This window comes from Homo sapiens, chromosome 10 (assembly GCF_000001405.40).
Source record: "Homo sapiens chromosome 10, GRCh38.p14 Primary Assembly".
Classification (NCBI taxonomy): domain Eukaryota; kingdom Metazoa; phylum Chordata; class Mammalia; order Primates; family Hominidae; genus Homo; species Homo sapiens.
In genome coordinates this window covers 43,314,058-43,591,348 of record NC_000010.11, presented here as the reverse complement: position 1 = coordinate 43,591,348, position 277,291 = coordinate 43,314,058, and the positions used below count along the sequence as shown (strand labels likewise).

General features: G+C 46.1%; 4 protein-coding genes, 5 long non-coding RNA genes, 1 other non-coding gene and 3 pseudogenes across 52 annotated transcripts, besides 50 other annotated features; 5 read left to right on the top strand and 8 right to left on the bottom strand.

The window, feature by feature from the left end:
* Positions 1-16,732: 16,732 nt before the first annotated feature.
* On the top strand, positions 16,733-35,005 carry ZNF239 (zinc finger protein 239). 21 transcript variants are annotated; one of them, NM_001324353.2, is made up of 5 exons: positions 16,733-16,809; positions 17,672-17,712; positions 21,067-21,175; positions 23,328-23,450; positions 33,178-35,005. In NM_001324353.2, the coding sequence occupies exons 2-5, from the start codon at positions 17,698-17,700 to the stop codon at positions 34,644-34,646; spliced, it is 1,716 nt and encodes a 571-aa protein (NP_001311282.1). In that variant the 5' UTR covers positions 16,733-16,809; positions 17,672-17,697; the 3' UTR covers positions 34,647-35,005. The 21 variants fall into 21 exon arrangements, with proteins under 21 accessions (NP_001311282.1, XP_047281763.1, NP_001092752.1 ...); XM_047425807.1 differs by having other exon boundaries at positions 16,733-16,878; positions 19,256-21,175; NM_001099282.2 differs by lacking the exon at positions 21,067-21,175.
* Positions 16,951-17,010: a silencer, noted in NCBI's record as "silent region_2334". NCBI's record gives its function as "represses an Ori minimal core promoter by ATAC-STARR-seq in GM12878 lymphoblastoid cells {active_cell/tissue: GM12878}" and the evidence as "EXISTENCE:reporter gene assay evidence [ECO:0000049][PMID:35858748]".
* Positions 46,642-47,155: an enhancer, noted in NCBI's record as "NANOG hESC enhancer chr10:44039642-44040155 (GRCh37/hg19 assembly coordinates)". NCBI's record gives its function as "activates a minimal SCP1, AML or CMV promoter by ChIP-STARR-seq in naive H9 embryonic stem cells {active_cell/tissue: H9 hESC(naive)}" and the evidence as "EXISTENCE:reporter gene assay evidence [ECO:0000049][PMID:30033119]".
* LOC100130881 (zinc finger protein 12 pseudogene) lies at positions 66,245-68,108 on the bottom strand (annotated as a pseudogene).
* Positions 67,455-154,501, bottom strand: ZNF487 (zinc finger protein 487). Of its 16 annotated transcripts, XR_007061981.1 has the most exons (9): positions 154,414-154,501; positions 115,502-115,628; positions 115,147-115,242; positions 108,206-109,920; positions 106,178-106,233; positions 97,800-99,977; positions 95,207-95,333; positions 94,819-94,914; positions 67,455-68,107 (listed from the first exon to the last, which is right to left on the bottom strand). XR_007061981.1 is itself a non-coding variant. In NM_001355446.3 (5 exons), exons 3-5 carry the CDS (start codon positions 115,533-115,535, stop codon positions 109,427-109,429), a joined length of 624 nt encoding a protein of 207 aa, NP_001342375.2. In that variant the 5' UTR covers positions 115,536-115,628; positions 130,697-130,761; positions 154,384-154,501; the 3' UTR covers positions 108,168-109,426. The 16 variants fall into 16 exon arrangements, 15 of the variants coding, with proteins under 15 accessions (NP_001342375.2, XP_047281586.1, XP_047281585.1 ...); NM_001355446.3 differs by lacking the exons at positions 67,455-68,107; positions 94,819-94,914; positions 95,207-95,333; positions 97,800-99,977; positions 106,178-106,233 and adding an exon at positions 130,697-130,761 and having other exon boundaries at positions 108,168-109,920; positions 154,384-154,501; XM_047425630.1 differs by lacking the exons at positions 67,455-68,107; positions 94,819-94,914; positions 95,207-95,333; ... (1 more) ...; positions 106,178-106,233; positions 154,414-154,501 and adding exons at positions 153,746-153,842; positions 154,087-154,238 and having other exon boundaries at positions 108,168-109,920.
* Positions 126,449-127,112: an enhancer, noted in NCBI's record as "NANOG-H3K27ac hESC enhancer chr10:43959685-43960348 (GRCh37/hg19 assembly coordinates)". NCBI's record gives its function as "activates a minimal SCP1, AML or CMV promoter by ChIP-STARR-seq in naive and primed H9 embryonic stem cells {active_cell/tissue: H9 hESC(naive and primed)}" and the evidence as "EXISTENCE:reporter gene assay evidence [ECO:0000049][PMID:30033119]".
* Positions 132,851-133,406: an enhancer, noted in NCBI's record as "OCT4-NANOG-H3K4me1 hESC enhancer chr10:43953391-43953946 (GRCh37/hg19 assembly coordinates)". NCBI's record gives its function as "activates a minimal SCP1, AML or CMV promoter by ChIP-STARR-seq in naive H9 embryonic stem cells {active_cell/tissue: H9 hESC(naive)}" and the evidence as "EXISTENCE:reporter gene assay evidence [ECO:0000049][PMID:30033119]".
* On the bottom strand, positions 133,220-133,284 carry RNU7-193P (RNA, U7 small nuclear 193 pseudogene; annotated as a pseudogene).
* Positions 134,780-135,668: an enhancer, noted in NCBI's record as "H3K27ac-H3K4me1 hESC enhancer chr10:43951129-43952017 (GRCh37/hg19 assembly coordinates)". NCBI's record gives its function as "activates a minimal SCP1, AML or CMV promoter by ChIP-STARR-seq in naive H9 embryonic stem cells {active_cell/tissue: H9 hESC(naive)}" and the evidence as "EXISTENCE:reporter gene assay evidence [ECO:0000049][PMID:30033119]".
* Positions 134,780-136,557: a biological region, named in NCBI's record as "H3K27ac-H3K4me1 hESC enhancers GRCh37_chr10:43950240-43951128 and GRCh37_chr10:43951129-43952017".
* Positions 135,292-135,341: an enhancer, noted in NCBI's record as "active region_3302". NCBI's record gives its function as "activates an Ori minimal core promoter by ATAC-STARR-seq in GM12878 lymphoblastoid cells {active_cell/tissue: GM12878}" and the evidence as "EXISTENCE:reporter gene assay evidence [ECO:0000049][PMID:35858748]".
* Positions 135,462-135,781: a silencer, noted in NCBI's record as "silent region_2333". NCBI's record gives its function as "represses an Ori minimal core promoter by ATAC-STARR-seq in GM12878 lymphoblastoid cells {active_cell/tissue: GM12878}" and the evidence as "EXISTENCE:reporter gene assay evidence [ECO:0000049][PMID:35858748]".
* Positions 135,669-136,557: an enhancer, noted in NCBI's record as "H3K27ac-H3K4me1 hESC enhancer chr10:43950240-43951128 (GRCh37/hg19 assembly coordinates)". NCBI's record gives its function as "activates a minimal SCP1, AML or CMV promoter by ChIP-STARR-seq in naive H9 embryonic stem cells {active_cell/tissue: H9 hESC(naive)}" and the evidence as "EXISTENCE:reporter gene assay evidence [ECO:0000049][PMID:30033119]".
* Positions 135,942-136,021: an enhancer, noted in NCBI's record as "active region_3301". NCBI's record gives its function as "activates an Ori minimal core promoter by ATAC-STARR-seq in GM12878 lymphoblastoid cells {active_cell/tissue: GM12878}" and the evidence as "EXISTENCE:reporter gene assay evidence [ECO:0000049][PMID:35858748]".
* Positions 153,954-154,613: a silencer, noted in NCBI's record as "silent region_2332". NCBI's record gives its function as "represses an Ori minimal core promoter by ATAC-STARR-seq in GM12878 lymphoblastoid cells {active_cell/tissue: GM12878}" and the evidence as "EXISTENCE:reporter gene assay evidence [ECO:0000049][PMID:35858748]".
* Positions 154,714-154,783: an enhancer, noted in NCBI's record as "active region_3300". NCBI's record gives its function as "activates an Ori minimal core promoter by ATAC-STARR-seq in GM12878 lymphoblastoid cells {active_cell/tissue: GM12878}" and the evidence as "EXISTENCE:reporter gene assay evidence [ECO:0000049][PMID:35858748]".
* LINC02916 (long intergenic non-protein coding RNA 2916) lies at positions 167,947-170,730 on the bottom strand. The gene is made up of 2 exons (NR_186397.1): positions 170,283-170,730; positions 167,947-169,679 (listed from the first exon to the last, which is right to left on the bottom strand). It is a non-coding gene; the product is annotated as a long intergenic non-protein coding RNA 2916 (long non-coding RNA).
* Positions 169,935-170,671: an enhancer, noted in NCBI's record as "H3K27ac hESC enhancer chr10:43916126-43916862 (GRCh37/hg19 assembly coordinates)". NCBI's record gives its function as "activates a minimal SCP1, AML or CMV promoter by ChIP-STARR-seq in naive H9 embryonic stem cells {active_cell/tissue: H9 hESC(naive)}" and the evidence as "EXISTENCE:reporter gene assay evidence [ECO:0000049][PMID:30033119]".
* Positions 170,498-170,577: an enhancer, noted in NCBI's record as "active region_3299". NCBI's record gives its function as "activates an Ori minimal core promoter by ATAC-STARR-seq in GM12878 lymphoblastoid cells {active_cell/tissue: GM12878}" and the evidence as "EXISTENCE:reporter gene assay evidence [ECO:0000049][PMID:35858748]".
* Positions 170,668-170,927: a silencer, noted in NCBI's record as "silent region_2331". NCBI's record gives its function as "represses an Ori minimal core promoter by ATAC-STARR-seq in GM12878 lymphoblastoid cells {active_cell/tissue: GM12878}" and the evidence as "EXISTENCE:reporter gene assay evidence [ECO:0000049][PMID:35858748]".
* Positions 173,909-174,099, top strand: SNORD3J (small nucleolar RNA, C/D box 3J). Its single transcript, NR_145740.1, has one exon. It is a non-coding gene; the product is annotated as a small nucleolar RNA, C/D box 3J (small nucleolar RNA).
* Positions 175,474-175,768: a silencer, noted in NCBI's record as "tiled region #12153; HepG2 Repressive non-DNase unmatched - State 9:DNaseU". NCBI's record gives its function as "represses a minimal TATA promoter and a strong SV40 promoter by Sharpr-MPRA in HepG2 cells {active_cell/tissue: HepG2}" and the evidence as "EXISTENCE:reporter gene assay evidence [ECO:0000049][PMID:27701403]".
* Positions 181,744-181,973: a silencer, noted in NCBI's record as "silent region_2330". NCBI's record gives its function as "represses an Ori minimal core promoter by ATAC-STARR-seq in GM12878 lymphoblastoid cells {active_cell/tissue: GM12878}" and the evidence as "EXISTENCE:reporter gene assay evidence [ECO:0000049][PMID:35858748]".
* Positions 182,163-205,731, top strand: HNRNPF (heterogeneous nuclear ribonucleoprotein F). Of its 6 annotated transcripts, none has more exons than NM_001098204.2 (4): positions 182,163-182,218; positions 194,759-194,893; positions 196,661-196,719; positions 203,413-205,731. In NM_001098204.2, the coding sequence occupies exon 4, from the start codon at positions 203,465-203,467 to the stop codon at positions 204,710-204,712; it is 1,248 nt and encodes a 415-aa protein (NP_001091674.1). In that variant the 5' UTR covers positions 182,163-182,218; positions 194,759-194,893; positions 196,661-196,719; positions 203,413-203,464; the 3' UTR covers positions 204,713-205,731. The 6 variants fall into 6 exon arrangements, with proteins under 6 accessions (NP_001091674.1, NP_004957.1, NP_001091675.1 ...); NM_004966.4 differs by having other exon boundaries at positions 182,163-182,259; NM_001098205.2 differs by lacking the exon at positions 182,163-182,218 and adding an exon at positions 182,492-182,622.
* Positions 182,264-182,323: an enhancer, noted in NCBI's record as "active region_3298". NCBI's record gives its function as "activates an Ori minimal core promoter by ATAC-STARR-seq in GM12878 lymphoblastoid cells {active_cell/tissue: GM12878}" and the evidence as "EXISTENCE:reporter gene assay evidence [ECO:0000049][PMID:35858748]".
* Positions 182,424-182,543: a silencer, noted in NCBI's record as "silent region_2329". NCBI's record gives its function as "represses an Ori minimal core promoter by ATAC-STARR-seq in GM12878 lymphoblastoid cells {active_cell/tissue: GM12878}" and the evidence as "EXISTENCE:reporter gene assay evidence [ECO:0000049][PMID:35858748]".
* Positions 182,833-183,436: an enhancer, noted in NCBI's record as "H3K27ac hESC enhancer chr10:43903361-43903964 (GRCh37/hg19 assembly coordinates)". NCBI's record gives its function as "activates a minimal SCP1, AML or CMV promoter by ChIP-STARR-seq in naive H9 embryonic stem cells {active_cell/tissue: H9 hESC(naive)}" and the evidence as "EXISTENCE:reporter gene assay evidence [ECO:0000049][PMID:30033119]".
* Positions 182,833-183,453: a biological region, named in NCBI's record as "H3K27ac hESC enhancer GRCh37_chr10:43903361-43903964".
* Positions 183,054-183,393: an enhancer, noted in NCBI's record as "active region_3297". NCBI's record gives its function as "activates an Ori minimal core promoter by ATAC-STARR-seq in GM12878 lymphoblastoid cells {active_cell/tissue: GM12878}" and the evidence as "EXISTENCE:reporter gene assay evidence [ECO:0000049][PMID:35858748]".
* Positions 183,404-183,453: an enhancer, noted in NCBI's record as "active region_3296". NCBI's record gives its function as "activates an Ori minimal core promoter by ATAC-STARR-seq in GM12878 lymphoblastoid cells {active_cell/tissue: GM12878}" and the evidence as "EXISTENCE:reporter gene assay evidence [ECO:0000049][PMID:35858748]".
* Positions 183,594-183,653: an enhancer, noted in NCBI's record as "active region_3295". NCBI's record gives its function as "activates an Ori minimal core promoter by ATAC-STARR-seq in GM12878 lymphoblastoid cells {active_cell/tissue: GM12878}" and the evidence as "EXISTENCE:reporter gene assay evidence [ECO:0000049][PMID:35858748]".
* Positions 183,824-184,193: a silencer, noted in NCBI's record as "silent region_2328". NCBI's record gives its function as "represses an Ori minimal core promoter by ATAC-STARR-seq in GM12878 lymphoblastoid cells {active_cell/tissue: GM12878}" and the evidence as "EXISTENCE:reporter gene assay evidence [ECO:0000049][PMID:35858748]".
* Positions 189,214-189,733: an enhancer, noted in NCBI's record as "OCT4-NANOG hESC enhancer chr10:43897064-43897583 (GRCh37/hg19 assembly coordinates)". NCBI's record gives its function as "activates a minimal SCP1, AML or CMV promoter by ChIP-STARR-seq in naive H9 embryonic stem cells {active_cell/tissue: H9 hESC(naive)}" and the evidence as "EXISTENCE:reporter gene assay evidence [ECO:0000049][PMID:30033119]".
* Positions 191,785-191,924: an enhancer, noted in NCBI's record as "active region_3294". NCBI's record gives its function as "activates an Ori minimal core promoter by ATAC-STARR-seq in GM12878 lymphoblastoid cells {active_cell/tissue: GM12878}" and the evidence as "EXISTENCE:reporter gene assay evidence [ECO:0000049][PMID:35858748]".
* Positions 192,463-193,348: an enhancer, noted in NCBI's record as "H3K27ac-H3K4me1 hESC enhancer chr10:43893449-43894334 (GRCh37/hg19 assembly coordinates)". NCBI's record gives its function as "activates a minimal SCP1, AML or CMV promoter by ChIP-STARR-seq in naive H9 embryonic stem cells {active_cell/tissue: H9 hESC(naive)}" and the evidence as "EXISTENCE:reporter gene assay evidence [ECO:0000049][PMID:30033119]".
* Positions 194,103-194,562: a silencer, noted in NCBI's record as "silent region_2327". NCBI's record gives its function as "represses an Ori minimal core promoter by ATAC-STARR-seq in GM12878 lymphoblastoid cells {active_cell/tissue: GM12878}" and the evidence as "EXISTENCE:reporter gene assay evidence [ECO:0000049][PMID:35858748]".
* Positions 194,683-194,952: an enhancer, noted in NCBI's record as "active region_3293". NCBI's record gives its function as "activates an Ori minimal core promoter by ATAC-STARR-seq in GM12878 lymphoblastoid cells {active_cell/tissue: GM12878}" and the evidence as "EXISTENCE:reporter gene assay evidence [ECO:0000049][PMID:35858748]".
* Positions 195,125-196,012: an enhancer, noted in NCBI's record as "H3K27ac hESC enhancer chr10:43890785-43891672 (GRCh37/hg19 assembly coordinates)". NCBI's record gives its function as "activates a minimal SCP1, AML or CMV promoter by ChIP-STARR-seq in primed H9 embryonic stem cells {active_cell/tissue: H9 hESC(primed)}" and the evidence as "EXISTENCE:reporter gene assay evidence [ECO:0000049][PMID:30033119]".
* Positions 203,621-204,120: an enhancer, noted in NCBI's record as "H3K4me1 hESC enhancer chr10:43882677-43883176 (GRCh37/hg19 assembly coordinates)". NCBI's record gives its function as "activates a minimal SCP1, AML or CMV promoter by ChIP-STARR-seq in naive H9 embryonic stem cells {active_cell/tissue: H9 hESC(naive)}" and the evidence as "EXISTENCE:reporter gene assay evidence [ECO:0000049][PMID:30033119]".
* Positions 204,121-204,622: an enhancer, noted in NCBI's record as "H3K4me1 hESC enhancer chr10:43882175-43882676 (GRCh37/hg19 assembly coordinates)". NCBI's record gives its function as "activates a minimal SCP1, AML or CMV promoter by ChIP-STARR-seq in naive and primed H9 embryonic stem cells {active_cell/tissue: H9 hESC(naive and primed)}" and the evidence as "EXISTENCE:reporter gene assay evidence [ECO:0000049][PMID:30033119]".
* Positions 206,360-206,439: an enhancer, noted in NCBI's record as "active region_3292". NCBI's record gives its function as "activates an Ori minimal core promoter by ATAC-STARR-seq in GM12878 lymphoblastoid cells {active_cell/tissue: GM12878}" and the evidence as "EXISTENCE:reporter gene assay evidence [ECO:0000049][PMID:35858748]".
* Positions 206,490-206,569: an enhancer, noted in NCBI's record as "active region_3291". NCBI's record gives its function as "activates an Ori minimal core promoter by ATAC-STARR-seq in GM12878 lymphoblastoid cells {active_cell/tissue: GM12878}" and the evidence as "EXISTENCE:reporter gene assay evidence [ECO:0000049][PMID:35858748]".
* Positions 206,590-206,739: an enhancer, noted in NCBI's record as "active region_3290". NCBI's record gives its function as "activates an Ori minimal core promoter by ATAC-STARR-seq in GM12878 lymphoblastoid cells {active_cell/tissue: GM12878}" and the evidence as "EXISTENCE:reporter gene assay evidence [ECO:0000049][PMID:35858748]".
* Positions 210,499-210,548: a silencer, noted in NCBI's record as "silent region_2326". NCBI's record gives its function as "represses an Ori minimal core promoter by ATAC-STARR-seq in GM12878 lymphoblastoid cells {active_cell/tissue: GM12878}" and the evidence as "EXISTENCE:reporter gene assay evidence [ECO:0000049][PMID:35858748]".
* On the bottom strand, positions 215,014-219,713 carry FXYD4 (FXYD domain containing ion transport regulator 4). Its single transcript, NM_173160.3, has 9 exons — positions 219,652-219,713; positions 218,577-218,622; positions 217,566-217,834; positions 216,847-216,879; positions 216,710-216,736; positions 215,776-215,850; positions 215,615-215,654; positions 215,280-215,317; positions 215,014-215,202 (listed from the first exon to the last, which is right to left on the bottom strand). The coding sequence occupies exons 3-9, from the start codon at positions 217,600-217,602 to the stop codon at positions 215,183-215,185; spliced, it is 270 nt and encodes an 89-aa protein (NP_775183.1). The 5' UTR covers positions 217,603-217,834; positions 218,577-218,622; positions 219,652-219,713; the 3' UTR covers positions 215,014-215,182.
* Positions 228,847-229,759: an enhancer, noted in NCBI's record as "H3K27ac-H3K4me1 hESC enhancer chr10:43857038-43857950 (GRCh37/hg19 assembly coordinates)". NCBI's record gives its function as "activates a minimal SCP1, AML or CMV promoter by ChIP-STARR-seq in naive H9 embryonic stem cells {active_cell/tissue: H9 hESC(naive)}" and the evidence as "EXISTENCE:reporter gene assay evidence [ECO:0000049][PMID:30033119]".
* Positions 229,160-229,249: an enhancer, noted in NCBI's record as "active region_3289". NCBI's record gives its function as "activates an Ori minimal core promoter by ATAC-STARR-seq in GM12878 lymphoblastoid cells {active_cell/tissue: GM12878}" and the evidence as "EXISTENCE:reporter gene assay evidence [ECO:0000049][PMID:35858748]".
* Positions 235,099-235,806: an enhancer, noted in NCBI's record as "H3K27ac-H3K4me1 hESC enhancer chr10:43850991-43851698 (GRCh37/hg19 assembly coordinates)". NCBI's record gives its function as "activates a minimal SCP1, AML or CMV promoter by ChIP-STARR-seq in primed H9 embryonic stem cells {active_cell/tissue: H9 hESC(primed)}" and the evidence as "EXISTENCE:reporter gene assay evidence [ECO:0000049][PMID:30033119]".
* LOC107984226 (uncharacterized) lies at positions 240,131-248,127 on the top strand. 2 transcript variants are annotated; one of them, XR_001747439.2, is made up of 3 exons: positions 240,131-241,015; positions 246,532-246,653; positions 247,873-248,127. It is a non-coding gene; the product is annotated as an uncharacterized LOC107984226 (long non-coding RNA). The 2 variants fall into 2 exon arrangements; XR_007062129.1 differs by lacking the exon at positions 246,532-246,653 and having other exon boundaries at positions 240,171-241,015; positions 246,833-248,127.
* LOC105378271 (uncharacterized) lies at positions 241,043-272,951 on the bottom strand. The gene is made up of 3 exons (XR_945902.3): positions 272,754-272,951; positions 271,041-271,136; positions 241,043-241,116 (listed from the first exon to the last, which is right to left on the bottom strand). It is a non-coding gene; the product is annotated as an uncharacterized LOC105378271 (long non-coding RNA).
* Positions 242,638-242,797: a silencer, noted in NCBI's record as "silent region_2325". NCBI's record gives its function as "represses an Ori minimal core promoter by ATAC-STARR-seq in GM12878 lymphoblastoid cells {active_cell/tissue: GM12878}" and the evidence as "EXISTENCE:reporter gene assay evidence [ECO:0000049][PMID:35858748]".
* On the bottom strand, positions 249,439-249,563 carry RNU6ATAC11P (RNA, U6atac small nuclear 11, pseudogene; annotated as a pseudogene).
* Positions 251,116-251,774: an enhancer, noted in NCBI's record as "H3K27ac-H3K4me1 hESC enhancer chr10:43835023-43835681 (GRCh37/hg19 assembly coordinates)". NCBI's record gives its function as "activates a minimal SCP1, AML or CMV promoter by ChIP-STARR-seq in primed H9 embryonic stem cells {active_cell/tissue: H9 hESC(primed)}" and the evidence as "EXISTENCE:reporter gene assay evidence [ECO:0000049][PMID:30033119]".
* Positions 251,775-252,434: an enhancer, noted in NCBI's record as "H3K27ac-H3K4me1 hESC enhancer chr10:43834363-43835022 (GRCh37/hg19 assembly coordinates)". NCBI's record gives its function as "activates a minimal SCP1, AML or CMV promoter by ChIP-STARR-seq in primed H9 embryonic stem cells {active_cell/tissue: H9 hESC(primed)}" and the evidence as "EXISTENCE:reporter gene assay evidence [ECO:0000049][PMID:30033119]".
* Positions 253,095-253,754: an enhancer, noted in NCBI's record as "NANOG-H3K27ac-H3K4me1 hESC enhancer chr10:43833043-43833702 (GRCh37/hg19 assembly coordinates)". NCBI's record gives its function as "activates a minimal SCP1, AML or CMV promoter by ChIP-STARR-seq in naive and primed H9 embryonic stem cells {active_cell/tissue: H9 hESC(naive and primed)}" and the evidence as "EXISTENCE:reporter gene assay evidence [ECO:0000049][PMID:30033119]".
* On the top strand, positions 254,941-256,835 carry LOC124902414 (uncharacterized). Its single transcript, XR_007062130.1, has 2 exons — positions 254,941-255,363; positions 255,719-256,835. It is a non-coding gene; the product is annotated as an uncharacterized LOC124902414 (long non-coding RNA).
* Positions 260,656-261,327: an enhancer, noted in NCBI's record as "NANOG-H3K27ac hESC enhancer chr10:43825470-43826141 (GRCh37/hg19 assembly coordinates)". NCBI's record gives its function as "activates a minimal SCP1, AML or CMV promoter by ChIP-STARR-seq in naive and primed H9 embryonic stem cells {active_cell/tissue: H9 hESC(naive and primed)}" and the evidence as "EXISTENCE:reporter gene assay evidence [ECO:0000049][PMID:30033119]".
* Positions 263,411-268,355, bottom strand: LINC02633 (long intergenic non-protein coding RNA 2633). Of its 2 annotated transcripts, none has more exons than XR_945901.3 (2): positions 267,649-268,355; positions 263,411-263,978 (listed from the first exon to the last, which is right to left on the bottom strand). It is a non-coding gene; the product is annotated as a long intergenic non-protein coding RNA 2633 (long non-coding RNA). The 2 variants fall into 2 exon arrangements; XR_007062128.1 differs by lacking the exon at positions 263,411-263,978 and adding an exon at positions 264,410-264,797 and having other exon boundaries at positions 267,649-268,331.
* Positions 270,770-271,602: an enhancer, noted in NCBI's record as "H3K27ac-H3K4me1 hESC enhancer chr10:43815195-43816027 (GRCh37/hg19 assembly coordinates)". NCBI's record gives its function as "activates a minimal SCP1, AML or CMV promoter by ChIP-STARR-seq in primed H9 embryonic stem cells {active_cell/tissue: H9 hESC(primed)}" and the evidence as "EXISTENCE:reporter gene assay evidence [ECO:0000049][PMID:30033119]".
* Positions 271,150-271,367: a silencer, noted in NCBI's record as "fragment chr10:43815430-43815647 (GRCh37/hg19 assembly coordinates)". NCBI's record gives its function as "represses an EF-1alpha promoter that drives an FKBP-Casp9 reporter gene in an ReSE screen in HepG2 liver carcinoma cells {active_cell/tissue: HepG2}" and the evidence as "EXISTENCE:reporter gene assay evidence [ECO:0000049][PMID:32094911]".
* Positions 272,520-273,069: an enhancer, noted in NCBI's record as "H3K4me1 hESC enhancer chr10:43813728-43814277 (GRCh37/hg19 assembly coordinates)". NCBI's record gives its function as "activates a minimal SCP1, AML or CMV promoter by ChIP-STARR-seq in primed H9 embryonic stem cells {active_cell/tissue: H9 hESC(primed)}" and the evidence as "EXISTENCE:reporter gene assay evidence [ECO:0000049][PMID:30033119]".
* Positions 273,070-273,620: an enhancer, noted in NCBI's record as "H3K4me1 hESC enhancer chr10:43813177-43813727 (GRCh37/hg19 assembly coordinates)". NCBI's record gives its function as "activates a minimal SCP1, AML or CMV promoter by ChIP-STARR-seq in primed H9 embryonic stem cells {active_cell/tissue: H9 hESC(primed)}" and the evidence as "EXISTENCE:reporter gene assay evidence [ECO:0000049][PMID:30033119]".
* Positions 273,621-274,171: an enhancer, noted in NCBI's record as "H3K4me1 hESC enhancer chr10:43812626-43813176 (GRCh37/hg19 assembly coordinates)". NCBI's record gives its function as "activates a minimal SCP1, AML or CMV promoter by ChIP-STARR-seq in primed H9 embryonic stem cells {active_cell/tissue: H9 hESC(primed)}" and the evidence as "EXISTENCE:reporter gene assay evidence [ECO:0000049][PMID:30033119]".

Here is a 277,291-nt window from a genome sequence, read left to right as displayed (position 1 = left end):
TCATCATTGAAATCACAAAGCCTTCAAGTGTTTTTATCTATTTTAATGGGTTACTAGCTGCTAATCCGTCTGCAGCTCCTTCAAGCATTCCAGTTCCTGGCATTAAGGTCAGGTGTGCCTGGGATGCTTTAAATACTTGTTCTTTTAATTTTTCAACATCCAAAGACAAGTTTGTAGAGTGTTCTTCTGGATGCTTTTTTTAATTATTTCCCAAATTTTTATGTTATTAAGAGCCATTAATAGTTTCCACAAATCCTATGTTTAGCTCCTACAGTAGGCCATATCATTTGAGGTTGAGGTGCCACTATACCGCCATGTTTCCAGATAATAGGAACTCTTGCCGTACTTCTTACCATTTCTACCATCTGACCATTTCGTTTACACCAGCTGAACATAGTGTGGCCGTGGTATGCAGACTGAGAGGTGCAATTCAACCTAAACATCCCCTTAGGGGACCAATCAATAATGATTCCATAGGAATCATTGCGCAGCACCTCTGCCTGTTCTGCAAATGCAGTGTTCCCAAACAAGTACATTCACTATTTCTGACCAGGTCCAATTCTGTTTACAAATAGGTTTTTGAGGGCGATATGCCTCAATTATAGGAGCAGATTTATTATGGTAAATACTGAGATCAGAAAGCATGTGTAACTATGTCATAGAGTGATTACATCCAGGCATTATTGCCAGCCAAGATTGATAAATATGCCCAATAAGTATAATTGTTCTCTGTGTCAGCCCTTGCTAAAGGAATACTCATGGCAATGGTGATCACCGCTATCATAGCTATCATTAAATTACGCATTATGACTGGTTGTCACATTTTCCTCAGGTTCTCTTCCACCATCTGTGACAGCTTCTTGATCTGTCCCCAGGTAGGTGGCTGTGTTCGACAGATGTTGCTTGTGACAGTTGGGGTCCTCCTCGCATCAGTCTTGACATGGCTGCAACCGGGGGGGTCCTGGGGATCCTCCCAGAATCTCTTCCTCAGCATCTGGATCATGATAAGATTTCAGGTGTCTTGATGGTATCCAAAGTGGCTGCTGGTTCTGTCCTAGAGAAACACAAGCATAACCTCTACCCCAAGTTATTATTTTACCTATTTCCCAACTTTTTGTTATCGGATCTCTCCACCAAACCAGTTGTCCTGCTTCTGCCTTTGCAGTTGGTTTCTGTAGATGCTGTTCAGCTGCCGATAGCATCTGGCCTTTAGGCAGGCTCAAAAAATTTAAAGTCAATAATGCTAGATTCAACTGCATATGGGGTGTCCTGTAGTCCCTGTTTCTCCTCTTTGGCTTTTTCAACTGCTGTTTCAGGGAGAGATTCATTATTTCTACTATGGCTTGTCCTTGAGAATTATATGGGATGCCAGTAATGTGCTTAATATTCCACATAGAGAAAAATGTAGCTAGAGCTTGGCTAGTATAGCCTGAGGCATTATCTGTTTTAATAGAAGCTGGAATGCCCATCACTGCAAAACACTACAAAGGTGACATTTAACACAGGCAGAAGACTCTCCTGATTGGCATATAGCCCAAAGTGAGAAAAGGTGTCCACACATACATGTACATAAGCTAGTCTCCCAAATGAGGGAACATGTGTGATGTCCATTTGCTAAAAAGAATTAGGTTCCAATCCTCGAGGAGTAACTCCTCCTATAAAAGATGACGAATGCACCATTTGGCAAGTTGGGCATCGCTGGATAATAGCTTTATCTTCTTTCCAGGTAATGCTGTATCTGTGTTTGAGACCAACGGCATTAACATGGGTTAAATTGTGAAAGTGCCTGGCATTAGATATTGCGGTAGCAACTAGGTGATCAGCCATTTGATTCCCTGCAGTCAAAGGTCCTGGAAGAGGTGTATGAGCCCTAATGTGAGTGATGTAAAAAGGGTGCATTCTACTCCTAACTGCTATTTGTAATTGGGTAAATAAAGTCATCAGTTGCTCATCTGTATGAAATAGCAACTGAGCATTTTCAATTAACTGTGTGGAATGAACCATGTATGAAGAATCAGAAATCACATTAATAGGCATATTAAAAGTAGTCAATACCTCAATTACAGCTACAAGCTCTGCTTTTTGAGCTAAAGTATAGGGCATCTGGAAAACTTTACCTTTCAAGCCAGAATAAGAAGCTTTACCATTACTAGACCCTTCCGTAAAAACATTCTCAGCACCGTCAATTGGTTTAAATTTAGTTATTTTAGGCAGAATCCAATTAGTTAATTTCAAAAATTGAAACAGTTTCATTTTAGGAAAATGATTATTGAGAATACCCACAAAGTCAGCTAAATGGATTTGCCAAGTAAGACTATTTTATAAAAGCTTGCTGTATTTGTGTCTTCGTGAGTGGGACAATAATTTTTCCAGGATCATATCCATGTAATTTAACAATCCAAGTTCTCCCATTTCCTATCATAGTAGCGATTTGATCCAAATAAGGAGTTAGAGTCTGTGAATTAGTATGTGGAAGAAAAAGCTATTCTACTAAGTCCTGCTCCTGGACAATAATACGGGTAGGTGAATGCTGAGTTGGAAAAATTAGCAAATCTAGAGTCTTCTCTGGGTCTATTCTATTTATTTGGGCTTTATGGACGTGCTTTTCAATTCGCTGTAACTCTGCCTCAGCCTCCTTTGTTAATTGTCAAGGGCTAGTGAGACTAGAATCTCCTCTAAGGATAGAAAATAGATTACTCATGGCACACGTAGGAATGCCTAGAGCACGTCGCATGCAATTACTGTCCCCTAGTAATTTTTGAAAGTCATTTAATGTTATCAGTTGATCCCTATGTATGGTTACTTTCTGTGGCACAATGGTAGTGTCATTTACTAAGGTACCCAAGTAGGAGTAGGGAGTAGTAGTCTGAATTTTGTCCTGAGCTATAATTAAACCAGTGCAAGAAACCCAGTTTTGCAGGTGATCATAACCTTGGAATAATATTTCTTGAGTGGGGGCAGCACAAAGTATATTGTCCATATAATGAATAACGTAACACTGTGAAAATGTTTTACCAGTAGATTCAATTGCTTGCCCCACATAAGTCTGGCAAATTGTTGGACTGTTTAACATGCCTTGTGGCAACACTTTCCAGTGAAAATGCTTAGCAGGCTGCAGGTTGTTCACCGCAGGATTTGCAAATGCAAACCGTTCACAGTCTTGCTCAGCTAAGGGGATAGCAAAGAAACAGTCTTTTAAGTCTATGACTGTTAAAGGCCAATTTTTCGGAATCATAGCAGGAGAAGGCAGTCCTGGCTGTAATGTCCCCATAGGTTGTATAACTGAATTAATGGCTCTTAAGACAGTTAACATTCTCCATTTACCTGATTTTTTCTTAATTATGAAAACTGGAGAATTCCAAGGGAAAATGTTGGAGCTACATGTCCTTTTTCTAATTGTTCAGTAACTAAGTCCTCTAAAGCCTCCAGTTTATCTTTACTCGGGGGCCATTATTCTATCCAAATTGGCTTATCTGTTAACCATTTTAAAGGTATAGGTTCTGGAGGCTTAACAATGGCCACCATCAAAAATGATATCCTAAACCTTGGCAGGAACTTTGTCTTTCTGTGTGAAGCGGTTCCTTCAAAACTTGCAAATTTTTTTCTAGTCCCATACCAAGGACATACCCCATTTCATGCATCATATGTTGACTTTGAGGGCCATATAATTGCTCTGGAATTAGAACTTGTGCTCCCCATTGTTGTAATAAATCTCTTCCCTATAAATTTATAGGTAGAGAAGTTACAATTGGTTCAATAGTCCCAGGTTGTCCATCAGGCCCTTCATAATGCAAAATATAACTACTTTGATATATTTCAGGGGCTTTATCAACTCCAACCATGTTAAATTGAGCAGGTTGAATTGGCCACATGGACAGCCAGTGCTGTAGAGAAATGATTGAATTGTCCACTCCTGTATCTAGCAAACCTTTAAATTTCTTTCCCTGAATAGTTATTTCACAAGTAGGATGTTTACCAGTAATTTGATTCACTCAATAAGCTGCTTTGCCTTGTTTATCTGTGTTTCTAAATACTCCTGTTTGTTTAATTTCACTTTTCCCCATTTCCACATATGGCACAATCAGGAGCTGTGCTATACGCTCTCCTGGCTCTGCTTTCCAGGGAACAGAAGTAGATATAACAATTTGAATTTCCCCATTGTAATCTGAATCAGTGACTCCTGTATGTACTTGCACTCCTTTTAAATTTAAACTAGATCTACCTAGAAGTAATCCTATCATCCCCGCTGGCAAGGGTCCACAGACCCCTGTTGGAACTTTTTGCAGGGGTTCCCCAGGCAGAAGGCTCACAGCTTTTGTGCAGCATAAATCTACTGCAGCACTACCGGCTGTGTTGGGGGACAGATATTGTACAGGGGTGAGGGAGTGGCCTCAGCCGGAAATGACCCAGTAAACCAACAACCTTCAGCATGGGTGTCATTGCCCTTGTGAACATGTCACAGGCCTGCAGAGATTTTGTTTATGGCCAGATTTGGGGGCCTATTCCCAACATGCTCAAAAGGCAGAATTAATAGCCCTGACAAGAGCACTGTGTTAGCAGAGACAAGAAGGTTAATATTTACACTGATTCTAAGTATGCTTTTACTACATTGCATGTACATGAAGCTATATACAAAGAGAGAGGACTTTTAACAGCTGGAGGCAAAGAAATAAAGTACAAGGAAGAAATTCTACAGCTCTTGGAGGCTGTATAGGCTCCAGAAAAAGTAGCTGTAATGCACTGCAGAGGACACCAAAAGGCAGGGACGCCAGAAGCCAAAGGAAACAGGCAGACAGAGAGGCAAAGCAGGCAGCAATGATTACACCGCATTTTCAAGAGGAAGCCTTAGCTATGCCTCTCCTGCCAGAACCTCCTCTCCAAGGGACCCAAGTTATACTCCAAATGAAAGAGCCTGGTTTGCCCAGGAAGCTAGAAAATATATTAAAGGAAGGTGGTAGAAATTATTCGATAAGAGATTAGCCATTCCAGTGATGTTAGCTCCTAAGTTTGTGAAGCAAATTCATCAAGGAACTCATATGGGAAAAACGGCACTAGAAACGTTACTGAAATGCCATTTCTATGTGCCACAGCTCTCTGCTATCACTCAAGCCATTGGTGAACAATGCTTAACCTGTGCTCAGAACAACCCATGACAGGGGCCCACTTGGCCCCCAGGAATTCAGGAAGTAGGAGCCACGCCTTGTGAAAACTTGCTTATAGACTTTACCGAACTGCCCCGTGCTGGAGGCTGTCAGTATATGCTACTGCTTATTTGCATCTTTTCAGGATAGGTTGAGGCTTTCCCCACCAAAACAGAAAAAGCACGAGTAGTGACCAAAGTACTGCTAAAAGACATTATCCCCAAGTTTGGACTGCCTCTATCTTTAGGATCAGACAATAGGCTGGCATTTGTAGCTGAAATAGTGCAAGATTTAATAAGACTATTAAAAATAAAATGGAAGTTACACACAGCCTGTTGGCCGCAAAGTTCAGGAAAAGTGGAACGCATGAACTGGACACTCAAGCAGCTACTGAAGAAATATTGCCAAAAAACTCATCTGAGATAGTATCAGGTCTAGCCTATGGTCCTCCTCTGAGTCAGATGCACCCCCACCAAACAACTAAGAATTCACCATATGAGATTTTGTTCAGTCGGCCTCCCCCAGTCATAGGTCAAATTAAAGGTGATCTCCGTGAACTAGGAGAATTAATCTTAAGAAAGCCAATGCAGGTTTTAAGGACAGCCTTGCAAAGTGTCCATAGTTAGGTACATGAAAGAATACCTATAAGCCTGACAGACCCAGTACACCCCTTTAAACCTGGAGATTTTGTTTAGGTTAAGAAGTAGAACCAAACTTCTCTAGGACCCATATGGGATGGGCCCTATACTATAATCTTGTCCACTCCCACTGCTGTTAAAGTTGCAGGTGTTGTGCCTTGGATCCACCACAGTCTGCTGAAACCGGAAGCTCAGGACAAGTGGACCAGCCAGCAGGACCCAGATCATCCAATCCCGCTGATCCTAAGACGAGACCAAGCTGCTGTTAAAGACAACCAGCCTGCTGTGGTCACTCCGGAAGCTGACCAGTCTACTCATGGCTGAAACTTGAGGAGACAACAAGCCCTGCTCTAGTCATACACCGGAAGCTGACTAGTCTATACATGGCTGAAGCTTGAGGACTCATCAAGCAAGTAAAGGTGGTTAGAAATCTTAGGACTAGTAGTTTTCCTTGTAATACTAACTGTTTTCCTATTGTTCTGTTGCTGTGCTCAACCTCCTCCCCCTCTTCTGTCCTTGCTGGATATGAATATGCCATACATTGTTTTGCTGTTGTTACCCCCCTTAACCATGCTAGAAGAAGCACCTATAGAAGGGTGTCCCCACTGTACACATACTACCTGGTCAAGGAACAGTATAACTATAACTCTATCGTACCATACTTATAAGTGTACAAGGACTCACTTAAGAACTTGTACTTACAATCAGACCACCTATTCAGTCTGTGACCCAGAGGATGGCCAGCCTTATGTATACTATGACCCTAAATTTTCACCTGGTGAATGGTTTGACATTCACGCAGAGTCAAAGGAAGGTCCCCTTTTAAAACCAGACCAAGGTCCCTCTTTTTTACCAAGGGCCTATTTCTCTGTACTTTGATGCCTGTCAGGCAGCATACCTAGACTCACCTGTCTGTGGTAACTTACCTTTAGAAAGATACTATAGAAATGACTACAAATATGTATGCATGCCAAGAGCAACTCCACCTTGTTCCCCTGGGACCCCAGAAAAACATTGTCAGTAATGCATATCATGGCACCCTAGCACACAACAAAGGCCAATTATGCTTACTGAAATGCCGGTAAACCAGATTATGAAACAAAAACCTGTAATCCTGTAAACTTCACCATTCTAAAGCCAGACCTACCCATGTGGACTGCAGGTTGCCCCATACATGTCTACATACACACATACCCAGCAACTTACCTATATGTTATCAAAAAAGGAACCCGGAGCCGTCCAGCCCAGCAACAGTTCCAAGTCTTTAAGTCATTCTATAAGCATGTAGACCAAAAGTTACCAGAGCCTCCTCCTGTAGCCAAAAATCTGTTTGCTCAGTTGGCTGAAAACATTGCTGGCAGCCTAGGCATTTCCTCATGTTATGTTTGTGGAGGAACTAACATGGGAGACCAGTGGCCTTAGGAAGCAAAAGAGTCAATGCCACAAGATAATTTTACTCTGACTGACTTTTCCCCCAAACCGATGCCCACAAGTTCAAGCGTCTGGCTCTTAAAAACTTCTATTAGGCCAGGCGTGGTGGCTCACTTTGGGAGGCCAAGGCGGGCAGATCATGTGAGATCAGGAGTTTGAGACCAGCCTGACCAACATGGAGAAACCCCATCTCTACTAAAAACACAAAATTAGCTGGGCGTGGTGGTGCATGCCTGTAATCCCAACAACTCGGGAGGCTGAGGCACGAGAATCGCTTGAACCTGGGAAGCTGAGGTTGCAGTGAGCTGAGATTGCACCATTGCACTCCAGCCAGGGCAACAAGAGTAAAACTCCATCTCAAACAAACAAACAAACAAAAAAGCCACTTCTATTATCAGGAGATACTGTGTTGCTTACTGGGGAAAAGCTTTTACAGACCGAGTAAGAGAATTAACATGCTTAGGACAGCAATATTATAATGAAAACCTAAGAAAAACTTTGTGGCGAGGTAAAAATCGTTCCAAATCACCTCATCCAAATCCATTCTCCTGCTTTCTCTTCTGTAAATCACACCTGGTATCAGCCTGAAGCTTTTTGGATGTGAATCCACTGAGCTGGTGAGTTCCTTAAATAAACATCCTCCTGTATTCCCCATATCGGTCTCTCTGGTCCTCAGTTTACCGCAACAGGCATGATAGATTTGTCATGAACAATAATAGCTATAGCAACCTGTCAAGAGGTAAGTAATATAAATATATGTAAATTCAGACAACTAAAAGTCAAAATGGGGGGATAGAGTTAAAGTGTAGAACTGGTCTTTTTTTCCTTTTTTGTTTATCTTCTTTTCTTTGTGATCAAAGTTTAGCTGTCATCTGTTTAAAATAACTTGTTATATCTGTAAGATACATTTTTTGGTTTCCTCACAGGAACTACAATGCAAAAAAAAAGAAAATAGATTCACTGCAAGTAAAAAAAACAACGAATTAAAACATACTACCAAAGAAGATCACGTAGCCACAAAAGAAGACAACAAGAAAGGAAGAAAGGAAGACAAAATTACAAAATAACCAGAAAACAAACAAGAAAATGGCAGTAGTAAGTCCTTTCTTATCAATAATAAAACAGAATGTAAATGGACTCAATTCTCCAATTAAAAGGGTTAGAGTGACTGAGTAGATAAAGAAATAAGACCCAACTATATGCTACTACAAGAAACCCACCTCACCTCTGAAGACACGCATAGACTGAAAGTGAAGGGATGGAAAAAGATGCTTCATGAAACTGGAAACCAAAAGACAGCAGGACTCACTATACTTAGATCAAATAGAATACAAAATAAGACTGTAGAAAGACACAAAAGGGGTCACTATATAATGATAAAGGGATCAATTCAGCAAGTGGATATAATAATTATAAATTTGCATGCAACACCAGAGCTCCCAAGTTTAAAAAGCAAACATTAATAGGTCTGAAGGGAGAGATGGCATGCAATACAATAATAGTAGGGGACTGTCTCAGTAATGGATAAATCATACAGACAAAAAAAATCAATAGAGTAACATCACAATTAAACTGCACACTATACTTAATAGGCCTAAGTAACATCTACATAACATTTGCCCAAATGCTGCATAACACACATTATTTTCATCAGCACATGGAACATTTTCCATAATAGACCACACCTTAGGCCACAAAACAAATCTCAATAATTTTTTTTTTTTTTTTTGAGACAGAGTCTCACTCTGTTACCCAGGCCAGAGTGCAGTGGCCTGATGTTGGCTCACTACAGCCTCTGTCTCCCAGGTTCAACCAATTCTCCTGCCTCAGCCTCCTGAGTAGCTGGGATTACAGGTTCCTGCCACCATGCCCAGCTAATTTTTGTATTTTTAGTAGAGACAGGGTTTCACCATGTTGGCCAGGCTGGTCTCGAACTCCTGACCTCAAGTGATCCACATGTCTTGGCCTCCCAAAGTGATAGGATTATAGGCATGGCCACTGTGCCCAGCCTCAGTAAATTTTAAAAAGTAGAAATCGGGCCAGGCGTGGTGGTTTACACCTGTAATCCCAGTATTTTGGGAGACTGAGGCAAGAGGATCACTTGAGGCCAGGAGTTTGAGACAAGCCTGGCAACAAAGTGAAACTCCAACTCTACAAAACATTTTAAAATTAGCTGGGCATGGTGGCACATACCTGTAGTCCTAGCTACTCAGGTTGTTGAGTGGGGAGGATCTCATAAGCCCAGGAGGTCAAGGCTGCAGTGAGCCATCATCATGCCACTGCACTCCAGCCTGGGCAACAAAGCAAGACCCTGTCTCAAAAAAAAAAAGAAAAAAAAAGTAAAAATCATATCAAGTATCTTTCCTAACTACAATGGAATAAAACTAGAAATCAAGAAGAAAAGAAATGTTAGAAACTTCACAAACACATGGAAACTATGCAACATGCTCCTGAGTGACCAAAGGGTCAATGAAGAAATTAGGAAGAAAAATTTAAAATTTCTTGGACAAATGAACAGGGAAATACAACATACCAAAATCTATTGAACACAGAAAAAGCAGTACTAAGAGGGAAGTTTTTAGCAATAAACACCTTCACCAAAAAAGCAGAAAGACAGGCCAGGCACAGTGACTCCTGCCTGTAATCCCGGCACTTTGGGAGGCCGAAGTGGGAAGTCTGCTTGAGGCCAAGAGTTCGATATCAGCTTGGACAAACACAGTGAGACCTCATCTCTACAAAAATTTTTAAAATTAGCTGTTGTAGTGGCACATACCTGTAGTCCCAGCTACTCGGGAGGCTGAGGTGGGAGGATCACTTGAGCCTGGGAAGTCGAGGCTGCAGAGAGACATAATTGCACCCCTGCACTCCAGCCTGGGTGACAGAGCGAGACTCTGTCTCAAAAAACAAAGAAAAAAGAAAGAAAGAGTAGACAGACTTCAAATAAAAAATCTAACAATGTGCCCCAAGGAACTAGAAAAGCAAGAACACACTTAATCCAAAATTAGAAGGGAAGAAACAATAACTATCAGAGCAGAAATAAATGAAGTTGAGGTAAAATATATATATATATATACAGAATATCAACAAAACAATTAGTTTTTTGAAAAGATAAAATCGACAAACCTTTAGCAAGTCTAAGGAAAAAAGAGAGAAGACCCAAATACATAAAACCAGAAACAACAAAAGGAGACTAAATAACTGAGACCACAGAAATACAAAGAAACATTAGAGACTATAAACAACTATACAACAACAAATTGGAAAACCTAGAATAAATGGATAAATTGGACACATAGAACCTGCCAAGTCTGAACCATGAAGGAAAGAAAACATCAACAAGCCAATAACAAGTAATGAGATCAAAGCTGTAATAAAGTCTCCCATCAAAGAAAAGTCCAGGTGGCTTCACTGCTGAATTCTACCAAACATTTAAAGAACTAATACCAACTCTACTCAAACTCTTCAAAAAAATGAAAAGGAGAAAATACTTCCAAACTCATTCTATGAGGCCAGCATTACCCTGATATCAAACCAGACACACACAAAAAAAAAGAAAATGAGAAGCTAATAACACTGATAAATGTAGATGCAAAAATCCTGAACAAAATACTAGCAAACTGAATTCAACAACAGATTAAAAAGATCATTCACCATGGTCAAGTGGGATTCATCCCAGAAATGCAAAGATGGTTCAACATACATAAATCAAGAAATATTAAGCATTTATTGATTTATGTTATACATTATTTAATAAACATTTATTGATTTACATGATACATTAATGTGATACATTGCATTTACAGAACCAAGAACAGAAGCCATATAATTTCAATAGATGCTGAGAAAGCATTCAATAAAATTTAACATCCCTTTATGATAAAAATGCTCAACAAACTGGGGGTATCCCATACCTCAAAGTAATACAAGCCATATATTAGACAAACCCAAAGCCAACATCATACTTAATGGGGAAAAATTGAAAATCCTTTCTCTAACATCTGGAGCCAGACAAAGATCCCCACTTTCACCACTTTTATTCAGTATAATTCTGGAAGTCCTGGCTAGAGCAATTAGCTGAGAGAAAAAATAAAGGGCATCTGAACTAGAAAGGAAGAAGTCAAGTTAGACTTGTTGGCAGACAATGTGATCTTATATTTAGAAAATCCTAAAAACTCTACCAAAAAACTCTTTGAACTGACAAATTCAGTAAAGTTCCAGGATACAAAATCAACATACAAAAATCAGTAGCATTTATATACATCAACAGCAAACAATCTGAAAAAGAAATCAAAAAGCATTTTTTTATTTACAATTTGTCCCCATTTACAATAGCTACAAAGAATATAAAATACATAGGAACCAATTTAACCAAAGAAGTAAAAGATCGATACAAGGAAAACTATAAAACACTGATGAAAAAAATTGAAGAGGACACCAAAATATGGAAAGATAGTCCATGCTCATGGACTGGAAGAACTGGTATTGTTAAAAAGACAATACTACTGGCCGGGTGTGGTTGCTCACGCCTGTAATCCTAGTACTTTGGGAGGCCGAGGCAGGTGGATTGCCTGAGCTCAGGAGTTCAAGACCAGCCTAGGCAACACGGTGAAACTCTGTCTCTACTAAAATACAAAAAATTAGCCAGGTGTGGCAGCGGGCGCCTGTAGCCCCTGCTACTCAGGAGGCTGAGGCAGGAGAATCACTTGAACCCAGGAGGCAGAAGTTGCAGTGAGCTGAGATCACACCACTGCACTCCAGCTTGGGTGACAAAGAGAGACTCTGTCTCAAAAAAAAAAAAAAAAAAGACAATACTACTCAAAGCAATTTGTACATTCAATGCAATTCCTAACAAAATACCAATAACATTCTTCACAGAAAACATTCTTCACAGAAATAGGAAAAAAATCCTAAAATTTATGTGGAACCACAAAAGACCCCAAATAGCCAATGCAATCCTGAGCAAAAAGAACAAAGCTGAAGATAGCATAATACCTGATTTCAAAATATAGTATGAAGCTATAGTAACCAAATCAGTACGGGACTGGCATAAAAACAGACAAACAGTCGAATGGAACAGAATAGAGAACCCAGATACAAATCCATGCACTTACAGCCAACTCATTTTCAACAAAGGAACCAATAACATACGTTGGAGAAAGGGACAGTCTTTTCAATAAATGATGCTGGGAAACTGAATAACCATATGCAGAAGAATGAAACGAGACCCCTATCTCTCACCATAAACAAAAATCAAATAAAATGGATTAAAGACTTAAATCTAAATCCTGAAACTATGAATCTACTAGAAGAAAACATTGAGGAAACACTCTAGGGCATTGGTCTGGGCAAAAAATTTTTTGTGTAAGACCTCAAAAGCATAGGCAACAAAGGCAAAAATAGACAAATGGAATTACATCAAACTAAAAAGCTTCCGCACAGCAAAGGAAACAACCAACAAAGTGAACAGACAACCCCACAGAATAGGAGAAAATACCACAACCTATCCACCTGACAAGGGATTAATAACCAGAATATACAAGGAGCTCCAACAACTTTATAGTAAAAACACAAATAATCCAGTTTAAAAATGGACAAAAGAGATCCGAATAAACATTTCTCAAAAGAAGACATAAAATTGCTAACAGGTATATAAAAGAATGTTAAACATCACTAATCATGAGAAAAATGCAAATCAAAAGCACAATGAGCTATCTTCTCACCACAGTTAAAATGACTTTTATCTGAAAAACAGGGAATAACAGATGCTGGCGAGGATTTGGAGAAAGGGGAATCATTGTACACTGTTGATGGGAATGTAAATTAGTACAACCACTATGGAGAACAGTATGGAGGCTCCTCAGAAAACTAAAAATAGAATTACCATATGATCCAGCAAATCCACTACTGGGTATATATCCCAAAGAAAAGGAATCAATATACTAAAGAGCTATCTGCATTCCCATGTTTACTGCAACAATATTCACAATATCCAAAATATGGAATCAACCTAAGTGGCCATCAATGGATGAATGGATAAAGAAATGTGGTGTATGTACATAACGGAATATTATTCAGTCATAAACAAGAATGAAATCCTGTCATTTGCAGCAATATGGGTGGAACTAGAGGCCATGATGTTAAGTAAATAAGCCAAGCACAAAAAGACAAATATTGCATATTCTCACTCATACGTGGGAGCTAAACAAAAAAACAAGTGGATTTCATGAAGATAGAGAGTAGATTGGTGGTAACCAGAGTTCAGAAAGAGTAGAGGTAGGGGTCTGAATAGAGGCTGGTTAAGGGGTATGTATTAGTCTTTTTTCACACTGCTATAAAAAAATGCCTGAGACTGGGTAATTTATAAAGAAAAGAGGTTTAATTGACTCACACTTCCACATGGCTGGGGAGGCCTCAGGAAACTTACAATCATGTTGGAAGAAGAAGCAGTCACCTTCTTCACAAGGTGGCAGGAGAGAGAAGAACAAAGGAGGAACTTCCAAACATATCTCACAAACCATCAGATCTTGTGAGAGCTCACTCACTGTCATGAGAACACCATGGGGGAAACTGCCCCTTGTGATCCAATCACCTCCCTCCCTCCACTTGTGGGAATTACAGGTCCCTCCCTCAACACGTGGGAATTACAATTCAAGATGAGATTTGGGTGGGGACACAGAGCCAAAACATACCAAGGTGTAATACACAGTTAGACAGAAAAAATAAGACCTGGTGTTCAATAAACCAGTAGGTTAGCTATGGTTAACATTAACCTACTGTACATTTCAAAATAGCCAGAAGAGAATCATTTGAATATTTCCGGCATACAGAAAAGACAAATACTTGGCGATAGATATCCCAATTTCCCTGCTTTGATCTTTACACATAATATTAATCAAATTATCACATGTACCCCCAAAATATGTGCATCTATTATATACCAATTTTTAAAATTAAGTTAAAAATTAAATTTTGGGTTTTGCATGTGAAAAAAGAGAGAATATGGGAGAAAAGAAATTGGAAACATCCCTTAGGGACAATTTTTTTAGGAGTTTTGCTGTAAAGCAAAGCAGAGAAATGAGGTAGTGGCTGGAGAGAAATAGGGTGCAAGGTAAGGGGTTTTATTTATTTTATGGACAATATTACAGTGTATTCATTAGTATGCTGATAATTCAGTACAGAATGAAAATCTTGAAATACAGAAGAGAGAGAAGGACCTCATTCATGAGAAAGCATTTAACATCCAGGGTGCAAAAGAATTTTCTCATATAGGAACTAGGGCCAGTGACTCAGAATGAAAAGTAGAGCATACAGTTTCTAATGCAGAGAGGAGGGCAGATGTGCCTGTGAGGCGGTATAGAAGTTCTCTTTACTCAGTAACAGAAAGCAAAGTCATCAGCACTCAGTGAGATGGGAGGAGTTGTTGGCGGCTTGAAAAGAGAGTAGAAGACCAGGCATGGTGGCTCAGCCTGTAATCCCAGCACTTTGGGAGGCTGAGGTGGGACGATCGCTTGATCCCAGGAGGTGGAGACCAGCCCGAACAACATGGTGAAACTTCATCTCTTAAAAAAAAAAATACAAAAATTAGCCTGGTGTGGTGGCGCAAGCCTATAGTCCCAGCTACTTAGGAGGCTGAGGTGGGAGGGTTGCTTGTGCCCAGGAAGCAGAGATTGCAGTCAGCCAAGATCGCACTACTGAACTCCAGCCTGGCTCAAAAAAATAAATAAATAAATAATGAAAAGAGAGTAGAACCTGTGAAATAGTCATTTAGGAGAATGGATGGACTAAGAAATGTAGAAGGATAGCCAGGCAGCGTGAAGGGCCCACTTGAACTTAATGGTTATAAACTGAAAATGAAACCAATCATCCCAGCCATGTGGTTTTCTCAAACAACCTCTGCCGTACAGGCGCAGGCCAGGAACTGGATTCAAGCAGATTTGGGTTTCCATCAAGAGAATAAAACCAAGAAAGACTGGGACAAGAGAGTTAAGGGTAACGGCACATACACAGGACTGGCCATAACCATGCTCCATGGCCTCTTAAATTGAGTGAGGAGAGAAGTGAGCACATGAGGAAGTGAAGGTCAGGGCAAGGGTGGTAAATCTAAATAGGGAAAAGCTCTGTGGTTTTCCAATGAAGAATGAGGAGAGGAGTAAGGTCCAAGGGAGACATTTTGTGTTCCCCAGGCAAAAGGTAAGACAGCATCTCTGAGGAGGAGACCGAAGGGGACGTGGGCCTCTCCAAGCATCGCAGGCTGAAAATAATAGTCCCCCAAATATGTCCATGTCCTAACCCCCAGAAGCTGTGGATGTTAATTTCTATGGCAAGAGGGATTTTTTTTGAAATGTGATTAAATTAAGGATCTTGACGTCAAGAGATTATCCCAGATTAGCCAGCTGGGCCTGATGTAATCACAACAGTCGTTATTAGAAGGACCCACGAGGAGCCAGTGCCTGAGCATGTGATGTGATGATGAAGGCAGAGGTTGCAGTCATGCACTTTGAAGATAAAGGAGCGAGCCATAAGCCAAGGAATGCAAATAGTCACTGGGAACTGGAAAAGGCAAAGAAATATTCTCATCTAGAACCTCCAGGAGGAACTAGCCCCACCAACACTGACTTTATAAAGCCCAGTAAAACTTGATTTCAGACTTGGCACCTCCAGAAGTTTAAGAGAATACATGTTTGTTATACTACTAAGTTTGTGTTAATTTGTTGTGACAGCAATTGGAAACTAATACACCAAGGAAGGGGGAGGATGTAGAAGAGAGGTCCAGGCAACATCTCTTTCCTCTCCAAAATAAATCTGAAAGAAAGGAATTGGGAAAAGACCAAATGGGTAGCTCTGTGTCACTCGGTGAGAAGTGAAATAAACGTAAAATCCTGGTATCAACAACCCTTGTGTGCGTTTAGGAGAGTTCTGACTGCTGGGAGCCACTTGTCTAATTCCCTCACCTCCTGTGTTTGTTCCAAGATCCCCTATTTAAAATTGCAAAGTACACCTCCAGTCCTACACACCCACAAACGCACCTCGCCACACCCCGCCCAGCTCTATGCTTTCAGTACCACCTCATGACACACACGACGCCATATATTTACTATATTTATGGATTGCTTGTTTCCCCAACTAGAATAGGGCAGTGACTTTTGTGCAAGCATCTTGAACAGCTCCTGGTACACAGTTGGCTCTCAATTAATATCTGTTAAATGGATGAACTTCAGAGGTGAGATGGAAGATGCCGAATGGCAAATATTCACTTCAGAATGTTTTGAAAGGTAAAGATGAAATTATGGGTATTTACATCCTTTTCCCCCAATAGTATTTTAACAAATGAAAATCACCTTAACAGGTATTCCTAAAATAATTCTTATTTGTTTGTAATAAAAAACGAGGAGGAGGACTTGAATACACGCGTCGCTGACTCAAAGATGGTCCCCTCCGCCCAAGAATCCCGCTCCGCACAGCGCAGAGTTCAGGGGCCCGCGCCGGAAGTGGGCGTGGTTCGCCCGCGGCTTGCTGGGACTTGTATTTCGGGGCCCTAGGCGCGCGAGCGGTCAGCATCCGGAATCTGGCCCCTGCAGGCGTGGGGTTCCACGTGGGAGGTGAGACTGGCCGGGCTTCCCCAGCCGCTGGCAGAGGCGTTCAGGGGTCAGGAAATGGGTGTGCCGCGGGTAAGGCGCTGGGCCGCCGAGCTGCGGAAGCCGGGAGGGCGGCGATGGTAGGGCACGCGACCAGCGGAGGCGCGGCCCGCGGCGGCACGTGTGTCCCGGCGCCGCATTTCCGAGCTGCTGCGCCCCCGGGGCCGGGCTGCGGCCACACCGAAGCCTGTGGGGCCCTGCAGCTGAGCGGCCGCGCCTCCGATGGCCCCTCCTCCCTCCTGGCCGAGCTCTGGCCTGGGCCGGCTGGGGGCTTCGTGGTTGGCCACGCCGGCCTTTTCCTCGCCTGTGACGGGCGTTATTGCAGGGGGGTTTTCGGTGGACGTTAGGCGACGGACGGGGGCTCCTGTAAGAGACTGAGGTTTCTGTCCGCAGCACTGCCTTCGCTGAAAAGAGCTTGCATCTGAGCCCCCGCACCGCAGGAACGAGCCAGGCTCCTGAGAATGAGGTCGGGGAAGGCGTCTTGGGCAACCGAAATCCATCCCGAGAAGCTTCTCCTCTTAACTAGAACTTTAGGACAGAGATCGGGAAAGTCAGAGGAAATGGGCACGGCTTCGAGCTGCCGGCGGCTGCGGAATTTACCTAGCCTCTTGGTTTTGGGGGGAAAACTTGGCTTGTTTAATCGAAAGCCCTGTGGAGAGAGATGAAGGTGGTGACAGAAAATGCTTCACCTCTCACCTGATGGAGGGAGTGTGGGTGGAAGTGACTGAAGAAGCGTCAGAGGCAGGAGCGGAGTAACTTTTTCCCCGCAGTCTTGCTGGACTTGATTTTCATGGCTTTTTCTCTTTCCCTAACTCTGCCTTTCCAGGAATCCATCCCCTCTGGGAGTAAGAAATGACCAGGGTCCGGGTGAGTTGGCGTTCCATTTCTCCTAAAATGCCATCTCCCTGAAATGTCCCTGTGCCATGTGTTGTTTTCTTTATTGTCAGGCCCCCAGTACGGTATTTTATAGCTATGGATGTAGGGACATTAAGATACTAAGGACATGTAGCTAGCAGATGATGTCACCAGGGTCTGCACAGAGAGTTTTCACTGGCCCATCCTGCCTCCAAGAATTTATTCCACTCCTCAGAGCAGTGGGCTGTGCCCTCCTGGGGAGCCTCTCAAAGCCTGCCTTTTCCTGCCAGACATTTCACTCACATTGAAAGTCATTCCAAGCTATTCCATACTCATCCCAGTGCTAAGTGGTCTCAGCAAAACAGATAGAATGATAAACCACGGTGCTTTTCTTCAAGGAGCTTACCATCTTGATGAACATATTATATTACCTGTACACAAAAAAATGCATATTAATAGTGATAATTTATTAACTATGAGTCAAAAACGAGGAAATTCGTTAAATGGCAGCACAGTGGTTACAAAATCACTCTAGAAATGCTTTTCAACTAGGCTATGCATCAGAACTCTCTGTGGTGTTTTTTAAGAACTAAGCTTCCTTCTCTCTTCCAGACCTAGTGAAAGGAGAGTTTCACTCCTTTTTTATTCTGTTGATCTTTGTACATCCAAAGGTTTATTGTGAAATATCTCTCTATACACTATAAGTGTCTCTAGGGTAGGTAAAATGAGTTATTCATCCTTTATACTCAGGTTGATTTGTTCTCTTTCACTAGCATGTCTACATATTTAACTGTTCCAGTAAATTTTAAATTACCAAGTCGTACTTTTTTAAAGAGAGTTTTCAGTTGTCCCCATAAAACCATCTGTAGGAGGTTACCTCAAAATTAACCCTTAGACTCCCAGGGTATTTGAGATGGTCAGCCCCCACTTAGAATCCCATGGTGTTTGAGATGGTCGGCCCCCTCTTTGCCCTGTCCTGGCGTTTTATGGTGGAGAGCTCTAACTCGGCTAACTCTGAGAGAGCCGAAGGAAAGTGCCTTGTCCTTTGTTTCAGAGAGCAGAAGGCCAGAAATAAACCCCGTGTTTTCTTCCTTCAGGCTGTTCTTTCTCCATTAACTAAACAGGTCATCACATCAGAAGTTGTTTGAATAAAATATCAGACTGCGTTTTAAGGGAAAAAAAATGTTTTTTAACACTACCAGCAAAGGCCATCTTTTTGCTTGGCAAATACAGCCCTCACACACATGAGCTCTTAGAAAAAATCTGTTTAGAGGACAGTAAGCTGACTTGAGGTACTGAGAGCATGGCTTCTCTGTGCCCTGAAAAGTAATTGAGGACTTCAAGGGAGATTAACCTTAGTAGAATCAATACATTTTCCTTCCTTCGCTTCTGCCTGCTCCCTAATGATTAAGTATTCACTGCCGCTGCAACTGGGGATTGCCAGTTTAGTAAATTTTGAGATTCTGGTGTGTGTTACACAACAACTTTTTTAATTTAAAGGAAGGACTTCATTCCAAGCATTGTGTGTTTTCTATGTACCACACATTGTCCTTAGGTCTGCTGAAAGGCGGGAGTCTTAGTTAACCCTGCTTTTCCTCTGTGACATTGGGTAAGTCACTTCGCCCTTATGAACTGTGGTTTTTTTCTCTGTAAACTGAGGGTCTTGGGCTTGACCATCTTTATGTTTTCTTTTAGTTGTATTATTATTCATTTAAATTGAATGTGAATTTATATTTATCTTTCAGATTCCAAGTCAATTGTGGTAGTTGCTGGGGATTTAAAGATGAGTTGAGGCCAGACATGGTGGCTCACACCTGTAATCCCAGTACTTTGGGAGACTGAGTGGGGAGGATCACCTGAGGTCAGGAGTTGAGACCAGCCTGGCCAACATAGTGAAACCTCATCTCTACTAAAAATACAAAAATTAGCTGGTCATGTTGATGCCTGTTGTAATCCCAGCTACTCGGGAGGCTGAGGCAGGAGAATCTCTTGAACCCGGGAGGTGGAGGTTGTAGTGAGCTGAGATCATGCCACTGCACTCCAGCCTGGGCAACAGAGTGAGACTCTGTTTCAAACAACAAAGATGAGTTGAGTGTAGCCCCTATCCTTCAGAATCTTCCAGCCAACTTGGGAGAGACTTAATAGCTATAGTAGAGGGATGTGAAAGATGCTATGAGATCTCAGAGGAGGAGAATTCTAACTCATCCTCATGCTTCAGAAAGAGGCTATTGTCCTGAGACTGAAAGCTCCAAAATGGATGGGAGAACTCAATAAGTTAGGGCTTACTATAGAAAGGACTGTGCTAGACTCAAGTGTAATGTGTTGAATGACTCCAGGTAATCTAGTGTGCCTCTTCCTGCTTTTCCACTTCAAAGTAAATTGTTAGATACAGCAGAGATGGGCTCTAGAAAGAAGTGGAAGGCCACATGATGGCATGTATGTAGTTCTGAGGAGGTCGACATTTGTCTGATAGAAACAGGAAACAATTGAACTTGTGACCTTCCTCTTTGGTTGGCCTTTAGAATATCAAGTCTGCTCTCCCAACTGTAAGCAGGAGCACAGCCTTGGAGTGACTCCTTAGTGCCACTGATACCTGGGAAGACTGTTGATTATTCAGTGTTTCAGTCCCACCTTTGTCTTGCTTTAACAGGAGCACTAATTTCCTTTCCTTTTCTCCTTTCCCTTGTCACAATGATTCTTTTCATTTGGTCTACTCCTGTCATTTTTTTTACCTACCACAAAGTTAGTAGTCCACCAACATATCCTTTCCCTTCTCAGAATGGAGTCCCGCCTGCCATTTTATCTTGAGGACCTTAAAAAATTAATAACTCTGGTTGTCTAACCTAGGGACTGGAAGATGACAAAAATTGTACTACAAAGAATTGGTAAGGAGTTATTGTAGCCTAGGTAAGAAAAAAAATAAGGGTCTTACTAAGACTGGCAGTGGAAATGGAAAAGAGGTAACACATTGGAGGGAAATTTAGGAGGCAGAATTGACAGGATCTGAAATGGTTTGAATATTGTTGAGGTAGAGAAGGAGGATTAGACAATCCAGACAACTGAATGGAAGACGGATAAAAAAATAAGGGAGAGAAAAGATAATTGGTGGGCTTGCATCTCTGAAGATAGAAGAAGGGATTTGATCTAGAATGCACAGGAAGAGATTAGCCTTAAACAGAAAGAAATTTTTTTTTCTCTGTGGTCTGAAGAGAAGGTCTGGTTGGGAAGAGCAGCCAGTCCACTTGCTTTTAATATGCCATGGGTCATGCCTTGCTAAAGGATGTGGTGATGGAGCTTGAAGGCAGCAACCTTTGCTTCTGTTTGTTTGTCCCACCTTTACTCCGGGGCTTGAGCCTCCTTTTCCAGCCCTCTTCCTCAGAATGGAGACCAGTGACCTTGAACAGAAAGCTTGGGAGACAGCACCCATCCTTACCTTCATCTTTACCCTCATCCTTCCCCACTGGTGACAAGTTGGGTAAGTCATGTCACTCCTGCAGGGCAGGCCCAAGGAAGGAGGGAGTGGTGCCTCTTTAGCCTCAGGCCAAAGCTGGCTTAGCTGATCAAATTTATGAGACAGCCTTTATGACTTTTTATATATTCTATCACTTTACTTTTGAAATTGTGCCTTAGAGAGTGGTGCCAGCCCATGCACTGTGCAGATATAAGTACTGAAATTGAGAGTTTCAAAAACAAAAAAAAACTGGTTCTTCACCACAGGTAGTTTAAGAAGCATTGCTTCATCAGACAGAGCCCTGAAGGGAACCAGATTTGCTGACATTGACTGAGTAAATATTTGGACTCCCTTTATGTGCCAGGCCCTGCTTGAGGTCTTGGGGATGCAGTCATGAACAAATGAGGCAGCCTCTCTATTCTTGGGGAATTTAAATCTCAGCAGGGAAAGACAGTAAATAAGAAAGCAAGTGAATAAGAAAATAAGGTAAGGCATAAGTTATAAGAAGAAATTAATTAAATTAAACCAGGAAAATGATATATACAGGATGCTCCAGTGGATTAGATGGTCAGTGACATGCTTTCTGAAGAGGCAACAGTTGGACTGAGAGCTGAATCATGAGGAATGGAGAGGGCAGCTAGTGCAGAAGCTACAATGAGTTTGATGCAGTTCAAGGGCCTGCTGGGTCACTGGTGCTGAATATGATCATAAGAGAGGCCTAGGTTGGGGAGGTGACAGGAGAGCCTCATGGGCCAGGATGAAGAGTCTGGATTTTACTGGATGGCCACTGAAAAGCCTTTGGAGGGTTTCATGCTTGGCCTTGTTTTTGTTTTAAAAGATCACCTTGGCTGTCATGTGGAAAACTCATGTTTGGGGGAGCAGGAGTAGAGTCAGACCAACCAGGAGGTTGATGTGGGTGAGAGCAAGTGCTGCCTAGGCCTAGAGAGGTGACAGTGCAGGGCAGGGGAGCTGGGTGGATGCCGATATGCTTTAGCGGTAAAGGAGGTGGGTGATAGGTGAGATGTGAGGATGAGAATGAAATGACATCGGGGATTTTGGTTTGAGCAATTGAGTGGTTCGTGTGGCTGTTTACTAAAATGGGGATGACTGGGGAAGAGCAGATGCTGATGGATATTGCTGGAGCAGGAGTTCTGTTGGGGCCTGTTAAGTGTTTTGTTTTGTTTTTTGTTTGTTTGTTCAACTCACTGCAACCTCCGCCTCCCGGGTTCAAGAGATCCTTCCACCTCAGCCTCCTGAGTAGCTGGGACTACAGGCACACATCACCACGCCTGGCTAATTTTTGTATTTTCAGTAGAGACGAGGTTTCACCATGTTGGCCAGGCTGGTCTCGAACTCCTGACCTCAAGTGATCCGCCCACCTCGGCCTCCCCAAATGCTGGGATTACAGCCGTGAGCCATCGTGCCCAGCTAGGGCCTGTTAAGTTTTAAGCACTTTAGACGTCCCAGTGTAGATGTTAAAAGGTAGAAAGGTGGAGTCTGGAGGTGAGGTAAGAGGTTAGGGCTGGAAATAAATATTTGGCAGTGAATGGTATTTTAAGTCAAGGGATCCCTCAGGAGAGTGTTTTATGGCTGTGTGTATATGTGCTATTTTATTTTCCCAGTAATGTTCAACTACTTAGTTTAGAAGAGGAAGAACAGAAAGCATAGGAAGTGATTTTTAACTTGTAGGATATTAGAGAGATTCATATTTTAAGAGTAGAGGGGTCCAGGTAGTGGACTAGTCCCGATTATGGTTATTACAGTTTGATGAAATGTGGCTGAGATCATTGGCACTGTGGAGATTAAGAAATGTGAGGTCAGAGTGTTGGGTAAATTGTTCCTGCGAGTGTTAAGGTTGTCAGGATAATGGTGGGAATGGGGTGAAGATGACAACTCAGCAATGACACAAGAAGAGAGTGACACAGAAAGATTCAGTAGCTGAGAACTTGAGCGTAGATATGTTGTGGGCAGGAGGGAAATGATTTGGATGGAAGTAGCCAAGTAAGTGAGAAAGGAAAGACTTTCCAACAAAACTTGGCTTAGCTCACTCAGATCCCTGAGCTGCAAACTTCTTCTATACCTTTCTTACCTTTTCCAGTGCTGCTGACTTCACCCCACTTGCAGGGCATTTGTGCAGATGGTTGTTTGTTGAGGAGGAATGTGCTTAATGTTTTAGGAACCAGTTACATTCAAGGATGCCTCTGTGGCCTTCACCGAGGAGGAGTGAGGTCACCTGGACTCTGCTCCCAGGAAGCTGTGCGGAGCTGTGATGCTGGGCAACTACAGAAACTTGGTCTTGGTGGGTAAGGACATGTGAACTTGGACACCTGCCCATTGGCTTCTTTGTTTCCTACTTCCTTTTTGACACAAAAGGATGTTTTCTGACTATTCTAAGCAGCTAAAGAACTTGGTAAAAATTGGAGAATGGTAGTTTTACTGGGTTGTCTCAAAAACCATACCTTTTCCATCCTTTATAAGCCAGAGGTGGGACTGATTTTGCTTTCTGCACAATCACCCAATCCCTGTGAGTTTCTGAAATGTGATCTCTCAGATGGAGCAAGATAAAGATCATTATATAATAGCAAGTGAACCTCAAAGAGCACCAGGCATCATGGCAAGTTATAAGCCAGGCTAATCCACAGCAGAGGAATCCCTTTTTCAACGTTCCAGGAGTTATCTGGTATCTTGCAGTCTGTGTCGAAAGCAGGGACTTCCAGGATGTTTCCTATGTGCTACTGTTTTACCTGATCTATTCACTTACTGCCCTTCTACCTCTGCAGGAGGTTGTGGTCTTTCCCAGTAATGGTCACTTGCTTCTCTGTACTCCTGCCTTTCCCCACATTTCCCCAACATTGGTCATGTGCCATCTTTGCTTGGACTTTATTTTTCATTGAATGTCCTCCCCCTGCCTGGCAATATCCAGTTTCCATTATTTCTTTTCTTACACATTCAGGAATTCATCCCTCTCCCCTCCCAAAAATAATCGAAATTCATGGTGAGACACTCTCATACCCTACAAATAGATAAAACACTTTTTTGTTTTCTTTTTTTGAGACGGAGTCTTTTTGTTTTGTTTGTTTGTTTGTTTGTTTGTTTTGAGACGGAGTCTCCCTCTTTCGTCCAGGCTGGAGTCTGGAGTGCAGTGGCACGATCTCGGCTCACTGCAACCTCCACCTCCCAGGTTCAAGTGATTCTCCTGCCTCGGCCTCTGGAGTGGCTGGGATTACAGGCATGAGCCACCACACCCGGCCAGATAAAACACTTTTTGACTACCTGAATCAAGGAGCCTTAAACATTTTCAAATGCAGTAATTCATTTTTTAGATATCTAGTCTAAGGCAATAATTAGTAATTTTAACTGAAAATTGTGAACAAAGATATTCATTATAGAATTATTTAAAATAGTGAAAAAATTATTTACCCACTAGATGTATCACAGGGGATTGGTCAGGCAAATTATCATGGATCACAGAAAAGTATGTAGCCATTAAAAAATATGTTCATGAAGAACTTAAATTAGATGGGGAAATGAATGTATACCTACTAGGTTGAACCATATGAACTTGCCATTTTATAGCCAAAAGCAGCCATTCTACAAAAAACACTGAAAAGTGGCTGGGCACAGTGGCTCATGCCTATAATCCCAGCACTTTGGGAGGCTAAGGCGGGCAGATGGCTTGAGCTCATGAGTTTGAGACCAGCCTGGGCAACACAGCGAAACCCTGTCTCTACAAAATATACAAAAATTAGCAGGACATGGCGGCAGTTACATGTAATCCCAGCTACTCAGGAGGCTGAGGTGGGAGGACCCCTTGAGCCAGGAAGGCAGAGTTGCAGTGAGCCGAGATGACACTACTGCACTCCTGCCCTGGTGACCGTGAGACCCTGTCAAAAAAAAAAAACACTGAAAAATGTGTCATCATGTTAGCTTTCAGGGTTTTTGCCTCCCTCAGTCCACAGTGGGACCCTGGTTCTCTTCCCTCAGTAACTGTGGCCTTTCAGTTTCTATTTTCAGCTAATCCTGGGGAGTAAAGAGAATGCTACAGGGCAAAGTGGTTACCTCCAGGTAGTGAACCAGGCCTTTCCACGTTCTTTATATAAACCCAGTGCCTGTGCTCTGTTCTTGTACCAAAATTGCCCACTTGGAAGTCACTACTGAACTTTTGTCTCTTTCAGAGTTTGTTCCTTTTTTAATTTTTATTTCAGCATATTTACCATTATCAGTTTTATTGATGGTTTCTATAGTGTTGACCTTCTCTTGAAATTCTTTGTCATGCATGAAATCATAGTTTTTCTGTTTCCTCCAGCTTCTCTCTTAGTCCTTTGCTCTGCAGATTCTCTGGCTTCTTTTTCTTTTTTTTTTTTTTTTTTTTTTTTTTTTCTTGAGATGGAGTCTTGTTCTGTCACCCAGGCTGGAGTGCAGTGGCGTGATCTGGGCTCACTGCCACCTCCGCCTCCTGGGTTCAAGCAATTCTCCTGCCTCAGACTCCTGAGTAGCTGGGACTACAGGCGCGTGCCACCATGCCCGGCTAATGTTTTGTATTTTTAGTAGAGACAGGGTTTCACCATGTTAGCCAGGCTGGTCTTGATCTCCTGGCTTCTGTCTTTTTTCTAACTTGAAATCTCAAAGGGCTCTTTGGTTTTAAGTTACATCATCAGTGTTTCTCGGCCTTTTTCTTTATCATTACTCTCTCCCTGCCAAAAGGAGACAAATTAAATTTCTCCTGTAGAAAAATTAAGTATGAAGGAATAAGGTTTTGTCAGGTAGGATTGTTTTTATGAGTCCCAAACCAGCATAATATGTAAGATTTGTTTGGCCAGGTGTGGTGGCTCACACCTATAATCCCAGCACTTTGGGAGGCCGAGGTGGGCGGATCACCTGAGGTCAGGAGTTCGAGACCAGCCTGGCCAACATGGCAAAATCCTGTCTCTACTAAAAATACAAAAATTAGCTGGGCGTGGTGGCGGGTGCCTTTAATCCCAGCTGCTCAGGAGGCTGAGGCAGGAGAATTGCTTAAACCCGGAAGGTGGAGGTTGCAGTGAGCCGAGATCGTGCCACTGCACTCCAGCCTGGTTGACAGAGTGAGACTCTGTCCCAAAAAATAAAATAAAATAAAAAGATTTGTTGTGTCCCCTATGAACCAATTCTCACCCCTTGGGGACATTATTGCCCCTGAGAATGCATGGTATGTCCACTTATAGGAGGAGCTGTTACACATTTAATGGTGTTCAACTCTCCTTTCTATTTTGATAAGCCTAAAATTATTTTCCTTTTTAAGTTCCCTTCTTATAGTCCCACTTTTGTCAGTATTAAAGTTGTTCCAGTCTCCTAGTTTAGAAATAGGCCATGACTATATTCGGTTTCTCTTGGGCCAGGCGTGGTGGCTCATGCCTGTAATCCCAGCACTTTGGGAGGCAGAAGCAGGAGGATCACTTGAGCCCAGGAGTTGGAGACCAGCCTGGGCAACATGGCAAAACCCCTTCTACAAAAAATATAAAAAATTAGCCGGGCCTGGTGGCATACACCTGTAGTCCCAGCTACTTGGGAGGCTGAGGTGGGAGGATCACCTAAGCCAGAGAGGTTGAGGCTTCAGAGAGCAAAATTCTCCAGCCTGGGCAACAGAGTGAGACCCTGTCTCAAAATAAAAAAATTTTTTAAAAAAAATTTCTCTCTTCTCGTCCTCAGTATCTAAAATCTCCCACCAATTCTTTTTTAACTTTAACTTCTTTTAAGTTTATTAACACTCCTAGATCCCACAGATGTTGCCCTAAAGTCATTCTGTTTAACGCTTAAAATAGGGTAAAAATTAGTCAGATTGTTGCCATCGTTTTTCAAGCTCAAGTTAGATGTTGCAGGTACACTAGTCTCCTTTAAACATCATTTATGATGTCATTCTTTGGAGTGTTACTATACGGTCAGTAAGTCCTGTGAAGAATGGAACACCGCTCTGAGAGAACAAAGACGTGATGGAATGCGGGTTGTGTATGTGTCTTACGGAGAGCCTCTGAAGTGACATTAAACTGGGAGCTAAGGGATCAATAGTTTAAACAGGTGGCTAGGGAGGGGAAGAACATTCCAGGCAAAGAGAACCATGCAAGAAGAGACCCAAAGACCTGGAAGGAGGAGTGTGGTAGACCACAGGGTGCATCTAAGAAGGACTGAGAAGAGGTGGTGAACATGGCCTGGCTCAGTTATGGCGTTGAAGGCCCTGGTAAAAAGTAGATTTATGACAAAAAATTAGCCAGGCATGGTGGTACATGCCTGTAATCCCAGCTTCTTGGGAGGCTGAGGTGGGAGAATCGCTTGAGCCCAGGAGGTGGAGGTTGCAGTGAGCTGAGATAGTGCCAGTGCACTCCAGCCTGGGAGACACTGTGTGACCCCATCTCAAAAAAAAAAGTAGATTTATCTTCAGTGGGCAGCCATTGTATCAAGGAATGGTGTGCTCTGATTGACCCAGTATCACTGTGACTGCTCTGTAGAGAGTGATTTACAAGTAGACAAAAATGAAATAGGAGATGGGCTTCCAATTTCAAGCTCTGCTCTAGGTTTTCATTGTTATTAACATAAAATGGAACATACTTGTTCAACATTTTTCTTTTATGCAAGTAAGACATAAAAGTCTCAAAAACTCAAACAACACAGTATAATATGAAATCAAATCACTTTCTATGGACTCTGTACTTATGTATGTACATTACAAGTATATGTATTAAAATTTTATGAGATTACACTGTGTATTTTTAATGTGCTGTTTTATGCAGTATGTGTTAGAGCTTTTTTCTGCCATGTTAAATCCCTATAAAAGGACCCCTTTTCTCATGTCAGTATTTTCTCCTAATGTTATACACTCATTCTTCATATTTTTTTTTCTTCTTCTTCTTTTAGACGAAGGCTCACTCTGTCGCCCAGGCTGGAGTGCAGTGGCACAATCTCGGCTCACTGTAAGCTCCACCTCCCGGGTTCAAGTGATTTCTCCTGACTCAGCCTCCTGAGTAGCTGGGACTACAGGTGCCCACTACCACACCCTGCTATTTTTTGTATATTCAGAGGAGACTGGGTTTCACCGTGTTGGTCAGGCTGATCTCGAACTCCTGACCTCAAGTAATCCACCCACCTCGGCCTCCCAAAGTGCTGGGATTACAGGCATGAGCCACCGTGCCCGGCCTCATTCTTCATATTATTTTAAACATTTTTTTAAAAGCTAACATCACACTTTCATTAAAATGCACCTTTCATAAAATTCCTCCCCCATTCATTTTCATATACCTATAATTTCTATAACCACTAGCCATTTCCAAGTATTGTACGATATGGCTGTTGAAGCAATATCCTTTAAAATCCATTTAATCATTTCAGCCCATTTCATGATTTAACGCTACAAACTGCCCTGTTTTTCTTTTGTCATTTTTCTTTTTCATTTTTGCCATTACTTTTGAAATTTATAAACAAAGTGATACACTCACCTGGGTAAAACAAGTTGTGTGGACAGCTCATAGTAAAAACATTCCTGTTTCCTGACTCTGCTGCTCCATCAGCCACAGTGTGGCTTCCAAAGGCACTCAGTTTTCACCTTTCTAGCTGTTCCATATTGGGTTTGTCTTCCTACTCCAGACAATATGTTTACATATTGTTATTTTTCTCTCTCATGTAAACAATAAATGCATTCACATGGTTAAAAAATAAATATAAAACGTGCACAGTGAAAAGTTTCTTTCATGTCTGTAGCTCTTGTCTATCCCGGTTCTGGTCATTGGCCTCTAAAAAGTGAGCTGTCTCATGTAAATGTCATTTCACAAATTATGCCTGAAAATCTGAAGAGTAAAACTCTAAGTTGGAATGCTGAGTGCATATATTTATGACATTGATTGATAATTGTCAAAATGTCTGTCCTTCGTATCAGTTTACATTCACAAGTAATGTGTGTCTTCAGACTTCGGGTTTGTGCTAGTGTAACAGGTGGAAAATGGTACCTCAGTATCCTTTAAATTTAGTGTATTGTGATATACTGTTATTTCTCAGTTTATCAATATTTTGTAATTTCTATTGACTTCCCTATATTATAGATGAGGATGTAGCTTTTTTATATTACCTCCCCAAATGCCTAGCTTCCCAAGAATTTATGTTAGAGTCATGTCAGTGATGAATGCTTACATTGCTTTGACTTTGTAATTAGTTGTTCACTGTAGAGTCAAGTAGTACAGTATGATTATAGTTCTTTTTAATTTTTTTATTTTTCCTCTGAAGCTAATACTTGCTTTTTAAAAATATATTTTATTTGGGGGGTTTTGACTCCGTGCTGTTATTGTAGAGTTTTGTTTATTTTTTTCTTTTATTTTTCAACTATGGTTTTGGGGTTTGGGGGTTTTTGTTTTGTATTTTGTAGAGAGAGTTTTGCCGTGTTGCACACACTGGTCTCGAACTCCTGAGCTCAAGCAATCACCTCACCTCAACCTCCCAAAATGCTGGGATTACAGACATGAACCACCATGCCTGGCCTAATTATGTATTGTATTGACTTCTTGGCTTACTGCTATTTCTTGCAGCATGTATCCTTTTTCTTAAATTTTAAAAAATTTTGCTATAGTATATTCCTGAATGATTGTTTTAGTAATTGAATCTTTTCGTGTCTGAAAGAGTGTCTATTTTTTCCTCCCACTGAAATGGTTAATTGGCTGGGTAAAAATTATAATTTCACAATGACTTTTAACCCAAAATTTGAAGATATTGAAGATTTGCAATATTGCCAATTAGTTGTTCAGTGTCAATATAATTCTCATTTATTTGCACATAACCTGGCTTTTCTGTTTGGAAGCTTTTAGCATTTTCTGTTTCTTTGTTTGTTTGTTTGTTTGTTTGTTTGTTTTTTCCTTGAAGTCCTGAGGTTTAAAAGAGTATGTTTAGTTTGGGGTCTTTTTACATACCATTTTTTAGCATTTATTGGGCCCTGAATCTTGAATTCTAGGAAACATTTTTTTGTTATTATTTCTTTGATCATTTTCTCTCCCTGTGTTCCATCTTCACTGTCCTCATGCAGCTCCTTGAAGATGGGCTTTTACTTTTATCTTTCTATTTGTCTGTCTTTTCATTTGCATTCTTGGAGAATTCCTCAATCTTCCATCTTAGCCATGTGTTCATTTTACTATTTAACTCATCTAGATTGCAGGCGTTTGACTAAAACAGCCTGACACATATCTAGGAAACAAGTGACATAACCTATCATCATCTTCAGTCATTTTATTTAGAATTATTATTTTTCATAGCAATATGTTTATATTTTATTATTAGATTGTGTTTAAATGTGATATCCTCTCCAGTTTTTCTGGGATTTTAATTATGTACCTTTTAAATTCTGTTGGTCTCCTTATATATTTTTTCAAAATTCTTGTGTTCTCAGCATGATATTGGAGTGTGTCCTCAACCCATGCTTGACCCACTTTGGCATGCATATGTGTTTTACTTTAGGGGACACTTCTGCTGATTGGGCTAGGGAGGGAGGTAATAAGAATCCAGATGGTGGATATTATAGGCCTTTTTTTTTTTTTTTTTTTTTTTTTTGACAGTTGGCAGAGCTAGCTGAGGTTTTATTTTGGGAAAAAGAAAAAATTTGAATTGTTTTGTAGCTGGATACATGGGCAAGGGGACTACCCAGGCAGTAAACTGGCCCCACGGATGGGCTAAGGGCTAGGGCTGAGCCTCAGGTGGGCCTCCTATTCCCTGTACTCCCCTGCACAGTGGTGTAGGCCATTTTTTAAGTCCACCTCTTTTGCCACTGAGTTATCTGGGGCATGCCCTGCTTCTTTATTTCCAGCGCTGGGCTATCTTCCTTGTCAGAACTCCCATTAAAAAGTTTAGCTTGAAGTTTTATCCTGGGCACTTATGTTGTCAATTACTTCTTTTTTGTACCTTAATCCATTGGTCATTGTGTACGTTCAACATTACCTCAACCTCTGCTTCTCTCTTCAGTCCAGTTAATATTATTAGCAGTCTTTCTTTGGCAGATCATTTATTTTATTCTTGAGGCTTTATATGAGGGCACTGCTGCTAGCCATCCAATATTTCTATTTCTAAGAGGAAGAGGGTGGGCTGGGAGAGTGCTGCTAACAGCAAAAACTAGCACAGCTGTTAGGAATGCCTAAGTTGAATTAGGAAATGTCTTACTTTATCATTGTTTATTATTTTCTGAGACATAGACTCCAGAGAAATGGGGTCAGTGCTCCCTTACTTTGTAATTATTGATTCTGAGTTTGGTAATTGAATTTCTATGATTTCTTAGGATGTTTTACCCACGAAGAAGCCTTCTGTTATACATAATTTGAGCTGTACATTTTTTTCCCCTAGTTCCTCCATCACTCCTAATCCATCTGCTCCTTATCATTTAGGAGTTCCTCAATGTTTTTATTCTGATGATATCAGCCTTTCTGTTTTCCCAAGAGTATTATGGATTTCTTGTCATTTCAGTGTAATATTAGGCTATTCACTCTAATTGTTTAAGTCTCGGGGAGGGTTTTGTTTTTGTTTTTGTTTTTTAATATACCAGTAAGTCTAAACTCTGTATTCCTAGCACAGTTCTCTCACAGGAGTTCCAGACCTATATATATCTCACAGCTTACGGACCAGTACTGCAAGAATGTTCCACCAACACCACAGATTATACAAGGCAGTTCTGCTGCCTTCCCTACTTCAGCCTCTTCCTGTTGCATTTCCTATCTGATTATATAGCACCACCATACCGTCACTCAGGCAGGAATCCCAAGGAACAGGCTTGGTGCCTCCTTTCTCTTCTAGGTTTAGTTTATCATCACATGATCTAGAATGAATTTCTCCTATTCTCTCCACAACTATCATCCTTACCGTTTTTCTTCTGATTTGCTATGGCAGCCGTCTCGCTACCTAAAGTCTTGCTTTCCAGTGGTGTTTATTGTCACAAAGTCAGTCATTTCACTCTGAATTAAAATTCTTTAATAGTTTTCAATCCCTTCAGGGTTTAGCCCCAAGGTCCTTATTATTAGACACTAAGCCCTTTGCTCTGTCCTCTTACTTCCCCTCCGTGGCACATTCTTCACCACTCTTACTGTTTTTATCTCCTTCGTAAGAAGCCGCTTGTAGTTTTCTTTAACATGTCATATTTTCTCTCCACATTTCACTTCCTTTTTTTTGTTTGTTTTTTGTTTTTCCTGTCATTTTCTCCCAGAAATCTTCCTAAACACCAGGGTCTGAGTTGAGTGTTCCTCTGCTGTGCTTTCGTGGCTGGTTAGGCATACATCTCTTGTACTGTATTGTACTATACATTCATCTACACCACTCACTTAGTATTATCATTATTTGGTGTATTTGTCTTCCCAGGAAGCTTTAGCTTGTTAAGCAAAAGGATTTATATTTTCTTCCTTGTATTCCCCACACCTATGAAAGCAGAATACCAATTAAATGCAAATTTACTTAAAGGAAAGTAGGCCGGGTGTGGTGACTCATGCCTGTAATCCCAGCACTTTGGGAGGCTGACGCGGATGGATCACTTGAGGCCAGGAGTTGGAGGCCAGCCTGGTCAACATGGAAAAACCACACCTCTACTAAAAATACAAAAATTAGCTGGGCATGATGGCATGTGCCTATAATCCCAGCTACTTGGGAGGCTGAGGTGGGAAAATTGCTTGAACCTGGGAGGTGGAGGCTACAGTGAGACCAGATCACACCACGGCACTCCAGCCTGGGCAGCAGAGTGAAACTCTGTCTCAAAAAAAAAAATGAAGTGAGATGAGATGAAATGTTATTGTTAGCAAGGATATAGGACTTACAGCCTTCTATAGGATTAGTTAGGGAAGACTTTCCTTGGCTATGCTTAAAAGCCAAGAGAAAATTTCTGTCTTGTACCCAGATACAAATGTACCTGACCTTAACCCAAAGGACATGACTATAAAGACAAGCTGAACTTTTTCCTAGTTACTAAGACTTCAGGCCTTAGGCACTCTCACTCTGAAATCTTGAAGTCTACCCTTTGTTCTTACCACTGAATTGTCTTTGTTCCCTAGGAGACTTGAATGAAAATTCTGTGGAGAATCTTCAGCAGAAAACACTTCAGGATCTGTTACATGAGCTTTCCTCCTGGCTAGTTTTGGAAGGCATGGCCAGTACAATTACTGGAAGTCAGGATTGTATTGTGAATCATCGAGGGGAAGTGGATGGGGAGCCTGAACTAGATATTTCCCCTTGTCAACAGTGGGGAGAAGCATCTTCTCCTATTTCCAGAAACAGGGACAGTGTGATGACTCTTCAAAGTGGTTGTTTCGAAAACATTGAAAGTGAAACATATTTGCCTTTGAAAGTCTCAAGCCAAATAGACACACAAGACTCTTCAGTGAAGTTCTGTAAGAATGAGCCTCAGGATCATCAGGAAAGCAGACGTCTCTTTGTAATGGAAGAAAGCACTGAGAGAAAAGTGATAAAGGGGGAAAGTTGTTCAGAGAACCTTCAAGTTAAACTGGTGTCTGATGGACAAGAACTGGCCTCGCCATTGTTAAATGGTGAGGCAACTTGCCAGAATGGCCAGTTAAAAGAATCTTTGGATCCCATTGACTGTAACTGCAAAGACATTCATGGATGGAAATCACAGGTGGTCAGTTGTAGTCAGCAGAGAGCTCATACAGAGGAGAAACCCTGTGACCATAATAACTGTGGGAAAATACTTAACACCAGCCCAGATGGTCATCCATATGAGAAAATCCACACTGCAGAGAAACAATACGAATGTAGTCAGTGTGGTAAGAACTTCAGTCAAAGCTCAGAGCTACTACTTCATCAGAGAGACCACACAGAAGAAAAACCCTACAAATGTGAGCAATGTGGGAAGGGCTTCACAAGGAGCTCGAGTCTGCTTATCCATCAGGCAGTCCACACAGATGAGAAGCCTTATAAGTGTGACAAGTGTGGGAAGGGCTTCACCAGGAGCTCAAGTCTGCTCATCCATCATGCCGTCCATACAGGCGAAAAACCTTATAAATGTGACAAGTGTGGGAAGGGCTTTAGTCAGAGCTCCAAACTGCACATCCACCAGCGAGTCCACACTGGAGAGAAGCCCTATGAGTGTGAGGAGTGTGGTATGAGCTTCAGTCAGCGCTCAAACCTGCACATCCACCAGCGAGTACACACAGGAGAGAGGCCCTACAAGTGTGGTGAGTGTGGGAAGGGCTTCAGTCAGAGCTCGAACCTTCACATTCACCGGTGCATCCACACAGGAGAGAAGCCTTACCAATGCTATGAGTGTGGGAAGGGTTTCAGCCAGAGCTCGGATCTTCGCATCCATCTCAGAGTCCACACTGGAGAGAAGCCCTATCACTGTGGCAAGTGTGGGAAGGGATTTAGCCAGAGTTCCAAACTCCTCATCCACCAGAGAGTACATACTGGAGAGAAGCCCTATGAGTGCAGCAAGTGTGGGAAGGGCTTCAGCCAGAGCTCCAACCTTCACATCCACCAGCGGGTTCACAAGAAAGATCCTCGCTAACTGACATTAGCCCATTCAGGTCTTCACAGCGCTCATACTGTAAAAACTGTTAAATATTTAGTATCACTCTTACTTTATATTCTACAAAGGAGAGAGATGTAAGGGTTATTTAGATATGTTCCCTCACTGAAAAATCACTCATTCAAAATATTTAAGTATCAAGCACTTTGTTATGCTGTACAATGAATGGATTGTTCTTGTTTCTCAGATGGGTAGAGTAAAAGTGTCTGTACTTTACAATTCAACTACATGTTCTACCCAGCATTTTAACGGCAAGAACTTTATATTTATTCTCAAGCAGGGCATGTTTCCCTTTGTTCACATTCTCTGAGAAATTGAAACTCTGGTTTCTCTTCAAATTTTGTGCCTTGTGTTTTTCATACTTCTTTCCAGTCCTGATTAGCCCCCTCTAAACTATGATTGTACACTGCGTCCATTTTAGGCCAAGAGGGCAGTTGGAAATACAATGGACATGGAAATTATTGTGTTTATTGCAAAAAGATATAATAGTTTGTAGCCACACAACAAAAAGCTGGAAGAGAGTTACTCATGTAGTACATTCCCATATACCATTTTGATAGGAAGTTGAACAGCCCCTCCCAGGCAACTATTCAGGAACATAAGTAGTCCTTTTTGGTGAGTACAGCTAGTTTATTGGGATACTTCCAGAGTGAATGTGAGGAAGGGTCCAAAGTAACATGCCTGGCACTTTGGGAGGCTGAAGAGGGTGCATCACTTGAGCCTAGGAGTTCGTGACCAGCCTGGGCAACATGGCAAAATCTTGTCTCTATAAAAAAGTGCAAAAATTAGCTGGTGTGCTGGCACAGACCTGCAGACCCAGCTACTCAGGAGGGGTACCTGAGAGCAGGTGATAATAACAAATAGGTTCCAGAGGCAGAGCTGGAAAAATGAATACATAAGGAGCAGGGGGCAGCTTAGAGGCTGCAGAAATCATGTTGGGGCTTGATAAGCTAAAAATGGCTAGCACAGAAAGTATTCGAGAATGCACTTTTGTTAAACATGTCTCATCACATTGGACAACATTAAGATGCGAGGAAAATTTAATTTATCAAACTACAGCAATAAGGAGAATAGGAGAAAGACTATCAGCAAATGAAAATTTGAAAGATGGAAAGATAGCCAGTAGAGCAGAAGCAGGCACAGTTATGCTGCTTGCATATGGGGATAAGGAAAAGAAGGAACCAATTTGGCACCAGGCTCAGAAATGCTTAGTACCTTGGAAGATGGGAGTGAGATGTGAAGAGAAAGCAATGAAACTAATGGCCATTTGTATATGGAACATACCTCCTCATTACATAAACACACACTGCTCCCCAACTCCTGTACGTGGCTGACCAGAGGTTTAACGTCCAGCAAGAAATGGGAAGTTTCTTCTCTGCAGAAGTTGAATGGCCCCAAGGGAAAGACCTCTGTATTATGGGAATTCGGGAATCCTACAGCAAAGCTACTTTCTAGCTTAAGTACACATAAACAGAGCTTCAAAATTCATGAAATAAAAACTGGCAAAATTGAAAGAGGCACAATTTCAATTATAATTAGATAGTTAAATAAGTAATTGATAGCACAAGTCACTTAGGAGGTATAAGCCTTGAACAGCACTATCAACTAACTTGACTAATTGGCATTTGTAGAACACTCATTAGCATGATATATTAATATATTTTTATTTTTTAGGGACAGTGTGTCACTCTTTCACCCAGGCTGAAGTGCAGTGGTGCAATGAGTTAATTGCAACCTTGAATTCCTGGGTTCAATCAATCCTCCTGTCTCAGCCTCCAGAGTAGCTAGGACTATAGGCATGTGCCACCACACCCAGCTATTTTTTATTTTTGTAGGGATGGAGTCTAGCTCTGTTGCCTAGGCTGGTCTCGAACTCACAGGCTCAAGCAATCCTCCCTCCAGGACCTCCCAAAGCACTGGGATTACATATGTGAGCCACTGTGCCCAACCTGTATACATTCTTTTCAAGTGTGCCTACTATGGACTGTAATAAAACAGTCTTAAAATTTTTTAAAGAATGAAAACCATACAAGGTATATTCTCTCACCAGGACAGAATTAAGTAAGAGACCAATAACAAAGATGTCTGAACAATCTCTTAGTATTTGGAAATTAAACAACATACTCCTAAATGAGCAATAAAGAGAAAGTAAGAAAAATTTGAAAATATTTTGAACTGAATGAATATGTCAGAATTTGTGAAATGTAGCTAAAGCAGTGCTTAGAGGTGAAATCAGAGATAAAGATTTCAATTCGATAGTCTAAACTTCCACCTTACGAAATGAGAAAAAGAACAGAAATCATCCAAAGCAAGTAGAACAGGAGATGATACAGAGCTAAAAGTCACAAAAATCACAAGTGGACAAACAATAGAGAAAATTTAATGGAACCAAAACCTAACTCTTTGAAAGGGTTGAAAGGATTCCTGTATCAGGAATGAAAGAGTAAATATCACTATAGGTCCTATACACCAAGAAGGTAATACAGGAATTTTATTAGTAACTTAATTCCAATAAATTCAGCAACTTAAATGAATTGGAAAATTTTATCCTAAGGACTATAGAACCAAAGCCCACTTGAGAGAACTTGAATAGTCCTATTAAATTGAATTTTTAGCTGATAACCTTCCCCCAAAGAAAAGTCATGAGACCAACATTGCCCAGATACCAAAGCCAAAAAGGACATCATAGGAAAAACTCATAGATCAATATCTCTTAATATAGATGTAAAAATCCTTTTTAAAATACCAAGTTGAACACAGCAATCTATAAAAGGAAACACATATGGCCAAGTAGGGTTTATCCTAGAAATGCAAGCTTTAACATTCAAAAAGCAATGTTTCATATTAATATTAAAAAGAAAAACCACAATTTTTTTAATGTAGGAAAACATTTGAAAAAATTTAACACCCATTCATGATAAAACCGCTCAGTTGATTAGGAATTAAATTGAGTTTCAAGAATCTAAGAAAGAGCATCTATGGGAGAACCTACATCTGACATCGTACTTACTGGTGAAGTAAAAAGCACTTTTCTCCTAAGATTGGAAACAAGAGAAAGATGTCTAGTCACCACTTCCAGTCAACCTTGTAGTGGATGTCCTAGCCAGTACAATAAGCCAATAAAAAAGAGGCTGGGTGTGGTAGCTCATGCCTAAAATCCTGGCATTTTTGGGAGGCCAAGGTGGGAAGATTGCTTGAGCTTAGGAGTTCAAGACTAACCTGGACAATATAGTGAGACCTCATTTCTACCAAAACTTAAATAAAAATTAGCCAGGCATAGTGGCATGTGCCTGTAGTGCCACCTACTCAGGAGGCTGAACAGGAGGATCACTGGAGGCCCAGGAGATCAAGGCTGCAGGGAGCTGTGATCGCACCACTGCACTCCAGCCTGGGCGACAGAGTGAGACCCTGTCTCAAAGAAAAGGGATACAGAATGTGAAAGAAGGCATGAGACTGCTGTGACATGATTGTCTATATGGAAAAGCATAAAGTGTCTGAAAATGTTTTTAAAACTAGTAAGTATGTTTAGCAAGGTCACAGGATACAAGCTCAATATTTTTAAAAAGTTGAAAGTATGAAAACGGCATCAAAATTATGAAATGTAGGGACAAAGTTACTAGACCTGTACTAAAGCTACAAAACATGTACTAATGCTAGAAAAAAGTAAATAAGTCCTAAAAATAAATAGATACACTGTATGCATGAGTTATAAACCTCAAGGACCTACAAAGTCAAAACAATTTTTTAAGATTTTTTTCTTCTTCTTCTTTGAGATGGAGTCTCCCTCTGTCACCCAGGCTGGAGTGCAGTGGCACGATCTCGGCTCACTGCAACCTCTGCCTCCCGGGTTCAAGTGATTCTCCTCCCTCAGCCTCCCAAGTAGCTGGGATTACGGGCGTGTGCCACCACATCCAGCTAATTTTTTTTTTGTATTTTTAGTAGAGACGAGGTTTCACCATGTTGACCAGGCTGATCTTGAACTCCTGACCTCAGGTGATCCACCTGCCTCAGCCTCCCAAAGTGCTGGGATTACAGACTTTTTTCAAAACTAAAGATATAGTGATCAAGATAGTATGGTACTGGATCTAGGCTACACATACAGGTAAACAGAATTGGACTCACCCATATATTTTCAAGTGGTTTTCAACAAAGATGCAAAGATAAAGGGAAAAGATAGAGTTTTCAACACAGTTCTGTAACAATTGAATCTTTGTATAGGGGAAAAATGAGTAATATAAGCATGAAAACCATAAAGTGCCTAGAAGAAAATCTTCATTAAAGAGGACATGAAAAACGTAAATCTTAGAAGAAAAAATTAAGTTGGGTTTCATCAGTTTTAAAACTTATGTTGTTTGAAACTTCATATCAAGAAACGAAAGTTATGGAGTGGGGGGAAATATTTATAGGACAAATATGTGATGAAGAAGGACTTATATACAGAATATATTAAAGACTCTTACAACCCAGTAATTCAGAAAAACATTCAAAACTGGACAAAAGGCCAGGCACGGTATCTCACGCCTGTAATCCCAGTACTGTGGGAGGCTGAGGTGGGCGGATCACCTGAGGTCAAGAGTTTGAGACCAGCCTGATCAACATGGTGAAACCCCGTCTCTACTAAAAATACAAAAAAAAAAAAAAAAAAAAAAAAAAAAAAAAAAAAAAAAAAAAGCTGGGTGTGGTGGCGGTCGTCTGCAATCTCAGCTACTCAGGAGGCTGAGGCAGGAGAATCACTTGAACCCAGGAGGCAGAGGTTGCAGTGAGCCAAGATCGCACCACTGCCCTCCAGCCTGGACAACAAGAGCAAAATTCTGCCTAAAAAAAAAAAAAGAAAAAGAAAAAGAAAAAAAACTAGACAAAAGAATGGGCATTTTATGAAGGAACATATGCAAATGGTCAGTAAGCACCTGAAAGGATGGTCAATATCATTAATCATCAGAGAAGTACAAATTCATTTTATGATGCCAATATTTTCCTAATACCAAAGTTGTCAGACAGTAGTACTAAGAAAACTGGGATTACAGTTTTCATTACATTACATTACATACCATACCCAGCCCAATATCCTTAATATTGAAGGATACAGGATACAGATCAATACCCTTCATATCCTGCATACACAAAGTCCTCAAAAAACATTAGCAAATTGAGGCTGGGCATGGTGGCTCATGCCTGTAATCCCAGCACTTTGGGAGGCCGAGGTGGGTGGATCACCTGAGGTCAGGAGCTCGAGACCAGCCTGGCCAACATGGAGAAACCCCATCTCTTTTAAAAATACAGAATTAACCAGGCATGGTGGCACATGCCTGTAATTTCAGCTACTCGGGAGGCTGAGGCAGGAGAATCGCTTGAACGTGGGACGTGGAGGTTGCAGTGAGCCGAGATCGCAACATTGCACTCCAGCCTGGGCAACAAGAGCAAAACTCCATCTCAAAAAAAAAAAAATTAGCAAATTGAACCCAAAAATATATCAACAGAATCATGCACTACAACTAAGTGAGGCTTATTCCACGAAGGCAAGAATAGTTCAATATATTAATCCACCATATTAATAGGCCAATGAAGCAAAAGCACATATCAAATAATGTAGGAAAAAATGTGACAAAATTCAACACCCATTCATAGTAACCTCACCAAGCTAGGAAAAGAGAGAAACCTCCTCAGCTTTACACAGAGCACCTAAAAATATGTACAGTTACTATCATACTTAATGGTAAAAAAAAAAAAAAAAAAGCAGTGCTTTCTTCATAAGATTGGGAACAAGGCAGGGATTCCACTCCCACAGCTCTTATTCAGCATAGTACACGAAGTCCTAGTCAGTGCAATAAGGCAATAAAAAGGAAAAAGACATATAGATTTTTAAAAACTGTCACTGTTTGCAAATGACACAATTATCTACACAGAAAATTCAAAGGGATACATGCATACACACACGACGAGAATAAATGAGTTCATCAGGATCACAGAATACAAGATCAGCATACCAATATCAACTGCATTTCTGTGTGCTAGCAATGATTATGTGAAAACTGAGGTTAAAGGCTGAATACCATTTACAATCACTCAACAATAAAAAAATTACTTAGGTATAAATCTAATAAAACATGTATAGGACTTGTATGCTGAAAATTACAAAACACTAATAAAAGAAATCGAAGAAGATCTAAATAAGTCGAGACATACATATTCATTGATATTTGAGATGTCAATTCTCTTCAAACTGATCTGTAGTTTTAACATAATTCCTATCAAAATCTCAGCAAGATTTTTTTGTTGATGTATGCAGGCTTACTCTGAAATTTATATGGCAGGGCAAAGGAACTGCAACCACTGAAAATGTTTTTGAAAAAGAATACAATGAAAGAAATCATTCTACCTGACTTTAAGACTTCCTTATAGTTAAAAAACAATCAAACAGTTTGGAATTGGCAGAGATAAAACAGTTTAATGGAACAGAAGAGAGAATCCAGAAATAGACCCACACAAGTAAAGAAAACTAGTTTTTGATAAAAGCGCAAAAGCAATTCAATGGAGAAAGGACAATATTTTAAACAGTGCTGGAGCAAATAGATAGCCATAAGTCAGAAAAAAAAAAACTTCAACCTAAACCTCACACCTAATACAAAAATTAATTCAAAATGGATCCTGGTTTTAAATTTAAAACTATACCACTTGCCGAAGAAAACACTGGAGAAAATCTTTAGTACATAAGCTAGGCAAAGAGTTCTTGACATATTAAAATCATAATGCATAAAACAATAAATGGAAAAAATAGAATTTTATCAAAATTTAAAACGTTTGCACTGTAAAAGACCCTTTAAGAAGATGAAAAGAAGGCCGAGGTAGGCGGATCACCTGAGGTCAGGAGTTCGAGACCAGCCTGGCCAACATGGTGAAACTCCGCCTCTACTTAAAAAAAAAAAAAAAAATTAGCTGGACATGGTGGCAGGTGCCTGTAATCCCAGCTACTTGGGTGGCTGAGGCAGGAGACTAGCTTGAACTTGGGAGGTGCAGGTTGCAGGGAGGCAGAGGTTGCAGTGAGCCGAGATCGTGCCACTGTACTCCAGCCTGGGTGACAGAGCCAGACTCTGTCTCAAGCTACATACTGGAAGAAAATGTTTATAAACCATATCTGACAAAGGATTGTATCAAGTAAGAACTTTCAAAATTCAACAGTAAGAAAACAAACAATCCAGTTAGAGAATGAACAAAAGATACAAAGACACATTTCACTAAAGTGAAGATACAAATGGCAGATAAGCACATAAGAAGACGTCAAACAGCCATTAGAGAAATATAAATTCAAACCAGAATGAGTTATCACTACACACATATTAGAAGAGATAAAATAGTAAATATAACAAATGCAGGCAAGGATATGAAAAAGTGGATCTCAGCCAGGTGTGGTGGCTCACCCCTGTAATCCTAGCACTTTGGGAGGCCAAGGCAGGCAGATTACCTGAGATCAGGAGTTTGAGACCAGCCTGGCCAACATAGTGAAACCCTGTCTCTACTAAAAATACAAAAATTAGCCGGGTGTGGTGGGGCATGCCTGTAGTCCCAGCTACTCGGGAGGCTGAGGCAGGAGAATCACTTGAACCCAGAAGGCAGAGGCCACAGTCAGCCGAGATCGTGCCACTGCACTCCAGCCTGGGTGACAGAGTAAGACTCTGTCTCAAAAAAAAAAAAAAGAAAAGAAAAGAAAAGAAAAAAGTGCATCTTGAGAAATTAATGGTAGGAATGTAGAATGGCATCCCACTCCCGAAATTAGTTTGGCAGTTTCTTTAAAATGTAAACAAACACTATATGACCCAGCAGTTGTACCCTTGTGCCTTTTTCCCAGAGAAATTAAACTTATGTTCACAGAAAACCTATACATAAATGTTCATTACACCTTTCCTCATAGTAGCCCAAAACTGGAGATAACCTAAATGTCCTACATTGTAGAGTTTAAAATATTGCAGAACATGCACCAATAGAACATGCACCAATAGAACACACAGATGAATCTTGTAACGTGCATAAATAGAACACACAGATGAATCTTGTAACACGCATAAATAGAACACACAGATGAATCTTGTAACGTGCATAAATAGAACACACAGATGAATCTTGTAACTGTTATGCTAAGTAAAAAAGCCAGGCAAAAAAGAATACACACTGCATGATTACAATTCTACTTTTATGAAACTGTAGAAAAGACAAAACTAGTGATAAGCAGCAGACCAGTTGTTGCCAGTGGGTGGGGATGTGAAAAAGAAATAATTACAAAGTGGCATAAGGACATTTTTGCAGTGATGGAAAGATTCTATATCATGTCAACAAACTACAGTGCACAGGCCCAATTCAGCCTGCCACCTGGTTTTGTAAGTTTTATTGGAATAAGGATTTGTTCATATATGTATTTTGCACTACAGTTGCAGAGTTGAGTAGTTGTGACAGAGACCGGACGTCATGCAAAACTTAAAGCATTTACTATGTGGCCCTTTACAGAAAACGTTTGCCAACCGCTGCAATATATGTTTGCGGTGGTGGTAACACAGATGTATATATTTGTCAAAAATTCCTTAAATTGTCCATTTAATGACATTGGCAGATATTATTGTTCATAAATTTTAATTCAATAAAGCTAATTTTAATACCTAGTACTTGCATGACACTTTTTAAATCCATTTAGCCTGTATAAAAACTTGCAGAGAAAAAAAAATCAGTCTAACAGCCACATTCATAATATTTAAATATGTATAATAAACTGGACATTTTTAATCAAACATTTTTTAGGCAGGAGATTTTTATTCATACTCTATGACTTTAACTTCTAAGTAAATAAAAATGCAACTGAAAAAAAGGACCAGTTCTGCTGAAGAGGTAACACACTTCAACCCGTCTGTGCCACAAGCTCAATGGATTTGTCTAGTAAATAAATGCATAGGAAAGTTTCTTCTTAAAAGCCCTTTGGAGCCAGGCGTGGTGGCTCACACCTGTAATCCCAGTACTTTGGGAAGCTGAGGCAGATGGATCACTTGAGGCAAGGAGTTTGAGACCAGCCTAGCCAACATGACAAAACCCCATCTCTACTTAAAAAAAAATTTTTTTTTTTTTTTTTTTTGTGAGACAGAGTCTTGCTCTGTCGCCAAGCTGGCGTGAAGTGATGTGATCTCAGCTCACTGCAGCCTCCACCTCCTGAGTTCAAGCGATTCTCCTGCCTCAGCCTCCCAAGTAGCTGGGATTACAGGCACGTGCCACCACAACCAGATAATTTTTTTTTTTAGTAGACATGGGGTTTCACCATGTTGGCCAAGCTGGTCTTGATCTCCTGACCTCGTGATCCACCTGTCTTGGCCTCCCAAAGTGCTGGGATCACAGATGTGAGCCACTGCGCCTGGCCAAAAATATTTTAAACATTAGCCAGGTGTAATCCCAGCTCCTCAGGAGGCTGAGGCAAGAGAATCGCTTGAGCCTGGGAGGCAGAGGTTGCAGTCAGCCAAGATTGTGCCACTGCACTCCAAACTGGATAACAGAGTGAGACTCTGTCTCAAGAGGAAAAAAAAAAAAAAGCCCTTTGGGGCCAGGCTCAGTGGCTCATGCCTGTAATTCCAGCACTTTTGGAGGCTGAGGCAGGAGGATCACCAGAGCCTGGAACTTCAAAGTGGGCAGCAAAGTGAAACCCTATCTCTACAAAAATAAAAATAAATTAGCCAGGCGTGGTGGTGCTCACCTGTAGTCTCAGCTACTCAGAAGGCTGAGGTGGGAGGATCGCTCAGGCCTGGCAGGTTGAGGCTACAGTGAGCTATGATTGCACCACTGCACTCCAGCACGGGCAACAGAGTAAGACCCTGACTCACAAAAAAAAAAAGAAATGCATGATTTCCTTCCACCTCTGCATCCAATATGCCTAGATGTAGTATTAGTTTAAATCTATTATCAGAACTTTGCTGAATGCAGCAAAAAGAAACCAATATTCAATTTTCAAATTTTCCTACCATTTCAGTGGTGTTTGCCTAAGTTTTCAAGATTTCAGTATCTGTATCCTTCCTTCCAAAGCCCTAACTCCAATAATAAGCCAATTATTTGGAGGACCTCACTTTTTTTGGGGGGGCGGGGGGAAGGAGTCTCGCTCTGTCGCCCAGGCTGGAGTGCAGTGGTGTGATCTCTGCTCCCTGCAAGCTCTGCCTCCTGGGTTCACACCATTCTCCTGCCTCAGCCTCCCGAGTAGCTGGGACTACAGGCACCCGCCACCATGCCCAGCTAATTTTTTGTATTTTTTAGTAGAAACGGAGTTTCACCATGTTAGCCAGGATGGTCTCGATCTCCTGACCTCGTGATCTGCCCACCTTGGCCTCCTAAAGTGCTGGGATTACAGGTGTGAGCCACCACGCCCAGCCAGGGCCTCACTTCTTATGGCAAAATTATCACTTAGGGACTGTCCCTAATAAAAATCCACAAGGGACCTGGTAGTGAATACAAAAGTCTTTGCAGCAGGAATTGAAATTCATGTTCAGTTGTTTCCCTTGAGGCTAATGAAGTTTCTAGACTGGAGAAGGTACACAACAATTTTGCAGAATAAATAAAAACAGAACTTCTAGGCTGAGCATGATGGTTCATCCTTGTAATCCCACCACTTTGGGAGGCCAAAGCAGTAATCACTTGAAGCCAGGAGTTCAAGGACAACAGAGCAAGACCTTGTATCAAAAAAAAAATTAATTAATTAATTAAAATTAAAAACAAACTTCAAGGGAACCCACTTCAGACACACTTTCACATCTTCATTGAATCTTCTCATGAAAGGAAAATGGGAAATATGAAAGAACCAGATATATACTAGTTGATGAACAAGTTCTGCAGTGATAATTCTCAAAGGAAAAAATAGCTAGATTTGGAAGGGAGGGTGGGTGGGATTGCTAGATGTAACAACTGGTGACTCTAATTAAATCCCATCTCATTAAGTGATTTACAAGTCCCTCTTTCCATTAGTGTCTACCCTATGAGATGGAACCTGGATGTCCTGCCTAGGTAATATTTTTGCAAACACCCAAGCATTGATGACTCTTTGTACTCCAAAAGCAAACCTCAGTTACTTGCAATTTTTAGAAGCTCTGTTTATGCAAATGTTTATAAAAATAAGGGACAGCAATCATTAAACTACTTCACAGATTCACCTCAACACTTAAAGAGTACTTGGCATGTAGGAAAACGTGTCCTTTGTGCTGTGGAAACTATGGTGACCACTCCTGTCTTCACAATAAAATAGAGATTGATTAAATAATGAACAATGCAACTATGGATTTTTTTTTTTTGAGAAAAGGTCTGGATCTGTCACCCAGGCTGCAGTGCAGTGGCGTGATCATATCTCACTGCAAACTGAAACTCCTAGACTCCAGTGATCCTCCTGCCTCAGCCTCCCAAAGCACTGGGATTACAGTGCCACTGTGCCTGGCCTCACCCATGGAATTATAAATGGATATAGCATCCATGAAGATCATTATGGGGCACAATGAAAGTATGTAAGATTGTAGTAAGAAGGTGGGTGGCACAAGACATTTTAGCATCTTTTGACACAGCATTTGGATACCAGAATGTTTGAAAACATTTAGAAATGTAAACACACTTATCAGAATTATACCAATACCAGTGAATTTGCTTTGAAAGAGGATTTTCTGCAGCAAAACAGTGACGCCTATTTTATTTTATTTTATTTTATTGTTTTATTTTATTCTATTTTTTGAGACAAAGTTTTGCTCTTTCGCCCAGGCTGGAGTGAAGTGGCGTGATCTCATCTCACTACAACCTCCACCTCCTGGGTTGAAGCGATTCTCCTGCCTCAGCCTCCCGAGTAGCTGGGATTACAGGCGCCTGCCTCCACGCCCAGTTTATTTTTGTATTTTTAGTAGAGACGGGGTTTCACCATGTTGGCCAGGCTGGTCTTGAACTCCTGACCTCAGACAATCCACCCACATCAGCCTCCCAAAGTTCTGGGATTACAGTGAGCCACAGTGCCCTGCTGCCTCTTTTTTTTTGTTTGTTTGTTTGTTTTTTTAGTATTTATTGATCATTCTTGGGTGTTTCTCAGAGAGGGGGATGTGGCAGGGTCATAGGATAATAGTGGAGAGAAGGTCAGCAGATAAACACGTGAACAAAGGTCTCTGGTTTTCCTAGGCAGAGGACCCTGCGGCCTTCTGCAGTGTTTGTGTCCCTGGGTACTTGAGATTAGGGAGTGGTGATGACTCTTAACGAGCATGCTGCCTTCAAGCATCTGTTTAACAAAGCACATCTTGCACCGCCCTTAATCCATTTAACCCTGAGTGGACACAGCACATGTTTCAGAGAGCACGGGGTTGGGGGTAAGGTAATAGATTAACAGCATCCCAAGGCAGAAGAATTTCTCTTAGTACAGAACAAAATGGAGTCTCCTATGTCTACTTCTTTCTACACAGACACAGTAACAATCTGATCTCTCTTTCTTTTCCCCACATTTCCCCCTTTTCTTTTCGACAAAACCGCCATCGTCATCATGGCCCGTTCTTGATGGTCGCTGTCTCTTTGGAGCTGTTGGGTACACCTGCAGAAAGGCTGTCACTTCACACTTGGAAGATTGCACAGCAGCCAGGCAGAGGCGCTTCTCACTCCCCAGACGGGGCAGCCGGGCAGAGGCGCTCCTCACTCCCCAGACAGGGCAGCCAGGCAGAGGCGCTCCTCACCTCCCAGACTATGGGTGGCAGGGCAGAGGTGCTCCTCACTTCCCAGATGATGGGCAGCCGGGCAGAGGTGCTCCTCACTTCCCAGATGATGGGCAGCCGGGCAGAGGCGCTCCTCACTTCCCAGACGGGGCGGCCGGGCAGAGGCACTCCTCACCTCCCAGATGCCTCTTTTATTCTTAAGTGAATTTTCAATTCTGCATAATTTAATCTTTTCCAATTTTTCTAATATTATCTTTGCATAAATTATTATAACCTGTATCAATTATTTTCTATATAAATTTCACATGATGTGATCTGTCAATCAGGTGTTTATTTGTATAATGCAATGAATTTATGTGTATGATGTTCTCTTCTAGCTCTAAAAAAAAAAAAAAAAAAAGAAGCCAGGTGTGGTGGCTCACTCCTGTAATCCCAGCACTTTGGGAGGCCAAGGCGGGTGGATCACGAGATCAGGAGGTCAAGACCATCCTGGCTAACACGATGAAACGCTGTCTCTACTAAAAATACAAAAAATTAGCCGGGCGTGGTGGTGGGCACCTGTAATCCCAGCTACCTGGGAGTCTGAGGCAGGAGAATGGCGTGAACCCAGGAGGCAGAGATTGCAGTGAGCCGAGATTGTGCCACTGCACTCCAGCCTGGGGGACAGAGCAAGACTCTGTCTCAAAAATAAATGAATAAATAAAAATAAAAATAAATTAGCCAAGCATAGTAGTGGGCTCCTGTAATCCCAGCTACTCTGGAGGCTGAGGCAGAGAATTGCTTGAACCTGGGAGGTGGAGGTTGCAGTGAGCCGAGATCACACCACTGCTCTCCAGCCTGGATGACATAGCGAGACTCCGTCTCAAAAAAAAAAAAAAAGAAGAGAGAGAGACCTAAGATGATGTTTCCTCCTCCAGAGGAATTTTTCTTGCTGCTAACGGGGGACACACTCCTTGATATCTTTAAAGGAATTTCGTGTTAGGTGCAGTGCCTCATGCCTATAATCCCAACACTTTGGGAGGCCAAGGCAGGAGGATTGCTTGAGTCAAAGAGTTTGAGACCAGCCTGGGCAACTGGACAACAGACCCTATCTCTACAAAAAAAAAAAAAAAAAAAAAAATTCCTGGGCATGGTGGCACATGCCTGTAGTCCCAGCTATTTGGGAGGATCATTTGAGCCCAGGAAGTTGAGAATGCAGTGAGCCATGATCACACCACTGCACTCCAGCCTGGGCAACAGAGCAAGACCATATCTCAAAAAAAAAAATAAAAATAAAAGGAGATTTCAGGGCTGAAGAATGTTCTGGGCTTTCCAAACATCTTGAAGTCCACTGCAATTTGTGGGAAGGCTGATTTTCTTTTTGTTCATGCTACCTGTACAGAATCTTCCAAGGGTCCGGTCAAGGCAGAGGTATCCTGGTCCATCTCATCCATGGGCCACAGAGGTCTCTTTCTGCCCCATCATCCCTGCAACACCCTTAAAAGCAAACCTCAGCCTATTACCTCTCTCAGGTCAGCCTGAGTCTCCAGAGCAAAGGCAGCCTCATACGTTGTGCTGACATGGAATTCCCATTCTTTTTACATCATACCCCAGTGATCACTGTCTTATTATTTATGTGCTTAGAAAGAATGTTGAAAGTATTTTTATTTTTTTCGAGACAGAGTCTCACTCTGTCACCCAGGCTGTAGTGCATTGATGCATCTTGGCCCACTGCAACATCCACCTCCTGGGTTCAAGTGATTCTCATGCCTCAGCCTCCCCAGTAGCTGGGATTACAGGCATGTGCCACAAAGCCTGGCTATTTTTTGTATTTTTGGTAGAGATGGGGTTTCACCATGTTGGCCAACCTGGTCTCAAACTCCTGACCTCATGTGATCCGCCTGCCTCGGCCTCCCAAAGTGCTGATATTACAGGCAAGAGCCACTGCACCCAGCCTAAAATATTTTTTTCAGCTTTGTCCATTTTCTTTATTACACAGGTTGATCAAAATTATCTTGTCTACTTTTAATGGAATAATCCCCTACACGAGCAAAAGCAGAAGTTGTCTAAATGTCAAAATATAGGATATGGGTAAACCCAAATGCAGTTTTGAAAAGTGGAAAAATATTTGGCCATTAAGCATATTTTCAAGATAGAATGGGGCATGGAAAGAGTTCACAGCATATCACAAAATTTTAAATGCAAGTTACACAAGAACATTGGCTGGGTACAGTGGCTCACCCCTGTAATCCTAGCACTTTGGGAGGCTGAGCCAGGTGGATCACTTGAGGTCGGGAGTTTGAGACCAGCATGGCCAACATGGTGAAACCCTGTCTCTACCAACTCTACTAAAAATACAAAAATTAGCCGGGCATGGTGGTGAGCACCTGTAATCCCAGCTACTTGGGAGGCTTAGGCAGGAGAATCGCGTGAACCCAGAGGGCAGAGGTTGCAGTGAACCGAGACCACACCAATACACTCCAGCCTGGGCACTGGGCAACAGAGCAAGACTCTGTCTCAAAAAAGAAAGAATATTTAAGACATGATCTCATTTTTTTATAAGTATACATATACCCTAAAATCTAAACTGAAGTGTAAGAAACAAAGAAAAATTCAATCAATACAAAACAATTACTTGGGCCAGGCACAGTGGTTTGTGCCAGTAATCCCAGCACTTTGTGAGGCTGAAGCAGGAGGATCACTTGAGGCCAGGAGTTCAAGACCAGCCTGGCCAACATGGTGAAACCCCGTCTCTACTAAAAATACAAAAATTAGCTGGGTGTGATGGTGCAGACCTATAATCCCAGCTACTCAAGAGGCTGAGGCATGAGAATCATTTGACTCCAGGAAACTCATCACAGCCTTGACCTCCGCAGCTCAAGTGATCCTCCCACCTCAGCCTTCCAGTATGATTGCTTGGTGCTAGCACAGCCTTGTTAATCCTGAGCCCAGGGCCACTGTGTTAGCCCATTATCGCATTGCCATAAAGGAACAGCTGAGGCTGGTAATTTATGAAAAGAGGCTTACTTGGCTCATGGTTCTGCAGGCTGTACAGGAAGCATGGTGCCAGCATCTGCTCAGCTTCTGCTGAGGGCTTCAGGAAGCTTCCAATGATGCTGGAAGGCAAAGGGTGAGCCAGTGCATCACATGGCAAGAGAGGAAGAAGAGAGACCTGAGGAAGGAGGGGCCAAACTCTTTAAAACAACCGGCACTCAGCTCTCCAGAGAACTGACCAAGAACTCACTCATCACCAAGGGAATGGTGCTAAGCCATTCATGAGGGATCCGCCCCCATGATCCAGTACCTCACTAGGCCCGACCTCTGACAGTGGAGGTCATATTTCAACATGAAATGTGGAGGGGACACACATCCTGACCATATCAGCCATGAACCCAGGAACTATCAATGCTGAGGAAGACATGAGGGCCCTAACACTCCACGGAGACTGAGTGTGGTTCCTAATCTCTCTCAATTTCCCTTTCTCTTTAACAGAATGTTACTCTGAGACCACAGAACATGATGGCACCCAGGCGCTAAGCTGTACTTGTGCAGCCTTAACATCTGAGCTCCCTCTCCTGGACCCACTGAGCACGAGGCAGGGGGCACACATTAGACAAGTAATAATGGTTTGTTCAAGGCTTAGTTCCACTCTTCCAGATATAGATAATTCTACCCACTTATAGATGAAGAGATAGAGGCTCCAATGGGAGGAGAAAAGGCTGAGTAATTGGGGCCTGAAAGGCTCATTTTAAGCTTTTGTTATGGACTGAATGTTTGCGTCTCCTATGTTGAAGTCATAATCCCCAATACAGCTGTATTTGGAGATTCTGCCTCCAAATTACATCCTCAATTAAGGATGCAACTAAGGTAAAATGAGGTCATAAGGGTGGCATCCGGCTCTGATAGGATTGGTATCCTTATAGGGAGAGACATCAGGGAGCTCTCTGTCTCTCTCTCTCTCTGCACTGAAGCACCAAAGAAAGGCTATGTGAGACCAGGCACAGTGGCTCACACCCAAAATCCAGCACTTTGGAAGGCTGAGGCAGGTGGATGGCTTGAGGCTAGGAGTTCAAGACTAGCCTGCCCAACATGAAGAAACCCCCTCTCTAATAAAAATACAAAAATTAGCTAGGTGTGGTGGCACATGCCTATAATCCCATTACTCAGGAGGTTGAGGCAAGAGAATCACTTGAACCTGGGAAGCAGAGTTGCAGTGAGTCAAGATTGTGCCACTGCACTGCAGCCTGGGTGACAGAGCAAGACTCTTTTTTTTTTTTTTTTTTTGAGATGGAGTCTCACTCTGTCACCCATGCTGGAGTGCAGTGGTGCGATCTCAGCTCACTGCAAGCTCCACCTCCCAGGTTCATGCCATTCTCCTGCCTCAGCCTCCCGAGTAGCTGGGATTACAGGCATCCACCACCACACCTGGCTAATTTTTTTTGTATTTTTAGTAGAGATGGGATTTCACCATGTCAGCCAGGATGGTCTCAATCTCCTGACATCGTGATCCACCCACCTCAGCCTCCCAAAGTGCTGGGATTACAGGCATGAGCCACCGCACCCAGCCAAGATTCTGTCTTAAAACAAGAAAGAAAGAGAGAGAGAGAGAAAGAAGAAAGAAAGAGAGAGAAGGAAGGAAAGAAGGAAGGAAGGAAGGAAGGAAAAAAGGAAAGAAGGCAAAGAGACAAAGAGGAGGCTCATGCATGTAATCCCAGCACTTTGGGAGGCTGAGGCAGGTGGATCACCTGAAGTCAGGAGCTCCAGACCAGCCTGGCCAACACAGTGAAACCCTGTCTATATTAAAAATACAAAAATTAGTTGGGCATGATGGCTCACGCCTGTAATCCCAGCTACTCAGAAGGCTGAGGCAGGAGAATTGCTTGAACCTGGGAGGTGGAAGTTGTGGTGAGCCAAGATGGCACCACTACACTCCAGCCTGTGAGACAGAGCAAGACTCTGAAAAAAAGAAAGAGAAGAGAAGAGAAGGAGGGGAAGGAAGGGAAGGAGAGAGAAAGAAAGAAGAAAGAGAGAGAAAAAAGAGAAAGAAAGAAAAGAAAGAAGGAAGGAAAAATATCGGGGGAAACAGCCCCCAATATTTCAATGTAGATTCTTTCTATTTTCCATAAGTGATGGCTGGCTGAGAAATAAAGGAAAGAGTACAAAGAGAGGAATTTTACAGCTGGGCCTCTGGGGGTGATATCACATATCGATAGGACTGTGATGTCCACTTGAGCCACAAAACCAGCAAGTTTTTATTAAGGATTTCAAAAGGGGAGGGGGTGTACGAATAGGGAGTAGGTCACAAAGATCACATGCTTCAAAGGACAAAAGGCAGAATAAAGATCACATGCTTTTGAGGAAACAGGACAAGGGCAAAATCAGAACTACTGATAAGGATCTATGTTCAGCTGTGCACATATTGTCTTGATAAACATCTTAAACAAAAGAAAACAGGGTTCAAGAGCAGAGAACCAGTCTGACCACAAATTTACCATGGTGGAGTTTCCCAATCCTAGTAAGCCTGAGGGTACTGCAGGAGACCAGGGCGTATTTCAGTCCTTATCTCAGAGACTGCCTAAGACAGACACTCCGAGAGCGGCCACTTATAGTCCTCCCGCAAGGAAGGCATTCCTTCCCCAGGGTATTATTTATTAATATTTCTTGCTAGGAAAATAATTTAGTGATATCTTCCCTACTTGCACATCCTTTTATAGGCTCTCTGAAAGATGAAAAATATGGCTCTATTTTGCCTGACCCCACAGGCAGTCAGACCTTATGGTTGTCTTCCCTTGTTCCCTGAAAATCACTGTTATTCTGTTTTTTTCAAGGTGCACTGATTTCATATTGTTCAAACACACGTTTTACAATCAATTTGTACAGTTAACAAAATTATCACAATAGTCCTGAGGTGACGTATGTTCTCAGCTTATGAAGATAACAGGATTAAGAGATTAAAGACAGGCATAAGAAATTATAAAAGTATTATTGGGGAATTGATAAATGTCCATATTAAAATGAAATCTTCTCAATTTATGTTCAGAGATTGAAGTAAAGACAGGTGTAAGAAATTATAAAAGTATTATTTGGGAACTGATATATGTCCATATTAAAATGAAATCTTCACAATTTATGTTCCTTTGCCACAGCTCCAGCCAGTCCCTCCGTTCAGGGTCCCTGACTTTCCACAACAAAGGAACGAAGGAAGGAAAAAGAAAAGAAGAAGAAGGAAGGAAGAAGAAGGAAGAGGAAGGAAGGAAGAAAGGAAGGAAGGAAGGCTGGCTGGCTGGCTATGTGAGGACATAGCAAGAAGGTGGCCATCTGTAAGCCAGGAACAAAGAGAGCACTCACAAGAAACTTAATCTTCCAGGAACTCAGTCTGGGACTTCTAGCCTTCAGAACTGTGAGAGAATAAGTTTCTGTTAGTTAAGCAATCTCTTCCGTAGAATTGTATTTTATTTTATTTTATTTTATTTTACAGACAGATTATCACTCTGTCACCCAGGCTGGAGTGCAGTGGTGCTATCTTGGCTCACTACAACCTCTGCCTCCTGTGTTCAAGCGATCCTCCCACCTCAGCCTCCTGAGTAGCTGGGACTGCCGGTGCCCACCACCATGCCCAGCTAATTTTTGTATTTTTAGTAGAGACAGGGTTTTGCCATGTTGCCCAGGCTGGTCTCGAACTCCTGAGCTCGAGTGATCTGCTGGCTTTGGCCTCCCAAAGTGCTAGGATTACAGGCATGAGCCACTGCACCTGGCCCCTTCTGTAGTATCTTAAGGCAGCACAAGCATACTGATGCAGATTTTGGCACCATAAAGTGGGGTGCTGCTATAATACCTAAAAATGTGCAAGTGGCTTTGGGACTGGGTGATGGGAAGAGGCCAAAAGAGCTTTAAAGTACATGCTAGAAAAAGCCTAGATTGCCTTAAGGGACTGTTGGTGAAAATACTAAGATTAAAGGAAATTCTGGTGAGAGCTCAAAAAGAAAGTAAGAGAAACAGAGAGAGCCTCTATTGTCCCAGAATACATATGTCAACATGAACACAATGTTCATAGATATGTGGATGTGAAAGGCCATTCTGGTGAGGCCTAAACAGAAATGAGGACCGTGTTACTGGAAACTGGAGGAAAGGCAATCCTTGTTATAAGGTGGCAAAGCTGGCTGAGTTGTGTTCTAGTTTTGTGGAAAGTAGAATTTGCAAGTGATAAAACCAGATATTTAGTTGAGATTTCTAAGCAAAACAAGGAAGGTGTGGCCTGGGTCTTTCTGATTGCTTACAGTAAAATCTGAGAAGACAGAGAATTGAAGAAATGATTGGCAAAAGCGAACAAGAACTTAAAGATTTGTAAAATTCTGAGCCTATCCACACTGCAAAAGAGAAGCATGTTCTGAAGAAAACACTGAGGATGTGACTGGATTGCCGCTCAACAGAGAGATTAAGGGATTATATAAGTAGAAATACTGTCAAATTGAACTGAAGGTGATGGAAAAGGGAAGACTGCTGGGCTTCTTGGATTTTGCAGGATGGGACAACAGAGCTATTTGGTTGGGAGATGCACTATTCTTTGAAAGGGAAGAATGACCCCAAAGATCATAAAGGCTCCCTCCTTGGTTTCAAAGAATAAAGCCACCATTTCTTCAGTTTAAACAGGCCAGGTTAACCCTGCCTAGGGCCTTGTGGGCAGGTCCACCCGACAGAGTATGTGGTGGAACAACCACCTAGGGCCATGGGGGTTGAGGCCACCACCCCAGGCAGGAAGGGCATTGAGCCAAAGAGGTGTTTTGTTTTGTTTTTTCCCTTGAGACAGAGTTTTGCTATTGTTGCCCAGGCTAGAGTGCAATGGCATGATCTTGGCTCACTGCAACCTCCATCTCCCGGATTCAAGCAATTCTCCTGCCTCAGCTTCCCAAGTAGCTGGGATTACAGGCATGTGCCACCACGCCCAGCTAATTTTATAATCTTAGTAGAGAAGGGGTTTCACCATGTTTCAGGCTGGTCTTGAACTCCTGACCTCAAGTGATCCACCCGCTTTGGCCTCCCAAAGTGCTGGGATTACAAGCATGAGCCACCATGCTTGGCCAATAAAGAGGTCATTCTCAAGCCTTAGATCTAATGGAATTTGTTTTGCTGGTTTTGGACTGGCTTGGGACCGTCACTCCTTTCTTTCAGATTTCTTCCTTGTGGAACAGGAATGTCTATCCTATGCATATACAACCACTACATTTTGGAAGCCCATACTTTGTCTGGTTTCACTTGTTTCATACCTGGAAAGGAACTTTGCCTCAGAATGAATCATACCTCAATGGTCACCCTTTCATGATTTAGATAATATTTAGATGACACTTTGGACTTCAGATCTACAGAATTAATGCTGGAATGAGTAACACTTTTGGGATTGTTGGGATGGAATGCATGTATTTCAAATGCAAGGACATGAACTTTGAGGGGCTAGGAGCAGAATATAATAAATGAAATGTTTGTGTCCCCCCAAAATTCATATATTGAAGCGATAAGCCCCAGTGTGGCTTTATTTTGAGATAGGGCCTCTTTGGCAGCAGGGAAGGTTCAATAAGGTAGTAGGAGTGGGCCCTGATCTAATAGAATATGTCTTTCAAATAAGAGATACTAGAGCACATGCTCTATCTCCCCATCCCCCACCCTGCAAGCCATGAGGAAGTGCCATGTGAGGATATAGTGAGAAGGCAGCAATCCAGAAGCCAGGAAGCACTTACCAGAAAGAGAATTTGCCAGCACCTTGATGATGGACTTCAAGCCTACAGAATTATGCAAAAATAAATGTCTGTTGTTTATGCCACCAAGTCTGTGGTATTTTGTTATGGCAGCCCAAGCAGATCAATACAGCATCTCAAACATGCCCAATCCTTGCCCACTCCCAATATATCCATGGGATCTTCAAAAATCCATACTAATGGAGAAAGAGACTGTCATCTCAGGAACTGAAGGAGAAAGAGTCTTGGCTGGTGGGAGCTTGAATTATTCCCAACTCTGTATGAGATCTGGGAAGTGTTTGTCTTTGAGTTCCCCAATAATTGCTCCTTTGGCAGCAGCTGTTCTTTGCCAAGCCTTAAAGAACATGACCCGTTGCATATGCAGATTGGTACTCAGATTTCTCAAATTGTCTCTGCTAGCTCCCTTTCCAGTATGCTAGTCCACATACTACAGCTGCCTTAAACTTCTTGAACTCTGAAATATTTATGCTTCAAAGAATAAGAATATGTTTGGAGTTATCTCTATCTATGCCATAGTCTAGGAATTTCCTTCTGACAAGAAGCTGTGCCAATCATAAGACTGGCCATATTTGCTTCCTTTCTTTCAAGAATCATGGTTGTGCAATTCCTAATATCCAAGTCTTAAAACAGTTGTTTCATACATTTTTCCAGTTTTCTAGTTATTTCATCTATCTTGGCCAGTTTGCCAGTTGTTTAAGACCACAAATACTGGAGAATGGGTGGAAGCAAAAATTCCTTTTATAGGTGGAAGCAAAAATCCTTTAAATAATTTTGTATTTAACTGTTGCATAGTTTATTATTCCATTTGGCTGACTCTGAGTTTACAGTCACACTATGTGGATTCTTTTTTAATAATAACTTTTTAATATAGAGACAGGGTCTCATCATGTTGCCTAGGCTGGTCTCAAAATCCTGGGCTCAAGCAATCCTCCTGCCTTGGTGCCTTCGTCTCCCAAGGTGCTGGGAATACAGGCATGAGCCACCATGTCTGGCCTCTCTGGATTCCTTACCGGGTAAGTAGTTTAGTAATAATGGTGTATTAGTCCATTATCACGCTGGTATAAAGAACTATATGAGACTGGGTAATTTATAAAGAAAAGAGGTTTAATTGACGCACAGTCCTGTCCCACATGGCTGAGGATGCCTAAGGAAACTTACAATCATGGCTGAAAGTGAAGGGGAAGCAAGGCACATCTTACCATGGCAGAGCAGGAGAGACAGAGAAAAGGGGTAAGTGCTACACTTTTAAACTATCAGATCTCATGAGAACTCACTATCACAAGAACGGCAAGGAGGAACTCCACCCCCATGATCTAATCACCTCCCACCCGGCCCCTCCCCTGACACATGGGGATTACAATTCAACATGAGATTTGTGTGGGCACACAGAGCCAAACCATATCAAATGCTAACACTTATTTATGTATGAGTAGAATGTAACAAGATTTCAACACATCAATTTACTCTCTACAAATATTTTATTTAAAATATACATTTTTTCTTATAGCTATAAAAAGAAAAACATTAAGTGTGGGAAATTTTAAACACATCATTAAAATTATTAAATTAAGGGCACATTTACATAAGATTATGATGAGTTCCTGTGACAAAATCAACACATATAATCTTTCTCTTATAAAGCACACTCGCAGAGGGCATTGCAAGATGGCCGAATAGGAACAGTTCTGGTCTGCAGCTCCCAGCATGATCAACGCAGAAGACGGGTGATTTCTGCATTTCCAACTGAGGTACCTGGTTCATCTCATTGGGACTGGTTGGACAGTGGGTGCAGTCCACAGAGGGTGAGCTAAAGCAGGGCAGGGTGTTGCCTCACCCGGGAAGCAAAAGGGGTCAGGGGATTTCCCTTTCCTAGCCAAAGGAAGCTGTGACAGACTACCTGGAAAAATGGGGCACTCTCACCTAAATACTGCACTTTTCCCAAGGTCTTAGCAACCGGCAGATATGGTGATTGTCTCCCGTGCCTGGTTTGGCAGGTCCCACGCCCACAGAGCCTTGCTCACTGCTAAGGCAGCAGTCTGAGATTGATCTGTGAGGCAGCAGCCTGGCTGGGGGAGGGGCGTCTGCCATTGCTGAGGCTTGAGTTGGTAAACAAAGTGGCCCGGAAGCTCAAACCGGGCACAGCCCACCACAGCTCAACAAGGCCTATTGCCTCTAGGCTCCATCTCTGTGCGCAAGGCGTAGCTGCACAAAAGGCAGCAGAAACTTCTGCAGACTTAAACGTCCCTGTCTGACAGCTGTGAAGAGAGCAGTGGTTCTCCCAGCACAGTGTTTGAGTTCTGAGAACGGACAGACTGCCTCCTCAAGTGGGTCCCTCACCCCCATGTAGCCTAACTGGGAGACACCTCACAGTAGGGGCCAACAGACACTTCGTATAGGTGGCTGCCCCTCTGGGACAAAGCTTCCAGAGGAAGGATCAGGCAACAATATTTGCTGTTCTGCAATATTTGCTGTTCTGCAGCCTCCACTGGTGATACCTAGGCAAACAGGGTCTGGAGTGGAACTCCAGCAAACACCAACAGACCTGCAGCTGAGGGACCTGACTGTTAGAAGGAAAACTAACAAACAGAAAGGAATAGCATCAACATCAACAAAAAGGTCATCTACACCAAAACCCCATCTGTAGGTCACCATCATCAAAGATCAAAGGTAGATAAAACCACAAAGATGCAGAGAAACTAGAACAGAAAAGCTAAAAATTCTAAAAATCAGAGTGCTTCTTCTCCTCCAAAGGATTGTGGCTCCTCGCCAGCAATGGAAAAAAGCTGGATGGAGAATGACTTTGACGAGTTGACAGAAGTAGGCTTCAGAAGGTCGGTAATAACAAACTTCTCGGAGCTAAAGGAGGATGTTCAAACCCATCGCAAGGAAGCTAAAAACGTTAAAAAAAAAATTAGACAAATGGCTAACTAGAATAAACAGTGTAGAGAAGACCTTAAATAACCTGATGGAGTTGAAAACCATGGCACGAGAACTTCGTGACGCATGCACAAGCTTCAATAGCCAATTCAATCAAGTGGAAGAAAGGGTATCAATGATTGAAGATCAAATTAATGAAATAAAGCAAGAAGACAAGGTTAGAGAAAAAAGACTAAAAAGAAACGAACAAAGCCTCCAAGAAATATGGGACTATGTGAAAAGACCAAATCTACATCTGATTGGTGTACATGAAAGTGACAAGGAGAATGGAACCAAGTTGGAAAACACTATTCAGGATATTATCCAGGAGAACTTCCCCAACCTAGCAAGGCAGACCAACATTCAAATTCAGGAAATAAAGAGAACACCACAAAGATACTCCGCGAGAAGAGCAACCCCAAGACACATAATTGTCAGATTCACCAAGATTGAAACAAACGAAAAGATGTTAAGGCAGCCAGAGAGAAAGGTCGAGTTACCCACAAAGGGAAGCCCATCAGAGAACAGACCTCTCGGCAGAAACCCTGCAAGCCAGAAGAGAGTGGGGGCCAATATTCAACATTCTTAAAGAAAAGAATTTTCAACCCAGAATTTCATATCCATCTAAGCTTCATAAGTGAAGGAGAAATAAAATCCTTTACAGACAAGCAAATGCTGAGAGATTTTGTCACCACCAGGCCTGCCTTACAAATGCTCCTGAAGGAAGCACTAAACATAGAAAGAAACAACCAGTACCAGCCACTGCAAAAACATGCCAAATTGTAAAGACCATCGATGCTATGAAGAAACTACATCAATTAATGGGCAAAATAACCAGCTAACATCATAATGACAGGATCAAATTCACACATAACAATATTAACCTTAGATGTAAATGGGCTAAATGCTCCAATTAAAAGACACAGACTGGCAAATTGGATAAAGAGTCAAGACCCATCAGTGTGCTGTATTCAGGAGACCCATCTCATGTGCAGAGACACATATAGGCTCAAAATAAAGGGATGGAGGAGATCTACCAAGCAAATGGAAAACAAAAAAAGGCAGGGGTTACAATCCTAGTCTCTGATAAAACAGACTTTAAACCAACAAAGATCAAAAGAGACAAAGAACCCCATTACATAATGGTAAAGGGATCAATTAAACAAGAAAAGCTAACTATCCTAAATATATGTGCACCCAATACAGGAGCATCCACATTCATAAAGCAAGACCTTAGAGACCTACAAAGAGACTTAGACTCCCACACAATAATAATGGGAGACTTTAACACCCCTCTGTCAATATTAGACAGATCAACAAGACAAAAGGTTAACAAGGATATGCAGGACCTGAACTCAGCTCTGCAACAAGCAGACCTAATAGACATCTACAGAACTCTCCAGCCCAAAGCAGCAGAATATACATTCTTCTCATCACCACATAGCACTTATTCTAAAAGTGACCACATAATTGGAAGTACAGCACTCCTCAGCAAATGTAAAAGAAATCACAACAAACTGTGTCTCAGATCACAGTGCAATCAAATTAGAACTCAGGATTAAGAAACTCACTCAAAACCACACAACTACATGGAAACTAAACAACTTGCCCTGGAATGACTACTGGGTAAATAACGAAATGAAGGCAGAAATAAAGATGTTCTTTGAAACCAATGAGAACAAAGACACAACATATCAGAATCTCTAGGACACATTTAAAGCAGTGTGTAGAGGGAAATTTACAGCACTAAATGCCCACAAGAGAAAGCAGGAAAGATCTAAAATCAACACCCTAACATCGCAATTAAAACAATCAGAGAAGCAAGAGCAAACAAATTCAAAAGGTAGCAGAAGGCAAGAAATAACTAAGATCAGAGCAGAACTGAAAAATATAGAGATACAAAAATACCCTTCAAAAAAATCAATGAATCCAGGAGCTGGTTTTTTTTAAAAGAGCAACAAAATCGATAGACCACTAGCAAGACTAATAAAGAAGAAAAGAGAAAAGAATCAAATAGACACAATAAAAAATGATAAAGGGGATATCACCACTGATCTAACAGAAATACAAACTACCACCAGAGAATACTATAAACACCTCTATGCAAATAAACTAGAAAATCTAGAAGAAATGGATAAATTCCTGGACACATACACTCTCCCAAGACTAAACCGGGAAGAAGTTGAATCTCTGAATAGACCAATAACAGGCTCTCAAATTGAGGCAATAATTAATAGCCTACCAACCAAAAAAAGTCCAGGACCAGACGGATTCACAGCTGAATTCTACCACAGCTAGAAAGACGAGCTGGTACCATTCCTTCTGAAACTATTCCAATCAATAGAAAAAGAGGGAATCCTCCCTAACTCATTTTATGAGGCCAGCATCATCCTGATACCAAAGCCTGGCAGAGACACAACAAAAAAAGAGAATTTTAGACCAATATCCCTGATGAACATCAATGCAAAAATCCTCAATAAAATACTGGCAAACTGAATCCAGTAGCACATTAAAAAGCTTATCCACCACGATCAAGTGGGCTTTATCCCTGGGATGCAAGGCTGGTTCAATATATGCAAATCAATAAACATAATCCATCACATAAACAGAACCAACAACAAAAAACCACATGATTATCTCAATAGATGCAGAAAAGGCCTTTGACAAAATTCAACAGCCCTTCATGCTAAAAACTCTCAATAAACTAGGTGTTGATGGAACATATCTCAAAATGATAAGAGCTATTTATGACAAACCCACAGCCAATATCATACTTAATGGGCAAAAACTGGAAGCATTCCCTTTGAAAACCAGCACAAGACAGGGATGCCCTCTCTCACCACTCCTATTCAACATAGTGTTGGAAGTTCTGGCCAGGGCAATCAGGCAAGAGAAAGAAAAAAAGGGTATTCAATTAGGATAAGAGGAAATCAAATTGTCCCTGTTTGCAGATGACATTATTGTATATTTAGAAAACCCCATCATCTCAGCCCAAAATTTCCTTAAGCTGATAAGCAACTTCAGCAAAGTCTCAGGACACAAAATCAATGTGCAAAAATCACAAGCATTCCTATACACCAATAACAGACAAACAGAGAGCCAAATTATGAGTGAACTCCTATTCACAATTGCTACAAAGACAATAAAATACCTAGGAATCCAACTTACAAGGGATGTGAAGGACCCCTTCAAGGAGAACTACAAACCACTGCTCAACAAAATAAGAGGACACAAACAAATGGAAGAATATTCCATGCTCATGGATAGGAAGAATCAATATTGTGAAAATGGCCATAATGCCCAAAGTAATTTATAGATTCAATGCCATCCCCATCAAGCTACCAATGACTTTCTTCACAGAATTAGAAAAAACTACTTTAAAGTTCATATAGAACCAAAAAAGAGCCCGCATTGCCAAGACAATCCTAAGCAAAAAAAACAAAGCTGGAGGCATCAAGCTACCTGACTTCAAACTATACTACAAGGCTACAGTAACCAAAACAGCATGGTACTGGTATCAAAACAGATATGTAGACCAATGGAACAGAACAGAGCCCTCAGAAATAACACCACACATCTACAACCATCTGATCTTTGACAAACCTGACAAAAACAAGAAATGGGGAAAGGATTCCCTATTTAATAAATGGTGCTGGGAAAACTGGCTAGCCATATGTAGAAAGCAGAAACTGGATCCCTTCCTTACACCTTATACAAAAATTAATTCAAGATGGATTAAAGACTTAAATGTTAGACCTAAAACCATAAAAAACCCTAGAAGAAAACCTAGGCAATGCCATTCAGGACATTGGCATGGGCAAGGACTTCATGACTAAAACACCAAAAGCAATGGCAACAAAAGCCAAAATTGACAAATGGGATCTAATTAAACTAAAGAGCTTCTGCACAGCAAAAGAAACTACCATCAGAGTGAACAGGCAACCTACAGAATGGGAGAAAATTTTTGCAATCTACCCATCTGATAAAGGGCTAATATCCAGAATCTACAAAGAAGTCAAACAAATTTACAAGAAAAAAAACAAACAACCCCATCAAAAAGTGGGCAAAGGATATGAACAGACACTTCTCAAAAGAAGACATCTGTCTGGGTGCGGTGGCTCATGGCTGTCATCCCAGCACTTTGGGAGGCTGAGGCGGGTGGATCACGAGGTCTGGAGATCGAGACCATCCTGGCTAACATGGTGAAACCCTGTCTCTACTAAAAATACAAAACAAAAAAAATTAGCTGGGCATGGTGGCAAGCGCCGGAGGCTAAGGCAGAAGAATGGCATGAACCCGGGAGGCAGAGCTTGCAGTGAGCCAAGATCACGCCACTGCACTCGAGCCTGGGCAACAGAGCAAGACTCCGTCTCAAAAAAAAAAAAAAAAAGAAGACATCTATGCAGCCAACAGACACATGAAAAAATGCTCATCACCACTGGTCATCAGAGAAATACAAATCAAAACCACAATGAGATACCATTCTTGCCAGTTAGAATGGCAATCATTAAAAAGTCGGGAAACAACAGATGCTGGAGAGGATGTGGAGAAATAGGAACACTTTTACACTGTTGGTGGGAGTGTAAATTAGTTCAAACATTGTGGAAGACAGTGTGGCGATTCCTCAAGGATCTTGAACTAGAATTACCATACGACCCAGCAATCCCATTACTGGGTATATACACCCAAAGGATTATAAATCATGCTACTATAAAGACATATGCACACATATGTTTATTGTGGCACTATTCACAATAATAAAGACTTGGAACCAACCCAAATGTCCATCAATGATAGACTGGATTAAGAAAATTTGGCACATGTACACCATGGAATACTATGCAACCATAAAAAATGATGAGTTCATGTCCTTTGCAGGGACATGGATGAAGCTGGAAACCATCATTCTCAAAAAACTATCACAAGGACAGAAAAGCAAACACCACATGTTCTCACTCATGGGTGGGAATTGAACAATGAGATCACTTGGACACAGGAAGGGGAACATCACACACCAGGGCCTGTCAGGGGATGGGGGGCTGGGGGAGGGATAGCATTAGGAGAAATACCTAATGTAAATGATGAGTTGATGGATGCAGCAAACCAACATGGCACATGTATACCTATGCATCAAACCTGCACATTGTGCACATGTACCCTAGAACTTAAAGTATAATAAAAAAAAAAAAGAAGAAATCCACTACAGAAGGAACCAAGGAATTTAAGCATCAAAATTCCCACCTGCCCCCCACCATTTTTTTGTGAGCCCAGGATGGCTTTGAACTCCCAGGCTCGAGCAATCCTCCCCAGTCAGCCTCCAGATAATTACAGGCATGAGCTACCAAGCCTGGTTCATCTTCTCTGATTTTTCTCAATGTCACTTGAGTCTTTTGTGGCCCACACTAGTTAGGGGAATAGCCTGATCATCTGGCCAGATCTAAACTGAAATATCTGATGAGGCAGCTATATTTGGAGGGGCTGACCTGAGATATAGAAGATTAAGATCTGGTACTGAGGATTCAGGCTTGTAAGGGAAAGCTTCGAATGCAAATTATATGCACCCTAATTTTTTTTAACCGATTCTTTCTTCTGGTTATAATTTACTTTTTTTGGAGATTGCATATATTTACACTTATTTGCTAGGTGCTTGTATTTCTTTTCTGAATTGCCTTTTCATCTTGATGGTGTATTTTTTGTTCAGTCACTTAGAATAAAAATTCAAGTGTGAAGAAAGAAAAATACTTTAAGGCTTAGAAATGTAACCTTTTGCTTTATTTTAGAAATTTTTATTTATATGATTATGCATTTCCTAGATACTAGTTCTTTCTGTTCAAGGCCATTTACTCCAACACCCAAGTGGATTTCTTGATTGCAGATTTATTACTATAGGATGTATTTGGGTAGAATTATTTCTTCCCATTATACTGGCCTTATTCACACTTCTGTGCTTTAACACAATGAAAAATTGCTTTAACATTGAAGTTCTGTATTGAGTCCCACAAGATATTATTCCCTTACAGCGCTTGTATTGTAAGCTGCAAACTGAACATTTGAAAAATCAAAATGAAAGCATGTAGCATAAAGGTCTGCCTTTTTTTTTTTTTTTTTTTTGAGACAGAGTCTCACTCTGTCGCCCAGGCTGGAGTGCAGCAGAGCGATCTCGGCTCACTGCAAGCTCCGCCTCCCAGGTTCACGCCATTCTCCTGCCTCAGCCTCCTGAGTAGCTGGGACTACAGGGACCCGCCACCACGCCTGGCTAATTTTTTTTGTACTTTTAGTAGAGACAGGGTTTCACCGTGTTAACCAGAATGGTCTCGATATCCTGACCTCGTGATCTGCCCACCTCGGCCTCCCAAAGTGCTGGGATTACAGGCGTGAGCCACGGCGCCCAGCCAAATGTCTGCCTTTGAAGGATAATGGCGTGCATGTAAGGTGCTGTTAAAAAGTATTGATTGCATTAGCAGCACCTTGATTTTAGCACAGAGGTCAGCAAATTAGTGGCTGTAGGCCAAGTCCAGCCCGCTGCCTGTCTTTGTAAGTACTTTTTTTTTAACCTTTAAGCTCTGTTGGACTTGAGTAAGTAAAGTTTTACGGAACACAGAAAATAAAATAAAATGAAATAAAAAATAAAAATAAAGCACACTCACACAACATTATGACACTTTGCATTTGTATTTGGTGTATTTATGACTATTCGACCTAATTGTGCTTTTTGAAGTTAGATTCCTAGTACACAGTATGTCTGTAACTGAATATTTTCAATAAAATTTTGGTATATCAGAAACAAGAATTTTAGTATAATATTTCTAAAGGAAGTTTTTAGTCTCAATTACCAAACTGACATTTCCAGTGAGCTAAAATCTCTCATGTATAACCAAAACTGAATCATTTTCAAAGTTACAACTTATTCAAAATATTCGTAAGATGTTTCAAATATCAAATATCTGCTGCTCACTAAGATGGCCCTTTATTTCTGGGCAAAATATTTCTCATACTTACAAAGTTTCTCCCCTTCACTGTTTTTAATGTAAACTGAGTAGGTTAAGTAAGAAAAGGTTTCTGGACTTTCAGAAGATGCTAACAGGGACTTCTCTCTGTACTTTCTCAGATTAGTGAATTCTGATAAAAGGCTCTCCACATTTGTAGATTCACAGGATTTCTGCCTTCTGTGTGTTTTCTGATGTGCTATAAGTGATGACTTCTGGTAGAAAGTCTTCTCACATTCATTACATTTGTAGGGTTTCTCTCCTGTGTGGGTTCTCTGATGTACTGTGAGGGATGACTTGTGGTAAAAAGTTTTGCTGCATTCATTATATTTATGAAGTTTCTCTCCTGAGCTCTTTGATGTTTAGTAAGTGCTGATTTCTGGTTAAATGTTTTGCTGCATTGAATACATTTATATGGCTTCTCTTTTTATGTCTTTTTTGATGTACAGTAAGGGATAACTTCTGGGAAAAACTTTTCCCACATGCATTACATTTATATGGTTTCTCCCCTGTGTGTGTTCTCTGATGTACTGTAAGAGATGACTTCTGGGAAAAGGTTTTCCCACATTCATTACATTCATAGGGTTTTTCCCCTGTGTGAGTTCTCTGATGCACAATAAGTTTTGACTTCACTGAGAAAGACTTCCCACATTCATTACATTCACAGGGCCTTTCTCCAGTATGAGTTCTCTGATGATAAGTGAAGTCTGGCTTTTGTGAGAATGTTTTCCCACATTCGTTACATTAATAGGGTCTTACACCTATGTGTATCCTTTGATGTACTATGAGGAATGAATTGTAAACAAAGGTTTTTCCACATTCTTTACCCTCATGGGATTTCTCCCCTGTGTGAGTTCTCTGATGTACTTGGAGATATGACTTCTCACAGAATTTTTTCCCACATTCACTACACTCATTGGGTTTATCACCTGTGTGTGTTCTCTGATGTACTGATGTACTGTAAGGACTGACTTATATCTAAAGGCTTCCCTTCAGATATAAGTCACATAACCTAATGACACTTTGCATTTGTATGTATCGAATGTGCATGACACATTCAATACATTCTTAGGGTTTTTGCCCTGTGTGTATCTGCCAATGAACTGTAAGGCCTGACCTATTTGTGAAGGTTTTCTCACATTCAGTACATTCATAAAGTTTCTCCCCTGTGTATATCCTATTATGTACTATGATAGATGAACTGTGGCTGAGAGCTTTCCCACACTCATTACATTCATAGAACTTTCCTCCTACGTGTGTTTGCTGATGTTTAGGGAGAACTGACATATGCCAAAAAGAACTCCCATAATGACTATTTTGAAAGGTTTTCTTTTCTGCGTATGTATGCTGTTGAGAGAGACTTGGTTTCTTAAAGATTTCCCTACCTTCATTACATTCAAAGCTTGTTTTTCCTTTTTGAGTTCTTTCAGTGTCAATAAAGAGTGACTTTTGCCAAAATTATTCTCACACTCATAGTATTTTTTCCCCATGATTCCTCCATGGTGTTTATTTAGAGATTTCTCACCAACAGACCTCCTCCCACAGCAATTAAACTCGTAGTGATTTTCCCTTCTGTGAGTACTCTGATGAACAAGGAGGTTTGGATTGTCAGAAAAGGCTCTTAGTTGTTCATTATATTCACAAGGTTTCTCCCAGAAGCACACTCTCTTATGGGTACTGAAGGCTGCCTCCTCATGAAAAGCTTTCCCACACTCAAGGTATTCAAAAATTTGCTTCAGAGTTTGAATATCCTGATGCTGAAATAAGTCCTCATTCTAACAGATGGCTTTCTCATTTCTGTCACACTCAAAATGTTTCTCTCTGGCATAAGGATGCTCATGTCATATGAAGGAGCAATTTCGCATGTGCACTGAGCTCATCAAGCTTCCTTCCAAAGGAGTTTCTATTACTAACAATTAATTCTGAAATATAATTCACGTTCATTATACATAAGTCATATTTATCAGGTATTTTTCTCATTGGAACAAGGTTTGAATTTATATTAAATGTTTCTCCTAAAACACTATTTCTGTCTTCCATCAGTATTTTGTTGTTGACAAAACCAGCTTTCCTCAAATGCTGGTCTTGGTTTTCCTGGTTCTTCTCCATCAGGTCAACTTTCCAGAATTCTAGAAATGAGAATAGTTTACCATATCTTATAAATATTAACACATTTCATGTGGAAAGGGGATGTAACATGCAAATGCTCTAGGATAGCCCAGGCATCTGGTCTGAAAGTAATCCTGAAGGCATACATCTCACTCCCTTAGGATTAGACAAAACAAACTGAATATGAAAAAAGGAGAGGAATCTGCAAATAAAAACACAGTAATCTGGCACTTTAGAAATGTGACCTTCAAAACTGGATAAAGTGGAATAAACAAATACAGCAAATGGTATTTTAGGATGAATGGTAGAGGCATGAAGGGGAATCATCGAAAGCATTGAATAGTAGGTAAAATTGCCAGAAAAAAAATCAGGTGATAGTGTTTGAGGGGTGACGGCAAAGAAAAAATTAAGTTTGGAGGAGGCAAATGTAGGTTTTTATCTCCTGCTGTAAAATACTCACTAATACATATGTTTCCAATGCATCACTAATTCTTTTCTTTGTTTTTATTTTTTTTATTTTTTGTTTTTTGAGACAGAATCTAGCTCTTTGCCCAGGCTGGATTGCAATGGCACAATCTTGGCTCATTGCAACCTCCACCTCCCAGGTTCAAGTGATTCTCCTGCCTCATCCTCTCAAGTAGCTGGGATTACAGGCACCCGCCACCGTGCCTGGCTGATTTTTGTATTTTTAGTAGAGACAGGGTTTCGCCATCTTTGCCAGGCTGGTCTCGAACTCCTGACCTCAGGTAAACCTACCACCTCAGCCTCTCAAAGTGCAGAGATTACAGGCATGAGCCACCGCACCCTAAGGTCCTAGCAGGTGTTGCTCTATCTCTGATTTCTTTTAAATTATCTGAATGAGTAGTAAATCAGTGGACACATACTAGCAAGTGGTATTTGTATTTTTAGTAGAGATGGGATTTCACCATATTGGCCAGGCTGGTCTCAAACTCCTGATTTCAAGTGATCTGCCCACTTCAGCCTTCCAAAGTGCTGGGATTACAGGCATGAGCCACTTTGCCTGGCTCTTCTTTTCTCTTCCACTCATCAACACCAAATTACAATTTCAGACAGCAATAATTTTCCATGTGCAAAAGAAAACTCCTATTGCCCAGACAGTAATTCTTACTCTAGCTGATTCACACCAAAAGCCAATGTCCAGAGAAAGCATACATGTAGGCTATGGAAACAAGATCAGGTATGTAGTTTTATTCTGCTGTTGTATCTTCATTTTCTTTTACCACAGTTGTCATTAATGAACCTGTCATAGCCATCAAATCATAAAATTTCCCTATTTATCAATTTATTTCATAAACAGTCTTGTACCTCACACAACTCTTTTTGTATATATAAAGTCATCCTTTACTTTTCATATACATATAATATATAATATATACGTGTGTATATATTACATATATGAATATACATATATAATTTTTTAACCATTTATTTATTTCAGCATGTCTGGTTTCTCTTTCCAGTGTGAGCTTTAAAGACCATAGTTTTCAACCTAATCTTAGAATCTTTACTGATCTTCATACAGTTAATCCTCATTATTCATGGATTTTGTGACAACAAATTCATCTACTCATTAAAACTTATTTGTAAACCCAAAATCAAGACTCTTGGTGCTTTCATTGTCAAGAACATGCACTGAGCACTTAAAAACTTCAGTCACCCAGCACACATATTCCCAGGTGAAACTGAACAAGGCCATGCTCTAGCTTCTTGTTTCAGTTCTCATACTATAAACAAGTGCCCGTCCCTGGTACTGTTAGTGCCACATTTTTCAGTTTTGTGGGTTTTGCTGGTGATTTCACTGTTTAAAATAGTCCGCTAGTGTAGGACTGAAGTACTGTCTCTCGTGTTCCTAAGTGCAAGAAGGCTGTGATGTGCCTGTGGAGAATATATGTGTGTTAAATTAGCTTTATTCATGAGATGTAGTGCCATTGGCCATAAATTCAATATTAATAAATCAGCTATATATATGGGTATATTTTTAAAAATAAACCCATATTAAAAAGGATTATGTATGGATTAGCTAACAAAAATGTGGGCAGAGGCTGGCAGGAACTAACCCTGTATTTCATCTGGGAGCAATGATTCAATATTCATTAATTCAGTGCTTGTGGTAACTTTCCAGAACATGAATACCATGAATCATGATAATCAACCATATCTTTTTATTATGAAGCTTCCTCTGACAACTATCACCCTGTTCTTACCCAGATTCAACACAATATTAACAATACTATGGTCAAAAACCTACCACATCCCTGAGCCTAGTGTCCCAAAGGACTAAGAAACAAAACAGATAAAGTCGACACTCACAGACCAGATCTGACAAATGGATTCTATTTGCTATTGGCAACTGTCACTCCTTATTACCACAGTCACCATCCTCTGCTGTCCACAATCCAAACCATCTTTCCTCCATAATTGCTCATCCCCAACCACAGACCTGCGTTATAAGCATCCACTTGGGTACTGGGCCTTTCAATGTTAGCCTACTCAGCAGCTGGATGCCTTCAAGAAATAGCTATTATCCCATAATATCCCAAAAAATCTTCATAAATCTTTACAGTTAAAAGGTGGTGATATTAACTTTATCACTTTGTATGTCACTGCTCTATAACAAATATTTCTTTCTAACTGTTTAACTTTAAAATATTTTCATGCTGGTTTTGTTCTTTTGCCACAAATGCACCCTAAGGTCCTAGCAGTGTTGCTCTATCTCCGATTTCTTTTAAATTATCTGAATGAGTAGTAAATCAGTGGACACATACTAGTAAGTTGCATGCATCACAATTTCTTGGAAGGCTATTTCAAAACACAAACCTTAAACTTCTTGCCAATTTACACCCAATAATCAAGCTGAATATATTCACCTTAGCATGTCTACTTAAAAAGAGTTCCTTGGTTTTCTGTGTGAATAAATGTAAAAGAGTACTCACAACCCAGGCCATACAATCAACAAAGAAATATCTACTGCATCTTACCTAGTAAAGGAAGGAAGAGTGAAAGAGGGATCTTTCTCTCTGGGGGTAGAAAAATTTAAGTGGAAAAAAAAAACTAGTCAAGAACTTAATCTGGTCAGGTATCAGATAATCAGGTATTAGATAGTCTAATATTAGATTAACATACAGTCATTTTGTGTACATGAATAATGCAGCTAATGGATATTTCACACAAAAAAATAGCAAACTTCAGCTGTAACCTAAAATGTATGTAACAAGAACAACAGCAATAAGACTTTATTATATATGCAAGGTACTGCTTTAACCACTTTTCACTTATTCATTCATTTAACCATCTGGACAGGAAAGATACACACTAGAATGAAAAGGGCAAACAAGATAAGGAGCACTACATGTTTGAAAGACATCTAGGTGACTTTACCAAATGGAGTTAGGCAGGGTTTGGGGCAACAGAGAAAAATAAATTTGGTCAGGCTAAATGTGGCCACACGTGAGGCTTGTTAAAGAACTAACATTTTAGGCCAGGCACAGTGGCTCACGCTGTAATCCCAGCACTTTGGGAGGCCAAGATAGGCGGATCACAAGGTCAGGTGTTCGAGACCAGCCTGGCCAATATGGTAAAACTCCGTTTCTACTAAAAATACAAAACTTAGCTGGGTGTGGTGGCGGGCACCTGTAGTCCCAGCTGCTTGGGAGGCTGAGGCAGAAGAAATGCCTGAACCTGGGAGGTGGAGCTTCTAGTGAGCCAAGATCGCACCAGTGCAATCTGGCCTGGGCAACAGAGCAAGACTCCATCTCAAAAAAAAAAAAAAAACTTACATTTTAGGTGTTAGGTAAGAGGAGAGAAATCATAGATTTATCCTGCCAGGCTAGTAACAAGGTAAATCAGAAGTTTGAAGTTTTACATTTTAAGTCTAATTCTATCATGAATTAGATTAATCAGAGCAAGATCATAACAAATATATGGATCTGCTTGTGGGTGATGTCAGTAGAAAGTAAGAATAAGAAGGTATTTTGAAGACACTTTATAAAAGTGAAACAAGAACTGCAAAACAACAGTAAGAGTGTGATAATGTATGGTGGCTCACACTTGTAATCCCAGCCACTCAGGAGACTGAGGCAGAAGAAACATTTGAGCCCAGGAGTCCAGGACCAGCCTGGGCAGCACAGCAAGACCCCATCTCAAAAAAAAAATTTTTGAGAGAGCTAGAAGATTTAAAGTGGTTTCATTTTTGTCAGTTATAGTAGACCTAATGAATTAAAAATGTCAAGTGATGAATTAAAAATATGAAGTGAAAATTTTAAATTTGTGAGATATAATTTTACTTTTTAGCTTTTGCTGTATTGAGAAAGTTAGAATTAAAACCCAAGAAGAATTTAACGTAAGTAGGTAAAATACTGTAGGAGTCTAGAGCAAACGGGACAAGTGAGAAAGTGATAAAATTTGAGAATCACAAGCTTTAAGTCTTGAGAATGTATAAGAGAGTTGTGAATAATGTTTTGAGAGAATTGCTGTAAGAGAGAACAGAAGGTCCATAGGGTAGTTTTTGAAGATGCATAGAAGAGCCCTGGGAATCGCCATCCATCCATCTAATAGATATGTTATTATGGGACAATTGTGTGCCAGGCTTCATGCCAGAAACAGAGTATGATGGTCTGAGCAGGGCAGACAAGAGGTGGATAAGCACTTCAAGATTGAGTGCTTATCAATCTTGATAGATAAGGGGCAATATGGCAAGATGGTCATCAAAAGGGGCATCAGAAAGGGGCAATATGGCAAGATGGTCATCAAAAACATAAACTTTAGAGGTGTCCCCCTTTATGGCCAATGAAGACAGTCTGGGAACCTGTGTGGCACTGGCATATGAAGTGCTATACCTAGGGGACATAAATTCAGTCAATGTCTGTAGCAATAGTGATACACGGCGGGGTATCCATTTGCTCCTTTGTAACTTAAATCAGAGAACTCCCAACTAAACCAGCTGCTTGGGGCCTAGATGGGAGGTAGAACTTTCATTGAATGCCTTTTCCAAAAGCTCACCACTGTGTATTCTGCGAAGTGCCTTGGTCACTATCAGTAATGTCTGGTCAGAAAGGTGTGTTCAGGTGAGGTCCTGTATTGTGGCCTTGACACCTGTTACTTTGATTTTTATTCTGGGTATCTGTGAGGCAAGAGATTCCCAGAGATCTTTACCCCAAAGGGGGCAACTCTTAGGCAATGGCCTAAAAATGTAGTGAGAGTATCATTTTTTGGCCAGGTTTAGGACATCCAGTGCTAGGACGACTGCCTGAAAGTGGCCACTGGTGCTGACCCTTGGTCAGGAGCATCCTGAATAAAGGATGGAAAGCAGCAACATTCCACCGAGCTCCAGCATGTATAGTCTAGAAACTCCTATTTCTGTTCAGTTAATCTCACAGGGATCCTCAGGTAGCCAAGGACCTCCTCCAGTACCATGGTATTTGCCAAGAAACTGAGAACAAAGAAAGCCACCCCTCCCACAGATGGAGTATGCCAGAGGGCTCGGGTGTGGCTCCATCCTACATCAAGGAGGTTTTGGTAGCTGTGCCAAACTTGCAGCGCCCTGCTTCTGTGACCCAAGGAACAATGGGCAGCTGGTATGGAGGGTCACAAGCTCAGGACCTGTAAAAGCCTCTATTTCCAAGAGACCCCAGTATGTGACCAACAGTTGCTGCTCTAATGATGTACAGTGCAATGTCAAAGAGGGCAGTTTCTTGCGTCAGGGGCTCATGGGCAATTTGTGGCCACCATGAGTTATGAGAGAAGGCTGCTAAAGCCCCTATGGTAAAGGAGTCTTTGAGGAGACTCATGGGATTCCTGTCATATTGCAATGTGGACAGATTCTAAAGCCTTTTGTTGAAGGGAATCCATCCAAGGTGGGCCAACTTGCAAGTAACAGCATCAGTGAAATTAAGTAAAACTTGTAAATGAGGAATATGTCACCTCTAGATCTCAAAGAGGACTGAAAGATATTTGTATTAACATTGTGTGTACTGAGAAAGTCAATAGCTGTTTCTTGATGGTGTCAGGGATGAAATGGCCCTCAGATTACCAAATAACTTTCAGGAATTTAACAGAGGTGGCAAGACCCCTCACACAACGTGTGGAGACCACTTTTTGTGTGCTCCTTTTTCAGTACTTGTATGTCCTGAATTAGTGTGTCAAAAGTATCTTCTCAGAAGATGTCATCAATGTAATATGATAGTTGTCCTCTTAGAGAAATTTGGACGCAGTTGAGATCTTGCCTACAAAGACTATGTGATGACAAGGCTGCTACGGTACCCCATGGATAACCTGGTAGAGGCATACTGTGTCCCTTTAGAGATGAAGGAAAACTACAGCCTAGAGGCTGTTGAAATAGGCTCTGAACAGGGCATATTAGCCATGTGATGGTTAATACCAGGTGTCAACGATTGGATTGAAGGATACAAAGTATTGATCCTGAGTGTATCAGTGAGTGTGTTGCCAAAGGAGGCTAACATTTGAGTCAGTGGGCTGGGAAAGGCAGACACACCTTTAATCTGGGTGGGGCACAATCTAATCAGCTGCCAGCATGACTAGAATATAAGCAGGCAGAAAAATGTGAAAAAGACTGGCCTAGCCTCCCAGCCTACATCTTTCTCCCGTGCTGGATGCTTCCTGCCCTCAAACATCAGACTCTTCAGTTTTGCAATTTGGACTGGCTCTCCTTGCCCCTCAGCATGCAGACAGCCTGTTGTGGGACCTCGTGATGATGTGAGTTAAGACTTAATAAACCCCTCTATACATATATATGTGTACACACACACAAATACACATATTCCATTAGAGTTCTGTCCCTCTAGAGAACCGTAATACAGATTTTGGTACCAGGAGTTGTTCTAGAGGAAGAGAATATTAAGTATGAAGGTCTTTCATTGGTTTTGGAGTTTCTGGAGTTAGCTGCTTGCTATGATTAGACCCAAAAATGCCAAGGACTCTACTTCTAATAGTATGAAAAACACTGATAGTCCTTGGCATGAACTGTTTAGATAGTTATGCAAAATAAACGCATTTGACACTCCTGATTCATTGCTCATGACAGGCAAGGAGTTTAGTAACCCTATATATACCTTTGACCATATGTGGAGAACCAAGGAACATAATGAAGCTGGTTGGTTGCTCCTACATTCAGTGGACAAAGTGGTGAAAGAAAATGATGAACTAGGCTGGGCACGGTGGCTTATGCCTATAATCCCAGCACTTTGAGAGGCCAAGGCGGGCGGATCACGAGGTCAGGAGATCAAGACCATCCTGGCCAACATGGTGAAATCCCGTCTACTAAAATACACACACACAAAAAAAATTAGATGGGTGTGGTGGTGCGCCCTGTAGTCCCAGCTACTCAAGAGGCTGAGGCAGGGGAATCACTTGAACCCTGGAGGCAGAGGTTGCAGTGAGCCGAGATTGCACCGCTGCACTCCAGCCTGGCGGCCGAGCGAGACTCCGTCAAAAAAAAAGAGAAAATGAACTCAGGGATTCTCTCTCCCAGCTTCAGAAGCAGATACTGAGATTCAAATCTGCTAAGATTGCCCTGAGTGAGTCTTATCTCCTGTAGAGAAAGAGCGAAAATTGTGGAAAAACAGACACAAGCTCTTACCATGAGAGTGGCTGACATGCAACAAAAGGTGAATGCACAGCCACGCTAGGTATCTATTGCAAAAGTAAGGGCATTGATTGGAAAAGAATAGGACCTGCAACTTGGAATGGTGATGTGTGGGAGGACCCTGATGAAGCTGAGGACACTGAGTTTGTAAACTCTGATGAATCTTTTTTGCCAGAAGAAACAGCTTCCCCATCCCTGGTAGTGGCAACATCCCCTCCCTGACCCATGCTGCCATCAGCCTTTCCACCTTTGTCTGAGGAGATAAACCCTGTGCTGCCTGAGGCAATGGTGATGGTTGCCAGGCAAGATAATGTTGATTTTCCTCAGGAGCCACCCCCAACACCCGTTTGCTTCTAGACCTATAACTAAAGTCCCAACAGGCCCCTAGAGGTGAGGTTGAGAGTATGCACTACACTCAAAAGGAACTGCTTGAGTTTTCTAATTCATATAAATAAATCTGCAGAACAGGCATGGGAATGGATATTAAGGGTGTGGGATAATGGTGGAAAGAACACAAAGTTTGATCAGGCTGAATTTATTGATTTGAGTCCACTAAGTACGGACTCTGCATTCAATGTTGCCACTTGGGTAGTTAAAAAAGGTTCTAATAGTTTATTTGCTTGGTTAGCTAAAATACAGATAAGAAGATGATCCACTGTGAGCAAGCTGGATATGCCTCATCTCCCTTGGTTTAACGTAGAGGAAGGGATACAAAGGCTTAGGGAGATTGGGATGGTGGAGTGGATTAGTCACTTTAGACCTACTCATCCCAGCTGGGAGGGCCCAGAAGATATACCCTTGACCAATGCCTTGTGAAACAGATTTGTGAGGGCAACACCTGCATCTTTGAAGAGCCCTCTAATTGCTCTTCTCTGTATGTCAGATCTAACAGTGGGAACTGCAGACACTCAACTACAAAATTTAAATATAATGGGAATAATTGGATCCCAAGGTGGCAGGGGCCAAGTGGCAGCACTCAACCATCAAAGGCAAGGTGGGCGTGGCTACTCTGATGGACAGCAGAGGCAAAGTGGCAATCAGAAGATCCTGACTAATGTAGAGCTCTAGCATTGGCTAATCATGGTGTTCCTACAAGTGAAAGTGATAGGAAGCCTACTGCATTCCTACTTAATTTATATAAGCAGAAAATTTCTAAGTCGAAGGGACAAAAGTCTAATTTGAATTATAAAAACAGAGAATCAGCCAGCACAGTGGCTCACACCTATAATCCCAGCACTTTGGGAGGCCAAGGCAGGTGGATCACCTGAGCTCAGGAGTTCAAGACTAGCCTGGCCAACATGGTGAAACCCCATCTGTACTAAAAATACAAAAATTAGCCAGGCATGGTGGCACAAACCTGTAATCCCAGCTACTCAGGAGGCTGAGGCTGGAGAATTGCTTGAACCCAGGAAGTGGAGGTTGCAGTGAGTCGAGATCACACCAATGCATTCCAGCCTGAATGACAGAGGGAGACTCTGTCTCAAAAACAAACAACAAAAACAAACAAAAAAACAAACTAGAGAATCACAACCCCTCAATCAATTTCCAGACTTGAGCCAGTTTACAGATCCAGAACCCCTTGAATGAAGGGGAGACCAGGTCCCCTTGAGGAAGAACCCTACTACATTACCGACAATTTACATAGTGACTCTTTCTCCCATCCTTCCACAAGGAGACCTCCAACCTTTTACCAGGGTAACTGTGCACTGGGGAAAGTGAAATGATCAGACATTTCGGGGACTGCTGGACACTGGCTCTGAGCTAACGATTCCAGGGGACCCAAAACATCACTGGTCCTACAGTTAAAGTAGGGGCTTATAGAGATCAGGTAATTAATGAAATTTTAGCTCAGGCCCAACTTACAGTGGGTCCAGTGGGTCCCCGGACTTACCCTGTGGTCATTCCTGAGTGCCAGAATGCATAATTGGCATAGACATACTTAGCAGCTGGCAGAACTCCCATATTGGCTCCCTGACTGGTAGGATAAGGGCTATTATGGTGGTAAAGGCCAAATGAAAGCCATTAGAGCTGCCTTTACCTAGAAAAATAGTAAATCAAAAACAATATCACATCCCTGGAGAGACTGTGGAGATTAGTGCTACTACCAAGGACTTGAAAGACGCTGGGGTGGTGATTCCCACCACATCCCCATTCAGCTCTCCCATTTAGCCTGTGCAGACGACAGATCTTGGAGAATGACCATGGATTATTGTAAGCTTAACAAAGTGGTGACTCCAATTGCAGCTGCTGTACCAGATGTGGTTTCATTGCTTGAGCAAATTAGCACATTTCCTGGTAGGTGGTATGCAGCCATTGTCTTGGCAAATGTCTTTTCCTCCATTCCTGTCCATAAGGCCCACCAAAAGCAATTTGCCTTCAGCTGGCAAGGCCAGCAATATACCTTTACTGTCCTACCTCCAGGGTATATCAATTCTCTGGCTTTGTGTCATAATCTTATTCGGAAGCACCTTGATCGCTTTTTCTTATTTGGAGACACCTTGATCACTTTTCGCTGCCGCAAGATATCACACTGGTCCATTACATTGATGATATTATGCTGACTGGATCCAGTGAGCAAGAAGTAGCAAACACACTGGACTTACTGGTGAGACATTTGTGTGCCAGAGGATGAGAAATAAAACTGACTTAAATTCAGGGAACTTCTACCTCAGTAAAATTTCTAGGGGTCCAGTGGTGTGGGGCCTGTTGAGATATTCCTTCTAAGGTGAAGAATAAGTTGCTGCATTTGACCATTCCTTCAACCAAGAAAGGCACAATGCCTAGTAGGCCTATTTGGATTTTGGAGGCAAAGCATTCCTCATCTGGGTGTGTTACTCCAGCCCATTTATCAAGTGACCCGAAAGGCTGTCAGTTTTGAGTGGGGTCCAGAACAGAAGAATGCTCTGCAATAGGTCCAGGCTGCTGTGCAAGCTGCTCTGCCACTTGAGCCATATGACCCAACAGATCCAATGGTGCTGGAGGTGTCAGTGACAGACAGGGTGCTGTTTGGAGCCTTTGGCAGGCCCCCATAGGTGAATCACGATGGAAGCTTCTAGGATTTTGGAGCAAGGCCCTGCCATCTTCTGCAGATAACTACTCTCCTTATGAGAGACAGTTCTTGGCCTATTACTGGGCTCTGGTGGAAACTGAAGGTTTGACTATGGGTCATCAAGTCACCTGGCAACCTGAACTGCCTATTATGAACTGGGTGCTTTCTGACTCATATAGCCATAAAGTGGGTCATGCGCAGCAGCATTCCATCATCAAACGGAAGTGGCATATATGTGATCAGGCTCGAGCAGGTCCTGAAGGCACAAGTGAGTTACATGAGGAAGTGGCTCAAATGCCCATGGTCTCCACTCCTGCCACCATGCCTTCTCTCCCCCAGCCTGCACCGATGGCCTCATGGGGAGTTCCCTATGATCAGTGAACAGAGGAAAAGAGGACTAGGGCCTGGTTCACAGATGATTCTGCACGATATGCAGGCATCACCTGAAAGTGGACAGCTGCAGCACTACAGCCCCTTTCTAGGACATCTCTGAAGGACAGCGGTGAAGGGAAATCTTCCCAGTGGGCAGAACGTTGAGCAGTGCACCTGGTTGTGCACTTTACATGGAAGGAGAAATGGCCACATGTGCGATTATATATTGATTAATTGGCTGTAGCCAATGGTTTGGCTGGATGGTCAGGGACTTGGAAGAAGCATTACTGGAAAATTGGTGACAAACTTGGGGAAGAGGTGTGTGGATGGATCTCTCTCAGTGGTCAAAAACTGTGAAGATATTTGTATCCCATGTGAGTGCTCACCAACAGGTGACCTCAGCAGAGGAGGATTTTAATAATCAAGTGGATAGGATGACCCGTTCCGTGGACAGCACTCAGCCTCTTTCCTCAGCCACCCCTGTCGTCGCCTAATGGGCCCATGAACAAAGTGGCCATGGTGGCAAGAGTGGAGGTTATGTATGGGCTCAGCAACATGGACTTCCACTCACCGAGGCTGACCTGGCTATGGTCACTGATGAGTGCCCTATTTGCTAGCAGCAGAGACCAACACTGAGCCCTTGATATGGCACCATTCCTCGGGTGATCAGCCAGCTACCTGGTGGCAGGTTGATTATATTGGACCTCTTCCATCATGGAATGGACAGAGGTTTGTCGTCATTAGAATAGACACTTACTCTGGATATGGGTTTGCCTATCCTGCACACAATGCTTCTGCCAAGACTACCATCTGTGGACTCACAGAATGCCTTATCCACCATCACAGTATTCCACACAGCACGTCCTCTAACCAAGGTGCTTACTTTATGGCTAAAAAAGTGCGGCAGTGGGCTCATGCTCATGGAATTGACTCATCTAACCATGTTCCCCATCATCCTGAAGCAGCTGGATTGACAGAACAGTGGAATGGCCTTTTGAAGTCACAAATATAACACCAACTAGGTGACAATATTTTGCAAGGCTGGGGCAAAGTTCTCCAGAAGGCTGTGTATGCTCTGAATCAGCATCCAATATATGGTACTGTTTCTCCCATAGCCAGGATTCATGGGTCCAGGAATCAAGGGATGGAAGTGAAAGTGGCACCAGTTACCATCACCCCTAGTGTTCCACAAGCAAAATTTTTGCTTCCTGTTCCCGCAAAATTACGTTCTGCTGGCCTAGAGGTCTTAGTTCCATAGGGAGGAACACTGCCACCAGGAGACCCAACAACAATTCCATTAAACTGGAAGATTGCCACCTGAACACTTTGGGCTTCTTCTACCTTTAAGTGAACCGGCTAAGAAGGGAGTTACAGGGCCGGGCACGGTGGCTCACGCCTATAATCCCCGCACTTTGGGAGGCCAAGGCGGGCGGATCATGAGGTCAGGAGTTTGAGACCAGCCTGACCAACATGGTGAAACCCTGTCTCTACTAAAAATACAAAAATTAGCCAGGCATGGTGGCATGTGCCTGTAATCCCAGCTACTCAGGAGGCTGAGGCAGGAGAATTGCTTGAACCCGGGAGGCAGAGGTTGCAGTGAACCAAGATCATGCCATTGCACTCCAGCCTGGGCGACAGAGTGAGACTCCTTCTCAAAAAAAACAAACAAAAAAAAGGGAGTTACAGTGTTGCCTGGGATGGTTGTCCCGGATTATCAAGATGGAATCAGTCTACTACTCCACAATGGAGGTAAGGAAGAGTATGCATGGAATACAGGAGATCCATTAGGGTGTCTCTTGGTATTACCATGTGCTGTAATTAGATCAATGGGAAACTACAACAGCCCAATCCAGCCAGGACTACAAATGACCCAGACCCTTCAGGAATGAAGGTTTGGGTCACTCCACCAGGAAAAAAACCATGACCTGCTGAGGTGCTTGCTGAAGGCAAAGGGAATACAGAATGGGTAATAGATGAAGGTAGTCATCAATACCAGCTATGACCATGTGACCAGCTGCAGAAACGAGGACTGTAATTGTCATATTTCCTCCCTCTTTTGTTAAGAACATGTTTGTGCATATATATACTTGTACTAAAAAAATCTTCATTTTATTTCCTTTCCCTTTATCATGTGACATAAGATTTATTGACTTCACATCAGCATTTATGTATTGTTAACTTTATGTAATAGTATTTGGGTTGGGAATTGGTACGTTTCCCATTGTATGAAGGACAGTTGTATTATGTTAGGCATAATTATGACCTTATTATTGTCTTTATTTGAAGATTATATATGATCTCAGGAGATGTGTATGGGTTCAAGTTGACAACCGGTGGACTTGTGATGGTTAATACTGAGTGTCAACTTAATTGTATTGAAGGATACAAAGTATGGATCCCGGGCGTGTCTGTGAGGGGGTTGCCAAAGAAGATTAACATTTGAGTCAGTGGGCTGGGAAAGGCAGACCCACCTTAATCTGGGTGGGCACAATCTAATCAGCTGACAGCGAGGCTAGAATATATATAGGCAGAAATACGTGAAAAGAGAGACTGGCCTAGCCTCCCCGCCTACATCTTTCTCCCATGCTGGATGCTTCCTGCCCTCGAACATTGGACTCCAATCCTTTTGGAACTAATCCTTTTGGAAGTTGGACTGGTTCTCCTTGCTCCTCAGCTTGCAGATGGCGTGTTGTGGGGCCTTGTGTTTGTGTGAGTTAATCCTTAATAAACTCCCATGATATATATATATATATATATATATGTTCCATTAGTTCTGTCCCTCTAGAGAACCCTAATACAAGCCAAATCTACAATAGCAAAATATTTACCAGTTGTTTATTAGATAGAGTCAGTAACTTCAATAATATTGGGTATCAGGTCTGAGGACCTTAAGGTTCCAGTAATCCACCATGAGGCACTATTCACATTCATGCTTTCCAGGTTAAAAAGGCCAAGTTTGGCTGCTAGATGCAGGTGCAGTGGGATAATCACCCCTTCATACAAGTTTCAATTCTTTTTTTTTTTTTTGGACAGAGTCTTGCTCTGTCACCCACGCTGGAGTGCAGTAGTGCAATCTTGACTCACTGCAACCTCCACCTCCTGTGTTCAAGTGATTCTCATGCCTCAGCCACCCGAGTAGCTGGGATTACAGGTGTGCACCACCATGCCTAGCTAATTTTTGTATTTTTAGTACAGAGAGCGTTTTGTCATGTGCCCCAGCTGGTCTTGAACTCCTGAGTTCAAGCAATCTGCCTGCCTCAGCCTCTTGAAATGCTGGGAGCCACCGTGCCCAGCCTTAATTCTTGAAGGCCCTGTTTTAATTTACATTGGCCACATTAACTATTTTATTTAATTTTATTTATTTATTTATTTTGAGGTGTAGTTTCACTCTTGTCACCCAGGCTGAAGTGCAGTGATGCAATCTTAGCTCACTACAACCTCCGCCTCCCAGGTTCAAACGATTCTCCTGCCTCAGCCTCCCGAGTAGCTGGGATTACAGGCATGCACCACTACACCTGGCTAGTTTTTTTGTTTGTTTGTTTTTGTTTTTGTTTTTTGTATTTTTGTATTTTTAGTAGAGACGGGATTTTGCCATGTTGGCCAGGCTGGTCTCAAACTCCTGACCTCAGGTGATCCACCCGCCTCGGCCTCCCAAAGTGCTGGGATTACAGGCATGAGCCACCGTGCCCAGCCCGATATTATTTTAACTGTGGTTTTCACAAGGTCCCTTTTCATTAAGCCAAGTTGTTAAGTGCCAATGACTTCATTTTAATTTATTGCTCACTGATTCCATGTCCACCACGGTACATTTTAAGGTCATAAGTGCTATGACCATGTGGTATCTTGGAGAGACAACAGTTAAGGTGAGGCATACTTATTTAGTCTCTATTTTATATTCAGAAACTCCCCTAAAAACATACAGACAAGGAGGGGAAGTTCTTTTTATTCTGCTCATATTTATAGATTTCTTTCTCCAGAGAGCCTCAAATCATTATCATCAGGGTGAGAGGCCTCCTCCTTCCCTGCAAGGCAATGGTTGGTTTACAGGGTTTAAGAACCTCAGGCTTAAGCTGGGTTTGAATTAACCCCCTCACAATGCCACAGGGTGCCATAGGGTGGCTTTTCCCTATGACCCTACAGAGGAGGATTTTTCTTGCAATGGAGGCTCGGGCAGCAAAGTACTGCAGTGGAAACCTGCAAGGCCCATGGCCCAGTGGTGGGTGGACTGAAACTATCCTTAGCAACAGTCCCGCCTTTTCCATGACACAGGCTTTTTTATTGCTGTCTATATATAAATTGCCAAACAATATTTTAGATTTCTAGCCACAATAAGTTGCAGCTTTCCATTTCAGTCACTGTCCCATCACCATGTGGACCTTCTGGATGAGAACAGGGAAAGGTTCAGGGGCCCAATGGCCCACCTTGTAGGCAGCTGCCCCTTCTGACAGGGAGGGCCAATCAATATCTCCAGGGTTAGGATCCACATCCAGGAAGGTCATTTTGTTTATGGCCCAGGTGGGAGCCAACAAGCTGTGCCATTACAAGCTTAGCCCTCTGGCTTCTTGGTAAGCAGCCATACTAAGCAAAGCCCAGGTGCACTGGCTAGGGGTTTTGCATGGGGAAAGCAGTTGAGCTACATTCTCCAGCAGGAGAGGCTGGTACCAAATGCTCCTTCTATTTTTTCATCAGCTCCTCGGTTGTGGGCTACAACAGATTTGCACCTTCATGCTCTTAGACACCAGGAGAGCACGCTGAACAGAAGCAGGGGAAGCAACAGCACAAGTGCCAGGCAAGGCCATTACTCTTGCCTGAAAAACACTCACTAGGCATCCATGGTGCCATGTTTAATTCTCCCTGGAGTAGTGGTCTTCTTTCTTCCTTTCCGCTAACCTCAGGAAGGGCAGACCTGTCCCAGGGGGTGGGTGCACAATCACAAATAACATCTGTATAGCTCCCCCAGGTAGCCAGTGATGGTTCACAGAGTAGACACAGCAACAAAAGAGATCTGGCCTGACTCGTGGTAAGCTGAACTCAAGCACCAACTGGTTAGGGTGCTGTGTTGTTGCTGCCTCTACAGGAGGGAGCCTCATAAACCACCTATAAACACACCAAACCCAAGAGCACAGAATGCCACTGTACAGTCAAATAACAATCCTCATGTTGGAGATGAGAGCCACCTAGGGTGGGAAGAAGTGAAAACAATGAAGGCCAAAGCACAAGCCCACCAGCAATGGCCAGTTTGGACCCAGGCAGCCTTTGCTGTATCATGGAGCCAGTTATCCACCAAGAACAGTTAATTACAGCTCACCAGGGGCCCTGGGACCATCCTGTTCATTATGCCAATTGTCATCCCCTCCTCTTCACCCTGTGGGTGAGGAAGGAATTCCTACCCTTGGGTCGTGGGATGGCTGAAGCATACTCAACACCTCATAGGTGATTTTGACAGCATTTATCAGTCACTTGTACTTACGGCCCAGGAGAGGAGGGCACTGCAACAGGCAAGACCACAGAGATATTTCACTCGGGAATAAGTGAACAACCAAGGGCTTTGGGAGGCAGGCTTTTCACTATCAAGAGAGCTTTATTCCCCTAGTTCCTGCAGGAGGATGCAATTGTCTGGTTTAATTCTGAGAGCTGGCAGGAAACTGAAACATACTACTCAGGGATAAGCAGGAACTGTGCCTGGAATTTATTTTATTTTATTTTATTTATTTTAGAGATGGGGTCTCAATCTGTCATCCAGGCTGGAGTGCAGTGGCATTATCACAGCTCACAGTAGCCTCAACCTCCTGGGCCCAAGTGATCACCCTGCCTCAGCCTCCCAAGTAGCTGGGACTACAGGTGTGCATGCCCTATTAATTTTTCAATTTTTTGTACAAAGTCTCACTATGTTACCCAAGCTGGTCTTGAACTCCTGGGCTCAAGCAATCCTCCCACCTTGACCTCCCAAAGTGCTGGGATTATAGGCATGAGCCACAGAGCCGGGCCTGGGCCTGGTCCTTTTGATAAGGAAGGTTTTTCGGCTCAGGGACTTCATCTACAGGAGCAAAGTGGGGAGTAGAACTGTGGCTACTCCATCATGAGTAAATGTTCCTGACAAGAAATGCTAAAAATCCTTCACGGCAAAGTGAAAGTACACCAGACAGTAACTCAAATCCAAATGAAAAGGAAAAGAACACTGGTAAAGGTAATCACACAGGCAAACATAAAAGTCAGTATTCATGCATTTTTGACAACTGAAATCCTCTTTTCTATGTGGTTTAAAAAACATAAAATGGGCTGGGTGTGATGGCTCACGCCTGTAATCCCAGCACTTTAGGAGGCTGATGCGGGCAGATCACTTGAGATCAGAAGTTCAAGACCAGCCTGGCCAACATGGTGAAATCCTGTCTCTACTAAAAATACAGAAATTAGCTGGGCATGGTGGCAGGCATCTGTAATCCCAGCTACTCAGGAGGCTGAGGCAGGAGAATTCCTTGAACCTGGGAGGCAGAGGTTGCAGTGAGCTGAGATCACACCATTGCACTCAGCCTGCGTGACAAGAGTAAAACTCCATCTCAAAGAAAATGAATAAAACATAAAACAGTAATTATAAGACAATGTTGATGAGCAAACATTGTATAAAAATGTAATTATGGACCAGGCGTGGTGGCTCACACCTGTAATCTCAGCACTTTGGGAGGCCAAAGCGGGCAGATCACAAGGTCAGGATTTCAAGACCAGCCTGACTAACACGGTGAAACCCCGTCTCTACTAAAAATACAAAAATTAGCCGGGCATGGTGGTGCACACCTGTAATCCCAGCTACTCAGGAGGCTGAGGCAGGAGAATCACTTGAATCCGGGAGGCAGAGGTTGCAGTGAGCCAAGATCACACCACTGCACTCCAGTCTAGGTGACAGAGGAAGACTCTGTCTCAAACAAAAAAAAAAATGTAAATATGACATAATAACTTAAGGGGGACAGAGCTATATAGGAGAAAAATTTTTGTATACTATAAATATCAAGTTGGTATTCATTCAAACCAGAGTGGTAAAGCCAAGCATGGTGGTGCATGCCTGTAATCCCAGCTATTAGGGAGGCTGAGGCAGGAGGAACGCTTGAGCCCAGGAGTTCGAGGTCTCAGTGCACTGTGACTGTACCTGTGAATAGCCACTGCACTCCAGCTTGAGCAACACAGCAATACTCCATCTCTTTAAAAAACAGCAACAAGGAGGCTGGGTGCAGTGGCTCACGCCTGTAATCCCAACACTTTGGGAGGCTTAGGTGGGCAGAATGCCTGAGCTCGGGAGTTTGAGACCACCTTTGGCAACATGTGAAACCCGGTCTCTACTAAAATACAAAAAATTAGCCAGGCGTGGTGGCAGGTGCCTGTAGTCCCAGCTACTCAGGAGGCTGAGGCATGAGAATTGCTTGAATCCAGGAGGCAGAGGTTGCAGGGAGCCAAGATCGTGCCACTGCACTCCAGCCTGGGCAACACTGTCTCCAAAAAAAAAACAACAACAACAACAACACAAACTAGAGTGGTATAAATTAAGATGTTAACTGTAATCCCCAAAGCAGCCACTAAAAAAGTTATTTCATAAAAGAAATGAAAAAATTCAAAATGGTACATAAGAAAACATGTGCCGGGCATGGTGGCTCACGCCTGTAATCCCAGCACTTTGGGAGGCTGAGATGGGTGGATCACGAGGTCAGGAGTTCACGACCAGCTTGGCCAACATAGTGAAACCCCATCTCTACTAAAAAATACAAAAAAATTAGCCAGGAGTGGTGGCGGACACCTGCAATCCCAGCTACTTGGGAAGCTGAGGCAGGAGAATCGCTTGAACCTGGGAGGCGGAGGTTGCAGTGAGCCGAGATCGCGTCATTGCACTCCAGCTCGGGCAACAGTGCAAGACTCCGCCTCAAAAAAAAAAAAAAAAAAGAAAGAAAGAAAGAAAACATGTATCTAACACATAAGCCAGTAAAGGAGGAACTTAGGAACAAAAAATATATAAGACATATACAAAACAAAAACCACAATGGCATAAATCCTTCATTATCAATAATCAATTTAAATGTACAATCATGTGTCACTTAATGACAGTGACACATTTCTGAGAAATATGTCATTAGGTATGTTTACAAAAACCTAAATGGTATAGCTACTACACACCTAGGCTATATGATACGGCCTATTGCTCCTACGCTACAAACCTGTATAGCATGTGACTATACTGAATACTGTAGGCAAGTGTAACACAATGGTAAGTATTTGTGTGTCTAAACATAGAAAAGGCATAGTAAGTATACAGCGTGAAAGATAAAAAGGCTGAAGCACAGTGGCTCACACCTGTAATCCCAGCACTTTGGGAGGTAGAGGCAGGTGGATTCCTTGAGACCAGGAGTTAGAGACCAGCCTGGGCAACATGGTGAAACCCTGTCTCTACAGAAAAATACAAAAATTAGTTGGGCATGGTGGTGCATGCCTTGTAGTCCCAGCTATTTGGGAGGCTGAGGTGGGAGGATCGATTGAGCCCAGGAAGTTGAGGCTACAGTGAGCCAGGATCATGCCACTATACTCCACCCTGGACGACAGAGAGAGACCTTGTCTCAAAACAAATAAACAAAAAGACTAAAAAATGGCACACCTGTATAGGGCACTTACCATGAATGGAGCTTGCAGGACTAGAAGTTGCTCTGGGTGAGTCAGTCAATGGTGATTGAATGAGAAGGCCTAGAACAGTACTATTACTCTAGACTTTATAAACATTGTACACTTGGGCTACACTAAGTTTATTTTTAAAATAGTTTTCCTTTCTTCAACAATAATCTTAGTTTACCATAACACTTTTTACTTTAACATTTTGACTCTTTTGTAATCATTGTATAGCTGTACAAAAATATTTTCTTTATATCCTTATTCTCCAAGCTTTTTTCTATCTATATATCTATTTGTTTATTTTTACTTTTTAAATGTTTCATTAAAAACTAAGACACACACATACACATTAGCCCAGGCCTACACAAGGTCAGGATCATCATTCTCACTGTCTTCCACCTCCACATCTTGTTCCACTGGAGGGTCTTCAAGGGCAATTAACACACACATAAAGCTGCCATCTCTATGATAACAGTGCCTTCTGGAATACCTCTTAAAGAGACTGTCTGCAGCTGTTTTACAGCCACCTTTTTTTTTTTTTTTTTTTTTGAGACAGGGTCTCACTGTCTCCCAGGCTAGAGTGCAGTGCTACAATCACAGTTCATTGCAGCCTTGACTCCCAGGCTCAAGAGATCCTCCCATCTCAGCCTCTTGAATAGCTGAGACTACAGGCATGTGCCACCACATCTGGCTGATTTTTATATTTCCTGTAGAGATGGGGTCTCACTATGTTGCCCAAGTTGGTCTTGAATACCTGGGCTCAAGTGATTCACCCGGCTTGGCCCCGCAAAGTGCTGGTATTACAGGCATGAGCCACCGCACCTGGCCTGCCCTTTTTTAAATAAGTAGGAGATGTACACTCTGAAATAATGATAAAATGTATAGTAAATACATAAACCAGTAACATAGGCATTTATTGTCATCATCAAGTATTATGTATGATACATCATTGTATGTGCTATACTTTTTAGGACTGTCAGTGCAGTAGATTTAGAACAGCACCAGCACAAACGTGAATAATGAGTTATTTAGGTATTTAGTTTCTTTTTTTTTTATTATACTTTAAGTTCTAGGGTACATGTGCACAATGTGCAGGTTTGTTACATATGTATACATGTGCCATGTTGGTGTGCTGCACCCATTAACTCATCATTTACATTAGGTATACCTCCTGATGCTATCCCCCCCCACCCCACGACAGGCCCCAGTGTGTGATGTTCCCCTTCCTGTGTCCAAGTGTTCTCATTGTTCAATTCCCACCTGTGAGTGAGAATATGCGGTGTTTGGTTTTCTGTTCTTGCAATAGTTTGCTGAGAATGATGGTTTCCAGCTTCATCCATGTCCCTACAAAAGACATGAACTCATCCTTTTTTATGGATGCATAGTATTCCATGGTGTATATGTGCCAAATTTTCTTAATCCAGTCTATCATTGATGGACATTTGGGTGGTTCCAAGTCTTTGCTATTGTGAATAGTGCCGCAATAAACATACATGTGCATGTGTCTTTATAGCAGCATGATTTATAATCCTTTGGGTATATACCCAGTAATGGGATGGCTGGGTCAAATGGTACCTCTAGTTCTAGATCCTTGAGGAATAGCCACACATTGTAGTATTTAGTTTCTTTCAACAATGTTTTGTAGTTTCAGTGTACAAGTCTTGCCTCATTTGGTTAAATATACTCTGAAGTATCTTAATTTTTTTAATGCTATTGTAAATGGTTACTGCACCATTGTACTCCAGCCTGAGTGGCAGAGCAAGACCCTGTCTGGAAAGAAAAAAAAAAGGAAAGTTAAAAGGTTTTGTGGGTTTTTTTTGTTTTTGTTTTTTTTTGAGACAGGGTCTCACTCTGTTGCCCAAGCTGGAATGCAGTGGCACTATCTCAGCTCACTGCAACCTCTCCACCTCCTGGGTTCAAAAGATTCTCCTGCCTCAGCCTCCCAAGTAGCTGGGACTACAGGCGCATGCCACTATGCTCAGCTAATTTTTGTATTTTCAGTAGAGATGGGGTTTCGCCATGTTGACCAGGCTGGCCTCGAATTCCTGACCTCAGGTGATCTGCCCACCTCAGCCTCCCAAAGTACTAGGATTACAGGCATAAGCCACTGAGCCTGGCCTAGAAAAGTTAAAAGTTTGTAAAGGAAAAAAGTTACAGTAAACTAAAATTAATATATTGTTGAAGAAAAATATTTTTTATAAACAGTGTAGCCTAAGTGTACAGTGTTTATAAAGCCTACAGTAGTGTACAATAACGTACTAGGCCTTCACACTCACCACTCACCCACTGACTCATGCAGAGAAACTTCCAGACCTGCAAGATCCATGCATGGTAAGTGCCTATACAGGTATACCATTTTTTTTCATCTTTTATACTATATTTTTACTGTACCTTTTCTATGTTTACATATATAAATACTTACCATTGTGTTACAATTGTCTACAGTATTCCATACAGTAACATGCTGTACAGGTTTATAGCCCAGGAGCAACAGGCTATATCGTATAGTCTAGATGTGTGGTAGGCTATACCATCTAGGTTTGTGTAAGTACACACTCTATGATGTTTGCACAGCAATGAAGTTGCCTAACATGTCCCAGAGTGTATCCTTGTCACTAAGCAAGGCATAACTGTATGCTGAATCTACAGGTAAATTTAGAGAGCGTGACAATTTCAAGATATTATTAGGTGTTCCCTATCTCCATATTTATGTTTCCTTTAATGCTTTTCAATATACTTTTCTTGTTTTCTCCATTAAAGGCCTTGCTGACCAGGCCCAGTGGCTCATGTCTGTATTTCCAACACTTTGGGAGTCCAAGGTGAGAGAATCGCTTGAGTCCAGAAGTTCAGGACCAGCCTGGCAACAAGAAGAAACCCCATCTCCACAAAAATACAAAAAAAAAAAAAATTAGCTGGGCATGGTGGTGTGCGCCTGTGGTCCCAGCTACTCAGGAGGCTGAGGTGGGAGAATCAGCTGAGCCCGGGAGGCAGAGGTTGCGGTGAGCTGAGATTGCACCACTGCACTCCAGCCTCGGTGACTGAGCAAGATCCTGTCTCAAAAAAATTAAAAATAAAGGCCTTGTTATTGCAAATGGTTTAAATTCTTTGAATTGGAGCCAGGGGTGGGGGGTTGTTTTTTGTTTGTTTTTTTGAGACAGGGTCTCACTCTGTCACCCAGACTGGAGTGCAGTGGTATGATCATAGCTCACTACAGCCTTGATCTCCTGCACTCAAACCTGAATCATGTTTTCTAAAGATGACTGGTGTGGCCAGGCGTGGTGGCTCATGCCTGTAATCCTAGCACTTTGGAAGGGCTAGGTGAAAGGATCACTTGAGCTCAGGAGTTCAAGACCAGCCTGGGCAACATAGTGAGACCTTGCCTCTAAAAAAATATAAAGATGAAGCCAGGCATGGTGGCTCATGCCTGTAATCCCAGCACTTTGGGAGGCCGAGGCAGGCGGATCACCTGAGGTCAGGAGTTCAAGATCAGCCTGGTGAAATCCCATCTTTACTAAAAATACAAAAATTAGCCAGGTGTGGTGGTGCATGCCTGTAATCCCAGCTACTCAGGAGGCTGAGGCAGGAGAATCACTTGAACCTGGGAGGCGGAGGTTGCAGTGAACCGAGACCGCACCATTGCACTCCAGCATGGGCGACAGAGTGAGACTGTCTCAAAAATAAAATAAAATAAAATGAAATAGATGACTGGTGCTTAGAAAGACAACAGATTATATACATTGATCTTACATTTGCCAACTTGCTATATACTCAGAGTATTTTTAATCATCTGTCTGCAGACAATTTTTTTCTTTTTCTTTTTTTTTTTGAGACAGGGTCTCACTCCATCACCCAAGTTGGAGTGTGACAGTGCAACCTCCGCTCACTGCGGCCTTGACTGCCCAGGCTCACGAGATCCTTCCACCTCAGCCTCACAAGTAGATGGGGCTACAGATGCATGGCACTTTGCCTGGCTAATTTTTGTATTTTTTATAGAAATGGGGTTTTGCCGTGTGCCCAGGCTAGTCTCGAATTTCTGGGAGGCTGAGGTGGGCAGATCGCTTGAGCCTAGAAGGTCAAGGCTTGAGTGAGCTGTGATCACACCACTGCACTCCAGCCTGGGCATCAGAGTAGGACTCTGTCTCCAAACAAATAAAATAAAATAACAAAAAAAACCCTCAAAATCCAACTTATCTTTGTCTTTTATCAGGAGAATTTAGTCAATTTTCACTTCCTGTAATTATTAAAATATCTGGCCGTTTCTTTATTTTTTTGGTCAGGGGTGCAGCTTTTAGGTGTTCCACACTTTCCACTCTTTACTCTCCAATACTTTATTACCCTTTTTGGGTCTGATTCAATTTGTTTACAATGGTTGGTTTTAATTTTCCACTTTCTCTCATTTGCAGGTTTGAAAGTGATAGTGTTTTGCTTATTTTAGCATTTGTTCATTAAATTTTACCATGCATATTTCTTAACGTGTCTTCGGAAAAACAAACATTTTAGAACAGAAGTCTAACTGCTAACTGACCTATGTGCTATTTTTCAGTATTATGTGTTTGTCCTTTTTACACGCAACAAGTATTACTCACCAAAGAAATGTTTGTTTAGATTTACCTACAATCTTTTTTTTTTTTTTTTGAGACGGAGTCTCGCTGTGTTGCCCAGGCTAGAGTGCAGTGGCGCGATCTCGGCTCACTACAAGCTCCACCTCCCAGGTTCACGCCATTCTCCTGCCTCAACCTCCCGAGTTGCTGGGACTACAGGCGCCCGCCACTACGCCCGGCTAATTTTTTGTATTTTTAGTAGAGACAGGGTTTCTCCATGTTAGCCAGGATGGTCTCAATCTCCTGACCTCGTGATCCACCCGCCTAGGCCTCCCAAAGTGCTGGGATTACAGGCGTGAGCCACTGCGCCCAGCCTAGATTTACCTACATTCTTATCAATTTCCTCTCAGCACTATTGCATCCCATTTTTCGCCAACTCAATAAATTATAGCTCTATGGACTGGGCACGGTGGCTCACGCATGTATTCCTAGCACTTTGGGAGGCCGAGGTGGGCAGATCACTTGAGTCAGGAGTTCGTGACCAGCCTGGCCACTGTGGCGAAACCCCGTCTCTACTAAAAATACAAAAATTAGCCGGCATGGTGGCAACACAGCTATAATCCCAACTACTTGGGAGGCTGAGGCAGGAGGATCACTTGAACCCGGGAGGCGGAAGTTGCAGTGAGCCGAGATCATGCCACTGCACTCCAGCCTGGGCAACAGAGACTCCATCTCAAAAAAAAAAAGAAAAAAGAAAAAAATATATATATATATATAAAATACCAAATACAAGACAGAGTAGGTATGCTGAATCCGAGAGGCAGAAGTTGCAGTGAGCCGAGATCATGCCACTGCACTCCAGCCTGGGCAACAGAGTGAGACTCCATCTCAAAAAAAAAAAAAAAAAAAAAAAAAAAAAAAGAAAAAAAAAAAAAATATATATATATATATATATATATAAAATACCAAATACAGGACAGAGTAGGTATGCTGTGTGACACAAGAGATGTCTCTCTCTCTCTCTCTCCATATACATATATATATATATATATCTTTTTTCTTTTTTTTTGAGACGGAGTCTCGCTCTGTCGCCCAGGCTGGAGGGCAGTGGCGCAATCTCGGCTCGCTGCAAGCTCTGCCTCCCGGGTTCACGCCATTCTCCTGCCTCAGCCTCCGGAATAGCTGGGACTACAGGCGCCTGACACCACGCCCAGCTAATTTTTTGTATTTTTAGTAGAGATGGGGTTTCACCGTGTTGGCCAGGATGGTCTCGATCTCCTGACCTCATGATCTTCCCGCCTCGGCCTCCCAAAGTGCTAGGATTACAGGCGTGAGCCACCGCGCCCAGCCTATATATCTCTTATGTATCAAACACCACTTTTTCTTGTACTCCAAAACCAATCTAACAAATCCTGTTTGGGGAACACCTTCAACAAACATCCAGAAATAAAACCCTTCACATGACCTCCCTAACTCTACTGAGCTAGTGCAGGCGCCATCACTGTTGTGGGCCATTGCAGGATTTACTGCTGCCTGCTCCCCAATCTGCCACCCCTCAGCTGGCATGTTCTCTTCATGAAAGCCAGAGAGAGGTGAGTCAGATCCTGTCACTTCTTTGCTCAAAATCCTCCAATGCCTAGAATATTCAGAAACTACACGGCTCACATTCTCCCTCACATCATTAAAATTTGTGTTCTGATTTTGACCCCAAAGGGGTTTAAAAACATTTGCTAAAATATCACACCACATTTTAGTCTCCTCCAAAACAAAAGTATAAACTTCCTCACAGTAGGATCATTATATTTTCCACAGGTCTATCCCCAGCTGTAAACCTAACTGGCATGTAAATTAATAAAAAACTTCATACTTGTTGAATGAATAAATGATACACAATTAAAATAAGACAATAGAAAGGGAATAAATAAGAAAAAGATCTAAAATGAGATAGGCAAGAATTAGATTTTTGTAAATGCTGAGAATAATAACTCTGTCTAAAAAATTCAAGTGAAAACCCAAGAACACTCAGCTATGAGGTCATTACTTGGAAGTGTATTATATTTATTAAGGAAAACAGACCGATTATTCTAGGCCACTTTTACAGTGGTGCCTCTAAAAAATAAAACTCCCCCATGACATGAGTTTACCTATGTAAACAAACCTTCACATGTACCCCACTGAACCTAAAATAAAAGTCTTAAAAAAAGACCCCCAAAGAGCTCTCTAGCTCTCTCTCTCCACTATGTGAGGATGTAACGTGACATTGGCAGTCTGCAACCTGGAAGAGGGCCCTCACCAGAACCTGACCATGCTAGCATGCTAGCACCCTGGTCTTGGACTTCTAGCCCCCAAAACTGGGAGAAATAAATTTCAGTTGTTTGTAACCCAAAAAATAAATAAATAAATGAAATGAAATATAAAATTCCTTTAAAATAGCAAAGAGCAGACACCTGAATGGACAGGGACCAATCTCACTAGGCTTACAGTGGGTAGGTACTCACTACTCACCAAAGTGGCTTTGGCTTGAGGACTCTTCCTCTAATATCCATGCCTCCTCTCCTTGCTGCAACTTGAAGACCACCTTTGGCTTGCTAATGCAATACCCTGTGAATGAGAAATGACTTAGGACTCAGCCAGGCTTATAGCTTCAAGCCTTCTGAAGAAAAAGGTGCAGTTTTAGGAGCTGTAGTCAATAGTTCCACTTAAGCTTTTCACTAGGAGAGGGGAAAAAAGTTTCCAGTGACCAAAAAAGGTCACCTTATACCTACAGCCCAGGGTCTCCTTTGAACCCTAAATTTCAACCCTAAAAAATAATTCATCTCTATAAAGGATCACGTATATCAACTGCTAAAAAAGAAATGAATGCTATTTGAAGTATATAAAACGCAATCCTTACCCACTGAGATGAGGAGGCTGTAGTTCTCCAGCATTACATTCATGTACAGGGTCCTCTCAATAGGGCCCAGATGCTACCACTCCTCCTGGGTGAAGTCCACAGTCACGTCCTTGAGCGACACTGATCCCTGAAAAAGTACATCTGTGTTCATTTTACAGTGACTACAACAAACACTATGCAATGTTTGGGATCTAATATCTTGTCATGTTCACTATTGATACTCAAAGAAAAAATGTCACACAGCATACCTACTCTGTCCTTTATTTGGCATTATATCCTGTGGGAGAACAAATCACAAAAGTACCTTAACCATGTATTAATTTATTGATTTGTGGGAAAAAAATCTAAAGTTCCCCAATGTGCTGGAACTGTCTTATGTTCTGGGGATATAAAAATTAATACTTTAAAACACTGCTCTCAAAGGGTTAATTATATCATTGAAAGACATAGTTAAAAAATATGCCTGCAATAAGGTTTTGCAGAAGAAATGCAAGAAGAATCTAAAAGGTAATGGCCACACCCGGGAAAGTGTTCAATTCTGTTTTGCTACCTTAAGAAATTAACGCATTGAGTCCTCACACATCAATAATGTATCATGGGGCTGGGTGCGGTGGCTCACACCTGTAATCCCAACACATTGAGAGCCCCAGGCGGGCAAATCACCTGAGGCCAGGAACTGAAGACCAGCCTGGCCAACATGGTGAAACCCCATCTCTACTAAAACTACAAAAATTAGCTGGGTGTGGCGGCATACACCTGTAATCCCAGCTACTCAGGAGGCTGAGGTGGGAGAATCGCTTGAACCTGGGAGGCGGAGGTTGCAGTGAGCCGAGATCATGCCATTGTACTCCAAACTGGGAGACAGAGCAAGACTCCGTCTCTAATAATAATAATAACAATGTATTATGGGCCAAAGACAAAGCAAAAAAAAAAAAAAAAGCCTGGGGACACTGAAAACACAGGGCAGGTTAATAGAACTACAAATAGTACTGTTTGTTGGTGAAAGGATAGAGCTATATTAAGATACAGATGCAGAAGCAAAATCAAGAGCTAGATGATTATAAGTAATTTGGGATAAATTCCTTTCCCTAAATATTTTATCATAAGTTAAACATATGTACTATAAAGTTTCTTTTTTGTGAGTGTAAATAATGTAAACAGCTAGGCTAGTATTTTCTTCCAGCGTGCTGATTTTTTTTTTTTTTTGAGATGGAGTCTCACTCTGCTGCCCAGGCTGGAGTGCAGTGGTGTGATCTCGGCTCACTGCAACCTCTGCCTCCCAGGTCCAAGTGATTCTCCTGCCTCAGCCTCCTGAGTAGATGACATTACAGGCGCGCACTACCATGCCCAGCTTTTTTTTTTTTTTTTTTTTTTTTTGTATTTTTAGTAGAGACAGGGTTTCACCATGTTGGCCAGGCTGGTCTCAAACTCCTGACCTCAAGTGCTGGGCTTACAGGTGTGAGCCTCACGCCCAGCCTCAAGTGTACTGATTTTCTTAAGCACTCCCTAAGGTATATCTCGAACCCACCACTTCAAGATCACAGCTGTGGGTAACAGGGAGCCAATAAAGAGGTGAAGTAAGCACTAGAGTTAGATGTCCAGGTTTGCATCTTAGGGGCAGTGATTTTAAGAAGAGTGGAGAAGAGCTTAAGAGGAAATGCAAGGCAAAGACCAGAGGGCAGGATGACCACCCACATTCAGGTGTAAGAACCGGCAGGAGTTGGCAAGCAATTCACAGCCAAATCTGGCCTGCCCCATTCTGTACAGGAACCAGGAATGGTTGTTACATTTTTTACATTTTCCAATGGTTAGGAAAAAATCAAAAGAATATTTTGGGACACATATATGTAAAAATTATACAAAATTCAAATTTCAGTGTCCATAAATAAAATTTTATAAGAACACAAGCTTGTGTGTTTGTGTATTGTCTAAGCTGCTTTCACACAACAGCAGGGACAAGTAGTCACCACAGACTGTATGTGGCACTCTCACTGCTGCCCAGCACACTACAAATCACAAGACATGGATTCAGTTATAACTTCGCTGCATTTCAAGTGCCAAGCCTAATGCCATCTTGTGACATTTTATTTTAGTTTTTTTTTTTTTTTTTTAGAGATGGAGTCTTGTTCTGCCGCCTAAGCTGGAGTGCAGTGGCGCAATATTGGCTGACTACAACCTCTGCCTCCCAGGTTCAAGCCATTCTCCTGCCTTAGCCTCCCAAAGGACTGGGATTACAGGCATGAGCCAACGCGCCTGGCCTATTTTAGCTTTTTATTACCAGTGCATATCACGTCAAAACAAGAGAAATGGGCTTTGAGTGTCAGATTTTTAAGGCACAGCGGAGTGTGGGTAGTTTTCTTATCTAATTAGCTGGAATATTTCATCACAGCTTATTTGGAAGCCATATATATATATATATATATATATATATATTTTTTTTTTTTTTTCTTTTTTTGAGGAAGGGTCTTGCTCTGTCTCCCAGGCTGTCCAGTGGCACAATCATGGCTCACTGCAGCCTCGACCTCCCAGGCTCAAGTGATCCTCCCACTTCAACCTCCCAAGTAGCTGGGACTACGAGCATGCATCACCACACCTGGATATTTTTACTGTTTGTAGAGACAGGGTTTCGCCATGTCGCCCAGGCTGATCTGAACTCCTAGTCTCAGGCAATCCACCCTCTTCGGCTTCCCAAAGTGCTGGGATTACAGGTGTGAGCCATCACGCCAGGTTGTTAGCCATATTTTTAGAAAGAGTTCAAATACAAAGACAGAGAATAAAGCAGTGGTTTCCACAGGTGTTGGAGGGGTGGTAAAGGAAATGCGGAAATGTAGGTCAAAGGATACAAACTTTTAAATATGTAGGATGAACACCACTAGAGTTTTGTTGTTGTTGTTGTTTGTTTGTTTGTTTTTGAGAAGGAGTTTCGCTCTTGTTGCCTCGGCTGGAGTGCAATGGAGCAATCTCAGCTCACCGCAACCTCCGCCTCCCAGGTTCAAGGAATTCTCCTGCCTCAGCCACCTGAGTAGCTGGGATTACAGGCATGCGACACCACACCCAGCTAATTTTGTATCTTTGGTAGAGACGGGGTTTCTCCATGTTGGTCAGGCTGGTCTCAAACTGCTGACCTCAGGTGATCCACCTGCCTCGGCCTCCAAAAGTGCTGGGATTACAGGCATGAGCCACCACGCCTGGCCTGAACACCTTTAGAGTTCTAATGTACAACATAAGGACTAAAATTAGTAAAATTCTATTAGAGATTTTTATTAAGTAAACTGTAGCTGCTCTTGTCACAACAAAAGCAACTATGTGAGATGACAGATCCATTAATCTGCTTCACTAAACACTTTACTATCTATACATATCCCATAACATGTTGTAAGCCTCAAAAATACACATTAAATTTATTTTTAAAAAATAAAATCATGACTTTGGGAGGCCGAGGCCGGCGGATCACGAGGTCAGGAAATCGAAATCATTCTGGCTAACATGGTGAAACCCAGTCTCTACTAAAAAATACAAAAAAATTAGCCGGGCGTGGTGGCGGGCGCTTGTAGTCCCAGCTACTTGGGAGGCTGAGGCAGGAGAATGGCGTGAACTCAGGAGGTGGAGCTTGCAGTGAGCCGAGATCATGCCACTACACTCCAGCCTGGGCGATAGAGCGAGACTCCATCTCAAAATAAAATAAAATAAAATAAAATAATAAAATAAAATCATGTTTGTGGACTGATATCAGTAACTGGTAGTACCTATGTGAAACACATTTTCAAAGATGAAATATGTGAAAGCTCATTACAATTCAACATTAGCAGATGATGATTTGCAATAGATTTTGATGACATAGAATAGTAACAAAGAACCTCAATTAAGCAAAATGTTAACCACCCCAAAAGAATTCCACTTTTCTCATTAGTAGACCTGTATTGCAAAACACTATAACACAATCATGATTATATTTTGAATTTCATCAACAAAAACTGGCGGTAGCCTGGGCAATGTGGCAAAACCCCATCTTCACAGAAATTTTTTAAATTAGCAGCTCATGGCGGGATGTGGCAGCGTGGTGGCTGTGTGGTCCCAGCTACTCAGGAGGCTGACGTGGAAGAATCACTTGAGCCTAGGAGGTCTAGGCTGCAGTGAGCCGTGATCACACCATTGCACTTCAGCCTGGCAACAGAGTGAGGCCAAAGACCTCATATCAAAACAAACAAACAAAATAAAACAAAACAAAACAAAAATTGTGTAAATTTCTTCTGTCTCTTGCTCAATAAGTCCTACATATATCCTTGATTTTATTTCTTGGTCCACAAAGCATAAAATATTCGCTATCTGGCTCTTTACAAAAGACGTTAGCTAACTCCTGGAAAGAAGAATTGATCCTACAAAATAAGACATTAAGAGATATTGGTCCCAAATTCATGGTGCAAAAGAAAGATGGGGAAATTATCTCCCAGAGTTTCTTTATGAGCCTCCAGGTAAATCCAGGTGCCATTTGCAAAGACTGGGAAGTGCAAAGAAAGAGGCTGGGCAAAAGGTAAGGGCTAGAGGGGTCTCGGACATGTTGTGCTCGAAGTGTCTGTGGAACGGGCAGGCAGGGATCTTCAGGAGGGAGCTGGATGAGTGGTTCTGGAGCTCAGAAGGGAAGCCCGTAATGAAGCTGAGGACTGCGGAGTCACTGGCATGTTGGTGGCTGCTGAAACCAGCAGTGAATCAGATGGCTCCCAAGGAAAGGCAAAAGTACTGGGGCCAGGTCTGAGGGAACCCACACAGGTACCTGGAGAACAGGACACAAAGAATAAGAATAAAATTCTCTGAAACAACAATAAAATTAGCAACCTGCACTAAACATAGAGTTATTCACTTATGGAAAATGAATAAAAAACGAAGTAGAGGCCTGTAATCCCAGTACTTTGGGAGGCTGAGGCGGGTGAATCACCTAAGGTGAGGAGTTTGAGACCATCCTAACCAACATGGTGAAACCCCGTCTCTACTAAAAATACAAAAATTAAAAATTAGCCAGGCATAGTGGCACATGTCTGTAGTCCCAGCTACTCAGGAGGCTGAGGCAGGAGAATCGCTTGAACCTGCGAGGCAGAGGTAGCAGTGAGCCGAGATCATGCCCCCAGGAGACAGAGTGAGACTCTGTCTCAAAAAAAAAAAAAGAAAAAAAAAGGCCAGGCATGGTGGCTCATGCCTGTAATCCCAGCACTTTGGGAGTCTGAGGCGGGGAAATCACCTGAGGTTGGGAGTTCGAGACCAGCCTGACCAACATGGAGAAACCCCATCTCTACTAAAAATACAAAATTAGTCAAGCATAGAGGTGCATGCCTGTAATCCCAGCTACTCAGGAGGCTGAGGCAGGGGAATAGCTTGAACCTGGGAGGCAGAGGTTGTGGTGAGCCGAGATCATGCCATTGCACTCCAGCCTGGGCAACAAGAGTGAAATTCCATCTCAAAAAAAAAAAAAAATTAGCCAGGCGTGGTGGCGGGCACCTGTAATCCCAGCTACTTGGGAGGCTGAGGCAGGAGAACAGCTTGAACCCAGAAGGTGGAGGTTGCAGTGAGCCAAGATTGTGCCATTGCACTCCAGCCCGTGCAACAAGAGCAAAACTCCATCTCAAAAAAAAAAAAAAAAAAAAAAAAAAGTAGAGCTACTTCAGGAAAACTCAGGCTATAACAGTAAGAACTAAGATAAGCAAAACAACTGAATATGGGGGGAAAATCACAAGAAGAAATGGGAGAAAATCTGTTTGTTTGTTTTATTTATTTTCTTTTTGTTTGTTTTGTTTTGTTTGAGGCAGGGTCTTGGTCTGTTGCCCAGGCTGGAGTACAGTGGCACGATCTCAGCTCACTGCAACCTCCAGCTCAGCAGGCCAAGCAATTCTCCTGCCTCAGCCTCCCGAGTAGCTGGGATTACAGGCACCTGCCACCACACTGGCTACCCCTTTTTGTATTTTTAGTAGAGATGGGGTTTCACCATGTTGCCCAGGATCATCTCAAACTCCTGACCTCAGGCGATCCACCCGCCTTCGGCCTCTCAAAGTGCTGGGATTATAGGCATGAGCCACCACGCCGGCCTCAATCCTTCTACTTTTAAGCTATTTCTGTCTTTATATTAATATGAGTTTCTTGTCTATAGTATATAAATGGGCATTGCTTTTTTTAAAATCCAATTTGGCAACATCTGCCTTTGGATATTTGGGGCATTTGTATGTAACGTGAATACTGATGTGACTGTTTAAGTCTATAACTTATTTGTTTCTATTTTTCTTCTTGTTCCAGCTGTTCTTTGATCTTTTTTCTCTTTTTAAGCCTTCTATTGGATTTAGTATTTTTTATGATTCTTCCTTCAGGACTTTGCTCCAATGTACCTTTCTCAGTGAAACTAAATTTTTGCCTAATTTATCATTTTTGACATTACAAGTATTCCCATTTTTCTTCCATTTCTACTTGGAACTTGTTATTGGCTAACATGTTTAACATTTGTATCTAGGCCAGGTGTGGTGGCTCACGCCTGTAATCCCAACACTTTGGGAGGCGGAGGCAGGAAGATTACCTGGGGTCAGGAGTTCGAGATCAGCTTGGCCAACATGGTAAAACCCCGTCTCTACTAAAAATACAAAAATTAGCCAGGCTTGGTGGCCGGCGCCTATAAACTCAGCTACTCAGGAGCCTGAGACATGAGAATTGCTTGAACCCAGGAGGTGGAGGTTGCAGTGAGCCGAGATCACATTATTGCACTCCAGCCAGGGCGACAGAGCGAGACTCCATCTCAAAAAATAAATAAAAATAAATAAATAAATAAATGTGTATCTAATTACCTGTTAGCTAGTGACTTTTTAAATTTTTTTCACTTTTTTAGAAATGGAGTCTTTCTATGTTGGCCAGGTTGGTCTTGAACTCCTGGCCTCAAGCAATCCTCCTTCCTTGGCATGAGCCACTGCACCCAGCCTAGTGACTTTCATATAATTCTGTATTCAAGTTAAATATGTTGATGTAGTATCTCCAAGAAGTTGGGGAGTGTTTTTGTTTTGGTTTTTCTTTTTGAGCCAGGGTCTGTCTCTGTTGCCTGGGCTGGCGTGATCACTGTTCACCACACCATTGACCTCCTGGGCTCAGGTGATTCTTCCGAGTAGCCAGGACTACACGCATAGGCCACCATACCCAGCTAATTTTTTCATATTTTTTTTTTGTAGAGACAGGATTTTGCCATATTGCCCAGGCTGGTCTCAAACTCCTGGCCTCAAGCGATCCTCTCACCTCATCCTCCCAAAGTGCTGGGATAACAGGAGTAAGCCACCACTCCTGGCCTCCAGTAAGTTTCTTATTGTTGAAGTAGCCATACTTTCTTTGATATAAACCCTACTTGGTCAGTCATTTATTCAGTGAATATATATTGAGCATGTGCTGCTACAGTGTTGGAAAGATTGTTGTGAACAAAATTACTACTTTCATGGAGAGGATATTCTAATAGAACATCCTGTATTTATTCGTTGGTATAATCCTCGATGTAGTCTCCCTATATTTTTTGTGATTTTCATTTGTTGTGTTACAAGATTTTGTTATTAGGTGTACTTTCTCAAAGCTGTTTATATTTTTGTTTTATTACCTTGCTTCCTTATTAATGCCAGCTTTAGATTTAATCACTTTTATGACCAGTTGCAACAAACTGCTTTTAGTTTTACACTTAGCTTTGCTCCTTATTATGTTTTAATTATATTCATGATTTTATCCTAACCTTGTCCTGCTTTGCTTTTTTTCCAGTTTCTTTGAGCAAATATATAATTCATAATTATTTTCAGTTTAGTTTTAAAAATAAGTTACACTATTCTGCAATAAATTTACTTGTTGCCCTAAAGTTGTCATGTATTCTCCTTACAATTTATTCCAGATAATTAATAATTTGGATTTTGATATTTATCTTAAGTCCAAAGTTTTATTTAAGGGATGATTTCTTTTATGATTATATATCATAAGTAATTTATCTATTTAGTTTTAAAGCTCACAATTAAGGATGTAATATCTTGAAATTCTTTTTTTTTTTGAGACAGGGTCTTGCTCTATCACCCAGGCTGGAGTGCAGTGGAGCCATCTTGGCTCACTCCAAACTCCGCCTCCCTGTTTAAGCAATTCTCCTGCCTCAGCCTGAGTAGTTGGGACTACAGGCGCCTGCCACCATGCCCGGCTAATTTTTTTTTTTTTTTTTTTTTTTTTTTGTATTTTGGTAGAGGCGGAGTTTTGCCAAGTTGGCCAGGCTGGTCTCGAACTCCTGACCTCAGGTGATCCACCCACCTCGGCCTCCCAAAATGCTGGGAATACAGGTGAGGGCCACTGCGCCCGGCCTCAAAATTCTACTTCTAACAAATTTCTACTTTTTAGTATTAAAAATGTTCGGGCCGGGCACAGTGACTCACGCCTGTAATCCCAGTACTTTGGGAGGCCCAGGCTGGGGGATCACCTGAAGTCGGAAGATGGACACCATCCTGGCTAACACAGTGAAACCCTCATCTCTACTAAAAATACAAAAAATTAGCCAGGCGTGGTGGCACATGCCTGTAATCCCAGCTACTCCGAAGGCTGAGGCAGGCGAATTTCCTGAACCCGGGAGGCGGAGTCTGCAGTGAGCGGAGATTGCGCCATTGCACTCCAGCCTGGGCAACAAGAGCAAAACTCCATCTCAAAAAAAAAAAAGAAAAAAATGTTTCTGGGCCGGGCACGGTGGCTCACGCCTGTAATCCCAGCACTTTGGGAGGCGGAGGCAGGCAGATCACGAGGTCAGGAAATCGAGACCATCCTGGCTAATACGATGGAACCCCATCTCATTTAAAAACACAAAAAATTAGCCAGGCATGGTCGCACGCGTCTGTAATCCCAACTAATCAGGAGGCTGAGGCAGGAGAATCGCTTGATCCTGGAAGGCGGAGGTTGCAGTGAGCTGAGATCGTGCCACTGCACTCCAGCCTGGGTGATAGAGCAAGACTCTGCTTCAAAAAAAAAAAAAAAAAAAAATTCTTAGTGACTAGAATATGATCTAATGATGAAAAATGAGTGATGAAAAATTTGTTGACCTAGATCCCATAATAGGCATGGCACTTAATCTTTTTACTTCAGTTTTATTTTGGGAAAACAATGATATCTATGTTACACGTTTGTTGTTGAGATTAGATTTTATAAGTTTAAGATATTTAGAAAACCATCTGACACAGAATAAATACCACTGAATTTTAGGTATGATTATCTCTTCAATCTTTGCAATTTTTCCTTGAAGAGTAAAATATTCCATTGGGTAGAATACAGGCTAGCTGGCTATCTTTCCTTATTTTTAATCTCTTTGATCTGTCATAAGCTGAAAGAGGTTTCTTGCCTCTCTTAATAGTTTTCTATAACCAAGGTAGCAGCTGCTTTTGTATTTGGCTATATAAAAAGATGGCTTTTATCCTCTTGCCTAATTTTGCTATTTACCATTGTGTGATATCTATTTTCATACCATTACGGGTACAAGTTCCACTTTGATATAAATAAAGGTGCTCTTATTTGCCTTTTAATTGCTTTTGCCAAAAATATTTTGCCCATTTCTTTGCTTTCCTTCCTTCATCTCTTTTAGACTTTTTTTTTTTTTGAGAAGGAGTTTCACTCTTGTTGCCCAGGCTGTAGTGCAATGGCGCAATCTCGGCTCACCGCAACCTCCGCCTCCCAGGTTCAAGCGATTCTCCTGCCTCAGCCTCCCGAGTAGCTGGGATTACAAGCATGCACCACCAAGCCAGGCTAATTTTGTATTTTTAGTGGAGACGAAGTTTTTCCATGTTGGTCAGGCTGGTCTCGAACTCCCAACCTCAGGTGATCCGCACCCTCCTCGGCCTCCCAAAGTGCTGGGATTACAGGTGTGAGCCACCCTGCCCAGGCTTTTAGATTTCTTAAAAGCATGTTTTTAAGAAACAATATGGCTGCATTTTGGTTTTTTAAACCAGTATAATAGTCTGTCTTGGATAAGAAATTCAGCCATTCATATTTTTTGTAATGTGTGTATTTTGGTTTTGCTCTGAATCTTGGTTTATCAACTATTATATTAATGTTGGAACATAACATATCCATTTCAATTTATACCATTAATCACACTTTCTCAGTTCCTTTACCTCTTCTGGTTTGTTCAGAAAAGAAAGGTCTGAAATGTGAAATAGAATTACAGGCACAAATGCCAGAGAGTGTAACTGCGAACTGTCTATACTACCCCATAAATACAGCCTAAATGGGGAAAAAAAATGATTTACTGAAATAGTCTGAAGATGCACTTGATTTCTTCCTCCAGATACTCTACATTTTATCCCTGTATCAAGCAGCAACACCAGAAAATGGCCTAGAGCAGTGCTGTCCAATTTGGTAGCCACTAGCCACATGTGGCAACTAAGCACTTAAAATGTTACTATGTGACTTATGAAATATATTTTAATTATATTTCAATATCCACATATGGCTAGTGGTTACTCTACTAATCTACATACCACACTAGACTACAATATTTTGATTCTCTGAAAACCTATATTCACTGAGTTTTCTCATAGCTCTTGAGTCCTTTGTTCCCACTGAAGAACTACTGAAAGAGGTTGAATTTCTAAGTTATTGGAAGGTTGTACACTTCATCGCCCATACAGAGTGCAAAAAGAGAACAATTTTAGACTCATTGCCAGGAAGTCTTCATGCCCCATTCATAATCAATATGGTTTTTCTTTATGGAAATGTAAATCATGTGACAGATGTCTGCATTGTGCAATGGCTATCAAAAAGATTCAAATTTACAGCTCAATTTTGATAACTATGAAAGACCATAAAACTTGTACTTACCTATGTATTAAATCATGCTATCAGTCTGCTATTGTCTATTTTCCTGTTGATTTCTATATTTCCATTCTAATGAGCCTTAAAAGCCTCATACATTGCATTATAAATAAAGCTGATAATAACAACTAAACAACTCACCTGGGATCTGTTCATTTTCTACTGATCTTGGAAAAATGTGAAGAGTAAAGGTAATGCTGGGAAAGAGGAGGTAAGAATAAAGTTAGGAGAAATCTGGCCCGCCTTGCTGCTCCTGGATCCAACTTCCTAAAATGCTACACAGAAGAGACCATTTGAACAATGTGGAGACATCTCTATGACCAGATTGTGTTGAGCTTAGACATGCAATTTTTCACTGGGTGAAAGTAAACACATGTATCCCAATGATTAACAATTTATGTCGCTAAGACACAAAAAAATTTAAAATACAAACAATTCATAAATGACAGGATCCTAATATAGAAAGTGTCTTCATTAAAATTGATGTGGTAGGAAACACTCATGTTGTGCTGTTTATCTGTTTTCCTATGAATATAATACTGGGAATATTGTTGAACAATTCACAGAAACTCTAAAAAATAGAATGAATGCTTCAGTACAAGATTTTTTTAAATATTTGTTCTAATTTGATTACAGTTTCACAATCTTTTGATAAGACTTGTTTCAGCTATGCAAAGGAATAAAGAAATCACGAAACTTTTTTTTTTTGAAACAGTCTTGCTCCGTCGCCCAGGCTGGCATGCAGTGGCATGATCTCGGCTCACTGCAACCTCCACCTCCCAGGTTCAAGCAGTTCTCCTGCCTCAGCCTCTCGAGTAGCTGAGATTATAGGTGCCCACCATCATGCCCAGCTAATTTTTTGTATTTTAGTAGAGACAGGGTTTCCCCATGTTGGCCAGGCTGGTCTCGAACTCCTGACCTCAGGTGATCCACCTGCCTTGGCCTCCCAGAGTGCTGGGATTACAGGTGTGAGCCACCGCGCCTGGACCAAATTCTTATCTTGATCAGTAACAAAGGAGTGACCTGTAATAATTCATTGATTCTCTCAGGCTCCATACATTTTATCTTTCAAATGAGGCAGAAATAGTTAAATACTGTATACTCTACCTGCACTACCATCTTGTGATTCTAAGGTGAGAATAAAGGCCGGGTGTGGTGGCTCATGCCTGTAATCCCAGCACTTTGGGGGGCCAAAGCAGGTGGATCACCTGAGGTCAGGAGTTCAAGACCAGCCTCGCCAACATGGCGAAACCCTGTCTCTACTAAAAATACAAAAATTAGCTGGGCCTGGTGGCACACACCTGTAATCCCAGCTACTCAGGAGGCTGAGGCAGAAGAATCACTTGAAGCCAGGAGATGGAGGTTGCAGGGAGGCGGACGTTGCAGTGAGCCGAGATCATGCCACTGCACTCCAGCCTTGGCAACAGAGTGAGACTCCATCTCAAAAAGGATAATAAATAAAAATAAAATAAAATATCAATTATTGGTCAGGCATGGTGGTTCACACCTGTAATCCCAGCAATTTGGGAGGCCAAGGCAGGCAGATCACTTGAGGTCAGGAGTTCCAGACCACCCTGGCCAACATAGTGAAAATCTGTCTTTACAAAAAATACAAAAATTAGCTGAGCATGGTGACACATGCCTGTAGTCCCAGCTACTTGGGAGGCTGAGGCACAAGAATCACTTGAACCCGGGAGGAGGAGGTTGCAGTGAACTGAGATTGTGCACCTGCACTCCAGCCTGGGCAACAGAGTGAGATTCTGATTCAAAAAAAAAAGAAGGGCTGGGCATGGTGGCTGTAATCCCAACACTTTGGCAGGCCAAGGCGGGTGGACACCTGAGGTCGGGAGTTCAAGAGCAGCCTGACCAACATGGTGAAACCCCGTCTCTACTAAAAATACAAAATTAGCCGGGCATGGTGGCGCATGCCTGTAATCCCAGCTACTTGGGAAGCTGAGGCAGGAGAATTGCTTGAATCCAGGAGACAGAGGTTGCGGTGAGCCAAGATCACGCCATTGCACTCCAGCCTGGGCAATAAGAGCGAAACTCTGTCTCAAAAAAGTAACAACAAGAAAAGAAAAGAAAAGAAGATAAAATATCAATTATTTGCTGTTCAATGAAATATCACTTCTAGGCAAAAGATTTCTCATCTTTATTGGGTGTTCTCACCCCAACCTGGGTTGTTTCTGCTATGGAACGAGTCCAAGAAGGTGAAGGTTTCTGAGCCTTCAGGATGTTGACAAGGGTTTCCTCTATGTTGTCTCTCTGACATTTAGTGAAGTTGGGATTCTGGTAAAAGCTTTCATTATATTCATAGGGTTGCTCCCTTGTGTGTGTTCTCTGATGTGTTGTGAGGGATGACTTCTGGTAGAAGGTTTTCCCACATTCACTACATGCATAGGGTTTCTCTCCTGTGTGGGTTCTCTGATGTACTGTGAGGGATGACTTGTGGTAGAACATTTTCTCACATTCATTACATTCATAGGGTTTCTCCCCTGTGTGAATTCTCTGATGTTCTCTAAGTTTTGACTTCACAGAGAAGGATTTTTGACATTCATTGCATTCAAAGGGTCTCTCTCCTGTGTGAGTTCACTGATGATTAATGAAGTTTGGCTTCTGGGAGAAAGTTTTCCCACATTCCTTACACTCATAGGGTTTCTCGCCAGTATGTATTCTCTGATGTACTTTTAGAGCTGACCTATCACCAAAGGCTTTCTGACATTCATTACATCCATAGGGTTTCTCTCCTGTGTGTGTTCTCTGATGTACATGAAGATTTGACTTCTCACAGAAGTTTTTTCCACATTCATTACATTCATAGGTTTTGTCCCGTGTGTGTTCTTTGATGTACTGCAAGGCATGACCTATATCCAAAAGTTTTCCCACATTCAGTGCATTCATAGGGTTTCTCTCCTCTGTGTATCCTCTGCTGTAGGATAAAAGAGGATTTATGGCTGAAGGTTTTCCCACATTCACTACATTCATAGAGTTTTTCTTCTGTATCTGTTTTCTGATATACAGAATGCTTTGGCTTACAGCAAAATGTACTAGCATACTGATTAATTTTATAGGCATTCTTTCCTATATGTGTTTCTTGATGTTGAGTGAAATTTGGCTTCTTGCAGAATACTTCCAAATGTCTACTACAGTCAAGTTTTCTCTCCTCTGTAACTTTGTAGAATGAGGAGTGATTTCTTGCCAAAACTATTCTCACTCGCATTACACTCATAGTATTTCATCTCCATAACCCTGTGGTGTTTATTTACAGGTGGCCTCTCACCAGACCTCCTCTCACATTCATTGAATTCATGGTGACTCTTCCTTATGTGAGTTCTCTGATGAACAATGAATATTGGTCTATCGGAAAAGGCTCTCACATGTTCATTATATTCACAGGGTCTCCCATGAGCACACTCTCTTATGGGTACTGCAGGCTGCCTCTTCATGAAAAGCCTTCCCACACTGATTGTATTCAAAACACTGCTTAAGAGTTTGAATATACTGATGCCTAAATAAGTCCTCATTCTGAGAGACGGCTTTCCCATTTCCATCATATTCCAAAGGTTTCCCTCTGGCATAAGGATTCTCACGCTTCATACAGAGGAGAAATTTCCCACGTACATTACACTCAGCAGGGTTCCTTACAAAGGAGCTTCTATTACTAATAATTAATTCTGAAATATTATTCAAATTCATTCCAGATGAGTCACAGTTGCCACGTATTTTTCTTGATAGAATGGGGTTTGTGTCAAGAGAAAATGTTTTTCCTAATACACCATTTCTGTCCATAGTCAGTGTTTTATTGTTGACAAAATCAACTTTCTGCAAATGCTGGTCTTGATTTTCCTGTCTCTTCTCCATCAGGTCATCATCTATGCAGCAGTCTAGAAATAATAATAAGTTATCACAGATTATAAATGTTAACATATTTTTCATGAAAAAGAGACATATTCACATGCTTTTTTTTTCTTTTTTTTTTTGGCACAGTGTCTGGCTCTGTCACCCAGGCTGGATTGTGCAGTGGTGTGATCATGGCTCACTGCAGCCTCAACCTCCCAGGCTCAGGTGATGCTCCCACCTCAGCTTCTCGAGTAAATGGGATTACAAGTATGTACCACCATGCCTGGCTAATTTTTTGTATTTTTTGTAGAGATGGAGTTTTTTGCCTTGTTACTCAGGCTGGTGTCAAACTCCTGTTGCCCAGGCTGTAATGCAGTGGCAGCATCACAGCTCACTGCAGCCTTGACCTCCTGGGCTCAAGAAATCCACCTGCCTCGGCTCCCAAAGTGCTGAGATTACAGGCATGAGACACTGCACCCGGCCCAGGCTGTTCTTATAACAGGATCATATGCATACCTTTATTCATCTAGAATATCATCATCTAACTCATAGTCTGAGATTTCACTTATGCGATCAATTATACTGTAATTATTAGAGTCTACAGTGGTTCTGCTTCATCTTCTGATTTGCCTAATAATTGTGAAGAGTCTTCCTCTTGTCAATTTTCTACTCTTTGCAATTAATGGAAGAAAATAAAAGCTCTGAACTCTCAACTGTGCCCATTGAATTATTAAAAAAAAAAAAGAGAGAGAGAGAGAGGTGGGCGCAGTGGCTCACGCCTGTAATCCCAGCACTTTGGAAGGCCAAGGAAGGTGGATCACCTGAAGTCAAGCGTTCCAGACCAGCCTGGCCAACATGGCAAAACCCCATCTCTACTAAAAATACAAAAATTAGCCAGGTGTGGTGGTGTGCATCTGTAATCCCAGCTACTCGGGAGGCTGAGGCAGGAGAATCGCTTGAACCCGTGAGGCAGAGGTTGCAGTGAGCCGAGATCATGCCACTGCATTCCAGCCTGGGTGACAGAGTAAGACTCCATTTCAAAAAATAAAAAAATAATAATAAAAAGTGGCCAGGTGCGGTGGCTCACGCTTGTAATCCCAGCACTTTGGGAGGCTGATGGGGGTGGATCACGAGGTCAGGAGCTCGAGACCAGCCTGGCCAACATGGTGAAACCCTGTCTCTACTCAAAATACAAAAATGAGCTGGGTGTGGTGGTGCGCACCTGTAATCCCAGCTACTCAGGAGGCTGCAGCAGGAGAATGGCTTGAACCTGGGAGGTGGAGCTTGCAGTGAGCCTAGATTGTGCCACTGCACTCCAGCCTGGGCAAGAGAGCAAGACTCCATCTCAAAAAAAAGAAAAGAAAGAAAAGAAAAGAAAAGAAAAGAAAGAAGGAAGGAAGGAAGGAAGCAAGGAAGAAAGAAAGAAAAAGAAAGAAAGAAAGAAAGAAAGAAAGAAAGAAAGAAAGAAAGAAAGAAAGAAAGAAAGAAGGAAAGAAAGAAAAGAAAGAAAGAAAGAGAGTCAGGTGCAGTGGTTCACACCTGTAATCCCAGCACTTTGGGAGGCCGAGGCAGGAGGATCACCTGAGGTCAGGAGTTTGAAACCAGCCTTGCCAACACGGCAAACCCCGTCTCTAGTAACAATACAAAAAAATAAAAAATAGCCAGGACACAGTGGTGGGTGCCTGTAGTCCCAGCTACTCGGGTGGCTGAGGCAGTAGAGTCACTTGAACCCGAGAGGCGGAGGTTGCAGTGAGATGAGATCACACCACTCCAGTCCAGCCTGGGCAACAGAGTGAGACTCCATCTCAAAATGAAATGAATAAATAAAATAAAAACAACAAAAAAAAGAAAGAAACTACAAATAAGGTTTCTCCAGGCTTCTTTTATATTTTTGTCACAAGTAATGCTTCAAGCAGCTCAATAAGAAAATTGAAGGATGATGTAATAGTGACAGTGTTCTTTACTATTCTATTATCCTTACAAGCAATTCCATCATTCTTTTCTATTTTAGTTTATTTTACCACAGTTGGACATAATTGATGAGTAATGTTGAAATAATTGCTAAGAAATAACATACCAAAATGTTTCAAACTTAAGAAAAATAGATCACTAAAATAGTATCATGCTTCTTAGATTATAAATGGGACCAATTCACTCAAATGATAACAGCAAAAACAGAATGAGTTTCATTCAATTAAAAAATAAAAGTAGGCCAGGTACAGTGGATCAAGCCTCTAAACCAGCACTCTGGGAGGCAGAGGTGGAAGAATTGCTTAAGGTCAGGAGTTCAAGACCAGTCTGAGCAACACAGCAAGACCTCATCAGTACAAATTTATATATATATATACACACATATATATGTGTATATATGTGTGTATATATATATACACACATACATACATACATATATTCACACACACACACAAATATATATATATATAAATTTTCTCTTTGTTTATCTAAGTTAGAAAAAAAATTTTTTTGAGATAGGATCAAAAGAGATCGGCTACTGCACTCCAGCCTGGAAGACAAAGCGAGACTCCATCTCATTAAAAAAAAAAAGAAAAAAGAAAAAAGAACTGCATCAAAAATAAACTCAAAAGCTAAATTTGGGTCCACTGAGAGGTAACATTCTATTTTGTTTATTATTTGGACCATATATCATTTATATTCCTTTTATATTCTAAGGTTTCATGTTCACATTTCATATATGATTCTCAAACTCCATATAGCTTGATTTTTGTTTTGTTTTTACAGACAGGCTCTTACTCTGTCATCCAGACTGGAATGCAGTGGCATGATCATAGCTCACTGCAGCTTCAAACTCCTGGGCTCAAGCGATCCTCCCACTTCAGCCTCCCAAAACTGAGACTACTGGTGTATGACCATGCCTGGCTAATTTTTTTTTTATTTATTTTTGAGACAGAGTTTCGCTCTCGTTGCCCAAGCTGGAGTGCAATGGCGCAATCTCAGCTTACCACAACCTCCCCCTCCTGGGTTCAAGTGATTCTCCTGCCTCAGCCTCCCGAGTAGCGGGATTACAGGCATGTGCCACCACGCCCGGCTAATTTTGTATTTTTAGTAGAGAAGGGGTTTTTCCATGTTGGTCAGGCTGGTCTCGAACTCTCAACCTCAGGTGATCCACACGCCTTGGCCTTCCAAAGTGCTGGGATTCTAGGCATGAGCCACCGCGCCTGGCCTAATTTTTTATTTTTTGTACAGATGGGTCCTCATTGTGCTGCCTGGGCTGGTCTCAAACTCTTGACCTCAAGCAATCCTCTTGGGTTGGTCTCCCGAAGTGCTGGGATTACAGCAGTGAGCCACTGCACTGAGCCTATATAACTTGGTTTTTGAAAATCCAATTTGACAATATCCATCTTTTAATAAGATGGTTTAGCCCCTTTAACTGTATTATGATTTCTAAAATATCTGGATTGGTTTTCTCTTTTTCACTTAAGAGTTTCCAGTTTTTCTAATTTTTACCTGCCTTTCCCCACTTTTTCATTTTTTTTTTTTCTTTTCGAGATGGAGTCTCGCTCTTGTCACCCAGGCTGAAGTACAATAGTGCGATCTCTGCTCACTCCAACGTCTGCTGCCCCAGTTCAAGCTTCTCCTGCCTCAGCTTCCTGAATAGCTGGGATTACAGGCATCCGCCACCACACCCGGCTAATTTTTGTACTTTTAGTAGAGACGGCGTTTCACCATATTGGTCAGGCTGGTCTCGAACTCCTGACCTCAGGTGACCAACCCGCCTCGGCCTCCCAAAGTGCTGGGATTACAGGCCTGAGCCACCAAGCCCGACCTCATTTTTTTTTTTTTCAGTCTAATCCAACACATTTAATTTTTTTCTTTTCCATTTTCTTCTTTTTAAAAGTTTAGAAGTTACAAGTATTACTTTCTTTTAGCATTTACTCATTACATGTTACCATTTATATTTAATGCAACATTATTTCGTCTTAACAATGAAAGGAATTTAGAAGCCAGGCGCAGTGGCTCACACCTGTAATCCCAGCACTTTGGGAGGCCAAGGGGGGCAGATCACTTGAGGCCAGGAGTTTGAGACCAGCTTGGCCAACATGGCAAAACCCCATCTCTACTAAAAATACAAAAATTAGTCAGGCGTGGTGATACACACCTATGGTCCCAACTACTAGGGAGGCTGAGGTATGAGAATCTCTGAGCTGGGAGGCAGAGGTTGCATTGAGCCAAGATTGCACCACTGCACTCTAGCCTGTGAGACTGAGAGAGACTGTCTCAAAAAAAAAAAGAAATAAAGAAAGAAAAAGAAAAAAAAAAGAAAGGATTTTAGAACACAATTCAGATCAACTGGTAACTGATTCACATGTTGGGTCATTTTTCAGTATTTTATTTTTATTGTTTTATATCCAACTGGGCATCATTACTATTTTATACAAAGAATATTTGTTTAAATTTATGTGTCTATCTCTTATTTCTTCCCAAAACTGTTTCTCCCCATTTTCTCCCATCCAGTTAATGGTATCATCACACAGCCAGTGCCTCAGCATAAAACCTTTGAGATCATGCTTATTATCTTTTTCTTATACCCATAATCCAATTTAGCAGCAAATTCTGTTTTGGCTACAACTTCCGAATATATCGGCACCTCAGCGAGCAGTCTCTCTGACAGCATCTCTCACATGCTCCCCATCACCCCTTGACTTCCACGCAGCCTGGCTCACTGCTGTCCTGCACACGTGACACTGTGGCCTAAGGTTCACAGCACAGGGTATACCATCTGGCCAGAATATTCCACTGACACACAATTCAAATCTGTGTTTATTAAACTACTGACTTCAAAAAGGCCCTTGCATAAAGCACACACTACATCTCATTCTCTTCTACCAACATAACACAGCCATGGTGTTAGAGCTATATCTCTAACACAGATGGAAATGCCAACATCGTAGCTGCCAAATTAATACATATTGAATAAATACATAATATATGATGAAAAGAAGATAACTGAAATTGATATAGAAGGAAGAGTCAAATGACATTCATTTGACTAAACTGAGAGAGGCAAGGATTAAGTTTTGGAAAAAAACAAAGACCATTTAGCTGTTATCTGCTAGTGTGTAATAACATATACATCTGAGGCAAGCAGGCCAACTCTTCTTAGTCACTTCCAAAGTTCTGGTAACTCTAAAAACATATCTCTGAAAAATTTCAAAGATGTCAATATGTGAAGTATCTCCCTAGGATCAAATTTCTCCCTGGGATTATAGCTTCCTATATATTTATTAACTCACCTAGGTGGCTCTGACTTGGGGACTCTTCCTCTAATATCCACAGCACCTGTCCATGCTCCAACTTGCAAACCACCTCTGGTTTGGTAATGCAATATCCTGTGAATGAAAATGACACAGGACGTGGGCCAGATAGCCTGCGGAGGACAAAGGTGTGCCTGCACAAAAATAGGTCCACTTGAGCATTTCATTACAGAAAACACCACAGATATTCTTTACAGTGCCCAGAAGGGATCAATCAAGCTTCAACTCCTGAGTCTCAAGCCTTTAACTCATATTCATACAAAGAAACCATCTGTAATCAGCAGCTAAAAAGGAAATAAATGTTATTTGAAGCTGCAAATTACATAATCCTTACCCACTGAGAGGAGGAGGCTGTAGTTCTCCAGCATCATGTCTCTGTACGGGGTCCTCTGAGCAGAGTCCAGATGCTGCCACTCCTCCTGGGTGAAGCCCACAGCCACATCACTGAAGGACACTGATCCCTAGAACAGTACATTTGTTTTCATTCTACAGTGATCAGAAGTGGAGAGCATACAACATGTGTGAGATCTAACACCTTGTCATGTTCACTGTTGATAGTTGAAGAGAAAATGCTACATAGGATGCCTACTATTGATATTATACATTGTAGGAAAATGAGAAATCCTGGTATGAGGACTCTGCCGGTATATTAATTTTTTTTTTTTTTCAGACGGGGTCTTGCGCTATCACTCAGGCTAGAGTGCTGTGGCATGATCACAACTCACTGCAACCTTGACCACTGGGGCACAAGCGATTCTGCCACCTCAGCCTCCCAAGTAGCTGGGACAACAGGCACGCACCACCACACCCAGCTAATTGTTTATTTGTAGAGACAAGGTCTCACCATGTTGCCCAGGCTGGTCTTGAACTCCAGGCTCAAGCGATCCTCCTGCCCTGGCCTCCCAAAGTGCTGGGATTACAGATGTGAACCACTAGGCCCGGCCTACTTTCTTAATTCATACAAAAATTATACGAGGTCCTGCTAGTGATAGACGCAGGAGGCAGATAAGGGAGGGTCCCCGGAGAATCTCCAACCAACCCCACAAGTGTTTACATCAGATGCTTTTCTGCAGATAAGGGAATCTGCCCAGGGTCTTGTCTGCACATGCCTGCAACAGACTGGGGACCCACCTGCACACTGGGAGAATGAGGTGGAGGCAGGGGAAGTTTGCGCCTTGTACAGGGGGGAGGAGCCTGGCCTCTTAAGATACTGTGTGGTGGCCTGGTATTCAATCTGTGAGGTGGCAGTCTTTTAGTAGAATTGATATTTTTTAAAAAATTGATTAAAAAAAAAACCTAGGCTGAGTGTGGTGGCTCATGCCTATAATCCCAGCACTTTGGGTGGCCAAGGCAGGCAGATCACTTGAGGTCAGAAGTTCAAGACCAGCCTGGCCAATGTGGTGAAACCCTGTCTCTATTAAAAATACAAAAATTAGTCAAGCTTGGTGGTGCGCACCTGTAATTCCGGCTACTGGGGAGGCTGAGACAGGAGAATCACTTGAACCTGGGAGGTGGAGGTTGCAGTGAGCCAAGATCACGCCACTTCACTCCAGCCTGGGTGACAGAGCTAGACTCTGTCTCAAAAAATAAATAATAAATCATTTTTCCTTTTAGAGGCCAGGTCTTGCTGTTTTGCCCATGCTGGAGTACATTCACAGGCATGATCATTGCACACTACAGCCTCAAATTCCTGGGTTCAAGCAATACTCCTGCCTCAGCCTCCCAAGTACATGGGGCTCCAGGCATGTCACCCAGGCTGTAGTGCAATGGCACGATCTCAGCTCACCGCAACCTCCACCTCCCAGGTTCAAGCAATTCTCCTGCTTCAGCCTCCTGAGTAGCTGGGGTTACAGGGGCGCACCACCACGCCTGGCTCATTTTTGTATTTTTAGTAGAGACAGGGTTTCATCATGTTGGTCAGGCTCATCTCAAACTCCTGACCTCGGCCCACCTCAGCCTCCCAAAGTGCTAGGATTACAGGCTTGAGCCACACCGCACCCAGCCCCTGCTTTTTTTTTTTTGAAACACGGTCTTGTTCTGTCACCCAGGCTGGAATGCAGTGGCACAAACACAGCTCACTGCAGCTTTGACCTCCTGGGCTCAAGCAATCTTCTTACCTCAGCCTCCTGAGTAGCTAGGACTACAGATGCATACCACCATCCCCAGTTAATTTTTTTGCCTTTTCACAGAGACAAGGTTTCACCATGTTGCCCAGGTTAGTCTCTAACTCCTGGGCTCTAGCAATCTGCTTGCCTCAGCCTCCCAAAATACTGCAATTACAGGAATAAGTCACTGCATCGGGCAGATTTTTAAATTTTTGGAGAAATGGGGTCTCACTATGTTACCCAGGTTGGTCTCAAACTCCTGGGCTCAAGTGATCCTCCCACCTCAAGCCTCCCAAAGTGTTGTGATTACAGGCATAAGCCACCTTGCCCAGCCTGGCTGTTGTACTTAAGTTGCTTTTATAAAAGGTGGCGAAGGTAAGTTGATGTTTGGGTCTGGGGAAAAAAAAAAGGGGGCCTGTAATCCCAGCTACTCAGGAGGCTGAGGCAGGAGAATGGCGTGAACCCGGGAGGCGGAGCTTGCAGTGAGCTGAGATCGCGCCACTGCACTCCAGCCTGGGCAACAAAGCAAGACTCCATCTCAAAAAAAAGAAAAAAGGGAAAAAAGGTATGTCAAAAACAAAAATTATAAATGGGCTTATCTTGCTAGATATTACTGTTTATTATGAACTCCTCTAATAAAAAGAAAAATACCCCAGTGAAAAGAAAAAGTCCCAAAACAGAGTTAAATAGTGTCCTACGCCAGGCGCGGTGGCTCACACCTCTAGTCTCAGCACTTTGGGAGGCCGAAATGGGCAGATCACCTGAGGTCAGGAGTTCCCTGGCCAACATGGTGAAACCCCATATCTACTAATAATACAAAAAAATTAGACAGGCATGGCTACTCGGGAGGCTGAGGCAGAAGAATTGCTTGAACCCGGGAGGCAGAGGTTGCAGTGAGCCGAGATCATGCCACTGCACTCCAGTCTGGGGGCACAAGAGGGAAACTCTATCTCAAAAAAAAAAAAAAGTGTCCTAATATATGGTAAAGTCACCATATACAAAGGATGATCAACCTTTTTTTTTTTTTTTTTGAGACAGAGTCTCGCTTTGTCACACAGACTGGAGTGCAGTGGCACAAACATGGCTCACTGCAACCTCTACCTCCCAGGCTCAAGTGATCCTCCCGCCTCAGCCTCCCAAAGTGCTTGGATTACAGGCATGAGCCACTGCACCCACCCAGCCAATGATCAACTTATTAAATATGGTTGACATAATTATAAATGCTTATAAATTATAAATCCTTTATAAATTATAACAGAATAAGTTGGAAGGCTCCCTAGGAAACATACTCCAGGAAAAGGGCACATTTGGTACAAAGACAAAGGTGGTGTTATGCCTGGTACATCCAGCAAGAAGGCAAGTCGAGCTGGAGCATAGTGATCAAGAGGCTGAGAAGGAAGTGAAGTCACAGATGTAATGGATCACATAACCCACTGGTGGAACTTTGGCTTTTACTCAGTGAAAAATGTAGATGTTGGGCAGAGGATTGGCGCTTAGCAACCTGACTCTTCCTACACAGGTACTCTAAATGCTATGCCAGAGGCCAAGGTCTGAGCAGCAGCAAGACTGCTCTGCAACGGTTGCTGTAATCCAGGCAAAAGATGTCATAGAGAGGATTGCAAGAGGTCAGACTCTGTGGATATATTCTGGATGTATGCCCCAGAGGTTTTTCTGACAAATAAGATGTGTAAGACAAGAAAAAAACAGTTCAAAAATAATTCCAAGGGGTCTGCTATCAAACAAGAAGGGGAAGGAATGCTCCAGAGGTTGTGGGTTTGGGAGAGAAAATCCAAGAGGCCAGTTTTAATCATGTTGAGCTTGGGTCTATAAAATACTCAAGCAGAGATGCAGAGTGGACAGTTAACATATGCATCCAAAGTGTAAGAAGGAAATCTGAGCTGGAGAGATTACCAGGAGGGATCAGGCCCCAGAGAGTACTGCTGACAAAACATTGCCAAGGGAGAGGCCTCAGCCAGACAAAGTACAAGTGATAACAAATGGAGGCAGCCAAATGCCAAGGTAAATAGGGGCAGGTCCCCAGTGAAACCTCCAAGCCAAAGACAGTTTAAAGCCTGAAAGCCAAGATACAAGTTAAATCCTTGGACCAGACTGAGGACTTATCTTCCTCTTTGGCATGCTTTCCTCTAATCCCCACTCTTCACCTATTTTATATATAGCTACCCTTTCCTAATTGGTTTTCTACACTGTTATGCCCACCATTGAGTGGTGTCTTCACTTTAACATTTTTTGCATACTCACAAACCAATGAGCACACACTGTCCATTCTGAGTGCTATAAAGAAAGACCCCAGACTCAGTCAGTAGAGGGGGAGACAGTTTGACTTCAGAGAGAGACAATTTGACTTCAGAGAGATGGCTTGACTTCAGGGAAGGGGCAACCTGACCTCAGGGAAGGCAACCTGCCCTTCCCGTCCCCTTTCCAGTTCCCCTCTCTGCTGAGAGCCATTTTCATTGCTCAATAAAATTCTCTGACTTCACCATCCTTCAGTTTGCCCATGTGACATTCTTCTTGGACACCAGACAAAAGCTCAGGATCCACTGAGTGCGGGTACCTAGAAAGACTGTCACGCTGGCCCTTTGTCCTCACCAGAGGAGGGCAGCCACCCCATGCAACGAGACAAGGGGCCAACTGAGCTGCAAACACACAGCTGTCTGCAGACAGCAAAACTAACAGAGCACCGTAACACTCCCTCTAGGGTTTTGGGGTAGTGGGCACCCTCGCCTTGGCACCGCCATCCAAGTGTGCGAGCAAGTGTGGGATCTGGCTGGCCATTCTGGACACGGAGCTTGCTCCTGCCAGTGCCCGGAGCAGCCAGCCAGATCCCGCACTCACTCACGTGCTCCATCCTGCAAGGGGTTGAGCGCAATGGGCCGAGTAAATGGGACAGCCCTGTCACGAGTCCAACAAAGGGGCCAAGAAAAATCCTGCATCACAATGACCAAGGACTACACATAAACATTCAGAGACAGGAAGAAAAGGAGGAACCAGCAAACGATGAGAGAAGGAAAGTTAAAAGTTAAGGTCGGCAACATGGTGAAACCCCGTCTCTACAAAAAAATACAAAAATTAGTGTGGTGGTGCATGCCTGTAGTCCCAACTACTCAAGAGGCTGAGGTGGGAGGATCACTTGAACACCTGAGCCCAGGATGTCGAGGCTGCAGTGAGCTATGATCGTGCCACTGTACTCTAGGCTGTGTGACAGTGAGACTCTGTTCAAAAAAAAAAGGAAAAAGTTAAGGCAAAGTGCAGTGGCTCTCACCTGTAATCCCAACACTTTGGGAGGTCAAGGTAGGAAAATTGCTTGAGCCCAGGACTTCCACACCAGCCTGGGCAACATGGCAAATCCCATCTCTACAATAAATAGAAAAATTGCCCGGGTGTGCTGGCTCACGCCTGTAATCCCAGCACTTTGGAAGGCCGAGGCAGGTGGATCACCTGAGGTCGGGAGTTCAAGACCAGCCTGACCAACATGGAGAACCCCATCTCTACTAAAAATACAAAAAAATTAGCCAGGTGTGGTGACGCATGCCTGTAATCCCAGGTACTTGGGAGGCTGAGGCAGGAGAATCGCTTGAACCTGGGAGGTGGAGGTTGCGGTGAGGTGAGATCACGCCATTGCACTCCAGCCTGGGCAACAAAAGTGAAACTCTGTCTCTAAATAAATAAATAGAAAAATTAGCTGGGCATAGTGGCATGCACCTGTAGTCCCAGCTACTCAGGAGGCTAAGGTGGGAGTATCACCGAAGCCCAGGGAGCTCAAGGCTAAAGTGAGCCGTGATGGCACCACTGCACTCCAGCCTGGGCAACAGAGTAAAACACTGTTCCCGCAACCAAAAAAAAATTAAAAGGGAAAGTTAAAAGAGTGTGGTGTCCTGTAAGCCAAGTGAAGAAAGTCAACCAGAAGGGAAAAACACAGGCATACCTCAAAGATAATGTGCATTCAGTTCCGGACCACTGCAATAAAGCAAATGTCACTTGAGTCATGCGAGTATGTTGGTTTCCCATGCATGTGAAAGTTATGTTTTCACTATACTATAGTCTATTAAGTGTGCAATAGCATTATGTCTAGTAAACCAATGTACATATCCTAATTTTTTTTTTTTTGGAAGACAGAGTCTCGCTCTGTTGCCCAGGTTGGAGAGCAGTGGTGTGATCTCAGCTCACTGCAACCTCTGCCTCCTGGGTTCAAGAAATTCTCATGCCTCAGTCTCCTGAGTACCTAGGATTACAGGAGTACACCACCACGCCCACCTAATTTTTCTATTTTTTGGTAGAGACAGGGTTTCACCATGTTGGCCGGGCTGGTCTCAAACCCTTGGCCTCAAGTGATCCACCCACTTTGGCCTCCCAAAGTGCATGAGCCACCGTGTACAGACATATCCTAATTTTAAAATACTTCATGGCCTAAAAATGCAGGCCAAGTACATTGGTTCATGCCTGTAATCCCAGCACTTTGGAAGGTTGAAGTGGGAGGATCATTTGAACCAAGGAGCCCAAGATCAGCCTGGGCAACATAAGGGACCCTGTCTCTTATTTATTTAAAAAAATAAATAAATAAATGATGGCCAGGCGCGGTGGCTCACGCCTGTAATCCCAGCACTTTAGGAGGCCAAGGCTGGTGGATCACCTGAGGTCAGGGGTTCGAGACCAGCCTGGTCGACATGCTGAAAGCCCGTCTCTATAAAAATACAAAAATTAGCCGGGTGTGGTGCACGCCTGTAGTCCCAGGTGCTCAGGAGGCTGAGGCAGGAGAATCGCTTGAACCCGGGAGGCAGAGGTCACAGTGAGCCAAGGTCGCACCACTGCACTCCAGCCTGGGTGAAAGAGCCAGACTATGTCTCAAAAAATAAAGTAAAATAAAAGAAATGCTAACAATCATCTGAGCCTATAGTGAATCATAATCTTTTTGCTGGTAGATGGTCTTGCCTCAATGTTGATGACTGCTAGTGGTGGTTTGCTGAAGGCTGGGATGGCTGTGCAATTTCTTAAAATAAAAGGACAATTAAGTCTGCCACACTGATTGACTCTTCCTTTCTTTTTCTTTTTTTTTTTTTTTTTTTTTTTTTTGAGATAGAGTCTCACTCTGTAGCCCAGGCTGGAATGCAGTGGCACAATCTTGGCTCACTGCAAGCGCTGCCTCCTGGGTTCACACCATTCTCCTGCCTCAGCCTCCCGAGTAGCTGGGACTACAGGCGCCCACCACTACACCCAGCTAATTTTTTGTATTTTTAGTAGAGACGGGGTTTCACCGCGTTAGCCAAGATGGTCTCGATCTCCTGACCTCGTGATCCGCCTGCCTCGGCCTCCCAAAGTGGTGCTGGGATTACAGGCGTGAGCCACTGCGCCCGGCCTTTTTTTTTTTTTTTTTTTTTTTTTGAGACAGAGTTTCACTCTTGGTGCCCAGGCTGGAGTGCAATGGCGCGATCGCAGCTCGCCACAACCTCTGCCTCCCAGGTTCAAGCAATTATCCTGCCTCAACCTCCCGAGTAGTTGGCATCACAGGCATGTGCCACCATGGCCGGCTAATTTTGTATTTTTAGTAGAGACGGGGTTTCTCCATGTTGGTCAGGCTGGTCTCAAACTCCCGACCTCAGGTGATCCACCTGCCTCAGCCTCCAAAAGTGCTGGGGTTACAGGAATGAGCCACTGCACCCGGCCGGCTCTTCCTTTCACGAAAGATTTCTCTGTAGCATGAGATGCTGTTTAATTTTACCTATAGTAGAACTTCTTTCAAAATTGGATTCAATCCTCTAAAACCCTGCTGCTGCCTTATTAACTAAGTTTATGTAAGTCTAAATCCTTTGTTGTCATCTTAACAATGTTCACAGCATCTTCACCAGGAATAGATTACATCACAAGAAACAATTTTCTTATCTCACGCATAAGAAGCAACTCCTCATCTGTTCAAGTTCTAACATAAGATTGCAGCAATTCACTCACATCTGCAGGCTCCACTTCTAATTCTAGTTATGCTATTTCCACATCTGCAGTGACTTCCTCCACTGAAGACTTGAACCCCTCAAAGTCATCCATAAGGGTTGGATTCAAGTTCTTCCAAATTCCTATTAATGTTGTTAATTGGACCTATTCCCATGAATCGTAAATGGTCTTAGTGGCATCTTGAGCAGTGAATCCATTCCAGAAGGTTTTCAATTTACTTTGCCCAGATCCATCAGAGGGATCACTATCCATGCCAGCTATAGCCTTACAAATTTTTCTTTTCTTTTTTTTTTTTTTCTGAGATAGAGTCTCATTCTGTTGCCCACGCTGGAGTGCAGTGGCACAATCTCGGCTCACTGCAACCTCTGCCTCCCAGGTTCAAGCGATTCTCTTGCCCCAGCCTCCCGAGTAGCTGGGATTACAGGTATGCACCACCACACCCAGCTAATTTTTGTATTTTTAGTAGAGACAAGGTTTCACCATGTTTGCCAGGCTGGTATCAAACTCCTGACCTGAGGTGATCCACCAGCCTCGGCCTCCCAAAGTGCTGGGATTACAGGCATGAGTCACAACGCCTGGCTACAAATTTATTTCTTAAACAATAAAAGTTGAAGGTCGGGCGCAGTGGCTCACACCTGCAATAACAGCACTTTGGAAGGCCGAGGCAGGCAGATCACGAGGTCAGGAGTTTGAGACCAGCCTGGCCAATATGGTGAAACCCTGTCTCTACTAAAAATACAAAAATTAGCCAGGCGTGGTGGCGTGCACCTGTAGTCCCAGCTAGTCGGGAGGCTGAGGCAGAAGAATCACTTGAACCCGCGAGGCAGAGGTTGCAGTGAGCCAAGATTGTGCCACTGCACTCCAGCCTGGGCGACACAGCAAGACTCCGTCTCAAAAAAAGAAAAATAAAAAATAAAACTTGAAAGTCAAAATTACTCCTTGGCCGGGTGCGGCGGCTCATGCTTATAATCCTAGCACTATGGGAGGCTGAGGCAGGCAGATCACTTGAGGACAAGAGTTCAAGACCAGCCTGGTCAACATGATGAAACCCCATCTCTACTAAAAAAAAAATACAAAACAATTAGCTGGGTGTGGCAGCAGGCACCTGTAATCTCAGCTACTGAGGAGGCTGCGGCAGGAGAATCGCCAAACCTAGGAGGTGGAGGTTGCAGTGAGCCAAGATCACGCCATTGCAATCCAGCCTGGACAACAAGAGCTAAACTGTCTCAAAAAAAAAATTACTCCTTGATCCATGGGCTGTAGAATGGATGCATGCTAGTAAGCATGAAAACAACATTAATTTCATACCTCATAGCTCTTATGTGACTAGCTTGTCAATGAGCAGTAACATTTTGAAAGAAATATTTTTTCTGAACATTAGGACTCAATAATTTGTTTAAAATAATCAGTAAACCAGCTGGGCATGGTGGCTCACGCCTGTAATCCCAGCACTATGGGATGCCGAGGCGGGTGGATCACAAGGTCAGGAGTTGGAGACCAGCCTGACAAACATGGTGAAACCCCGTCTCTACTAATAATACAAAAATTAGCTGGGTGTGGTGGTGCGCACCTGTAATCCCAGCTACTCAGGAGGCTGAGGCAGGAGAATCAATTGAACCCAGGAGGCGGAGGTTGCAGTGAGCTGAGATCACACCACTGTACTCCAGCCTGGGTGACAAAGCAAGACTCCATCTCAAAAAAAAAAAAAAGAAAGAAAGAAAAAAAGAAAAGAAAACAAAAATTCAGTAAACCATGCTATAAACAAATATGCCAGCCAGGCACAGTGGCTCATGCCTGTAATCCTAGTACTTTGGGAGGCTGAGACGGGTAGATCACCTGAGATCAGGAGTTGGAGACCAGCCTGGCCAACATGGTGAAACCCTGTCTCTACTAAAAATACAAACAAGCTCCAGCTCCCTCTCCCTCTCCCTCTCTTTCCACGGTCTCCCTCTGATGCCGAGCCGAAGCTGGACTGTACTGCTGCCATCTCGGCTCACTGCAACCTCCCTGCCTGATTCTCCTGCTTCAGCCTGCCGAGTGCCTGTGATTGCAGGCGCGCACCGCCACGCCTGACTGGTTTTCGTATTTTTTTGGTGGAGACGGGGTTTCGCTGGGTTGGCCGGGCTGGTCTCCAGCTCCTAACTGCGAGTGATCCCCCAGCCTCGGCCTCCCGAGGTGCCGGGATTGCAGACAGAGTCTCGTTCACTCAGTGCTCAATGGTGCCCAGGCTGGAGTGCAGTGGCGTGATCTCGGCTCGCTACAACCTCCACATCCCAGCCGCCTGCCTTGGCCTCCCAAAGTGCCGAGATTGCAGCCTCTGCTCGGCGGCCACCCCATCTGGGAAGTGAGGAGCGTCTCTGCCTGGCCGCCCATCGTCTGGGATGTGAGGAGCCCCTCTGCCTGGCTGCCCAGTCTGGAAAGTGAGGAGCGTCTCTGCCCGCCCGCCATCCCATCTAGGAAGTGAGGAGCGCCTCTTCCCGGCTGCCATCCCATCTAGGAAGTGAGGAGCGTCTCTGCCCGGCCGCCCATCATCTGAGTTGTGGGGAGCACCTCTGCCCCGCCGCCCCGTCAGGGATGTGAGGAGCGCCTCTGCCCGGCCACGACCCCGTCTGGGAGGTGAGGAGCGTCTCTGCCCGGCCGCCCCGTCTGAGAAGCGAGGAGACCCTCTGCCCGGCAGCTGCCCCATCTGAGAAGTGAGGAGCCCCTCCGCCCGGCAGCCGCCCCGTCTGAGAAGTGAGGAGCCCCTCCGCCCGGCAGCCACCCCGTCTGGGAAGTGAGGAGCGTCTCCGCCCGGCAGCCACCCGGTCCGGGAGGGAGGTGGGGATCAGCCCCCGCCAGGCCAGCCGCCCCGTCCGGGAGGGAGGTGAGGGGATCAGCCCCCCACCCAGCCAGCCGCCCCGTCCAGGAGGGAGGTGGGGGGGTCAGCCCCCCGCCCGGCCAGCCGCCCCTTCCGGGAGGGAGGTGGGCGGGTCAGCCCCCCGCCCGGCCAGCCGCCCCATCCGGGAGGGAGGTGGGGGGGTCAGCCCCCCGCCCGGCCAGCCGCCCCGGGAGGGAGGTGGGGGGGGTCAGCCCCCCGCCCGGCCAGCCGCCCCGTCCGGGAGGGAGGTGGGGGGGTCAGCCCCCGCCCAGCCAGCCGCCCCATCCGGGAGGTGAGGGGCGCCTCTGCCCGGCCGCCCCTACTGGGAAGTGAGGAGCCCCTCTGCCCGGCCACCACCCCGTCTGGGAGGTGTACCCAACAGCTCATTAAGAACGGGCCATGATGACGATGGCGGTTTTGTGGAATAGAAAAGGGGGAAAGGTGGGGAAAAGATTGAGAAATTGGATGGTTGCTGTGTCTGTGTAGAAAGAAGTAGACATGGCAGACTTTTCATTTTGTTCTGTACTAAGAAGAATTCTGCCTTGGGATCCTGTTGATCTATGACCTTACCCCCAACCCTGTGCTCTCTGAAACATGTGCTGTGTCAACTCAGGGTTAAATGGATTAAGGGCGGTGCAAGATGTGCTTTGTTAAACAGATGCTTGAAGGCAGCATGCTCATCAAGAGTCATCACCACTCCCTAATCTCAAGTACCCAGGGACACAAACACTGCGGAAGGCCGCAGGGTCCTCTGCCTAGGAAAACCAGAGACCTTTGTTCACTTGTTTATCTGCTGACCTTCCCTCCACTATTGTCCTATGACCCTGCCAAATCCCCCTCTGCGAGAAACACCCAAGAATGATCAATAAAAAAAAATAATAATAATAAATAAAATAAAAATACAAACAATTAGCCGGGCATGGTGGCACACACCTGTAATCCCAGCTACCCAGGAGGCTGAGACAGAAGAATCACTTGAACCAGGAGGCAGAGGTTTCAGTGAGCCAAGATCATGCCACTGCACTCCAGCCTGGGTGACACAGTGAGACGTTGTCTCAAAACAAAAAAAAAAAAAAGAAAAAAAAAGTTTTCCTTTGCATTTACATTTGGGCTGTTCGGCACAAGAGGCCTAATTTAGGCCTGTCTTGGCTTTTGATATATGCCTTCCTCATTAAGCTTAAGTATTTCTAGCTTCTGATTTAAAGTGAGAGATGTATGACTCTTCCTCTCACTGGAACACTGAGAGGCCACTGCAGGGTAGTTACCTACCCTAATTTCAATATTGTTGTGTCTCAAGGAATAGGGAGGCCAGAGGAAAGGGAGAGAGAAAGGGGAACAGCCAGTCAGTGAAGCAGTCAGAACACAGGCAACATTTGTTAATTTTAACCATCTTATATACGGTCAAAACAATTACAATAATAATAACAGAAATCACAGATCACAGATTGCCATAATAGATAATAAAAAAAAGTCTGAAATAGGGCAAGAATTACCAAAATGTGACCCAGAGACACAACATGAGCACATGCTAAAAAAAAAAAAAAAAGAAAGAAAGAAAAACAGTTGTGAGGCTAGGTGAGGTGGCTCGTGCCTACAGTCCCAGAGCTCTGGGGGACCAAGGTGGGATGGGAAGATCACTTGATGCCAGGAGTTCAAGACCAACCTGGGCAACATAGTGAGACCAAGTTTCCACCAAAAAAAAAAAATTTTTTTTTTTTTTCGAGACAGTGTTTCACTCTGAAACCCAGACTGCAATGCAGTGGCATGATCTCGGCTCACTGCAACCTTAGCCTCCCGGGTTCAAGCAATTTTCCTGCCTCAGCCTCCCGAGTAGCTGGGACTACAAGTGTGCACCACCACGCCTGGCTAATTTTTATATTTTTAGTAGAGACAGGGTTTCGCCATGTTGGCCAGGCTGGTCTCAAACTAATGACCTCAGGTGATCCACCTGCCTCGGCTTCCCAAAGTGCTGGGATTACAGGCATGAGCCATCCGCCTGGCCCAAAAAGAAAATTTTTTTTTTTGAGATGGAGTTTTGCTCTTGTTGCCCAGGCTGGATTGCAATGGCGTGAACTCGGCTCACCGCAACCTCTGCCTCCTGGGTTCAAGCAATTCTCCTGCCACAGCCTCCCGAGCAGCTGGGATTACAGGCATGTACCACCTCACCCAGCTAATTTTGTATTTTTAGTAGAGACAGGGTTTCTCCATGTTGGTCAGGCTGGTCTCAAACTCCCGACCTCAGTTGATCCACCCGCCTTGGCATCCCCAAGTGCTGGGATTACAGACATGAGCCACCGCACCTGGCCAAAAAAAATTTTTTAATTAGCCAGGCATAGCCAGGCATGGCTGTGGTCCCAGCTACTCAGGGGGCTGAGGCAGGAGGATCCCCTGAGTCGAAGAGTTCAAGGTTACAATGAGCTAAGATCATGCCACTGCACTCCAGCCTGGGTGACAACATGAGACCCCTATCTCTATTTATAAAAAAAAAAAGAAAGAAAAAAAAAAGGCCGGATGCAGTGGCTCATGCCTGTAATCCCAGCACTTCAAGAAGCTGAGGCAGGTGGATCACGAGGTCAAGAGATCGTGACCATCCTGGCCAACATGGTGAAACCCCACCTCTACTAAAAATACAAAAATTAGCTGGGTATGGTGGTGCACACCTGTAGTCCCAGCTACTCAGGAGGCTGAGGCAGAAGAGTCGCTTGAACCCAGGAGGCCAAGGTTGCAGTGAGCTGAGATCACGCCACTGCACTCCAGCCTGGTGACAGAGGGAGACTCTGTCTCAAAAAAAAAAAAAAAAATGTTGTCTACAGATTTGCTCAATGCCGGGTTTCCACAAACTTTTAATTGTTAAAAAAAGAAAAAAGAAAAAAGAAAAAAAAGCACAATATCTGCAAAGTACATTAAAGCAAGGGACAATAAAACGAGGTGTGCCTGTAATCAATGATTACGTGGCTAGAAAGCCACGTAAGAGGGTTCAGGCATAGTAGTTCAACCCTACAATCCCAGCACTTCGGGAGGCAGAGGTTGCAGTAATCTGGGGTCGTGCCACTGCACTCCAGCCTGGGCAACAGAGCAAGACTCCATCTCAAAAACAAACAAACAGAAAGAGTAATTCACTAGATAATTTTTAAAAAAGAAAGTCATGTTAAGAGGAAGACTGAAGATTTCACCACTAGAGGTCACTGCTGACCTTAACTAAAAGGACTGGGATAGAATTAAGGCTTTGAGTTCACTACAGACCAACCTTGGAGATAAAGAGACAAAAAGCAAAGTAAACTGTGAACAATTTTTGGTCTGAATGGGGTTATGTGAACTAGTGTGTGTGAGACATAGCTTTGCCCTGGAACAAACACACCTGCCACCCACCTGGGGATGACAAATGACAAGGTAGAAACAAACAACTAGGACTTGTATCAAGTTCTAAAGGATAATTTCCCTAATATAAAGAAATTAAATCTATAATTTTAAAATTATTCATAAAGAAAAGCCAGACCCTAGAAAAATTCACTGCTGTAATTTTACAAGCAATTAAGGAATAAATAGCACCAATCTTACACAAGCACTCATGGAGAATAAAGAGAAAACACTAAACATGTTTTCTGAAACAGGCATAAAATTGATATAAACCTAACAAAGGCCGGGGGCAGTGGCTCATACCTGTAATCCCGATGTTTTGGGAGGCCAAGACAGGAGGATCACTTGAGCCCAGGAGTTCAAGACCAGCCTGGGCAACATAGCAAAACACCATCTCTAAAAAAAATACAAAAAAGTAACCAGGCATTATGGTACATGCCTGTAGTCCCAGCTACTCAGGAGGCTGAGATCAGAAGATTGCTTGAGCCCAGGAGTTCAAGGGAGAGGTGAGTTATGATCATCACACCACTGCGCTCCAGCCTGGGTGACAGAGCAAGACCTTGTCTCAAAAAAAAAAAAAAAAAACAAAAGACTGGGCCGGGCATGTTGGCTCACGCCTGTAATCCCAACACTTTGGGAGGCCAAGGCAGGCAGATCACCTGAGGTCAGAAGTTTGAGACCAGCCTGACAAACATGATGAAACCCCATCTCTACTATAAATACAAAAATTAGCCGGGTGTGGTGGCTAACGCCTATAATCCTAGCTACTCAGGAGGCTAAGGCAGGGGAATCGCTTGAACTGGGGAGGTGGAGGTTGCAGTGAGCCGAGATCACGCCATTGCACTCCAGCCTGGGCGATGAGAGCGAAACTCTGTCTCAAAAAAAAAAAAAATTAAGATATTAGAAGAGGCCGGGTGTGATAGCTCACGCCTGTTATCCCAGCACTTTGGGAGACCAAGGTGGTGTTAGATCACTTGAGGCCAGGAGTTCAAGACCAGCCAGGCCAATATGGTGAAACCCTGTCTCTCTAAAAATACAAAAATTAGCCAGTCCTGGTGGTGCCTGCCTGTAATCCCAGATACTTGGGAGGCAGAGGCACAAGAATCGCTTGAACTCGGGAGGCAAAGGTTGCAGTAAGCTGAGATAGGGCCACTACACTCCAGACTAGGCATTAGAGTGAGACTCTTTCTCAAAAAAAAAAAAAGACTTTTAAGAAAGGAAAATAACAGCCAGGCATGGTGGCTCATACCTGTAGTCTCAACACTTTGGGAGGCTGAGGCGGGTGGCATCTGAGGTCAGGAGTTCAAGACCAGCCTGGTCAAGATGGTGAAACCCCATATCTACTAAAAATACAAAAAATTAGCTGGGCATGGTGGCAGACACCTGTAATCTCAGCTACTCAGGAGGCTGAGGTATGAGAATCGCTTGAACCCGGGAGGCAGAGGTTGCCATGAACTGAGATCATGCCACTGCACTCCAGCCTGGGCGACAACTTGGTCTCAAAAAAAAAAAAAAAAAAAAGAAAGAAAGAAAACAACAGACTCTTTCAGGAACAAAGACACAAAAATATCTAACAATTTGTCATGGAATATATTTTAAAAGGATAAAGCAACAATATGACTTTGTTCCTGGAAAATAGGCTGATTTAACATTTGAAAATCAAAACATTAATAAAATTAACTCAATCCATAGGTTAATATCAATCAATCCACTGAAAAAGAATAAAACAATATAATCATCTCAATAATAATTAAATTCATTCTTCTGGTCTATTAGCTAAAAAAATAATAATAATTCAACGGCCGGGCACGGTGGCTCATGCCTATAATCCCAGTACTTTGGGAGGCCAAGGCGGGCAGATCATGAGGTCAGGAGATCGAGACCATCCTGGCTGACACGGTGAAACCCTGTCTCTAACTAAAAATACAAAAAATTAGCTGGGCGTGGTGGCAGGCGCCTGTAGTCCCAGCTACTCGGGAGGCTGAGGCAGGAGAATGGCGTGAACCCAGGAGACAGAGCTTGCAGTGAGCTGAGATTGAGCCACTGCACTCCAGCCTGGACGACAGAGCGAGACTCCATCTCAGAAAATAATAATAATAATAATAATAATAATAATAATAATAATAATAATAAACTCACAGCCTGAGCAACACGGCAAAACCCTGTCTGTACAAAAAATAAACAAATTAGCCAGGCATTGTGCTGTGCACCTGCAGTTCCAGCTACCTGGGAGACTGAAGTCAGAGTTACCTGCAGTGAGCTGTGATCGCAACACTGCACTCCAGACTGCGTGACAGAGTGAGACCTGACTTAAAAATTTTTTTTTAAAAGTTCAATACCCACTGGATGATAAAAAGTCTCAGCAAACCAAGGGCCAGGTGCAGTGGCTCACGCCTGTAATCCCAGCATTTGGGGAGTCCAAGGTGGGTGGATCACCTGAGGTCAGGAGTTCGAGACCAGCCTGGCCAACATGGCAAAACCCTGTCTCTACTAAAAGTACAAAAACTAGCCAGGTGTGGTAGCATACACCTGTAGTCCCGGCTACTTGGGAGGCTGAGGCAGGAGGATCACTTGAACCTGGGAGGCGGAGGATGAAGTGAGCCAAGACCATGCCACTGCACTCTAGCCTGGGAGACAAAGTGAGACTACACCTAAAAAAAGAAAGAAAGAAAGAAAGAAAAAGACTGGATACCTTGGGAACAGCAATAATGAGAGGCAGGAAGAGGAAGAAGACTTCACGGACAAGACAGAAAAGAAATAATTACAGAGGAAGGACTAGATCAGAAACCAACTGAGAAGACATTTTAGGGAGATTAAACATGAGCATCAACTGGACAGAATGCTCAATTAAGGCAAGCACTAAAGTATCCATGACATTTGGATACCCCTACCAGGCAGATCCAGCAAGTCATGTTGTTCAAAATAAGAAAGGGAAATGTGGAGATACTTGCCAGAAAATACAGCTTTAACCTTGCTGTTGTACAATCTACACATACATTTAAGGAGTGTATCTGAAGGTGACATAATCCATTCTTTCATGCAGCTATCCCAGCTTCTATGCCTGGATCAAGCAGGACCATCAGAAAGAGGTCTATGGGACCAAGGTGCCTCCATCCCTAGAAATGTACTGACTGAGTACTCGACCCACACGAAGTACTCAATTACAAGCAGCAGACTGCACTGATTTCTGGTACTCACTGAAAGACTGAAGACTCTCTACTAAGTCATCTACAGGAAGACCGGAAAAACAATGTTTTTTAGACTTCAATGCCAAGAACTGTTTTTTGTTTTTTGTTTTTTGTTTTTAAGGGGCTTTCCAGGGTGAAAGGAAAATAAATCTTGGGGCACCAAAATCACTAAGCTAAAGAGAAAAGTCAAGCTGGGAACTGCTAAGGGCAAACCTGCATCTCACTCTATTTAAAGTTACCCCTCTGCTCACTAAGATAAATGCAAAGCTGATTGCCTCCTTTGAAGAGGCTAATTAGCAACTCAAAAGAATGCAACTATTTGTCTCTTCTGTACCTAAGACCCCGGAAGCCACCTGCCCTTCAAGTTGTCCCACCTTTGATTCCAGTTGTCCTGCCTTTCCGGACTGAACCAATGTTCATCTTACATATATTGATGTCTCATGTCTCCCTAAAATGTACGAAACCAAAGTGTGCTCTGCCCACATTGGCGCATGTCATCAGCACCTCCTGAGGCTGTCATGGGCGCGTGTCCTCAACTTTGGCAAAATAAACTTTCTAAATTAACTGAGGCCTATCTCAGATATTTTGGGTTCACACTGGCAAAAACTGGAAAGCCTGCCAGACAAATTCTAAAAGAGCTGTAACTCTTTTTTTTTGTTTTGTTTTGTTTTTGTTGTTGTTGTTTTTTTATTGAGACGGAGTCTCGCTCTGTTACCCAGGCTGGAGTGCAGTGGCCTGATCTCAGCTCACTGCAAGCTCCGCCTCCCGGGTTCAGGCCAGTCGCCTGCCTCAGCCTCCCGAGTAGCTGGGACTACAGGCGCCCGCCACCACACCCAGCTAATTTTTTGTATTTTTAGTAGAGACGGGGTTTCACCATGTTAGCCAAGATGGTCTCGATCTCCTGACCTCGTGATCCGCCCGCCTCGGCCTCCCAAAGTGCTGGGATTACAGGCATGAGCCACCCTGCCCGGCAAAGAGCTGTAACTCTTAATGTCTCATGAGGAATTTTTTTTTTTTTTTAATTGAGGCGGAGTCTCCCTCTGTTGCCCAGGCTGGAGTGCAGTGGTGTGATCTCGGCTCACTGCAACCTCCAACTCGCGCGTTCAAGCGATCTCATGAGGAATTCTTTTCTTTTTCTTTTTTTTTTTTTTTTTTCCCCAAGACAGAGTCTTGCTTTGTCGCCCAGGCTGGAGTGCAGTGATGCAATCTCGGCTCACTGCAACCTCCACCTCCAGGGTTTAGGCGATTCTCCTGCCTCAGCCTCTGGAGTAGCTGGGATTACAGGCATGCGCCACCATGCCCAGCTATCTTTTTATTTTTAGTAGAGACGGGGTTTCACTATGTTGGCCAGGCTGGTCTCGAACTCCTGACCTTGTGATCCTCCCCCCTCGGCCTCCCAAAGTGACGGGATTACAGGCGTTAGCCACCGCGCTAGGGTTTTTGTTTTGTTGTTTTGTTTTGTTTTCTGGAGATGGAGTCTCACGCTGTCACCCAGGCTGGAGTGCAGTGGCTCTATCTCGGCTCACTACAACCTCCGCCTTCCGGGCTCAAGGGATTCTCCTGCCTCAGCCTCTGGAGTAGCTAATGAATGGGATGACCTGGACATTCACCCCTCTGGAGTTCAGTGGTTTTCATCTTTCATGTCAGGCAGAAATTGGTAATCCAGGAAACTGTTTCCTGAACTACTTTCTGAGTAAGCATGGTGGAAGCACCCACATCTCTCAAGGCCACCTGCGGTAATTGGCATAGTATGGGAAGCTCTCGGTATCTGGAATGAGTAAATAATTCAGAAAAATTCAAAGGCCGTTGGGGTGTTTAAGACATAATTTTCTTGGCCAGGAGCAGTGGCTCACGCCTGTAATCCCAACACTTTGGGAGGCAGAGGCGCGCGGATCACCTGAGGTCAGGAGTTCAAGACCAGCCTGGCCAACATGGTGAAAATCTATCTTCACTAAAAATACAAAAATTAACCGGGCATGGTGTCGCGCACCTGTAATCTCAGCTACTCTGGAGGCTGAGGCAGGAGAATCGCTTGAACCCGGGAGGCAGAGGCTACAGTGAGCCGAGATCCCACCACTGCACGCCAGCCTGGGCGACAGAGCGACACTCCATCTCAAAAGAAAAAGAAAAATAATTTTCTTAGAGGTAGTAATATTTCTTTCCCTCCCAACCAGGTTCTCTCAACCCTGAAAATGGAGAGACATTTCCTGGGCAAGCCTAACCCTAGCCTTAGGCCCAGCTCACCTCTCTGACAGCTGGAGCAAAACTCCTGTTGAGTCAGCTGGGGTGGCTTGTGGAGCACAGGCATTACATATTGCCTCTCCGTGCAAATATGGGCCGTGCTCTTCCTCAGCCTCGTCTTCCGCTGCTGTGAAACTCTGGTGAGAAGTCCCCATTCAGGTGGGCCACGCTTCCTCTACCTTACAAGTGCTGCTCTGTTTTTAGAAACTCGGATCTGGCCCTAGGGGCCAAAATCATTTTATTTGGGGCTTACATCAGGGCCCCAAGTCTTGTAACTCCCTGTGCCCCAGAATCTCGGGTTGGTTCTTCAAAAACCCAACCAAGACGACTGAGGACACACTGGCTGGACGGTTCAGACGAGGCCCGCAGCCCTCCATTATGAAGTGCGGGCCCACGAACCCTGACTACAAGTGCCCCAGGATAAAACAGAGCCTGCATTATACTTGGCAACGATGTCTGGGGCTCAGTACTGTAACCATGCAACGCTGGACTTCCGCCGAATGGGCTTTTAGTGGGCAAGCAGAGCGGTGAACCCCGAGGTCCAGCTCCCGGACTGTGCTAGAGCGGGCGGTGCCCGCCTCCTTCCTGGAGCGCGAAGCGTCCCCGTAGTCCCCACTAGGGCGCGCAGTGGCGTCCGCACAAGAGCAGCAAACGCCGCTAAGGCCGGCTGCCAGCCTGGCGCGCTGTCTCCTACGCGCCAAAGGGCCAAGGCCGCGGCCCCGCCCTCCGGCGGGCTCGGCGTGCTCTTTGACCCCAGAGGCGACCCCACCGCGCCCAGCCCTGCCACTCTCGGAAATGGGCCGCGCATGCGCGGCAGTGCCCGTCGCTGCCACAAGCGCGCCGCGCCACGGACCTAGAGGGGCCGTTTCCCGTCAGGTTCCGCGACACAACCTCGCCTCGCCCCGCCCTGAGCTGCGTCGTCCAGCCGGGAAGGGGCGCGTCAGGCGTTGACCCGGACGTGGACAAAAGACCGCAAAGGACGCCTGCACGGCAGGCATGGAAAGGCGAGCGAACCCACGGCGCAGGGATTCTCCCGGAAAGCAAAGCAGCTGAGTGATGTGGTGGTTGGTAGTCACGATGCCAATGGGATGGTGCTCGCTTCTCAAAATTTGAGACTTACTTGCAATACACAGAATTTGGGGGTGAATAAAAGTGCAAACTAGGCCGTGCGCCGTGGCTCACGCCTGTAAACCCAGCACTTTGGGAGGCCGAGGCGGGCGGATCAGGAGGTCAGGAGATCGAGACCATCCTGGCTAACACGGTGAAACCCCGTCTCTACTAAAAAATACAAAAAAAATTGGCCGGGCGTGGTGGCGGGCGCCTATAGTTCCAGCTACTCGGGAGGCTGAGGCAGGAGAAGGCCTTGAACCCGGGAGGCGGAGCTTGCAGTGAGCCGAGATGGACCCACTGCACTCCGGACGGGGCAACAGAGCGAGACTGTCTCCAAAAAAAAAAAAAAAAGTGCAAACTAAAAGAAAACGACTATCACACACAGCCTCGTATCCCTTAAAGGACTTTTTTTTTTTTTTTTTTTTGAGACAAGGTCTGGCTCTGTTGCCCAGGCTGGAGTGTAGTGGCGCAGTCACGGCTCACTGCACAGCAGTGATAGGAGCAATGTGTACGTGAAGACTTGGCATGATTCACTCCCTGCATAATCAAGTACTAATGTGCCCATTGGAATAGGTGTAGAGAGAATGCATTCTTGACATGGCTCTACGAATAAGATAGATTTTGTTTTAATTCTGCTTTATCTTTTCTCAGCTTTTCAGACTAGTCTCTACCAATTTAACAGCATAAGTACATCAAAATCAATTTTAATTAAAAATCCAAAGTTTATTCCAGAGCTATTGATTTTCCAGTATGTTTTACAGCACAAGCATTCATGTTACACTAAATTTTTGCATTACTTGGTTTAAAAACTATTCTTTCAACAACATTGAATATAAAATAGCACAAATCAGCAGATCATTCACAAGTTTCAAAGCACATACACTGCATTTTTAGGAGACTGACAAGTGATGTAGTTAAATTTTGTGAGCTAGTGAAAGGAGACCAGTATAGTCATAATAAACACTGTCCTCAGCTTACTGTTCAAAAGTATTTTGAAAATCTGTGAGTCGAGGGCCAGGTGCAGTGGCTCACGCCTGTAATCCTACCACTTTGGGAGGCTAAGGCGGGAGGATTGCCTGAGCTCAGGAGTTGAGACCAGCCTGGGCAACATGGTGAAACCCTATCTCTACTAAAACACAAAAATGAGCCGGGCGTGGCAGCCTGCACCTGTATTCCCAGCTACTCCGGAGGCTGAGGCAGAAGAATTGCTTCAACCCAGGAGGTGGAAGTTGCAATGAGCTGAGATCATGCCACTGCACTCTACACTTCAGCCTGGGCGACAGAGCGAGACTCCGTACCTTAAAAAAAAGAAAAGATAAAAGAAAATCTGAGTCCTAACAATTTTTTAAAATATTAAAAGAATTGCATTATTTCAAACCTTGTGCATAACATACAACTTTCAAATATTTATTCATATTATTTTAAATTTATATAAATTCCCATAAAACATGAGAGCATTATACTCATCAGGCAGCCCTTGCTTGGTACAGTTCTGATATGCACGAATTTCAGTCACCATGATTTAATAACACCAGTCCCCCAACGACACAACTCAAATTTCAGGTACACAGTATATTAACTGTGAGTTTTCGCATAAAGTGCAGGCTGCTAGCTCTTCAGTCTACACATCATCACATTAATAACAAATGCATGTCATGATCAGTAACCAATCACATCACTTCTGTCTGTTGGTGACTGCTCACTGTAAGTTTGTTATTCGGCTCACTCAGAAACAGTAACATCTGTAGTTGTGTGGGCTTCATCTTCCAGTGATATATACTGTTGTGGTTACTGAGAACTGCAGAACTCTCCCCCCATAACTCCATCTGAAACTCTGCACTGAGAGACAAATTGGCATGGCTTCTAGTAGCATAGCCTGTGTTCCCAGGATGACCCCTGTCCCCACCATTAAAATGCCTGCCTGAGAAATCTCAGTGCTGCCAGGATAACTTACTATTCTTGCCAATATCTGACCATAGGCTCCTGACCGCCCTCTCTTAAGAGCATTTACTAAAAAGGACTTACAATTATGAATCTGTCCTCTGTCCCTTTGAGATGTTTATGTGATACACATGTTGTGTATGTGTATGCAAGTGTGTATCTCCTACAGCTAAGAAGTGTCTTTCTCAAGGAACATTGCTTTCTCAAGGAGCCATTGCTTTGAAATGTAGTGATTGGGAAAGATAAGGCCTCTGTCTCCCAGTCTCTGTGGGAGGATGGAATCTAACTTTGACCATTGCCAGCAGGCAGACACCGCTGGCCTCATCACATTTACACTGGTCCCTTGTAATTTTTCACATCCCCAACTCTACTGAGCCCCAACTCATACCCCTCCATACTCCCTCATTCCCCCTTTAAAATCACCAGTCGACTACATTCAGTGGAGAGTATTTGGGGAAAAAAAGGTATAAAATATCCAACCACCAAAAAAAGAAAAAAAGCCCGATCATCACTGCACAAATCAGAATGGAGCTCAGCTCTTTCCCCTACTGTCAGTGGTTACTGAATAAAATGTTAATGTCTGCTGTATTTATCTGTGATATTACCCAAAGATACGAGATAGATTCCCCACCCAAAACCTGGTTTTTCAAAACTGGTGACAGCCCCACATGCACAGAGAGAATATGTAAAGGCTTATGACTCACATGAGGCTTTCTGGGGAGAACAGGGATGAATCCCAAATGGGTTCAAAAATAGCTTAAGGCTGGGTGCAATGGCTCATGCCTGTAACCCCAGCATTTTGGGAGGCCAAGCCAAGAGAGGATCACTTGAGCTCAGGAGTTTTGAGACCAGCCTGGGCAACACAGTGGCACTCCTCATCTCTACAAAAAAAAAATTAAAAAATTAGCCAGGCGTGGTGGCACACCCCCGTGGTTCCAGCTACTGGCAGCTGTGATCAGGGCCCTGCACGCCAGCCTGGGTGACACAAGACCCTGTCTCCAGAAAAAGAAGAAAAAAAAATGGCTTGAGAGCAGGGAAGAGAGACTGGCTTTGGGTGTTATTAAGGTTAAGGAGTGGGGGGGAAATGAAGGCTCCAATGCACATGCTGGGGCCTGCATGGCTTGAACTTGCCTTTAGAGCCAAAAGAGGAAGCACCTGGGCTTTTGAATCAGCCATCCAGGTGTGGGACAGAAGGGGAGGGAAGAGGTGGGGCTTGAGAGCTGACAGTAGTCAAAGATAAAATATGGAGTCAGACTCTCTAGTTCATAAAAACTACATTTACATAGAATGTAAAAAAATGGAAAATTAAAAGAGAATTGACCAACAAAGATGAAATTGCAGCAAAGAAAAAGTGATAACACAGGAAGTGAAACTCGAATTGAGCATTTCCTGCAGTGCCACCCAGTCCTTGTTCTCATCATGCAGGTTTCCTGCTCCTCGCAGAGCCAGCAAAGTTTACTTTGCGGTGTAGGAACTCTCTTCTAGTTGTCCTCTTCTTTTCCACCCTACCATCAACTGGCAGGCTTTGCAAGTGCTCCCATAATAATGGTGCAAACTGGCCAGGTGCGGTGGCTCACGCCTGTAATCCCAGCACTTTGCGAGGCTGAGGTAGGAGGATCACCTGAAGTCGGGAGTTCGAGACTAGCCTGACCAACATGGAGAAACCCCGTCTCTACTAAAAATACAAAATTAGCCAGGCGTGGTGGCCCATGCCTGTAATCCCAGCTACTCAGGAGGCTGAGGCAGGAGAACTGCTTGAACCCGGGAGGTGGAGGCTGCAGTGAGCCGAGATCACGCCATTGCACTCCAGCCTGGGCAACAAGAGCAAAACTCCATCTCAAAAGAAAAATAATAATAATAATAATGGTGCAAACTTTGGCCAGGCACAGTGGCTCAAGTCTATAATCCCAGCACTTTGGGAGGCCAAGGCGGGTGGATCACCTGAGATCAGGACTTCGAGACCAGCCTGACCAACATGGTGAAACCCCGTCTCTACTAAAAATACAAAATTAGCCAGGCCTGGTGGCGCACACCTGTAATCCCAGCTACTCAGGAGGCTGAGGCAGGAGAATCACTTGGATCCAGGAGGTGGAGTTTGCAGTGAGCTGAGATCGCACCATTGCACTCCAGACTGGGCAACAAGAGCAAAACTCCATCTCTAATAATAATAATAATAGGCCATCCATGGTGGTTCACGCCTGTAATCCCAGCACTTTGGAAGGCCGAGGCAAGCGTATCACCTGAGGTCGGGAGTTCACAAGCAGTCTGACCAACATGGAAAAACCCCGTCTCTACTAAAAATACAAAATTAGCTGGGCGTGGTGGCACATGCCTGTAATCCCAGCTATTAGGGAGGCTGGGGCAGGAGAATCCTTGAACCTGGGAGATGGAGGTTGCAGTGAGCCAAGATCGCGCCATTGCACTCCAGCCTGGGCAACAAGAGCGAAACTCCATCTCAAAAAATAATAATAATAAAAAAATAATAATAATGGTGCAAACTCTGAAGTTTACAACGTGGCTCCAAATGTATTACTAGTAGGATCACCATAGTGCAAGTGTTATCACCTTTAGAGACGAGGAAATAGAGATGTCAAGGCTTTTTTTTCTTCTAAGTCATTGGTATCTACTGTTATTTTATACTTCACAGCCACTTAAATTTAGATGCTAAATTTACATCAGAAATACTTGATCTATAATTAGATTTTATTAAATTTACTATGGATAAAAAGGCATTCACACACCCAAATTATTCTGGGCACTTAAAAGCTTTCCGGCTGGGCATGGTGGCTCACGCCTATAATCCCAGCACTTTGGGAGGCCGAGGCGGGCAGATCACCTGAGGTCAGGAGTCGAACTCCTGGCCAACATGGTGAAACCCCGTCTCTACTCAAAATACAAAAAATTAGCCAGGTGTGGTAGCACATTCCTGTAATCCCAGATACTCAGGAGGCTGAGGCAGCAGAATCACTTGAACCCAGGATGCAGAGGTTGTGGTGAGCCGATATCTCACCATTGCACTCCAGCCTGGGCAACAGAGTGAGACTCCGTCTCAAAAAAAAACAAAGCAAAAAAGAGGCCGGGCTTGGTGGCTCACACCTGTAATCCCAGCATTTTGGGAGGCCAAGTCGGATGGATCACCTGAGGTTGGGAGTTCGAGACCAAACTGACCAACATGGAGAAACCCTGTATCTACTAAAAATACAAAATTAGCCTAGCCGGGTGTGGTGGCACATGCCAATAATCCCAGGTACTCGGGAGGCTGATGCAGGAGAATCACTTGAACCCGAGAGGCGGAGGTTGCAGTGAGCCAAGAACGTGCCATTGCACTCCAGCCCGGGCAAAAAGAGCAAAACTCCGTCTCAAAACAAAAAAGTTTTCCAATAACTGAATCAAGTATCAGTATTTAAATTAAAACTTACATTAAAAGTAAAAGTAAACATTCAGGCCTGGCATGGTGGCTCACACCTGTAATCACAGCACTTTGGGGGCCAAGGCAGGTGGATCACCTGAGGTCAGGAGTTCGAGACCAGCCTGGCCAACATGGGGAAACCCCGTCTCTACTAATAATACAAAAATTAGCCAGGAGTGGTGGTGGGTGCCTGTAATTCGAGCTACTTGGGAGGCTGAGGCAGGAAAATCACTTGAACACAGGAGGCGGAGGTTACAGTGAGCTGAAATAGTGCCACTGCACTCCAGACTGGGCGACAGAGTGAGACTCAGTCTCATTAAAAAAAAAAAAAAAATGCTTCAATACATGTTAACTGCTGAGGAACATTACAACAATATAAACAGAAATAAGCTCAAAATGCATGTTGAAGCATTACAAAATACTGAAAAGGAATTTTTTTTTAAATACTGAATTCACAAGCTTATAGTTCACTTCTGTAACACAGCTGTTAACTCTTCCTTGGTTACTTACATAATGTTAGACTGAATTAAGTAGAATTTTCCTATGAAATTAGCTTTAAATAGTGAGTTGACTTGAATAATAATATATGCATCACTGTGCTTCAACATCCAGTCCATTTCTATTCTCTGTGACTTGTGTATGTCAATATATACCAGTGTCTTGTGGTTTCTCTCTTTTCAGTACCATTAGATATACAGTTGATTTTTTTTTTTGGAGACAGAGTCTCGCTCTGTCGCTGAGGCTGGAGTGCAGTGGCACAATCTTGGCTCACTGCAACCTTCGCCTCCCAGGTTCAAGCGATTCTCCTGCCTCAGCCTCCAAAGTAGCTGGGATTACAGGCCCACGCCGCCATGCCCTGCTAATTTTTTGTATTTCAGTAGAGACAGGGTTTCACCATGTCCCCCAGGCTGGTCTCAAACTCCTGAGCTCAGGCAATCTGCCTGGCTCACCCTCCCAAAGTGCTGGGATTACAGGCCTGAGCCACTGCACCCAGCCTTTTTTTTTTTTTTTTTTTTTCGGAGACAGGTTCTTACTCTGTCACCCAGCCTGGAGTGCAGTGATGCAATCAGAGCTCACCACAGCCTCTATCTCCTGCTCAAGTGATCCTCCTGCTTCATCCTCTCCAGTAGCTGGGACTATGGGCATCTGCCACAATGCCCAGCTCATTTTTTTTATTTTTATATATTTATTTTTTTGAAACGGAGTCTTCCTCTGTCACCTAGGCTGGAGTACAGTGGCAAGATCTTGGCTCACTGCAACCTCCATCTCCAAGGTTCAAGCGATTCTCCTGTCTCAGCCTCCCCGATAGCTGGGACTACAGGTGTGCGCCACCGCGCCCAGCTAATTTTTTATATTTTTGGTAGAGACAGGGTTTCGCCATCTTGGCCAGGTCAGTCTCAAACTCCTGGCCTCAAGTGATCCACTTGCCTCGGCCTCCCAATGTGCTGGGATTACAGGCAGGAGCCACCGCACCCAGCCGACCCCATCTCCTTAAAAAAGAAAAAAATCCACATATACATAGACCCACACAGGTCAAACCCATTTTGTTTAAGGGTCAACTGTACTTTTATTATTAGAATTCAATAAGAGATGAAATGAATGCTTGATGCCCCATCTTCAATTCTCCACTTCAGCGCAAGACGAATTGAGTAACAGGGACCAGGTTATATTGGAAAAAAAAAACATTTTTTGACAAAACGTAAGGACAAAAATGGTTTCCAATTGGCCAGGCATGGTGGCTCACGCCTGTAATCCCAGCACTTTGGGAGGCTGAGGCAGGTGGATCACGAGGTCAGGAGATCGAGACCATCCTGGCCAACACGGTGAAACCCCGTCTCTACAAAAAATACAAAAAATTAGCCGGGCATGATGGCAGGCACCTATAGTCCCAGCTACTCCGGAGGCTGAGGCAGGAGAATAGCGTGAACCCGGGAGGTGGAACTTGCAGTAAGCCGAGATCGCACCACTGCACTCCAGCCTGGGCGACAGAGTGAGACTCCGTCTCAAAAAAAAAAAAAAAAAAAAAATGGTTTCCAAGACCCTGAACATCAGAAAACAGAGAGTAATCCCTAAGAGATAGGAAACAAATGAGATGAGTCCTACAAGTGCCCCAGCTAACTGACTTGAGTAGTTTGTAGAATGTGCTACAAGGAAAAATAACTAAGGCAGAGCCTGGCAGATTCCTTGAGTTGAAAAGATAGATTTGATAGTCTGGGGAGACACAGGCAGCTAGAATTCACAGAACACAGCACCAGAGAAGAAAGAGCTGCATGGAGAGAAAACCCCAGAGACCTGCAGCGTCCCACTTGAGAGCTCAGCAGTGTATTGATCAGTACATGAGTATAAGGGCATTACCCACATCTGTCAAAAGAACCATCTAAAAAGATCAGAGGGAATAGTGCCCAGTGCTCACACAGGGCATGGAATAGTGCCTGTTCCTACACCAGGCAGATTAGAAATGTCATAATTCAGGCTGTGCGTGGTGGCTCACGCCTGTAATCCCAGCACTTTGGGAGCCCGAGGCAGGCAGATCACTTGAGGTCAGGAGTTCAAGACCAGCCTGGCCAACATAGTGAAACCCCGTCTTTACTAAAAATACAGAAATTAGCTGGGCATGGTGGCACATGCCTGTAATCCCAGCTCTCAGGAGGCTAAGGCAGGAGAATCACTTGAATCCGTGAGGTGGAGGTTACAGTGAGCTAAGATCGTGCCACTGCACTCCAGCCTGGGCAACAGAGCGAGACTCTGTCTCAAAAAAAAAATGTTGTTCTCCCTCTCCCCTCTCCGTCGTCTCCGTCTCCCGCTTTCCACGGTCTCCCCCTCTCCCTCATCTCCGTCTCCCGCTTTCCACCGTCTCCCTCTGCTGGACTGTACTGCCTCGATTTCGGCTCACTGCAACCTCCCTGCCTGATTCTCCTGCCTCAGCCTGCCGAGTGCCTGGGATTGTAGGGGCACGCTGCCACGCCTGACTGGTTTTTTTTTTGGTGGAGACGGGGTTTCGCCGTGTTGGCCAGGCTGGTCTCCAGCTCCTGACCTCGAGTCATCTGCCTGCCTCGGCCTCCTGAGGTGCCGGGATTGCAGACAGAGTCTCGCTCACTCAGTGCTCAATGTTGCCCAGGCTGGAGTGCAGTGGCGTGATCTCCGCTCACTACAACCACCACCTCCCAGCCGCCTGCCTTGGCCTCCCAAAGTGCTGAGATTGCAGCCTCTTCCCAGCCGCCACCCGGTCTAGGAAGTGAGGAGCGTCTCTGCCTGGCCGCCCATCATCTGGGATGTGAGGAGCCCCTCTGCCCGGCAGCCCAGTCTGGGAAGTGAGGAGCGCCTCTTCCCGGCCGTCATCCCGTCTAGGAAGAGAGGAGCGTCTCTGCCCGGGCGCCCATCGTCTAGGATGTGGGGAGCGCCCCTGCCCGGCCGCCCTGTCTGGGATGTGAGGAGCGCCTCTGCCCGGCCGCCCCGTCTGGGAGGTGAGGAGCATCTCTACCCGGCCGCCACCCCGTCTGGGAGGTGAGGAGCGCCTCTGCCCGGCCACCACCCCATCTGGGAGGTGAGGAGCGCCTCTGCCCGGCGGCGACCCTGTCTGGGAACTGAGGAGTGCCTCTGCCCGGCCGCCCCGTCTGAGAAGTGAGGAGCCTCTCCGCCTGGCAGCCGCACCGTCTGGGAAGTGAGGAGAGTCTCCGCCCGGCCACCCCGTCTGGGAGGTGGGGGGCGCCCCCGCCCAGCAGCCACCCCGTCTGGGAGGTGGGTGGCGCCTCTGCCTGGCCGCCACGTCTGGGAAGTGAGGAGCCCCTCTGCCCGGCCACCACCCCGTCTGGGAGGTGTACCCAACAGCTCATTGAGAACGGGCCATGATGACGACGGCGGTTTTGTCGAATAGAAAAGGGGGAAACGTGGGGCAAAGAAAGAGAGATCAGATTGTTACTGTGTCTGTGTAGAAAGAAGTAGACATAGGAGACTCCATTTTGTTCTGTACTAAGAAAAATTCTTCTGCCTTGGGATGCTGTTAATCTATAACCTTACTCCCAACCCCATGCTCTCTGAAACATGTGCTGTGTCAACTCAGGGTTAAATGGATTAAGGGCGGTGCAAGATGTGCTTTGTTAAACAGATGCTTGAAGGCAGCATGCTCATTAAGAGTCATCACCACTCCCTAATCTCAAGTACCCAGGGACACAAACACTGCGGAAGGCCGCAGGGTCCTCTGCCTAGGAAAACCAGAGACCTTTGTTCACATGTTTATCTGCTGAACTTCTCTCCTCTATTGTCCTATGACCCTGCCAAATCCCCCCTCGGAGAAACACCCAAGAATGATCAATAAATACTAAAAAAAAATTAAAACAAAATAAAATAAAATTTTTGAGGATCAAAAAAAAAAAAAGAAAATGTCATAATTCATGGCCCATTGGGTAAAGTACTCAGGAAGATCTAGCCTTAGCAGTGGGGAATAATTTGCCCCAGAATGAACAATGCCCTGGACCTGCCTAATAATCCTGAAAAGACAAAAACCAAAGAGAACAAACTGTTTTCAGGTAACTTAACTATATCCCAGAATAAAGCTCAAGAAGATTCACAGGAATACAAAAATATCCTGCATCCAAAAAGTAAAATTCACAATGCCTAACATCCAATAAGATACCAGGCATGCAAACAGGCAAGAAAACATGACCTACAATGAGAATTACAGTATAGGAAAGATATAAAAACATCCAGTCAAAATTCTGAAAGTGGGCCAGTTGTGGTGATTCACACCTATAATCCCAGCACTTTGGAAGGCTGAGGTGAGAAAATTGCTTGAGCCCAGGAATTCAAGACCAGCCTGCACAACCTAGTAAGATCTCGTCTCTAAAGAAAAAAAAAAAAATTCTGAAAATGAAAACCACGTTTGAGATGAAAAATACACTGAATGAAATGAACAGCAGATTAGACATTACAGAAGAAAAGATTACTGAACTTAAAGGCAACTAAGTTCATTTCTGAAAAAAAAATCCAAAACAATGAAAAGAACATCACTGAGCTGTGTCATGATTTAAAGCAGCCTAAGATATACATAACTGGAAGGAGGATGGGGGGTTGTTGGCATAAAAAATATTCAAAGAGATGATGGCCTAAATCTTTCTACCCTTACAATAAAAACCCATAAATCTAAGGCCAGCTGCAGTGGCTCACACCTGTAATCCCAGCACTGCCTGGGAGGCCGAGGCAGGAGGATCACTTCAGCTCTGGAGTTCAAGACCAGCTTGGGCAACATGGTGAAACCCCATCTCTACCAAAAACATAAAAAAATTAGCCTGGAGTGGTGTGCGCCTGTGGTCCCAGCCACTTGGGATGCTGAGATGAGAGGCTGACCTGAGCCCGGAGGCAGAGGTTGCAGTGAGCTGAGATCATGCCACTCCAGCCTGGGTGACAGAGTGAAACCTAATCTCAAAAACAAACAAACAAACAAAAAACGAACAACCTGTAAACCTATAATTCCAAGAAGCTCAATGAAACCTAAACAAAGGAAAGCCACCACGCCCGGCAACAAAAATGTCTTTCAAAAATGAAAGCAACACTTCCAGTTCAGGGTACTGCTTCATACTCCTCCCATTAAGTAAAGCTCAATACCCTGAAATTATATATAAATAAACATGATATGGACTGAAAGGTAGAAAATAGCAGACCAGCACGGGATCTTGGAACTCAAAGAACGACACAGTGCTGGGTTCACTGGGTATTCTTTTTGCCTCATATATCCCAGACTAGATGTTACAGAAGCCAGCAATCTGAAAACATCAATGGGTACAGATTTTAAAAGCCTAAGAAAATCTGTCGCTTTCTAGCCAAAGGACAAGGAGAGAAGGAGCTTTGTTAGAAAACTTTTAGGAGCCGGGCGCGGTGGCTCACGCCTGTAATCTCAGCACTTTGGGAGGCCGAGGCAGGCGGATCACGAGGTCAGGAGATGGAGACCATCCTGGCTAACATGGTGAAAACCCCATCTCTACTAAAAATACAAAAAATTAGCCAGGTGTGGTGGTGCACACCTGCAGTCCCAGTTACTCAGGAGGCTGAGGCAGAGGAATCGCTTGAACCCGGGAGGCAGAGGTTGCAGTGAGCCAAGATCACGCCATTGCACTCCAGCCTGGGTGACAGAGAGAGACTGTGTCTACAAAAAAAAAAAAAAAATTCAAGCAATATACAAAAAGACAACTCCTCCACTAGGTGCAGTGGTTCGTGTCTGTACTCCCAACACTTTGGGAGGCTGAGTTGGGGGGAATTGCTTGAGGCTAGGAGTTTGAGACCACCCTAGGTGACATAGTGAGACCTCCATCTCTACAAAAAAAATTGATTAAAACAAAAAAAACGGGCCGGGCATGGTGGCTCACTCCTGTAATCCCAGCACTTTGGGAGGCTGAGGCAGGTGGATTACCTGAGGTCAGGAGTTCGAGACCAGCCTGGCCAACATGGTGACACCTCATCTCTACTAAAAATACAAAAATTAGCTGGGTGCGGTGGCATGTGCCTGTAATCCCAGCTACTTGGGAGGCTGAGGCAGGAGAATCTCTTGAACCCGGTAGGGGGAGGTTTCAGTGAGCCGTGATTGCTCCATTGCACTCCAGCCTGGGTGACAGAGCAAGACTCCATCTCAAAAAAAAAAAAACAAAAACAAAAACTAGGCCCAGCAGGATAGCTCAGGCCTGTCATCCCAGCACTTTGGAAGGCCAAGGTGGGTGGATCACCTGAGGTCAGGAGTTCGAGACCAGCCTGGCTAACATGGTGAAACCTCGTCTCTCCTAAAAATTATAAAAATTAGCCAGGCGTGGTGGCGGGTGCCTGTAATCCCAGCTACTCGGGAGGCTGAGGCAGGAGAATTGCTTGAATCCAGGAGGCAGAGGTTGCAGTGAGCAGAGATCATGCCATTGCACTCCAGCCTGAGCGACAAGAGCAAAACTCTGTCTCAAAAAAAAAAAAAAAAAAGCTAGAACGAGTAAGTTTAGAAAGGTCATAGAACATAAGCTCAACTAAAAAATCAACTGTATTTCTATATATTAGCAATAAAACATGGACACCTAAATTAAATTAAAAATAAAATACCATTTGTAATAATTGAAAAAATTACTAAGCTATAAATTTAAAAAATACTTTAAATTGCTAATCTCTGTATCATTCCAATTTTAGTATATGTGCTGTCGAAGCAAGCACACTTAGCTATAAATCTAACAAACACATATCAGACTTGTACGCTGAACACAACTTGTACCCTGAATACTACAAAATGCTTATAAAATAATTCCAGGGCTGGGCGCGGTGTCTCACGCCTGTAATCCCAGCATTTTGGGAGGCTAAGGCGGGTGGATCACGAGGTCAGGAGTTCAAGACCAGCCTGGCCAAGATGGTGAAACCCCATCTCTACTAAAAATACAAAAAATTAGCCAGGCGCAGTGGCAGGCGCCTGTAGTCCCAGCTACTCAGGAGGCTGAGGAAGGAGAATCATTTCAACCCGGAGGGTGGAGGTTGCAGTGAGCCGAGATCGTGCCACTGCACTCCAGCCTGGGTGACAGAGTGAAACTCCGTCTCAAAAAAATAAATAAATAAATAAATAAATAAATTCAGGAAAATCTAAGCAAATGAAGAGACGTACTATGTTAATGGATTAAAAGACTCAATAGAATAAAGACGTCAGTGCTCTCCAAAATTCCAAAACAATATATAAATTGAACATTTTTCCTATCAAATTCACAGCAAGAGTTTTTTTCTTTGTTTTTTTTTTGTTGTTGTTGTTGTTGTTGTTGTTGTTGTTTTAGAGACAGGGTCTCCCTCTGTAGACCAGGCTAGGGTACAGTGTTAGTGGTGTTACTATAGCTCACTATAACCTCAAACGTCTGAGCTCAAGCAAACCTTACACCGCAGTGTCCCAAGTAGCTAGGACTACAGTACAGGCATGTGCCATCACATCCAGCTAAATTTAAAATTTTTTTTCGTACAGACAGGGTTAGCTACATTGGCCAGACTGGTCTTGAACTCCTGACTTTGATTTTCCCGCCTCTACCTCCCAAAGCACTCAGATTACAGGCATAAGCCTACATGGCCAACCACAGCAAGATATTTTATAAACAACCTTATTCTAAAATTTATATGTAAAGACAGGGGAAGGCTGGGCATGGTGGCTCACGCCTGTAATCCCAGAACTTTGGGAGGCCAACGCGGGTGGATCACTTGAGGTCAGGAGTTCAAGACATGCCTGGCCAACATGGTGAAACCCCGTCTCAACTAGAAATACAAAAATCAGCCAAGCACAGTGGCATGCACCTATAATCCAAGGTACTCAGGAGGCTGAGGCAGGAGAATCACTTGAACCCAGGAGGCAGACGTTGCAGTGAGCCGAGATCGCACCACTGCAACTCCCGCCTGGGTGACAGAGAGACCCTGACTAGCTGGGGCAACATGGCAAAACCCTGTCTCTACAAAAATTGGCCAGGCGCGGTGGCTCATGCCTGTAATCCCAGAACTTTAGGAGGCCGAGGTGGGTGGATCACCTGAGGTCAGGAGTTCGAGACCAACCTGACCAACAAGGTGAAACCCCGTCTCTACTAAAAATACAAAAAATTAGCCGGGCCCGGTGGCAGGTGTCTGTAGTCCCAGCTAGTCGGGAGGCTGAGACAGGAGAATTGCTGGAACCCGGGAGGCGGAAGTTGCAGTGAGCCGAGATCGTGCCACTGCACTCCAGCCTGGGCGAAGGAGTGAGACTCCGTCTCAAAAAAAAAGGCAAAGCGGTCTGGTGCAGTGGCTCATGTCTATACTCCCAGCACTTTGGGAGGCCAAGCCAAGTGGATCACTTGAGGTTAGGAGTTTGAAAGCAGCCTGGCTCATGCCTGTAATACCTGCACTTTGAGAGGCTGAGGTGGAAGGATTGCTTAAGCCCACGAGTTCAAGACCAGCCTGGGCAATACAGGGAGACCCTGTCTCCACCAAAAAAAAAAAAAAAAAAAAAAAAAAAAAAAAAATTTAACCAGGTGTGGTAGCATTTACCTGTGGTCCTAGCTACTTGGGAGGCTAAGGTGGGAGGATTTCTGGAGCCAAGAAGATCGAGGCTACAGTGAACTATGATCACACAACTGCACTCCAGCCTAGGCAACACAGTGACTCTCTCAAAAACAAACAACAAAAAAAAAGTCCAAGGTTATGCAAAACTACTCAATATGTCTTTTTTTGGGATACAAACAATTTTAGTCAAATTATAAAGAAAAGCAAGTTAAGTGACAAGCATAAAGTTGAAGACAGTGGTTACCCTAGGGCAAAGGAGGGAGCCATGAGGCGGAACTACACAAAGGACCACAAATATGAGGGTAGTCTTCTGTTTCTTTTTTTCTTTTTTTTTTTTGAGACAGAGTCTCACTCTGTTGCCCAGGCTGGAGTGCAGTGGCGCAATCTCAGCTCACTGCTGCCTCTGCCTCCCAGATTCAAGAGATTCTCCCACATCAGCCTCCCAAGTAGCTGGGACTACAGGTAAGCATTACCATGCCGGGCTAATTTTTGTATTTTTTGGTACAGATAGGGTTTTACCATGTTGAACAGGCTGGTCTCAAACTGCTGATCTCAGGTGATCCTACCACTTCGGACTCCCAAAGTGCTGGGATTATAGGTGTGAGCCACTGTGCCCGTCCTTAAACTCCTTTGATTAAAAATATAGGCAGGGCACAGTGGTTCACACCTGTAATCCCAGCACTTTGGGAGGCCGAGGCGGGCGTATTACCTGAGGCCAGGAGTTTGAGATCAGCCTGGCCAACATGCCAAAAGCCCGTCTCTACTAAAAATATAAAAAATTAGCCAGGCATGGTGGCGGGCACCTGTAATCCTAGCTACTCGGGAGGCTGAGGCAGGAGAATTGCTTGAGCCGGGCAGGCAGAGGCTGCAGTTAGCTGAGATCTCTCCACTGCACTCCAGCCTGGGCAACATGAGTGAAACTTCGCCTCAAAAAAAAAAATATATATATATATAAAACAAAACTTACCAATTAACCTTTTTAAAGTGTACAGTTCAGTCTTAAGTAGATTCACATTGTTGTGAAACAGATCTCTAGAACATTTTCATCTTGCAAATCTGAAACTCTGTACCCATTAAACAACTTCCCATTCCTCCTTACCGCAGCCTCTAGCAACCACCATTCTACTTTTCTGTTTACATGAATTTGACTACTTCAGATTCTCATATAAGTGGGGATCATACAATATTTGTCCATTACTGGTTTACTTCACTTAACATAATATCGTCAACATTCATCCATGTTGCAGCATATGACATTTTCTTTTTTATTTTCACTTATTTATTTATTTTTGAGATGGAGTCTCACTCTGTCACCCAGGCTAGAGTGTAGTGGTGCCATCTCGGCTCACTGCAACCTCCACCTCCCAGGTTCAAGCAATTCTCCCTGCCTCAGCTTCCTGAGTAGTTGGGATTACAGGCGCCCACCACCATGCCCAGCTAATTTTTGTATTTTTAGTAGAGACAGGGTTTCACCATGTTGGCCAGGCTGGTCTTGAACTCCTGACCTTAGGTGATCTGCCCTCCTCGGCCTCCCCAAGTGCTGGGATTACAGGCGTTAGCCACCGCACCCGGCCATCTTATTTTTATTTTTTGAAGAGATGGAGTCTTGCTCTGTCACTCAGGGTGGAGTACAGCAGTGCAATCATGGCTCACTGAAGCCTCAACCTCCTAGGCACATGTAATCCTCCGACTTCAGCTTCCAGAGTAGCTAGGACTACAGGCACATGCCACAATGCCCAGCTGATTTTTTTTTGAGACGGAATCTCGTTCTGTCACCCAGGCTGGAGTGCAGTGGCGTGATCTCGGCTCACTGCAACCTCGGCCTCCCGGATTCAAGCAATTCTTCTGCCTCAGCCTCTCAAGTAGCTGGGATTACAGGCATGTGCCACCATGCCCGGCTAATATTTTTGTACTTTTAGTAGAGACAAGGTTTCACCATATTGGCCAGGCTGGTCTCAAACTCCTGACCCTCTGATCCACCCACCTCGACCTCCCAAAGTGCTGGGACTACAGGCGTGAGACACCGCGCCCGGCCTGCCCAGCTAATTTTTGTATTCTTTATTTTATTTTATTTTTTGTGGAAACAGGATCTCGCTATGTTGCTCAGGCTGGTCTGGAACTCCTGGACTCAAGCAATCCTCCCACCTTGGCCTCCCAAAGTGCTGGGATTACCAGCATGAGCCGCTGCATCCAGCCAAGATTTTCTTCCTAAGGCTGAATGATATTCTATTGTATATGACACATTTTGTTTATCCATCTATCAATGGACACTGGGGTTACCTCTCCCTTTTGACTATTGCAAATAATGCTGCTATGAACATGACTGTACAAGTAACTGAGTCCCCGCTTTCATTTCTCTTGGATTCAGACCCAGAAGTGGTACTGCTGGATCATATGGCAATTCTATTTGTTAATTTTTTGAGGGAACTGCCATACTGTTTTCCATAGCTGCTGTACCATTTTACATTCTTACCAACAATACACAAGGGTATATTTCTTAATATATGGGGGCTGGGTGCAGTGGCTCACGCCTGTAATCCCAGCACTTTGGGGGGCTGAGGCAGGTGGATCACCTGAGGTCAATAATTCGAGACCAGCCTGGCCAACAAGGCAAAACCCTGTCTCTACTAAAAATACAAAAATTAGCCGGGTGTGGTGGCACGTGCCTGTAACCCTCGTCACTTGGGAGGCTGAGGCAGGAGAATTGCTTGAAGCCAGGAGGTGGAGGTTTCAGTGAGCCAAAATCACGCCACTGCACTCCAGCCTGGGCGACAGAGGGAGACTCCACCTCAAAATATATATATATATGGAACCTAAGACAAAAGCCTGCACTCACCCCTAATCTGCTAAATTCAAGTTCTCTCCATGATGAGGTTTCAAAAGGAATTAGTGCAAAATGTATTTAAGGATATGACCAGAAAGGAGAAAGAAAAAACAAATGGCTATTACACACACAGCAGAAAAGTAACACTAGGAGGCAAAGGAACTCAATGAAGAAATATTTCGGTGGCAGGCGGTGGTTCAGCCTGTAATCCCCGCACTTTGGAAAGCTAAAGCAGGAGAATCACTTGAGCCCAGGAGTTCAAGACCAGCCTGAGCAACATAGTGATACCCCTGTTTCTATTTATAAATAAATAAATAAATAAATATTTCCAACCAAAGAATACAAACTTAGTAAAGCTAATGAAGGAAGAACACAGTGAAGAGCTGCCGATGTAAGAGAAAAAAAGAAAATTTCCGGAGGAAAAAAGTTCAAAGATTTGCAACTATTTCCTCAGAAGGAACTGGGAAAAGGGAGTTTTGAGTAATAAGGCCTTGTGCAAGTTTCTGACTCTTAAGGATGTGAATGTACTGCCTTAAAAAATAAACTAAAAAGAGCCTCTTTTCTCACCACAACTCAACAATCATGAAGGTATCCTTGCAAGTGTGTGTAGACCTCTCATGCCTCCTAGGTCCAGGGTCACTCGTCCAGGACTCTCCCAATATCCCTGCCCAGAGGAAGCGCTTCCTCAGACTCGGTTCCTTCTGGTTGCCCTTGTCTCGCTTCTCTAGGGTGGGCTGGCCGCTCCCGCACTGGGGTCAAAGATCCTCCGGGTTCTCTCTGCCACGACTCGCCCTGATCCCAAATCCCAGCCCCACGGTCCCCACCCCCAGCGGGCCCAGTCCCCGCTCGATCCTGGGTGTGCGGCCCTCGACCTCAGACCCGGCCCCTGCCCGCCGGCCGCCCCTCACCTCGGCCTCGGAGGCTCCACGCTCCCCCTCTCACAGCCCGCACCTCGGCGGTCTCTCGGAGGAGGGAGGAACCCGAGGTACCTGGTAGTCGTAGCTGAGGAACTTACAGGCTTGTTGACCATCTCACCATGGAAACTGCCGCAGCGCTCCCTGGGCGGGGCCGCCGAGGGGCGGGGCCTGCGCGAATCCCGGGCGCCCGCCAGTCCAGCGCTCCCTGCGCTTCCGGAAGCCTTGCTGCTCCCGCGTGCCTAGCGGGGGCTCGGCCCTATGCCACGGGCATCCCACCCTGCTACCAGCTGCCCTCTTGTCCGCTGGCCGGACTCTTACCCCAGCCTTCTTCAGGAAGACACGGCGCAGTCCGGCTTCCCCACGAAAGCGAAGGTCGCTGGGACCGCGGCTGGGCGTCCGGGGGCGGGGCCGCGACGCCATTGTGACGCGCTCGGAGCAGGGCTGGGCCGAGGACCCCGGGCGCTGGAGGGCAGGCCCTAGCCACTGCTCCTGAGGCCCTGGAGGCAGCTGACGCTTGAGGCCGCTGGGCGCCGCAACGTGAGCCCAAAGGACGCCCCGCTTCAAGACTGGCGCAAGAGGAAAAAATGAAGGTCGTTTTCTGCGGAGGATGTTAGGAGAACGAGAACTGCGGGCCAGAGAACTGACCTAGCTTAAGGAGCGCAGGCAGCCTCTGCCGCCGGCTCTTGGGGAGACACGGAGAGGATGGGGTCCCCGCTCCGCATCAGGTCCTCTGACGCACCCCGGCTTTCCAGGAGGTAGGACTGGCCACAGGCCTCCTTCCCAGGGACAAAGTGCAAAGCAGAGGCTGTCAGCAGCGTGACCTTCGCTGCAGGAGAAATACGCGTCCAGTTCGTTTTCGTCAGAGTTCTGCTACATCAGGCCTGCCGTATTTGCTGTACACAAATCAGCCAACTTCCCAGGCCTGGGTGCGGAGGTATTTGTTAAGCACATGCACACAGTTGGAATTAGCAGCCTCAGGGATCAAAAGTTGTCCTTTTTTTTTTTTTTTTTTTTGGAGACGAAGTTTCGCTCTTGTTGCCCAGGCTGGAGTGCAGTGGCGCGATCTTGGCTCACTGCAACCTCCGCCTCCCGAGTTCAAGTGATTCTCCTACCTCAGGCTCCCGAGTAGCTGGGATTACAGTCGTCCGCCACCACGCCCGGTTAATTTTTTTTGTTTTTAGTAGAGATGGGGTTTCACCATTTTGGCCAGGCTGGTGTCGAACTCTTTTTTTTTTTTTTTTTTTTTTTTTTTGAGACGGAGTCTCGCTCTGTCACCCAGGGTGGAGTGCAGTGGCGCGATCTCAGCTCACTGCAAGCTCCGCCTCCCAGGGTCACGCCATTGTCTTGCCTCAGCCTCCCGAGTAGCTGGGACTACAGGCGCCCGCCACCACGCCCGGCTAATTTTTTGTATTTTTAGTAGAGACGGGGTTTCACCGTGTTAGCCAGGTTGGTCTTGATCTCCTGACCTCGTGATCCGCCCGTCTCGGCCTCCCAAAGTGCTGGGATTACAGGCATGAGCCACCGTGCCCGGCCTGGTGTCGAACTCTTGACCTCAGGTGATCCACTGGCCTCGGCCTCCCAAAGTGGTAGGATTACAGGCGTGAGCCACCGCGCCCCTGCCCAAGAGTTGTCATTTCTGTAGCAAAGCAGCTAAGCAATATTCTTTTGCCTGCCACCTAAATGTGATTAGGTGCAGCATCATTAAGAAAAAAAATAAAAAGCCCGGGCGTGGTGGCTTACGCCTGTAATCCTAACACATTGGGAGGCCAAGGCGGGTGGATCACCTGAGATCAGGAGTTTAAGATCAGTCTGGCCTACATGGTGAAACTCCAACTCTACTAAAAATTCAAAATTAGCTGGGTGTGGTGGCACATGCCTGTGATCCCAGTTATTCGGGAGGCTGAGGCAGGAGAATAGCTTGCACCCGGGAGGCAGAGGTTGCTGTGAGCCGAGATCTCGCCATTGCACTCCAGCCTGGGCAACAAGAGCGAGACTCTGTCCCAAAAAAAAAAAAAAAAAAAAAAAAAAGCCCTGAGACCCACGGTAGCTGGCCTGGATTACTTGATGAACATAAACAGGTTCACAGAAAATTGATATCAGACGAGTTCTTTCTGTGACTGAGGGAAGGAGAAAATAATTCCGATCAGTGATCTTGCCTGCATAAATAAAAACTGGCACTGCGCAACCACACACACAGAAGAATAAACATCCCTTCTTCAGCTAGCATGAGTAATTACTGCTTTTTCTCCAATGACAGCTTTAGCTCCTCTCTATTCCTCCTGCTTTCTGGATTTAAAAAAAATTTTTTTTTTTTTTTTTTGAGAAGGAGTCTTGCTCTGTCGCCCAGGCTGGAGTGAAGTAGCACAATTTCGGCTCACTGCAACCTCTGCCTCCCAGGTTCAAGCAATTCTCCTGTCTCAGCCTCTCGAATAGCTGGGATTACAGGCACCTGCCACCTAGTAGAGATGGGGTTTCACCAGGTTGGCCAGGCTGGTCTCAAACTCCTGACCTCAAGTGATCGCCTGCCTCGGCCTCCCAGAGTGCTGGGATTACAGGCATGAGCCACCGCGCCCCACCTAAAATTGTTGAAATAATCTTTGAGTGGCCGGGCGCGGTGGCTCACGCCTGTAATCCCAGCACTTTGGGAGGCCGAGGCGGGCGGATCACGAGGTCAGGAAATCGAGACCATCCTGGCTAACACGGTGAAACCCCGTCTCTACTAAAAATACAAAAAATTAGCCGGGCGAGGTGGCGGGCGCCTGTAGTCCCAGCTACTCGGGAGGCTGAGGCAGGAGAATGGCGTGAACCCCGCGGGGCGGAGCCTGCAGTGAGCCGAGATCGCGCCACTGCACTCCAGCTTGGGTGAAAAAGCGAGACTCCATCTCAAAAAAAAAAATAATAATAATCTTTGAGTTGCCCCTGTTAGTACAGCACCAATCCAAAACACACCCCTGTCCTTGGACCCTCCCCAAAATCACCAGCCACAAGTCCAAATGGTATAACAAGCCCTCTAACAAGTCTCCTAAGACACCCCATGGTTTCAGAGGTGTGATGTCTCATTGCAGCAACTAACAGCCCCAAATAATAACTAGTTCACAGTGAGGAATATATGCATTCACTGAAATAGCAAATCATCATTCCACCATATGTATGCCTTTTGTAGTCTGACTGGTAGACACGGCAAATATAGATACACTTATATATGAAGGATACGTAACTCATATGCACAAATGAAACTTCAGAGCCTATACTCTAATGAAAAATCAAAATAAATTTTTCTTTCTTTTTTTTTTTAACTCTTTGAGACAGGGTCTTGCACCATCCCCTAGCCAGGAGTGCAGTGGCAGGATCTCAGCTCGCTGCAGCCTTGACAGCTCAAGCAATCTTCCCACCTCAGCCTCTCAGCCTCCCGGTAGCTGGGACGACAGGGGGTCACCACCACACCCAGCTGATTTTTTTTTTTTTTTTTTTTTGAGATGGTGTCTCGCACTGTCTCCCGGGCTGGAGTGCAATGGTGCGATCTCGGCTCACTGCAACCTCCACCTCCCAGGTTCACGGGATTCTCCTGCTTCAGCCTCCGGAGTAGTTGGGATTACAGGCGCACACCACCACACCCGGCTAACTTTTTGTGTTTTTAGTAGAGAGGGGGTTTCACTATGTTGGCCAGACTGGTCTCAAACTCCTGACCTCATGATCTGTCCTTCTTGGCCTCCCAAAGTGCTGGGATTACAGGGTTGAGCCACCGTTCCTAGCCACACCCAGCTGATTTTTAAATTTTTTTGGAGAGACACAGACTTGCTATGTTACCTAGGCTGGTCTCTAACTCCTGGGCTCAAGTGATCCTCCTCCTGCATTGGCCTCCCAAAGTGCTGGGATTACAGCTGTGAGCCACTGCATCTGGCCAAAACAAACATTTCTTTTTTTTTTTTTTTTTTTGGACACTGAGTCTTGCTATGTTGTCCAGGCTAGAGTGCTGGGGTGTGATCTTGACTCACTGCAACCTCTGCCTCCCAGGTTCAAGCGATTCTCCTGCCTCATCCTCCCAAGTAGCTGGGACTACAGGCACACACCACCACGCCTGGCTCATTTTTGCATTTTTAGTAGAGACAAGGTTTCACCATGTTGCCCAGGCTGGTCTTGAACTCCTGAGCTTAAGTGATCCTCCTGCTTTGGCCTCCCAAAGTGCTGGGATTACAGACGCGAGCCACTGCACCCAGCTAATTTTTTTATTTTTAGTAGAGATGGGGTTTTGCCATGTTCGCCAGGTTAGTCTCAAACTCCTGACCTCAGGTGATCTGCCCACCTCGGCCTCCCAAAGTGCTACTCGGGAGGCTGAGGCAGGAGAATGGCGTGAACCCGGGAGGCGGAGCTTGCAGTGAGCCGAGATTGCGCCACTGCACTCCAGCCTGGGCAACACAGCAAGACTCCGCCTCAAAAAACAAAAAAAAATTAGCCAGGCATGGTGGCAGGCGCCTGTAATCCCAGCTACTCGGCAGGCTGAGGTGGGAAAATCGCTTGAACCTGGGAGGCAGAGGTTGCAGTGAACCGAGATCACGCCACTGCCTAGGCAACAGTGCGAGACTCTGTCTCAAAAAAAAAAAAAATACAAAAATTAGCTGGGCATAGTGGCGCAAGCCTGTAGTCCCAGCTACTGGGGAGGCAGAGGTGAGAGAATCGCTTGAACTTGGGAGGCAGATGTTGCAGTGAGCTGAGATCGTGCCATTGCAACATAGGGAGGCCCCATCTCAAAAAAAAAAAAAAAAAAAGAACCACAGATGTAGCCAGGCACAGGGGCTGATGCGTGTAATCCCAGCTACTCAGGAGGCTGTGGTGAGAGAATCATTTGAGCCTGGAACTTTAAGACCAGCCTAAGCAACGTAGTGAGACCCTGTCTCTAAAAAAAAAAATTTTAGGCCAGGTGCGGTGGCTCACGCCTGTAATCCCAGCACTTTGGGAGGCTGAGGCAGGTGGATCATGAGGTCAGGAGTTCAAGACCAGCCTGGCCAAGATGGTGAAACCCTGTCTCTATAAAAAATACAAAAATTTTCCTGGTGTGGTGGCGGGCACCTGTAATCCCAGCTAATCGAGAAGCTGAGGCAGAGAATTGCTGAGATCACGCCACTGCACTCCAGCCTGGGCAACAAGAGCAAAACTCCGTCTCAAAAAAAAAAAATTTTTTTTAATAAGCTAAAACAGGCTGGGAACATGGCTAAAACCCGTCTCTACAGAAAACATACAAAAAAATTAGCTAGGTGTGGTAGCAAGTGCTGGTGGTCCCAGCTACTCAGGAGGCTGAGGTGGAAAGATCACCTGAGCCCAGGACGTTGAGGCTACAGTGAGCCATGATCATGCCACTGCACTACAGCCTGGGCAACAGAGTAAGACTCTATCTCAAAATAATTAATTAAAATAAATATAAAATTAAATTTAAAACCCCAAATGTGGCTGAGTGTGGTGGCTTACACCTATAATCCTAGCACTTTGGGAGGCTGAGGCAGGAGGATCAATTAAGCCCAGGAGTTTGAGACCAGCCTGGGCAACACAGTGGGACCCTGTCTCTATAAAAAATAAAACCCACAAATCTGCAGGAGGAACAGGAAAAGTTTTGGTAAGGCGGCATTGTCAAATCAAAAGAGAAGGAAGGAAGGTATCTCTTTAGACTCTGCAAACACATTGACACATCTCCTGAGCTTTTCTTGGTGTTGTCAGCATCACCCAGCCCCATCCCCTACTCCTAGACTTCCCCAGACACAGAAATTAATCAACACTGTACAGGACAACCAACAAAACAGAAAATAGGGTACTCAAGCCTGGACACCAGACAGTCACCATGGGACAGCCCAGCCTTCTGCAGTAATAGTGGACAGATGTTTCCATTCAGGGAATCCAATAATAAAAGGAAAATAAATGTGCATGTTAAGGGCAGAAAAGAGGGAGAAGAGGGATTACTTGACTTACAGCAATTGCAGCTTGGAGTCTGTCTTCCAGAATCTGATGGCTTTCATAATTATGTGGTATGAGTGGAGGCTACCTCTGTAGCAGTGCTGTAGAATAGAATATAGAAATACATAAGCCAGCCAGGCACAGTGGTTCACGCCTGTAATCCCAGCACTGTAGGAGGCAGAGGTGGGTGGATCCTCTGAGGTCAGGAGTTCAAGACTAGCCTGACTGACATGGAGAAACCCTGTCTCTACTAAAAATATAAAATTAGCCAGGCATGGTGGCGCATGCCTGTAATCCCAGCTACTCCGTAGGCTGGGGCAGGAGAATTGCTTGAACCCAGGAGGCGGAGGTTGTGGTGAGCCGAGACCGCGCCACTGCACTCTAGCCTGGGCGACAGAGCAGGACTCTGTCTCAAAAAAAAAAAAAAATTGCTACTAGCTGCATTTATAAAAGTAAAAAGAAACGGGTGAAATTAATGTTAATATTTTATTTGATTCAATATATCCAAACTATTATATTTCACATGTGATTAATAAAGTTATCCATGAGACATTTGACATTCTTTTTTTCTGTATTGTCTTTGAAACCTGGTATTACAGCACATCTCAATGCATATGCTATATCTTCCTGGGTATACTTAATTTTTATTTAGAATCCATAAAAATAATAGTTGACGCTGGGTGCAGTGGCTCAAGCCTGTAATCCCAGCACTTTGGGAGGCCGAAGCGGGCAGATCACGAGGTCAAGAGATCGAGACCTTCCTGGCCAATATGGTGAAACCCCGTCTCTACTAAAAATACAAAAATTAGCTGGACATGGTGGTGGGTGCCTGCAGTCCCAGCTACTCAGGAAGGTGAGGCAGGATAATCGCTTGAACCTTGGAGGTGGAGATTGCAGTGAGCCGAGATCAGGCCACTGCACTCCAGCCTGGCGACAAAGCAACACTCTGTCTCAAAAATAAAATAAAATAATAGTTGAAAAAGTAGATTCACATACCCAAGTTGTTCTAAACATACTTAAAAGTCTTCTAGGCCGGGCGCAGTGGCTCATGCCTGTAATCCCAGCACTTTGGGAGGCCGAGGCGGGTGGATTGCCTGAGATCAGGAGTTCGAGACCAGCCTGGCCAACATAGTGAAACCCTGTCTCTATTAAAAATACAAAAAAATTAGCTGGGCGTGGTGGTGGGCACCTGTAATCCCAGCTACTAAGGAAGCTGAGGCAGGAGAATCACTTGAACCCATGAGGCAGAGGTTGCAGTGAGCCGAGATCATGCCATTGCACTCCAGCCTGGGCAACAAGAGCAAAACTCTTGTCTCAAAAGGAAAAAAAAAAGTCTTCTAATAACTGAATGAGTATTTGTTTTTAAATTTAAGGCAAGGACATGAAGAAATGTCAGCTCTATGTACTGTTGATAGAAATGTAAAATGGTGCAGCACTATGGAAAAGAGTTCTGGCAGATCCTCAGGAAACAGAATTACCATACATACGATCCAGCAGTACCACTTTTGGGTATATATGCAAAAGAATTCAAAGCAGAAACTCAGATATTGTATGTTCATCTTCATAGCAGCATTATTTACAATAGTCAAAAGATAGAGGTGAGTCAAGTGTCCACTGGTTAGATGAATGGATGAACAAAATGTGGTATATACATACAGTGGAGTTTATTGTTGTTTTTCTTTCTGAGACGGAGTCTTGCTGTGTTGCCCAGGCTGGAGTGCAGTGGCACCATCTTGGCTCACTGCAACCGCTGCCTCCTGGGTTCAAGCAGTTCTCCTGCCTCAGGCTCCCTAGTAGTTGGGATTACAGGCGCATGCCACCACACCTGGCTCATTTTTGTATTTGTAATAGAGACGGGGTTTCACCATGTTGACCAAGCTGGTCTCGAACTCCCAACCTCAGGTGATCCACCCACCCCAGCCTTCCAAAGTGCTGGGATTACAGACAAAGCAAGACCCTGGCTCAAAAAATAATACAATACAATAAAATAAAAAGTCAGCCTCTCAGTGGCACTAACCACATTTCTTTTTTTTTTCGCGACAGAATCTCGCTCTTTCACCCAGGCTGGAGTGCAGTGGTGCGATCTCGGCTCACTGCAACCGCTGCCTCCCGGGTTCAAGTGATTCTCCGGCCTCAGCCTCCCGAGTAGCTGGGACTACAGGTGCGTGACACCACGCCTGGCTAATTTTTTGTATTTTTAGTAGAGACATGGTTTCACCATGTTAGCCAGGATGGTCTCGATCACCTGATCACGTCATCCGCCAGCCTTGGCCTCCCAAAGTGCTGGGATTATAGACGTGAGCCACCGCGCCTGGCCAAACTAACCACATTTCAGGTGCTCAACAACTTTTCATGGCTAAATGGCCCCTGTATCATACAATGAGCTCTAGTCTGAGACAGAACAATGGAAGTCCTATCTTAAACCTGACCTGTTGCTCAGTCTGTATGCTAAGGTACTGCCTTTCTTGACTTACCCTGAAGGGTTGGAACCCCTTTATCTGACAAGCCTTGCTTATTATTCTGTTATTTCACAATATGCTGCAGTATGCTGTGGGAGTTTTACTAATATGTATAGAAGAGGCCGGGCGCAGTGGCTCATGCCTGTAATCCCAACATTCTGGGAGGCTGAGGTGAGTGGATCACTTGAGGTCAGGAGTTCGAGACCAGCCTGGCCAACATGGTAAAACCCCAACTTTACTAAAAATACAAAAATTAGCCAGGCGTGGTGGCACATGCCTATAATCCCAGCTACTCAGGAGGCTGCGGCAGTAGAATCGCTTGAACCCAGAAGGCAGAGGTTACAGTGATCCAACATTGCGTCACTGCACTCCAGGCTAGGCAACAGAGTGAGACTCTGTCTAAAAAAAAAAAAAGTATAGAAGAAAAATGCAGCCTCCTAATATGCTATCCATCGACTTTTACTCTGTGGATGCAAAATTTCTCAGAATGGAGGCATAGGGAGCTTACTCTAACTCCGTTTGTCGACTCATGAAATTGTACCCTAACATGGATGACTTCACACCAAAGGCACTGACCCAATGTCTATGAATTGAAAGCAGCTTATTGTAAGGTTGTCTCATTTATGAACAGCACAGGGACTTGATATCTGAAACGGAGGGTGAAGGAGCGCTGCTCCATAGGCTTCAGGAGGGTTTGCTCTGACTTTGCTTCAAGGGCTTAATGTGGTTGGTTTTAATTTAGTTTTTAGTACAGTATAGGGTTCCTAACAGGTGCACAATATACATTTATTTCAGATAAGGATTGATTGGAAATGTGCTATTTTTATATTAGTCTTTATATTTCATTGCTGTGTGATTTAATCAAACTTTTCAATTCTCAAATATTCTGTTTGTTTCCAATTACATGCAGCTCCTGCATGTGTCTTCTTTTCTGAAAACGTATAATATCTGACTTATCCCTCAGCTTGGCAGTAAGCGCTCTAAAAAGCAAGGATGCTGGCCAGGCGCGGTGGCTCACGCCTGTAATCCCAGCACTTTGGAAGGCCGAGGCGGGCAGATCACGAGGTCAGGAGTTTGAGACCAGCCTGGCCAGCATGGTGAACCCCTGTCTCTACTAAAAATATAAAAAATTATCTGGTCATGGTGGTGCATGCCTGTAATCCCAGCTACTCAGGAGGCTGAGTCAGAAGAATCACGTGAACCCAGGAGGCGGAGGTTGCAATGAGCCAACATCGCACCACTGCACTCCAGCCCGGGCGATAGAGCGAGACTCTGTCTCAAAAAAAAAAAAAGCAAGGATGCTGGTATCCAACACGTTAAAAAATAAATAAAAGCAAGGACAGAACAGTTTAATTCTTCTTAACTTCTATACCATCAGGCACAGAGCTCAATAAATTTTCAGTATTTGCTGACTACTAGAAATATTTTTTCCGTAAGAGTTCATGTGCATTTTAATCTTACTATATATGCTGCTGAAGTGAGCACATGTTCACATGTATTTTGTGGTTTTTTTGGTTTTGGTTTCTTTTTTTTTTTTTTTTTTGAGACAGTCTCCTCTGTCACCCAAGCTGGAGTGCAGTGGTGTGATTTCAGCCCACTGCAACCTCCGCCTCCTGGATTCTAGTGATTCTGCTCCCTCAGCCTCCCTGCTGGGTTCTAGTGATTCTCCTGCCTCAGCCTCCCAAGTAACTGGGACTCCAGGCACGCACCACCATGCCTGGCTTATTTTTAAATTTTTATTAGAGACAGGGTTTCACTATTGGTTGGCCAGGCTGGTTTCAAACTACTGAATTCAAGTGATAGGCCCACGTCGGCCTCCCAAAATGCTGGGATTACAGGCGTCAGCCACCATGCCCGGCCTACATGTATTTTCTTTTTCTTTTTTTTTTTCTTTTTTTTTTTTTTGAGATAGTCTCAGGCTGCCGTCCAGGCTGGAGTGCAATGGCATGATCTCAGCTCACTGCAACCTCCTCCACCTCCCGGGTTCAAGCGATTCTTTTGCCTCAGCCTCCCAAGTAGCTGGGATTACAGGCGCCCGCCACCACACCCGGCTAATTTTTGTATTTTTAGTAGAGACAGAGTTTCACCATGTTGGTTAGGCTAGTCTTAAACTCCTGACCTCAGGTGATCCACCCGCCTTGGCCTCCCAAAGTGGTGAGATTACAGGCGTAAGCCACCATGACTGGCCGTTTTTTTTTGTTTTTTTTTTTGTTTTTTTTTGAGGCAGGGTCTCACTCAGGTTGCCCATGCTGGAGTGCAATGGCGCCATCTCGGCTCACTGCAACCTCTGTCTCCTGGGTTCAAGCGATTCCCCTGCCTCAGCCTGCTGAGTAGCTGGGATTACAGGCAAGCGCCACCACACCTGGCTAATCTTGTATTTTTAGTAGAGTCGGGGGTTTTTCCATGTTGGCCAGGCTGGTCTCAAACTCCCAACCTCAGGTGATCCATCTGCCTCGGCCTCCCAAAGTGCTGGGATTATAGGCATGAGTCACCGTGTCCGGCCAAAAACATTTTTTTAAAGAGATTGAGGGGGAGGGGGGTCTCACTATGTTGCCCAGGCTGGTCTCCAGCTGACCTCAAGTAATTCTCCTGCTTTAGCCTCCCAAAGTGCTGGAATTACAGACATGAGCCACCACATCTAACCCATAAAGGCACATTTAAGGGGCATGGTTGCCCAAGTGCATTTCAGCACCAGAAAGAACCATGGGGAGAGGATCCCAGCCATGGAAACAGACCTGTCAGGTGTGGTCAAGATGAATGAAAACTAACTTTGTGGCTAAGTCAGCCAACTTACAGGAAATCAGCAAACTGATAGGAAATAATATTTATAGTTAACATTTTTAGGAAACCAAATTGCTTTTCACTGCTTTTACAGATATCGGTAGACTTACTTATAGATTCAGTATTCATTACTTCGTTGTATATTGAATCAAGTGGCCCTCTCTCTCTTAAGGGATGAAAGTTAGGCCTGGCTGGCAGAAGTGAGACTGGCTGGGATAGAAGAGAAAGAGTCCCAGTTAAGACCCGTTATAGCTGGGCGCGGTGGCTCACGCCTGTAATCCCAGCACTTTGGGAGGCTGAGGTGGGCAGATCTCGAGGTCAGGTGATTGAGACCATCCTGGCTAACAGGGTGAAACCTCATCTCTACTAAAAATACAAAAAATTAGCTGGGCGTGGTGGCGGGCGCCTGTAGTCCCAGCTACTCAGGAGGCTGAGGCAGGAGAATGGTGTGAACCCAGGAGGCGGAGCTTGCAGTGAGCCGAGATGGTGCCACTGCACTCCAGCCTGGGCGACAGAGCGAGACTCTGTCTCAAAAAAAAAAAAAGACCCATTATTTTGCTGTCCAGAAAACTTATCCCAGGGAAGCTAAGCTAAGCAACTTTGGAAAAGTTGCCTAAATGGTGAATAGCTGCACAGAAACCCACTGTGCCTGAGTCCTATTCTAACCATCTTCCTCTCAAGCCAGACTGATTTATTTGCTATGTGTGTATGCATGTGTGTGTCTCCTTGCTTTGCCCAGTAAAAAGTACTATAAGTACCATACCATAAGTACAAAGTAGTGTAAGACTGTAAAAGTGAGCATACAAGCTGATACCATGCAAAGCAATCTTAATGATCAATGAGAAAAATTATGATTGTTCTGTGACTTTCAAAATTTTTTGCCAAAACATTAAAAACTCTTTCAGTTTGAAATGTACAGGGAAATGAAAATAGTAAAACTAATATTTATCTGGTACTATGTAATTTAATACATTAGAAATATTGAGGCCAGGCGCAGTGGCTCACACTTACAATCCCAGCACTTTGGGAGGCCAAGTTGGGCAAATCACCTGAGGTCAGGAGTTTGAGACCAGCCTGGTCAACATGGTGAAACCCTGTCTCTACTAAAAATACAAAAATTAGCCAGGTGTGGTGGTGGGCGCCTGTAGTCTCAGCTACTTGGGAGGCTGAGACAGGAGAATCACTTGGAACCGGGAGGCGGAGTTTGCAGTGAGCTGAGATTACACTATTGCACTCCAGCCTGGGTGACAGAGTGAGACTCCATCCCCCAACAACAACAATAAAAAAAAGAAAAGAAAAGAGAAAGAAAGAAATATTGAGAATTAGTTTTCTTTGTAAAAACCTACCAAGAGGCCCGGTATGGTGGGAGACAAGAAGCAACACAACCACATGCCTTTCTGTGCATGAGTGAACGAAATAACAGACTTTCAAAGAAATTACGCAACTTGTCACTGATCATGTACATTTGTTATTCACAGTGCTTTGTGCACTGACGAGCTGGCAACGAAGTTTATATTTTATGTAATTGCTCATACTTAACATACTGTAGTAACTGATATTTGAACCCTGTTGTTGGGAGACTGATGTTACTTAACAAAACCATGGTAAGCGAAATCCATGCATATCTGGGCCTTGTACAATCAAGTCTGGCTGTATAATGTATTTCTATGACATTGGACAAGTCCCTCCGAGAGATAAAACCACCCATCTCTCAGAGTTACCATGCGAAGTAGTGATCACATAAATATGTTCTACACAGCAGTGGGCAGACAGCTGCCAGGCTTTTGAGTAGGAATAATTAATATTTGTGGCAGCAGAAACAAAATCTAGTTTTTTTGTAAAAAATTCCAAAATTAGCCAGGTGCGGTGCTCATGTCTGTAATCCCAGCACTTTGGGAGGCCAAGGCAGGCGGATCGTGAGGTCAAGAGATAAAGACCATCCTGGCCAACATGGTGAAACCCCATCCCTACTGAAAATACAAAAATTAGCTGGGCGTGATGGCACGCACCTGTAGTCCCAGCTACTCACGAGGCTGAGGCAGGAGAATCACTTGAACCCGGGAGGCGGAGGTTGCAGTGAGCTGAGATTGCACCATAGCACACCAGCCTGGGTGACAGAACAAGACTCCATCTCAAAAAAAAAAAAAAAAATCCAAAATTGCTTTTAGATTCCTACTGATGTGATTAAACAGAAGACTCAATACTTTATGGAAATATATACATTTCCTACGCCCAGCTAATTTTTGTATTTTCAGTAGAGACAGGGTTTCTCCATGTTGGTCAGGCTGGTCTATGAACTCCCAACCTCAGGTGATCCGCCCACCTTGGCCTCCCAAAGTGCTGGGATTACAGGCATGAGCCACCGTGTCCGGCCAGCAGTCTGAAACTTCTTAAGTCTTACCTAAATTATCTAGTTTTGAGAGGATGAAGGCAGTTAGAATGTCTAAAGCAAGGTACTGTGTAACTACAAAAGAGGACTGTTGCCTTGTTTCCAGGGATGGAGGAGGTAGAATAGGGGTATAAGGTGAGAAAAGGGATGGTGTTCCGCACAGTGTTCTGTGTTTTTCTGAGTCAGATCTACATGGGAGCTTCATTATTTGGTTTGCAATTTCTAAAATACTCTTAACTCTAGTCCCAAGTGCAAGAATGAACATATTCCAGTAACAAATAACAGATTAAATTTTTTTTTTTAATTAATTTATTTTTTTTTTATTGATCATTCTTGGGTGTTTCTCGCAGAGGGGGATTTGGCAGGGTCATAGGACAATAGTGGAGGGAAGGTCAGCAGATAAACAAGTGAACAAAGGTCTCTGGTTTTCCTAGGCAGAGGACCCTGCGGCCTTGGCCTTCCGCAGTGTTTGTGTCCCTGGGTACTTAAGATTAGGGAGTGGTGATGACTCTTAACCACTGCCTAATCCAGTCTGCCTGGATGCCAGACTGGGCAGCCAGGCAGAGGGGCTCCTCACATCCCAGACGATGGGTGGCCAAGCAGAGACGCTCCTCACTTCCCAGACGGGGTGGCGGCCGGGCAGAGGCTGCAATCTCGGCTCTCCGGGAGGCCAAGGCAGGCGGCTGGGAGGTGGTTGCAGCGAGCCGAGATCACGCCACTGCACTCCAGCCTGGGCACCATTGAGCACTGAGTGAACGAGACTCCATCTGCAATCCCGGCACCTCGGGAGGCCGAGGCTGGCGGATCACTCGCGGCTAGGAGCTGGAGACCAGCCCGGCCAACACAGCGAAACCCCGTCTCCACCAAAAAAAAACGAAAACCAGTCAGGCGTGGCGGTGCGCGCCTGCAATCGCAGGCACTCGGCAGGCTGAGGCAGGAGAATCAGGCAGGGAGGTTGCAGTGAGCCGAGATGGCAGCAGTACCGTCCAGCCTTGGCTCGGCATCAGAGGGAGAGGGAGAGGGAGAGGGAGAGGGAGGGGGAGGGAGAGGGAGAGGGAGAGGGAGAGGGAGAGGGAGAGGGCCCCTTTGTTTCTTATAGGAGATGCTGGGTAATCCAGATTAAATTTTTGACATCTATAATTTTAGTTTGCTATAGCATGTTCCTTTCTAAGTGTTCTCTTTTATTTTATTTATTTAGTTATCTATTTCTTGAAATGGAGTCTCACTCTGTCGCCCAGGCTGGAGTGCAGTGAAGCAATCTTGATTCACTGCCACCTCCACCTCCCAGGTTCAAACTATTCTCATTCCTCAGCCTCCGGAGTAGCAGGGATTACAGGCGTGTGCCACCATACCAGGCTAATTTTTGTATTTTTTAGTAGAGACAGGGTTTTGCCATGTTAGCCAGGCTGGTCTGGAACTCCTGGCCTCAAGTGATCCGCCAGCCTTGGCCTCCCAAAGTGCTGGGATTACAGGCGTGAGTCACTGTGCCCGGTCTAAGTGTTCTTTCTATATGGAAATACAGATATATTGATGAGTCATATGCATAAGGATAACAAAGTCCACCACTTTTTTTTTTTTTTTTAAGAGACGGGGTCCTGCTCTGTCACCCAGGCTGAAGGGCAGTGGTGTGATCCCAGCTCACTGTAACCTCAACCTCCTAGGCTGAGTAATCCTCCCACCTCAGCTTCCCAAGTAGCTAAGATTATAGGTGCACACCACCACACCTGGCTAATTTTAAAATTTTTGTAGAGACAGGGTCTCGCTTATGCCGCCAAGGTTGGTCTTGAACTGCTAGGCTCAATCGATGCTCCCGCCTTGGCTTCACAAAGTGCTGGGATTACAGGCGTGAGCCACCAAGCCCAGCTAACTCATAGTCTTTAATACAATTTTTTCCCAGCATCTATAAAATGGTCATTCAGGAGAGTGTAGAAACAGCTTCTCTGATGAGTGGATTGCTCATCATATTCTGATAGTAGTCACTGGAATTAATATTGGTAAGAAGCAGTTGAGACCTGTAAGAGCAAAGAGAGACGATTTATTTCAAGAGGGTGCCCAGATGACCTGCAAACAAGTTTGCTCCAATGAGGCCCCTGAATTTGGAGAAGCAATGAAGGAAGGAGAAAGGGCTAAAATAACATAGTCGGTTGTTCCAATATTCCAAACGGGAAAAATGGAAGAAACCACTGATAACATTTTGAAGTACATCCTTCCAGAACTTTTTAATGTATATTAAAGTATACATTATATATTTAATCACTATACCCTAATCCATCATTCTAGGGAAATGTACACGGGATCACTATAAAAGTTCTAGATTATCTCTCTCAGCCCAGCCCCAAGTCTTCCCGAAGGCAGAAAAGTTGACCACTTGTCCGATAGTAGGTTAACCTCTGCTGCGGGTGTTAGGATGGCAGTAAGAACTCAGGCTTGTCTCTAAGCACCCAGTTATTGAAGCATGGAGTACATGGTACAATTCCTTATCTCTGTTAGTGGACTCCTGTATCTATCAGGGTTAAAGAGAGAAACCACCAGTCACGTGTATGTGCGATGTGTTTCAGGGATCTGAGTTACGCAACCGCGGGAGTGGAGGGCTGCAGGAACATGCTGGAACGCACCTCGGGTCTCATGTTCTCCGCACCTCTGACCTCGGCAGCGAGGACGTCCCGCAGAGGGAGGGGACCCTTCACAGAGCTGCACACGCCTGGCCCCGGAAAGGCGAAAGGAGGAGCCAAAAGAGGCTCTCGGCCGGGCGCGGTGGCTCATGCCTGCAGTCTCAGCACTTTGGGAGGCCCAGGCGGGCGGATCGCTTGAGCCCCGGAGTTCGGCAGCAGCCTAGCCAACATGGCGAGACCCACGTCTCTACTAAAAATACAAAAAAATGTAGCCGGGAGTGGTGGCGCCCGCTGGTGGTCCCAGCTACCGAGCGGCTGAGGCGAGAGGAGGCTGAGGCTGCAGTGAGCGGTGATCACGCCACTGCACTCCAGCCTGAGCCACAGAGCCAGACTAGGTCTCAAGAAAAAAACAGAGGCGAGTGGCAGCCGCTCTCCGCAGAGCCTGGGAGTCCGCGTCCCGCCCCGCGCAGCAGGCGCGCCCGGCACCCGCCCCGCCGCCGGCAGCGCTGGAAGGGCGCTCTGGGCCACGTGGTCCTGCGGCCGCCCCGCCTGCTCCGGGTGGGCCTCAGGCGGCCTGCCCCTGGAGGATCCCGCGTTGGGCGGGCTCAGTGTTTCCTGATACCAGGCGGCTGTGAGGCAACTTAAGTTTTCTGAGGAAACTTTGGTTTCTTTTTCTTTGTCCGCAAAAGACGTCAGCCCTAACCCTTGTTTCTCATTTTTCGCGGGTCTCTCTCATTGCCTTCACACACCAGTTTTAACCACAGTTAAACTGGGAAGGAGCTGAGCACGGTGGTGGCACGCGCCTGTGGTCCCAGCTACTTGGGAGGCTGAGGACGGAGAGATCGCTTGAGCCCGGGAGGTCGAGGCTGCAGTGAGCCGGGATCGCACCACTGCACTCCATCCTGGGCTATACAGCAAGACCCTTCAACAAAAAATAATTTAAAAAAACAAGGCTGGGCGCGGTAGCACACTCCTGTGATCCCAGCACTTTGGAAAACGGAGACAGACGGATTGCTTGAGCCCAGGAGTTCAAGATCAGCCTGGGCAACATAGCGAGACGCGTCTCTATAAAAAGAAAAATACAAATATTAGCGGGGCGTGCTGGCGAGAGCCTGTGGTCCCAGCTACTCTGGAGGCAGAGATGAGAGGATCGCTTGAGCTCAGGAGGCAGAGGTTGTAGTGAGACCAGACTGCGCGCCATTGCACTCCAGCCCGGGCGAAAAAGTGAGACCCTGTCTCCAAAAAGTAAAAAAAAAAAAATTTAAAAGGGGAATGGTAGGGGGAAAGGAAGGATAAGGAGAGATTTGCTAAAGGATATACATAAGTACAGCTATCTGGTTTTCTATGCCATAGGATGACTTTGGTTCACCATAATAGTTTCAAATAGCTAGGAGAAAAATATTGAATGTTCCCAACAGGAAGAAATGATAAATATTTGAGATGATGGATGTTAATTATCCTGATCACTATACGTTATATGTATCAAAACATCACTATGTACCCCATGAATATGTACAATTATTTGTCAATTAAAAATTATTTTAGGCCAGGTGCAGTGGCTCACGCCTGTAATCCCAGCACTTTGGGAGGCTGAGGTGGGCGGATCACGAGGTCAGGAGATCGAGACCATCCTGGCCAACACGGTGAAACCCCGTCTCTACTAAAAATACAAAAAATTAGCCGAGCGTGGTGGTGGGCGCCTATAATCCCAGCCACTCGGGAGGCTGAGGCAGGAGAATGGCGTGACCCCTGAAGGCGGAGCTTGCAGTGAGCTGAGATCGTGCCACTGCACTCCAGCCTGGGCAATACAGCAAGACTCTGTCTTAAAAAAAATTATTTTAAAAAGATCAACTGATCTTTATGAACTATCTTTTTTCCCCACTCTCTGTTGTTGGAGGGAAGAAAACTTCAAAGTCAACATTATTAAGAACCATTATGATGAAGATTTTATAAAAAGCTCAGATTTGGCCAGGCACGGTGGCTCATGCCTGTAATCCCAGCACTTTGGGGGTCTGAGGCAGGTGGATCACTTGAGGTCAGGAGTTTGAGACCAGCCTGGCCAACCAATGGTGGAACCCCATCTTTACTAACAATACAAGGATTAGTTGGGCTTGGTGGCACATGCTTGTAATCCTAGCTACTTGGGAGATTGAGGCGGGAGAATTGCTTAAATCTAGGAGGTGGAGGCTGCAGTGAGCCAAGATCGAGCCACTGCACTCCAGCCTGGGTAACAGAGCCAGACTCTGTCTCAAACACAAAAACACAAACAAAACAGTTTACCTTGGGTGAGGTATGGTGAGATTAGATGCAGCACAGGAGTTACAAACCAGTTTTACAGTTTTTGTTTTTGTTTTTTGTTTGAGACAGTCTTTTACTCCGTCACCCAGGCTGGAGAGTAGTGGAGCTCCAGCCTCCCAGAGGAGGTTGCTCCTCCACCTCCCGGTTTCAAGCGATTCTCCCTCCTCAGCCTCCCGAGTACCTGGGACTACAGGCGTGCGCGCCACTATGCCCAGCTAATTTTTGTATTTTTAGTAGAGCCAGGGTTTCACCATGTTGGCCAGGCTGGTCTTGAACTCTTGGCCTCAAGTGATTGCCTGCTTCTGCCTCCCAAAGTGCTGGGATTACAAGCGTGAGCCACCACGTTGGCCCAAGTTTTAGTTTTGTACTCTCATTTCCCTGGGGCTTCACACAAGGCCACTCAGCAGGAGCAGAAGGGGTCACTAGGCAGAGGGAGTGAGGGGGGAACTGCAGAAGAGCCTTTGTTGTGGTTTTTGCAGGAAGAGAAGGGTTAGGCAAGGCCAACAGGTTTGGGATTGGCTAATTTGAGTAATTTCCGGGGGCTCAGGGGCATGGGGCTGGCCCTAGTTGTCTGGTAACTGGCCCTGGAGTGATTACGGTGTATAATGGTCCCGAGTGTTTGAGCCTGATAACAGAGGTGGTTGGGGGTGCAGACATAATCGGCAGCTCAAGAAGAGGAACTAACTGGCTTTTAGCCAGAGCCTAAAATCTAAGTCAAGACAGCACACACCCACACACAAACTACGTTGCCTGAAACAATATTCTTTAAAGATATTTACCTAAAGGGCCACAAATTTTATTAAATCTCTGATCCTGAAACTTCAATACTCCCCACTGACTATATAAAGTTATCTTCAGGTTTTTTGTTGTTTTTTTTTTTTTTTTTTTTTTTGAGAAGGAGTCTCGCTCTGTGGCTCAGGCTGGAGTGCAGTAGAGCCATCTCGGCTCACTGCAAACTCCACCTTCTGGGTTCAAGCAATTCTTCTGCCTCAGCCTCCCGAGTAGGTGGGATTACAGATGTGTGCCACCACGCCCAGCTGATTTTTCTATTTTTAGTAGACACCGGGTTTCACTATGTTGGCCAGGCTGGTCTTGATCTCCTAACCTCAGGTGATCCACCTGCCTCAAGCCTCCCATAGTGCTGGGATTACAGGCGTGAGCCACCGCACCCGGCCTGTATTTTTAGTAGAGAAGGGGTTTCGTCATGTTGGCCAGGCTGGTCTCAAACTCCTGACCTTAGGTGATTCACCCTCCTCAGCCTCCCAAAGTGCTGGGATTACAGGCATGAGCCACTGTGCCTGACCAATTTAGAAATATTTTATCATTCAAAAATTAGGCGGCTTTCAGGGATCATTTCTATAGTCTGCTACTAGAGTACTTTCTGTGAAAGTGTAGAGCCCCCGGAAACGACAGGAGGTGCAGTTTTCTCCTGAGTGTGAAGCCGGCGCTTGGTGTTGCTTTCGCCATTGAGGTTTCTTCTCCTCCGTGGGGGAATGAGAGGGAGAGGACACAGGCTGAATGGTTTGAGTTACCAAAGTAAAAAAATATATTTACAGTAATGCTTTTTAATTTTTATTTATTTATTATTCGAGACAGAATCTTGCTCTGTCGCCCAGGCTGGAGTGCAGTGGCATGATCTCGGCTCACTGTGACCTCCGCCTCCCGGGTTTAAGCGATTCTCCTGCCTCAACCTCTGGAGTAGCTGGGATTACAGACGCGCACCACCACGCCTAATTTTTTTTTTTTTTTTTGAGACGGAGTCTCGCTGTGTCACCCAGGCTGGAGAGCAGTGGTGCGATCTTGGCTCACCGCAAGCTCCGCCTCCCGGGTTCACGCCATTCTCCTGCCTCAGCCTCCTGAGTAGCTGGGACTACAGGCGCCTGCCACTGCGCCCGGCTAATTTTTTTTTTTTTTTTTGTATTTTTAGTAGAGACGGGGTTTCACTGTGTTAGCCAGGATGGTCTCGATCTCCTGATTTCGTGATCCTCCCGCCTCAGCCTCTCAAAGTGCTGGGATTACAGGCATGAGCCACTGCCCCCAGCCACTAATTTTTGTATTTATAGTAGAGACGGGGTTTCACCATGTTGGCCAGGCTGGTGGCGAATTCCTGACCTCGTGATCCGCCCACCTCGGCCTCCCAAAGTGCTGGTGTTATAGGTGTGAACCATCGCACCCGGCCTGCTTTTTATTTTATTATTTATTTATTTTTTCTGAGACTGAGTCTCGCTCTTGTTGCCCAGGCTGGAGTGTGCAGTGGCTCAATCTCGGCTCACTGCAAACTCCGCCTCCCGGGTTCAAGCGATTCTCCTGCCTCAGCCCCCTGAGTAGCTGGGATTACAGGCGTCCACCACCACGCCCAGCTAATTTTTCTATTTTTAGTAGAGACCGGTTTCACCATGTTGGTCAGGCTGGTCTCCAACACCTGTCCTTGTGATCCGCCAGCCTCGGCCTTCCAAAGTGTTGGGATTACAGGCATGAGCCGCTGCGACGCCTGGCCAGTAATGCTTTTTTTTTTGTTTGAGAGTTTCACTCTTCTTGCCCAGGCTGGAGTGCAATGGCACGATCTCGGCTCACCGCAACCTGCGCCTCCTGGGTTCAAGCGATTCTCCTGCCTCAGCCTCCCTAGTAGCTGGGATTACAGGCATGTGCCACCATGCCTGGTTAATTTTGTATTTTTAGTAGAGACGGGGTTTCTCCATGTTGGTCAGGCTGGTCTCGAACTCCCGATCTCTGGTGATCCGCCCGCCTTGGCCTCCCAAAGTGTTGGGATTACAGGCGTGAGCTACCGCGCCTCGCAATTTTTTTTTTTTTTTTTTTTTTGAGATGGAGTTTCGCTCTTGTTTCCCAGGCTGGAGGGCAGTGGTGTGATCTCCACTCAGCACAACCTCCACCTCCCGGGTTCAAGTGATTCTCCTGTCTCAGCCTCTCAAGTAGCTGGGATTACAGGCATGTGCTACCACGCCCGCCTAATTCTGTATTTTTAGTACAGACATGGTTTCTCCGTGTTGGTTAGGCTTATCTCGAACTTCTGACCTCAGGTGATCCCGCCCACCTCAGCCTGCAAAAGCACTGAGATTACAAGCATGAGCCACCGCGCCTGGCCCAGTAATGCTTTTTAAAGAGCCGAAAAGCACCTCAGAGCACTGGTTTATCTATAATCTTTTTTTTTTTTTTTTTTTTTGAGACAGTCTTGCTCTGTTGCCCAGGCTGGAGTACAATCTCACTGCAACCTCCACCTCCCCGGTTCAAGTGATTCTTCTCCCTCAGTCTCCCGAAAGCTAGGATTACAGGCACAGGCACATGCCACCACACCTGGCTAATTTTTGTATTTTTTGTAGAGATGGGGTTTCACCATGTTGGCCAGGCTGTTCTCGAACTCCTGAACTTGTGATCTGCCCGCCTCGGCCTCCCAAAGTGCTGGGATTACAGGTGTGAGCCACCACACCTGGCCTATCTGTTATCTTTTGTCCAAAAACAATAAAAGAGCAAAATGTCTGTTAAATTTGTTATATATCTATAATTTTCTGTATGTTTCAAATATTCCATAATTTTTTTTTAAATGTAAGTTAATAGGAGAAAAAGAAAGGCAGAGAGAAAGAGAAGGTGCATGCTGTCCTGTCCCTTGCACATTTTGATCCAAATGAAGTTTTCTGACTCTTCTGAGGCTCCATAGAGCTGAAGGCATCTAACTGTACACAGTTTTTGGTAGGAAAACTCATGATCAGACTAAAAGATGATGACTTAGAATGAAAAAAGAGCTGGCCAGGTGTGGTGGCTCATGCCTGCCTATAATCCCAGCACTTTGGGAGGCCAAGGCAGGCAGATCACTTGAGGTCGGGAGTTCCAGACCAGTATGGCCAACATGGTGAAAACCTGTCCCTACTAAAAATACAAAAATTGGCTGGGCGCAGTAGCTCATGCCTGTAATCCCAGCGCTTTGGAGGCCGAGGCAGGCGGATCACCTGAGGTCAGGAGTTCGAAACAACCCTGGCCAACATGGCGAAACCCCATCTCTATTAAAAATACCAAAAAAAAAAAAACTTTAGCTGGGCATGGTGGTGGGTGCCTGTGATCTCAGCTGCTCAGGAGGCTGAGGCAAAAGAATCGCTTGAACCCAGGAGGAGGAGGTTGCAGTGAGCCCAGATCACACCATTGTACTCCAGCCTGGGGTAGAAGAGGGAAACTCCGTCTCAAAAATAAATAAATAAAATAAAAGTAAATAAATAAAAATACAAAAATTATCCAAAAATTGCTTGAACCTGGCAGGCAGAGTTTGCAGTGAGCCCAGATCGTGCCACTGCACTCTAGCCTGGGCGACAGGGTGAGACTCCGCCTCAAAAAAATAAAATAAAAGGGTGAAGAAAGAGCTAGAACTTAGCTTACTAACATCCAAGTGAGTCCCTCAGTTGCTTGCTTGGCCTGCTGGGGAAATGGGCAAAGTAAGGGCAGCCACTCCACCAACACTGGCCACTACCACCTAATCAAGCTGTGGTCCTTTATTGGGCAAAGAAACCAATTCAAGCAAGTAACCAGCAAGCTCAGGTATCCCATAATCCTTCTTTCACTATTTAATACACAGTAAAAAGTGCTATTTGAAAGAACTGTCAAGTTCTCTGAAAGAATTGCAAATAACCTAGGGATCCAGCCTTCCTGGTGGTAGCTCACTTCAGTGAGTATCAGAGCAGCTTCAAAGTTGCACTTTTCTTTCTTTCTTTTTTTTTTTTTTTTGAGACGGAGTCTCGCTGTCGCCCAGGCTGGAGTGCAGTGGCGCCATCTCGGCTCACTGCAAGTTCCGCCTCCCGGGTTCACGCCATGCTCCTGCCTCAGCCTCCCGAGTAGCTGGGACTACAGGCACCCGCCACCTCACCTGGCTAATTTTTTGTATTTTTAGTAGAGACACGGTTTCACCGTGTTAGCCAGGATGGTCTCAATCTCCTGACCTCGTGATTCGCCGGCCTCGGCCTCCCGAAGTGCTGGGATTACAGGCGTGAGCCACCGTGCCCGGCCTCAAAGTTGCACTTTTCTATATTGGTCATGAAAATTAACCAGACAAGGCTGTCACTGCCGAATGTGCCTCTTCCCACCTGGGTTATCTCTGCCTCCTAGAGCACCTCGCTTCAAGGAGAAAAGTGACATTTAGACAGGGCCTATACTGACTAGACAGGTCAGTTGGCTTTCTCACTTCCTTCATTCTCCTCTCAGATGGGAAAGGGAGGAGACAGCCTGAAAAGCCCGTTTCTCGCTAGGATCTAGATTGCAGTAGTTGAGAACGGACCCTGGAATCAGATGGGGCCTCCAGCCTCCATACAACTTCCAGCTCAGCCATCTAGAAGCTGGGTGACTCAGTTTCTTTCCGCCAAATGGTGGTAGTATCTACTGCAGGGTTGTTACCAGGTTTCAGTGGGATTAAGTAGAATAGCACAAAGCATAGTGAGAATGCAGTATGTGTTAGCTACGGTTATTGCTATTTAACAGATACTATGATTTTTGAGCAAGAGACATCTCTGAACCTTGGTGATCCCTGCCTACTTAATGGCACCGTCTTGCGGGAAGGGGGAATCTCAGCTTAATAGGTAAGGTGATTTTTCAAGAACTACTGAGTAGAAGATTTAAAAACCTCTGTAACGCTCCAAACCTGTAACCAATTGTATGGATAAGTAGTGTCTAGAGGGGAACTTATTTTTTAAAACTGACAATATTGGCCAGGCGCGGTGGCTCACGCCTGTAATCCCAGCACTTTGAGAGGCGGAGGCGGGTGGATCATGAGGTCAGGAGTTCAAGGCTAGCCTGGCCAACAAGGCGAAACCCCGTGTCTACTAAAAATACAAAAATTAGCCGGGCCTGGTGGTGGGCACCTCTAATCCCAGCTACTCGGGAGGCTGAGGCAGGAGAATCGCTTGAACCTGGGAGGTGGAGGGTGCGGTGAGCCAAGATCGTGCCATTGCATTCCAGCCTGGGTGACAAGAGCAAAACTCCGTCTCAAAAAAAAAAAAAAAAAAAAACCTGACAATATTTATTAAAAACTATTAAGTTTTTGGCTGGGCGCGGTGGCTCACGCCTGTAATCCCAGCACTTTGGGAGGCCGAGGCGGGCGGATCACGAGGTCAGGAGATTGACACCATCCTGGCTAACACGGTGAAAACCTGTCTCTGCTAAAAATAAAAAAAAATTTGCCAGGCGCCGTGGTGGGCGCCTGTAGTCCCAGCTACTCGGGAGGCTGAGGCAGGAGCATGGCGTGAACCCGGGAGGAGAAGCTTGCAGTGAGCTGAGATCGCACCACTGCACTCCAGCCTGGGCGACAGAGCGAGACTCCGTCTCAAAAAAAATAAAGTATTAAGTTTTTGATAATAATCAATGTACATAAACAACAGGAAATAATCAGGCAGGTCAGTCTGTAAGGGGCAACATCTTGGAATTCAATTGTTTTAAACCATAGATCTTAAAGGTTCATCTCTGTGTAGATGCTCTCAAGCATCAAGGTGCTCTCTGAATGTTTAGATTTCAGAGCTTAGGTAAGACATTTCTATGGACACAGAGGTGAAAGGGCTACAGATAAGGAGGTAGTCCAGGTGGACCAGGTGTGGATGAGCATTTGCGAGTTGGTGAAGTGAGCCCAGTGTGGAAAAGGCCTAGGACCTGTGGCATCATTCTGAGTGATGCCAAGTCTTCACTGTGGGATAAAGCCTACATGTGACTGTGCTGGTACTCAATGCTGAAAAAGATATAGTGGACACCTGGGATGACTCCTTAGGACGGCAGGAAGTTCTATAATCAGGCCAAAGTACTAGTCTTGCATTCAGAGAAGACCGTCTCCAACAACTATTACCTCATTTATGAATAATGGAGAACTGTCAAATTTGAGTGAGGGGATCAAAGGTCCACTTAGCTTAGAGGCTTTTTTTTTTTTTTAACTTTTAAAATACAGACTGGGTCTCACTATGTTCCCCAGGCTGGTCTTGAACTCCAGGGCTCAAGCAATCCACTGGCCTTGGCCTCCCAAAGTGCTGGGATTACAGGTCTGAGTCACCGCACCCAGCCAGAGAGACTCTTAATACAAAGATTGCATGAATATATCTTCTTGCAGCTGGTTTAACAGTCCCTAATTTCTGAAGCATTACTAGTCTTTTGGTTTAATTTTCTTTCTTTTTTTTTTTTTGAGACAGAGTCTTGCTCTGTCGGCCAGGCTAGAGTGCAGTGGCAAAATCTTGGCTCACTGCAACCTCCATCTCCTGGGCTCAAGCAATTCTCCTGCCTCACCCTCCTGAGTAGCTGAGATTACAGGCATGTGCCACCACGCCCGGCTAATTTTTGTATTTTTAGTAGAGACAGGGTTTCACCATGTTGGCCAGGATGGTCTTGAACTCCTGACCTCAGGTAATCCGCCTGACTCGGCTTCCCAAAGTGCTAGGATTACAGGCGTGAGCCCTTTTGGTTTAATTTTCCTAATATTCGATTTAAATTGGCTACTTGAATTTTTCTCTCCAGAAACATCTTTCTACAGCATGAGCTGTGATGCAGTCACTGTATGACTTTTTTTTTTTTTTTGAGACAGAGTTTCGCTCTTGTTACCCAGGCTGGAGGGCAATGGTGCAATCTCGGCTCACTGCAACCATCACCTCCTGGATTCAAGCGATTCTCCTGCCTCAGCCTCCAGGGTAGATGGGACTACAGGTACGCGCCAACACGCCCGGCTAATTTTTTTTTGTATTTTTAGTAGAGACAGGGTTTCGCCATGTTGCCCAGGCTGGTCTCAAACGCCTAACCTCAGGTGATCCACCCACCTCGGCCTCCCAAAGTCTTGGGATTACAGGCGCGAGCCACCGCGCCCGGCCGGCCACAACTTCTTAAGAATACCTACCTATCTGATTTTCGCCCCTTTCCTATGATGCTGAATACCTATCTGATTTTTGCAGGAACTATTTTCTGTAATTTTGCCTCAAATTATGCAGTTTTCTCTTTGGACATTTTTACCTATTCTGACAGCTCCTGCTTTACTCTTTCCATTCTCTTTCTTGGAACTAGCTTTTTCTTTTAACAAACTCCTTCCTTCATCACAATCATCCCACTCATCATCTGACACTATTTTGAGCACTCCTTTACTTTCTCTGGTGATTTAAAAAATAACGTTCAGCCAGATGCGTGGCTCAATCCAGTAATCCCAACACTCTGGGAGGCGTAGGTGGGCGGATGGCTTGAGTCCAGGAGTTCCCGACCAGCCCGGGCAACACAGCGAAACCTCGCCTCTACAAAAAATACAAAATTTAGCCGAGAGTGGTGGTGCTACTCAGGAGGTTGAGGCAGGAGGATCGCTTGAGCCCAGGAGGTCGAGGCTGCAGTGAGCCGTGATTGTACCACTGCACTCCCGCCTGAATGACAGGGCGATACTCAGTCTGGAAATAATAACAATAGTAACAATGTTCAGCTTAACCTGTGATGAGTGCCTTGACATCATCTCTTCATGAAGAAGATCCACCAAAATAAAATGGTTACAATTATTAGCCCTACAATACATCAAAAAAAAAAAGAAAAGAAAGAAAATCTGTCCCTGGCTTAGCCATTAGCCACCAAATCTGTGTGTTCAGGTGCTCTGTGACTGAAAATCTTGCCCTCGACCTGGGTCTGAGTTACATTCTGAGGTTTGGGGGCTTCTCACACCACGGAATTTATCACCTGAGCAACTTCAACCTGACAAATCCCTCCTAACGCCCTGCTCTGAGACCCCTTTAGGCGGTCTCCGGAGTACTCAGTGTACCTTTTTTTTTTTTTTTTCTTTGAGACGTAGTCTCGCTCTGTCGCTAGGCTGGAGTGCAGTGGCGCGATCTCGGCTCACGCAAGCTCCGCCTCCCGGGTTCAAGCGATTCCCCTGCCTCAGCCACCCGAGTGGCTGGGACTACAAGCGCGCGCCACCACGCCTGGCTAATTTTTTTGTATTTTAGTAGGGGTTTCACTATGTTGGCCAGGATGGTCTCGATTTCCCGACCGCCTGATCCGTCCGCCTCGGCCTCCCAAAGTGGTGGGATTACAGGCGTGAGCCACCGCGCCCGGCCTTCAGTGTACTACTTTCCTTATTTTATTTTTTGAGACAGCGCCTCGCTCTGTCGCCCAGGCTGGACGCAATGGAGCAGTCACGGATCACTGCAGCCTCGACCTCCCGGGCTCAAGCGATTCTCCCGCCTTAGCCTCCCAAATTACTGGGACCACAGGCTTGCGCCACCACGCCCTGCCATCGGCTCTCATTTCCTTTTCCCATCCTAGTCTTCCATCAGGCGTCCTTTCGGCGCACATTTCAGTGTCCTGCGGGGCTCACCAGTGTCCTTCCTCCAGGGCCTCAGGGGCAGTCAGAGGGATCTTTCCCGCCGCTCCACTCCCTCCTCCTCCTCCCCCTCCCCCTATCCCCTCCCCTCCCCTCCCTTCTCCTCTCCAGAAACGTCCTCGCTTGTCCGCCTCCACCGCCTCCCCCGCCAGCCGTGTCGGCTCTGCTCCGCGCCCAGCCGGCCAACCGGCGGCTCAGCTCTGGCGCGTCACAATGCGCCGTCGCGGCCCCGCCCCCGGACGCCGGACGCAGAAACTCCGCCCTGCCGCGGTCCTTGCGTCCTTCCGGCTCCGTCGTGGAAGCAGGACTGCGCCGCGTCTTCCTCAAGGTGGGGTTCGGGGGGCCACCGAATCGCTGTCACGCCGGCAGGTAGCAGGGGGTGGGGACGCGGGCTCCTTGGGCTTCTGTTTCCTGGTGTCCAGGGCAAAGGGCTGAGCCGGGCAGTAGGGCCTAGTCGGGGCCTGGCTCGCCGGGAGCAGGAGGGCTTCCGGCAAAGCCGCGTGCGCTCGACGGGCAGGCGCTGAGGATTGGGGCCGGCAGCGCGCCTGACCCCGCCCCTCGTAGGCTCCGCCCCGTGCTCGCAGGCGGGGGTTTCCATGGTGATGGTCAACAAGCCTCAACTGCCTCTGCTACAACTGCCAAGTTCCCCGCGTCCCACCCTCCTCTAGGTGCTCCAAGGGACCACCGGGGTGCCTGATATGAGAGCGGGAGTGTAGAGACTCGGAGGCCGAGGTGAGGGGCGGCCGAAGTCTCCGAGGTCGAAGGCCGCACACCCGGGACCTAGCGGGGACCGGGTCCCCCTGGGGGTGGGGACGGGGGGTGGGATTTGAGATTAGGGAGACTATCCGAAGTCCAGGGCCCCGTACCCGGACTACCTGGGGACTGGGCCTATTGGGGTGGGGATCGTTGGGCTGGGGCTGGGATTTGGGATCAGGGAAGAGCGATCTGAGTTTAAGCGCCGCAAACCTGGGACCGAGCGAGGACTGCACATAATGAGGGGCCGTGGCGCTGAGATTTGGGTGACGGGATTCGAGGTCGAGGGGCCCGTACGTGGGACCGGCAAGAACTGGACCCACTGGGATCGGGAGACGCAGCGTCGGAGGTCGAGAGCCGCACGCCCAGACAGTGGTCCCACGCGGTGAGCACCGCGGGCTGAGATTTTGGAGTCAGGAAAGCGCGGGGAAGGCACGGACGGCCGGGTGCGTTAGTCCGGCCCCCTGGCGGGGAGCTGGCGACTGCCGGAGGGCTCTGAAAGTGAGAACAGGCCTGGCGCAGTGGGAGGCCCAGCCGGGAGGATCTCTTGAGCCCAGGAGTTCCCGACAAGCCTGGGCAACATAGACTGTCTCTACTGAAAAGTAAAGAAAAAAAAATTAGCCACGTGTGGTGGCGCGCGCCTGTTGTCCCAGCTACTCGGGAGGCTGAGGCGGGAGGGTCGCTTGCTCTGAGGTCGAGGCTGCAGTGACAGTGATTGTGCCACTGCATTCCAGCCGGGCGACGGAAATGAGACCTTGTCTCAAAAGAAGTAATAATAGTAATAATACCTGAGTAAAATGAAAGCCGCGCGCTCACGTGGCTGCAGGCGCCTGAGAGTTGCACAAGACTTCCTTGTGGGGAGTTGGCTCCGCCCTCCTCCCACGCCCGGTTCCCGTAGCCTTAGCTCTCGGCCCCGGGCCCTTTTTCCTCCTCGGCTGCGCCGCGTGTCCTCGGAGCGCGGTCCCTGTATTGGTCTCCTGCTCCTAGAGGTATCGTGTTTGTATTTGGGGTGAAAATCTGACTCGTGCGCGCTCTTCAGCTTAGTCGTCCTTTTTTTTTTCCTTTTGTTTGTTTGTATTAAGTATTTTCGTCGATTCCGCCCTGCTCGTAGGAAACTTGTGGACGGGGCCCGGCTCCTGCTGCGCCGGCTGCCCGGCTCCCCCAACCGCAGAGTCGTGGACCAGGGTTTTGAGGAGCAAGGCACCCGACTCGCCCTCCCCCCAAGGCCGCCCCGGGCGCGGGAACCCCTCCCCCTAGGCGCCTGGGACCCCCGCTCGGCTCCGCGTGTGTCCCGGCGGAGGGTGGAAGGAGAGCCGAGCTCGGCCATTGCCCGCGGGCGGCCCGGGGACGAGCTGACGCGCCTCTTTAGTTCTCGAAACTGCTCGCGGGCGCTGGGGGCTCGGGCCGGCCATCTGCGTGGCGGGACGCGAGGCGCGCGCTGGCGGCTGCGCGCGAAGGGCAACGGGCGGCGGCGGCGGCTTCCCGGAACCGCGCGGGGCGGGCCCTGCGCCGGGGTCAGGGCCACAGCCTCAGGCGGCAGGGAGTTCTGAAAGCGTAGTTTTCAGTCGTTCCGTCCCAAAAGTCATCTTAATTCTTCCAAAAATACACGCATATAATTCTTTCTACTTAGTTATATTTTTAAAAGTTAAATACGTGGTTGTCTCTGAATTCCTAGTAAGATGAAAATTTCTTGGGTTCTCCAGGTAGGTGAAAGATACCTTAAGTGCTATTCCTGCAAAGTGACTCGTTGCTCTCACAGAATTTATAAACTATAAAATAAGACATTACTACTTTAATGAATATTAAGAGAGAGATTGCTTTATTCCTAAGCAAGAAGATCTTTTCCCTTGTAGGTATTACATTCCGGTGTGCATTCTGTAGATTAGAGTCATTATCGGCCGGGCGAGGTGGCTCACGCCTGTAATCCCAGCATTTAGGGAGGCCGAGGTGTGGGAGGATCGCTTGGGCCCCAGAGACCTACCCCGTCTCTATAAAAAAATATGTATTATTTTTTGAGACAGGGTCTCACTTTGTTGCCCAGGCTGGAGTGCAATGGTGTGATCTCGGCTCGCTGCCGAGATCCTCCTGTGCTCAACGGATCCTCCCACCTCAGCCGCCGAGTATCTGGGACCACGGGCACTCTCCAGCACGCCCGGCAAATTTTTGTATTTTTTGTAGAGATGGGGTCTCCTTATGTTGCCCAGATTGATTTTCAAACTTTTGTGCTCAAGCGATTCTCACGCCTCTGCCTCCCAAAGTGCTGGGATTACAGGCGTGAGCCATCGTGCCCGGCCACTTTTTTGTAAACTGCCAAGTTTTCTGTTAAGGGTAGCGTTATAAAGCTTTATTCAGGTAAAAAATGGAATTTATTTAAGGGAAAAGACTGAGTAAATAGAAAGTTACTTCTCCCACGTGGCCAGAACCTTGGAAAGCCTGGAGGCAAATGAGAGCCCGGTGGGGGTAGATGCCTGCAGGGGCTGCAGAAATGTGACAGGCCCTTTCCTTGGAGGTGACTTCTCTAATTCCCTCTCCCCCACTGAGCTCTGGTTCTCTGCTCTTCGGGAGAACCACATTAGTTGACTCTTACTAGGTCCTAGAAGTTTTACTCCATTTTCTAATTACATGCTCAGGACTACTCCAGAAGGGCTTGCTATTAGCCCCATGTTTCAGATGAGAAAATGGAGGTTGGGAGAAGTCATGTGTCCAGGGACACAATTGGGACTTGGGACCCAGTCCCAACTGGGTCCCAAGTTGGACCGGGACACCCCTCCCCTGCCAGGGCCCTTGCCCTGTCTTAGTTGCCCTGAGCTACGGTTCTTGTGGAGGGCAACAGGGTGGGCAGAGGGAGAACTGAGCTCAGCCAAGACCGCCCTGGCTTATTTTACAGCAAATCCCAGACCAATAAGGTCTTTATTAATAAATAAATCCGCAGTATTTCTAAGAACTTTTAAAACCTAACCATGATACTGCTGTCATGCCTAAAAATACATTCCAAAATATCAAGTATCCAGGGTTTAAGTGTTTCTGTATTAAATTTTTTTTTTTTTCCGAGACGGAATCTTGCTCTTGTCACCCAGGCTGGAGTGCAGTGGCACAATCTCAGCTCACTGCAAACTCCATCTCCCGGGTTAATGCCATTCTCCTGCCTCAGCCTCCCGAGTTGCTGGGACTACAGGCGGCCGCCACCATGCCCGGCTAATTTTTTGTATTTTTAGTAGAGGCGGGGTTTCATCATGTTAGCAGGGATGGTCTCGATCTCCTGACCTCGTGATCCGCCGGCCTCGGCCTCCCAAAGTGCTGGGATTACAGGCGTGAGCCACCGCGCCCGGCATGTATTAAATATTTTAAACAGCTGGTTGGTTTGAGTCAGGATCCAAAGTCACACCTTATATTTTGTAGATAACTTTTTAAATTCAGAGCAGCACTGTCCAATAGAAATATAATGTATGCTATAAATGTAATCTTATATTCTTTAGTGGTAAAAGGAAACATGATTCATTGTATTAATAATTTAACCTAATATATATCCACTACTATTTTGCATGTAATTTTAAAACACTTTTTCATTTCTCCATGATCTTGACTAAAATAATTAAAAACAAAATCCTGTGAACTTGTCAAAATCCAGTGTGAGTTTTACACTTACACATTTCAAGCGTGGTGAATGGATGCTGTGTAAGTGATCATCTAGAGGTTCCCCTTTCTTAAAAGGCTCCATCCCCCGTTATATTTGTCGGGCTGTCTTGCAGCATTCCTTCCCCACACTTCGCATTTTTCTGATTGTTTTTCCGTGGTGGTCTTTGAGTGTCTGTTCTTTATATTTCCTGTAAAGTGATAGTTACCTCTAGAGGTAGTTTTTGGTTTTGGTTTTATTTTTGTTTTTGAGACGGAGTTTTGGTTTTGTTGCCCAGGCTGGAGTGCAATGGTGTGATCTTGTCTCACTGCCTCCTGGGTTCAAGCAATTCTCTTGCCTCAGCCTCCTGAGTAACTGGGATTACAGGGGTATTTTTAGTAGAGACGGAGTATCAACTTGTTGGTCAGGCTGGTCTCAACCTCCTGACCTCAGGTGATCCACCCGCCTCAGCCTCCCAAAGTGCTGGGATTACTGGTGTGAGCCACCGCACCCAGTCTGGAGGTAGTTTTGATTCAGATGAGAGTTTTTGGAAAGAAAACTTACTTGAGGTGCTGTGCTCCAACCGGAGGCACATATTGGTTGGTATCTTCTCTTTTGTCATGTTACAGCAGCTATTAATGATCATTATGTAGATCCATTATTTTCTTAAATGGTTTTCAAATTAGTGATATTTTAATAATCGATTCCTTTTCATTTATTAGCAGGAATACTTTTTCATGTGATCGCTCTAAGATGTACTTTTGTTTTTGTTTTCCTTTTTTTTTTTTTTTATAGACGGATTCTCACTCTGTCACCCAGGCTGGAGTGCAGTGGCAGGATCCAGGCTCACTGCAGCCTCCGCCTCCTGGGTTCAGGCGATTCTCAGGCTCGTGAGCAGCTGGGATTACAGGTGTGCAGCACCACCACGCCCATCTAATAGTAGAGATGGTGGAGTGGCAGGGGGTGGGGGGTTTCACCATGTTGGCCAGGCTGGTCTCAAACTCCTGACCTCAAGTGATCCACCTGCCTTGGCCTCCCAAAGTGCTGGGATTACAGGCGTGAGTCACCCACCACGCCCAGCCCTCCACATTTTTTTTTTTCGAGAAAGGGTTTCACTTTGATGCCCACACTGGAGTGCCCTGGTGTGGACAGAGCTCACTGCAGCCTCAACCTCCTGGGCTCAGGCAATCCTGCCTCATCCCCCCAAGTAGCTGGGATTACAGGTGTGTGCCACATGCCCAGCTATTTTTTTTTGTATTTTTTGTAGAGAAGGGGTTTTGCCATGTCGCCCAGGGTGGTCTCCTGAGCTCAAGTGATCTGCCCACCTCGGCCTCCCAAAGTGCTGGGATTACAGGTGTGAGCCACTATATATGGCCTCAGTTCTTCCTTGACATAAATTCAGCTTAGCATTTCTCATAAAACATTAAAAAAGTACCTCTATACTTTGTCTCCATTGATACATCAGTATGAGAAATTGCAGTGATTGAGTTTGAAATGATCAACTACACTTGCATTCCTGAAATCCAACTTGGTCATAATATCGCTTTATATATTGCTGGATTAGGTTGACTGATACTTGGTTTGGACTTTTGCATCTGAGTTCTTGAGTGAAATTAGCCTGTGATACTTGATTAATTGTAAAACTCTTTTGGAAATGAAAAAATCAATTCCAAGTTCATTGTAGATGTAAGTGTAAAAATTTAGAGAAGAACATCAACGCTTTGTAAGTTCAGATAACTATATGGGCTGGGGCTAGGAAAAAGATCTCTTGAAAATGACACAGGCTGGGCGGGGTGGTTCACACCTTTAATCCCAGCAGGGCCAAGGCAGGCGGATTGCTTGAGGCCAGGAGTCCAAGACCAGCCTGGCCAATGTGGCGAAACCCCATCTCTACTAAAAATACAAAAATTTGCCAGGTGTGGTGGTGTGCATCTGTAATCCCAGGCTGAGGCAGGAGAATTGCTTGAACTCAGGAGGTGGAGGTTGCAGTGAACCGAGAGTGGAATGATGGTTTGAGCTCAGGAGTTCAAGATAAGCCTGGGCAAGATGGCAAGACCCTATCTTTTCAAAAACAGAATTTTTAATTAGCCAGGTATGATAGCGAACACTTGTAAAGACATAGAGGATGCAGTGAGTTGTGATTGCAGTACTGCATACCACCCTGAGCAAGAAAGCAAGACCCCGTTTAAAAAAAAAAAGCCATCATAATTAAGAAAAGGCATGACAGATTAAGACTCCTATTAGATTTATCCTAACGGTATGCCTCCTGTTAGACAAAATGCTTCACCTAATACAAATACAGATACTCTTACTTACTGTTATATCCCGATAAATCCATCATAAGTTATTTGATTAGAATAGTGCCATCTAATAGAATTATGATGTTTATGACAAATACATATCTTTTCTAATTTAAGTTGGTGTTAGATACCATATACGATCCTCTTAAAGTACATAGAATTCAGAAGTTAGTTTTCTTGTGATGTTTTTGTCTGGTTTGGTAACACGTTGTATTAGTATGCTAGGGCTGCCATGCAAAGTAATACAGACTAGTAACAAATTTTCTCACGGTTATGGAGGCTAGAAGTCTTAAGATGAGGGTGTTGATAGGGTTGGTTTCTTTTCAGGCAGGAGAAATAATGTGAATAGTAGGAATTCCAGAAGGAGAAAAAGACACAGATGGAGGCAGCAAGAGAAGCGATAAAGGATTAGAAGTGAATTTTCCTGGCTTAAGATCCCTGTAGTTCCCATTAGGATATTTTGAAAAGACACAGCACAGGCGTGTGTTGGTAAAACTCCTAAAGTATAGAGGAAACTGCTTTGGAAAAAGTATGTCCTCCAAATCTCTTATCTTCTCCCCCATTGTTTCTGTTTTGATGTTTATTCTACTTCGTTTTCCTTTCTTTGAATTCATTACTAACTTTTAAATTTAAAACTCAGTTTTAGTTCCAGAAAGTTTTTTTTTTTAAGTTTTGTAATGGAGTGGTATCTGAAGTTGCTCTTTTTTTCCTGTTAAAATCATTATGGTTTTTGTCTAGCACTTCTTGTTCCCTGAAACCTGAGGTGTGGTATGTTATTTCTGGGTGCCGGAGCCCCTCTTCTGTAAATTGTCATGTTCCTTTCCTCCTTCCATCTCTCTGTTCTGCACAATTCCCCCAAGGCAGAATGCAGTGGTCCCCTGGGCAGCACAGCTCAGGGCCAGCAGTCTCAGCTCAGGGCCTGCTGCTTGGAACCTGACTAAGGTGTCATGTTTCCATGGAGGCTTCAGGAAGAATTCCCATCCCAAGGAATGTACCTTCCTCAGGGGGCTGAGGATACCCCACAGGCCTCCTTTCTCTCCAGCTCCAGGGTTTGACTATGCACCTATTTAGGGGCTGCTTGCTCAAGGGAGAGAGGTACAGGAGGTGGTCTGGGAAAAACAAAATTGATCTTCCTATCAATTGTATTTTTGTTTAGCGGAATCTATACACACCCATTTCTTTGGATATTATTTCCAGTTACTCCAGCTAATCCAAATAATGATATTTGCCCTCAGTTAAGAACAGATTTTATTTTTAGGAACAGAAGTCTAGTAGCAGTTTTGCTTTTTATTAACGTTTTAAGGAACATTTACCTTAGATATCATGATTCTTGGGCATTTGCAAAATGCAGTCAATATCAAACAGCAATGGTTGCTTGTTTTATGATCGGTCAGAATTTGTCCCTTATATTAATTTCAGTACAAACAGTATAGATAAAATTTATCTAACATTACATTATACTACTCTTGATGCTTTTTAGTAACACAGCTTTTGAGAAATGAACGCTGAGGGAAGCAGTGTGTTATCCCCCCAGACTTAGCTACAGCAAGTAAGTGAAAGGACCTGATAGATGGTAATGGAAAACAGCTTTCCTGTTGCATGCAGATCAGGACAGATCCCCTTTGGTGGATATAAATGTAGTAATAATGGAGTAAACATTTAAAATGTTAATATATGCTCCATCTGCAGCTTCTCAGTCTTTTTTTTTTTTGAGACGGAGTCTCGCTCTATCGCCCAGGCTGGAGTGCAGTGGTGCGATCTGGGCTCCCTGCAAGTTCCGCCTCCCGGGTTCACACCATTCTCCTGCCTCAGCCTCCTGAGTAGCTGGGACTACAGGTGCCTGCCACCACGTTTGGCTAATTTTTGTATTTTTAGTAGAGACGAGGTTTCACCGTATTAGCCCTCCTGACCTCGTGATCCACCCGCCTCGGCCTCCCAAAGTGCTGGGATTACAGGCATGAGCCACTGTGCCTGGCCACTTCTCAGTCCTTAATAGCTTTTAGGATAGCTCTGTGTATTGAATTTGGCACGTTGTGTGAATTGGGTTAGAATTCTCACACTTCAGATACATGTGCCCCTGAAAAGTTAAGTACAAATGTGTGCGTTGGTGCATTTTTTTAAATGGAATTAGTGTCTTGTATCATAATTCTTGAGTTCATGACAGCAGGAAGTACTTAAGAGTGACTGAATAGGAATTTTATAAAATTGCTGGGTTGGAAGATACTTTTGAGGCCATTAAACCCAATTTTCAATATTTCCAACAGAAAAGGAAAACATCCATAACAAATATGGTCTATGATCTGCTCACATACTATATACCATGATGGGGAATTTTTGCCCCCAAGATGCATCTTGTGCTTCTCATGTGGTGAACAGACACGAGCAGCAGAAGCTGTGTCCTAAAATTTCTTCAATCTAAAGGATTCACCACGAAATAAGAATATGAATACAAAGCATCCAGCACCAAAATGTATCCCAGTAAAGGGCTTTGGTAAAAAATATAAATAATTTGAACAAGTGTCCAGAGGGGAGATAATGTACAGAAGGAAAAAAGAATAATGGGCTTTTAACTTCTTTTTTTTCCCTCAGTTTTTATCTTTTTCCTATATAGAGATGGGAGTCTCACTATACTGCGCAGGCTGGTCTCGAACTCTCTTGGGCTCAAGTGATCCTCCCACCTCGGCCTCCCAAAGTGCTGGAGTTACAGGCTTGAGCCACTGCTCCTGGCCAGCTTCTACTTTAAACCTCAGCTATTTATCAAGGAAAAAAGAATTTCCCTTCTTTCTACATGAAATTCATCACTCAGTGTTCCCACTCACCCATGCTCCTGTCTGTTTAAATGTCACTTCCTCAGAACCCCAATCTGAGCTAATGCCTATTTTCTGTTTTTCGTTCATTCTAAAATTTGTCATCATATATTTGTACATTTCTTGATTTCCTACTCCACTGTTACTGGACCCACCAAGGCAGGAACTGTGTCTCTTTACCACTACAGTTCCTGTATCTTTTAGGTGCGTAGTATTTCTTGGTGAGTCAGTCAGTCTCCAGACTCAGTCATTTTTCTCTACATTACACATTCTTTCACATTCTTCTCCCACCAGTCTTCCTAGACTTGTTTCATTCCTTCCCATCTTGTCTCCATGTATCTCTTCCCACCATTCATTTTCCAGATAGCATCTAGACTGTTGTGTTAAAAAGCAAAACTCCTTTCACACCACATTCCATTAAATGCCTTCCCACTGGCCTTTGAACACCAAACCAGGCCTTTAAGGCTATGTCATCTCCTACCATTGATCTCAGACCTAGCTGCAGTTGCACAATACAACCCCTGGCTCAAGTCTTCTGCACACATTGTTCCCTCACAGGCAGGAACCCTATGGTGACTGATCAATAATTAAAACTTGCCTTGGGCCAGGCACAGTGGCTTATACCTATAATCCTAGCACTTTGGGAGGCCAAGGTGGATCAGTTGAGCCCAGGAGTTACAGACCAGTCTGGGCATCATAGAGAGACCTTGCCTCTACTAAAAAATTAAAAAAAAAATTAGCCCGGCTTGGTGGCATGCACCTGTGGTCCCAGCTACGTTGGGGAGGCTAAAGGTGGGAGGATCATTTGAGCCCAGGAGGTTGAGGCTAATGTGCCTGTCACACAGATTCAACAGTTACTAATCATGGACAGTTATTCTCCATCTCCCCACCTACTACTTTGTGGACAACTTCAAACAAATCCAAGCCATCACAAATATTTCAAGATGGATTTCTAAAACTTAATTGCTTTATTTTATAACATAACCATAATTCTGTGGGTTCTTTTATCTGGCTGGAACTATTCTGAGGTAGGACTGGCTCATTTGTCCTTGTAGTTTCCCACAGTCTACATCACTATATGCAGTATGTTACTGTTCCCTGTAATTCGTGTTATTTAGTAAGTGCATTCTAAAGACTTGCTTTCTCTCAGTTTTACAAACAGTTGTATTAGCCGGGTGTGGTTGCATGCCAGTGGTCCCAGCTACTCAGGAGGCTGAGGTTGGAGGCTTGCTTGAGCCTGGGAGGTTGAGGCTGCATTGCCATGATCGTGCCACTGCATTCCAGCCTGGGCAGCTGAGCCAGACCCTGTCTCAAAATAATAATAATTCTGTTAAAAACGTAAAACAGGCCGGGCGCGGTGGCTCACACCTGTAATCCCAGCACTTTGAGAGGCTGAAGTGGGTGGATCACAAGGTCAGGAGTTGAGACCAGCCTGACCAACATGGTGAAACCCTGTCTCTACTAAAAATACAAAAATTAGCCAGGGTGTGGTAGCGCACGCCTATAATCCCAGCTACTCAGGAGGTTGAGGCCAGGAGAATCGCTTGAACCTGGGAGGGGAGGTTGCAGTGAGCCGAGATCGTGCCATTGCACTCCAGCCCGGGCAACAGAGCAAGACTGTCTCTCAAAAAAAAAAAAAAACAACAACAACAAACTCCAAACAGGCCGGGCATGGGGCTCGCACCTATAATCCCAGTACTTTGGGAGGCCGAGGCAGGGGGATCACGAGGTCAAGATATCGAGACCAGCCTAGCCAACACGGTGAAACCACATCTCTACTAAAAACAAAAACTAGCTGGGTATAGTGGCATGGGCCTATAGTCCCAGCTACTCGGGAGGCTGAGGCAGGAGAATCGCCTTAACCCAGGAGGCAGAGGTTGCAGTGAGCCAAGATCATGCCACTGCACTCCAGCCTGGGTGACAGAGTGAAAACTGTGTCTCAAAAAAAACCAACCAAACAAACAAAACAGTCAAACATACACAAAAGTAGAAACAAGTGTAATGAAACTCTATGTATACATCAGGAGCTTTAATAAAAATTACTAGTTCATAGCACATCTTGTTTCATGTATATTTCCACTTTCCACGTAATCTGAAACATTCAAGAAATCAGGTATCATCTGCAAATATTTGTGGCTCTAAAAAGGGTCTTTTAAAGAAATAAAATTACAGTATAATGACAACAAAATTTACAATTCTGCAATATAAAATGTCACTGATCATATTATCGAAATTGCTTTATAGTTGTTCTCCAGTTCATTTGAATTAAGATTCAGAGGTCCACAAAATTGCGTTAGTTAAAAGTTTAGGAATTGCGTTAAAAAAATTTTTTTTCAAAGATTTTTTTTCAAAATCTTTACGTGTGTCCATGGTCAAATGTACAAACCAAGGTACGTCCGCTAGTTCCATTTTAGAGGCGGCCTCCCAGAGAGGGGCTGTGTCTAACTTGCTGGCTTCTCTTCCACTCTGCACTGCCCGCCCTTCCCCGTGGCTGGCACTCTGGACTTTCCCCAGGTCGCGCTCGCGCCTGGCTCCCTTCGGGAGAACTCGGAGAAATGTCTTCCCGCCGCCCTGACTCTCTCCTTCCCCCACTTCCTGCCTGGGCCCAGCGCGCGGGCCACGGGGCCGCACCTGCAGGCACGCGTTTCCCATTGGTGACATCTTGGCGGGCCCGGCAATGGCACTTCCTCCTCTGCACCCCGTGACCCACGTCCGGCTGCCGGTCTTGGATCACGAGGCCTCCGCTTCCCGGACTCCGGACCCCGCGCCTCCTCGGGGCCGACGGGCCAGTCCCTGGCGTGGTGAGCCGCCGCGCGGGCGCCCCGGCCCCGCCACTCCAGTCCCGGCCGCCCCCCCCAGGTCCCTTTCCGCCGCCCCGGTCGCTCGGAGACGGACGCAGACCTACGAGCGCCTCTTCCCTTCCCTCCCTTCAGCCGCGCTCGGCCCGCGGGTCCCCGAGCTCCCGCCTAGGCAGCGCTAGCTTGGCGGGCCGGGGAGCAGCCCCCACCCCACCTTGCCGTCGCCCTCGCTCTCGCCCTCAGGGCCCCGGAAGCCCGCCAGGGGCCCCCTCCCCTCCCCTCCCCTCCCCTCCCCCTCCCGCGAGGCGCCCTTCCCTCCGGGAACCCTCCCGTCCCTGCCCCCACTCTCCCCGCTGCGCCGCTCGCTCCGCCCCCCGCCCGGAAGCTCCCGCCCGAGCCCGCGCAGGCCCTGGGGCCGACCTTCCTGCCGGGCCGGGCGGTCCGAGGCTGCTGGAGTGCCGTGAGCAGGCCGCGGGAACGTCGCCGTCACCTTGTCTCGGGGCCTCGGCGCTGCTTCCCGCCAAAACACGTTTACCGCGCGCCCGGGCCTCCCACCTTGCGGAAGGGACCCCACCACCACTTGGATTTCTGTTGCAGGTTGAGAACAAAAACATGCACCTGGAGTTTCCCCGGAGCCCTCTGCGTGGTTGAGCTTCGGTGGAATTTCGGGGCTCTTGGCTGCCAGCCGCGCTTGCCTGGTAGCAACAGAAACCAGTCCTGCTCGCCTCCGTGGTAAGTCTAGAGCATGAAAGTCCGCGGGCCCGGCCGGGTGGACTTTGGTTTGAGAGTGGAACTAAGTGAGTAATGGGGGCGGCGCGGCCAGACGCGCTCCCAGCCTCCTGGCGAGAGTGCTGCCCGGTTTCCCGGGGGCACGGGAGTGTGTCTAGGAGGGGAGGCCAGGATCCTTCCTCGAGTCCTGTCCTGAACAAAAGAAAACGAGGTGGGTGGTGCTTGAACGGCCCTGTTTACTCTGCAGATAGCCGAACTGGTAGGACTCCGGCGCGCCCTATTTATCTTGATTGGCTCTGCCTGAAGGCAAGCGTTAATCCCGTCCAACCTGTATCACTGCGAAGAGCTCGTTCGGGAGCGCTTTTTGGAAATGCAGATTCTTAGCCCCCACCCAGATCTGTTTTAGGGTTGGTGTTTTAATTATCTAGGTGGCCCCCGTGCAAGCTCGATCTGAAAACCTCCGGGTCCAGTCACCTGGGGGAGCTGAGCAGCCCTCCCCGCCCCCAGCGCTTTCTTGGCGCTGCGGACGGGGAGACCAGACTCTTCCTCTGCGTGCGTTGGCGGTGCGCAGTGGCCGTGGTCTACAGGCTTACAGCGGCTGGTCCATTGGGGTAAATGGGTGTACGTGGGTCTGGTTGCCAGCTTGTGCATGTCCCCAGAGACGCCTCAGGGTGTTGGTCTGTGGATCACGCAGGGATAAACAAGGGCATAAGTGGATCAGATCATTAAGATGACTGGGTTCCACCCTTTAGATCCTTGAACAAGTCGGATTGTTGAAGCCTTTTGAAAACCTGATTCCAGAGTACTTGAAACTGTTTCACCCCTGAATAGGTTTCCTAATAAATGTAATGCTTTCCATTTGTACACCCCCCCAATAGTGTCTTAAGTAATAATCACTGGAAGTTTGCAAGACAAGGCAGATTTGATTATCTTCATGTTAAGACAACAGGTTCAGCATAATTAGCTGGTTTTACTAATTCCACATTTCCAAAACTCAAGCAGCTTAGTTCTCAGAATTCCATAGCCCTCAGCCCGTGTCCTAGTCCTTTGGGGCAGCGTTTTTACTGGGATGTTGGTGATCTAGTGATTATGATGTATGTTCTAGTGAAGCATATTTCAAAGAAGTTACCCAATAAAACTGAAAGTGTCTTTTGGATGTGTCTCCACACTGCTTACAGAGGGGTTCCTATAAATCAGACTGAACAATTTCTAGCAAGCACCCTTGCTCCTTGCCCATGCTATCCCAGTGAAAGAGGGGTCTTAAGGTCAAGTCCCCTGTGGTTGTCACTTCTCCCCCACCCATCTCCCTCCCAAGTGCCCTGCCCCCGATATTTAAATTTCCTCCCAGCACTTAGGGTCCTCAGTGTACAAACTTAGAATTGGGCAGAGGCGGGCGGATCACCTGAGGTCAGGAGTTTGGGACCAGCCTGGCCAACATATTGAAATCCCATTTCTACTAAAAATACAAAAATTCGCTGGGTGGGGTGGTGCACGCCTGTAATACCAGGTACTGAGGCAGGAGAATCTCATCAAGAGTAAATCTCATCAAGATCAATAAGGCGTTTCCCTTTTGTTGTGCTCTGTATTGCCCTGTGAAAAGATAATACTTCCAAAATGCTGTTAGGTGGATGGGGTGTGAGATTTAATTTAAACCCACGGGCTATATAAAGGGCTTCCCAGCTGTTTCTGTCCTTACCTGGAGTTCTGATCCCAGAGCCAGTGCCTAGGATCTGAGACCACACAGCCAATATCGCTCTGTTTTTTTTTTAGGACATTTCATTACCATCCAGAAGTGTCTCCCACTGAAGGCATCCGTGGTTGTTTTTAAGGTAAGCTATTTTAAGAAGAGCCCCTTTTCAGCTGCAGTATTTATATTTGTTATACTCAAATTTGTTTAGCAGCCTGGAGTGAAAAAAGTTTTGTCCCTAACATTAACCTTGAGCAGGACACCACAGGGCTCTTTTCAGCTTGAGTTTTAGTTAATGAAAAGCCTTAGGACTTCTGAGAAATGGAACAGAAAACCAATTCTGGAGTAAAAATAAGCAGTAAGTGTTTTAAGTGTACACATGTGTTTTGGAAAGGAATGGTCTCTTCGCCTTGCCTTCAGAGAGGAAGTAATTTTGCTTCTGAAACATTTCCTGATGCAAAACACTTATGACATGTAAAAGATTAGGCATTTTAAGTAATTCTTCTATGAAATGTTTTTATTTTTTATGCTGCTTGTATGTCTTTTTCAGCCTAGCCAGGCCACTGCCTTCTTGAGGAAGGTGTTGACCCCCCTACACATGGGCAACAGTTAATCCTGGCTAATCTTGGACCAGCTGGGTCAAGTCTGTGCTGAGGATGGGGTCATGGTGGCCAACAAAACAGGCACAAGTTTCTCCCCAGTAGGCTCCTATTGTGGGTTTAAGACCCCTTTAACAACACAAGAGTGCTGTGGTTAGTGTAGAGCATGAGACTTAATTTGGATAATGAGAAGACCTTTGAGAAAGGTGGTGTATTTGAGCTTAGACCTTAAGGATTAGTGGGATTTAGGTAGACAGAAGGTTGAACAGAGTATATTTGGGGAGAGAATTAACCATGAGTGTCAACTATGTGCGTCACATCCCTGAAGGGGCAGAGAGCTTGCCACATTCCAGGAGAAAAAAGGAAGTGATGTGAGCTTAGGTAGAAGAGTGTTGCAGGCAAAAGTTGCAAGGCCTGAGGGACCCCATTGGGCCTGTGGTCCTTGTTCTGAGGTCAGTGGGAAACCACTGAGGACTTGGATGCAGGACAGTAATGAGTTTTAAAAGTACACGTGAGCCGTAGATGGGATTGCAGTAAGGCCTAGCCACTGTGCTTGGAAAACTTTTTTTTTTTTTTGAGATGGAGTTTTGCTCCTGTTGCCTAGGCTGGAGTGCAGTGACGCGACATTGGCTCACCGCAACCTCTGCCTCCCAGGTTCAAGCGATTCTCCTGCCTCAGCCTTCCTGAGTAGCTGGGATTATAGGCATGCGCCACCACGCCTGGCTAATTTTGTATTTTTAGTAGAAACGGAGTTTCTCCATGTTGGTCAGGCTGGTCTTGAACTCCTGACTTCAGGTGACCTGCCCGCCTCAGCCTCCCAAAGTGCTAGGATTACAGGCATGAGCCACTGCGCCCGGCCTATGCTTGGACTTATTTAAAAGATATATCGGTAATCTGGAATTGGCTGTTTGTACATACAGGAATTAGAATAGGAGAAATAACAATATGAGGTACAGAAAGAAAATGACAATTTGATAACTCCCATTACAAAGAAAAGAATTACTGAGTTCATAGGCTGCCATTCAACGTGTTAGGAACAGGGTAGAGCTGTGAGGCACCTTTATTGCTGAGGAAATGGAAGAGTTGAATAGGATTTAGGGATGAGGATACTGTGGAGAATGGGATCACCCAAGGGAGTTGAGTTGATTGGATTTGAGGGCTTGGGAGAAGGTCAAGGATTACTCCAGTTTCCTTCTAGAGCCTCTGGGTGCAGGTAGGGGCAGTCATGTTGCTATTGGAGTGTGACAGAAGAGAGAATGTGAGGTTTAGTTGTGGCACAGAGGAGAACCTGTGGAGTGGAGTTGTGTCTACCCGTCTAGGCTTCAGGGAGCCGAAGACTGGGGGTTTGTGTATCTCCTGACCCTGGAGATGATTATGGAGACCCTGGGAGCAGGTGAGTCCACTGAGAAGAGGACTTGGGCCCAAGCCTGATTCCCTACAGTTAATGGTTAAGGAAGGACTCAGAGACTGTCTAAGGAATTAACTGGAAAACCAACAGTAATTGCCAACAGGAGTGAAAGGGAGAGGATTTCCAGGAAAGAATGGTTAAGTAAGATGAAGATAAAAACATTTGCTCTTTTTCTTGCCATGGAGATCTGTATAGTAGGATCATGCAGTTTTTTTGTTTGTTTTTGTTTTTGAGACGAGTCTCTGTCGCCTAGGCTGGAGTGCAGTGGCACGATCTCAGCTCACTGCAACCTCTGCCTTCCAGGTCCAAGCGATTCTCCTGTCCCAGCGTCTGGAGTAGCTGGGATTACTGGCGCCCGCCACGACGCCTGGCTAATTTTTGTATTTTTAGTAGAGACGGGGTTTCACCATGTTAGCCAGGATGGTCTCGATCTCCTGACCTCATGATCCACCTGCCTCAGCCTCCCAAAGTGCTGGGATTACAGGTGTGAGGCACTGTGCCCGGCCAATTTTTCTGTATTTTTAGTAGAGACAGGGTTTCACTATGTTGGCTAGGCTGGTCTGGAACTCCTGACCTCAAATGATCTGCCTGCCTTGGCCACCCAAAGTGCTGGGATTACAGGCGTGAGCCACTGCGCTCAACCTAGGTGTCCACCACTATGCTCGGCTAATTTTTGTATTTTTGGTAGAGGCGGGATTTCACCATGTTGGTCAGGCTGGTCTTGAACTCCTGGCTCCGGTTATCCACCCTCCTTGACCTCCTAAAGTGCTGGGATTACAGGCGGTGAGCCACCACACGTGGCCTTGATCATGCAGTTTTAATGGAGGGGAGTGGAAGTGACAGTAGAGGCCTTTTGACAAGATTTTGCTGAACAAATCAACAAGTAGCTAGAGGCAAAGTTGGCACAGGGGAGGTATGACATGATTGGGTAGAACTGAGCATGTTTAATTACCAAGTAGACAGGGCTCAGTGGAGAAAGGGGAAAAGGAAAAAAAGAAGAAAGCATGGCTCCGGGGTATGTGAGGTTGGACCCAGAGCAGAGCTGTTGTTCACGATGTCCGCTGTAAGGGGCCCACTACGTGCTTACAAACTCCTGGACTCTGACTTGACTTCACAAAGTCCACTTCCAAGAGTAATGTCAACCAGCTGGAGAGGAGGTGAGAGTCTGTAAGGCTGCCCCAGACATCTGAAGGGCTTTGGACAAGCAGGGTGCTGGGGTAGGACAGTGGGCGATATTGAGGGCCCGCTTACTCTATGGCTGTTCACTCTGATTTTCTTTTTTTTTTCTTGTGTGGTGGGTTTTTTTTTGGAGTTAGTCTCGCTCCGTCACCCGGGCTGGAGTACAATGGTGCGATCTCCACTCACTGAAAACTCCGCTTCCTGGGTTCAGGTGATTCTCTTGCCTCAGCCTCCGTAGTGGCTGGGACTACAGGCGCCCACCACCACGTCCAGGTAATTTTTTTTTTTTTTTTGAGACAGAGTCTTGCACTGTCGCCCAGGCTGGAGTGCAGTGGTGCGATCTTGGCTTACTGCAACCTCTGCCTCCCAGGTTCAAGCGATGCTCCTGCCTCAGCCTCCCAAGTAGCTGGGACTACAGGTGCCCACCATCACGCCCGGCTAGTTTTTTGTATTTTTAGTCGAGACAGAGGTTTTGTCTATTGGAACTCATGATCTCAAGTGGTCCCACCCACCTCGGCCTCCCAAAGTGCTAGGATTATAGGTGGGAGCCACTGTGCCTGGCCTCACCCTGATTTCTACAGTATTTCACAACTTGGGGGCAGCATTAGCCACCAGAGAACATTTGGGAATGTCTGGAGACATTCGGTTGTCAGAACTGGAGGTGGAGGGTGCTACTGGCATCTAGTGGGCAGAGACCAGGGATGCAGCTAAACATCCTACAGTGCCTGGGCCTGCCTCCACAACACAAAGAACTGTCTGGTCCAAAATGTCAGTAGTCCTGAGGCTGAGAAATTGTAGCTTAGAGGCACCGTTTCGCCTGGCTGTGTGCAGCTGAGCCACTCAGTACATCCATGGAGTAGTCAGATATTTGTTTGGAATCTTCCAGAGCTCTGGTTTTACTGGGCGCGTACAGTTAAGAAGTTCATTGAATGAATTCCATGTATTGTGAGGAAGGAATGTAAAATGATACTTGCTCTAAGCTGGATTATGAAGAATGAGGAGAGAAAGAGGCTGTGTGGATAAGGAAGCCAAGGTCTCTACAAAGGAGGGGGATAGCAGTTGTGGTGGAGGGAGTAGGATGTGATTAGGTGGGGTTTCCTGCAGGGAATGGTGAAATCATTGGAGGTAGGAGTCCAGGAGAAAATGGTTAGTGGATTATGGCTTCATCTCCCCTACCCGGAACGATGGCTGGACCTAAGGCTAGGAACAGAACTCGAGGGAGGCCTTCAGATACTTTTCATGAGTGAGGAGCAAGACCAGGGTATGGTCAAAGACAAAAGGACAGGCGGTGCCTAGCCTGACCCAGTGTTGGGAATGGAATTGCATAAGAAGCCCCCACCTGTAATTGAGCTGTCCCAGACCCATTATCCCAAGAGACACAATACAAACTTGCCCTGACTCTCCAAGGAGGAGCTTCTGAACTGTTAGCACAGAATTCCCTCCGTGGACAGGAGAGGAAGAATCTGCTGTGACCTTGCTCTGCCAGATCAGCATGTTGCAGTGGCCATATGCAGGGGATTTAGATAAGGCCCTGGGGAGGCGGAGACCATTACTTTCTAAGGTGGAGGCTAAACCCCAGGGTTTGTTGCAGACCCAAAGCACAGTTTGAGAATTGGGGATAGGATTATTTATGCCCAATCATTTGCCGTTCAGGATTATTTTATAAAAGTTGATGGAGTTTATGTACATAGTCAATAATTTGAGGTGGGCAATGAGCAATCCAGGTTAGGCTCCCCTTGACTCTCTTCCCAGAGGCTTCCATGTTCCACTCTCATTAGCAAGGGTGACATCTTTTAGTTAGGCTGTATACTTTGAAAGCCCTTGCATTCCAAATCACAGTTCGTGAGTAAATGCCGAGTGTTTGGTCTTGGTGATGTGTTCAGGATATCACATACTGTTCTGTTTCATTTGTGCCATTATGCTTGTTATTGGGAGAGGAGACACATCTTGTTATCTTTATAATCTGGTGTAGACACAGGTAAATTTGAAAGATTTACACAATTATCCTTTTAGACGTTGTCAATTTGAAATGATGAAGCACTGTATGATAATATGTCATTATCTGCAATGGCTACATCAAACTTTAAAATTACTAATTTTCCCTGAAGCTAGTGCAGTTGAGCATTTATTTAGTATGAATTTGCTTTTCCTTTTCTTAAATTACACTTACCTTTACTTTTTGTCTGTTTTTTAAATTGTGGGGTTTTCTTATGGAGCTTTTTTCCCCACATGATGAGCCCATATTTCTTGAAAAGGCCACCAGCTATATCTATTATGCTTGATGTAAAATGACACTTTGAAACATTCGATTTCCAGCTGTGCATGGTGGCTCACGCCAGTAATTCCAGCACTTTGGGCAGCTGAGGTGGGCGGATCACCTGAGGTCAGGAGTTCAAGACCAACCTCGCCAACATGGTGAAATCCCGTATCTCCTAAAAGTATAAAAAATTAGCCGTGCGTGGCGGCTGGTGCATGTAATCCCAGCTACTCAGGAGGCTGAGACAGGAGAATTTCGTGAACCCAGGAGGCGGAGGTTGCAGTGAGCCGAGACAGCACCACTGCACTCCAGCCTGGGCGACAGTGAGACTCTTGTCTCAAAAAAAAAAAAAAAAAAAAAAATTCCATATACTCCTATGCTCTTTTTGAGCGTCACCCTTGACAGTGTTCATATAAAAATACGTCTTTGGCCCCATGATACTGCAGTGTTTTTCTTGCTTGTGACTATGTTATAGACCCTGCTGTCTAGGTCAGCTGCTCCTCTTTCTCAGAAGACTGCCTTCCAGTGTGTGGTTGGCCTTACTCTGAGTTTGGACTTCAGGTGCCATGTACCACCCTGGTGGGAAGGGCATTTCTCAGCCCTCTTGCGATTGCCCTTTCTTCCCGATGCCCTCTTCCAGATCTTCAGCACAAGGCAGCAATTCTGCTATATTTTATGTGAACCTGTGAATCATCTGATCTGGTTTCTCCATTTATTTGCAGTGCACATAACTAAGTCTGCTGGTGAATTTGTCTGCTTGTCTGTATATGTCATCAGTTTGGCCTCATACTTGACTGGTATTTAGTTTGAATTGACAATTTAGGAGCAAAATCATAACTCCATAGACAGTGGAAGCCATTGCTGTCTTGTATCCTGGCAACATTACTGCTGATGAGAACACTAGAAAATCTTACCCTATGTTGTGGTTTAAAAACAGCCTGCTATGTTCCCATCCCTTATTTTTACTCATGAAAGTAAAAGTATCCTACCATAGACAAGCAGATTTACTAAATTTACTATTTTACCAAATGTAAGGCGTATAGTTTAGGAGGAACAACTCAGGAGCTCTTATAGGTGAACTGCCACATATTATCATGACAAATATGTGGAATAAATATAACAAGGAAATGCCCTTGCTCTAAACTGACTGAAACTTACATTTCTCTGTGTTCAAGGCACCACATTCACATGCATCGTCCTGTCTTGTAAACTCCTGATTTGTTTTTCAAACTGCCTGTGACTGATAATGTAATTTTTTGAGAGACCTGGAGTTAACTCTTAGCTCTCAATTGTATTTGGTATATTTCTTAATGTCTTGCTACCTCTCTCGTCTGTAAAATGGGGAAAATTTCTGTTGCATACTAAATAAATTTTTCTTTTTTTTTTTTCCAGCCACAAAAAAGCCACACCCAAGATCACCTGACACCCACCCTGACAAGTGTCCATGATGCTGGGCCCTGAGGGAGGTGAAGGCTTTGTGGTCAAGCTCCGTGGCCTGCCCTGGTCCTGCTCTGTTGAGGACGTGCAGAACTTCCTCTCTGACTGCACGATTCATGATGGGGCCGCAGGTGTCCATTTCATCTACACTAGAGAGGGCAGGCAGAGTGGTGAGGCTTTTGTTGAACTTGGATCAGAAGATGATGTAAAAATGGCCCTGAAAAAAGACAGGGAAAGCATGGGACACCGGTACATTGAGGTGTTCAAGTCCCACAGAACCGAGATGGATTGGGTGTTGAAGCACAGTGGTCCCAACAGTGCCGACAGCGCCAACGATGGCTTCGTGCGGCTTCGAGGACTCCCATTTGGATGCACAAAGGAAGAAATTGTTCAGTTCTTCTCAGGGTTGGAAATTGTGCCAAACGGGATCACATTGCCTGTGGACCCCGAAGGCAAGATTACAGGGGAAGCGTTCGTGCAGTTTGCCTCGCAGGAGTTAGCTGAGAAGGCTCTAGGGAAACACAAGGAGAGGATAGGGCACAGGTACATTGAGGTGTTTAAGAGCAGCCAGGAGGAAGTTAGGTCATACTCAGATCCCCCTCTGAAGTTCATGTCCGTGCAGCGGCCAGGGCCCTATGACCGGCCCGGGACTGCCAGGAGGTACATTGGCATCGTGAAGCAGGCAGGCCTGGAAAGGATGAGGCCTGGTGCCTACAGCACAGGCTACGGGGGCTACGAGGAGTACAGTGGCCTCAGTGATGGCTACGGCTTCACCACCGACCTGTTCGGGAGAGACCTCAGCTACTGTCTCTCCGGAATGTATGACCACAGATACGGCGACAGTGAGTTCACAGTGCAGAGCACCACAGGCCACTGTGTCCACATGAGGGGCCTGCCGTACAAAGCGACCGAGAACGACATTTACAACTTCTTCTCTCCTCTCAACCCTGTGAGAGTCCATATTGAGATTGGCCCAGATGGAAGAGTGACGGGTGAAGCAGATGTTGAGTTTGCTACTCATGAAGAAGCTGTGGCAGCTATGTCCAAAGACAGGGCCAATATGCAGCACAGATATATAGAACTCTTCTTGAATTCAACAACAGGGGCCAGCAATGGGGCGTATAGCAGCCAGGTGATGCAAGGCATGGGGGTGTCTGCTGCCCAGGCCACTTACAGTGGCCTGGAGAGCCAGTCAGTGAGTGGCTGTTACGGGGCCGGCTACAGTGGGCAGAACAGCATGGGTGGCTATGACTAGTTTTGTTAGGAACATTTGAGTTACTTCAATCATTTTCACAGGCAGCCAACAAGCAATTAAGAGCAGTTATAATAGAGGAAGCTGGGGGACCCATTTTGCACCATGAGTTTGTGAAAAATCTGGATTAAAAAATTACCTCTTCAGTGTTTTCTCATGCAAAATTTTCTTCTAGCATGTGATAATGAGTAAACTAAAACTATTTTCAGCTTTTCTCAATTAACATTTTGGTAGTATACTTCAGAGTGATGTTATCTAAGTTTAAGTAGTTTAAGTATGTTAAATGTGGATCTTTTACACCACATCACAGTGAACACACTGGGGAGACGTGCTTTTTTGGAAAACTCAAAGGTGCTAGCTCCCTGATTCAAAGAAATATTTCTCATGTTTGTTCATTCTAGTTTATATTTTCATTTAAAATCCTTTAGGTTAAGTTTAAGCTTTTTAAAAGTTAGTTTTGAGAATTGAGACACAATACTAATACTGTAGGAATTGGTGAGGCCTTGACTTAAAACTTTCTTTGTACTGTGATTTCCTTTTGGGTGTATTTTGCTAAGTGAAACTTGTTAAATTTTTTGTTAACTAAATTTTTTTCTTAAAATAAAGACTTTTTCACAATGACTGGCACAGATTACTCAGCAAAAGATAGCAAAACGGGTGGTTGAAGATAATTCATTTTAATCGTAATGTATTTTAGTGTGAATTTAAAAATTTCATACATCAAATCTATGATCTCCCTTATATTCTTATGATGAGGCTAAATAAAAGTCTAATAAAAATGTTAAATATGTGAATGGTGGAAATGGTGACTAGCAGCACACATTCTGGGAAGCATCAAATAGACACACGGCCCCAGCCACCTGCAACTTATGTGCACTGTTGTAAACCATTCAGAATTTTCCTGCTAGGCCCTTGATGCTGGAGTCACATCTGTTGATAGCTGGAGAACTTTAGTTTCAAGTACTACATTGTGAAAGCAATTATTTTGTTTCTAGTTTTTATAAAATGCTGATTTAAACTTTTTTTTTTGGTCACGCTCCTGATTTCTGTAGGGCGCATTTGTTAATTAGGTTATGACAGGATACACATTATCAAGCTTGAGACCCATTTTCAAATTGCTATCTACCTTGGCAACAGCAATGTTGAAATTCAGGCAGCTCTATATATAGCATACAGTATTACTATCATTTTAAACCTTATGCTAAATACAAACCATCAGGACTTTAAAATGTGGAGTTTATTTAAAACCATTCTGTGCAAAAATGCTATCTACCATTGGGAATTCTTCAACTTTATTTTCCCACTTCACTAGCTGTATAATGTAACCTATATGTTATGATTTTACCAATATTAAGGGTCTTCATTAGTATCTTAAAGAGTAAATAAATGCTCTTGGTAAAACCCCTGAGAGCTGCATTAAAAATTAGGTCTGTGAAGTCTTCAGCCTTTTCTAGCCTCATTGGGCTTCAGAGGCTCACCTTAGGTACAGCCCTTCGTTCCAGTGTTCTGCATGCTTATGTTCTGCATGCTTGGATGGCCTGATGTGAGGGCAGCAGCATCACCAGGAATGGCAGGGTACAGGGACGCAGAAAGAGGCACTCGGAAGACTGGCATGGGGGAAACCTAGGGAGAACTGTCCTTGCTGTAACCCTGATCTGGGATCTCTGCCCACCCATGGGCCTACCATGCTTCAAGTGTCAGCACTGCATGGGGAAGGAGAGGCCTGTAGGTGAGGGAGACCCACAGAAACAGGTGGAGTTTCCGCTGGAAATGGGGCTGGAATGCCATGAAGATGAGACCTCAGATTTCGTAGAGTGGTGGAGATTCAAAGAGTACCTTCACAACCCTGGAAGTCTATGCTAGATTTAGGATGCATGGGTGGAAAGGGCTCCAGGGGATGGGAAAGGGAATGTGTTAGATGACCTGACATCCCAAGGTAACAACATAACATGGACAGCAAAACATCCCCTTGCTCCAGGATTGTTAACTTTTGTTGGGGAGGGACAAGTCTCTCTCTGATGCCCAGGCTGGAGTCTAGTGGCATGATATTGGCTCACTGCAGTGTCAGCCTCCCGTGCTCAAGTTATCCTCCCACCTCAGCCTCTCAAGTAGCTGGGACTGGAGGCGCACACCGCTATGCCCGGCTGATTTCTGTATTTTTTGTAGAGATGGGGTCTCACTATGTTGCCCAGACTGGTCTTGAACTCCTCAGCTCAAGTGATCTGTATTCTTCAGCCTCCCAAAGTTCTAAGATTTCAGGCATGCACCATGGCACCCAGCCATGCCCATTTGTTGCTACACACAGCCGTGCCCATTTGTTAATACTGTCCATGGCTGCCCAGGTACTACAGCAGGCAGAGAGATGGGTAGTTGTATCAGAGACCACATGGCCCACAAAACCTAAAATATTTACTGACACTACAGGAAATGTTTTTCAACCTGTGGCCTTGGGCATGACTAGGGCATTCCCTGCAAGGTAAAAGTCAAGATACTGCATCTTGTTATGTTGTAGAACCCCAAATTCAGGCTTGCGTACCTGATGTGTAGCTGATGCCAAACACCAAGACAAAGGTGCTTGGAGATAAAGGTTTATTTGATTTGGCCAAGGTGAGAAATCTGCCTTAACAAAAAGAAGCAGCGTGGAGTTTTTTTGTTTGTTTTGTTTTTTTAGAGATGGGGGTCTCCCTATATCACCCAGGCTGGAGTGCAGTGACTTTGAGAGAGTCTCAAAGTGCTGGGGTTATAAGCGTGAGCCACCGCGCACAGCCTCAGCATGGAAGTTTTGACCTCCGTTTTCAACCTGGGCCAGTTCACCCCTCCTTAGGCAACGTGGTGGTCCTCCACTCCTGGGAGGTCATAGCGAGGCCGAACTTGCTGCAGATACCCAATCGACATAGTACACTACAGCCTCGGCCTTCCAAAGTGCTGGGATTATAGGCATAAGCCACCATGCCAGGCATGGGGAGTTTTTACACAGCTAGAGACTAAGGGAGGGGCAGTTTCAGAGAACCGAGGGGGGAAAAGTCTGTGTTTCTTTAGTCTCACATAGTGTCTTGAATAACCAGACTTCTGGGTGTCTGCAGCTGGTCGCAGTGTGTTTAAAGACATTCATTACTTCTGCAAAATTTTTTTATGGCCCTGAAGTTATCCCCTCCTTCACAAGGAACAGTATTTCAGCAGTTCATAATTTCATTATGGGAACAAGGAATACTGGGCAAAAAGCGAGTGGTTAATGTGTAAGCAAGTAAGGGCCTGATAAGAATTTTCATCCCTTGAGTCACTAAAAATGCCGGGTGTTGAAAGAGGCATAATTTTGGGTAGTAGTTTTTGGATTTTGGAGAAAGCTGCTTTGACCCTTGAAAATACCCTGAGGCCTGGCGCAGTGGCTCACACCTGTAATGCCAGCACTTTGGGAGGCTGAGGCAGGTGGACTGCTTGAGCTGAGGAGTTGTTTTTTTTTGTTTTTTTTTAAAGACGGAGTCTCACTCACCCAGGCTAGAGTGCGGTGGTGCGATCTCGGCTCATTGCAACCTCCACCTCCCCAGTTCAAGCGATTCTGCCTCAGCTTCCTGAGTAGCTGGGATTACAGGTGGGTGTCACCACGCCCAGATAATTTTTGTATTTTTAGTAGAGATGGGGTTTTACCATGTTGGCCAGGGTGGTCTTGAACTCTGGACCTCAGGTGATCCACCCACCTCGGCCTCCCAAAGTGCTGGGATTACAGGTGTGAGCCAGTGTGCCCGGCCAAGCTGAGGAGTTTGAGCAGCTTGGGCAACATGGCAAGACACTCGACTCTACAAAAAATACAAAAATTACTCGGGCATGGTGGCTCACACCTGTAGGCCAGCTACTTGGGAGGCTGAGGTGGGAGGATCGCTTGAGCCCAGGTGGCGGAGGTTGCAGTGAGCCAAGATTGCACCACTGCACCTCAGCCTGGATGACAGTGAGACCCTGTCTCAAAAAAAAAAAGGAAATACTACTCCTGCTAATTATCAGGTGACCAGAAGGATGCAAGGACTCCACCAGCTCCTCTGCCATCTGCTACAAATGACAGCATAGGCCCCATCAAAGAGGTACCTGTGTTCCTAAATGATTTCATGTGGCACCTCTGATAAGTCTCAGTAAACACTCAGGCCAAACCCTGAAACTCTGAGTGTTCTGAATCAAGGCCACGTTTTCTGCAGGAGAGGGCTAGTTACCTTTCTTTTCTTTTTCTTTCTTTTTTTTTTTTTGAGACGGAGTCTCGTTCTGTTGCCCAGGCTGGAGTGCAGTGGCGCGATCTCAGCTCACCGTAATCTCCGTCTCCCAGGTTCAAGCGATTCTTCTGTCTCCGCCTCCCAAGTAGCTGGGATTACAGGCACCCACCACCACACCTGGCTAATTTTCATATTTTTAGTAGAGACAGGGTTTCACCATGTTGGCCAGGCTGGTCTCAAACTCCTGACCTCAGGCTATCTGCCCACCTCAGCCTCCCAAAGTGCTGAGATTACAGGCATGAGCCACCATGCCCAGCCTAGTTACCTTTCAAGAAGCTGCCCCCAAGTACTTAGCAGTATGGGAGATAAGTCACCTGCACTAAGACCACCCTCATGATTTGGGTGCTGACAGATGCATCAAGTCTCAAGGCATCTCAGTTTTATTATCAGTTTTTGTTTTTTTAAAAGAATTGGGCTGGGCGCGGTGGTTCACACCTATAATCTCAGCACTTTGGGAGGACGAGGCGGGCGGATCACCTGAGGTCAGGAGTTCCAGACCATCCTGGCCAACATGGTGAAATCCCATCTCTACTAAAATTACAAAAATTAGCTGGGCGTGGGGGCACACGCCTGTAGTCCTAGCTACTCAGGAGGCTGAGGCAGGAGAATTCTTGAACCCAGGAGGCGGAGGGTGCAGTGAGCCGAGATCATGCCACTGCACTCCAGCCTGGTGACAGAGCGAGACTCCGTCTCTAAAAAAAAAAAAAAAAAAAAAAGGAATCTTACTCTGTTGCCCATGCTAAAGAGCTAAAGAGCAGTGGTGAGATGATAGCTCTCTCTTTTTTTTTTTTTTTTTTTTTTTGAGACTGGGCCTTGCTCTGTCACCCAGGCTCGAGTGCAGTGGCATGATCGCGATCACGGCTCACTGCAGCCTCAAACTCTCAAGTGATCCAACTGCCTCATCCTAAGTAGCTGGGACTACAGGCATGCACCACCACACCCAGCCTAACACTTTTTTTTTCTTTTTTTTGAGACGGAGTCTCACTCTATTGCCCAGGTTGGAATGCAGTGCACCTCTTCCTCTTGGGTTTAAGTGATTCATCTGCTTCAGCCTCCCGAGTAGCTGGGATTATAGGCGCCTGCCATCACACCTGGCTAATTTTGTATTTTTAGTAGAGACAGGGTTTCACCATGTTGGTCAGGCTGGTCTCGAACCCCTAACCTTAGATGATCCACCTGCCTCGGCTTCCCAAAGTTTTGGGATTACAGGTGTGAGCCACCGTGCCCGGTCCTAACATTCTCGAAATAACAAAACTATAGAGATAGAGGACAGTTTAGTGGTTGCCAGAGGTTAGGCCTAGGGGGCCTAAGTAGGGAGGGAAATGGGTTTGGCTATAAAAGAGGAGCATGAGGGATCCTGGTAATGAACTGGTCCAGATCTTGACTGTGGTGGTCACAGGCATCACAGGTGATAAAGTTGCACAGAACTAAACGTACATACACACACAAATGAGTGATGTAACACTGGTGAAATCTCAGTAAGGCCAATGCTTCTAGCAGTTTCAATATTCTGCTGTGATATAGTGTACTATAGCTATGCAAGAAGTTGCCACTGGGGGAAACTGGCTTATCTCTCCCCATTATTTTTTACAATTGCATGTGAATCTACAATTATCTTAAATGTAAGGTTTTTTTGTTTTGTTTTGTTTTAGTTTGTTTTGTTTTAGTTGTTTTAGTTTGTTTTGTTTTAGTTTGTTTTGTTTTAGTTGTTTTAGTTTTGTTTTAGTTTGTTTTGTTTTAGTTGAGAAAAAAGATGCAGGCCAGGTGCTGTGGCTCACGCCTGTAGTCCCAGCATTTTGGGAGGCTGAGGTGGGAGGATTGCTTGAACGCAGGAGTTCCAGACCAGCCTAGGCAACACAGTGAGAGCCCATCTCTACATAAAAAAAATTAGCTGGGCCAGGTGCAGTGGCTCTTGCCTGTAATCCCAGCACTTTGGGAGGCTGAGGTGGGTGGATCACCTGAGGCTGGGAGTTCGAGACCAGCCTGACCAACATGGAAAAACCCCGTCTCTACTAAAAAAAAAAAACAAAATTAGCCAGGCATGGTGGCACATGCCTGTAATCCCAGCTAATCAGGAGGCTGAGGTAGGAGAATCACTTGAACCCAGGGGGCAGAGGTTGTGGTGAGCCGAGATCATGCCATTGCACTCCAGCCTGGGCAACAAGAGCGAAACTCCATCTCAAAAGAAAAAATTTGCTGGGCATAGTGACACGCGCCTGTGGTCCTACCTAATCTGGAGGCTGAAGTGGGAAGATTGCTTTAGCCTGGGAGGTTGAGGCTGCCATGAGCTGTAATCATGCTACTGCACTCCAGCCTGGGTGAGAGAGTGAGACCCAGTTTTAAGAAAAAAAAGAAGAAAATAAAAAAAATACAGAAATTAAAAAAAGAGAGCTGGGTGCCATGGCTCACGCCTGTATTCCTAGCACTTTGGGAGGCTTAAGCTCAGGAGTTTGAGACTAGCCTGGGCAACATGACGAGACTTCATCTCTACAAAAAATATAGCCGGGTGTGGTGGCATGTGCCTGTAGTTCCAGCTACTTGGGAGGCTGAAGCAGAGGTTGCAGTGAGATGAGATTGCATCACTGCACCCCAGCCTGGGCGACAGAGCCAGACTTTGTCTCAAAAAAAAAAAAAAAAAAAAGTATTATTTTAAATCAGAATAATAAGTCCTTTCTCTAGTCCTCACCTTTGGGTTCTGAAACAATACCTTTTTTTTTTTTTTTTTGAGACCGAGTCTCACTCTGTTGCCAGGCTGGAGTGCAATGGCACGATCTCAGCTCATTGCAACCTCCGCCTCCCGGATTCAAGCAATTCTCCTGCCTCAGCCTCCTGAGTAGCTGGGATTACAGACATGTGCCACCACGCCCAGCTAATTTTCTATTTTTACTAGACACGGGGTTTCACCATGTTGGTCAGGCTGGTCCCGACCTCAGGTGATCTGCCCGCCTCAGCCTCCCAAAGTGCTTGGATTACAGGCTTGAGCCACTGTGCCTGGCAATAGCCTGAGTTCTGATTCCAAACTCACAAGGCCAACTCCCAGGTACAAGAGGGAAAAGATGATCTGAAAGACTAGAGAACAATTTTTTTTTTTTTGCAAACTTTTAAACTTGATTATTTTGGGGTGCTAGGTTAGAAGTTGGTTTACTTTGTGAGTAAATGTCTCTGTGATGTTTGTTTTCTTTCTTTCTTTTTTTTTTTTTTTGGAGACAGAGTCTCGGTCTGTCACCCAGGCTGGAGTGCAGTGGTGCGATCTCGGCTCACTGCAACCTCCACATCCTGGGTTCAAGTGATCCTCCCACCTTAGCCTCCTGAGTAGCTAGGATTACAGGCATGAGCCACTGCACCCGGCCAATTTTTGTATTTTTAGTAGTGACAGGGTTTCACCATGTTGGCCAGGCTGCTCCTGAACTCTGGACCTCAAAATGATCCTCCCACCTCGGCCTCCCAAAGTGCTGGGATTACAGGCGTGAGCCACTGAACCCAGCCCTGAAAAATAAAAGATTTTTAAAATAAAAAAGTGAGGAAGGATGTATAGTCACCCAGCAGCACAGTCCCTGGGCTCTGTCTTTGACAATGATAAACATCGGGAAGGCAACAGGCCCCAGTCCTTTGGAAACAGGGCTCAGGAGCAGGACACCAGGGTTGGAGGCTGGCTGTGGAATTCGTTAGCCCATGAGAACCTCTGGGTGCCTCCTCTCCTCTAACCTAACCCTAACCCTAATGTCATCCGCATCACATAGGTTGCTAGGAAAATTTGACATGTGTGAAGTGTTTACAGTGGTGTCTGTCACTCAGTAAATCCCCAATTGAGTGGAAATGACACTTTGCTTTCTCTGGTCCCCCCTACCTCTCCCCACAGCCCCTCAACTAGGAGAGGATGACAAGGGGAAATCACCCACCAGCTCTGAAACAGGCCCCAGGAAGGGGTCTCTGACGCACAGCCAGTAATCCCACAAAGGGAAGCCTGGAGAGCCTCTGTCATGCCCTAGTCAGCCCATTCCTCACTCCCAGAAGGGAGAGAGGAGAGCTCGTTTCCCCTGGGAACCAGGGTCCCAACTCCAGGGCCTGGCCTTGTCCATCTGGGGCTAACACTGACTCCATCCTCCACTGTCATCCAGACCTGGCCTCCCATCAGTTTCTGACTCCTCCCACCATGATTTTCCCAGGTTCCATGAGCGAGAGCCGTCACCCTCCACATCAGAGAGATAAGCCTGTCACTGGACAGTCACACCTAGGGACTCGTGTGGTGGGGCCTCCTACATAAGTGGTCACTTATAGGACTTGGGGGAACTGTGACACCTGTCCAGGAGAAGTTTAAATGAAGCAGCATGAGAGCTTGAAAGAAGAGCGGCAGGTCTCCACCACGACGTGGCCCCAGGATACATGTGAAGGTGGAGGTGGGTGGCTGTCACGTCCAGAAACCTCTGCTCCCCAGTGGGGCACTGGGGTTGGAAGTTGAGGCTGCATCTCTTGTCAGGGTCATGGGGCCACCATGCAAGGACAGGGTTTGCTAGGATTTCAAACAGCAGAGCTCCTGATAGTCGTGACTGCGTGGCCCTGGGTTCCTCAGTCAGAAAGCATGCACTGCTTCCGGTCACCTTTGTGTGGCTTCCCCTGGGTCTGCCACTCCAGACTTGGCTTTCTTACCGCACTTTTCATGTTCTCAAAAGCAGTCTCTCACACCAGCGTCTTCCCGTGCCAACGAGGAGAGAGCTCTGCACTGCACCCCCTGGATGAGGAGGCGTGCTCAGGAGCCCCCTTCTACCAGCCCTGCTGGGTGGCTCCCACCCCTGCCTCTGCGTCCTGCAGGGCTGGGCCTTGCCTCCTCAGTGATCCTATCGCCTGCATTCCAGTCGTGCTGCTAATTCCCTCCACCAGGGTGGTTTGCGCACAGGCCCCTCCCTAGGTCCACCTGTGCAGACTCAGCGCTGCCTCTGGGCTGGCCATACCACCTGGGGCTGCTGGTACAGGACAGCTTCCCCAAAGCACTGGGGCTTGCCAGGCCTTCTGTGACCCACCCAAGATTCCCTGATAGTGGCTGGACTCAGCCAGGTATCTTTAGTCCCACTCAGCCCCACCTTGGAACCTTGCTCTCAGTCCCTACGTGTCCTGTTTCAAAGGCCCTGGAAGACATGTGGACCTCATTTTTACACCTCTGGGGCCCTGCACAAGTCTCTGACCCCACCCACAAGGCAGGTGACCCTAAGTCTAGGATACATCATACTTCTCAAGGATGTGGCCCACCCTGAGACATGGAGGAAGGGTGCATCATTGGAGACAGCTGCCCAGCCCAAGCCCTGGCCTCAGATTGGGAGCTGCCACCTGGCGGGGACTCCATTGTTCTCTGGCCTTTGCTGGAGGCAGAGGCTAGAAGTGGTCTCAGTTCCTTCTCCTGGGCTGTCAAGGGGCAGGACTGCAGGATGGGCACCAGGCAGAAGTGGCACTTCACACCCCTGCCTGGGGTGCCACAGGGACATTGCCAGGGAAGTCTTCCTGGAGGGGAGTTCAGGCATGCCAAAGAACTTGGATTTGCACACATGGTGTTTGTCTCCCACATGCACTATGCAGGGCTTCTCGAGACATACTTCTTCATGGAATTTCACAGGATATTTCCTGGGAGGAGGGGGGCCCATGGGGTGAGCTGAGGATTTTACTGGGATGGGTCAAAGGAATTGCTACATTTTCTACCATAGAGAGCATTCACTGGGTGAGGTCTCAATGGGGGGTCTCAATTGAGGTCTCAATGGGGGGGTGAGCCCTGGGGGTCGCTCTAGATTAAAGGAAGTCATGGGTACCTGAGGCATCAGGACTTCTAGGGCCCCCGTGCAAGTGGTGGAAATGGAAAGGTCTTCTGTTATAACACTGTGGTATCTCACAGTGCATGGGTCTCTCTGTGGGGCTTGCTGGAGTGGGAGCCATAGGAGACAGTTGGGCGGCAGGGACTCAGGGACTGGGAAGCTTGCTGGGAGTGGGCATCCAGGGAAAGTCAGCAATCCAAGGGATTACCCACCCCCAGACCCAAAGACGATGGATCACAAGACTACCGAGGAGGGGGTGGTGGGGCGAGTTTAATTCATAAAGAAGCCTCCTGATCAGAAAGGGGCCTAACAGCCTGCCCTTGGAGAGAAGTCCTTCCTTGAGGATAAGGCCTCCCAGGGGAGGAGGTGCTGGGGGCCAGTGTTAGGCTTCAGGCCATCCCTGGAGGCCAGTCCTGTGCTCAGCAAGTAGTGGCAGAGCCTGCGGAGAGTGGCGGGCAGGCCATCAGACACAGTCCTTACACAGACACCCCCTCAGCCCACAGAAGCCCGTCTCACCTGGAGTGATGAGTGGGATGGCCTTCTCAGGTACAGGACTAGAGAAAGGACCACATCAGAGTAGTATCAGGTTAGCCTGGAGGACCTTCTCCCCTATATCCCAGACTCTTGCTGCCCGGCCCCAGGAGTGCAAGTCCTTGCTCTCCTTCCATGGTCACTTCCCACAATACCGAGGTCAGAGCTTTCCTGACTGGGGCCCTTCAGGGTTGACTATCTGAATAACAAAGCCAGCTGCAAGCCCAGCGAGTGGCCAGGATGCTGTCCACTCTCCAGGTCAGGACTGTCCCCCCGTAGTTCTGCCCCGAAGGAGGAGGGCACCATAGGGTCAGGCTCACCTGTGCTGCTTCTGGCTGCTCTTGCATTTGCATTTGCCACCTGGGAGAGAGAGAGGGGTCAGCGCCAGGGTCAGTGCTGGAATGAGAGCACTCTCTCTTTCTGCCCCACCCTGTCCGCCAGCCCCACCCTGTCCTCCAGCCCCACCTGTCCTGCCACTCACTCAGAACTGCCGCGATCCCAGCAATGGCCAGGAGCCCTCCGCAGATCAGTCCGCTCAGCTGCAGGTTTTTCCAGTCTGGGGTGGGTACAGAGAGTGAGCTTGCACCAGCCTGGGGCCTCAGTCATTCATTCAAAAGACACTCCTGAGCCCCTGCTTGTGCCAGCCGCTGCCATATACATAAAGACAAGCCAGCAACAGAGGCATCATTCTGCGTCTCGTGGGGAAACACTAAGAAGAAAAAAAGTGAGGCTGGGTGCGGTGGCTCACATCTGTAATCCCATCACTTTGGGAGGCCGAGGCGGGCAGATCACCTGAGGTCAGAAGTTCGAGACCAGCATGACCAATATGGTGAAACCCCATCTCTACTAAAAATACAAAAATTAGCTAGGCGTGGCGGCAGGCGCCTGTAGTCCCAGCTACTCGAGAGGCTGAGACAGGAGAATTGCTTGAACCCGGGAGATGGAGGTTGCAGTGACCCGAGATCATGCCACTGTACTCCAGCCTAGGCGACAGAGTCAGAATCTGTCTCAAAAAAAAAAAAAAAAAAAAAAAGAAGTGGACATGCGCAAAGAAAGGGCTTTGAAGGATGATCAAGGAAAGCTGTCCTGGAGCTGAGGCCCAGGGGAGAGGAGGAGAGGAGGACTGCCTGAGGGCTGGGGACTAGGGAAAGGGAGGGTGAGGGTGAGTGAAGGCAAGAGGGTAGGGGTGATTTATCGGGGTGCCTAACCACCCAGGCACCAGCCCTTCTCCAGGAGGGTTCCTAAGCATCCTGTGGCCACCCTCCCCTTGTTGGAGCGACGCTCTCACAGAGACCAGGTTTAATCCCCCATCCCACTTTGTCTACACTAGGTCCACACTACCCCTCACCAACTTGTCTAGCAAAGAGGTCCAGGATAGGCAAGGGTAGGGTGGGGGTGGGAATATCAGCTCTTACCATAGTAGAAGGGATCGTCTTTATTGGCTAGAAAAAGTGGGGCAAAAAGACTTCAGAACCAGAACCAGGAGACAGGATGTGGGTGTCAGAGGGGAGATGTGGGCAGAGTGGGCAGGCTGTTTGGGGGCCTCACTCACCAAATGGGTCATTGGCTTCCAAGGCAGTCAGGCCTGTGTGGGAGGAGCAGAGAAAATGTGTGGGAATTCATGACACTGGTGTCCAAGTAAGCCAGACAGCAGGACCCCAGCCCGGAGGTTGTGGGGTGACCCTGGAGCCACCAGTTCCCTTCCTCACGCCCTCCCCAGCCCCACACAGCCTCAGGGTGTGGCCCCGCCCAAGCCCTGCTGTCCCAGGCTTCCTGATGCTCCTGTGTGCATGCTGACTGGGATGGTTTGTTATGTCTCTGCCCCCTGAAGAAACAGGGAATGCTTGTCTTTTTTATGAGTCGGAACCTCTCTCTGTCACCCAGGCTGGAGTGCAATGGTGCAATCCTAGCTCACTGCAACCTCGACCTCCCAGGCTCAAGTGATCCTCCCAGGCTCAAGTGATCCTCCCACCTTGGCCTCCCAAAACACTGGGATTACAGGCCTGAGCCGCTGTGCCACCCTGCTTTTGTCTTCAAGCCACAGGTGGTTAATGTTTTCCATGGTTCAATTCCTCTGGAGCTATTAGGACCTTTTTGCAATATTCTCATCCTACCTGTACTGTCATTTCCTTCATGTTTCTCTCTAAATTGGCAGTTTAAATAAAGCATGCTGATTGAACACCAGACTCCCAAAGGAGATGTTGTCTGGCTTTTGCTGCCTTTGTGGGTGGGGTGAATGCAAGAGGGTCCCAGGAGACTGGGAGGACTCACCTGCCAGTAGGAGAAGGGCCAGGGTCACTCTCTCCATGTCACAGTTCGAGGGGCAGGGCTGCAGGGGGAGAGGCACTGGGGCGGGGGTCTGCAGCCCACGGATCTGCTCCAGGCTCACAGCTCAATTGGTCAGCGAGAGGAGGCAGGGGCGGGGGCAGGCAGAGCCCCATGGTGAAAGTAGGTGTACAAACCCCAAGGATACACTTGCTTGTGGGGAGATCTTGGGAAAGTAACTACTTTCTGTCTTCCCATCTAGAGATGGTGGTGGCCTGGGGGAGTTGTGTGGATTGAGTAAGCACAAGCTAAGAGCTCAAAACTGTGCCTGCACAGAGTAAGTGCTGTAGAAGGCGTTGTTAAAATCCATGCGACAAACCCACCCCCTACTCCTCCCCATGAGGAAGATACTATTATTGTCTCTATTTCAGAGAAGAAAAAAAAAAATGGAGCTTAGAGAGGTGTAATCAGATGCCCAGGGTCAGGTGGCTGCTATTCTAAGTCAGGGTCTGGAGCCTGCCTTCCTAACCCCACACAAAGGGCATTGTTATCAGGCCCCAGGCTATTGTTCCCAAAGGTCTGGGCCTGGGGTGGCCAGAGTCCAGCACCCTCAGTCTGAATTCCCAGAGAGCCTCCACAAAAGCAAGGGTGTGGAGGAGGGAGGGAGTGCTGAGTCCTGGGATGAGATGACTGCAGCAGCCAGGACCTCCCCTGCCAGCCCTGGCAGGGGACCCTACTCCAGCAGACCCAGATTCTGCTCTCAGAGTATAGACCTCCTGTGGTATGACATTTCCCCCTCAGGTTGGAAGTAGCCAGGACCCCATTTACTTGTCCTTAGGGAGGCTGAGTCTTTGAGCGCAGGCCCCCTCCCAGCCCTCTGCATATTGTTAGCCTAGTGTGGTCAAGTTTTCAATACTGAAGCCATTGTCATCATCTGCTGTACCCAGCTCTGGCCTCCTGATGAGATCACAGATCCAGGGCCAGCTGTCTGGGCTGGGTCCCTTCTTAGCAACTTACCAACTGTGTGACTCTGCAGGTTCCTCACTGCTCCTTCACCAGTGTCCTGTAAAAGGAGGATCATCAGAATAGTAGCAACCTCATAAGGTTATAGCGATGGAATTACGTGAACTACTATTTGTCAAGCCTAAGAACTATGCCTAGCACACAGTAAGCACTAAAAACCTGTTACAATAAATACATCCATAGGCCGGGCGCAGTGGCTCACACCTATAATCCCAGCACTTTGGGAGGCTGAGGCGGGTGGATCACCTGAGGTCAGGAGTTCAAGATCAGCCTGGCCAACATGGCAAAACCCCATCTATACTAAAAATACAAAAATTAGCTGAGTGTGGTGACAGGCGCCTGTATTCCCAGCTACTTGGGAAGCTGAGGCAGGAGAATCACTTAAACCTGGAAGGTGGAGGTTGCAGTGAGCCGAGATCCTGGCACTGCACTCCAGCCTGGGCAACAGAGGGAGACTCCATCTCAAAATAAATAAATAAATACATCCATAAATAAACACATGGTCCTTCTGCAGTGGGAGGGAGGCACTGGAGGGAGAGACTGTTAGGCACTGCTTCTGAACATCGGTTCTTGGGCTAGGAGCAGTCTCCAAAGCTGGCTTCCCCCAGCCTTCACTGGTCTCTCTACCTTCACCAACCTGGAGTTCCTGGAATACGAGGGTCTCAACTCTAGGTCACATTTTTTATTTTATTATTATTATTATTACTATTTTTTTTTTTTTTGAGACAGGGTCTTGCTCTGTTACCCAGGATGGAGAGCAGTGGCGTGATCTCGGCTCACTGCAGCCTTGAACTCTCTTGGCTCAGGTGATCTCCTCACCTGAGTATCTCAAGCAGTTGGGACCAGAGGTATACCCCACCAGCTCATATATTCTTTAGCCAAGGGCTGGCTTCTGTTTCCTCCAACCCCCAACCCACCATCCATATGATAGTGGGTGCAAAGCAGGAGGCCTTCAAGCGGCTGCTGCAGCCATATCTGTCCTCAGACCCCTCAACAGGCTCCTCATTACTCAGAATTCTTGGGCACCCACCCCCTTCACCCAGCAGCCCCAAAGTGGACGCCTGCTCACCTGCGAGGTCACCTTGGCGAGGGCTCACCTGAGCTGGCAGCGCAGAGAACGGATCTGAGGAGGCTGCTGGGCACGTGGGTCGGCTCTTTAAACCCTGCAGCCACGCCCAGGGCTCCATGACGCAGGCTGGAGGGAACTGGTCAGGCTCCCTGCCACACCCAGGGCTGTTGGGGAGGGGCGGGCTGGGCCGAAGACCCTCTTTTGGCTTCTTTTTTTTTTTTTTTTTTTTTTTTTTTTCTTTTTTTGAGATGGAGTCTCACTCTGTCACCCGGGCTGGAGTGCAGTGATGCAATCTCAGCTCACTGCAACCTCTGCCTCCTGGGTTCAAGCAATTCCCCTGCCTCAGGCTCCCGAGTAGCTGGGACTACAGGTGCACGCCACCACACCTGGCTAATTTTTTTTGTATTTTAGTAGAGATGGGGTTTCAATGTGTTGCCCAGGCTGGTCTCCAACTCCTGAGCTCAGGCAATCCGCCCACCTCGGCCTCCCAAAGTGCTAGGATTACAAGCGTGAGCCACCGCGCCCAGCCTTTCTTTTGGCTTCTTTAGCTCACCCAGATCCTAAAAGAGGGACCTGGAGGGTGCTGGGCAGGGTGTTCCTGGGCTCTTGTGCCAGCTTTGGGGGTTCTGGGACCTCTGTGTGGGGGTGTCCTGGGGACCACGGAGGATACCAGGAGCCAGGCACTGACCTTGAGGCTCCCTGTGCTCAGCAGTGCCATGCCACTGCTGTCACTTGGGCTGGGTGTCTACTGAAGGGAGGCTGGTGGCCGATGGGCACCCCCGGGGGTGGCTCACCCTCTGACAGGGCCCTGACACCCACTTAGCCTCCCCCACAGGTGAGGGATGGGGCCAGGAGGAGGATAGACGCCCCCGGCTGAGGAGTGGGCTGCCTCCCTCTGCAGACCTCAGGCCTGCCTTGTTGCTGGGGGCCAAAGTCACCCCACACAGGCGTGTGGAGGACCCCAGGCCTCCCTAGTCTGCTGTTACCCCTCCTTAATTCTTTTCCAAATGAGGGACACTTGTCCCTGTCCAGAAGGTAAGGGGGGATGGCTGACAAGGGATGGGGGTCTCTGGGCTGGGAGGGCTGGGGAGGGCAATGATGGTTTAGTTGGTTTGTTTGTTTATTTATATATTTATTTTTGAGCTGGAATTTCGCTCTGTCGCCCAAGCTGGAGTGCAGTGGCTCGATCTTGGCACACCACAACCTCCACCTCCCAGGTTCAAGCAATTCTGTCTCAGCCTCCCGAGTAGCTGGGATTACCGGCACACACCACTGTGCCCAGCTAATTTTTGTATTTTTAGTAGAGATGGGATTTCGCTATGTTGAGCAGGCTGGTCTCGAGCTCCTGACCTCAGGCGATCCACTGCCTCGGCCTCCCAAAATGCTGGGATTACAGGTGTGAGACACTATGTCTGGCCCAGACATACTTTTAAGTGGAAAAAAAGTATAGGGCAGTCTGAATAGGATGCTGTCACTTGTGTAAAAATATAAAATATTGGTTGGGAAAGGCGGCTCACGCCTGTAACCCCAGCACTTTGGGAGGCTGAGGTGGGCCTGTGTCTGTGTGCATGCTGCATGGGGCTTAGCACAGAGGAGGCGTCCCGGTGTTTCCTCAGCCAGCTGTTTACTTGAGTTCATTGCATATATGACTGCACCTAGCCCTCACAGAAGTCTTTGGAGGTTCATACTCTCATTAGCCTGTCAATCTACAATAGTCAAACAGGTTAGATTTTAGTTTAAAGGAGTTTATTTAAGTGTAAAGGTTAAGGATGGCCTGCTCAGGAAGTAAGGATGGTAAAGAATGGAAGTCATGGCTGGGGGCGGTGGCTCACGGTTGTGATCCCAGCACTTTGGGAGGCTGAGGAGGGCAGAACATGAGATCAGGAGTTCAAGACCAGCCTGGCCAACAAGGTGAAACCCCGTCTCTACTAAAAATACAAAAATTAGCCGGGCGTGGTGGCGCGCTCCTGTAGTCCCAGCTACTTGGGAAACTGAGGCAGGAGAATCGCTTGAACCTGGGAGGCGGAGGTTGCAGTAAGCTGAGATCGTGCCACCGCACTCCAGCCTCAGCGACAGAGCGAGACTCCATCTTAAAAAAGAAAAAAAGAGAAGAATGGAAGTCAGAGTTTTAAAGTCTCGGTGGAGTGTGGGGGTTAAATCCTGACACTCTGGGAGGCCAAGGTGGGCAGATCACTTGAGCCCAGGAGTTTGAGACCAGTCTGGGCAACATAGCGAGACCCCATCTCTACAAAAAAAAATAGAACAAACAGCCTGGCGTGGTGGCACACACCTATACTCCAGCAGAGGTGGGAGGATCGCTTCAGCATGGGAGGTCAAGGCTGCTGTGAGCCCAGAAAGCACCACTGCACTCCAGCCTGGGTGACAGAGGGAGACCTGTCTCACAATAAATACGTAAAATGTAGAAGTTTGGGATCATTTATTTTATTTTTATTTTTTTGAGACAGAGTCTCATTCTGTTGAGACAGAGTCATTCTGTTGCCCAAGCTAGAGTGCAGTGGCACGATCTCTGCTCACTATAACCTCCGCCTTTTGGGTTCAAGTGATTCTTGTGCCTCAGCCTCCTGAGTAGCTGAGATTACAGGCCCGAGCCTCCATGCCCAGCTAATTTTTTCTATTTTTAGTAGAGACAGTGTTTCACTACTTTGACCAGGCTGGTCTCAAACTCCTGACCTCAAGTGATCCACCTGCCTCGGACTCCGAAAGTGCTGGGATTACAGGCATGAGCCACCGTGCCTGGCCTGGGATCGTTTATATAGACACAGTTTAGGAACGTTTAACAGGATTTTAGCTGTTTTTTTAATCTTTTTTGAGACAGGGTCTCCCTCTGTCGCCCAGGCTGAAGTGCAATGATACAGTCATGGCTCTCTGCAGCCTCGACCTTCTGGAACAAGCAATTCTCCTGCCTCACCCTCCTGCGTAGCTGGGACTACAAGTGCACGCCACCACGCCAGGCTAATTTTTGTATTTTTTTTGGTAGAGACAGTTTTGCCATGTTGCCCAGGCTGGTCTCAAACTTCTGGGCTCTAGTGATTCACTTCCCTTGGCTGCCTAAAGTGTTGGGATTACAGATGTGAGCCACCCACTGCCGCTGGCTGAATTTTAACTTTTAAAATTTAAGGTTTAATGCATAGTTATAATGATCTGGGCCGAGTGTGGTGGCTCACGTCTGTAATCCTAGCACTTTAGGAGGCCGAGGCAGGTGGATCACCTGAGGTCGGGAGTTCGAGATCAGCCTGACCAACATGGAGAAACCCCATCTCTACTAAAAACACAAAATTCGCCGGGCGTGGTGGCGCATGCCTGTAATCCCAGCTACTTGGGAGGCTGAAGCAGGAGAATTGCTCGAACCTAGGAGGCAGAGGTTGCAGTGAGCCAAGATTGCGCCATTGCACTCCAGCCTGGGCAACAAGAGTGAAACTCCATCTCAAAAAAAAAATGATCTGATCAGTTGAGGTAGTCTTTCTTTAGGAGGAAGTTCTATTTAACACTTTATTTATTTAAAATTTAAATATTTGTATATAAAATGAAGGCTGAGTCAGGCTGGGGGTGGTAGCTCACGCCTGTAATCCCAGCACATTGGGAGGCCGAGGTGGGAGGATCACGAGGTCAGGAGTTTGAGACCAGCCTGGCCAACATACTGAAATCCCGTCTCTACTAAAAAATACAAAAAATTAGCTGGGCATGGTGGCGGGAGCCCGTAATCCCAGCTATTCGGAAGGCTGAGGCAGGAGAATCACTTGAAGCCAGTGGGTGGAGGTTGCAGTGAGCCGAGATCAGCCATTGCACTCCAGTCCAGGGAACAGTGCGAGACTCCGTCTCAAAAAAAAAAAAAGTGAAGGCTAGGTCTCACTATGTTGCCCAGGCTGATCTTGAACTCTTGGTCTCTTGCCTTGGACTCCCAAAGTGCTGGAATTATAGTGGTGAGCCACTCCTCTCAGCCAATTTATTCATTTTTTAAATTAAAACATATGGAATCAGCCTGGACAACATGGTGAAACCCTATCTCTACCAAAAATAGAAAAAATTAGCCAGGCGTGGTGGTGCACACCTGTGGTCCCAGCTACTTGGGAGGCTGAGGCAGGAGGATAGCTTGAGCCTAGGAAGCAGAGGCTGCAGTGAGCTGAGATCTCGCCACTGCACTCCAGCCTGAGTGACAGGGTGAAACCCTGTGTGTGTGTGCGTGCGTGTGTGTGTGTATATATATATATATATGGGATGAGATATATATATATATGGGATGAGATATATATATATATATAGTCAGGAGATTGAGACTATCCTGGCTAACACGGTGAAACCCCGTCTCCACTAAAAATACAAAAAATTAGCCGGGCGTGGTGGCGGGCGCCTGTAGTCCCAGCTACTCGGGAGGCTGAGGCAGGAGAACAGCGTGAACCCAGGAGGCGGAGCTTGCAGTGAGCTGAGATCGCGCCACTGCACTCCAGCCTGAGCAACAGAGCGAGACTCCGTCTCAAAAAAAGAAGAAGCAGACTTGTGAAATGTTATGTGATTCAGATCATAGTCACATCTCTCTTAAAGCTTAAAGTGTTTTAGGTGTTGTAAACTTTATTTTCACAATCCCCACTTTAAGGGTGAGAAAACTGAGGAAGAGAAAGGTTGAGTGACTTGCCCCATGTCACATGTAGGGTGGATGGTGAGGTCAGGACCCCAGCCTGGTGGCTGGATGGCGACACCCTCACTGCCTAGGGCAGCCGCCTCACTGTGCTTTTTTTTTTTTTTTTTTTTTTTTGAGATGGAGTCTCGCTCTGTTGCCCAGGCTAGAGTGCAGTGGCATGATCTTGACTCACTGAAACCTCCGCTTCCCGGGTTCAAGCGATTCTCCTGCCTCGGCCTCCAGAGTAGCTGGGACTACAGGCGCATGCCACCATGCCAGGTTAATTTTTGTAATTTTGGTAGAGACTGGGTTTCACCATATTGGTCAGGCTGGTCTCAAACTCCTGACCTCAGGTGATCCACCCGAAAGTGCTGGGATTACAGGCATGAGCTACTGCACCCAGCCTTGCTGTGCTTTTTATGGTGTGGCCTCTCTGGGTGCCATGGTCTCCTGGAGGGCAGATCTTGGCCTGCCTGACCCTGTGTTTCCTGGCCTCTGCCTCCCACTCTCTCTCTGCTGGTCTCTGGGCATGTGTCCCCCAGCCATTCTCTATGCAGGAAATAGAATGTAGTGGCTCTGCAGTAACTGAGCAGAGTTTAAACTTGGGGCCCATCTCCCAAGCCAGGTGACATTGGAGAAGGTTTCTACCTCCTTGGGTCTCGGTTTCTTCATTTATTAAAGGAGACTAGTGAAAGCATTGTTTTGAGGACTCAATGTCCTGAGCCAGCTCCCTTGCCATCGTGGTTTCTCTGAGGGTGGTGTCACTGCAGCAGGGTATATTTTCTCCCACTTTCTGTCTGGGTCTCCCAGGTCTTTTTTTTTATTTTTTATTTTTTGAGACGGAGTCTCACTCTGTCACCCAGGCTGGAGTGCAATGGTGTGATCTCGGCTCACTGCAACCTCCTCGTCTCGGGTTCAAGCGATTCTCCTGCCTCACCCTCCCAAGTAGCTGGGACTACAGGCACCTACAACCACTCCTGGCTAATTTTTGTATTTTTAGTAGAGATGGGGTTTCACCATATTGGCAAGGCTGGTCTCAAACTCCTGACCTTGTGATCCACCCGCCTTGGCCTCCCACAGTGCTGGGATTACAGGTGTGAGCCACTGCACCTGGCCTTTTTTTTTTTTTTTTTTTTTTTGAGACAAGGTCTTGCTGTCACCTAGGCTGGTGTGTAGTGGTGCTATCATGGTTCACTGTAACCTTGACCCGCTGCCAGGCTCAAGTAATCATCTCACCTCAGCCTCCCAAGTAGCTGGGACTGCAGGCATGCACCAACATACCCAATCAATATTTTAAATTTTTGTAGAATCGGGGCCTCCCTATGTTGCCCAGGCTGGTCTTGAACTCGTGGTCTTAAGTGATCCTCCCAACTCAGCCTCCCAAAGTGCTAGGATGACAGGCACGAGCCACTGGGTGTGGCTTTACTGGGTCTTTTAAAATCTCAGTCTGTGTGTGTGTGTGTGTATGGGTGTGCACGTGCACACACACACGCGAACACGTACAGCACTCCTCAAAATAGACCATCTCAGCCTTCTACTGATGCCTGTGACGTTCAGTCCATCTTGGAAAATAGAAATCTCAGGTTATGTTCCCACTGTGTGCCAGGTAAGATACTTGCCACTTCCCTTTTATTTTATATCTGGGTACATTCCAGTCTTTATTACCTTTCCTCAGGGAAATTAATACCTTCATGGACACATCTATGTTCTTCATAGAGCAACAGGGAAAAGCTCATTGAGTAGGGGAGGCCAGGTGGCAGGGAGGAGTCCCAGTTGCGAAATGCTCATCTTCAGGTGCCACTCTGGACCACAGACTTCCCTTCCTCTGCACCAGGTCCTTTGTATACTTTGCAGTGCTGGAGCCAGAGAGAGAAGATAAGCTGAAGCTGGATCCTGTAATTTTCTCTTTGAAACGTCTTGATACCTCCGAACTTTGACCTGCACCCACCCAGCTGAGGCTCAGGCAAAGTGGTGTTGTTTTTCCTTTACCCTTCCAGTCTCATCACCCAAGGTTTGATTTCCTGTAGGTTTCAGTGCCTCTCACCCAGCTTTCCCATATTTGTACTATATAAGAAGTCCGATTCCAATGCATCGCTCCAGGAGTTTTGGTAAGAAACGCATGTCCAGGAAGCAGGGCAAGAAACTTCCTGAACACAGCCTTCATTGCCAGTCCAACCCTCAGGAATCACACCATGAGAGAGTTCATCCAAACACTCCTAATGGATGAAAAAACACTTTTTTTTTTGAGACAGGGTTTCACTCTGTCACCCAAGCTGTTGTGCAGTGGCACAATCACGGCTCATTGCAGCCTCCACCTTCCAGGCTCAAGTGATTCTCTCACCTTGGCCTCCTAAAGTGTTGGGATTACAGGTGTGAGTCAACACCCCCAGCCAACACTTTTTTTTTTTTTGAGACAGAGTTTCTCTTCTTTGCCCAGGCTGGAGTGCAATGGGTGCGATCTCGGCTCACTGCAACCTCTGCCTCCCGGGTTCAAGCAATTCTCCTGCCTCAGTCTCCCAAGTAGCTGGGATTACAGGCACGTGCCAGCATGCCTGACTAATTTTTGTATTTTTAGTAGAGACAACAGGGTTTCATCATGTTGGCCAGGCTGGTCTTGAACTCCTGACCTCAAGTGATCCGCCCGCCTTGGCATCCCAAAGTGCTGGCGTAAGCCACCGCGCCTGGCCCAGCCAACACTTAATATCCAAAACTTTTAAAGTTTTCTACACCATTCTGTGGTCATTTATTTATAAATACTGGGTTTAATACCTAAGAAGATATGTTCATTAACCCAGGGACTGACTTTGCATCACTTCCAGTGTAAAAGGTGTTGCTGCAGATTGAGTGTGTGGCCAGAAATTGGGGGCCTCTCAGAGGGCACACAGTGCTAAGGCATGGTACACACCGTGGATGAGGTGATGTACCATTGTGCTTGCAGAAGGTACACTCAAAGACCTGGATTCCCAATCTCTGGATCTGTCCAAGCCTCAACTTGTCCCCTGCCTTGGATGGGTATCAATACCACCTGGCTGAGGTGAAGTTTTCTTTCCACCTGTTAAAGGTTATAATACCTCACAGCAATAGGAATAGGAATGGTGGATCCCTGAAGAGGGCAGAAGTTGTTGCGGGGTGGGGATGGGGGCAGGCAAAAATGCTAGGGCCTTCTGGAGAAGTGCATCTGAGGTTCCTTTTGGAGACCTTCCAAAGCAAAGGTGGCTTTTGGGACTTACAGGACCCCTTTCCTACGAATGCCTGCTTTCTTGAGGCTTAGTCTCCGGCTTAGCCTGATGGGCCAGAACTCAGCTGAGAAGGCTGGAAACTTGGGCGGAGCAGGCTGCCCTGTGCTCGCTACCAGGGCAGTGTGACCTTAGCAAGACATTTCTCTTCTCTGGAACAGTTTCCCTCTGGGGTCTCTCTCATGGTGGCCCCCTTTATCCTAGGTTACCAATCTTACCATGTATGTCTCAGGGCGCTTCCCAACTACAGTAACAGCTCTTGTAAACTGAGCAGTCACTCAACTGAGCCCTGTCTTCTGAGTTCATGCAGCATAATCAGATTCAAAGTAGACTCAGTCACAGTTCCCATTTTACGGATGAGCAAACAGGCAGAAAGAGGTAAGTCGGGGGCGCACGCAGCAAGTTAACAGCCTGAATTTGACTCCAAAGCTTGTGCTGTGAACGGTGCTTCTGAATCTTGAGGTTAACAAGCTTTCTTCACAACCTGTCCTGGGAGGGATTAATTCCACAAATGTGTACTGAAGGCTGAGCGTGGACCACCCCCTGCCCCTTGCTGCCTGTGCGTGGTCATTTTTTTTTTTTTTTTTTTTGAGACGGAGTCTTGCTCTGTTGTTGTCAGGCTGGAGTGCAGAGGCGCAATCTCGGCTCACTGCAACTTCTGCCTCCCAGGTTCAAGCGATTCTCCTGCCTCAGCCTCCCAAGTAGCAGGGGCTACAGGCGCGCGCCACCACGCCCGGCTAATTTTTAGTAGAGATGGGGTTTCACCATGTTGGCCAGGATGGTTCTCCATCTCTTGACTTGGTGGTCCACCCAACTCGTCCTCCCAAAGTGCTGGGATTACAGGCGCAAGCTACCGCACCCAGCTTAGACTGTCTGTTTTGAGGCAGAGGAGGAAATCCGAGGTCCCTTGCCCCGAGGCCTTTCCCAGCTGTCTCCACGAGGACTACTGGACTCCCGCCTGGACCCCCGCCCTGTGAGTGTCCCCTGCTCTTCCCGTCTCTCCGCAGATTCCTCGGGCCCATGGATGTGGAGCCCACTCCCTTGGAGGGCCCTGGGGAGGGAGGCAGCCGACTCCGCTCACCCCCTGCCTGTGCTAGGCAGGCGAGCAGCGTCAGGCGCGGCTGCTGTCCTAGGGCTCCGCCTTAGGCTGACTCCCGCGTGTAGGGCAGAGATGGGACAGGGCCCTTAGCGCAGGGGGCTTTGGGCCCTGAGGACAAGGCGGCACGGAAATGGGGCGGAGATCTCCCCGGCAGCGACGACCCTCGGGACTCTAAAAGTTAGGCCCACTTAGGCCGCCAGAAACGACCCCACGGCCTCTGGGAGGCCTTCCCGCAAGGGGCCGCGAGAGAGCCAGAGGAAGGAGGACTGCGCTGGCCGCCAGCCAATCAGCACCAAGGAATGTCTATGAGGCTGGCTCGCGGGAGAAACCGCCAGTGAGGCGAGGGCCCAGGAGGTGTGGGCGGGGCTTTCCTCCGCGGAAGTGGTCCCGACCCCCTTCGCGTGGATTGGCTGCTCCCACTCACCTGCAAGCCCCTGCTCTACCGCGCTTGCGCAGTCGTTTTCCGTGTAACGCGCGTCTCGGGTTACTTCTTTGCTTGAGTCTCAGTCCATTTGTTTACCCATATGTGCTGCGCTATGTCGTGATGGTGGCGGTCTTCGGTAACGGGGACCTTGGAGGCTGGGAGGGATAACTGGACGTGAAGGGCCAGCACTGGGGGCGAGCTCAGGGCGGTCAGGGCGGAGGGATGGGCGCGAAGAGTGAGGCCTGCAACCCCGCAGGGGGCCCGGGACCCTGGGGAGTTTCCTGCTGGGGTGAGACAGTTGTTAGGTTTGCATTTCAGAACGTTCTGGTAGGGGCTGTGTAGCAGGGTGAGAATGAAGACCTGTGCAAGAAGAGAAGCCGAAAGGGTTCAAGATGGTAGGCAAAGTCATTTGTCATCAACGTTTGCTCGTTCCGCACCTGGGAGAACGCGAGTGCTTTCCTTCTACTGCACAGGTCACCTCTTAGCCCCCTGTTGCAGCTCCTACTCATGCTTCTCCTATACCAGACTTCTTAGCTCTTGGGCACCTCCCTTTCATTTCCTGCAGGCACTTCACAGTCAACAACTGTTAAACTTTTCCGTTCCCCCACCATCTCTGACCTTTCAGAATTTCCCATCTCAGGTGGGTCTCTTTCCCACGTGGTCCCACAGGCCACCACTAAACCCAGTCATATGGAGATATCTGCTGAAATGTGTGCCAGCTCCTCAGGATATGACCCCCTCAAGGACATGGACAGTGGTCCAAAGTCACAGCGCTCAGCATACAGTCTGACTCCACCAAAGGGAAGTTAGGCAACTCGGTTCCCTGTCCCCCCCGCCCCCCCAGTGAGAGCCCATCCTTCTAGTTCTTCCATATCTCACGTATTCAATCTTTTCTCTCCATCCTAATTCTCATCCTCTCCCAAGGACCACTGTGAGCCATTTCCACTCTGTCCAATTCAACAATTGCCTCACCTGGGAAGCCACCTTTCCTGTTCACCTGCCTCCCCTCTGGGAGGCCCACCTTTCCCAAACCCCACATCACAGGTATGGGTGTATCTGTCTTGACCACTCACCTCCCTTTTCTCCCAGGGCTGTGATTTCAGGTCACTCAGCTTCCTGTCCCAGAGACCTTGGCACATGGATGGAATTCATTGTGGGAACTGGATGGATGTGTGAATTAACTATTGAGTAAAATGATTGATAAATCACTTGAGTAGAAAGGGCGCCATGGCTCACGCCTGTAATCCCAGCACTGGGAGGCCTAGGCAGGTGGATCCCTTGAACCCAGGACTTCGAGACCAGCCTGGGCAAAATGACAAGACCCCGTCTCAATAAAAATAAATAAATTGGCCGGGCGCGGTGGCTCACGCCTGTAATCCCAGCACTTTGGGAGGCTGAGGCTGGTGGATCATGAGGTCAAGAGACCGAGACCATCCTGGCCAACATGGTGAAACCCCGTCTCTACTAAAAATACAAAAACTAGCTGGGCGTGGTGGCGCACCTGTAATCCCAGCTCCTCGGGAGGCTGAGGCAGGAGAACTGCTTGAACCCGGGAGGCGGAGGTTGCAGTTAGCTGAGATCGCGCCACTGCACTCCAGCCTGGCGACAGAGCGAGACTCTGTCTCAAAAATAAATAAAATAACTGAGTAATATTTGGGTGGATGGATACACTTTTGGATGGATAATTAGGTCTTAACCCCCTCAGCAGGCTCTGAGATTTGGCTGCTCCCTCCTGGAAACTCACCTCTCTGACCTCTCTCCTTAGCTGGAGACCACCAGGCCCACTGCCTGCCTCCTGTCTCCACATGCATGTCTCATAGTTTGCTGAAACTTGACATTTCCTGAAATAAATACTTGGTTTCTTCTTTAAACCACCCCGCCTACTCTCTGTGCTCCATCCAAGTGGTAAAGCCGAAGGCCTGAGCATCATCCTAGACTTTATTTGCCTCCAAATCCCCATAACCAATCAAACAATTCTTGTCCATTCTGCCTCCTAAACAGCTCTGTGACTCACCCCTTTCTGTCCTCCTGTGACACACGTAAAGTGCAGTACAAGCTTTGGCATTCTAGGCCCCGCTTCAATCCCTTCTTGGGCAGTCTCCCTCAGCCCTCTCTTGCTGAACCCTAGAAGCTCCTGCTATTTCGTTTCTGGGCCACTCTTCTATTCCCGTATTTATGTAATAGAGTAGTCTTTGAATGTTTGCTCTCATTTCTGAAAAACCACATATCCATTCCACAGTTTTATGTTGCTAAAGTTTCTCATCATAAGCTCAAATAGTTGCAAAAGATACAATTTCTGGTATGTTTTAATATTTATATTTTAAAGTAAAATGGCTACATGAGTTGTAATATATCTAGTGGAATCTGAACACCATACATACCATTTTTTTTTGAGATGGAGTTTCGCTCTTGTTGCACCATACTATTTTTATTCCAAATCTCCATTTGAAGATTTACTTAACTCTTGTTTAATATTAGTTACTCCATATTGCCGCCTCCTTTTTTTTTTTTTTGGCCTGAGTTGAGTCTATTTCCTTCCTCTGTCACCCACCGAACTTAACCTAAGTAATATATTTTTATTCTTGGAAGTCTTCTATTTTTGAGACTGAGTCTTGCTCTGTCGCCCAGGCTGGAGTACAGTGGTGCGATCTCGGCTGACTACAACCTCCACCTCCCTGGCTCAAGCAATTCCCCTGCCTTGCTTCAGCCTCCTGAATAGCCGAACATCACCATGTCCGGCTAATTTTTTTGTATTTTTTGTAGAGATGGGGTTTCACGATGTTGGCCAGACTGGTCTCAAACTCCTGACTTCAGCCAATGTGCCCATCTGGGCCTCCCAAAGTGCTGGGATTACAGGCGTGAGCCACCGCACCCGGCCATTCTTGGAAGTCTTTTACTGGCCACATGTTGAAACACTCCTCTTCCTTTCTGTGTCTCCCTGGCACATCACCTGATGCCTGCAGTCACTGAGAGCCTGTTCCCTGGCACCTTGTTTTCAACATACAGGTTGAGCATACCTAATCCAAAAATCCAAAATTTGTCTGGGTGTAGTGGCTCACACCTGTAATCCCAGCACTTTGGGAGGTCAAGGTGGGTGGATCCCTTCAGCTCAGGAGTTTGAGACCAGCCTGGGCAACATGGTGAAACCCCATCCCTACAAAAAATATAAAAATTAGCCAGGTGTGTTGGTGCACACCTGTGGTCCCAGCTAGTCGAAAGGCTGAGGTGAGAGGATCCCTTGAACCCAGCAGATCAGGCTTCATTGAGCTGTAATTGTGCCACTGCACTCCAGCCTAGGTAACAGAGTGAAACCCTGTCTCAAAAAAAAAAAAAAAAAAAAAATCTGAAATCCAAAAATGCTCCAAAATCCAAAACTTTTTGAGCACCAGCATGACGCCACAGGTAGAAAATTCCACACCTGGCCTCATGTGACAGGCCATATTGAAAAGTCAAAACTTTGTTTCATACACAAAATTATTTGAAATATATAAGATCTGCTGGATGCGGTGGCTCACACCTATAATCCCAGCACTTTGGGAGGCCGAGGAGGGCAGATCACGAGGTCAGGAAATCGAGACCATCCTAGCTAACACGGTGAAACCCCGTCTCTACTAAAAATGCAAAAACAAAATTAGCCGGGCATGGTGGTGGGCCCCTGTAGTCCCAGCTACTCGGGAGGCTGAAGCAGGAGATCAGCGTGAACCCGGGAGGTGGAGCTTGCAGTAAGCCGAGATTGCGCCACTGCACTCCTCCTGGGCGACAGAAGGAGTCTCCGTCTCAAAAAAAAAAAAAAAAAAAAAGAAATATATAAAATCATCTTCAGGCTATGTGTATAAGGTATATATGAAACATAAATTATTTAGACGTGGGTCCCATTCCCAAGATATCTCATTATGTATATGCAAATATTCCAAAATCCAAAAAATTCCACAATCAGAAATATCTCTGGTCCCAAGCATTATTTTTTTTTTTTTGAAACAGAGTCTTGCTGTGTTGCCCAGGCTGGAGTACAGTGGCACGATCTCAGTTCAGTGTAAACTCTTCTTCCTAGGTTCAAGTGATTATCCTGCCTCAGCCTCCCTTATCTTGGAATTACAGGAGTCCACCACCACGCCTGGCTAATTTTTGTATTTTTAGTAGAGATGGGGTTTCACTGTGTTGGCCAGGCTGCTGGTCTTGAACTCCTGACCTCAAGTGCTCGGCCAGCCTTAGCCTCCCAAAGTGCTGGGATTACAGGCATGAACCACTGCGGTGGGCCCATTTTCTTTCTTTTTTTCTTTTTTGAGACGGAGTTTTGCTCAGTTGCCCAGGCTGGAGTGCAAGGGCGTTATCTCGGCTCACCGCAACCACAACCTCCGCCTCCCGGTTCAAGCGATTCTCCTGCCTCAGCCTCCCGAGTAGCTGGGACTACAGGCGCCCGCCACTGTGCCCGGCTAAGTTTTTGTATTTTTAGGAGAGACGGGGTTTCACCATGGTCTCGATCTCCTGACCTCGTGATCCACCCGTCTCGGCCTCCCAAAGTGCTGAGATTACAGGCGTGAGCCACCATGCCCGGCTAATTGTGTATTTTTAGTAGAGATGGGGTTTCTCCATGTTGGTCAGGCTGGTCTCGAACTCCTGACCTCAGGTGGATCTCCTGCCTCGGCCTCCCAAAATGCTGGAATTACAGGCATGAGCCACCGCACCTGGCCCCATTTTCTTTTTTTAATACAGAATCTCACTCTGTCACCCAGGCTGGAGTACAGTGGTGCAGTCTCAGCTCACTGCAACTTCTGCCTTTGGAACTCATCCTCCCACCTTAGTCTCCTGAGTAGCTGGGACTACAGGTATGTACCACCACGCCCAGCTAATTTTTTTTTTTTTTTTTTTTTTTGAGACGGAGTCTCGCTCTGTCGCCCAGGCTGGAGTGCAGTGGCACAATCTCGGCTCACTGCAACCTCCGCCTCCCAGGTTCACGCCATTCTCCTGCCTCAGCCTCCTGAGTAGCTGGGACTACAGGCACCTACCACCACGCCCGGCTGATTTTGTTTTTGTGTTGGGTTTCACTGTGTTAGCCTGGATGGTCTTGATGTCCTGATCTCGTGATCCGCCCGCCTCAGCCTCCCAGAGTGCTGGGATTACAGGCATGAGCCACCGCACCCAGCCAGCTAATTTTTTTTTGAGATGGAGTTTTGCTTAGTCGCCCAGGCTGGAGTGCAATGGTGCGATCTCGACTCACTGCAACCTCCACCTCCTGGGTTCAATCAGTTCTCCCACCTCAGCCTCCCGAGTAGCTGGGATTACTGGCGCCTGCCATCATGCCAGGCTAATTTGTATTTTTAGTAGAGAGGGGGTCTCACCATGTTGGCCAGGCTGGTCTTGAACTCCTGACCTCAGGTGATCCACTTTGGTCCTCGGCCTCCCAAAGTGCTGGGATTACAGGTGTAAGCCACTGTGCCCAGCCTAATTTTTGCATTTTTAGTAGAGATGGGGTTTCACCATGTTGAAACTGCCTAGGCAAAATTATGACTGAGACAGTGAAAGAGATCTAACTTAACCGACTACTTCTTGCTTCTAACTGCCAAGCTGCCTTTGTTCATTCCTGGATGTGGGCTGAACTAACTTTGGGAAAAACTTAGTTTGTAGTTTGTTTGTTTATTTATTTATTTATTGAGATGAAGTTTCGTTCTTTTGCCCAGGCTGGAGTTCAGTGGCAGGACCTAGGTGAGATCTCAGCTCACCACAACCTCTGCCTCCTGGGCTCAAGGGATTCTCCTGCCTTAACTTCCGGAGTAGATGGGATTACAGGCGCCCACCACCACACCCAGCTAATTTTTTTGTATTTTTAGTAGAGACGGGGGTTTCACCATGTTGGTCAGGCTGGTCTCAAACTCATGACCTCAGGTAATCCACCTGCCCCCTAAAGTGCTGGGAGGTGAGCCACCTCGCCAGGATTGCTTGCCGTTTATAGTTTAAACAAAGATGGTAACAGCCCTTTCTCAAAGCAGACTTCCTTCTTGCCTGGGGACTAGGCTAACATTAGCCACAGAATTAGAAATAATGGTTTAGGAGTCATGCAGCTGGAGGCTACAAGATTCTGACCCTCCCTAAACTGCTGCTAAGATCAGTGCTTGAGATATTTTACAGACCTGCACTTGTGGATCAGCTGGCACCACCCAGATCAATAAACTGGCTTGTCTGACATTGTGTTCCACACCCAGGAACTGACTCAGTGCTAGAAGACAGCTTCTACTCCCTATGATTTCATCTCTGACCAATCAGCACTCCTGGCTCACTGGCTCCCCCTCTACCCACCAAGTTATCCTTAAAAACTCTGATCCCCGAATGCTCAGGGAGACTGATTTGAGTAATGATAAAACTCCAGCCACCCACACAGCTGGCTTTGCATGAATTACTTTTTCTCTATTGCAGTTCCTTGTCTTGATGAATTGGCTCTGTCTACGCAGTGGGCAAGGTGAACCCCTTGGGCAGTTACAGTGTTGGCCCAGATTACTTGAGGTCAGGAGTGCAAGACCAGCCTAGCCAACAGGGTTTGTGTGTGACTATGCCCGGTTAATTTTGGTATTTTTAGTGGAGACTGGGCCACCTGCCTCAGCCTCCCAAAGTGCTGGGATTACAGGCATCAGCCACTGTGCCTGGCTCCTTTTTTTTTTTTTTTTTTTTTTTTTGAGAAGGAGTTTCGCTCTTGTTGCTGAGGCTGGAGTGCAGTGATGTGATCTCGGCTCACTGCAACCTCCGCCTCCTGGGTTTAAGCTATTCTCCTGCCTCAGCCTCCTGAGTAGCTGGGATGACAGGCATGTGCCACCACGCCTGGCTAATTTTGTATTTTTAGTAAAGACGGGATTTCTCCATATTTGTCAGGCTGGCCTTGAACTCCCGACCTCAGGTGATCCACCCGCCTTGGTCTCCCAAAGTGCTGGGATTACAGGAGTGAGCCACTGTGCCTGGCCCATTTAAAAATTCTTAGTTGGCTTTGTGATTCTCAAATAAGGCAACACTTCCTTTCATAAAATGGAATAAATGTTCCAGGGAACTGAGCAGAGGAGGTTGGTTTTATAGACCAAAATGGCTAAAGAAAGCAGAAACAAAAAAGAAAAAGTGAATTGGTCGTTTTAAGGTTGCTTTCCTCCTAAGGCAAGAATGAGACAGAACAATAGAAAAAAGAACTGATTGACTAACCTCGGGTCCCTTTTTGTTGTAAGGATTAAAGGCAGAGGGAACTTCATTATCATGCCACTGAAGCTGGCCTGTTTGGGAAGTTGGACTGTTATCTCTCTCCTGATGGAAGGCCAGAGGTGACTCTGTTTTGGAGTAATTGTATTAGAATGAAAATGCTTTGAAAGTTATGTTAGATAAAAATTATAGGAGACCCCTGTGTTTTTTTTTTGTTTGTTTCTTTTTCTTTTTCTTTTTTTTTTTTTGAGGCAGAGTTTCAAGTTTTGCTTTTGTTGCCCAGGCTGGAGTGCAACCTCTGCCTCCCGGGTTCAAGCGATTCTCCTGCCTCAGCCTCCTGAGTAGCTGGGATTACAGGCATGTGCCACCACGCCTGGCTAATTCTTTTTGTATTTTTAGTAGAAACGGTTTCTCCATGTTGGTCAGGCTGGTCTCGAACTCAGGTGATCCACCCAGGAGACCCTTGTTTAGGACTAAGCTGATCCTAGCAGGAGCTTAGTCCAAAACAAGGGTCTCCTATAATTTTTATTTATATAATTACTTGGTATTTATGGATTGACTCAATACACACAGCTCACTGCAGTTCCAGGGGCTGCAAAGGGACAGCGCAGAGCTCCTGCCTCCAATGGATGATATCACAGTGGGCTTAGAGTGGGAGGAAGAAATAGATGTGTTATCTTCCCAGTGTTGACTGACGGGTGTAGTGAAGATTCATAAAGCAGGCTGTGAGGCAGAGTGCTGGGGCAGAGAGACAGCTTTCTCAGAGGTCAGAGTCAGTCAGTGAGAGAAACAGGTTTTCTTTTTTTTTTTCTCAGTAATCCTTGATCACTGTTTCTGAAGAAACAGGTTTTAAATATTTATAAGCCATAGTCATAAATTTCTCTTTGCTATTTCCTCCAGTTAAACTGAGCCAATGAAGTAAAATACTTACCCAGATTTTAGATTAAGGCATAATTTATGAAAAGGGTTTCTTATCTCAAACCAGTGGTTCATTCCAATAAATGTCTCTCCACTGAACTCCTTTATCTAAATCTTTATAAAAATAAGTTAGTTATGATGAGATTAAGCATCTGATAAGGGGAATCACTTATTTACTTGGTAGGAGTAGAATAAAAGAATGTTTTTACTGGCACTGAATGTTAAAGTTGAAAGAATCCCACGACACTACGATTTGGAAAGGTCTTGGTTCTGTGTTTGTTGGCATAGAATGTGACCATGAATGTCAGTAGTTTGTAGAGGCTTGTCTGTTAAATAAGTTAAAGAAATTATTGAATTTGTGGCCACCTGAAACCTAGATTCAAATGCAATCAGAGCTCCACATGTATTTGTTGTCTCCACAGCAGTAGCTAATATAAAATACCAACCATTTGTTATTTGGCCTCCCCAGTAAACAAAGGGAGCTGGTAGTGTGCTCTCCTATGATCAGACTACAAAAGAGAAGGAGAAGTGACTCAGAGCAATGTTTACCAAACCAGAAAGAACTATTGAAGAAGTCGAAATTTAGTAAACAATGGGGAAAAAAATCCAATCATGTTTTTAAAAATAGAGCACCAGGTTTTTTCTATAATGTAAAATTAAAATGTCTTGTGGTTTGATGTATAAATTCTTGAGAGCTATTATTTGCCTCTAAGTTCTTAATAAACTGGTAAAATATTTTAATATATTAACTTCTAATGATCAACATTGGGATTTTCCACACTGAGGGTCTGAATTTATAGCCTGCACCACAGAGGAATTGGAGAAACCATTTTGCTCTGAGGGATGGGTAGAGTTTGCTATTTTCCACCTTTTCACTGACACAGGTGATTAGGACCCCTCTAGGTTCCTGGGTTTGGGCAGACTGGGGGTGCATGGGACTCATTTCCAGTCCTAAATTGGCACACCTGCCTTAGAAAACAATCAACATTGTCTCTGAAAGCTGAAGTTGTGCACACGTGGTGCTCAGCAGGGATGCCCCAGGACCGGACACACCTGCCCCTAGAGGAGGAGGGCAGATCTGAAAGTGGGAGCTGAAGTTGGCACCATAGGTAGAGTTATCTCTAAGAAAAGAACACAAGATTAGGCCGGGCGGGCACAGTAGCTCACACCTGTAATCCCAGCACTTTGGGAGGCCATAGGCGGGCGGATCACCTGAGGTCAGGAGTTCAAGACCAGCCTGGCCAACATGGTGAAACCCCGTCTGTACTAAAAATACAAAAATTAACCGGGCAGCACGCAGCTGTAATCCCAGTTACTCAGGAGGCTGAGGCAGGAGAACTGCTTGAACCCGGGAGGCAGAGGTTGCAGTGAGCTGAGATTGCACCACTGCAATCTCGGCTCAAAAGATGGACAGAGACTCCATCTCGAAAAAATAAAAAAAAAATTAACCGGACATGGTGGCGCACACCTGTAAGCAGGAGGCTGAGGCACAAGAATCACTTGAACCCAGGAGGCAGAGGTTGCAGCGAGCCGAGATGGCGCCACTGCACTACAGCCTGGGCTACAGAGTGAGACTCTATCTCTAAAGAAAAAAGAAAAGAGCACAGAATTCTGAATATAATCAGTTTGTCTCAAAGTTTGTATTTATTTATAATGATAAAAGAATGATTTTAGAATGACAAAAGCAAAACAACTGCAAATTTTCAAAAGCATAGCATAACAAAATTCCAAAAGATAAATTTTAAAATTAATTCCCTCATAATTACATTTTGCTGCTACCAGTAACTGCATAATCATGATCACTGCTTCATATGATAATGATTTAGAATATTATAACAATTTCTTTGAGAAAGAATGAAGGATAAACGGGTCTTCTGGTGTGATTGACCCCCTCTCTTTTTTTTTTTTGAAGTGGAGTTTCACTTTTGTTGCCCAGGGTAGAGTGCAATGGCGCAATCTCGGCTCACTGCAGCCTCCGCCTCCTGGGTTCAAGCAGTTCTCCTACCTCAGCCTCCCGAGTAGCTGGGATTACAAGCGCCCGCCACCACACCCAGCTGATTTTTTTTTTTTTTTTTTTTGTATTTTTAGTAGAGACAGGGTTTCACTATGTTGGCCAGGCTGGTCTGGAACTCCAGACCTCAGGTGATCCACCCGCCTCGGCCTCCCAAAGTGCTGTGATTTCAGGCATGAGCCACCATGCCCAGCCGACTCCCTCTCTTAAATTTTTTTTACTAATAGCTTAGAAAATGTGCATTCCAGTTCACCACTTATTATTGCTAACATTTCCCCCCATACCAGTTGCCCTGAATATATGCTCCCCATTGCTAATGTGAAAGTTTTGGATATTGTCAAATTTGGGAAAACCTCTTTCAAGTGTTTTTCACATAGGAGCAGCAAGATTTCAGGGCTCTCACGTTCTCCAGTGCAGTGCAGTCTTGAACATTCTTTGAATTGAGGATGCTCATTAACTACATTGCTGCCACCAAACCCCCAAGAGCCTTGGCAGAGCCCCTGGGTGTGTGTGGGTAGGGGAGGTTTGGGGGGTGTGGAGGGGGCCTGGAACTAGGGTGGGCCCAGCGCTGGGCAGGGGTCTGGGTGTGGGAAGGTGACCAAAGTGTGACAGGGAAAGCTGTGAGGGAGGCCCTGGGCGTGGGAGAGTCAGACATGGGGTGGGGCCGGGACGTGGGGGACGATGGCTAGAGGGTGTGGGGGTCTGGAATGCAGGGGGCCAGGATACTGGGGGATCGGGCATTGCAGAAGTTGCTGGGCACGGGGAAAGCCGGGTGTGGGAGGAGACTCAGGCCATGGGGTGCGGGCTTAGGCGGCCTTGGGGAGCGGTTTTGAGTGTGGGGCGGGCGTGGGGTGCAGATCATGGGCCGGGATCTGAGCTAGGTGGCTGGTTGTGGGTGGGTCGGGCGGGGGAACGGGGGCCCGGGTGTGGGTGGGCCTGGTGCGTGGGGTTGAAGCTTCAGAAACTCCAGTAGTGCAGAAATGTTCCCACCAAGCACTGTCTTTAATAGAAAAAAACAAGGAACGACATATATTTGCACTGACACAAGAAACGTCTCCAGTGACAGGAGAGACCGTCGCGGTGCCGGAGCGGGTTGGGATGGAATTCGCGGTGACCCAGGCACTGACTGGCACGCGCGGCTGCGTGCGGGCACCGAGGAGCCGATGGAACTAGCGCGTAGAGCGCTGTTCACGCGGAGCTCCAAACTCTACAAGGAAGCCCCGAGATGGAGACAATGAAAAACAAGCACACGGTTCACGCTGGGGTCCCTTCGAGCCGCAGGAAAGGGAGAGGCGGCTCGCGGGGCGGCCTGCCGCGAGTTGAGATGCGCTGAGCACCGGGCACAGCGGCCGTTTGGAGAAGCAGACGTGCGGCTCATTCGGGGAGGGCGCAGAGGTGTCTCATGGGGGAGGCGCAGCCAGCTTCTGAAGTGGGAATAGAGGGATTGTTTCCAGGATTAGCAGCCATGGAGAGGGTGGGGGTGCAGGCTGGATAAGGGGCCGTTCTTGCGGATTGGCAGCCAGTTTGGGCAGCTCGGTTGGAGGGGTTGTTCTCCAGTATTACTGGCCATGGTTCGGGCAGCCTGGACTTTATGGGGGAATGCAGGGATTGTTTGGAGCAATCAGCACCCATAGGCTGGGCAGGCTCGATTCTTTATTGGGGGGTGTCTTGCTATGTTACCCAGGCTGGACTCAAATTCCTTGGCTCAAGTGATCCTCCCACCTCCTCAGCCTCCCAAAGTGCTGGAATTACAGGCGTGAGTTGCTGCACCCAGCCTGCTCAGTGACGTTGATGTTAGCCAGATTCCATCTTATCTATGGAAAACGGAAGCACAACAGGTGAAGTTGCCTGCCAAGTCAGCCAGCTGGTAAGTGGTGGGACTAGAATTAGATCCGGGCGGTCAGGTTCCAGCATCTGGGTCTCTGGGCACAGGCAACAGAGTGTTTGTTGAAGAATGCTGAATGTGGCCTACGGGTGGGGGAAGATAAGAGGAAGATTGCAGGTAAATGTCATCTCCTGACTGAGGAGGAGTTCACATCTCCTCCTTCCCCAGGCCTTCAACTGATGGACTTCCCAGCCATCTTCAGGAGGCTGCACTCATGAGGAGGCAGTCCTGGTTCTGATAATAAAGCCTTGGCCACTGGGTGGGGGCCAGATGAGGCCCCAGGGCTGGTCCAGGCAGGTTGGGACAGGTTCTGTTCCTCAGCCAGGAAGGGGTCTTCATCAAAGCCCAGGAAGAGTCACTGGCATCTCCAAGTCACAGTTCTTTAATTTGTATTTTTACAGAGACAGGGTCTCACTTTGTTGCCCAACCTGGCCTCAAACTTTTGGCCTCAAGTGATCCCCCTATCTCAGCCTCTCAGTGTTGGGATTAGGGGTGTGAGCCATCATGCCCAGCAAAGTTCACAGTTTTTTGTTTTTGTTTTTGTTTTTGTTTGAGACAGTCTCGCTCTGTCACCCAGGCTGGAGTGCAGTGGCGCCATCTCAGCTCACTGCAACCTCTGCCTCCCGGTTTCAAGCGATTCTCCTGCCTCAGCCTCCCGAGTAGCTGGGACTACAGGTGTGAGCCACCACGCCCGGCTATTTTTTGTATTTTTAGTAGAAACGGGGTTTCACCATGTTGGCCAGGCTGGTCTCGAACTCCTGATCTCAAGTGATCCACCCACCTCGGCCTCCCAAAGTGCTGGAATTACAGGAGTGAGCCACCATGCCCAGCCAGGTTCACAGTTCTTTATCAGCCTCAGTGGGACAGAGCTGGTTGGGAGGAAACCTCCATTTTTTGTGTGAAAAGGCAAGCATACTCACCAGGAGAATGAGACAGGCAAAGAGACATGGCAGTGGAATTTAGGAAGCTGGGAAACTGGGCCTGCTGCCACAGACAGAGTCCTAGCCCATCCTGGGGAAAGACCCACAGCAAGCCCATTTGTACCAACAAATCCCGGAGGACTAGGATGCAGAGCTCCTGGGAGCTTCTGAAATCGGGTGTTGGGCTGGGGCGGGAAGACTGTCTAGACACCACATGATGGGGAAGGGAAGAGCTCTTCCTGCTAGGGGCTCCCTGCCTGTCTCAGCTCAGGTCAGAGAAGATGCTTCATTTTCCACCATGTCTTGGGGTGCAGGGCCGGGGCGGGGACGGCTTCTGTGTATCTCAGTCCTTCCGCATCTCTCTGGCTTGGTTGGTATTGTCTGGGAGAGTCTCTCTATCTCTCTCTGGGTGTCTCTCTCCCTGTCCTTGCTCCATCTCTCTCTCTCCCTCTGCTGAACTGTTGTTTCCTTCTTTATCTCTGCATCTTTGCAGTGTCCAGGTGTCTCCCAGTGACCCTGCATTTGCTTGTTTCTGAAATTTCTGTGGCTTCAGATGTGTCCCTTTGTGTCCCCTCTCCAGGCCAAGCCAGCAACGCCCCACCCTGGCCACAGCCCCACTAGGCACGAAGCGAGTGGTTAGTGCATCTTGTCACACACACACAGGGCCCTTATTGAGGACTGGCCTCTGCCTCTAGCCAAGAGAGGGCGGTTTTTGTTCATGGAGACAGCTGAGCCCACCTCCTCTGGCCAGAAGGGGGCGGTCTAGGACAGTTCGGCATCAGTTCCACCCTCCCCACTGCTCTCCCTGGTGCAGACTCTCAGGATACAGGAAGTAGATTTTGGGTGTCTGCAAGTTTGCTCAAGCCTGAAGTTTTCTTTAAAAATCCGGACTAGTCCACTAATTGTCATGACATTTTACTTTTTATTTGTTTTTATTTTTGCAGAGACACTTCCAGGTTAGGGAGAGTAGATTTTGAGTGTCTGCAAATTTGCTCAAACTTGAAGTTTTCTTTAAAAATCTGGCTAGCCCACAAATTCTCACATCATTGTAAAGATTTATAAAGTTGCTGGTGTGGCAGCTTTTCTTTGTTGGGCCCTGGTTTCCTCTACTATAACTTGGGGATGATGGTATCATCCATCTCAGGGTAGAGAAGATGAGATGAATAATGCCCCTGCAGGGCTTAGGCCAGCCCTTCGTACACAGCGTGCTCAGTGCACCTCGAATACCATAAACTTCACATTCCTGTATATCCCTTCCCTTCTCCTCACTGGCTGTGCTGCCTCCTGGGTGCCTGCCTCAACAGGCACTCAGTTTCCCCACTGGCATCTTGATACAGGACTGGACAGGACCGGACAGGACCATCTGGAGCTTTTGGTGGGAAAAGCATGTTTTCCTGGTGTCCAGGTGCCTTAACTAAGCTTCCCTAACCATTAAGTATCTGGATATACATTTATTGAATAACTTTATGTATCTTATCTATCAAGAAATGTGTGGCTAGGTACGGTTGCTCACGCCTGTAATCCCAGCACTTTGGGAGGCTGAGGCGGGTGGATCACCTGAGGTCCAGAGTTCGAGACCAGCCTGGCCAACATGGTGAAACCCCGTCTCTACTAAAAATACAGAAATTAGCTGGGCTTGGTGGTGGGCACCTGCAATCCCAGCTACTTGGGAGACTGAGGCAGGGGAATCGCTTGAACTCGGGAGGTGGAGGTTGCAGTGAGCCAAGATCATGCCACTGCACTCCAGCCTGGGTGACAGAGTGAGACTCTGTCTCAAAAAAAAAAAAAAAAAGTGAATATATGGTATTTTTTACCTTTTTCTTTTTTTTCTTTTCTTTTTTTTTTTTTTTTGAGATGGAGTCTCGCTCTGTCACCCAGGCTGGAGTACAGTGGCGCAGTCTCGGCTCACTGCAAGCTCCGCCTCCCGGGTTCACGCCATTCTCCTGCCTCAGCCTCTCCGAGTAGCTGGGACTACAGGCGCCTGCCACCACGCCCGGCTAATTTTTTTGTGTTTTTAGTAGAGACGGGGTTTCACCGTGGTCTCGATCTCCTGACCTCGTGATCCACCCACCTCGGCCTCCCAAAGTGCTGGGATTACAAGCGTGAGCCACCGCGCCCGGCCTTTCTTTTTTTTCTTGAGACAAGTTCTTGTTATGTTGCCCAGGCTGGTCTCAAACTCCTAGGCTCAAGCGATCCTCCCAGGTTGGCTTCCCAAGTCTGGGACTACAGTGCAGGCCACTGTGCCCCATACTTTATAGTATTTCTATAAATAATGTCCCTTTAAACATTATATTTATCCAACTGCGATATATATATGCAAATGTATAACTTTACCAATTTACAGAGAGACATATGTGTGTATATTTGCATATCTATATCTATATCATTTCTCCACTTAGAATTAATTTTAGCACTATTCTACATTTTTTCATCATTCTTTCAATATTTATGTAACCACTATAGTTATCCATTCTATGTATTTATGCATGGTGATTACTAAACTACTCTACATTTCTACGTGTAGGAAGATAGATGTGTAATACCTTTCTTGCTTAGATAGCATGTAAATCCCCTCCATGTTGTATAAATATATTGTATCCTATATGCTTTATATCACTGATGTGTGTACCTTGCCCTGCTCTTTGTGAGGCTCTCAGCCTTGCATATGTGGGCACTGAACTCTTGTGTTGGGAAGTGGCATTAGGAGCCGTCATCTTCTGGCAGGACCTCATGGCTGATACTATACATGTACATATATGTGTGTGTGTGTGTGTGTGTTTGTATGAGTGTGTGTGTGTATATATATATACACACCATACTTTTAACTTTTTTATTTTTATTTTATTATTATTATTTTGAGACAGAGTTCTGCTCTTGTTGCCCAGGCTGGAGTGCAATGGCGCGATCTCGGCTCACTGCAACCTCTACCTCCTGGGTTCAAGCAATTCTCCTGCTTCAGCCTCCTGAGTAGCTGGGATTACAGGCACTATGCCCAGCTAATTTTTTTTTGTATTTTTAGTAGAGACGAGGTTTCATCATGTTGGCCAGGCTGGTCTCAAACTCCTGACCTCAGGTGATCTACCCGCCTCGGCCTCCCAAAATGCTGGGATTACAGGCGTGAGCCACTGCACCCAGCCAAAGTCTTGCTCTGTCACCCAGGCTGGAGTGCAATGGCGCACTCTTGGCTCACTGCAATCTCCGCCTCCCAGGTTCAAGCAATTCTCCTGCCTCAGCTTCCTGAGTAACTGGGATTACAGGCAACTGCCACCATGCCTGGCTAATTTTTGTATTTTCAGTAGAGATGGGGTTTCACCATGTTAGCCAGTCTGGTCTCAAACTCCTGATCTCAGGTGATCTGCCTGCCTACGACTTCCCAAAGTGCTAGGATTACAGGAGTGAGCCACTGTGCCCGGCATTTAACTTTTTTATTTTGAGACAAGGTCTCATTCTGTCACTCAGGCTGGAGTGCAGTAGTGTGATCATGGCTTACTGCAGCTTCAACCTCCCAGGCTCAAGTGATCCTCCCACCTCAGCCTCTTGAGTAGATGGAACCATAGGTGTGAGCCACCACACCCAACCTTATTTATTTATTTAGCACTTTAATTTCTTTCAACAATGTTTTGTATTTTTAAGAGTACACATTTTGCAATTATTTTGTTAAATTTACTCCTAAGACTCCTCTTTTTTTTTTTTTTGAGATGCAGTTTTACTCTTATCACCCAAGCTGGAGTGCAATGGCGTGATCTCCACTCACTATAACCTCTGCTTCCTGGGTTCAAGTGATTCTCCTGCCTCAGCCCCCTGAGTAGCTGGGACTACAGACACCCACCACCATGCCCGGCTAATTTTTGTATTTTTAGTAGAGACAAGGTTTCACTATGTTGGCTAGGTTGGTCTCGAACTCCTGACCTCAGGTGATCTGCCTGCCTCAGCCTCCCAAAATGCTGGGATTACAGGCGTGAGCCACCACGCCTGGCCAACACTCTTTTTTTCTTTTTTTTTTTTTTGAGACTGTCACCCAGGCTGGAGTGCAGTGGCACGATCTCGGCTCATTGCAAGCTCCGCCTCCCGGGTTCACGCCATTCTCCTGCCTCAGCCTCCTGAATAGCTGGGACTACAGGTGCCTGCCACATGCCTGGCTAATTTTTTTGTAATTTTATTAGAGACAGGGTTTCACCATGTTGGCCAGGATGGTCTCGATCTCCTGACCTTGTGATCCGCCCGCCTCGGCCTCCCAAAGTGCTGGGATTACAGGCATGAGCCACCGTGCCCGGCCAGCTTTTCTTGAATAAAGAAAAGAGAGTGATGAGACAGAGAAGCAAATGCCAGCTCAGCTTCAAAGCAGGAGGAGCGAGGAGGCAGGGACAGAGGGGATGCTGGGGGAGTCCAGGGGGGATTTTGGCAGTGCCCATACCCTTCACCATCCCACATCAGAAGTTCCATGTCTTCTCCAGAGCCCAGGGCCAATTTTCCCTTCTCAGGAAAGCCTCCTGACTGCTGGGATCTCACACTCCTCAGCTGTTTGTCTATACCTTTCTGTAATTTTTTTTGAGACAGGGTCTTTGTTCTGTCACCCAGGCTGGAGTGCAGTGGTGTGATCACAGCTCACTGGAGCCTAAAACTCCTGGGCTCAAGAGATCCTTCTGCTTCAGCCTGCCCAGTTGCTGCACAATAGGCATGCACCACCATGCCTGGCTAAGGTAAAAAAAATTTTTTTTTGCAGTGACAGGGTCTCACTATGGTGCCCAGGCTGGTCTTGAATTCCTGGCTTCAGGTGATTTTCCTGCCTTAGCCTCCCAAAGTGCTGGGATTATAGGCATGAGCCACTGTGCCTGGACACACTTTTCTCTTAACTTTACTACTCTGTCTTCTGTGACAGGTGGCTGCTTCCTCTGTACACCTCACCCCAAATCTGAAAGCTCTTGGAAGGAGCAGTGCCTCACACACACCACAGCCATTCTGGTGCCGGGTTGGAGCAGCTGCACATTTATAAACGCCTGCCCATTGCCTGATCTCAGGGTGCCACTGAGGACGAGGGGCCTGTGCACAGCACGCGTGTGATGTGCACTTCTGGGTCACAAGAGTCCTGGGGAGACTCCAGAGGAAAAACCACCCATAGGCACTATGCCATGACCACACCCATGGACAACAGGACAGTTGTGACTCAGTCACCAGGAAGAACGCTGGCCAGAGATGAGAGATTCTGAGGGTGATTTTCTTTCCCTGACCTGATGAGCCAGAGCTCTGGCCACTGCGCTGTCTCCCGGGGCCAGCTGAGAGAACTCCACCTCCAGAGGCCCAGAGCCTTGGAATGGAAGGGTGCAGCTTGCAGGGGCTTCTATTAGGGACACAGAGGGCCAGACACCAATAAACTGCCCTCTGCTTGCTGCCATTAGGGTCAACAGAATCAGTGCTGCGGGGACCAACTCAGCCTGACCCACTGTGAACAGTGCCCTGCTCACGGTGCTGGGAAGATACCAACATTTGTGAAATATGAGGCACATTGTTTTCTATACATTTGGGGGAAAATGGCAACTGTAAAAATGACATAATAGGCCGGATTTGGTGGCTCACGCCTGTAATCCCAGTACTTTGGAGGCCGAGAGGGGCGCATTGCTTGAGTCCGGGGTTTAAGACTGGGCAATATCTCGGAACCCTATCTCTAGAAAGAATACAAAAATTAGTTAGACAGCGGTGCCTGCCTGTGGTCCCAGCTACTTAGAAGGCTGAGGCGGAAGGATCGCTTGAGCCTGGGAGGTGGAGGTTGCAGTGAACTGAGATCCCACTACTGCACTCCAGCCTCGGGGACAGAGCCAGACCGTGTCTCAAAAAAAAAAAAAAAAAAAAAAAAGTAGCAGAGGGTGGAGCTGGACAGACCTGCTGTCCTGTGTTGGTTCTTATTACTGGTATTATTACCAGTGCCCACCTGCTGATTCGGACTCTTAGCGACCCCTCCACAGCACTGTCCTGAGGGTGAAATGAGATCGGGGACAAAGTGCCACCAACTGGAAAAGGTTAACTCAGAACCATCTGGCACCCACCAGAACTTCCTACGCCGGGAGTGCGTCAGAACCAGCCGAGGGTGTGAAAGCGGACACTGTCACACTGTGGTAGGATTCTAAATCATTCACTATTTACATGAGCACAGAAATAAACTAGAATAAGATGTGTTAATTTTCTGTGTTAATTATCACAGACCGCACTCTATCCCCTGGCGGTTCTGCAGGTCGGAGCCGGGTATGCGCTCCTCCTGAAGCGGGCTCACGGGCCTGGCGGGCCCAGGACAAGGGGTGGGGGTAGGAGAAGGGAGGGCTGGGGGCAAAGCAGCCTCTCCCCGGCCTCGCCCCGGGCCCACCAAGCCTGGTGACCCACCCCGCCACCGTCTCCATGGTGACGATAAACAGGCCTCCTCCTTCGCCTTGCCAGCGCCCCCACGTACCCAGTCTCTGGTGGAAACTAGGGAGATGGAACCCTGGGGTGAGGAGCAGGCCCTGGGGTGGAGGGTGGGGGGCCGGAGGGCCTGGCAGGGCACGGGCGGCCTGGGCCCAGCGCAGCAGGCACTGGGGGGACAGGGGGGGAGCCCCCGAGCTTAGCCTGGCAGGGCCGGACCAGCCTGGGCTCCGTTGCTCTCACCGCCTGCACCCCCTTAACCCTGGGCGCGACACCACTCCATGGGCCAAGCCCCAGGACTCCACCCTGCGCAGCACCCGAGCGCATGGCAGCCCGCACACGCTGTCCCTGACACCCTCTGCTGGCTTGCGTCAGCCACTCTCTCAAGGCGTTTTCCTGCCCGACTCTGCACACTCGGCCTTGGTTTCTCCTGAGAGCAGCCATCAGGAGCGCTCCTACTCGCCCGCTGCAGCCTCTGCCCACCTTCCTGCCTCTGGCTCCGGCCCAGCCCGGCGTCCTGTGCACCACGCGGTGAGCTGCTCGCGCCACCGTCCGCGCAGCCTCCCTCCCTCCCTGCCCTCCACTCCTTCAGGTCTCCCCAGTCTCCTCACTCCAGGATGTCCTTCCTGCGCGTCTCCCGGGGGTACGGAGACGGTGCCCCCCGCGGGGAAACATGCTGATTTTTTCTCTTTCTCTTTTTTAATTTTTAGTTTTTAAAAGATTTAAAGGCTGGGCGCCATGGCTCACGCCTGTAATCCCAGCACTTTGGGAGACCAAGGCGGACGGATCACTTGAGGTCAGGAGTTCGAGATTGGCCTGGCCAAAATGGTGAAACCTTGTCTCTACTAAAAATACAAAAATTAGCCCTACTTGGTGGCGGACGCCTGCAATCCCAGCTACTCAGGAGGCCGAGGCAGGAGAATCGCTTGAACCTGGGAGGCGGAGGTTGCAGTGAGCTGAGATCGGGCCACTGCACTGGGATTGTCAGGGTTGGAAATTGTCTCTAAAACATCCACTCCCATTGGTGACCTCATCCCTTCTTCCTGAAGGCACACGGTTCCCAAATGCTCCTCATATAAAAAAAAAAAAAAATTTAAAAAATGAGGGTTAGACGCCAGAAGTAGGTGGGAGCACCTTAACCCTGTGTGTGTTGTCAGGCCTGAGGGCCTCTTCCATCCCTGTCAAGGGGAATGCCAACCTTCTTTCCCTCCATACAGCACGGTTCTCTCCTAAAACCCTCTCTTGACCCCACTTCCATTTGCAACGACCACCTCAGTGCTTTGTGCCCCTTAACAGCAAAGTCACGCTGAGTTGTCCACCTTCATTGTTTCCACTTTCTCTCCTCCCACCCTAAGTCACTCTCCCTCCTTTCCCTCCAACTCCACCTGCCTTTTCCACCCGACCATATCATGGTTGATCATTTCTTTCTGAAATTGTTTGTTTTTTGAGATGGAGTCTTGCTCTGTCATGCAGGCTGGGGTGCAGTGGTGTAATCTCGGCTCATTGCAACCTCCGCCTCCCGGGTTCAAGTGATTCTCCTGCCTCAACCTCCTGAGTAGCTGGGATTATAGGCGTGTGCCACCACACCCAGCTGATTTTTTGTATTTTTAGTAGAGACAGGGTTTCACCATGTTGGCCAGGCTGGTCTGGAACTCCTGACCTCAAGTGATTCGCCCACCTTGGCCTCCCAAAGTGCTGGAATTACAGGCATGAGCCACTGCCGTTGGCCTGAAATATTTTTTTATTGGCCTCCAGCACCTCTGTCCCATGGTTCTCTTACCTCGCTGACCAGCCCTTGGTCTCCTCACTAGTTCCTCATCACTGTCCCAATCTTTTAATGTTGAAATGCCCCCCGGGATTGTCAGGGTTGGAACTTTTCTCTAAAACATCCACTGCCATTGGTGACCTCATCCCTTCTTCCTGAAGGCACACAGTTCCCAAATGCTCCTCATATCCTGGGCCTTTCTCCTCAACCCCAGGCTCTAATGCATTTGTTCCCCCAACATCTCCACCTGGACATCTCCTAGACACCTTGAGCTGAACGTACAGCCACTGATCTCCTTCAAACCAGTCATCCCATTCACCTAGCCAGGATTCTTGCGAACGCCTCATCTCTCACACCCAGCACACCACCCACAAGCAAATACTTCTTGTCAAGGCTGCAGGTACTTCCAGAAATATGAGTCACAGTCCGTGCTTCCTGCATTCCCACTGGTTCCTGCCGTAGCCTCCTGGCCGGACTCCCTGCATGCGCACTTGCTCTCCTCATTCACTTGTCAGCCAAGTCAACAGCAGCTCAGTCATCCCCACCCGTGTCCCTCCTCAGCTGCAAACCTTCTGAGGGCACCAACTTGCCTCAGAATCCAACCCGGAGTCTGCACAGTATTTCCCACGACCCTGTGTGAAGTTTGTTGTCCCCTCTCTGCCTTCACTTCCTCTTCCTCTCGCCCTTGTCCACTCTGTTCCAGCTACACTTGCTTTTCCAGCCATAGCACCAGGCACCAAGAGCACCAGACCTCTCCTGCCTGTAGAGTGTTAACACTGGTTCCCACCCTTGATAGCTCAGCACCTTCACATCTTCCTCTAATATTGCCTGTGAAACCTTCCCTAACTATCCTGTTTTAGAATGGAATTCTGCCACACTCCTCTTCCTTCCCGCCTAATTCTACCCGTAGCATTTTCACTGCCCCACACAATGCCCCAGGCCAGCCTCTCCCATGGCCGGGGCTCCTGTCTACTGCCTCCTACCCCAGCACTTAAAAAAACTCTAATCGTAGGCTGGGCGTGGTGGCTTACGCCTGTAATCCTAGTACTTTTTGGGACAGAGGCAGGCAGGTTGCCTGAGCTCAGGAGTTTGAGACCAGGCTGGGCAACATGGTGAAACCCTGTCTCTACTAAAAAAACAAAAAATTAGCTGGGCATGGTGGTGGATGCCTGTAAATCCCAGCTACTCAGGAGGCTGAGGCAGGAGAATCACTTGAACCTGGGAGGTGGAGGTTGCAGTGAGACGAGATCATGCCACTGCACTCCAGCCTGAGCGACAGAGCAAGACTCTGTCTCAAAAAAACTACAACAACAACAACAACAAAACCACTCTAATCGTTTCTACCCCAAAGCAGAAAGGAGTCCTCCCTCTCTCCCTGACCCTCTCCTACCCCACCCTGAATGAATTTCCCGTCTTATTTCTCCGTGGGGCTCCTCCCCTTGGCTTTCTTCCTGTCTTTATGACTCTCCTCCATACACACACGGCCCCTCTGAAGCCCATTGTCCTCCCCTGCCCCACCAGCCCCTCTGGCGTGGACTCTCTCCCCACTTCTGTAACAAGCCCCGTCGGACACTGCCAGCCCCTCAGGCTGCCGTGTGCATTCTTCTTTCCTTCTTGACACATTTCCGTCCTGAGTGTCTGTTCCCAGCGTGCATCTCCCCTTCTGTCCTCTTGCAGCAGTGTGGTTCCTAGCCCTGGCATCTCTGTGGGCCGTTTTGTCAAGGCTGCTCCTTGGTGCTCCTCGTTCCTGACCTCCTGACCACCTCAATGTGGGCAGTGTGGACTGGTGGTTAAGGAGGTGGTTCTAGTGCCGACTCAGGTGCAGGTCCTGACCCCACCGCTGCATGGCTGCGTGGCTTTGGGCCAGTCTCCTCCTCCTGGAGAGTCACATTCCCTTCCTGACAGTTGGAGATGAGGCCAACGCCTCCCCACTGGACAGCCCTCGGGCAGGGCCCCCTGGACACACTAGCCAGGAAGCCCTGCAGGTCCCCTCCACGTGGCCCTGCCTCGGACCTCAGCTAGCTAGCACTTGGCCTCGTACAGGCCTTTCTGCCTCTTGTGTGCCTGTGTCGCTCTCCTGACACTCCTGGAGGTTGGAGTGGTTTTTTGCCCCCACTGGTACAGCCAAAGCTCAGGGAATGCAGAATTATCCCCTCTTAACATCCATTCTGTTGGATGGAATTTTCTCAAGCACTGCTCTAGCCATGTCTGGTCCCCACCAGAAAACCTCCCCCATGGCCTCCTCTTCCCCTCATAATGTCCAGCACCTCAGCTCCAGCCATAGCATCCCCCTGACCCCTCCCTGTCTCATCCACCCCACCTCCCGCCCATGCAACAGTTCAAATCCACCGTGTGCTCAGTCAGCTTCACTCTTTGTTCTCTCCACACCAGATGCTGTCTGCCCGGCTGGCCCCCCAGGATTTGGAACTGCTGGCACGTCCAAAGCAATACACAGTTTAGGGTGGAGCCCTGGAGCTGCTCAGGGTTAGGCACAGAGGAGTCGTGCTCAGAGGGACTTTCCAAGGTCTCTGGCACTCTGTGCCCATGGGCAAGATCCTCTCAGGACTGAGGCACTCGGTCCCACAGCCACTGGGAAGAGTGGCTACTGGTGGCTCTCAGCTGAGTCCCCTGCAGGAATTACCCGCGGCCCATGGTCATGCCCCTCCTTTTGGTATCTTGGCACCTCCAGTAGCCTGGAAGGGCAGAGTTCCCTTGCCTCAAGGCAGGATGTCCCTGACCAGCCATCCCAGCACCAGAGCTCCCCCAGGGATCGGGCGAGGCCTCCGTTGTGGCATCCTGTCTCCTTCACTCTACCATGGGGGTGGCTCCTGCCTGCACAGGACCAGTTCGAGTTTTCCAGAGAACCTGACCTAGGGGCTTGGTTCCAGGGCAGGTGGAGGAAGCAGGCTCCACGTGGGATGTGCGAGCTGCTTCACATCACTGCTGGCGCTAACCCTGGTGGTGGGTGGCAGGTTGACGCCCCTGGCATGCTGAAGCAGGCGAAATTGTTAGAACTTAGAACCTCCACAGTTGGTGAATTAGAATGGGAGAATGTGCACTGGGGACGCCATGTAGGGGTGGGTTGCCCCTCCACACCTTTGGGTGTTTCTCGTAAGGTGGAACGAGAGACTTAGGAAAGAAAAAGACACAGAGACAAAGTATAGAGAAAGAAATAAGGGGACCCGGGGAACCAGCGTTCAGCATATGGAGGATCCCGCCAGCCTCTGCGTTCCCTTAGTATTTATTGATCATTCGTGGGTGTTTCTCAAAGAGGGGGATGTGTCAGGGTCACAAGACAATTGTGGGGAGAGGGTCAGCAGACAAACACGTGAACAAAGGTCTTTGCATCATAGACAATGTAAAGGATTAAGTGCTGTGCTTTTAGATATGCATACACATAAACATCTCAATGCTTTACAAGCAGTATTGCTGCCCGCAGGTCCCACCTCCAGCCCTAAGGCGGTTTTTCCCTATCTCAGTAGATGGAGCATTACAATCGGGTTTTATACCGAGACATTCCATTGCCCGGGGACAGGCAGGAGACAGCTGCCTTCCTCTTGTCTCAACTGCAAGAGGCATTCCTTCCTCTTTTACTAATCCTCCTCAGCACAGACCCTTTACGGGTGTCGGGCTGGGGGACAGTCAGGTCTTTCCCTTCCCACGAGGCCATATTTCAGACTATCACATGGGGAGAAACCTTGGACAATACCTGGCTTTCCTAGGCAGAGGTCCCTGCGGCCTTCCGCAGTGTTTGTGTCCCTGGGTACTTGAGATTAGGGAGTGGTGATGACTCTTAAGGAGCATGCTGCCTTCAAGCATCTGTTTAACAAAGCACATCTTGCACCGCCCTTAATCCATTTAACTCTGAGTTGACACAGCACATGTTTCAGAGAGCACGGGGTTGGGGGTAAGGTTATAGATTAACAGAATCTCAAGGCAGAAGAATTTTTCTTGGCACAGAACAAAATGGAATCTCCTATGTCTACTTCTTTCTACACAGACACAGTAACAATCTGATCTCTCTTGCTTTTCCCCACATGCCATAGCTCAGTTTTCTGAGAGGTCCTGGGGATGGACGTCAATAAGGCCTGGAGTTGGATGGGTGCTGCTGAGACCATCGGTTAGAGAAAGACAGTGAAAGGCTAAGCATGATTCACCACCAATCACACCATAGCACAGTGTTGGTCACGGGGCCTTGAGGCTGCAGCTAAAGAGACTATTTCCTGCTACTGGAGGGCTAAAAATGCTGAGAATTGAGCCCAGGGCATAATTAGAGAAAATTATGAACTCTCAGTCCTGGTCAGTTTAGCTCCCTCTGTGGGGACAGAGGCTCCCTGAAGCTTGGAATGGGTTCGTCTGAAGGGAAGCACCCAGGTGCCCAGCCGCCACTGACTTGCAAGGCAATGGCCACCCTCAGGGCCAGCCACCTGCTCCTGGTCACACCCGAACTTGAGACTACACTTGGCTGGGGAGGCATTGGGCTTAGTAAGAAAGGGCAGGGACCAAATTCTAAAGAAGCTGCAGGACTTGGCCAAGGTGACTAGGAAGAGCGAGTCAGAGAGAGTTGTGCGTGTGCACGTGTGTGTGGCAGGCCTGAGGGTCCTGGGACAAGGTAGGGAGGGGGTAGAACATAAAGTTGGATAAAGTAGAGTTTATTTTTATTTATTTATTTACTTATTTATTTGAGACAGGGTCTTGCTCTGTTGCCCAGGCTGGAGTGCAGTGGTGCGATCATGGCTCACTGCAGCCTTGACTTCAAAGCAGTCCTTCCACCTCAGCCTCCTGAGTTGCTGGGGCTACAGGCATGTGCCAGCATCACGGGCTAACTTTTTCTATTTTTTGTAGAGATGGGGGTCTCACTATGTTGCCCAGGCTGCTGTGAGAACACTCTTCTAAGATACAGGATATAACATCCTAGAAAGAGCCCAGGAGGTGGGGCCAACATGCTGCCTGTGTAGCCCCTGGAGGCTTGGAGAAAGCATGGCCCTCTCTAAGCAGAGGTGCCAACATTGCTGTGGCAGCCAGGGACATCCGACCTTCCCAGAGCTGTGGAGGTGGCGAATTGAGCAGGTTATTCCTGTGGCCAAGGAGGAGAACAGCCCACAAAGTCATTGCTTAATCTACACAACCAAAAGAAATCCAAGATGGGAGATGGAGGCTGAGGGCAGCTACCCCAGTGAAAAACTTCAGACCAGACCCCAGTGCCTGAAGGAGAGGCTGGGTTTCCAGGAGGAACAACTCCTTCACGGCAGTGAGTGAGTGGTCATGATTCCTCAGTTCTTCCCCAGTGGCACTTATGGCTATTTACTAGAGTTGCCACATACTAGGTAAAGAGGAATTTAAACATTTCAAGTGCTGCTAGACACAGAATCCATCTTGGCATTGATACCCAGGGACCCAAAGCCTTATTGTGGTCCCCTGGTAGTGTTGGGGCTATATGAGAGTTAGGCAATAGAGTTTTGACCCAGGCCCAACTCACTGTAGGTCCACTGCATTCAGGAATCCACCCAGAGGTCCCTTTCCCAGGTTCTATGCATGATTCAATAGACGTATCTGGTGTTTTGAGAGCAGCCACATTGATTTCTTTTTTTTCTTTTCTTTTTTTTTTAGACGGAGTTTCATACTTGTTGCCCAGGCTGGAGTGCAATGGCACAATCTTGGCTCACCACAAACTCTGCCTCCCAGATTCAAGTGAGCTCTGTCACCCACGCTAGAGTGCAGTGGCATGATCGTAGCGTACTGCAACCTCCACCTCCTGGGCGCAAGAAATGCTCCCACCTCAGCCTCCTGAGTAGCTGGGACTACAGGTGTGCACCACCACGCCCGGCTACACCACGCCTGGTCTTGAATTCCTGGGCTCAAGGAGTCCTCTTGCCTCAGGCTACCAAAGTGCTGGGATTATAGGTGACAGCCACCGCACTCGGCCAAAATTGGAAGAATATATATATATATATACCCGGTGAAATAATCACCACAATCAAAAAAATGACTACATCCATCACTGAAAACTTTCCTTATGCCCTTCTGTGATCCTTTTCTCCCTCCCCCAAGGACCCCTTGGAGAGGCAAGGCAATGCCACAGGCAAGCACTGATCTGCTTTCTGTTTGATTCATTTGCGATTTCTAGAATTTTATATAGATGGAATCATACAATGTGTACTCTTTTGTCTGGCTTCTTTCCATTAGCATAATTATTTTGAGATTTATCTGTAGTGATGTGAATATCAATAGTTTATTATTATTTTTTCTTTTTTTCTTTTTTAGACAGGGTCTTGCTCTGTCACCCAGGTTGGAGTGCAGTTCATTCTTTTAAAATTGCTAAACAGTATTCCATAGCATGGATGTGCCATAATTTATGCATTCTTCTTTTTTTTTTTTTTTTGCCCCCGAGATGGAGTCTTGCTCTGTTGCCCAGTGGCTCTATCTCAGCTCACTGCAACCTCCGCCTCCCGGGTTTAATCGATACTCCTGCCTCAGCCTCCCGAGTAGCTGGGATTACAGGCACATGCCACCATGTGCCGCTAATTTTTGTATTTTTAGTAGAGGTGGAGTTTCACCATGTTGGCCAGACTGGTCTTGAACTCCTGACCTCATGATCCGCCCACCTCAGCCTCCCAAAGTGCTGGGACTACAGGGATGAGCCACTGTGCCTGGCTGCATTCTTCTGTTGATGGACACTTGGGTTGTTTCCAGTTTCTAACTATTACCAATAAAGTGTCTATACATATTACTGTGCAGGTCTTGTGTGGACTATGTTTTCATGAAACCTGGGTAAATCCCTACGAGTGAAGTGACTGAGTCATATGGCAGGTTTAACTTTTTTATTTTTGGAAACAGGGTCTTGCAGGCCAGGCGCGTGGCTCACGCCTGTAATCCCAGCACTTTGGGAGGCTGAGGTGGGTGGATCACCTGAGGTCAAGAGTTCAAGACTAGCCTGCCAACATGGTGAAACCCCATCTCTACTAAAATACAAAAATTAGCACATTGTGGTGGCACGTACCTGTAATCCTAGTTACTTGGGAGGCTGAGACAGGAGAATCGCTTGAACCTGGGAGGTGGAAGTTGCAGTGAGTGGAGATTGTGCCACTGCACTCCAGCCTGGTTGACAGAGCCTGGGTGACATGGCAAAACAGGGTCTCGCCATGTTACCCAGGCTAGTCTCTAACTCCTGGGCTGGGCTCAAGCCATCCACCCTCCTCCACCTCCCAAAGCCCAAAGTATTAGGTGTGAGCCACCATCCCTGGCTGTATGCTTAACTTCATAAGAACCTGCCAAACTGTCTTCCGAAATGGTTGTGCCATTTCACATTCCCACCAGCAGTGCATGAATGTCCCAGTTTCTTCACACCCTCACTACCACTTGCCATGGTGAGTCTCTTTGGTTGTAGCCATCCTAGTGGGTGTGTCGCGGTGTCTCTTCATGGTTTCAATGAGTGTTTCCCTAATGACTAATGATGTTGAGCATCTTTTCCTGTGCTTATTTGCCATCAGCTTATCTTCTTTGCTGAGGTGATTCTCCAAATCTTTTATCCATTTTATTTATTTATTTATTTATTTTTGAGACAGAGTCTTGCTTTGTCACCCAGGCTGGAGTGCATCGTCGCAATCTCAGCTCACTGCAACCTCTGCCTCCCGGGTTCAAGCAATTCTCCTGCCTCAGCTTCCCAAGTAGCTGGGATCACAGTTGCGTGCCACCACACCCGGTTAATTTTTGTATTTTTAGTAGAGATGGGGTTTCACCATGTTGGTCAGGCTGGTCTCGAACTCCTGACCTTGTGATCTGCCTGCCTTGGCATCCCAAAGTGCTGGGATTACAGGCGTGAGCCACCGTGCCCGGCCTACCCATTTTTTTTTAAAAAAAAAACAGAAACAAAAATGCTACAGCGCAAGTGGCTGTTCACAGCCTTCCCTTTCCTTTGTGTCATGAGGAGGTGCGAGTGTTTGGCTGCTCCTTATGGGGCCTTTGCTGTGGGAGTGGGCAGAGATGGGAAGAGCCCAGGCTGATCCATGTTAGAACAGACCTGGGAGTTTTTGCCGGAAATCCAGCAGTCCTGTTGGAGGGGATGGGAGGGGAGAGGAAGAGAAGGCTGGAAGCTTAGGGGGAGAGAAGCAGATGGGGAGAGGGGAGGAGATACTGGAGGATCTGCTTTAAAGCGCAGCTTTGGTCGGGGGTGGGAAGGACGACATCAGGAAGTTTTGCTTTGCATCATGAGATGGGAGCCTACTCTCCACAGTCCTCCCAAGAAAACTTGAAGCAAAGCTCTCCATGACTGCTCAGGGTTTTGGACCTGCGTTACTTTTGGCTATGTCACTACATTGAGATGACATGGAGAAGGGTGGGGGTGGTTTTATCTGGGTGTTACATAAACACTGAGCAGTTGTAGCTTTATTTGTGGTGCTGGCCTTCATGGACCACTGCCTGAGATAGCAACAGAAGTACAGCGGTGGAGAGGAGTGGGTGGAGAAGCATTTTAAAAATAATATATGTTAAGAATTTTAAAATTTGGGCCAGGTGCAGTGGCTCATGCCTGTAATCCCAGCACTTTGGTAGGCCAAGGCTGGCGGATCACTTGAGGTCAGGAGTTCAAGACCGGCCTGGCCAACATGTTGAAACCCCATCTCTACTAAAAATACAAAAATTAGCCGGGTGTGGTGGTGCGTGCCTGTAATCCCAGCTACATGGGATGCTGAGACAGAAGAATTGCTTGAACCTGGGAGGGAGAGGTTGCAGTAAGCCGAGATCAGGCTATTGCACTCCAACCTGGGTGACAGAGTGAGACTCTGTCTCAAAAAAAAAAAGAGGATAAATTTCGAAATGATTATAAACCCACAGGAAGTTGCAAAAAAAAAAAAAAGTTCGAGGAAGTTTCGTGTACGTTTCACCCAGTTTCCCCCAATGATAACATCTTCTCTAACTATGGTTTAATATCAAAGCCAGGACGCTGATGTTGATACAGTCCTCAGAGCTTGTTTGTACTTCATCAGTGTCACATGCACTCACTTGTGTGTGTTGTATGTATGCGTGTGAATAGTTCAATGCAATTTTATCACATGTGTAGGTTCGTGTAACCAGCACCACAATCAAGATACAGAATAATTATCACCACAGAAGTCCTTCATGCTAACCCTTTACCTATGTCCGCCCCCTCCTCCTCTGCCCCTAAACCCTGGCAACTGCTAATCTGATTTTCATCTGTCTATTTTGTCATTTCAAAAATGTTATATAAATGGAATCACACAGTATATGGCCTTTTGAACTGGCTCTTTTTCACTGAGCGTAATTTGCTTGAGATCCATCCAAGTTGTTGAATATATCAATTGTCGGTTCCTTTTTATTGCTGAGTAGTATTACATGGTATGGGGGTATCAAAGTTTCTTTAACCATTCACCCATTGAAGAGCATTTGTGTTTTTTCCAGTTTTTGGCAATTGTGAATAATGCTGCTGTGGACATTTGTGGCCAGGTGTTGGTGTGAACAGTTTTCATTTCTCTGTGATAAATGTGAGTGTGGTTTCTGGGTTTTATGGCCAGTATATATTTAGTTTTATAAGAGACTACCGGCTGGGCATGGTGGCTCACACCTGTAATCCCAGCACTTTGGGAGGCTGAAGCGGGAGGATCACCTGAGTTCAGGAGTTCAAGACCAGCCTGGCTAACATGGTAAAACCCCGTTTCTACTAAAAATACAAAAAATTAGCCAGGCATGATGGTGCGCACCTGTAATCCCAGCTACTCAGGAGGCTGAGGCAGGAGAATTGCTTGAACCCAGGAGGCGGAGGTTGCAGTGAGCCGAGATCTCACCATTGCACTCCAGCCTGGGCAACAAGAGCAAAACTCCATCTTAAAAAAAAAAAAAAAGAAAGAAAAAAAGAAAGAAACTACCAAGCTATTTTCCAGGGTGCCTGTACCATTTTACATTATTTTTTTTGTGAGATGGAGTCTTGCTCTGTTGCCCAGGATGGAGTGCAGTGGCCTGATCTTGGCTCACTGCAACCACCACCTCCCAGGTTCAAGCCATTCTCCTGCCTCAGACTCCTGAGTAGCTGGGATTACAGGTGCCCGCCACCACTCCTGGCTAATTTTTAAATATTTTTAGTAGAGATAGGGTTTCATCATGTTGGCCAGGCTGGTCTCAAACTCCTGACCTCAAGTAATCCACCTGCCTCTGTCTCCCAAAATGCTGGGATTACAGGCATGAGCCACCGTGCCTGGCCACATTCCTAACAGTAATGTGTGGTCTAGTTTTTCTGCATCCTCACTATCATTTGGTGTTATCACTATTTTTTTTTCTTTCTTTTTTTTTTTTTTTGAGGCAGGGTTTTGCTGTGTCACCCAGGCTGGAGTGCAGTGGCATAATCTCGGCTCAATGCAGCCTCGATCTCCTGGGCTCAAGCGATCCTCCCACCTCAGTCTCCCAAATAGCTGGGACTACAGGTGTGAGCCATCATGCCCAGCTAATTATTTTTTGTAGAGATTGGGTCTCACTATGTTGCCCAGGCTAGTCTTGAACTCCTGGGCTCAGGCAGTCTTTCCCCCTCAGCCTTCCAAAGTGCTGAAACTGCAGGTGTGGGACACTACACCAAGCCACTGTTCTCTTTTTTTTTTTTTTTTTTTTTTTTTAGTATTTATTGATCATTCTTGGGTGTTTCTCAGAGAGGGGGATGTGGCAGGGTCATAGGATAATAGTGGAGAGAAGGTCAGCAGATAAACACGAGAACAAAGGTCTCTGGTTTTCCTAGGCAGAGGTCCCTGCGGCCTTCGGCCGTGTTTGTGTCCCTGGGTACTTGAGATTAGGGAGTGGTGATGACTCTTAACGAGCATGCTGCCTTCAAGCATCTGTTTAACAAAGCACATCTTGCACCACCCTTAATCCATTTAACCCTGAGTTGACATAGCACATGTTTCAGAGAGCACGGGGTTGGGGGTAAGGTTATAAATTAACAGCATCCCAAGGCAGAAGAATTTTTCTTAGTACAGAACAAAATGGAGTCTCCTATGTCTACTTCTTTCTACACAGACACAGTAACAATCTGATCTCTCTTTCTTTTCCCCACATTTCCCCCTTTTCTTTACGACAAAACCACCATCATCATCATGGCCCGTTCTCGATGGTTGCTGTCTCTTCCGAGCTGTTGGGTACACTTCCCAGATGGGGTGGCCTGGCAGAGGTGCTCCCCACCTCCCAGACGATGGGCGGCTGGGCAGAGGCGCTCCCCACCTCCCAGACGGGGCGGCCGGGCAGAGGTGCTCCTCACCTCCCAGATGGGGTGGCCGGGCATAGACGCCCCTCACCTCCCAGATGGGGCGGCCAGGCAGAGGCACCCACTTCCCAGATGGGGCAGCCGGGCAGAGGTGCTCCCCACCTCCCAGACGAAGGGCGGCCGGGCAGAGGCGCTCCTCACTTCCCAGGCGGGGCGGCCAGGCAGAGGCGCTCCTCACCTTCCAGATGGGGTGGCCGGGCAGAGATGCCCCTCACCTCCCAGACGGGGCGGCCGGGCAGAGGCGATCCTCACTTCCCAGATGATGGGCGGTCAGGCAGAGGTGCTCCTCGCTTCCCAGATGGGGCGGCCGGGCATAGGTGCTCCTCACTTCCCAGACAGGGCGGTCAGGTAGAGGCACTCCTCGCTTCCCAGACGGGGCAGCCGGGCAGAGGGGCTCCTCACATCCCAGACAGGGTGGTGGCCTGGCAGAGACACTCCTCACCTCACAGACGGGGTGGCAGCCGGGCAGAGGCGCTCCTCACTTCCCAGACGGGGCAGCCGGGCAGAGGTGCTCCTCACTTCACAGACGGGGTGGCCGGGCATAGGCGCTCCTCACATCCCAGAGGAGGCCGGCGGGCAGAGGCGCTCCTCACATCCCAAACGATGGGCGGCCAGGCAGAGACGCTCCTCACTTCCCAGACGGGGTGGCGGCCAGGCAGAGGCACTCCTCACTTCCCAAACGGGGCGGCCGGGCAGAGGGGCTCCCCACATCCCAGACGATGGGCAGCCAGGCAGAGACGCTCCCCACTTCCCAGATGGGGTGGCGGCCAGGCAGAGGCAGTAATCGTAGCACTTTGGGAGGCCAAGGCAGGCAGCTGGAAGGTGGAGGTTGCAGCGAACCGAGATCACACCACTGCACTCCAGCCTGGGCAACACTGAGCATTGAGTGAGCGAGACTCCGTCTGCAATCCCAGCACCCTGGGAGGCCGAGGCAGGCAGACTACTTGAGGTCAGGAGCCGGAGACCAGCCCGGTCAACAGGGGAAACCCTGTCTCCTCCAAAAATACAAAAACCAGTCAGGCGCGGCGGCGCTCGCCCACAATCCCAGGCACTCGGCAGGCCGAGGCAGGAGAACCACGGGAGCCCGGGGCAGGGAGGCTGCAGCTAGCTGAGACCACGGCAGTATAGTCCAGCCTCAGCAACAGAGGGAGACCAGAGGGAGAGGGAGAGGGAGAGGCCACTGTTCTTTATTTTAGTCACTGTGATAGGTGTATAGTGATTGTGGGTTTATTTGAGTTTCTCTAATAGCTAATCATGTTGAGCATCATTTAATAAGCTTATTTGCGAATGTATACCCTTTTTGGTGAAATATATATTTATGTCTTTTGCTCACATATGAATTGGATTTTTAAAAATTGGGTTGTTTGTCTTCTTATTATTGAGTTATGGGAGTTCTTTATGTATTCCAGATTCATGTTTTTTGTTGGATATATATTTCGCAAATATTTTTCACAGTATATAGCTCCCTTTTTCTTTCTAACAGTCTTTTGTAGAGCCAAAGTTTTAATTTTGAGAAAGTTCAATTTATTGATTTGTTGCCTTCATGGATTATGCTGTTTGTGTCTTATCTAAGTAATCTTTGCCAAACCAAAGGTTGTTAAGATGTTCTCCTATGCCTTCTTTAAGGAATTTGTGTGAATTACACATTAATCACCCTAAGAGTTCAGCTGCTGAAAGGACGTGCAGGACTCGGTTTATACTTGTGCTTTTTTATAGGCACAGTAGCAAAAGCAGAAGGCTATGCACTAAAGGGACTTTGAGATCTAGATATTTTTAACACTGGGACACATAGGATGCACTTTGATTTCAGATCTTGCCCTTGAACACTGTGTGTGGAAGCACCTCGGTCCCAAGAAGCCTGAAGTCGGCTCATGGTGGGAGTCTTAGAGTGAGCTGATCACATAGGTATGTTCCGACTTTGTGACCAGCTTTAGCTTTCAAAATTTTCCAGACCCCTCTAAAACCAGGTACAAATAATGAGTTCAATTATTATTGAACAATGCTGACAGGCTGGTAGTCCTGCCCTGAAGCAACTCACAGACTCATAGTTATAGAACATCTTTATCTTTAGTTAATCCATTGCACAGCATTGGCCAAGGGTCAATACCTTGTAATAAGCATGTGTGCATTGGTCAGGGTTCTACAGAGAGGCAGATCAATAGGAGCTATCGATAGATATAGACATATGAGAGGGGGTTTGTTAGGGGAATTAGCTCACTTGATTACAGAGGTTGAGAAGTCGCACAACAGGCTGTCTACAAGCTGGCAACTCTGAGATGCTGGTAGCATGGCCCAGTCCAAGTCCAGAGACCTTAGAACCAGGGAAACCAATTATGTAAGTCTCTGTCTGAGGCTGAAGTCGTGAGAACCGGGGGGCAGGAAGAGGAGAGTGTCCCAGTTCCAGGAGAGAGAGGGAAAATCCTTTTCCTTCCTTTTTTGTTCTCTCTGGACACCCAGCCAATTGAATGGTGGCTGCCCACATTGAGGAACATCTTCCCGACTCAGTGCAGCAACTCACACATCAGTCTCCTTGAAACACCCTCACAGACACATCCAGAAGTACTGTTTTGCCAGTTTTGTAGGTATTTCTTAATCCAGTCATGTCAACACCTAAAATTAACCGTCACAATGTGGTTAATCCAGATCAGCTGAGATTAACCCATGATAGCATGGGTTAATATATAACCCATGATAGCATGGGTAAAACTATAAGGCTTATAGTTTTAGCTAACACAAAAACTATGTTTAGGTGTATGATCCATTTTGAGTTAATTTAATTTTTTTTTAAGAGATAGGGTCTTTCTCTGTCACCCAGGTTGGAGTGCAGTGGTATGATCATAGCTCACTGTAACCTTCAACTCCTGGGCTCAAGGGATTTTTCTGCCTCAACCTCTCAAGTAGCTAGAACTACAGGTTTCTCAGGAGGTTGAGGTGAGAGGAGCCACCACACATGGCTAATTTTAAAACTTTTTGTAGAGATGGGATCTCACTATGTTGCCCAAGCTGGTCTCGAACGCTTGGTCTCAAGAAATCCTCCTTGCTTGGCCTCTGAATGCACTTTATTTTTGTATACCTAATTAATTGATATATATATTGACCTTGTATCTTCCAGCCTGCTAAACACATTTGTGGAGACTTCAGGGATCCAGTGGTTTGGGACATGCTTGGACATTCCTTCCAAAGTAAAAGACAAATGATTGCATCTCATACTTCCCACCAACGAGAATAAAGCACGATGCTTAGTAGGCTCCCTTGGGTTTAAAGGTAGCAAACCCCATAGGTGGGCATGCTGCTCTGGCCCCCTTATTGAGCTATATGAAGGCTCTGGGCCCAGAGCTGGAAAGGGCTCTGTAGCAAGTTCAGGATGTGGGTCAGCAGCCCTGCTCCTTCCATCATAAGATCCAGCAGACCTTAATGTATACGAGGTATCTATGGTAGAAAAAGAGGGCATTTGGAGTTTACGACAGGTTCCCATGGGAGAATCACAATACAGACAATTAGGGTTCTGGATCAAGACCACACCATCTGTAACTGATAATTATACATATACCACCCAAAAAACCAAACCCAACCAGAACAGCTCCCAGCATGCCACCGGGCCCTGATGGAGGCAGAGCACCCAGCAACAGACATCAAGCGACTCTGCAGCCAGAACTGCCCATCCTGAGCTGGGTTCGGCTAGAACCCAAGTTATAAAATCAGTGGTGGGCCCAACAGCCCCATTCACAGTATGATGGTGATGGTGCATTCCATTCTGGGCCAGAGCAGGGCCATGTGGCAGCCAGGAGCTGCACAAGCAGGTGGCCCAGGCCCCATATTGTCTGCAAAGGTTGCATCGGGCCCCTGTCTCACTCAGCTCAGAATTGGGGTAGAGGTGGGAGTAAAGGGGCCAAACTTGGGTCATGGCTTGATAGGTGGATGTAAGCCCCAAATGCTGCTGTGCTATAGCCTGCCATGGGACAGCCCTGAAAAACAGTGGTGGGGGAAAGTCCTCCCAATAGGCAGAAATTCTGACAGAGCAACCGTCATTCACTATGTGGAAAGAAGCGGACTGAGGTTAGAGTAAACATGAAACTGATGGACAGTGGCTGATGGCTGGGCTGGTGATCAGGGGTCTAGAAGGAGAAAGACTGGGAGGTGTGGTGGGCTGAAAAATGCCACCCCAGCAATGTGTGTCCATGTTCTCTTCCTGAAATCTGTGAATGTGACCTTACTTGGAAAAAGGGTCTTTGTACGTGTGATTCATTTAAGCATCCTCAGGTGAGGGTCATCCTGGGTTATCTGGGTGGGCCCTGAATGCCATCATAAGTGTCCTTGTGAGAGAGAGGTAGTGCGAGATTAGACACACACAGTTGGAAGGCCACGTGATGGTGGGAGCAGACATTGGGGTGTACAGCCACAAGTCCAGGAACACCCGCAGCCACCATAGGCAAGGCATGGGTTCTACCCTAGAGGCTCTGGAGGAAGTGCAGCTTTGCTGACACCTTAACTTCAGAGTTCTGGACTCCAGGACCTGTGAGAAAAAACTAGGCTGTTCTTTTAAGTCACTAAGTTCGTTGTAATTTGTTACAGCAGCCCAGGAAACTAATAAGAGAAGGCGGGGCAACAGGAGGTCTTTGCAGAGGCCTGTGATGGAGCTGTGGAGTGGGCATGTGAGGGTCCATGCAGCCCATGCAGACACCACACGTCCATGTGCAGTCTGCCTCTGTTGCAGTGCCCCGGCCTGTGGCTGATGGGGTCATGGGGACTCCCGGCAAGGACTTGCATTCATTCTCACATCTTGCCTCTGCCTTGTGCAGTGTGTTGTGATCTTGCCCACCACCCATGGCTCACACTGCATGGGAACTAGCCGCCTCCTTTTTCAACCCTTGTTAAGAAAGAATTTGTCTGGGTGACATCTGTCCTCTCTCTCCTCTGATGTTTTATCTTCTCTTTCTGTTGTTGGGCCAAGTTTTTGCTGCCTACAGCTGAAACTGCTCACAATTTCACATCATCCACTCTGTAAGGCAGGGCTTCTAGAACAGATAGTCCAGGGAGTTCTCACTCAGGGGGCTGCTCCCACTGGCATGGAGCTTCCTGAATGTAACTGCTCTGGCATCTTCTGCCGGGCACTGTTTTCTTTGAGCCGATGGAGTTCAGCTTTGTACCTGTCTGCACTTTGTTTAGCTTCCTCAGGAGGGTCTTTTAACCTCTACATTTTTGACCTATAAAATTTTTAATAAAATCTTGCAACTGGGGCCAAGCATGGTGGCTCATACCTGTAATCCCAGCACTTTGGGAGGCCAAGGTGGGAGGATCGCTTGAACCCAGGAGCTCCAGACCAGCCTGGGCAACATAATGAGACCCCCATCTCTACAAAAATAAAAATAAAAAATAAAATTAGCCAGGTGTGGTGGTGTGCGCCTGTGGTCCCAGCTACTCAGGAGGCTGAGGTGGAAGGATTGCTTAAGCCTGGGAGGTTGAGACTGCAGTGAGCTATGATTGTACCACTGCACTCCATCCTGGGCGACAGAGTGACACTCTGTCTTTAAAAAAAAAAAAAAAAACTTGCCATCAGCTCATAGATAACCAGCTTTCAAGTATATTTTAAAAATTCGGCTGGGAGCAGTGGTTCACACCTGTAATCCCATCACTTTGGGAGGCTGAGGCAGATGGATCACTTGAGGCCAGGAGTTCAAGACCAACTTGGTCAACATGGAGAAACTTCGTCTCTACTAAAAATACAAAAATTAGCTGGGCGCGGTGGCACATGCCTGTAATCTCATCTACTTGGGAGGCTGAGGCACTAGAATTACTTGAACCTGGGAACTGGAGGTTGCAGTGAGCCAGAATCGAGCCACTACACTCCAGCCTGGGCGATAGAGCAAGACTCTGTGTTAAGAAAAAAAAGTCCGGGTGCGGTGGCTCACACCTGCAATCCCAGCACTTTGGAAGGCCGAGGCGGGTGGATCACGAGGTCAGGAGATCAAGACCATCCTGGCTAACATGTGAAACCCCGTCTCTACTAAAAATACAAAAAATTAGCCGGGCGTGGTGGCGAGCGCCTGTAGTTCCAGCTACTCGGGCGGCTGAGGCAGGACAATGGCTTGAACCCGGGAAACGGAGCTTGCAGTGAGCCGAGATTGCGCCACTGCACTCCAGCCTGGGCGACAGAGCGAGACTCCGTCTCAAAAAACAAACAAACAAAAAATCTGTTTTCTTTTGGTCCCCAAAAAGCAAGCCGATTTTCCACTCATCTTTAAGCTTTGATACTTCCTCCAAGAGATTTTTTATTGTGTACCTTACTTCCTTGAAAAGGTTTCATTGTTTTGGGTTTCTCTTCATTGTCTGATTAAACACTTAAACAATGTTCTTTTATAATTTATCTTCATCTGTCGTTCAGTTATGTGTTGTCTTCCTCCGCCGCCCCGCACAGGAAAGTGAACTCCCTAGAAGAAAATGGCTCCCCAAAATTATATGCTCCGAACTCCTCCTGACAAACAGACAGGTTTTCAGGCAGAGGGACCACTAGACCTCCGTGAAGGCTCAGGAAGCGCGGGGCCCTGCCGCTTTGCCCGGAGGGAACCTGGTGGGCGGCCTGCATCACACCCCCATCCCACTCCAGCCCCTTGGGGGCTTCCCATTCTAGACACCCTAGTGCCAGAGCGTTAGAGTCGCCAGGTCCTGCTGGGCCTTGATCCTCTCTGTGGTCTGTTATCCTGGCTATCTTTTGGGCTCCATTTCTAGCTGTTTCGTGGGTTTCACAGAGAAAGTTTCTTGGTAGGAAGGATGGGAGCCCAGGAGTGTCCAGTGGGAGGCATGACTTTGGTATTAGTGACATTGCCCGGAAACAGTGCGTTTGAAGCCGCTGTCCCTGCTCTCTGCAGGCTCCCCGCTCTCTGTGGTGCCCCCGGGGAGTGGCAAGAAGCGGCATCCATCATCTCCCTCGGCCCAGCCCGGGCCTACGGCGTTCACCGGAGCCTCAGCCCCGCCCCCTCCAACTGACTCAGCCCGCCCCGCGCCCAGATGGCCAATCACTGGCTTAGCTCCTAATGCGCCACAAAGGCACTGGCAGTCTGGCCCCGCCCCAGCCCAGGACGCGCTGTTGCCATGGTGACGGTAAACCGGCTTGGTCTGAGTAGCCAAGCTCGCGTGTGAGACCCCTGCACAGACACTCAAGGGGCAGGTGAGGGGCGGAGGGGCCACGGTTGCGAGAAAAGAGGCCCTCCAAAGCCCCCGCAGCCCTCCTTGTTGGTTAGTGAAGATTTTGGCCCCACCTCGCGTCTCTTCACCGCTTCTGTCATCTTCCCGGATTCCTTCAGCGTCTACCTTGGTCTCTTGGGGCCTTCGCTCCTTGACCGCGAAAACAAAGTCGCTTCTTTCCTAAAAGTCTTCCTTTCTTCCTCAAAGTAATCATTCTTCAGGTATCTTGAGCAAAGTGCACAGAGAGCCGAGCCTCCTGAAGGCCGCTCCCTTTGTCAGGGATTGGAGTAGGGTTGGGCCAACTTGGCAGTTCCGCCCAATTCTGACTGGCAGGACCAGAAACCAAGGACTCTCTGTCTGTGGTATGGGCAAGTGGCCTTGGTAAATGACGTGGGGAGCTGCGGAGGCATCCATGACTTTCTTCCTTTTTTTCCTTTCTTTCCTTTCCTTCCTTTCCTTCCTTCCCTCCCTCCCTCTCTCTTTCTTTCTTTTTCTTCATTTATTTCTTTTTTTTTTTGATACGGAGTTTTGCTCTGTCGTCCAGGCTGGAGTGCAATGGTGCGATCTCGGCTCACTGCAACTTTTGCCTCCCGGGTTCAAATCATTCTCCTGCCTCAGCTTCCTAAGTAGCTGGGATTACAGGTGCGTGCCACCAAGCCCAGCTAATTTTTGTATTTTTTAGTAGAGATGGGGTTTTGCCGCGTTGGCCAGACTGGTCTTGAACTCCTGACCTCAGCTGATCTGCCCGCCTTGGCCTCCCAAAGTGCTGGGATTACAGGCATGAGCCACCATGCCTGGCCAACACCCTGTTGTTTAAGCCACTTTGGCCAGGATTTCCTGTACTTGAACCTGGAAGCATCCTTTATAATATGCCATCCTTATGATAACACCTCTGTCCCACTGTGAACACCCATGAGACTCTAGACCTCAGTATTACCAGTCACTGCACCCTCTCCGAATCTCCAGGTCAGCCATCTCCCTCCCATACCCTGCCCAGCCTTCCGGTGGACCTCACCATCTCTTTGAAGGCCTTTCCTCACTTGGCTTGAGACAGCATTCCCTGGTCTTCAGCCTTTCTCAGGGGGCCTCCCTGGGTCTCACTTTCTCACCTTTGTGGTGGCAGTGGTGCAGCCTCCATCCAGCCTTGGACCCTTCTTTTGATCTCTTCACCCTCCTTAAATGAAGGTATCGAGCCATGATTTTTAAATTTCATCTGCATGCTGACTCCCCAAGCCACTGTCTCCAGCTTGTTTTTATAGACACAGGCTCAAGCAGCCAACTGCCTCACACACATCATGCTTGGATGCTGTATTAGTCCGTTCTCACACTGCTGAAGAAAGGCCTGAGACTGGGTAATTTATAAACAAAAGAGGTTTAATTGGCTCACAGTTCTGCAGGCTGTACAGGAAGCATGGCAGCATCTGCTTCTGGGGAGGCCTCAGGGAGCTTTCACTCATGGCAGAAGGCAGAGCGGGAGCAGGTGTCTCACATGGCAGGACCAGGAGCAAGACAGGGAATGGGGAGATGCCCCACACTTTCAAACAGTCGGATCCCTCCCGAACTCACTCACTAAGAGGAGAACAGTGCCGAGGGGATGGTGCTGACCCATTCATGAGAACTCCGCCCCCATGATCAAATTACCTCCCGCCAGGCCCCACCTCCAACACTGGGGATTACAATTGAACAGGAGATTTGGGTGGCGACACAGATCCAAACCATATCAGATATCTAATGCCCATTTCAAATTGAGCATGTTCGAAATAGAATTACTGATGTCTCATGTGTCCGTGTGAAGAGACCACCAAACAGGCTTTGTGTGAGCAACAAGGCTGTTTATTTCACCTGTGTGCAGGCGGGCTGAGTCTGAAAAGAGTCAGCAAAGGGTGGTGGGATTATCATTAGTTCTTATAAGTTTGGGGATAGGCAGTGGAGTTAGAAGCAATGTTTTGTGGGCAGGGGGTGGATCTCGAAAAGTACGTTCTCAAGGGTGGGGAGAATTACAAAGAACCTTCTTAAGGGTGGGGGAGATTATAAAGAACCTTCTTAAGGGTGGGGGAGATTACAAAGTACATTGATCAGTTAGGGTGGGGCAGAAACAAATTACAATGGTGGAATGTCATCAGTTAAGGCTATTTTCACTTCTTTTGTGGATCTTCAGTTGCTTCAGGCCATCTGGATGTATACGTGCAGGTCACAGGGGATATGACGGCTTAGCTTGGGCTCAGAGGCCTGACAACTGATACGCACCCAACCCCCCTGCAAAAAAAACAAAAACAAAAACAAAAACCACCCTGCTCCTGGGAGCAGAGATTCTATGTTGAAGAACTGCAGGCAAAAACGGAGGCAGGAATGTTAGGTTCTCCAGTAGGGGTGGTGGGGAGGTGTCCAGACAGGCACCGGCTCCAGCAGGAGCTTGGAACTGCACTGCGGCAATAAGGGGATGTTGTTCCAGAGACACATTGTAGCGAGTGGTCTTGGCAAAGCACTTACCCATGATCTTAGCTGACCTCCAGGACAGAGCTGAGATGGATGGATGTTGGTCACCAAATTTCAAAGGGACCCCCTTCCTCAAGGTCTCCAGTGGCACTAAATGAAAATAAGGGGCCAGAGCATGAGCTCACTCATGACGCTGCACTGTTTGATGCTCTTTGCAATTTTTTTTTTTTGTTTGAGACGGAGTCTCACTCTGTCGCCCAGGCTGGAGTGCAGTGGCGTGATCTCGGCTTACTGCAACCTCCATCTCCCGGGTTCAAGTGATTCTCCTGCCTCAGCCTCCTGAATAGCAGGGATTACAGGCTTGTGCCACCACACCCAGCTAATTTTTGTATTTTTAGTAGAGACGGGTTTTCACCATGTTGGTCAGGCTGGTCTTGAAGTTCTGACCTCCATGCCCGTCCCTTTGCACATATTAACTCATTGAAAATACATGACCCACCAGTGGGGAGGCTCTCTTATCATTATTCTATAGAAAGGCAAATTGGAAATGCAGAGAAGCCACAGCCAGCTTGCGACTCTCTCTCCACCCCCTTGGCCAGGATCCCAGCTGGCTCCTGCATCCACCTCACTGTTTTCAGCCTGGCTCTCAAACTCCTCCTCAGCATCCTGCCTTGCTGTGAGCAAAGAAGCAGTCCCTTGGCTGACCACCACAGGGACTTCTTAAAAACATGAGGTTTCTCCTTGGCGATGATGATCAGGCCTGAAGCAGAGGACGAGCAGGCAGGGGTGTCCCTAGGGAAGCTGGACTGCCGTGCGTCCCGAGCCGGACCCCAGGCATCTCCCCTGTGGGGTAGGAGGCTGGGGCAGCAGGCACGCTCGGACATTACTCACTCAGTGCATTCTCTTCTTCACCATGCACTTCCCATGAGCGGGGGAAGCCACATCACTGTTTATCTGTGGAGTCTGTCAGTCAGTGTAAGGGCCTATTCCTAGAAAAGGTGTGATTTTGCTCACCCCACACTGAGGGCACCGCAGTGCTAAGGCACAAAGTGACAAGACGCTCCCCTCTGTGGCTTCCCGAATGTGAGCTTGTGCCCCAGCCAGCCATGGAGTCATGGGGAGTTGCTTCCTTCTGCTCCCTCCTGAGAGTCCTAGAAACCTCACTCGGCTCCTGGGCGCAGTCTCACATGTAACGTTGTCTGGTGCGAAGATGCCTGCACCACCAGCCATGTCCTCATGGTGTCATTTGCTGAGTGTCCAATCCGGCTCTTTCCACCCTGGCTTTGAGACAGTCCTCTGTTGGAGATACAGTTTCTAGCTTTTAGCTTAAACTGAGTCTCCAGGCAAGCATGGCAGAAAAGCAGAAACCATCTATCCCGAGATGACCTGACAGCCTGATTAAATAATGACACTAGCTGGCAACAGAAGAGTCGAGAGGAGAAGTAACCCCTCATGAGGTTCGACCCAGAGTGATTTGGTAGGGATTTCCCCAGGGGCACGCAGCACAGCACAGCCAGGACATGGATGCGGCCCCAGGCCTTCCCATTCCCTCTGGAAAGAGTACGAGTTCTAGGGCATTTTATTAATATAACACTTTATTCATATCTTGTACATTTTGCATATACAAAATTAGCCTCTGAGCTTCACTTTTAGATTTTAGAACTTTTTCCGCCCTGTGGGCTGCATAAACAGGTCAGCAGGTCAGCTCTTCGGTGAGTAGCAAATAGAAAATGTGGAGCTAATTAAAGGTCAAGGACATCACGGTACCTGTTATTTCCAGGGCCTGTCTCATGTGGCTGCCATCTCGGGCAGTGAGGTGAGGGATCTGGCTGTCATGAAGCACCAAGATGGTTTGGGTGTAAAGCCATGCCGCCAGTCTTGGTGCCTTCCTGAGTTTAGTGTCTGATCATAGGGAAGATGACATCACAAAGGCAGGTCTGCAGAGGCTGGCCCCTTGGCCGAGGGTGAGGCAGGGACAAGACCAGGCACAGAGGAAGGGGAGGGCACATGAAACCCCCTGGTGTGTTCTTTCAGGGCACAACACAAAATAAAACCACAACAAGCAGCAAGGAAACAATTCACACCAAGGACAAGAGTGGAGCCTGGGGTGGGTCAGGGGATGCGCTCACCTCCAAGGCCAGCGGTCGCACCCTTGAGAGGCTGACTCAGGCTCAAGCACACAGAGGCCACCTGAGGACATGGCATGTCCTGCTTTCTATGCGGAGTCTTTCTATTTATTATTTATACCTTACCTTTATAACCTCTCTCACACATGATATCTTGTTTATTCGTTTTTTTTTCTCTTTGAGACAGGGTCTCACTCTATCATCCAGGCTGGAGTGCAGTGGTACCATCCCAACTCTCTGCAGCCTTGACTTCTTGAGCCCAAGCGATCCTCCCACCTCAGCCTCCAAAAGTGCTGGGATTACAGGCTTGAGCCACTACACCCAGCCTCATTTATTCCTTTAAAATGAGGAAAATGATGACACACCAAACTGGATTGTAACAAAGCCTGCACAAGCCTAGAACACAGCCCTTGATCCCCCCAGCACAAACGTCCTGCAAAAACCTGGTTTGGGAAAAACTCACCTTTGGAGATAACTTAGGGACAAGGAACCAGCAAAGGATCATCCTGAAGACCTGGCCCACAGAAGAATAACTGACAGGCAGGTGAGTCAGAGCACTGACCAGAAGGTGCGGCCACGTGCTGCATGAACAGCAGGTGACATTGGCGGAGGGAGCAGCCATCACTGCAAACCAGAGGCATGCATGAGAGTGCAGGGAGGCGGCAGGGCTGCTGGGGAGAGGGGATGCGGCCTGGCCAAACTCGAGGTTGGAAAAGCCCAGCTCGGAAATGATTTCCTTGGGAGTAGGCTGCAGGGAACCTAGTGCCAGATATCTACTGAAAGATATCTTCCAAGCTCCTTACGTGCAGAATCAGAACTGGAAGTCCTCACTTATTACCATTTTATTCTTGGAGCTCCATGCTCCTTAAGACATCAAATGAATCAGCAACGAACTGAACCAAAGTTTAAAACTCTGCACAGAAATGCCACGTTGCTGAATACTGCCACATTGCGGCCTTCTGGCCAAAGCAGCAAAGTTACCTTCTGAAAACCTGCAAGGCTAGGAATGGGCCTCACCCAGGGAATCACCCAAGGCCTCTGGAAGCCAGGCCAGGTGCACAGCGACAATCTGGGAGGAAGTTCCAGCCACAGGGAAGGAAGGCAGTTCAGGTGTACAGCCACAAGGCTGCACTTGCTGGGGCTCTGGCCTGCAGAGGCTCCCAGGGCAGGGAAGGCAGGAAGCACAGTGCTGTGGTGAGTGGCAGAGAAGGCCTTCGATCCACAGAAAGGAAGAAAGAAAAGAAAAGGATTAGCCAGGCCAGGCACGGTGGCTCACGCCTGTAATCCCAGCACTTTGGGAGGCTGAGGCTGGAGAATCGCTTGAGCCCAGCAGTTCCAGACCCACCTGGGCAACATGGTGAGACCCCATCTCTACCAAAAAAAACTCAAACAAACAAATTAGACAGGTGTGGTGGTGTGCACCTGTGGTCCCAGCTACGCAGGAGGCTGAGGTGGGAGGATCGCTTGAGCCAGGGAGGTGGAGGCTGCAGTGAGCTGATTGCTTCACTGCACTCCAGCCTGGGTGACAAAGCAAAACCCTATCTTGGAAAAAAAAAAAAAAGAAAAGAGAAAACAAGAACTGCAGAAATAGAAAGGAATAAGCAAAAAATCATCTAAACAAGAAGAGGAGACAAGAAGTGCAGGGAAAAATGACAGAAAACTGTCCACTCATCCGAAACCCAGGTGGTGTCCCTGTACCAAGTCAGACTGTGACCTCCATGCTCCAGGGCCGGCTGTAGGCAGGCTCTGAATGAGGAGGAGTTTTCAGAGAAGAACATCTCAAAATGGAAATATTTCAAAGACCAAACAGTGTAAAAGCATCTCCAGGAAGACCTGGGCTTCAGACCCCTACTGAAGGGGTCCCAGGCCCAGGCTTCCCCTGGTGGGGGGTGGGTCTCTGAGGCAGCACTTTTTCTCCTTTTCATGGAAATATTATGGTCCTAGAATAGAATCTGGGCCTGAAGAGGGGCCTCCCCTGGCCTCCAGGGGATGGACCACTTTAGTGTAAATGTAATTTTTTCAAGAATAGTTTTGTTTTATGTTATTTTAACACTCTCCAGGGCAATCTGCTGCACACTCCAGTGTGGGCAGCATTCATCCTAGCAGTTCTACCAAAGGGATCCGGGTCTGAGGACTTGTAGTTCATTATGGCCCTCCTGCTGGGGCCTGACAAAGGCGCAGCACCAGCATCCCAGGCGGCCTCAGGATGGAGCTGTGAGGACGCGGGATCCCCAAAGGTTAATGAAGTTCTCTCACAACCTCTGCAGCGAGGACATTCTCTGTCAGGAGAACCAGCCCTGGATAACTCCTTGTGCTTGTCCTAGTTCTGAGCACTTGGTACTTTAACTCATTCAATGCCTACAACCACCAGTTTTGAAAAAGTGAGAGGAAGCCCAGGGACGTGGAGTCACTTGTCCAAGATTGCACAGCTAGCGTGTGGCCAACCCAGCATCTGAAATCAGGCGCTGTGAGTCAAAGTCCAGCCCCACCCTCTGGCTCCCGGGACTTCTGTCACTTGTGCTCTCTGGGGTCCACTTCCTCATGCTGCCACCTCCGCCGGTCTCCCCAGGTGACGGGGAGGGTCAGCATAGCCAGTGCTCAGCCTGAACCCAGGCTCTTCTCTACCAAAGCAGATTGAGGGGGGGTGGGGGCAGCGAGTGAGTTGATGCCAGATGTTTGTTCATGGTGGCGCAGGGGGTTTAGCTCAGGCGCTGCTGGGTGGGCAGCAGACGCAGGCTCATCCCTATCTGCCTCGCAGAGGGCAGCACTGCCCCCGAGGTCACAGAGGTGGTCCTGCCTTCCGACACCATGCCGTTCTTGCTGTTTCCATGAACTCTCCTTGGCTTTCTCTGGCTGGCTCTGCTTTCACGCTGTTCTTTCCAGAACGCTTGGCTGACGATCGGCAGGGCAGGAGGTGAGGAGTACTCAGGGCCAGTGCAGCTGCCAGTGAAGCCCAGCTTCTTCTGTCCTGAGACACCTCCAGCCCCAGGCCATCCCCTGCCTCCCTGGCCCAGAGCCCCCAGCCCCTCCTCAGCCCCCCTCCCGCCTGCTCCCGGAGGTGCGCACGCCTGTCCTCCTGTTGTCTCAATGCCCTGGGATGCCCTGGCTAAGGCAGGTTTTCTGTCCTCCTTCCAGAGCACTTCCAGGCTAGCAAAATGGCAGGGACATCCTTTCCCCAGGCTGAGCCTGTCCTGTGCACCATCGGCCTAACCCCTGCTGAAAGCTGGGCTGTCCAGCACGTGGCCCAGCTGCCCTGAGTGTTGTCATCATGATGAGTAGATATCCTCATCACCGGGACCTGGGCTGTCTGACAGTGAACTGATTCCATGTCCAAGCCCCTGACTGTCTCCCCATTGGACCTGGCCAGCAGCTCGTGGCTGAGTAAAAACCTCCTCCCCACCAGTTGCCAGGCCGCCGGCCGCCAGTCTGATCGTGGGAGGCACCAGGTCTGATCTGCGCTGCCTCCTCTAGGGTCTGAGGGGCCCATTAACAGTCCTCAGAAGCAAGTCTACCTCGAGGACCAGTCCGTACTTGAGGCCCATGGAGCCTGGTTTGTGAAATCGCGTTCATGCTGGTGTGCAGGATAGGTGTATTCAGAATTGTGTGTGTAGGTGACAAAGTGCATTTTCTGAGACAGCCAATTTGTTCAGCTCTCCAAGGGTCCATGACCCCTGGTGGGTTAAGAGGCACCTATTGGAGGAGACCCATCCTGCTCTGGAAGGCCTGAGACAGACTCTTTCTGGGTCCCATTTTGCTCCCATTCCCAAAGGGGCAGCATCTGTGGGGAGCCTCAGGCCTGGGCTGGGGACGAGGGTGTGGGAGGCAGGCCAGGGCCCCATGGTCTTCTGGGGCTCACTTACGGACCTGCATGAATCACTGAATGCCCCCTACCATAGCTTCAAGGCTCCGTGAGGGGCACTGCTGTGGGTCGGGGTGGGGGTGCTGTCAGTGAAGGGCCAGGTCTGTGCCCGCTGTGGTCCTGGGATAGCCAAGACAGCGTGGTCTGGGGCTGGTCCTGCGTGTGATTTACCCTCAAAGTGGCAGACGCGGGGAAGCATGCTGGCCAGAGCGCCTGTCCCTTGTTCAGTTTTCTTTGGAACTCACCCAGGTTCGCTTCATTGCAATCTCTTGTTCCTGGGCAACTGGACTCAACCATTAGGTGATTTTTTTTGGAGCAGA

Bases quoted from the DNA above. Each gene is read 5' to 3' on its own strand.
- ZNF239 (XM_047425807.1), top strand. From the start codon at position 20,959: ATGGGTCATGCCTTGCTAAAGGATGTGGTGATGGAGCTTGAAGGCAGC. The intron at 21,176-23,327 runs GTAAGTCATGTC...TTAATGTTTTAG, and splicing joins CCCCACTGGTGACAAGTTGG to GAACCAGTTACATTCAAGGA. The intron at 23,451-33,177 runs GTGGGTAAGGAC...TTTGTTCCCTAG, and splicing joins ACTACAGAAACTTGGTCTTG to GAGACTTGAATGAAAATTCT.
- HNRNPF (NM_001098204.2), top strand. From the start codon at position 203,465: ATGATGCTGGGCCCTGAGGGAGGTGAAGGCTTTGTGGTCAAGCTCCGT.
- FXYD4 (NM_173160.3), bottom strand. From the start codon at position 217,602: ATGGAGAGAGTGACCCTGGCCCTTCTCCTACTGGCAG. The intron at 216,880-217,565 runs GTGAGTCCTCCC...CCTCCCACACAG, and splicing joins GGCCCTTCTCCTACTGGCAG to GCCTGACTGCCTTGGAAGCC. The intron at 215,203-215,279 runs GTGAGACGGGCT...CACTCTCCGCAG, and splicing joins CATCCCACTCATCACTCCAG to GCTCTGCCACTACTTGCTGA.
- ZNF487 (XM_024448129.2), bottom strand. The intron at 115,243-115,501 runs GTAAGGATTATG...TTTCATTCACAG, and splicing joins CAGCCTCCTCCTCTCAGTGG to GATATTGCATTACCAAACCA. The intron at 109,921-115,146 runs GTGAGTTAATAA...TATTATTTCTAG, and splicing joins CCCAAGTCAGAGCCACCTAG to ACTGCTGCATAGATGATGAC.